Raw genomic sequence first — 285,656 nt, 5'->3', positions numbered from 1 at the left:
CCTCAGCCTCCAAAATGGGGCCTTGCCCTCCTGTCCCCTCCCTTGTTCCTGCTGCTGCTCCTGCAGGTGGAGGCTGCTCATCCCAGGAATCAGCCTGTGAGCTCCAACCCTGGAGTCCGGGCCTGGGGCCTTGGTCCAGAGAGCGGAAGGGAGATGAAATGGATCATAAGAGAAGGGGGAGAGTGGAAGGAACCAGGGGGGAGAGAAAAACGAGAAGGGCCCTGTTAGAAGTTGTGTGTGCATGTGTGTGTGTGTGTGTGTAGATCAGGAGGGGGTTTCTAGGGACCTGGGGAAAGGAGAGCTAAGGGCAGGTGCTAAGGGGCCCAGCCCTGTTAATTCCAAGGTCTGGAATTAATTCCAGGATACTGCACTTCCTACAGTACCACTTTATGGCCATATCCAAGTCCAGCCCTGAGCAGCCTATGGTCACAGAAAATCGTGAGAATAATCAGAGAAAAATGACACGTTACATACATGAGAACAATTATGAGAACGACCAGTCCATGTGTTCATAATTTGTCATCAGAAACTATGGTGGTCAGAAGACAATGAAATGGCATTTTTTTGAGTGCTGTAAGAAAACAACCTAACTCAGAATTACACATCCAGTAAAAATATTTTCAGGGAAGAAAAATGAAAAGGTGTCTCCAGATAAAATAAAACTAGGATAATTTGTTGCAAACATAACTCTACTACAAGAAAAATACTGAAGGAGTTTCCCAGGTTGAAAGAAACCATACCAGATGGTAACTTGAGTCTTCAGATAGGAGTGATCAACACTGGAAATGCCAAATATAAGGTGGGAAGTTAAAGATGCTCTATTTTTTCTTAGTTTTTTTGTATTAATTTTTTTTTGAGATGGAGTTTCGCTCTTGTTGCCCAGGCTGGAGTGCAATGGCACAATCTCCGCTCACTGCAACCTCTGCCTCCTGGGTTCAAGCGATTATCCTGCCTCAGCCTCCCGAGTAGGTGGGATTACAGGCATGCGCCACCACGCCCAGCTAATTTTGTATTTTTAGTAGAGACGTGGTTTCTCCATGTTGGTTAGGCTGGTCTCGAACTCCCGACCTGAGGTGATCCACACATCTTGGCCTCCCAAAGTGCTGGGATTACAGGCGTGAGCCACCGCGCCCAGCTTTTTCTTAGTTTTTTAAAAATACAAATGAACAACACTATCAACCATCTTGATCTAACATTTACAGTCACTGTGTTCAACAACTCCAGAATATATATTTTGTAAAGTGAATATGGTACATTCACTAACACAGGTCATATGTTGAGACATAAAACAAGAAACAACATATTTCAAAGGACTGAAATCATACAGAATATGTTCTCTGACCAAAATAGATTTTATTGGAAATCAATAATAAGTTGTCTAGGGGCAAAAGAGTATTGAAAATTTTAAATCTTCCTTCTAAATAACCTACGGATCAAAGAAGAAAACATAAGGGAAGTTAGATAATATTTTCAACTGAATGATGATGAAAACATACCTTTCAAAATTATTAGATACTATTTCCAGTCTTTCTGCAAAGGACAGTGATCAAGAGAGTGTGGTATTGGCAAAAGGACAGACACATAGATCAACAGAACAGAACGGAGAGGCCAGAAATGGAAGGACAAAAATAGAGTCACTTGATTTTGAATACAAGTACAAAGGTCATCCAATGAAGAAGGGAATCTCCTTTCAATAATGATGCTGAAACAATTGGCATCCATCTACTTTGGGAGGCTGGGGCATGTGGATCACTTGAGGTCAAGAGTTTGAGACTGGCTTGGCCAACATGGTGAAACCCTGCCTCTACTAAAGGTACAAAAATTAGCTGGTGTGGTGGCTCTTGCCTGTAATCCCAGCTACTCGGGAGGCTGAGGTAGAAGAATCACTTGAACCTGGGAGGCAGAGGTTGCAGTGAGCAGAGATCATGCCATTGCACTCCAGCCTGGGCCACAGAGTAAGACTCAATCTCAAAAAAACAAAACAAAACAAAAAAAACTTGACAATACTTCACACCTATAAAAAAGTAACAAAATGTATCATAGACTTAAAAATAATATGCACAGCCATAAAACTTCTGGAAGAATATAAAGGAGAAAATCTTAACCTTGAGTTTGAGTTTTTAGATAAAACACCAAAAATACAATCCATGAAAGAGAAAACAAATCAATTAGACTTTATCATAATTAATAGTTTTTGCTTTACAAAAACACTGGTAAGTGAATGAAAAGAAGACAAGGCACAGACTGGAAGAAAATACTTGTCAAAAAACTGGAAGTTATAGATGTGACAAAGGACTCGTAAAGATAATATGTGAACAAAATTAAAACACAATAATTGGGAAAAAAATCTTGATTTTAGAAGTGGGTGAAAGATCTCAACAGACACCACCAAAGAAGATATATGGGTGGTAAATAATACTTGAAAATATGCTTAAGATCATCTGTCATTAGGGAAATGCCAATAGGGTGCAGTGGCTCATGCCTGCAATGCCAACACTTCGGTAGGCTAAGGCAGAAGGATCACTTGAGCCCAGGAGCTCAAGACCAGCCTGGGTAACATGGCGAGACAATGTCTCTACAAACAAACAAACAAACATTAACCAGGTGTAGTGGCATGCGCCAGTGATTCCAGCTACTTGGGAGGGTGAGACGGGAGGATTGCTTGAACCTGGGAGGTGGAGGCTGAAGTGAGCTGTGATTGCACCACTTTACTCCAGCCTGGGCAACAGAGTGAGACTCTGTCTCAAAACACAAAACAAAACAAAACACCAAAACAAAGTACTGCTACACTATTAGAGTAGCTAAAATTTTTCAAACTTACAATAAAAAATGCTGAAAATATACAGAGCAACAAGAATTCCCACTCACTGCTAATGGGAATGGAAAATGGTAAAGCCACTTTGAAAGACAGTTTAGAAGTTTCTTATAAAGTTAAGGAGAGACGTACCATCAATCGTGCTCTTAGGGATTTACCCAAGTTAATTCAAGGTTGATATCCACACAAAAACCTATACATGAATATTTATAGCAGCTTTACATATGTTCACTAAAAACTGTAAACAACCAAGATATCTTTCAGCCATGCAAGACTAAGCAAACTGTGGTATAACCATATGGATCATAAGAAATGAGCTGTTGTCAGGCCAGATGAGGTGGCTTACACCTGTAATCCCAGCACTTTGGGAGGCTGAGGCAGGTGGATCACCTGAGGTCAGGAGTTTGAGACCAGCCTGGGCAACATGGCAAAACTCCGTCTCTAGTAAAAATACAAAAAGAAAAAATTAGCCAGGCGTGGTGGCGAGCAACTGTAGTCCCAGCTCCTCGGGAGGCTGAGGCAGGAGAATCACTTGAACCTGGGAGGCAGAGGTTGGAGTGAGCCAAGACTGCATCATTGCACTCTAGTCTGGGCAACAGAGCAAGGATCTGTCTAAAAAAAAAAAAAAAGCTGTTGCCCTGGTGCAGTGGCTCATTTTGGGAGGCCAAGGTGGAAGGATCGCTTGTGGCCAGGGTTCAAGACCAGTCTGGGCAACATACCGAGATGCTGTCTATGTTTATTTAAAAAAAAAAAAAAAAATGGCCGGGCGCAGTGGCTCACACCTGTAATCCCAGCACTCTGGGAGGCCGAGGCATGTGGATCACCTGAGGTCAGGAGTTCGAGACCAGCCTGGCCAACATGGTGAAACCCCGCCTCTACCAAAAATACAAAAATTAGCCGGGCGTGTTGATGGGCGCCTGTAATCCCAGCTACTCGGGAGGTTGAGGCAGGAGATGGAGGTTGCAGTGAGCCCAGATAGCACCATTGCACTCCAGCCTGGGCAACAAGAGTGAGACTTCATCTCAAAAAAAAAAAAAAAAAAAAAGTCATTGTTGTAAAAAGGGCACAGGCTTTGCTACAGATTTTTCTACCAGTGAAAAGATGTATACACTTGCCTGGCCTCATCATTCAGACCAATTCATAAAATAACAAATGCATGGAAAAAAAACTCAAAAACACAATCATCATGTGACTGACTTCCAAATTAGATTCTCCTTCAAATCAGAGAGTATTGCTTGTTAATAGTGTTTATAAATTTTAATTCCTGATTGCTGAGACAATATGTACATAAAATATTTAGCCAAAGAGTTCAAAATAAAATTACCCAAATTACCTATTTGTTATTTTATACATAGTAATTATTTTAAAAAAATCTTTTGGCTGGGTGCGGTGGTTCATGCCTGTAATCCCAGCATTTTGGGAGGCCAAGGCGGGCAGATCATGAGGTCGGGAGTCTGAGACCAGACTGACCAACATGGTGAAACCCTGTTTCTACTAAAACAACAAAAATTAGCCGAGCATGGTGTCACACGCCTGTAATCCCACCTACTTGGGAGGCTGAGGCAGGAGAATCGCTTGAGCCCAGGAGGCAGAGGTTGCGGTGAGCCGAGATCACGCCATTGCACTCCAGCCTGGGCAACAAGAGCGAAACTCCATCTCAAAAAAATTTTTTTAAAAAGCATAAATTAAAAAAAATAATAAAACTTTTAAGATGTTAAGCCCCTGAAGCTCCAACTACAAAGTAGGATAAAAGGCTGCCTAAAGCAGTGAAGATCAAGGAGTGACCTTGGAGGCAGCAGAGGGAGACCGTATTAGTCCATTTGCGTTGTTGTAAAGGAATACCTGGGTTTAAGTAATTTATAAAGAAAAGAGATTTATTTGGCTCACAGTTCTGCAGGCTGTACAATCATGGGGCCAGCTCCACTAGGATTCTGGTGAAGTCTCAGGAAGATTTTACTCGTAGCAGAAGGCAAAGGAGGAGCAGGTGTGTCACATGGAGAGAGAAGGAGCAAGAGAGCTGCTAGGCTCTTTTAAATAATCAGCTCTCGTGTGAACGAATAGAGTGAAAGCTCACTCATTACCATGGGCAGGGTACTAAGCCACTCATGACAGAACCGCTCCCATGACCCAAACGCCTCCCACTAGGCCCCAGCTCCAACACTGGGGATCTTTCAACATGAGATTTGGAGGGGACAAACACCCAAACCTTATCAGAGATGATCCCAGCCACAGGTCTCAGAGAACCAGCAGAGGGCACTCCTCCAGGGCCCAGCCTGAGTGTGGAAATAGCTGTCAGAATCACGTCAGAATGTTTCAGAACTCATGGGGAAAAGCTGAGACAGAAAAAAAGAAGAAAGTAAGAAGCTGGCAGAAATCAGCTAGGAACCTTGAGAGACTTGGCATTTCATTGAAAGGTAAGATAGGAGTGTTTTGACTCCCGTCGTCCCTAAGGAAGACCACCAGTATCTGAACTGTCGGAGAGCTCCTCTGCCCTCACAAAGCCAAACACTGATGTGCATGGCGATTTGGGAACTTCTGGAGGGCATCACACCAGACAACCAACTTGCGCTGGGTCACCTGTCCCTCCTCCAGACTTGGGCAGTGTTGGCAGGGTGCCATATTAGGAGTGTAGCCATCAGGGGACTGTGTCCTTCCCAGGGAACCCCAACCTTTGTATATTCACATCACAGAAGCTCCTGCAGCCATGCCCCCAGTGCCCACTTGGATTGTGGCAGCCACACAGGGCTGGCTGGACCCAGTGGAGCTGCAGGGTTCCCAGTGGTCTAGCCATCAGGGATTGCTGCTCCTAAGGAAAGGGAGACTGCAATACACAAAAAAAGTACCATTTGGGACAAAGGAGGCCAGACCATGTACTCTTCTGTGTCCGAGAGCTCCTTGTTTGTGGGCTGAGTGACTGCACCACTTCCAGCAGAGTCGTGGACACTGTGTTCAGCTCTGCGCTGAAGGAGTGTAGTTCCATCCCAGCAGCCAAGCAGCCCCAGTGCTTAGGATCAGGCATGGAAAGGGGAAATTCTCCTGCCCTTCCCCCATCCACCACTGCTTCAAACACAGCATGGCCACTCCCATGGGAAATTGGCACATGTGTGCCAGAGAAGAGCCTTTCTAGGACTATCAGGGGTGACTGTGTTTCCACTGGCAGTGTGGCCATTTGGGCCAGGCTTGTGTGAAAGACAGGGCCCTTTCCCCTCTCTACAGGGAGTGCTAGCATTCCTGCAGTGGAGAGCAGGAAAGCTGAAAAGCTATGTGCAGGCCAGGCACGGTGGCTCACGCCTGTAATCCCAGCACTTTGGGAGGCCGAGGTGGGCGGATCATCTGAGGTCAGGAGTTCGAGACCAGCCTGACCAACATGGAGAAACCCCGTCTCTACTAAAACTACAAAAACAATTAGCCAGGCGCGGTGGCGCATGCCTGTAATCCCAGGTACTCGAGAGGCTGAGGCAGGAGAGTTGCTTGAACCTGGGAGGTGGAGGTTGCGGTGAGCTGAGATCGCGCCATTGCACTCCAGCCTGGGCAACAAGAGCAAAACTCCATCTCAAAAAAAAAAAAGAAAAAGAAAAGCTATGTGTTTGGGGTTGAGGGAGGATGCTCTGCACCAAAGACATTTAAATGGTGAGCTGAGGAGAAGACATCTTTAATGAGTCTCAACTACATTGCAGTTGGAGATAGAGAGTAGTGTCTGGTCAATTTGAGTTTCCCCGATGCCAGGACTAGGGAATGACAGGGAAATGGATGGCATTCCTGCCTGGCCAGGTCATGAAGCTGGGGCAGCCCTGTCCTCATCTGTGGAGACCTAGGCACGTTTCACCAGAAGTTTCCCATGCCACCACTCCTGCCTGAAAGCTGCTGCCTGTGCTCACCATCGTGGGGCAGGCTTGGGGATCCAGCTCTACTCAGCTATGTCCCCCTCTCTGGTGCTGAGCAGGGAGCCCAGGCTGCTGTACATTCCACTTACCAGCACATTTCCTGAGGCAACAGAAAACTTTTCTAGGTATACAATGATGAAGCATATACTCACGTGCTTCTGCCGCATAGGCTTTTAGGCATAAGCCCACCTACTGTTCTGGAGGCTGAACCACGCACCTCAATACAAATCAGTTGACAAAAGGGCACATGAGTGGAAATAAACTTCTCATCTCTTCCAAAAGAGGAAATGAGATAAACTTCTTAAACCTCTGCCATCCTGGCCCTGCAGGAGGCTGTGAGCCTGTTCACACTCCCAGTACATCACCACCACAACTGGCATTTGAGAAAGCCACCATACAAAGGCTATCTATAACCAGGGGACAACTACAGAGTCTTTGCCACTGAAAGCATTCACAACCAAATGCAAAGGACCTTAAACAACATACATTATAGTCACATTGTAAAGGGAAAAAAAAATCCTGCCCAAATGAAATAAATTCAAAAATAAGAAGAGAAAGTTTCTACAGATGAGAAGGAACCAAATAAATGATTCTGGAACTCTCTATGTTTTCTATTTTTTAAGTAAGTCCTTTGTTTCTCTGTTGAAAACAGTAGAATGTTTTGAAAACATACTCTGAAAAAATAGAGTGTTATGACATCCCCAAAACATTACACTAACTTTCTAGCAATAGATCCTAACAAAAATAAAATCTTTGAAATACCAAACAAATAATTCAAAATAATGATTATAAAGAAGCTCAATGAAATCCAAGAGAAAGTTGAAAACAACACAAAGAAATGTAAAAAATCAATTCAGCATATGAATAAAAAATTTACCAAGAGACAAATATTTTTAAAAAAGTAAACCACCTGGGCTGGGTGCGGTGGCTCACGCCTGTAATCCCAGCATTTTGGGAGGCTGAGGCGGGCAGATCACGAGGCCAGGAGATCTAGACCATCCTGGCTAACACAGTGAAACCTCGTCTCTACTCAAAATACAAAAAATTAGCCGGGCCTGGTTGCAGGCGCCTGTAGTCCTAGCTACTCAGGAGGCTGAGGCAGGAGAATGGTCTGAACCCGGGAGGCGGAGCTTGCAGTGAGCCGAGATTGCGCCACTGCACTCCAGCCTGGGCGACAGAGCGAGACTCCTTCTCAAAAGAAAAAAAAAAAAAAATTAAACCACCTGGAAATAAAAAATTCATCAAAGTAGTTCCAAATGCAGCTGAAAGCTTTAACAATAGACTAGACCAAGCAGAAGAAAGAATTTCAGAGCTTGAAGACAGGTCTTTCAAATTAACCCAGTCAGACAAAAAGAAAGAAAAGATAATTAAAATATGAACAAAGCCTTCAGGAAGTATGGGGTTATGTAAAACATCTGAACCCATGAATCATAGGTATTCCTAAGGGAGAATGAAGGGTAAAAAGTGTGGAAAATCTACTTGAGGAAATAATTGAGGAAAACTTCCCTAACTCTGGCTACAGATTTAAAATCCAGATAGAAGATACTTAAAGAACTCCTGGAAAATACATTGCAAGATGGACTTCACCAAGACAAATAGTCATCAGACAATCTAAACTCAATGTAAAGGAAAAAAAATCTTAAAATGAGCAAGAGAAGAGAAAAAGTGTCCTAAAAACCTATATAGGAAATTCCATCAGTCTAACAGTGGATTTTTCAGGCCGGGCACGGTGGGTCACGCCTGTAATCCCAGTACTTTGGGAGGCTAAGGTGGGTGGATCACGAGGTCAGGAGATCGATACTGTCCTGGGTAACACTGTGAAACCCCGTCTCTACTAAAAATACAAAAAACTAGCCGGGCGTGGTTGCAGGCGCCTGTAGTCCCAGCTACTCGCGAAGGTGAGGCAGGAAGGAGAATGGCCAGAACCCGGGAGGCGGAGCTTGCAGTGAGCCGAGATCGCGCCACTGCACGCCAGCCTGGACGACGGAGCGAGACTCCGTCTCAAAAAAAAAAAAAAAAAAAAAAAAAAAAAAAAAAAAAAAGCACTGTGAAAATCCCTATCCTGTTTGTTCCGATCTAATTACTGGGACATGCAGCCCCTAGTCACATAACCCCTGCTTGCTCAATCGATCACGACCCTCTCAAGCGCACCCCCTTAGAGTTGTGATCCCTTAAAAGGGACAGAAATTGCTCACTGGGGGAGGTCGGCTCCTGAGACAGGAGTCTGGCCGATGCCCTCGGCCGAATAAACCCATTCCTTCTTTAACTCGGTGTCTGAGGAGTTTTGTCTGCGGCTCGTCCTGCTACAATATGGCGCCATTGCACTCTAGCCTGGGCAACAAGAGCCAGACTCCTTCTCAAAAAAAAAAAAAAAAAAAAAAATTGCGGCCGGGCGCGGTGACTCACGCCTGTAATCCTAGCTCTTTGGAAGGCTGAGGTGGGCGGATCACGAGATCAGGAGTTAGAGACCAGCCTGGCCAGTATGGAGAAACTCCACCTCTATTAAAAATACAAAAATTAGCTGGGCATGGTGGCACGCACCTGTAGTCCCAGCTGCTCAGGAGGCTGAGGCAGGAGAATCGCTTCAACCTGGGAGGCGGAGCTTGCAGTGAGCCGAGATCGTGCCACTGCACTCCAGCCTGGCTGACAGAGCGAGATTCTGTCTCAAAAAAAAAAAAAAAAAGAAAAGAAAAAAAGAAAAACAAGCAAAGAGTGGTGATGAAATTTGAAAGAAGGGACTAGGCCGGGCGAGGTGGCTCACGACTAATCCCAGCGCTTTGGGAGGCTGAGGCAGGCAGATCACCTGAGATCAGGAATTCAAGACCAGCCTGGCCAACGTGGTGAAAACCTGCCTCTATTAAAAATACAAAATTAGCCGGGTATGGTGGTGCGTGCCTATAAATCCCAGCTACTTGGGAGGCTGAGGCAGGAGAATCGCTTGAACCCAGGAGGCAGAGGTTGCAGTGAGCCCAGATCGCGCCATTGCACTCCAGCCTGGGCGACAAGAGTGAAATTCCCTCTCAAAAAAAACAAAAAAGTAAAGGAAAAGAAAAGAAAAGAAATAGCATATAGTAGCATATAAATTCCCAAACATTAAACAATTGCCTTTGTTCATATAAACAATAAAAAGTTAAAATTTTTGTGAGGCAATAACCTCATATATAATAGAAACAAAAAGGTTTTTAATGAAAAAAATTACTAAGAAGTGTGCAAACTGTAAATGAAAACATTAAAACACTTCTGAAATTTAAAAATTAGATATGAACAAATCGGGCCGGGTGCGGTGTCTCACGTCTGTAATCTCAGCACTTTGGCAGGCTGAGGTTGGAGGATCACCTGAGATCAGGAGTTTGAGACCAGCCTGGCCAAGTGGTGAAACCCCGCTTCTACTAAAAATACAAAAATTAGCCGGGTGTGGTGATGTGAGCCTATAATCCCAACTACCTGGGAGGCTGAGGCAGGAGAATGACTTGAACCTAGGAGGTGGAGGTTGTGGTGAGCTGAGGTCACACCACTGCACTCCAGCCTGGGTGACAGAATGAGAGTCCATTTCAAAAAAAAAAAGGAAGAACTTTTTTTTTCTTTTCCATAAGTTCTTGGGGTACAGGTGGTATTCGGTTACACGAGTAAGTTCTTTAGTGGTGATTTGTGAGATTTCGATGCACTTATCACCTGAGCAGTATACACTGCACCTTGTAGTCTTCTGTCCCTTGCCCCCTCCTACTCTTCCTCCCAAGTCCCCAAAGTCCATTGCATCATTCATATGCCTTTGTGTCTTCATAACTCAGCTTCTACATATCAGTGAGAACATACGATGTTTGGTTTCCCATTCCTGAGTTATTTCATTTAGAATAACAGTCTCCAATCTCATCCAGGTCACTGAAAATGCTGTTAATTCATTCCTTTTTATGGCTGTGTAGTACAGAAGAACATTCTCAAATAGGAAGACTATACAGCACATTTGCAGAGTAAATTTTCAAATGTAATACCTCCTAATCAAAATGCCAACAACTACTTTTTTTCTCAAGCTAGACAAGTAGATTATAAAGTTCACATGAGAAAATAAATAAGAATAATTAGAAAATCCCTTGGGGGAAAAAAACAAATTGAGAATTGGGTGTCTAGTTATGCCTAATAGTTAAATATTTTACAAATTCCCTGTCACTAGAACAGTGTGGCACTGGTGAATGAATAGACCAACCAATGGAACAGCACAGGAAGTCCAGAAACAGCCAAGTGCATAGCAACCTAGTCCTCATTTAATGACTTTAATTCATTCCTGGGCATCGTGCCACTAAATAAAAAGTATTAAACCAGGCTGGGTGCGGTGGCTCACGCCTGTAATCCCAGGAAATTGGGAGGCCAAGGCCGGCGGATCATCTGAGGTTGGGAGTTTGAGACCAGCCTGACCAACATGGAGAAACCCCCTCTCTACTGAAAATACAAATTAGGCAGGCGTGGTGGTGCATGCCTGTAATCCCAGCTACTCGGAAGGCGGAGGCAGGAGAATCGCTTGACTTGAACCCAGGAGGCAGAGGTTGTGGTGGGCCAAGATCGGGCCATAGCACTCCAGCCTGGGCAACAACAGCGAAACTCTGTCTTAAAAAGCCCGGGCGCGGTGGCTCACGCCTATCATCCCAGCACTTTGGGAGGCCGAGGCGGGCGGATCACTAGGTCAGGAGATCGAGACCATCCTGGCTAACGCGGTGAAACCTCGTCTCTATTAAAAATACAAAAAAATTAGCCGGGCGTGGTGGCGGGCACCTGCAGTCCCAGCTACTCTGGAGGCTGAGGCAGACGAATGGCGTGAACCCGGGAGGTGGAGCTTGCAGTGAGCCGAGATCCCGCCACTGCACTCCAGCCTGGGTGACAGAGAGAGACTCTGCCTCAAAGTGGAGAAAATGGTACAGAGGCCGGGCGCGGTGGCTCACGCCTGTAATCCTAGCACTTTGGGAAGCCGAGGAGGGCGGATCACTAGGTCAGGAGATCGAGACCATCCTGGCTAACAGGTGAAACTCAGTCTCTACTAAAAATACAAAGAATTAGCCAGGCATGGTGGTGGGCGCCTGTTGTCCCAGCTACTCCGGCGGCTGAGGCAGGAGAATGGCGTGAACCCGGGAGGCGGAGCTTGCAGTGAGCAGAGACAGCGCCACTGCACTTAAAGGGTGAGACTCCGTCTCAAAAAAAAAAAAAAAGAAAGAAAGAAAGTGATACAGAAGTGAAAGAGATGTTTACCTATTGAGCAAAAGGTGTGAGGGTGTGTATGTGTGATAAATGATACTAGAAAAAAAGAGAGCAAATGAATGATATTGTATTCTCTTCATAGTTAAGGTGTTCTGCTGTTTATTTTTTGTGGGGGGAGGGGGGCGCAGGGCGGACAGAGTCTCACTCTGTCGCCCAGGCTGGAGTGTAATGGCGCGATCTCGGCTCACTGCAAACTTCTGCCTCCCTGGTTCAAGGGATTCTCCTGCCTCAGCCTCCTGAGTAGCTGGGATTACAGGCACGTGCCACCACGCCCGGCCAATTTTTGTATTTTTAGTAGAGATGGGGTTTCACCATTTTGGTCAGGCTGGTGTTTATATGATATTAATAAACAATGAAAGATAAAGAAAAGATCTGAATCATTTGCATTTTCAGGAAAATTGTTACACATCAGAAAATCTGTCAGGAAATATTTGAGACTCCATCACAATCATTGCCCCTTAAACACACCCATCAAGACGACTATTCTTCCTCCTTTAGAGAGTAAAATGAACCTTCAGTACATTGAGTTTTGTGGAATTCTTACCTATTTACTCTGAAGTTTCTATTTACTACTTACATACCTTTGTTTTCATTGCTCTATTGATATATCTACCTGCAAAGTTTTCTGTGAGTCCTCTATTGTTATAGAATGCACCATAATTTTTTCCATTAGGAAAATTAAATTTTGTTTACTCTTTTTTTTTTTCTTTCTTTGAGACAGAGTTTCACTCTTGTTGCCCAGTCTGGAGTGCAATGGCATGATCTTGGCTCACTGCAACTTCCACCTCCCGGGTTCAAGCAATTCTCCTGCCTCAGCCTCCTGAATAACTGGGATTACAGGCATGTGCCATCACACCTGGCTAATTTTCTATTTTTAGTAGAGACAGGGTTTATCCATGTTGGTGAGGCTGGTCTCAAACTCCCAACCTCAGGCAAAAAAAAAAAAAGTTCTCAATGTGGTGGTGGTGTTGGAGGTGGGGCTTAGTGGGAGGCGTTTGGGTCATCGGGAGCAGATCCTTCATGAATAGATTAATGCCCTCCCACATGAGCGAGTAATTTATTACTCTGTTGGGGCTAGGTTAGTTACCAAAAAGCAGGTTGTTATAAAAGCAAGTTTGGTTTCCTAGATTCTCTCTTGCTTCCCTGTCTCCCCATGTGATGTTTTTGCACATGCCACTCACTTTTCCCCTTCTCCACCATGTTTTGACCTAACATTTGGCCTTCACCAGAAGTTTGCCAGATCCAGCACTATCCTGTTGAACTTCCCAGCCTGCAAAATCATGAGCTAAATAAACATCTTCTCTTTATAAACTACCCAGTTTCAAGTTATTCTGTTATAGTAATACTCAACATACTAAGACAGTCATTGAAAACAAAGTCAACCTGGAGGAGCCTTAAGGAGACATGATTAGGACTAAATACAATGTGATATCCTCGATGAAATCCTGTGACAGAAAAAGGAAGTTAAAAGAACTAATGAAACCTGGCTGGGCATGGTGGCTCACACCTGTAATCCTAGCACTTTGGGAGGCCAAGGCGGGTGGATCACTTTAGGTCAGGAGTAAGAGACCAGCCTGACCAACATGGTGAAATCCTGTCTGTACTAAAAATACATAAATCAGCCAGGCATGGTGGCATGTGTCTGTAGTCACAGCTATTCAGGAGGCTGAGGCATGAAAATCATTTGAACTCGGGAGGTGGAGGTTGCAGTGAGTGGACATCATGCCATTGCACTCCGGCCTGGGTGACAGAGCAAGACTTTGTTTCAAAACAGAAAGAGCTAATGAAATTGAAATAAAGTTTAGTGATACTGTATTAATATTGTCTCACTGGTTGTGAAAAATGTATAATAGTGATATAAGATGTTAACAATGGGGCTGGGGGCAGTGGCACACACCTGTAATGCCAGCACTTTGGGAAGCCAAGGCGGGTAGATCACCTGAGGTCAGGAGTTTGAGACCAGCCTGGCCAATGTGGTGGAACCCTGTCTTTACTAAAACTACAAAAACTAACTGGGCATGGTGGCGCGCACCTGTAATCCTAGCTACTCAGGAGGCTGAGGCAGGAGAATGGCTTGAAACCCGGAGGCAGAGGTGGCAGTGAGCCGAAATCGTGCCACTGCACTTCAGCCTGGGTGACAGAGTGAGACTCCCTCAAAAAAAAAAAAAAAAAATGTTAACAATGGGGAGCTGAGTGTGACATATGTGAGAACTATGTATTATCTTTGCAACTTTTGTGTAATCTAAAAGTATTCTAAAATTAATAAGTTTATTAAAAAAAACAACAACAACAACCCTCAGAAGAGGAAAGGAATAGGGAGTTAAAGAAAAAACAGTATACTTTTTAGTTTTCCCAGGGTTTTCTATCAAGGGGCTGGGAAGAGGGAGAAAAGATTGGAACCTCAGAGACAGTGCGGGGCTCCAGAGTTCTCTTGTCCTCTGACTACTGGGGCTGCTCAGAAATTGTCTTCATCCCCCTATTGATGTCAGGTTCCAGGGTCAGCCACCTCTGCCCAACTCAGACCACAGACATCCCAGCCTTTTCTGATTGCTCAATTTGTGTCTGAGACACCAGAGAGGTGCCACCCCCAAGTGGCCATAGACCTGAGGACAGACGACCTGAGCCCCCTTTTCTTCTCGCTGTGGACCTCCCCTGCATCTCCTTGGGCTCCCAGAAGTCAGACAGGGTTCTTCATGCAAGGGCAAGTGTTTTAGTCTCTTTGGGCTGCTATTAAAAATTATATATTATAGACTGGGAAACACTGCCCTAGCCAAGTGATGGAGGTTAACATAATCATTTGATAAATCAACTGGGTAATATACACTCTTGGTATGTTGTATTGAGAGTATTGCATTTCATCTCTGTGCTCTTCTTCCCCCAAATCTATAGCCCTGTCAACCACACTCAAATTAAGGGACATTTTACAATATGCCTCACCAGTACTCCTCAAGAAATACCAAATTATCAAAAATGAGGTCTGAGAAATTGTCACAGACCAGAGGAGGCTAAGGAGATATAAAGGGGACTAAATGTAATGTATCCTGGATGGGATCCTGGAACATAAAAGTGATGTTAGTGAAAAGAATAAAATCCAAATAAAATAGGAGTTAGTAACAATGTATCAATATTGTTTCATAACCTGTCACAAATGTATAAGAAAATAAGACATTAATAATAGGGGAAACTGAATGTGGAACATACGAGAACTATGTACTATCTTTGCAACTTTTCTGTAAATCCAAAAATATTGTAGATTTGATTTGATTTGATTTCATTTTTGAGACGGAGTTTTGCTCTTGTTGCCCAGGCTGGAGTGCAATGGCGCGATCTTGGCTCACCGCAACCTCCACCTCCCAGGCTCAAGAGATTCTCCTGCCTCAGCCTCCTGAGTAGCTGGGATTACAGGAATGCACCACCATGCCCGGCTAATTTTGTATTTTTAGTAGAGAGAGGATTTCTCCATATTGGTCAGGCTGGTCTCAAACCCCCCACCTCAGGTAATCCATCTGCCTCGGCCTCCCAAAGTGCTGGGATTACAAGTGTGAGCCACCGTGCCTGGCCAATATTTTAGATTTTAAAAGGATATTTTTATAACTAGTGCTCAGGAAAGAAAAAGAAAGTGGAAGTAAAAATTATCTACTTTTCGGGTGGCTTACCTTCACTCCCTCATTGACAGCCAGCCTCCACACCAGCCATATCTGTCCAGTTTAGACTGCAGCCCAGTCCTCTCCCAGGCTGCTCAATCGGAATCCAAGAGAGCAGAACATCAGCACTTGTGTGTGGTCACCGGGCTGAGAACAGAAGACCGGACTCTTTTGGCCTCCTCCTCAGGTTGAGACCTCCCCATTGTCACCTTTGGCTTTCAGCAACTGGACAGGACAACGTACCCAAGGGGGCGCCCCAGTCCCGTGTTAGGTTCGGAATCTGAAGTGTTTCCCAAATCCACGCTGACATAGATGTTTCCTCTCCACCTGGTGACCGTGGATTCTGACCTCGGGACAGAGCGAGGTTTCCAGGCCAAAACAAGTGGTTCCCAGGTTACAAGTGGACCCCACAAACATACTGTCACTTCTGCTGCTGCTTCCAGGGATAAATGTGGCTTATCCTGGGGACCAACCCCTACTCTCCATCCCTAGGATGGGGGAGAGGAAGGGAAATTCTCAGGGCATTGGCCTAGGGAGTTGGAGAAGCTGCTGGTGAAGTGAAAACAGGAACAGAATAGGGACATTAGAGATAAAGGGGCATAGAAAGGAATCAGCTCTGATGACACCTGTGTAGGATCAATGGGTTCTGCTTGGGAAGAGGCTCACAGGTTTCTAACTGGGATGGTGTTTTTCACATGGATGATAATTATAGCTGTGTCAGTTTTACAAGCGATCAGAAAACTACACTTAAATTTTAGGCAATTTTTGTGCTTACAGAGATAGTATAATGCGCTTACACACGAAGAAAGGGAAGAAGACAAGGGGAGAAGTGATTGTAGGAATTAGGTTCCTGTTTCCTTGCTAGCTGTCAACCAAGGGTTGCTCTCAGCTTCTGGAAGTTACCTGCATTCTTTTGCTCATGGCCACCTCCATCTTGAAACACAGCCATGGTACACTGAATACTTCTTTTGCTTTGAATCTTCCCAACTTCTCTTTGATCTTTGTTTTTTCTGCCCCTTAAGGAGTTCATGTGGTTAGATCAGGCCCAACCAGATAACCTGTTTTATGGTCAATTGTCTTGGGACTTCAATTACAACAGCATAATCCCTACATAGTGGTGCAGATGGTCCCTGATTTACGATGGCTCAACTTACAGATTTTCAACTTTATGATGATGTGAAAGCAACACACATTCAGTATAAACTGTACTTTGAATTTTGATATTTTCCTGGGTTAGAGAGTATGATACTCTGTGACGGTGCTAGACAGCAGTAGTGAGCTGCAGCTCCCATCAGCCACACAATTATGATGGTAACAACTGACACTGTACTCTATACTGTACTGTATGCAACCAGTTACATGAGATAGTCAACACTTTATCATACAATGGGATTTGTGTTAAGTGATTTTCCCCAACTGTAGGCAAATGTGTTCTGAGCACATTTAAGGTAGGCTAGGCTGAGCTAATATATTCAGTAGGTTAGGTGCATTAAATACATTTTCCACTTGAAAATATTTTTCAGTTACAATGGTTTTATTGAAACATAACCCCATTTTAAATTGAAGGGCATCTGTACTTTGATTAGTATTTGACTGAATAACCAGGGGAAGCAATCTTGAGGGGGAAAGCATCTTTAGAATTCTGCCTATCACAGTACCTTGGGGGACTACTGCAAATGAATGTATCCCATTAGAACTTCTCTACACCTCTAATCACCTTTTGTCTTAAAGTGGCTGAGGTGAGATAAAGGGATCTAAAGGGATCGGGAGCGTGGAACAAGTTCTGTTCCATTAAAGTCACACATTTACTTTCAGTTTCTTTCTGCATGGCAAGCTTTCAGTGTTCTCAGCCCACCCAATACTTTATATTGGGCAGAAACATCCTGATGGCTGATGCCATCAGTTTTGGCCTTGGATCTAGCACCCACAGCCATAGGCTCTGGCTGAGTCCATGGGGTTTGCACCTTCAGGCTTGACTTGCACAGGGGTAACCTTGAATGAGGAGGATTCCATCCATTACCAAGTTAACATTTTTAAAGTTCTCATCAGGTTTCAACATAAGGGCTAGGGGAATTTTTCAGAGGAACAGGGCTGACTGCAAGCATTTATTTACATTTCTTTAGGTCAGTTTGTTTTTCATCAATGGATCGCCTTCGTCAGTACGGTAACACCAACCCAGAGTACTAAGAGGCTGAATATGCACTTGATTTCCCATAGTACTTTGTCTCAGGGAAATCTTACCTAGAGGACCAAATCTTCCTGATGGCAGTCAGGGCTCACTGCGATGAAAATATGAGACCTTTTACTGTTGCCTACAAATGGATCTAAGGTTGGGCTCGCAGACTGCAGAAGGTGCTGATCTGTAAGGCAGCACAGTTGTTGCCATTCTTTCTTAACAAGCATTGACATGCTACCTCCTTATACCCTCAACGTCTCAACTCCCAGATGATCCAGCTAAAGTGTAATGATTTGTTTGGCTCTGCCAATAGCTATTGTTAATTTCCCTCCTTTCATATTCACTGTGCGTCTCTGTAATTTTCTGCGGAAAAATTGCAGATACTAGGATGAAATAACTTTTGTCAGACCCAGATAAAATAGGGCCAGGCCAGGCACGGTGGCTTACGCTTGTAATCCCAGCACTTTGGGAGGCCGAGGCGAGCGGATCACCTGAGGTCAGGAGTTCGAGACCAGCCTGGCCTACATAGTGAAACCCCCATCTCTACTAAAAGTACAAAAATTAGTCGGATGTGCTGGCATGTGGCTGTAATCCCAGCTACTGGGGAGGCTGAGGCACGAGAATTGCTTGAACCTGGGAGGTGGAGGTTGCAGTGAGCCAAGATCACACCATTGCACTCTAGCCTAGGTGAAGAAGCGAGACTCTGTCTCAAAAAAAAAAAAAAACAAAAAAAAAAAAAACAAAAAATGGCCAGGAAGGCATGAAGGAGAGGAACGTCATGCTTACATGTTTGAAGTAAGAATTGTTAAATTGGGCGTGGTAGCTCATGCCTGTAATCCCAGCACTTTGGGAGGCTGAGGTGGGTGGATCACCTGAGGTCGGGAGTTCGAGAACAGCCTGACCAACATGGAGAAACCCCATCTCTACTAAAAATACAAAATTAGCCAGGCATGGTGGTGCATGCCTGTAATCCCAGCTACTTGGGAGGCTGAGGCAGGAGAATCGCTTGAACCCAGGAGGCGGAGGTTGCGGTGAGCCGAGATCATGCCATTGCACTCTAGCCTGGGCAACAAGAGCGAAACTCTGTATCAAAAAAAAAAAGAAAGAAAGAAAGAAAAGAATTGTTTCAAAGGACTTTTTAAAAACTCTACAAGAAATCTTTTCTAGGGAGTGGGGAGGGATAGCATTAGGAGATATATCTAATGTTAAATGATGAGTTAATGGGTGCAGCACACCAACATGGCACATGTATACATATGTAACTAACCGGCATGTTGTGCACATGTACCCTAAAACTTACAGTATAATTAAAAAAAAAAAAAAAGAAAAAAGAAAGAAATCTTTTCTAGCCGGGCGAGGTGGCTCACGCCTGTAATCCCAGCACTTTGGGAGGCTGAGGCAGGCAGATCATGAGGTCAGGAGTTTGAGACCAGCCTGACCAACATGGTGAAACCCTGTGTCTACTAAAAAAATAAAATAAAAAAATAACCAGGTATGGTGGCACACACCTGTAATCCCAGCTACTCAGGAGTTGGAGGTTGCAGTGAGCTGAGATGGCGCCACTGCACTCCAGCCGGGGCAACAGAGCGAGACTCTGTCTCAAAAAAATAAAAATAAAAAAATAAAAGAAATCTTTTCTTCATCCTTCATGAATGTCCTGTCACAAGGTTTATCAGCAGGCGTTCTTTTTTTTTTTTTGTTCTGTTTAGAAATAGGGCCTCACTCCATTGCCAAGGCTGGAATGCAGTGGTGCAATCATAGCTCACTGTAACCTCAAACTCCTGGGCTCAAGCAATCCTCCCACCGCAACCTCCTAAGCACCTAGGACTAAAGGCATGTACCACCACACCTGGCCAAGTTGTTTTCATTTTTTCTAGAGAAAGGGTCTTGCTATGTTGCCCAGGTTGGTCTTGAACTCCTGGCCTCCAGCAATCCTCCCTCCTCAGCTTCCCAAAGTGTTAGCATTCCAGGTGTGAGCCATGGGGCCCAGCCTAGACATTCTTTAGTACTATAGTAATTCAGATAAGATGCTCTTGAAAGAACACTTGCCCAGTAATGGCAATGTCTCCCAAGTAGCTGGGATTACAGGTGTGCGTCACCACCACCGGCTAACTTTTGTATTTTTAATAGGGACAAGGTTTCGCCATATTGGCCACGCTGAGGTCGAACTTCTGACCTCAGGTGATCCGCCCCCTCAGCCTCCCAAAGTGCTGGGATTACAGGTGTGAGCCACCGCTCTCGGCCGCGTGTTTTGATCATAATACTTTGGTCTTTTTTTTTTTTTTTCGTAAATACTTTCCTCTTTTTTTTTTTTTTTTTTTTTTTTGAGATGGAGTTTCACTCTTTTTGCCCAGGCTGGAGTGCAGTGGCGTGATCTGGGCTCACTGCAACCTCCACCTCCCGGATTCAAGCGATTCTCCTGCCTCAGCCTCCTGAGTAGCTGGGGTTACAGGCGCCCGCCGCCACGCCTGGCTAATTTTTGTACTTTTAGTAGAGACGAGGTTTCGCCATGTTGGCCAGGGTGGTCTTGAACTCCTGACTTCAGGTATTTCACCAGCCTTGACCTCCCAAAGTGCCGGAATTACAGGTGTGAGCAACCGCGCCCAGGCTTTTTTTTCTTCTTCTTTTAGAGTCAATTAAGACTGGGAAAGCGAAAATCCTAGCGCTACTTGGGACCAGCAGTTATCAGTTGGTCGGAGGCTCGAAGTGGTGGTGCATGGCCGGGCTGTCTATGATTCTTAGGATGGGAAGCTTGACCTTGGCGGGCTCACCCTCTCAGCTGGGTCAAGGGGCACGTTCTCGGTGGCCTGATGACTGGGAGGGAGCGGAAGAGGGCGGGGCCGGGGCGGGGCCGCGGCGCCGGGACTGCGGGTGCTCGGCCAGAGCGCTCCAGCCGCTGGTCCCCGGGAGACCCTGTGCCCCTAAATCGCGGTCCACTGCGCGCGTCAGGTGAGTAGAGCGGCGGCGGGGAGTCGCGCTAGCGGTAGTAGAGGCTGATGTTGGATGTTGTCCCCACTCCTCTGACTCTTCCGCAGGCCAGGGGAGCACAGCGCCCCTAATCTTGGAGGGGCTTCCAACCTCTGGGGTCCTCCGGGGAAACGTGGGTTAGTCTGGGGTGTATCCAGGTGCCCTGTCCACTGTGGGCACTCTGGGGATTCCGGACCGAGGAAGGGCTCCTGGCGCGTGTTGAAAAAGTCGGCATCCCAGAAGGAAGATTCTGGGCAGATGGGCATCGGGGAAGGTAGTCCCCAAGCAATGGGACCGTTTCTGAGCACATAAGCGTATTCAGTGGGTGCTAACAAGCGCCTGCTTTGCCAGGCAACAGTGAGCAAAACCGGCTTTGTTGCCGGCCACCGGAAGCTTCGAGGCTGGGGTTCCGGATCTGGGCGCGCAATGACAAACTAAGCGCGGAGGACAGGGCCAGGAGCGCCCACCAGGGCGGCGATCTGGTGGGTAGGTGCAGGGCAATGGCTGGAAAGGGTCCCTGAAGCCCTGAGCAGAGACCAAAGGGCCGTGCGACTGCAGGAAGGCCATTTTGCTTGGCTGACAGGCGGAAAACTCACGTGGCTGGAGTAGCAGGGTTGGTGACGACAAGGGTGAATCCCACTAAGCATTGCAACTGTTTGCGGTGTGAGGGGTGAGGGGGATTCTCATCATTCTCAGAATTGCTGTGGATAAAGGGTTTTGGGTTGGAGAGAGACTGGGTGCACTCAAAGGACTGAAAGATGGCGACGACACATTCCCTCAGAGGATTTACATTCTGGAAGGGTGGGGACAGGCCCGGGTACAGATAAGCCCGCAGGCGGCCTCCAGCTCTTAACAGTCGAAAGTCTGATGAGTTATGCCCAGTCTCCTTCCTCCTCCCGCCGGCATGAGGTTTGGGGCCCTGTGGTTGAAGGAAGTTCATGGGAGGCAAACGTGCCTGGGCAAGCAACAGCCGCAGAGATTCAGTCCCCACGGGGGTTAGAATCCACACTTAGGGCCTCTGCCTACCGCCTCCAGCAAATGCCATCTTGAGGACTAGCGGCAGCAGTAGGTCTTCTCTGCCAGAGAACTGGAAGGCCAGGTTCTTGAGGGCACTGTTACTAAGGCGTTTTGTTTGTTTGTTTGTTTGTTTGTTTGTTTTTGAAACGGAGTTTCACTCTCGTTTCCCTGGCTGGTGTGCAATGGCGCGATCTCCGCTCACCTCAACCTCTGCCTCCCGGGTTCAAGCGATTCTCCTGCCTCAGCCTCCCTAGTAGCTGCGATTACAGGCATGCGCCACCACGCCGGGATAATTTTGTATTTTTAGTAGAGACGAGGTCCATGTTGGTCAGGCTGGTCTCAAACTCCTGACCTCAGGTGATCCGCCCGCCTCGGCCTCCCCAAGTGTTGGGATTACAGCCTGAGCCACCGTGCCCAGCCTTATTAAGGCTGTTTTGAAGTGCAGTTGGCTGGAAAGTGGAAGAATAATCCAAGATCTGCATGCCTCATAAAAGGAGTGCGAATGGTTTTGAAAGACAGGAAAGGAAAGGGAGAGAGAGGAAAGAGAGAGGAAGAAAGGAAGGAAATCAAATTCATATCCCAGGAATGCACCTTTCATGACAACATTTTGGAGATCCAATTAACTCTATTCCTTAAGGGCGTTTTTCCTTGCTGGTATTTTCAGTTCTATTAACACTTCTCAAAAAGTGAAAGGAAAAAATAGTCAACAGGGTTTTTTGGTCTTTATTCTTTTCTTTCTATCTCTAGTAAGGGAGATGTGGGTGAGTGGCCATCAGCAGGAAAAGGTGAGAGTTCAGCTCTGTTTGCATCTGAGCAGGAAATTTCCAAGGATGAGCAGGGAACTCCAGTGCTGGGCTCATTGTGAGCCCTGAATAAGTGATTGCTCTTGGGTTGTTAGCAGTATTCTTCACAAAGATCTGTGTATACAGTGGTTCCCCTTATCCACAGGTGATGTGTTCCAAGAGCTCTAGTGAATACTTTGTTTTTGTTGTTGTTTGAGGCAGAATCTCACTCTGTCACCCAGGCTGGAGTACAGTGGCACAGTCTTGGCTCACTGCAACCTTCACCTCACGGGTTCAAGTAATTCTGCCTCAGCATCCTGAGCAGCTGGGACTACAGCGTGCCACCACGCCCAGCTAATTTTTGTATTTTCAGTAGAGACGGGGTTTCACCATGTTGGCCAGGCTGGTCTCAAATTCCTGCCCTGAAGTGATCCACCGCGCCCCACCCCAGTGGATACTTTGAAACCATGAATAGTACCAAACCCTGTATACACTATGGTTTTCTTTTTCTATACATACATAATAATGATAAAGTTTAATTTACAAATTAGGCATGGTAAGAGATTGACAACAATAACTAGTAATAAGATAGAACAATTACAGCAATATATTGTAATAAAAGTTGTATGAATGTGGTATCTCTCTCAAAATAATTTATATTGTAAATCTTAGCAACCTCAGCATATGATTATTTTTTCTTTCCTTAAGACAAGAATTTTTACCTTTTTATTTTATGGCTTCTCTTTGCATATCTGAATTTCCAGCGTCTCTACTCTTGTGCTTTTGGGTCATTATTAAGTAAAATAAGGCATTCTTGAGCACAGGCAACTGCTATACTACAGTAGTCAACCTGATAACTGAGATGGCTAGCTACTAAGGAACTAGTGGGCAGGTATTGTCTGCAGTGTGGATATGCTAGTCAAAGGGATGATTCACATCCTGGGCAGGCCAGAGAGAAAAGGTACAAGATTTCATCACACTACTCAGAATGTCAAGCAATTTAAAACTTAGGAATTGTTTATCTCTGGATTTTTTTTTGAGACGGAGTCTCGCTCTATGTCCCAGGCTGGAGTGCAGTGGTGCAGTCTTGGCTCATGGCAACGTCCGCCTCCAGGGTTCAAGTGATTCTCCTGCCTCAGCCTCCTGAGTTGCTGGGATTACAGATGTGTGCCACTATGCCCAGCTATTTTCTTTTTGTATTTTTAGTAGAGACAGGGTTTCACCATGTTGACCAGGCTGATCTCGAACTCCTGACCTCAGATGATCTGCCTACCTCAGCCTCCCAAAATGCTGGGATTACAGGTGTGAGCCACTGTGCCTGTCCTCTGGAATTTTTCATTTAATATTTTTGAACCATGGTTGACCATGGGTAACTGAAGCATTGGAAAGCAAAACCATGATAAAGGGGAACTACTACATGTATTGAAAATCCAGATCACAGAATTGTGTGTGTGTGTGTGTGTGTGTGTGTGTGTGTGTATAATTTTGGTCATGGAAGAGATCTTAGAGAGTGTCTCCTTTATTCTCACATTTCTGATGAAACCAAGTCAGAAAGAATAAAGAGACTCACTCGAGGTGATCTGTGACAGATCCTAGCCTGGTTACCCCAGCTACATGATTTCCAATGGTACTGAGTCTAACATTAACATTAGGTTTAAACATTAACTTTTGTAGATCAAGAATGTCCACTTGTCCTTGGAAAATTATTTAGCATCTCTGCATTAGGTCCTTAAGACAGGGCCAGTAATTGTTACCTCATTGCTGAGAGCATCCAGTGGCACACTGTAGGTGTTTAGTAACTGCTGGCATTCCCTAACCAAATAAGGAAGCTGTTTCTTACCCTCCCTCTTGCTGATATGTTTTGTTTTTCTCTGACCTCAGGTTTCTAGAAGCAGGGTAGAACAGAGGGCAGACACCTAGCCCAGGCTGGTGTTGTTACTAAACAATGGCAGCTGGTGAGCCAAGGGTGACCAGGGCCCTGAACTCTGTGGCCCAGCTTTGAGGGAAGCAAAATTGTTCTCAACTGTGGAAGAGGAGAATTTGGACAGCAGAACAAAAAAGGAAGACAGCCTCTTGGAGCAGATACATTTGTCACAGGAAGCCACATCAAACCCTGGGGCCTTTGCTGGGCCTCTCCATCTGCCCAGTTACTGGGAGGTAGATAGCCCCAGGAAGGAATCCAGTCAGGCCTGGGCACCAGGCCAAGAGTGGATAAAGCTAGAAAGAGACACCACAAAAGAGAAGATGTTTGAACAGCTGAAGCCAATCGAACCTGTACAGAAGACGCTCCCATGGGTGGGCGAGGTAGCTGCCACCCTGCAGGAAGCCATGAAGAGAGATTGCTGGAGGGAGGCACGGGTGAAGAAGGTGAGGAGACTAAGCTAGAGAGAGGTGGGGTCCAGGTCCTGGACTCCAGAAGCTCTTTCATACATACTCCTGCCTGCAGGTCAAATGAAATCTCAGATTGTTCCAGACTGAACGACATCCAGAAAAAGGAGCTGCAAGACCTTTCTCCATCTCCCGCACCATCCTGGCATCCTTCATGGAGTACTTCCTGAAATTTTTTAGAGTGGCAGCATTTTTTCCTTCGCTTTGCTTTCCTGTTTATATTCTGCATATCTGCATATCCTCTTTCCTCTCCCCCATATCTTATCTTTCTCCCTTTCTCTTCATCTTTCCTTTCCTTTTTTTTTTTTTTTTTGAGACGGAGTCTCGCTGTGTCACCCAGGCTGGAGTGCAGTGGCGCGATCTTGGCTCACTGCTACCTCTGCCTCCCGGGCTCAAGCAATTCTCCTGCCTCAGCCTCCTGAGTAGCTGGGATTACAGGCATGCACCACCATGCCCAGCTAATTTTTGTGTTTTTAGCAGAGACCAGGTTTCACCATATTGGTCAGGCTGGTCTCGAACTCCTGACCTCGTGATCTGCCTGCCTCAGCCTCCCAAAGTGCTGGGATTACAGGCGTGAGCCACCGCGTCCGGCCTCCTTTCCTTTCTATACTTCACAGTTGCTGGCCTTGTGTCTGTCTTTTAATATTTCTCTCTTCCTTCCATGGTTTTATCTTTCTCTTAGGTTTTAATTCTCTGAATCTTGAGACTGGATGTTAATCTTGTACACACACACACACACACACACACACACACACACACACACACACATATATTTATATAAACTTCTTGAGTCTCTCCTGTTCTTCCAGAAGCCAGTCACCTTTGAGGATGTGGCAGTGAATTTCACCCAGGAAGAGTGGGACTGTCTAGATGCCAGCCAGAGGGTCCTTTACCAGGATGTTATGTCAGAAACCTTTAAGAATCTAACATCTGTGGGTAAGAGGCTGGGCTTCCCTCAGCAAGCCCCCTGTCCTAAGGGCCCTGGAACATCTGGTTTCCCTGGACAGGTAGATCAGCTTACAATTAGTTTCACTGACCCCTGGTTCTATGCTTTCCAGGTGTGAAAGATCTGAGTCACTAAGCTCAGAGGTAAAGACAAGAAATAATAGCCTGCATGAAGGCAAAGATAACACTTGTAACATGATGACAGTGTTCTCAAAATATGCAAATTTTTCCATTCATCAAACAAATATTTACTAAGTCACTCCTGAGAACCAGGTACTTTGCTAGTAGCTGGCCTTTTAATGTCTCCTTTCCGCATCTACATGTCCCAGGTTATGGTTCTTAAACAAAGGCTACAGGAGGTAGCCTGTTGTCCCCATCAGATGTGAAGGGGCCATACCTGGGACCAACTCAACTCTTTCTCATTCCCATACATCAGCCAGAATCTTTCTGCATAAGCCAGAGCTAATCACCAAGCTTGAGCAAGAAGAGGAACAGTGGAGAGAGTTTGTCCATCTCCCAAACACAGAAGGCCTTTCAGGTAAGAATTGCCAAGCAGGGAGGAAGGGGAAAAGGGCCCAGGATAGCCCCTGAAAGGATGGAGAGCTGATGAAGAGGATGAATGCTCTATAGATGCTCTCCTAGTGTACCTCTGTCCAGCCTGGTCAGACTTGGAGTTGAAAGAGAGCTTAATATCATAGGCTCAAGTCCCTTGACTTCAAGTTGAAGATCCAAGTTTCTCTCTCTCTTTTTTTTTTTTTTTTTGAGACACAGTCTCACTCTGTTGCCAGGCTGGAGTGCAGTGGCACAATCTTGGCTTACTGCATCCTCCACTTCCCGGGTTCAAGCGATTCTCCTGCCTCAGCCTCTCGAGTAGCTGGGACTACAGGCACGTGCCACCGTGTCCAGATAATTTTTGTATTTTTAGTAGAGACAGGGTTTCACCATGTTGGCCAGGATGGTCTTGATGTCTTGACCTCAGGTTATCCATCCACCTTGGCCTCCCAAAGTGCTGGGATTACAGGCATGAGCCACCGTGCCTGGCTGGCTGAAGATCTAAGTCTTTCAGGAGAAGTAGATGTCTTCAGTTTCTAGAGATTGAGAGATGACACGAAAGTTGCTTATGTCCATGATAGTGCTCTGATTAAAATGTTCTTTCCAAGAGAAAAGAGAAGCAAAGGAGATAGGTTTCATGCTGGGTTGGAGTAAGGGAGGCTTGTCCCTGGTAGTAAATAGTTGAGAGAGATATCAAGCCAGGCTGACTACACTTTTTGGTTTTCCAGGACAGTCCTGGTTTATACTTCTCATCCCAGCTTGATTATTAATAACACCTCTTTTCACCCTCAAGTGGCCCAGTGTTCATGATGCATTATTATGTGGGTGTCTGTGGATTGTCTATGGGAGTTTGAGCAATATTGAGAATGAGATAAGATAGATTTCAAGAAGTGTTGTTGTAAGTTAAAATTTACATTTCTGACAGTGTTGAAAGATTCCAGTTAAATTTTTATTTGCTTCTAATTTGAAAAGCCAATTTTTTCTTTTTTTCTTCTTATTTCTAGCCTATGAGGCCCAAGGGTAAGGATGAATGTGCTGGGTGGGAGAGCAAGGGCAGAGACAAGAAGTGTGTTAGGCTGAATGGAGTGCTGTGTTGGAGTTCTTCTTCCGCTGCTGCTGCTGCTGCTGCTGCTGCTGCTGCTGCTGCTGCTGCTTCTTCTTCTTCTTCTTCTTCTTCTTCTTCTTCTTCTTCTTCTTCTTCTTTTCTTCTTTTCTCCTTCTTCTTCTTCCTTCTTCTTCTTCTTCTCCTTCTCCTCCTTCTTCTTTTTCTTTCTTTTTTTTTTTTTTTGAGACAGAGTTTCACTCTAGTTGCCCAGGCAGGAGTGCAGTGGCACCATCTTGGCTCACTGCAACCTCCGCCTCCCGGGTTCGAGTGATTGTCCTGCCTCAGTCTCCCTAGTAGCTGAGATTACAGGCAGATGCCATGACGCCCAGCTAATTTTTGTATTTGTAGTAGAGACAGGGTTTCACCATGTTGGTCAGGCTGGTTTCGAACTCCTAACCTCAGGTGATCCGCTGGCCTCGGCCTCCCAAAGTGCTGGGATTACAGGTGTGAGCCACCATGCCAAGCCTCTGTTGGAGTTCTTACAGTGAATTTTGTGTTATTCTTCCTCATTCACTGTAGAAGGCAAGAAGAAAGAGCTTCGAGAACAACATCCCAGTCTGAGAGATGAGGGGACTAGTGATGACAAGGTCTTCCTCGCATGCAGAGGGGCCGGCCAGTGCCCCCTATCTGCCCCAGCTGGGTCTATGGACAGGACCCGGGTGCTTCAAGCATCCCAGGCTGGGCCACCCTTTTTTTGCCACACCTGTGGCAAATGTTTCAGCAGGCGCTCCTACCTCTATAGCCACCAGTTTGTTCACAATCCCAAGCTGACTAACAGCTGCAGTCAGTGTGGGAAGTTGTTTCGGAGCCCCAAGTCCCTCAGCTATCACAGACGCATGCATCTTGGGGAGAGGCCCTTCTGTTGCACGCTCTGTGACAAGACCTACTGTGATGCTTCTGGACTAAGTCGTCACCGCCGCGTCCATCTGGGTTACCGGCCCCATTCATGCTCTGTGTGTGGGAAGAGCTTCCGGGACCAGTCTGAGCTCAAACGCCACCAGAAGATACACCAAAACCAGGAGCCAGTGGATGGAAACCAGGAGTGTACTTTGAGGATTCCAGGCACCCAGGCTGAATTCCAGACACCCATCGCCAGAAGCCAGAGGTCCATCCAGGGGCTTTTGGATGTGAACCATGCACCAGTGGCCAGGTCCCAGGAACCCATATTTAGAACTGAGGGTCCTATGGCCCAGAACCAGCCATCTGTACTTAAGAACCAAGCACCTGTGACCAGGACCCAGGCACCCATCACTGGAACCCTCTGTCAGGACGCCAGATCCAACTCTCATCCAGTGAAGCCCTCAAGACTCAATGTCTTCTGTTGCCCCCATTGTCCTTTGACTTTTAGCAAGAAATCCTATCTCTCCAGACACCAGAAGGCCCACCTCACAGAGCCGCCCAACTACTGCTTCCATTGCAGCAAGTCTTTCAGCTCATTTTCCAGGCTGGTCAGACACCAGCAGACCCACTGGAAGCAGAAGAGCTACCTTTGCCCTATCTGTGACCTCTCCTTTGGGGAGAAAGAGGGCCTTATGGATCACTGGAGGGGCTATAAAGGCAAGGAACTGTGCCAGAGCAGCCACCATAAATGCCGGGTGATCCTGGGCCAGTGGCTTGGCTTCTCTCATGATGTCCCCACTATGGCTGGGGAGGAATGGAAGCATGGAGGTGATCAATCTCCCCCCAGGATCCATACCCCCAGGAGAAGAGGCCTAAGAGAGAAGGCCTGCAAAGGAGACAAAACAAAGGAGGCAGTGAGCATCTTGAAACATAAATAAATGGCCTTTCTGACTGAGCTCTTTCTTTGTGTTTGGTTTTCCTGAGGACTGACCTCTGGGGTAATGAGGCTGGAGTAGAGGGAGACAGGTGCGTGGATAAGGAAGGAAATACATAAAAGACAAGGGGTTAGAAGTGTGCTTATGAAAACTTGTATTATTATTTTTTATTTATTTATTTATTTATTTTTGAGACAGAGTCTTTCTCTGTCACTCCAGCTAGAGTGCAGTGGTGTGATCTCAGCTCACTGCAACCTCTGCCTCCTGGGTTCAAGCGATTCTCCTGCCTCAGCCTCCGGAGTAGCTGGTATTATAGGTGCCCACCACTATGCCCAGTTAATTGTTTGTATTTTTAGTAGAGATGGGGTTTCACCATGTTGGCCAGGCTGGTCTCGAACTCCTGACCTCGTGATTCGCCCGCCTCGGCCTCCCAGAGTGCTGGGATTACAGGCGTGAGCCACCGCACCCGGCCAAAACTCGTATCGTTATTAATTAGCACCTAGCTTGTTTGTTTGTGTCTGACCATCAAGTAGTAGTTGTTGAATAAACAGTGGATACTCTGATAGATATGAAGATAGGAGAAAAGGATGAGAGGAAGGAAAGATTCTGAGACCTGTGGAAGATGTGTAAGTAGAAGGAAAACATTCTAAAGCAGGCATGTTGCCCAGCTTTCGTTTTTGCTTGCCCAGGTCCCTAGTAGGCTGCCAAGACAAGGTGGAGCTCTGGCTAGTATTCTGTAGGTTTCTCCCCATCTCCAGGTTTGGGTTGGGGCTACTCATATCCTCACTCTTCAGCTCACTCAGCTCTCTCTTCAATGTTTTGCACTCTTCCTCTTCCTTCCCTTCACATGCCTTTCAGTTTTGCGCAATCAGGGCTGGAGTCTTGGAAGAAACAACCACCATTTGCAAAGTTACCATACTGTAATTTTCGGTGAGGAGATTCCTGGCCTCCAGTTCATGGCAGAGACCATCCTGTGTTGCTCTCCAGTACAGATGTCCTCTGATGGAGAGAGGGGCACCTGCCTGTCCTTAGCCAGAGAGGGCTTCCAGGTGGAAGACTGGAGAGAGAAATGGAAAGAAGGGTAATAAAAATGGGAAAATGAAGAGAAAAAGTAGATGTCAGAAGAAGGGAAATCAATTCTACTTGGAATTCAGAGTGTTCCTGAAAGTGCAAATTGGAATGTCCCCATAGCAAAGATGCCAGTGAGTGTGCAACTTGATGGATGAGATGTCCCCAAGGACAAATCCCTGGGCAACCAGGCTCTCCTCCACCCCTGCCAAGATGTGACATCACTCAGAAGGGATTTCCTAGAAGAAGGAGAAAATAACTTGAAAAACGTATGTCAGTAGTTTGTATCATAAAACCATTGAACTAAGGAGAAGAAAAGCCCTTGGGGTCATCTTGTCTCCATTCCTGCCTCAATGGTTGATCTGAGAGGTGAGGCACTGGGCAGTTGCTGTGGAATGGGCAATGAGACCAGCTAGGGTTGGATTCCTGCTTAGGGGCAGTGAAGGAGGAATAGATCAGGTGGCAGATAGGAGTGCCTCCAGCTTCTCTGCCACCTGTAAATGTGTCTCTAACAGCTGGCTTCTTTGCCCTCTACCTCCCAGGAGGAGTCTTCCCTCCACCCAGGCTCTCCAGCTCCTCCTTTCCTCTGGGAATGTGATCCCTCAATAGCCCGCCTCTTCCTCTTGTTGCTTCTGTCTCCCTTTCCTGGCTTTTTATTCTCTGCTTATAACAGAGAGAAGAGAACTTACGTAGCTCTTCAAGGAATTGCCCTGAAAACAAAAAGAAACAAATATGTGATTAGTGGAAGATGAATAGCACCTTCCCCACATCCTCCCTATGGACATTTGGAGTGACCCACACTGCCCTTTCCACTGGGGGATCCCACAGATCCAGTAAGTGGTTCTCTTCACAGTTTCTCAGAAGAGCCTGGGGTTGGGCATGGGGACAGAGGAATAAGGAAATTCCAGCTCCCCTAATCTTGAGTCCTGGTTCTATTCTCTTTTGGCTTCCCATTCAGAGCTGACTTGGTCCCCCACTATTTGGTGGTCTTGCCTGCTGCCCAGCCACTGCACCTGCTAGTCTTCGATGTAGCCAGTTGTAGCAGATGATCAAGGCAACCAAGGGTCCAAGAACCGGCACAATTACAAACAGGGTTATCTTCCAGCAGGGCACCCTCAGAAAGTGGGGATCTGAATTGTTCACCAGAACAAACAGGGTTAACATGTGTTCCCCCTCATGCCCCACCCACCTGTCTTTTTTGGTTCCTTAACCTGGGGTCCTAGAACACCAAAGGACTCTGGGGACAAAATTCAGAAAGTGCATGAACTTGGATGAGAAAAGTACTGCCTCCTTATTTTCAATAACTGGATTTAACATTTTCTTTCATTAAAAATGTAACAACTGCCAGGTGTGGTGGCTCATGCCTGTAATCCCAACACTTTGGGAGTCCAAGACGGGTGGATCATGAGGCCAAGAGTTCAAGACCAGCCAGGCCAACATGGTGAAACCCCATCTCTACTAAGAATGTAAAAATTAGCTGGGCGTGGTGGCACATGCCTGTAATGCCAGCTACTCAGGAGGCTGAGGCAGGAGAATCGATTGAACCTGGGAGGCGGAGGTTGCAGTGAGCCAAGATCCTGCCCCTGCACTCCAGCCTGGGCCACAGAGCAAGACTCTTGTTGATCCCACCAACACCCATTCCCCCAAGTCTTGGAAAAAACAAAACAAACCAAAACATTTTACAACTAACCACAATATGAGCAGTACCTGTGACTTAATTACCAATGGAAGCCAGAGATGTTTTCATTCCCATTAGAGTTATTGCAGAAATCTTGAAATACTGTTTATGTTTATTAGTATTTTGAAATTAAAGGTTATTGGGCTGGGCCTGGTGGCTCATGCCTGTAATCCCAGCACTTTGGAAGGCCAAGGCAGGCAGATCACCTGAGGTCAGGGGTTCAAGACCAGCCTGGCCAACATGGTGAAACCCCGTCTCTACTAAAAATACAAAAATTAGCAGGGCATGGTGGCATGCGCCTGTAGTTCCAGCAACTTGGGAGGCTGAGGCAGGAGAATCGCTTGAACCCAGGAGGCGGAGGTTGCAGTGAGCCGAGATTGTGCCATTGCACTCCATCTCAAAAAAAAAAAAAGAAAGAAAGAAAGAAAGAAATTACAGGTTATTAGACTTGCTGCTACATTACTTAATGTATTACTTTGGCTAAAGAAATATTTATGGCTGGGCACGGTGGCTCATGCCTGTAATCCCAGCACTTTGGGAGGCCAAGGCAGGTGGATCACCTGAGGTCAGGAGTTCGAGGCCAGCCTAGCCAACCTGGTGAAACCTAGTCTCTACTAAAAATACAAAAATTAGCTGGGTGTGGTGGCGGGCACCTGTAATCCCAGCTACTCGGGAGGCTGAGAATCGCTTGAACCCGGGAGGCAGAGGTTTCAGTGAGCCTAGATCGCGCCATTGCACTCCAGCCTGGGCGACAAGAGCAAAACTCTGCCTCAAAAAAAAAAAAAAGAAACATTTATGTTACTATATCACAAATGTGATTATCGGTTGATAACTGTATTTTAGTACAATGATTGTTTTTGCAATCCTATGTGTTCTATTTTATGTGTATATTTAAAAACATTCTGCAAAGGGGTCCTTTAGACTTCACTGGAGTGCCAGAGAGATTCATGGTACAAAAAGGAGTTAAGACCTTTCATAGTCAAGTCCTCCAAAACAAAGATACTATTCCTCCTCTTTGGGTGTGTAAAGATGTGTGTGTGTGTGGTCCACACACCGGTCTAATTTCATAAATCGTATGATAGAACTCTGTGTGCCAGGTGACAAGAGTAGAGTCACCTACAGCCTTGGGAGGAGGAGCTGTGAAGGAAGTTTGCTCAGAGAAGGTACCATCTGTGCCCTAATGACACCTTCTAGTGTCTGCAACATTTATCTAACAAATATTTGGGTGCTCTTCTGTTGCCATTATCTTTAGGCATTGGGCAATCTGCAGTGAACAAAAAGGCTAGAAACCATGTCCTTGAGGGGTCAATTCCTAGTGGGGCTTGGTGGCTTTTCTATTCCTCTATGAGGTCTTCTCTGATTAGTCATGTTCTGTACTCATGGAAACATCCTGAGTTTGTAAAGCAGAAATATAAGTACAGGTGATACAGTTGTGTCTTGTTTCTGTTTGTTTCACCTCCCCAACCAGACATCAGGTTTACGTGTAAACGATCTATTTACCTCTGTTTTGCCATTCCTGAAAAGAGAGATCATGTGCATAAGGAGTTAAACAGAATAAGATAACATTTTTGTAAAGTAGTTAGAATAGTGCCTGGCACATAAAAACAGTACATGAGTATTTTTATTATGATTTTACCAATCCTAAATGCAAATGACTTCTTATTTAAAGAAAGAAAAGAGAAGAGAGGAAGGGACCCAACCAGGAGCCAGGGGTCCTTGTTCCCCCAGGTGACTGGAACTAGAGTGAAATACCAAGTTGACCTGGGAGGGCCTAGACATGCCGGAACTTACCAAAAGTCCGGTGGAGATTCTCTGAAAGAGAAACAAATGGAAATGGATTTAGTAGGGCACTCAAAAAGGATCTTTTATCCTGAGTCTTTGTTATTTAATTACTTAAAACTTGTTCTAGGCACGACACACCCACTGTAGAGAAAGGGAAACTGAGGGGAAAACAGGGTATTGAGAGGGAGAGACGGTCCAAGAACGGGACCATTTCCGTTATGCCAAAAAACCAAAAGGCAAGAATTGGGAGAAACGATGACTGGAACTCACCTATCTCTGCTCGAAGTTTTCCTAAAATAGAAAAAGGCAACATTTTAGTTCCTGCATGTTCTGGCTCTCGGTAGGGACCCTCCCACACCCAGCGCCTGGGCCCCTTGTGCAGGCTATTTCTCTGCAGCCTGGAAACAACCTTAGGAGAGTAGGAAGAGCACTGGATTTAAAGCCAATGGTTGCGGCTCTTTCTCTAGCTATAGTCTAGATACAATAGCGAATAAAGAATGTGAGCAATGCTCCAAGCCAGCACAAGCATCCAATACATCCCAGCTGCTCTTCGCCCCTTTTCTTGGATTCTCAGTTCACAGAGCTGCTCCAGCCCACTGCGTTGCCACTTTGTTTATCTAAAGCCACTTCCCATCTGAATGAGGAGGGAGGAGCTGAACATTTAGTGAGCAGCTAGCTACTTTGTGACTGGATTTGTAGTAGGCACTTTGCATGACTTTAATCCTCCCTACAATTTAGGAGGGAGGATGTTTTCTCTATTTGACAGACAAGGCAACTGAAGCTCGGAGAATCTAAGAATTTTGCTATAGAGTTCAGTACCTGAGATGGAATTCAAACCCAGGCTGCCTGACTCTAACATTCAGATTCTTTCTGCTCAGCCATGAGGGCTGAAGGCCTTTTTTTGTGTGGAAGAAGTAAACAAGCAGGCATCTGGGATGAATTCAAGGTGAGAGAAAGGACTTTGTTGTTGATCCCACCAACACCCATTCCCCCAAAACATTCCCCATACCCTCCTTGCTACTTTCTCCTCTCCTCTTAGTAACAAATGGGAGGTGGGGCATGGGGAGGAGTGAAGACTCTTCCTGCTCTGGCATTGGGGAGACACTTGGTAGGAGGAGCAGGCTCAGAATGAAAGCTCTAGGCAAAAAAGAGGAGCTTCATCAGCAGCTGGACCTGAGTCCTCAGTGTTGAATGGAGAAGGAGGAAACAATTTTCGAATGCCTACTGTGTGGTAGAGACTTTCACTTCAGTATTTTTATTCAAAACTCCTAATAGCCTAGACCTGTCTGACTTTGAAGCTCACACTCTCCCAAGTTGCATGGAGCTGCTAGGTATGATACAGAGGCCCCAGCTCTACCACTTATAAGTTATATCGGTTTGAGTAAGTCACTGAACTACTCCTGGCCTCAGTTGTATCCTCTGTAAAATGGGGTTACTATATGCCATAGTTAGCTCATAGGGAAATGCTAGGTCCGATTATTCATATGAAAGCATTCTGTAAGATGTAAAACTCCTTCATCATGGAGTTATTTTTTTTCTTTATCACTCAATAGTGAGAACTTCTGAACCCAGAAGTCACTCACAAATACATGTTAAGTGGTGTAGCTCCAAGAAGCCAGCTCATTTAAAGAAAGGATCCTGATCCACCCACCCTCTGCCCTGTACCTCTCAGTCTGTACTGCAGGCAGAGGAAGACGAGGCCAACAGCGATCTGCAGGAGCAGCACAGGCAGCACCGCGAGGAGAACCAGCACTCCAGGGCTCACCCAGTAGAAAGGATCTGAAAGGCAGGACTGACATTTGACATTGTCCAGAGCTGAATCCCCAACACTCAGCATGGTGCCTGGGGCCCAATAAATCAGGTCAAATAAAGAAGTGAATATCATCAGGATTCAAAGAAGGTGACACAGAATTGGTCCCTGAGCTTAGCCCTGAAGGAAAAATGTTTTTTTTTTTCAGGAAATGCTAGTGATTTAGAATGACGAGTGGTTTAAAGTCAAGACTGTGTATTGGGTCAGGCTGGGGGAGTTTTAAGGAGCAGCTAAGGGACTTAGATCTGATCCTCAAGTCTGTGGGGGTGCACTGAAGGATTCCAAGCTGAGAAGTGACCACATCAGATTTAGCACCTACAGGACTGGAGAACATAGGGAGAAATGTTAAGAGACTGTGATAACAATTAAAGTAAAAAACAACATGAACCTGAACTAGGACAGTGGTAATGGTATAGGAAGTCAGGGGATTCAAAGCTTAAATAGTGAATAAAAAATACATATTTATTTTCAGTAAACTTTAAACTGAAATTTAGTGTTTATTTTAATTATGCTTGTAGGCGATACACCACAATAATATGAAGAGAACCTTTGACTTTGTCATCAATAAAAATCACAAATATTGGGCAGGTGCGGTGGCTCACACCTGTAATCCCAGCACTTTGGGAGGCCGAGGCGGGCAGATCGCCTGAGGTTGGGAGTTTGAGACCAGCCTGATCAACATGGAGAAACCCTGTCTCTACTAAAAGATACAAAATTAGCTAGGCGTGGTGGCACATGCCAGTAATCCCAGCTACTTGAGAGACTGAGGCAGGAGAATCGCTTGAACCCAGGAGGCGGAGGTTGTGGTGAGCCGAGATCTTGCCATTGCACTCCAGCCTGGGCAACAAGAGCGAAACTCCATCTCAAAAAAAAAAAAAAAAAAGAAAAATCACAAATATTTTCATGTCACATTAGAAAAGTCACAGAAATCTCAAACTATCACTTATGTTCATTACTATTTTGAAATTACACTAATTAATAGGGCCACCCTAACTCTTGTTAATTTAATATTTTGATAACTGTATTTTGGTATTAATGTTTTATTTGGTGTATTTAAAACATTCTTCTGGTTAGGTGTGGTGGCTCTCCCCTGTAATCCCACCACTTTGGGAGGCCAAGGCAGGAAGATTGCTTGAGCCCAGGAGTTCTCAAGGCCAGACTGGGCAACATAATGTGAGACCCTGCCTCTATGAAAAAAAATTAAAAATTAGCTGGGCATGGTGACACAAGCCTGTGGTCTCAGCTATTCAAGAGGCTGAGTCAGGAGGATCACTTGAGCCTGGGAGGTGGAGGCTGCAATGAGCCATGATCGTGCCACTGCAACCAATCCTGGGTGACAGAGTGAGACACTGTCTCAAAAAAAAAAAAAAAAAATTCTGAGATGGGGTCTATCAACTTCATCAGCTTGCGGAAGGTGCATGACACACAACAAAAGGTTAAGAGCCCTCTTCTAGAGCTTTTAAGAAGGTAGTTTACAGCGGGCACGGTGGCTCACACCTGTAATCCCAGCATTTTGGGAGGCCAAGGTGGGTGGATCACTTGAGGTCAGGAGTTCGAGACCGGCTTGGCCAACATGGTGAAACCCTGTCTCTACTGATAATACAAAAATTAGCCAGACATGGTGGTGCACGCCTGTAATCCCAGCTACTCGGAAGGCTGAGGGAGGAGAATTGCATGAACCTGGGAGTTGGAGGGTGCAGTGAGCCGAGATTGCACCATTGCACTCCAGCCTGGGTAACAAGAGCAAAACTCCGTCTCAAAAAAAAAAAAGAAAAAAAGAAAAGAAAAGAAAAAAGAAAAAGAAGGTAGCTTACACAGGATTCAGTAACTGAACAGATGTGCAGACCTGGAGATGTGGAGTAGATTGAGCAATGAGGGGGGGGGACCTTCACTTCTGTAGCTCCCATCTGTTTCCCATTCTAGGTCTGCTCCTCAGCATCCAAAAGCCCCACTCTAATCTCCATGTGCCATGCTGCAACTGAAGCCCTTTTCATCTTGATCTCTGCTTTAAGGGAGCTAAGTAAGGATAATGACATCAAAGGTAGGGATACATCACAGCTAATAACATTAAACTGGTCCAGGAGGGTTGCTTAGGTATAATTACAATCCTTCAAGCTGTAGACTAAGGCTCCTGTCTATCATTGTGTTCCCTAGGGGAAAATGCAGCTACCTTTACTTTCAAGTTCTTAATGGAAGTTACCTGTAGCAATGTGATTTAGTGAGTATGTACTTAAGGGTTTTTTTCTCCCAACCCCCCACATGTTTCCTTTCACAAATAATTAGAAAAGAGAGAAAAGCAGACATTATCAGCCTCCGGATGTAAAGCAACAAGAAGTATAGAGTATCACTGATGAACTATATTTGCCAAAGTAAATCAAACACAAATGTCATTGCACCTCCACATCTATCAGTTTACAGAAAAACACAGGGCATGGAGGACCGTATTACATAGCAACATGGGAATGTCGTCAACAAAATTCAGACCCTGGGAAACCCTAAGGTCAACAGGTGGGTCTCATTTGAATCTCGCTAAAAGAAACCAACTGTAAGAGTATATTTATGAAACAATCAGGAAAATTTGAACACAAACTGGGTATTTGATGATATTAAGACATTTTTGTTGAGTTTGTAAGATGTGATAATAGTATTGTGGTTATTTATTTATTTATATTATTGTGTGTGGGGAGGGGGGGCTTTTTTTTTTTTTTTTTTTGAGACAGAGTCTCACTCTGTTGCCCCAGGCTGGAGTGCAGTGGCATGATCTCAGCTCACTGCAAGCTCCGCCTCCCGGGTTCACTCCATTCTCCTGCCTCAGCTCCCAAGTAGCTGGGACTACAGGCGCCTGCCACCATGCCAGGCTAATTTTGTTTTTGTATTTTTAGTAGAAATGGGGTTTCACCATGTTAGCTAGGATGGTCTCGATCTCTTGACCTCATGATTCGCCCTCCTTGGGCTCCCAAAGTACTGGGATTACAGGTGTGAGCCACCGCGCCCGGCCTATTTATTTTTTAAAAAGTGTTCTTCGCTGGGTGCAGTGGCTCGCGCCTGTAATTCTAGCACTTTGGGAGGCCGAGGTGGGAGGATTGCTTGAGCCTAGGAGTTTGAGACCAGCCTGATCAACATGGTAAAACCCAGTCTCTACAAAAAATACAAAACATTAGCAGTGTGTGGTGGTGTGTGCCTGTGGTCCCAGCTACTATGTAGGCTGAGGTGGGAGGATGGCTTCTGCCCGGGAGGCAGAGGCTGCAGTGAGCAGAGATATGCCACTACACTCCTGGGTGACAGAGACAGATCCTCTCTCAAAATAAATAAAAAGAAAAAAAAGAAATGATCATGCTGCCTAGGATTTACCTCAGTAATTGAGTAGGGGAGGGTGGTAATGAGTGGGGAGCCGGTGAAGTGGGTGGTCCCTGGGTTGACAAGTGCTGCAGCAAGGTGGTAGGCACTTGGAGGCTCATTATAATATTATCTCTGGTTTGTATGTGGTTTTTTTTTTTTGAGACGGAGTTTTGCTCTTGTTGCCCAGGCTGGAGTGCAATGGCGCAATCTTGGCTCACCGCAACCTCTGCCTCCCGGTTCAAGCGATTCTCCTGCCTCAGTCTCTCAAGTAGCTGGGATTACTGGCATGTGCCACCACGCCTAGCTAATTTTGTATTTTTTAGTAGAGACGGGGTTTCTCCATGTTGATCAGGCTGGTCTCGAACTCCTGACCTCAGGTGATCTGCCCGCTTCGGCCTCCCAAAGTGCTGGGATTACAGGCGTGAGCTGCCGCGCCTGGCATTTGTTTTTATGTTTCATAATGAAGAATTTAAAGAAAGGATTAGAGACAACTAGTAATAAAATCACAAAAATGACAAGAAAAAAATAAGTAAAAAAGAGAAATTAGAAACTCTTCAGAGAAAGAGCAGAGGTAGTTACACCTGAGACTTGCAATAATACCATTACTTCATCTCATTCCTAAATTAGTCTCAACTTCCTGGCTCCGAAGCCTAGACAAAGCGTCCCTTATTTACTTGTAAAACAGTTTCTTAGGCATGCAGACGAAGAGGTGGGAACAGGAGGTTGGAATGTGGATAGCAACCCAAAAGAGAACTTTCTCCCCTGAGGCAAAGTCTTTAGCTGCTTTTCTTTTTGTCTTCCTTGTTTTTTTTTTTTTTTTTTTTTTTTGAGATGGAGTTCCACTTTTCTTGCCCAGGCTGGAGTGCAATGGCACGATCTTGGCTCACTGCAACCTCCGCCTCTGGGGTTCAAGCGATTCTCCTGCCTCAGCCTCCCAGCTGGGATTACAGGAATGCGCCACCACGCCAGGCTAATTTTGTATTTTTAGTAGAGACAGGGTTTCTCCATGTTGGTCAGGCTGGTCTCAAACTCCCAACCTCAGGTGATCCACCCGCCTCGGCCTCCCAAAGTTTTGGGATTATAGGTGTGAGCCACTGCACCCGGCTTGTCTTCCTTTTTTGGTGTGGTGAAACTGAGGGAGTTTGTTGGGAGAGGCAGTTACTGAGCTAGGAAGTTGTTGAGCAGGAAGGAGAAAAATCTGCAAACTGGAGAGGGTCTCACTATCAAACTTTTCGGCAAGTAGAATTTCCCCAATAAAAACAGCTGTATGAAGAACATTCTGAGACACATAAAGCTATTTCCATATCCCTGCAGGCAGTCTCTAGAAATAGTGCTTTGTTGTTCCACATACAATGCCATCTTCTGGTCCCAGCACTGCAATGGTCACTCCCACCTCCAAGATACAATAGTGATCAATTGTCTGATGTTTGCACTGCAGGTGGGGAGGAGGAAAAGGCAGAGGATCTGACCCCCAGGCTCTCAAAGCAGTTTAGTTCCTCAATTAAATAGCAAGTAATTTTCAAAGCTCCCCCTCCATCTGCTTCACCTTGTCCACATCTTAATCATCCAGCGATAGAGCAAAAAATATTCTCCAAAATCACCCATCATGCAAAACATGTTGAAAATGAAATTCTGAGGCCGGGAACCATGGCTCATGCCTGTAATCCCAGCACTTTGGGAGGCTGAGGCGAGTGGATCACCTGAGGTCAGGAGTTTGAGACCAGCCTTGCCAACCTGGTGAAACCCTGTCTGTACTAAAAATACAAAAATTAGCTGGGTGTGGTGGTGGGCACCTGTAATCCCAGCTACTCGGGAGGCTGAGGCAGGAGAATCACCTGAACCCAGGAGGCAGAGGGCGCCATTGCACTCCAGCCTGGGTGACAGAGCGAGACTCTGTGTCAAAAAAAAAAAAAAAAGAAAAGAAAGAAAAAAAAAGAAATTCTGCAATTCTACAGAATGAAATAGTGGAGGTACAGCCAAAAGGTGACATCTCCTTTCTATAATTATATTTAGACATTTGATTTACTTGCTTATCCACTAGGACCAAGCACAGGTGTGTGTGTGTGTGTGTGTGTGTGTGTGTGTGTGCTCACAAATACAGGGTTTTTTTGTTTTTTGTTTTTTTTGAGATGGAGTCTCGCTGTGTCCCCCATGCTGGAGTGCAGTGGCAGGATTTCGGCTCACTGCAACCTCCGCTTCCGGGTTCACGCCATTCTCCTGCCTCAGCCTCCCGAGTAGCTGGGACTACAGGCGCCTGCTACCACGCCTGGCTAATTTTTTTTTTTTTTTGTATTTTTAGTAGAGACAGGGTTTCACCGTTTTAGCCAGGATGGTCTCGATCTCCTGACCTTGTGATCTGCCCACCTCGGCCTCCCAAAGTGCTGGGATTACAGGCGTGAGCCACGGCGCTGGGCCCAAGGGTTTTTTTGTTTTTGTTTTTGTTTTTTTTAGAGACGGGTAGGGAGTGGGGGTGAAGGTCTTTGCTCTGTCACCCGGGTTGGAGTGCAGTGTTGCAATCATAGCTCACTGTAACTGCAACCCCCTGGGCTCAAGCCAGCCTCCCATCTCAGCCTCCTGAGTAGCTGCGAGGCAAACCACCATGCCCTAGGGTTTTGTTTTTGTTTTTGTATCCTACAGCAGCTTGCTCTTATCACTCAATAATACCTTATAGAAGGCCTCTAAACCATCTGGCCTAGTGCTAAAATAATCTTTTTAATGCCTGCATAATATTCACAGTATGGCTACCATTGTTCATTCATTCACTTACCTACTCAAAGGCATTGATTTTGATCCCAATTTCCTTGCTACTCTGAATAATGATGCAACAGACATCCCTAAGCATGAGTTTCTGTTTATTGATGTGTACATTTTTATGGAAATCATTCCCAGGACTGAGATGTTTGGGTTGAGGGATCTCATCTCAGTTGAGAGAATAATTGTTCTTGGCCACCCAACAGTTAATACCTAATATTATATGGCACTACTCACCTTCTACTTTCAATTCCATTGCTGCCTCCTCTTGGTAAGAATGATCTCGGAAGAAGCAGGTGAAACCTCCTTCATCTGAGAACCTTACATTCCGGATCCTGAGAGTCACCTTTCCCTCACCAATAGCATCTTTCAGCAGCTCTGTCCGGCCCCGATATTCAGGTGCCTGGTCTCCATCTTGGTCCTTGCCATTTCTGTAGAGATGAACCACCCTAGAGAAGGGGGGGCGGTACCACCCCACCTCCATGCCTGTAGCGTTCTTCCCAGGAGATATGCGACATGGCAATTCCACTTCATCCCCGACCAGAGCCCGGATAGGGTGTCTTGGTCCTATCACTCTGAACTGCCCTGTCCAAGACACCAAAAGGAAGAGATTTAAGGTCAGAGGGAACCTTGGCAAGCAAGCCTGTCATGAGAAGGGCTGCTTCAAAACAGGGAAGGAAGAAGACACTCGACTTTTAAATGACATTCTAGAGCCAGGGAGGATTGCAATTCTTCTTCTTCTTCCTTTTTATTTATTTATTTATTTATTTATTTTTTGAGACAGTCTTACTCTCTGTCGCCCAGGCTGGAGTGCAGTGGTGCAATCTTGGCTCACTGCAACCTCCGCCTCCCTGCATCCTCCGCCTCCCAGGTTCAAGTGATTCTCCTGCCTCAGCCTCCTGAGTAGCTGGGATTACAGGCACCTACCGCCGCACCCAGCTAATTTTTGTATTTTTAGTAAAGATGAGGTTTCACACTGTTGGCCAGGCTGGTCTCGAACTCCTGACCTCAGGTGATCCGCCTGCCTTGGCCCCAAAGCGCTGGGATTATGGGGCCACCACACCCGGCCTCAAGTTTCCTTCTTGAGAACAACAACGACAAAAAAGACTCTGGTTATAGAGATACTGTGAATGTCCTGGACAGAACATTTTAGCAATCATCTCCTCTCAGCATCTGCCCATCTTTTTGCCAGCTGTAGCCATCTCTGACTCTTCAGCCCAGCCTTTAGGTTCCCTCTTGGAATGTGGCGCAGCATCTTGAGGTTGAATCCTCCCATGGGCCTCCCTGTTAGGACTTGGCCAAATTGCTGCCTATTCTACCCTTAGAGGTTTTGCTTTTGTCACTCCATCTACTTTAACTGTCTCTCCATTACTTCTCACTATTCAGTCCTTGTTCATACCTTGTTTCCCAAATTCTCTTCTGAGATCTTCCACCCTGGGGATGGCTCTATTTCACTCTTCCTTCCCCTGTATCTTCCACCTCACTGTGGCTCCCGGACCCTGACCTGAAAAAGTTCCTTGTTTTTTTCTATGTGGATGTGTTTCTCAAGTCAGATTCTGAGCTACTAAGAAATAAGGCTGCTTTCTCCCCTAGACCTGGAGAGTGGATGCACTGTGCCTCTGTCAGTCAGGTGGCTCCCTGAGGATGGGAATCTTTCTGTTTATTTCTCCTCTGCACGTGACAGCCGGGTTCCTTTATAAAAACCTACTGGTGCCTGATTAGGCAGAGCAAAGTCTCAAACATGACAAGATATTATAATTCCACAAATATTTATTGAGATTTACTATGGACAGGCACTGCTAAGCATGTTACATATCTCATTTCATGTAATCCTGATGAGAACTCCAAGAGGTTGTTATTATTTTATCTCAATTTGAGAGGTGAAAAGACAAAGCTGGAAAGACAAGTAAGAAGTAGTTCAAGGAAAGCCTTGAGTTAGTCACATTAAGGAGTCTGGGTCAGACGCAATGGCTCATGCCTGTAATCTCAGCACTTTGGGAGGCTGAGGAGGGCAGACCACTTGAGGTCAGGGGTTCCAGACCAGCCTGGCCAACATGGTGAAACCCCATCTCTACTAAAAATAAAAAAATTAGGCCTAGCGCAGTGGCTCACGCCTGTAATCCCAGCACTTTGGGAAGCCGAGGCGGGCGGATCAGCAGGTCAAGAGATCGAGACCATCCTGGCCAACGTGTGAAACCCCGTCTGTACTAAAATACAAAAAAAAAAAAAAAAAAAAAAGAAAAAATTTAGCTGGGCGTGGTGACAGGCACCTGTAGTCTCCGCTACTTGGGAGGCCAAGTCAGGAGAATCGCTTGAACCAGGGAGGCTGAGGTTGCAGTGAGCCGAGATCATGCCACTGCACTCCAGCCTGAGCAACAGAGGGAAACTCTGTCTCAAAAAAAAAAAAGAGTCTGGACTCCATCTTGAAGGCTGTAAGAACCACCCACGGAAGGTTTCTGAGGAAGGGAGGCATGTCAGCAGGTCTATGTTTTAGAAAGATAATATAGCAACTTGAGGATGATTGAAGGAGCTAAGCCCCAGGAAACTAGCCTTTCTGTTTTCAGGGTCTCCCCAGGGCAGGAAAAAAAACATGTCTTACCTGCATAGCTGGAAGACACTTGGAGGAGGAGGAGGAGGAAGGAGCAGAGGCAGCTGGGCAGAGAGGGTCTCAATAAGCTTGCCATCTCTACTGTTCCTGGGGACAGAGAGCCCCCGCAGCAAGGTCAGGCCAAGTGGAGGCCCTTGGGGTGCATGTCCCCTTACTGCTGAAAAGCCCGAGGGAAGATCTTGGAGGGCAGTGCTGCCTGGGCCCTGCCTCCACTCCGGTAAGTGCTGCAGCTGTGCCCGCAGAAACAGCCCCACGTCACCCTTGCCAGGCACTCACACAAAAGGGCTACAGACTGAGGGGATGACCAGGGTTTGCCTTCCCCACCCCCCCAGAGCAATGGAGCAGAGGCTGCCTGGTACAGGGCTTTCCTCCCCCACTCCCTCCTGGAGATCCAACCTTTGAAGGGTCTTCTAGGGGCTAATCAGTGGGGAAGGGTCACTTACAGGACCTTAGGAAGAGGCTTGTTCATGGAATATGTAAGGTTCCTCCAATCCACCCCAGCCCTACTGACTAGTCAAAAGAGAGAAATTATTATTGGTTCTTAAAAAAAGAAAGAAAACTTAGATTTCTTTTTCCTGTTTCTATTATCTCACAACTGTCATCACCAGACTCTTCTTCTTGATGTCTAACCTCCCTTTCTTCTACTGCGAATCCAAACTCTGTTCTGTATGTTTGTATATGTGATAGGTCACTTGGAATTTGTTAGTTTCTTGTTCCCAAAGAATGTTTTTAGGGAAGTCATGAGATGAATGTCAGGTGTGCTCAGAGAGGCAAGGTTGGAGGAAGGGAGACCAGCAAGGGCAGCAACTAACTATGTCAGTCAACACAGGCAGAAGGGACAGAGCCAGCATACAGGACACGCTCTCCAGCCTTCACATCACTTGCCAGTTTCCTCAGTGTCACAGGGGAGAGTGAGATCTGGAATGGAAAATGACCTTTCTCTCACCTCTGGGCTCAGCTGAGAATTGCAAGTGTGAGACCAGCATTGGTAGCAGGTTCCAAAAATAGACTTCCCAATCTTAAGGCAAGTATGCCTCATCAAATAAGGAAAAAAGGCTCAATTTAGAGCCGTGCTGTCCAATGCAGCAGTCGCTCCCTGCATGTGGCCACTTAAAATTAATTACAATTAAATAAAATTAAAAATTTGGTTCATTGATTACACTAGCCATGTTTCAAATGCTCAATAGCACTACAGTTAGTGGTTATCTCATCAGACAACACAAATACAGAACATTTCCATCGTCACAAAAAGTTATATTGGGCAACACAAAAATTTATATTGGGCAGCAAGGGGTAGAAACACAACTGAGACATACATTTCTGCTTTTGTCCGAGATGGGCGTAAGGAGCTAGAAGGACATTGAGGTCAGCTGAGTTTGGGAACTGCTTATTCTTTCACCCTGCAAGGCAGCCAGCGTTTGGACACAAGCAATGTTTGGCTACTCTGGTGCTGTGTGGTTGAAAGTCAAGATTGCAGGGGTCAATCCCTTGGAGAAAGTGGCCGCTGTGGATCTCTGGCTTTTTACCAAGTGGGGATTTTCTCCTTCAAAAACCTAAAATGTCCTGGGATGCTCTTTCTCCCTGTTGCATATTCAGGTAGGAGAGTTATGCACAAGATGCTTCTGGGCAGGGTTTGGGGGTGGTAAGATGTGTGCAATTGTCCAGCACCAAGCAAGCTGTCAAAAGCTGGATGGGAGATCAGGATGAGGGTGGAGGCATGTGGGAGCAGAGAGGGTCAGGAGCCTGCCGAGCCATCACAGCCACTTTGGAGAAATCACAGCATCTCTGAAAACAACAATAAAAAAAACTAACCACCTTACTGAGATATTCTATGTGCTGTGGTTCTAAGTGGTTTACTTGCATTAACACCTTTAATCCTCACAACAACAAAACAAATATTAAACTATTATCACCCATATCTTACAGGTGAGAAAAGGGAGGTACAAAAGAGGTAAAGGAACTTGCTAAAGTCACACCACTAGGGAGTGGCAGAGCTGGGATTTCAAGCCAGGCTTTCTAGTCCTAGAACTGGCTCTTTTAACCACCACAATACAAGGCCTCTGATGAGCTCAGCTTATTTACTTTCATGCCCTCAACTGCCTCAAATTTCCTGAAAGGGGAGGATTCCTGGAGCTGTGAGAGCAGTCCCTTGGCTGACATGGTCTTTGGGCAAAGGTGATATATACAAGGGAAGGCCAGAGGGGCCACCAGCAAAATGAAGCCAGTGGTGTTGCCACTTGCAGAAATCTGGGGTATAGGGGCTGGGCCCGCTCACGCCTGTAATCCCAGCACTTTGGGAGGCCGAAGCGGGCAGATTACCTGAGGTTGGGAGTTCAAGACCAGCCTGACCAACATGGAGAAACCCTGCCTCTACTAAAAATACAAAAATTAGCTGGGCATGGTGGCGTGCGCCTGTAATCCCAGCTACTCGGGAGGCTGAGGCAGGGTAATCCCTTGAACCCAGGAGGCGGAGATTGCGGTGAGCCAAGATCCCGCCATTGCACTCCAGCCTGGGCAAGAAGAGCAAAACTCCGTCTCAAAATAAAATAAAGAAATCTGGGGTATGGGAACATCAGGTATTGCCAGGAATAGAGCTCAGTGTAGATGTGTCCAAGAAGTGAAACCACCCTGTATCACCCTGGGAGCTGCTCATTTCTTTCAGCATTTAAATATTATTTTAATTGATTTTGTATAGCATATGTTATGAGATCCTGCAAGTATTCCTGAGTTCTTGAGTTGCCTCTTTTTTTCTTTCTTTCTCTTTTTTGAGACAGGGTCTCTCTCTATCACAGGCTGGAGAGCAGTGGCGTGATCAGGGCTCACTGCAGCCTTGACCTCTCAAGTTTAAGTGAACCTTATGCCTCAACCTCCTGAGTAGCTGAAACTACAGGTATGTGCCAGCATGCCTGGCTAAATGAAAGCTTCTTTTCTTTTTTTTCCCTTGGTCTCAAACTCCTGGACTCAAGTGATCCTCCTGCCTCAGCCTTCTGAAATGTTGGAATTACAGGCTAAGCCACTACACCCAGCTCAATTTTCTTCCAGTGTTGCTGTCCTCAGTAATTTCAGCTTAATCTGCATCTCTCACCATGTCCAATGACAGACCATGTACACAGTAATATATTCAGAGTGACACATTGAATACAGTAAATGTGTGTGGTAATTTTTTAACATGCTCTATGCTGTCCATATGTGAAATAGTAAGCATTCAATAAATGGTAGCTTTCCTACATAAATACCCAGCAACAGTACTGTACAAGCTTTTACAGATAATCTGTAAAATATGTATCTTTACATTATTTATGTTATCAGAAGTGATAATAGACACCCTGTTTTGATTCTTGTTGTCTACTTAATTCATAATTCCACGTTAATACATAATATGGCTTTTTTGTACTTTTGAAAATTGATTGTTAGCTGGACATGGTGACATGCACCTGTTGAGCCCAAGAGAGAGAGGCTGCAGTGAGCACTGATCGTGCTGCTGCACTCCAACCTGTGCGACAGAGTGAGACCCTATCTCAAAAAATTTTTTTAAATAAAAATTGATTCTTATAAAGTAACATGCTTTGAAAATAAATCTCAGCCAGCTAAAGCCGATCTGTATTTTCTCTAAATCCTTCCGTTTGTATATATACCACTAGAGGGCGCTCCACGAAAGTCACTGCCTGTGAGTACTGCAAGTAGCGCTCACACATCCCGCCCTCTCCCTTCTCCCACCTGTTTTACATAAATGGTAACAATTTATCTTGAAGCTCTTTCCTTATCAGTACCTAAAGAACATCCTTGTTATTTTTAAACAGCTTACAATATTTTATTGGATGAATATAATATAGTTATTTAAGTAGCATCCCAAGACATTTAGACTGTTTCAGTTTTTTAAATATCTATTTTTACTAGGATGAAGCAAAAATGTACTCAATTAATTTAAATCAATACATATTTAAAAGAAAGTGCTATGTGTCATACTTTATATTAGGCCCTGATTATAAAACTTTCAGCAAGGCAGACAAGATTCTTGCCTTTATGAGTTATATTCTAGTTGTATTGCAGTTATATTACAGTTATATGTTACCTAAAGGCACAAATTGATCAATGTCAGGCCATCATTTTCAACCTTTTTGCTCTTACATATAATTTGGCAATGAATATCAGTCTACTAAGGCCAGCTACATATTTTGAGGGGCAAAATGAAACTATGGAGCTCCTTGTTTAATAGCAGGAAAAGACCAGGTGCAGTGGCTCACGCCTGTAATCCCATCACTTTGGGAGGACCAGGTTGGAGGATCGCTCGGGCCCAGGGTCTCGAGTCCAGCCTTTACAACATAGTGAGACCCCATCTCTAGTTAAATAAATCTATTAAAAAATAATAAAATAGAAAATAAAAAGCAGAAAAAAACCCAACCTTTTCCTTTTTTCTGTGGTTCCACTGTCGACCTATTATGTGGGTTTTTTTTTCTTTTCTTTTCTTTTCTTTTTTTGAGACGGAGTCTCACTCTGTCGCCCAGGCTGGAGTGCAGTGGCGCAATCTCGGTTCACTGCAACCTCCGCCTCCCGGGTTCAAGCCATTCTCCTGTCTCAGCCTCCCAAGTAGCTGGGACTACAGGCGCTCGCCACCATGCCCAGATAATTTTTTTGTATTTTTAGTGGAGACGGGGTTTCACCGTGTTAGCCAGGATGGTCTCGATCGCCTGACCTCGTGATCCGCCTGCCTTGGCCTCCCAAAATGCTGGGCTTACAGGCGTGAGCCACCGCGCCCGGCCTTTTTTTTTTTTTTTTTTTTTTTTTAAATTTAATGTCACACTCCAGGCACAGGAGTACCTAGGGGGAAGTGCAGATCTTCACAAGTGCCTAGGGCCATGCCTTCCATTTGGCAAGGGAGGTGTGTATGCCTGACCGCTCCCCTCCTTTCCACTGTTCCCAGGCCCCTGCTGGGAGCGAGCCTGCACAGAAGGTGGTGGAGCCGGCAGCTGAAAACCAGTCCTGGGGAGGCTGGGAGGCATGGGGAGCAGGACCTCGCTTGGGCCGAGGCTCCAAAAGTCTCTAGCCCATGTTCTGCTTTCTCATCGGACTTCATTATAAGACACAAATTGAAAGATAAAATTATTAAGAATTTCAAGACAGGAACCACAGAGCTTTAGAACCCAAACACAGTATCCCTTCTAAGCATGGGGCCCTTGTGTGACTGCCCTGGTCACTCACCCATGAAGTTTACTCTGCTTTCTACACTGGTAGAATAGTTTGTTCAGAGAGCATGTTTTTTGGTAATTTCAATAAATATTGATAAATTGCCCTGCACAAAGTTGTATACTTCACTGTACCCTGGCTTTCTCCTTAGTGAGTGAGGGAATAATATCATCCACTTCATCAGGGTTATCATGAGAATGACATGAATGAGTCCCTGTGAACTGTGAATGGTACACAGTAACCACTCAGTAAATACAGTCATTAGCCCTTACATGCAGTGATTTTCTTCTGGAACTCCCTCTAGTGGCATAAATATAAAGAGGAATTCACGTTTTCTTTTCTTCTTTTGTGGCCCTATTTCCCATAATATTTGTGTGTTTAAATTGGTCTAGATATTCCACTGAGGCTCAATGACCGATAGACTATAAAATGTCTAATTTACATCAATTTAGCCAGATGCTTCCTAGGTAGGTCGGAGAAATGAGAACACTGATCCGAATCAATGTGAGGCAGCTCCCAGCAGGTGAGCGCTTGTAGCATGTGTGAGCATGGGTGCTGTGGTGAATGCAGCCAGGGGCTGCTCTTTCATACTGCTTTATTTCTTTTTCTTTTCTTTCTTTTTTTTTTTTTGAGACGGAGTTTCGCTCTTGTTGCCCAGGCTGGAGTGCAATGGCACGATCTTGGCTCACTGCAACCTCCACCTCCCGGGTTCAAGGGATTCTCCTGCCTCACCCACCTTTGTAGCTGGGACTACAGGCACCCGACACCACGCCCGGCTAATTTTTTGTATTTTAGTAGAGACGGGGTTTCACCATATTGGTCAGGATGGGCTCGATTTCCTGACCTCGTGATCCACCCGCCTCGTCCTCCCAAAGTGCTGGGATTGCAGGCGTGAGCCACCGCGCCCGGCCATACTGGTTTATTTCTTTTCTTTTTTTTTTTTTTTTTTTTTTGAGATAGAGTCTTGCTCTGTCGCCCAGGCTGGAGTGCAGTGACACGATCTCGGCTCACTGCAAGCTCCGCCTCCCGGGTTCACGCCATTCTCCTGCCTCAGCCTCCTGAGTAGCTGGGATTACAGGGGTGCGTCACCATGCCTGGCTAATTTTTTGTATTTTTTTAGTAGAGACGGGGTTTCACCGTATTAGCCAGGATGGTCTCGATCTCCTGACCTCGTGATCCGCCCGCCTCGGCCTCCCAAAGTGCTGGGATTACAGGCGTGAGCCACCGCGCCTGGCCTACTGGTTTATTTCTTTAAGTAACACATACAGTGTAGAAAAATTAGAAACGATATGGAAAAATGTAGAGAACAAAAAACTATGTTCTACCAAAGGTTTAAATTTTATCTATCAACATTTTTTCCATTTTTGTGTATTCCCTATTGTTAGTCTGAGATTCACCAATATTTTTATCTTTCAAAAGGAAAAACATTCAGCTTCTTATGAGTCAAGTGAGTCAGGCACTGAGGCTTGCCCCTCCCCCTCCCCCCTCACCAAATGGGAATGGGTTTGCGCTGATTTTAACCAAAATGCTATGGGTTGTCCTGCGTAAGAGGCTTTGGGCTGTTCTGTAGGTCCCCGTGGGGTAGAACAGTTGGGTGCAAGACTCTGAAGGCAGATTTCAGCTCAAAAGAAAGAATTTTCCCTCCTTCAGAGCTGTCCAACTGTGGTGGGAATGAGTGGGAACTACGGGAGTGAGCTTCCCATTCCTGGATTTTCCAGGCAACATAGAACTGGAGGTTAGGCCACATTATCCTAATATTTTTGCCTAGCTGTAGGATGATACAAGAATATACATTTTCCTTCCCCATCTTCTCCCGCTTTTCCTCGCCTTCTTTCCATTTCTTTGGCCCCTTCGCTTTTCGCCACCTAGCGGCAGAATCTTGCTAGGTAAGGACCAGGAAGCTCTCCCAATCTGACCCGCAACAGCTGACGTCACGGCTTCACCACCGAGAATTGGTTGCCAGCAGCCTTTGGGGGCGGAGAATAAGGCGCGGATTATAAATAGGTCAAAGAGCGGTGCCTGCGAGCGGCGCAGTGACACCCCGTTCCTAAGGGCAGAGCTTTTCTTGCCTTTCGCTTCAGACCCACTGCCCTTGGTTATGTGCTTTTCCTCCGCTGTCCGCTTCGTTTATCTGCTTTAACCCAGCCTGGGCTAGGTAGGCCTGAAGCCTATGATGTTGCTTGGCTGTTGCTCAGGAGAAGAAAGGCCCAGGTGGCCAGTTTGGCAACTGGCACAGTCCCTGTGAGCACCCACCTGCTGATGGTCCTTCTGTCACTACGTAGTCGCTCCGACGCCAGGAAAGTGCGGTGGTGGCCATTTTGGAACTGGGCAACTTTCACTTCGCCAATCATCTTGGGGTCTGGCCACCACAGTACTTTTTTTTCATTATTATTCTGGCAGAGAACACGTTATGGAGGGATAATTATGTAGCCTAGAATTTCTAGAGTTGTTTCAGGACTCATAATATCCTCATTCCAGAATATGAGAATATAGAAGCTTGGAATACTCAGATGCAAATTCCAGCACCACCCTTTCCTAATTGATTGAGGAACACATCTGACTCTAGTCTACGGTCCTGTGGAAAGACCTGTGACCCTAGGCAAAGAGCTTAAAGAAATCTCTCTTTTTTTTTTTTTTTTTTTTTTGAGACGGAGTTTTGCTCTTGTTGCCCAGGCTGGAGTGCAGTGGCGCGATCTCGGCTCACCGCAACCTCCACCTCCTGGATTCAAGTGATTCTCCTGCCTCAGCCTTCTGAGTAGCTGGGATTACAGGCTATGCGCCACCATGCCCGGCTAATTTTGTATTTTTAGTAGAGATGGGGTTTCTCCATGTTGGTCAGGCTGGTCTCGAACTCCGACTTCAGGTGATCCACCCGCCTCAGCCTCCCAAAGTGCTGGGATTACAGGCGTGAGCCACTGCGCCCGGCCATGAAGAAATGTCAATTTATTTAACTGTAAAATGATAATTCTGTCACCTCGTGGTGCTGATGTGAGGATTAAATGAGACAAGGTACATAAAGTGCTTAGGCCTGTGTCTGGCTCCCCCAAAAAACATAACACCTCTTGTGCAGCACCTGTGCTTAGAATGTTAGCCAGTGAGGGCAGGACTTCCTCGTATTTTCCCTGTGCCCTTCTGGGCATTGAATAGTGAGGGATACATAATAGAATAAGTTTGCTGAAAGAATGAATGACAAAGAATCCCTGCCTGTAGGTCTTCAGCCTTTGTATTCTATTATCTTTTAGGCTGTAGGCTCGCCCTCAGGCATCTTCTTGCCACTCTAACCCCTATAGGCTGATAATTACACCTTTACTTGCTCTAGGTCACAGCAATCTGTGAACTACGAGATTAGTATTTTTATTAGTATTTTTGACTTTTTTTTTTTTTCGAGACATGGTTTCACTCTTAGAGTGCAGTGGTGTGATCTCAGCTCACTGCAACCTCCGCCTCCCAGGTTCAAGCGATTCTCCTGCCTCAGCCTCCTGAGTAGCTGGGATTTCAGGCATGCACCACCACACCTGGCTAATTTTTGTATTTTTTTTTTTAAGTAGACGGGGTTTCGTCGTGTTAGCCAGGATGATCTCGATCTCCTGACCTCGTGATCCGCCCGCCTCGGCCTCCCAAAGTGCGGGGATTACAGGCGTGAGCCACCGCGCCCGGCCTAATTTTTGTATTTTTAGTACAGACAGGGTTTCACTGTGTTGGCCAGGCTTGTCTCCAACTCCTGACCTCGTGATCTGCCTGCCCGCCTAGGCCTCCCAAAGTGCTGGGATCACAAGCGTGAGCCACCGCGCCCGGCAGATAATTTACTTATTATTTCATACACCACCTGATATATTTTCACAGTGAGCATATGGCCTTTATAATAATGATTTTTTTGTTGTTTAAGTTACAAACAAACCTGAAAAAATATTTGCTTTTTAGAAATGCTCAGTTTCTGAAGGGACCTAAGTTTGCCTTGTAACTGGTACCATCTAATGGTCAAACTGAGCTATTGCGCTGAGGTTGGATACAGGAAGCTAAGGGAAGACAGGGATGTGGGAAGTTCAACAGGGGTATGCTATGGAATAGGGTGATAGAACTTTGTGGATGACATACCAACATCACTTGCTGAAGTTGTGTAGAGCTTATTCTTACTGAAACAGTAATCCAGAAATTAACTCATATCTAATGACTTGGTGGTATAGCATACCAACATTTTTATGCCAGCCACTGGAGAAAAAGTGTGTTCCTATAGCATTTTCACATTCTGAAAACATTTGTCTATGATTGTATTTATTTCTCACAATAGTATGTGAGTTAAAGATATCAAATAGTTTTATTCCTATTTTACAGTTGATGAAATTGAGGCCAGACGGGTTGTGACAGGCTCAAGGTCAGTCAGAAAACCATTGTCAGAGCAAGACCAGACTGGCATTCTTTTTCAGGTGTTTCTGCTACAATTGGGGGCAGAGATATGCAGGCTTAACTTTTATAAATATAAAAGAGATGCTTTATTGGGAAACGTGAAGTAGTGGTTCTCTGAGTTTTTTGTACCATTTCTTAGCCTTTTTGTTTTATGCAATTTTTTATTTGCCCCAACCTGAACTCTATGTTTGGAGAGGTGATTTTCAGCAACAAAGCTAAATTTATGTATAATTTATTTCTTTTTCTTTTATTAATCAAACGTGTTTTAACTTGTAACTTTTCTTCTAAAGTCAGCATCATGTGTATACATATGCGAATAATTCCACTCCAAGGTAAGGAAACTTTAAGGATATTTTAATTAGTGCTCACAACAAATATGTGTATCTGTTCTGATTTTTAAATAATAAAGATGGAGCATGACTTTCTTCTTCTCTTTCTGTATTCCAGTTTTAAAATCATTGGCTGGGTGCAGTGGCTCATGCCTGTAATCCCAGCACTCTTGGAGGCCAAGGCAGGCGGATCACTTGAGGAAAGGAATTTGAGATCAGCCTGGCCAACATGGCAAAACCCTGTTTCTATCAAAAATACAAAAAAGTAGCTGGGCATGGTGGCATGCACCTGTAGTCCCAGGTACTTGGGAGGCTGAGATGGACGGATTGTTTGAGGCTGGTTGACACAGTGAGACTCCCATCTCAAAAAGAAAAAAGAATCACCATACCACATTGTAGGAGCTATGAAGGCTGACATCATGCTTAGCTCATGTGTGTGATCCCAAACTGCCCTATTCCATAAATATTTATTGACTAAATGAGAAAAAAATCTTACAGCCAGGTAAGTTTTCTTTTCTTTTTTTTTTTTTTTTTTGAGACGGAGTCTTGCTCTCTTGCCCAGGCTGGAGTGCAGTGGCGTGATCTCTGCTCACTGCAAGCTCCGCCTCCCAGGTTCACGCCATTCTCCTGCCTCAGCCTCCCGAGTAGCTGGCACCCGCCACCATGCCCGGTTAATTTTTTCTTGTATATTTAGTAGAGAGAGGGTTTCACCATGTTAGCCAGGATGGTCTCGATCTCCTGACCTCATGATCAGTCTGCCTTGGCCTCCCAAAGTGCTGGGATTACAGGCGTGAGCACTGCGCCCAGCCATAGCCAGATAAGTTTCTTTTGCACACCTGTACTACTTTTAATGGTAGTTATGGCAGGTGATATTAAATAACAATAATATTTTCTGGGCCAGGCATGGTGGCTCACCCCTATAATCCCAGTACTTTAGGCAGGAGGGTCATTTGAGGTCCAGAGTTCAAAACCAGCCTGGCCAACATGGTGAAACCCTGTCTCTACTTCAAATACAAAAATTAGCCAGGCATGGTGGTGCATGCCTGAAATCCTAGCTACTGGGGAGGCTGAGGCAAAAGAATTGCTTGAACCCTGGAGGCAGATATTGCAGTGAGCTGGGATTGCACCGCTGCACTCCAAGCTGGGTGATTTTATATATATATATGTAAATATATATATTTAGTTTTCTTATGAGCCCCTTAAGAATAATATCAATACACAGGCAGAAAAAAAGCATTCCAAGATCTTTTTTTTCTTTTCTTTTTTTTTTTTTTTTTTGAGATGGTGTCTCACTCTGTCACCCAGGCTGGAGAGCAATGGCGCAAACTCAGCTTACTGCAACCTCTGCCTCTCCGGTTCAAGTGATTCTCCTGCCTCAGCCTCCTGAGTAGCTGGGATTACAGGTGTCCACCACCACACCTGGCTAATTTTAGTATTTTTAATAGAGACAGGGTTTCACTATGTTGGTCAGGCTGGTCTCGAACTCGTGACCTCGTGATCTGCCCACCTTAGCCTCCCAAAGTGCTGGGATTACAGGTGTGAGCCACCGCGCCTAGCCTTTCTTCTTCTTCTTCTTCTTCTTCTTCTTCTTCTTCTTCTTCCTTCTTCCTTCTTCCTTCTTCCTCCTTCCTCCTTCCTCCTTCCTCCTTCCTCCTTCCTCCTTCCTCCTTCCTCCTTCCTTCTTCTTCTTCTTCTTCTTCTTCTTCTTCTTCTTCTTCTTCTTCTTCTTCTTCTTCTTCTTCTTCTTCTTCTTTTTAATAGAGATGGGGTTTTGCCATGTTAGCTTCAAACTCCTGGGCTCAAGCAATCTGCCTGCCTCAGCCTCCCAAAGTATTGGGATTACAGGTGTCAGCCACTGAACCAGGCCTAAAACTTTATTTTCTAAAGTTGAAATAACTTCAGGATATAATTTAGAGATATCATGACTCCTTGGGGTCCAGAGAAGAAAATCACTCAGGAGTTAAAATTAAGAGAAGGGTCAGGCACAGTTGTGAGTGCTGTAGTCCCAACTACTCAGGAGGCTGAGCAGGAAGAATTGGTTGAGGCCGGGAGTTCAAGAGCAGCCTGGGCAATAGAGTGAGACCTGTCTTTTAAAAAAGTAAAAATAGGTCAGGTGCGGTGGCTCACACCTGAAATCCCAGCACTTTGGGAGGCCGAGGTGGGCGGATCATCTGAGGTCAGGAGCTCAAGACCAGCCTGGGCAACATGACGAAACCCCATCTCTATTAAAAATACAAAAAATTAGCCATGTGTGGTGGCACACGCCTGCATTCCCAGCTACTCAGAAGGCTGAGGCAGGAGAATCACTTGAACCCAGGTGGAAGTTGCAGTGAGCCGAGATCGCACCTGCATTCCCAGCTACTCAGAAGGCTGAGGCAGGAGAATCACTTGAATCCAGGAGGTGGAAGTTGCAGTGAGCCGAGATCGCACCATTGCACTCCAGCCTGGGCAACAAGAGTGAAACTCCACCAAAAAAAAAAAAAAAAAAAAGTAAAAATAAAATCACAAGGAATGGTTGGAGGAGCCCAGCCCATTCTATTTGTACCTCTATTTTGAGCCATTTCATCCTCTTCCCTGACCAGTTCATCCATCATCCCTCCTCCCCATTAACCACCAGCTTACCTTGTACTCTTCAGTCTTAGAACCCACATTACCTTCAATCTTCTTTGTAAAATGTTGGTAAGAAGTTAACAAATTCAGGCCGGGGGTGGTGGCTTATGCTTGTAATCCCAGCACTTTGGGAGTCCGAGGTGGGAGGATCACTTGAGGTCAGGAGTTCAAGACCAGCCTGGCCAACATGGTGAAACCCCATCTCTACTAAAATTACAAAAATTAGCTGTACGTGGTGGTGCATGCCTATAATCCCAACTACTCAGGTGGCAGAGGCACAAGAATTGCTTAAACCCGGGAGGTGCAGATTGCAGTGAGCCAAGCTTGCACCACTGCACTCCAGCCTGGGTGACAGAGCAAGACTGTTAAAAAAAAAAAAAAAAAAAGTTAACAAACTCAAATTCAAGAATGCTTTCTTAATACATTTCTCCTGCTATTTTCCATTTTTCCCATGGTGGAAAATAGAAAATAGGATGGCATCACTTGAGTTGGGCATAGGGAAAGAAATTTCAAACAGGGCATGAGTTCTAGGATTTAGAACAGCTAATGCAGGAGTAGAGTTAAAGAAGATACCCCACCTAGCCTAGCCTGCTAGCTGCTTGACAGTAACCAGGGATAACAGGGGAACAGTTAAGATTCTTCAGATCATGGTCTCTTTCTTTTTCTTCTCCCCTCCCCCATCCTACTTATAATTATTCAGACAGAATGAAAGTTTGCTGCAGGCACAGGTGAAAATTTTCCACCTGTGTCCCTATTTCATAGCAGGATCTTAAGATAAGACCAAGGAGAATGATCTTTGGAAAAGTACTTTCTTAAGAGCAGCGAATGGCTGAACGTAGTGGCTCATGCCTATAATCCCAGCACTTTGAGAGGTCAAGGCGTGTGAATCACCTGAGGTCAGGAGTTTGAGATTAGCCCGACCAACAAGGTGAATCCCCATCTCTACTAAAAACACAAAAATTAGCCAGGCGTGGTGGCAGGCATCTGTAGTCCCAGCTACTCGGGAGGCTGAGACAGGCCTGGGAGGCAGAGGTTGCAGTGAACTGAGATTGCGCCACTACACTCGCCTGGGCAATGGAGCAAGACTCCATCTAAAAACCAAACCAAAACAAACAAACAAACAAAAAAGCAGCGAGAAGAGAGAGAAGAGAAGTAAGGCCCTCTTCCTGGTAACATCTTGCTCTACTCCTATTCCCGATGTGGGCCACCATTAGCGCTGCTATGTGGAGCAGAATTTGTGCATGCACCAGAGATTATACTTGCAATGCTATCAAAATACTCATGGGTGGTGGGGGATGCACAGAGGTCTTGCCAGGTCTAATGCTGGTGAGGAAGCTTTAGTTCGCTAATGGTAAGGGCTACTGGGCAGTACAGTAAGGGTACTGAGCATAGTAGCATCATGGACAGCAAAATGGCAGCACCTACAAATAACGCAAGTAAGTAAAGCTATTGCTAAAAGAAAATATTCAGATAAACACTGGTAAGTCTTTTTGGAGAGTGATTCTGCCTATGGCTCAGCCAAGGCCCCCTGCTCTATGGCAGGGTGAATCTTCTGGATCTTCTTCTAACAGAAATCTTACTCACATAGTGATAACCACAGTGATTTAATCCTTAGCAGCATTGCTGATATGCAGAGGACTCTCAGGGAGAGAGACCCCTGGGTGCCTTGAGGATGCTTTCCACATCTTGTCATTGGGCTGAGCAGGGTCTTTGGAATCACTAATCTCATGTTGGCTTGTTACATGTGAGACACTGTGCAGATTATTAAACATGTTTGAGTTTCAGTTTTCCCATTTTGTAAATGGGAAGACTAATATCTATATCAGAGAATGCTATAAGGAGCAAGTGAGACAATCCAAGTAAAACACACAGCCCAAAACTGGTTATAGTAAAATAAATGCTATTATTATTATTATCCTGTAACTTATAGGGTGGAATGACTTAAATGTGTTTAGAATGTGTCACTATTATGGCCCATGGAACAAAGCATCCCATTTTACCAATACCTAGTAGGTCTTCAACAAACAACAGAGACCGCTAGATTAATAGACTTGGAAACTGGTGTGATCATTCTGTACAATGGAATGAAACTCATCTCTGAGTCAGAAAATATGTAGCTCTTTTAGTGGGATAAAATGAGCCACATAGTCAAAATCCCTGCCCTCCTGGAGTTTATGGTCTGGTCAGGAAGGCAAATGTAAATACACGATTCCACAGTTACCTTAATTACCACTGAGATAAGTTTTGTGGTTTTATTTTTATTTTGAGACAGGGTCTCTCTCTGTCACCCAGGCTGGAGTGCATTGGCATGATCGCAGCTTACTGACCTTGACTTCCTAGGCTAAATCGATCCTCCTGCCTCAGCCTCCCAAGTAGCTGGGACTACAGGCTCATGCCACCACACTTGGCTAATATTTTTAATTTTTGGTAGAGACAGGGTCTCCCCATGTTACCCAGACGGAGATAAGTTCCTTCCTTCCTTCCTTCCTTCCTTCCTTCCTTCCTTCCTTCCTTCCTCCCTCCCTCCCTTCCTTCCTCTCTCCCTTCCCCTTCCCCTTCCGCTTCCCCTTCCCCTTCCCCTTCCCTTCCCTTTAGCATGCACCACCACCCCCAGCTAATTTTTGTATTTTTAGTAGAGGCGGGGTTTCACCATATTGGTCAGGCTGGTCTGGAACTCCTGACCTCAGCTATCTGCCTGCCTCGGCCTCCCAAAGTGCTGGGATTACAGGCATGAGCCACCACACCCACATGGATTTTGATTTTCTTTTCTTTTCTTTTTTTCTTTTCTTCTTTTCTTTCTCTCTCTCTCTTTTTCTAAAAAACAAACAAACAAAACAATGACTACAGTATGCCATATATGAGAGTGGCTAGTGGGATTGGGGAAACAGGGTTCTAAGTCTGGGGAATTCAGGGGAGGCTTTACTGAGGAGGTGCCATTTAAGCTGTTAGCAACATGGGTGTGGGGTGAGGAGGCTGAACAGAGCACCATGCCCAGGCAGAGGGAGCTGGGTGTGTTTGGTTTCTGAGTTGAAAGTTAAGGAAGTTTAAAGAACAGCAGTCAGACGACCATGGCTGGAGCACTGTTAGTGAAGGGCAGAAGGACCTGAGACTTGACTTTGAGGCCAAGCTCTGGTATTTATTGGCTGTGTGATCTTATGAAGTTCATTCAAACTTTCTGAGCTTCAGTTTTCCTACCTGACAAATGGAGATATTATCATATAGAAACAACAGAAAGAATTAGAAGAGCTAATGTGAGAATTCTTTGTAAATTATGCACCAATAAGGTATTCAGTTTCTGCACAGATCTAAGTGTAACAAATACTGAAAGCATCTGAAGGTGTGTATGAGTCATGTCTGCCTTTTAGGTCTTCAGAGTGATGGCTTAGAAAGACAGGCAAGGAAGAGTAAACTCAGCAGGTGTTTGTTTACTCTCAATTGCTAAAAGCCAAGCTTGCTTCACCTCTGTTCCAGGCTTTCCCTCCACTAGGACTCAGTGGTTCCTGTGGTTCTCTGGACTCGGGTAAGATTAATCTGACCTGCTGTAATAGGGTCATGGATGTGACATGATCAGGTTTTCATATATAGCCTTTATGGAGATCCTTACTGGCATTTTAAAATTTATTTTATTTTATTTTATTTTATTTTATTTTATTTTATTTTGAGATGGAGTCTTGCTCTGTCGCCCAGGCTGGAACGCAGTGGTGTGATCTCAGCTCACTGCAACCTCTGCCTCCCAGGTTCAAGCAATTCTCCTTCCTCAGCCTCCCCCGTAGCTGGGATTACAGGCACCTGCCACCATGCCCAACTGATTTTTTGTATTTTTGGTAGAGACGGGGTTTTGTATTTTTGGTAGAGATGGGGTTTCGCCATGTTGCCCAGGCTGGTCTAGGACTCCAGTTCAAGCGACCCACCCGCCTCGGCCTCCCAAAGTGCTAGGATTATAGGTGTGAGCCACCACGTCCAGCCCTCTTACTGGCATTTTTATCATATTTCCATGAATAGAATTTCTAGTCTGTTGCTTCAGATTTGTTCATTTGACTTCTAAAACATCTATCTGTAAACATCTTCTCATGTTTACAAACAGTTTCACATATCCTTTTCTGCAATTCCAAAATTCACAATACTCTGAAAACCAAAATTTTGTAACTCATTTGGCGGCAAAGCCTGGCCTGACTTGCATTCATTCTGTGACAAAACGAGATGTGAAGCTATTTATAGTCTTTCTTTACCTCATCTAGTGTAAATAGCCATACATTTAACGTGAAAATATATTTTTGCTTATTATGGGCTTTAGACCTGCATACACATATTAAATGATAGATTTTTGAGTATTGTGTAGCTTCTAATAGAAAAATCTGGGTGATATATCCTTTTACTCTGAGTATTATTTCATTAGTGTGCTTCGAATAAGTGAGCAATCATTTTAGGTACTTGAACAGAATATGACGAGAGACAGAAATCTATTGCAGCAAAATGAACAAACAAATCCCCTAGCAACCAATTATATACACACATTATGATGCATACGTTTTTCAGATTAGTATGAATAATTATTTGTAGACATTCATACCAGTATATACTTAATTACACATGTTTAATTAAATATAATACTTATTTTGAGATCTTTAAAATGCTCATTAAATTTGTGTTTATGAGAACTGAACCTTTTTTTTTTTTTTTTGGAGACAGTTTTGCCTGTTGCCCAGGCTGGAGTGCAATGGCACAATCTCAGCTCACTGCAACCTCCAGCTCCTGGGTTCAAGCGATTCTCTTGCCTCAGCCTCCCGAGTAGGTGGGATTACAGGCATGCACCACCATGGCCGACTAATTTTGTATTTTTAGTAGATGGGTGGTTTCTCCATGTTGGTTAGGCTGGTCTCAAACTCCTGATCTCAGGTGATCCGCCCGCCTAGGCCTCCCAAAGTGCTGGGATTAAAGGCATGAGCCACGGCGCCCGGCAGGAGAACTGAACCTTTTCTAAGTCTTTTAACATGACCTCATTATCTTGTAGACGAACGGACAAAGAAGCTATTTTCCTTTTTGTTTCTTAGGTTAATCTAGCATTTAATTACATTGTGTTTATTCACTTATTATATAAAGGTGTACTTATTGAGAAATTATTTCTAGAGGCAACTTCACAATGTCAATGTTGTAATTTGGTTATTGGCTCTGTGCACTCCTGAGACAGGGGTAGGATCCCCACTGCCTCAGGGATTCTTGTGTGTGAGAGTGGTAAGTGCTAGCGCAGGTACTCATAGTGTGGCTTTTTAATTTCACTGAAGTTTTGTGACTCCCAAACTGGGCTCACCTGTACATGCCTGTAAAGACATGATAGAAATAGCTTCATGAGCTTACTTTTATTGGCGCAATAAACCAAGGCCAGAACTGCCAAGAATGTACAACTGCTATGGTCTGAATGTTTGTGTTCCCCCAAAATTCATGTTCTGAAACCTAATCCCCAATGCAATGTGGTATTAAGTGGTGGGGACTTTTGCAAATGAGATTAGTGCCCTTCTAAAAGAGGCCCCAGGGAGCTTGTTTGCCCTTCCACCATGTGAAGACACAGCTAGATCGCAGATGGCAGATGGCAGTCTATGAGGAAGCTAGCCCTCACCAGACACTGAATCTGCCAGTGCCTTAATCTTGGATTTCCCGGCCTCCAGAACTGTCAGAAATATATTTCTGTTGTTCATAAGTTACCCGGTGCAAGAGATTTTGTTATGGCAGCCCAAACAGACGAAGACAGCAACCAAACTAGGATTGTGTGTGGGGAGCAATAGAGAGGGTTTATTAACGAAAGATGTTCCCTTACTCTCTTTTTTTTTTTTTTTTTCCTGAGACGGAGTTTCACTTTGTCGCCCAGGCTGGAGCGCAGTGGCTCGATCTCTGATCACTGCAAGCTCCGCCTCCCAGGTCACGCCATTCTCCTGCCTCAGCCTCCCAAGTAGTTGGGATTACAGGCGCCCACCATCACGCCCAGCTAATTTTTTTTTTGTATTTTTAGTAGAGACGGTGTTTCACCATGTTAGCCAGGATGGTCTTGATCTCATAACCTCGTGATCTGCCCGCCTTGGCTTCCCAAAGTGCTGGGATTACAGGCATGAGCCACCGTGCCCGGCCTACTCTCTTACTTCTTTCTGGCCCAGTGATTCTGAGTGCCTGTGCCTATCAAGACGGGAAGAAAGAGAACACACAAATGGAAACTGAGGGGAAGGATCAAACAGTTTCACAAAAATATCCTATTTTAGTGATATTAAATATGATGGAAAGGATTCAAAACCTCACTAAAAAGCCAGAGTGTATCCCAGAGTGTAAATAACTTCACGTTTGAATAATAAACCTTTGCCCTATACATTTTTCTAAACAGCAAGAGCTGTTACAGGACAGAAAACTCTGCCAGAAGACAGGTCTTTCATCCTAACCCAAGAGGACATGAACATCTTCCATTCACCCAGTGATCACCACTACTTTAGATGAGAGAATAGAACTGCAGTTTGACACTTGACAGAAAATGCCTTGGAGCCAGGCGTGGTGGCTCACACCTGTCATCCTAGCACTTTGGGAGGCCGAGGTGGGCGGATTACGAGGTCAGGAGATCGAGACCATCCTGGCTAACACAGTGAAACCCCGACTCTATTAAAAATACAAAAAAATTAGCCAGGCGTGGTGGCGGGCGCCTGTAGTCCCAGCTACTCGGGAGGCTGAGGCAGGAGAATGGTGTGAACCCAGGAGGCGGAGGTTGCAGTGAGCCGAGATCGTGCCACTGCACTCCAGCCTGGGCAAAAGAACAAGACTCCGTCTCAATAAAAAAAAAAGAAAGAAAGAAAGAAAGAAAAAGCCTTGGAGTGGGAGTTGGGTGAGAGAAGTGCCTCAAAACTAAGCCTCTCAATGCAGTAGAAAGAATTTGAAAATAGGGCAACGAACTTAAGTTCAAATGTTGGCTCTGTCAGCTTTATAGCTGTGTGACCTCTGATTTGCTTCTTACTTTCTTTAAATGGTAGTTTACTAGGCTCAGTATAGAACATGAATATCCACTCTGTGTGGTTAGGTGAGAATTTAATGAGATACTCCCAAAATGTACCTAGCATCTACCTGATCATCAATCAAGTGAACTACGTTGGTTAATATGTTTTCAGGGCTCCCAGAGTGTTAAATTCTGGGCTATATGCTCTCAGGGATGGATGGAAGATGAGGCAGAAGAGAGAAAAGGAAGTAGAAAGAAAGTATGGGAGGCCAGGCCCCGTGGCTCATGCCTGTAATCACAGCACTTTGGGAGGCCGAGGCGGGCAGATCATGAGGTCAGGAGTTTGAGACCAGCCTGGCCAACATGGTGAAACCCCGTCTCTACTAAAAATACAAAAAATTAGCTGGGCGTGGTGGTGGGGCGCCGGTAATTCCCAGCTACTCAGGAGGCTGAGGCAAGAGAATTGCTTGAACCCAGGAGGCAGAGGTTGCAGTGAGCGAGATCGCGCCACTGCACTCCAGCCTGGGCGACCGTGTGAGACTCTGTCTCAAAAAATAAATAAATAAATAAAATAAAAATAAATAGATAAGAATAAAAAATAAAAATTATTTTAAAAAAAGAAAGTATGGGAACTAAAATGAATAAGATTTGTCATTTTCCAGTAATCTGAGTAGGAACTCCACTATCTCTATGAAAAACCGTCAAAAACTACAAAAGGAGATGGCATTGCCAAAGGCACAAATTGTACAGAAGTGAGAGAAGGATGGGATCAAGCCTGGGAATCCTTCCAGAGGAAAGAAGTTTTGCGCTTGATGTAAAAGGAAAAGAAGGAAGTAGACTGATTGTGGGGAGGATGAAATTAGGATACTCAAGTAGTGGTTCTGGAAAGAACCACTACAAATATCCTGAAAAATATGGCCAGGAATCCTGGCAGTGACATTGGAATATGAAAAGATGTGAAAGGGGGAAGTTGTAGCTACTGGTGGAAAAATGTGAGTGGTTTGTATAATGAACATAATTGGAGCCCTTGTCTGTACCCTCAAATGCCTCTGCCTCCCAAACAAGTAACAGATTTTAGCTATACTGATGCAACTTGCTAGGAAGGTTTTCTTTTAAACCTTTATAAATCAATTAAAAATGATTTATAGAGGAGACACTTGTACAACATTTGAATAAAAGTTGAACAACAAATATGACGAAAGAAAAGTGTGCAGGCCCCGCACAGTGGCTTATGCCTGTAATCCCAGCACTTTGGGAGGCTGAGGCAGGTGGATCACCTGAGGTCAGGAGTTCGAGACCAGCCTGACCAATATTGTGAAACCCTGTCTCTACTAAAAATACAAAATTTAGCCAGGCATGGTGGTGTGCACCTGTAGTCTCAGCTACTCGGGAGGCTGAGACAGGAGAATCGCTTGAATCCGGGAGGCGGAAGTCGCCGTCAGTCGAGATCACGCCATTGCACTCCAGCCTGGGTGACAAGAGTGAAACTCCGTCCCCCCCCCCCAAAAAAAAGAAAGAAAAAAAAGAAAAGTGAGGGTGGAGGGAGGGAGCGCACGACGTGCGCGCACCCTCTCCCCGTGTCCACGGCTGCCGCCTCCTTCTTCTGCCGCTCCTGGTGCTGCTTGTGTGCTCGTTTGGAGCGGACCTGGTACCTCTGTTGTGAAGCGGCAGCTGAGGAGACTCCGGCGCTCGCCATGGCCGAAGAAAAGCCCAAGGAAGGAGTCAAGACTGAGAACAACGATCATATTAATTTGAAGGTGGCGGGGCAGGATGGTTCTGTGGTGCAGTTTAAGATTAAGAGGCATACACCACTTAGTAAACTAATGAAAGCCTATTGTGAACGACAGGGATTGTCAATGAGGCAGATCAGATTCCGATTCGACAGGCAACCAATGAAACAGACACACCTGCACAGTTGGAAATGGAGGATGAAGATAAAATTGATGTGTTCCAACAGCAGACGGGAGGTGTCTACTGAAAAGGGAACCTGCTTCTTTACTCCAGAACTCTGTTCTTTAAAGACCAAGATTACATTCTCAATTAGAAAACTGCAATTCGGTTCCACCACATCCTGACTACTACCGTATAGTTTTCTCTATTCTTTCATTTCCCCCTTCCCCATTCCTTTATTGTACATAAAGTAACTGGTATATGTGCACAAGCATATTACTTTTTTTTTTTTTAAACTAAACAGCCAATGGTATGTTTTGATTGACATCAAGTGGAGAAGGGATGGGGAAAAATACTGATTCTGTGAAAATACCCCCTTTCTCCATTAGTGGCATGCTCATTCAGCTCTTATCTTTATATTCCAGTAAGTTATTTTGCTCTCACTGTTTTAACAACAACAACAGAAAAACAACAACATAAAAATCCTTGCATACCTTGTTCAGTTGGAGAATTTTAATGTTTTTCATTTATCATTGTAAAACCAAGGACAATTTTATAACTTTTTTGTACTTAGCTGTTACATGTAGAGCAATCTGTCTTTAAGTAGGGATAAATTACTCTAAAACAAAAAAGAATCCTAGATAGTTTTCCCTTCAAGTCAAGCGTCTTGTTGTTTAAATAAACTTCTTGTTTAAAAAAAAAAGTAAAAAAGAAAAGTTATGCAACAATTAATGGCCCAGAGGCAATCCTTGTTAACATTTTGATGCATCTTTTAGCTGTTTTTTTTTTTTTTTGTTTTGTTTTTTTTTTTAACTGAGTTTCACTCTTGTCACCCAGGCTGAAGTGCAATGGCACGGCATGATCTTGGCTCACTGCAACCTCCGCCTCCCGGGTTCAAGTGATTCTCCTGCCTCAGCCTCCTGAGTAGCTAGGATTACAGGCATGCACCACCATGCCTGGCTAATTTTGTATTTTTAGTAGAGATGGGGCTTCTCCACGCTGGTCAGGCTGGTCTCAAACTCCCAACCTCAGGTGATAAGGGAAGGGGCACTATTGACATTTATGGGTAGGGCAGAGGTGTAAGATATTCTTCAAAGCACTACCTACATGTTGAAGAATTGTTCCTCACCCAGATTCTCAAAAGTCCCCCAGGACATTCATGTAGTGAAAACCTGTGTTTAATTATCTGAGCCTAGAACTTAATACAGTTTTTAAAATTTTTAAAAAATATACAATGAACTTTCTAGGAATGCAATTATAGTTGTGTGTAAATTTAGGGAAAATTAACTTTGCTACCAAGAGTTGTTCAACATTTTGTTAAATCACTTCATTGATGGCAACATGCTGGAGGTAGTTGAGTCACCAACTCAGCACCTGGATCAGCCTGTGTTGGTAGCAGTTCCATCCCCGTGGTTCTGTGAATAGGTGGAAGCATCTGCTTACTCCATCAGGACTTCTAGGGTAGTCGGGCCTTGGCACTCACACATTAAAATACTGTTTATGTTATTTTATTGCAAGTTACTTTTCTTTCATTTCCCCTTTACGTTACAGAAAGGGAAGCATTTTGCTTTCTGTTTAAAGTTGTGTATGTAGGTAGGTTATATCATCTATGACTTTCTCTCCCTCCTTCCCTTTCTTTTTGTTTGAGATGGAGTGTTGCTCTGTCACCCAGGTTGGAGTGCAGTAGTGCGATCTTGGCTCATTGCAACCTCCGCCTCCCGGGTTCAAGCGATTCTGGTGTCTCAGCTGGGATTACAGGCGCACACCATCACACCACGCTAATTTTTCTATTTTTAGTAGAGATGGGGTTTCGCCATGCTGGCCAGGCCAGGCTGGTCTCAAACTCCTGAGCTCAAGTGATCGGTCCGCCTCGGCCTCCCAAAGTTCTGGGATTTCAGGCGTGAACCTCATCTATGAATCTCAATTTAGGACAGTAAAAGTGTCATTACAAAATATTTATTGTAAAAAAGGGTTGGAGGTTGAGAATCTCAATTCTAGTCAGTCTGTCAGTGTTTGGTTTCTTCCTACCATTTTTCCCCCAGGACCAGCCAGAAAGCAGCTTTTTTTTTTGTCCCCCCCCAACAAGGAGCCCACTGTTTCCTCTCCCAGCCCAAACTCAGGCCTGCGAACAACAACAGCACAACACACACACACACACACACACACACACACACACACACACACACACCCCTCCACTTCAAGGTATAGCCAAGAGCTTCTGGAGCCGTCAAAAAGGTCTGTACCTGCTGTCTTTAGAGCTTCCAGTTTGCCCTTGGTCAAGAAATACTGTTTGCTAGGCCCTGCTGGAGTACATCAGGTAATACTGGCTTCTAAACCACCCGGAGGTTCTTTTTTCTCTTGTCCTTTTACTCCCTTCGTACTTCAATTTCTCTCCTTATGTCCCCCTCCCTGTTTTGTTTTTTGCCTCCAATCCGTTCTGCGCGTTCCCTGCAGAGCAGGCGAGTAGCAATGCTGCTGGACCATGGAGCTGCTCTAGTCTCCCAGAAATCTCTTCTACACCCAACCCTTCTTGCGCTTAGGTGGTCCTCAGTCCCCCTCCCCCACCTCCTTCTGATCCAGGCTTCTTTCTCGCCCTCCGGTCGCAGTTCTCCTGGGCATCTGCCTCTGCCTCTCTCCTCTCACCCGGATCCAGGGCTGCCTTCTCTTTGTGCAGCCGTCCTCCACCTTCATCCCAGACTCCCTGTCTCAGCGCCAGCTCCTCTGCCTTTGGCTCGGGTTCCCTCTCCCCCACCCCAGCTTCCAGTTGTTTGGCCCGCAGGTCCCTCGGCAGTGACCGGTGCCCGCCGACGAGTGCGTGTGCACCAGTGCACCTCCCTCTCCCCCACCTCTCAGCCCCGCGCCTCTCCACCGCCCGCCCCACCGCGCTGTGGGCGGTCCAGGGCGGGGCTGGGATCCGGGGCGGCTCCCGGGGCTTGGGTTGTGGGAGGCGCCCTCTCCCCGGTCTTCCCCTCTCTTCCCCCCGCCCTGCCTTCCCTTGCACCCTCCTTCTTCCCTCCGCCCGGGAGCTCTCCCCGGTCCCCGGCGCCGCCTCCTTCCCTCCCGGCTCCCCGCTCCCCGCTCCCGTGGCTGCCGCCGCCCCGGGGAAGAAGAGACAGGGGTGGGGTTTGGGGGAAGCGAGAGAGGAGGGGAGAGACTCTGGCCAGGCTGGAGCCTGAATTCGAGGGGAGGAGGGACGGGAGGAGGAGAAAGGTGGAGGAGAAGGGAGGGGGGAGCGGGGAGGAGCGGCCGGGCCTGGGGCCTTGAGGCCCGGGGAGAGCCGGGGAGCCGGGCCCGCGCGCCGAGGTAAGAGCCAGGGCCCCGGGTTAGCAGGGCTCGGAGAGGGGGCGCGCGGCGTGGTGGGGGAGGGGGCAGTGGGCGCAGGGCCCAGCTGGGGGAAGCGGGGCTGGGGGAGAGGAGGAACCGCGGGGATGGAATCGGGGAGCGCTGAGGCGGCCGATGCCGGGAGCGTGGGTAAGCCAGGCTTCTGCGAGCCGCGGGGGCCGGGGGAGAGGAGGTGGTGAGAGGTGGAGTCCCGGGAGGGTTGGGGGCCGAGGGAGGCAGGAGGAGGGTGGGGACAGGCTTTCTCTCCTCCTCTGCCCCCACCCCGCGCGGGGCTCCGCCCCCGCCTCCTCCGCGGGGCGCTCTCTTGGTCCCCAGGCTGAGCCCGGTCGGAGCCTGCGAGGCAACCGGCAAGAGGTCGAGTAGTCTCCGGGTGCGGGCCGCGCCGGCGGGGCTCGGTCCAGTCCTCATGGCCGCCTCTCACTTAGATGTTGCTGCTGCTGCTACTGGCGCCACTCTTCCTCCGCCCCCCGGGCGCGGGCGGGGCGCAGACCCCCAACGCCACCTCAGAAGGTGCATCCTTCTTCGACGACCTCGGGCCCTCCTTCGCCCCACTTCCCTTTCCCTGCATCTCCTCATTTCTGGTCCTCATCACTATCCCATCAGTCCCACATATCATCCCGGTCTGGCAACCCCTTCTGCTCGGCCCGACTTTACTACTGCTGACCTCCTTCTGTCACCCCACGTTACTATCCAGCACCTCTTTTCTCTGCCCACATTGCTACACTATACCACCTTTCTGTGCATTTTCTCCGCCTCAATCCCCTTTCCCAGCCCCACATTACTACCTCAATTACTCCCTTTTCTTGGTCCCACTTTGCTGTCCAGATGATCTTATTAGCCTCCCTATCCTCCTATCCTAATTCAACTCTAATATCCTCATTTAGCCTTTTTTTTTTTAAAGAAAAGCTCCACCCACATATCATACCCTTCATGATTTCTTAATTACTTTTCTTTCTTACCTCCACCCAGCACCCTTCCCTCCCCACTTGTGGGTTCTCTCATCAGCTTTAACCCTGGCCCTTTACTCTCTGTCCTTTAGCCAGGGGATCTGTACCTGTCCCCACTCCCACCCTCTAGTGCCCCATCCCTCTTCCTCTGTCCCCAGCCTGCCCACAGACCACGCCCTACTCTCCCCTTCCTCCCACTGGGGAGCCTGCCTTTTCCTCTTTCCCACCATTCCTCTCTGTATGCCTCCCCGACTCACCCCTTAGGTTGCCAGATCATACACCCGCCCTGGGAAGGGGGCATCAGGTACCGGGGCCTGACTCGGGACCAGGTGAAGGCTATCAACTTCCTGCCAGTGGACTATGAGATTGAGTATGTGTGCCGGGGGGAGCGCGAGGTGGTGGGGCCCAAGGTCCGCAAGTGCCTGGCCAACGGCTCCTGGACAGATATGGACACACCCAGCCGCTGTGGTGAGTAGCCTCGGAAGCCCCTCCCCTCTTCAAGACTATTCCTTTTCCTGCGGCAAACTTAGCATTACTGCTTGCAAGTCAGCACTTTAAATACAGTATACCAAAATTCACAAATACATTTATTGAATGACTACTACATAAGAGCAATTTTGCTCTGTGCGGTTGGAGGTAGTAGAGCTAGCAGCCTGCACAGTTCATTTCATCCTCCCTTCATTAGGCCACTGATCATTGGCCTATAACATTGATAATTCATCTTGTCAGTTATTCTCTTTGAGGATCATTAGTGGCAGATGATGACAAAAAAATTCTAAAATGATTTCATCACATTTTTGAATACTTCTGTCACCAACCCAGAGACCATATGCCCAAGAAACAAAAGCCAGTTTAATATTAATAGAAGCCAACTATAATAAGAAAAGCAAATCTGATTGTGCATCCAAAGTTATATACATCTACATATTTCAAAGCCAGAGAACCGCCCACTGTAGCTGACTTTGAAGAGATCCCATTTTGTGTGCTTATAGCCCCATCTTGGGTTCCTACAATGGTAATTTTTTTTTCTTTTGGGAATGTGTGGATGCTTGCAGAGGTAAGGGAGGATTGGAAGATAGGTAGGCAAATCCTTTTCACATGTGATTTTCTTTAGAGCAGGATGCTTGTGGACCCAAACCTGCACCTGAGTCCCCTGCTCTTTAAAGGGAAAGAGCCTTCTTCAACTCGCCTCTCTTCTTATTTTCCTATCTCTCCACAGTCCGAATCTGCTCCAAGTCTTATTTGACCCTGGAAAATGGGAAAGTTTTCCTGACGGGTGGGGACCTCCCAGCTCTGGACGGAGCCCGGGTGGATTTCCGGTGTGACCCCGACTTCCATCTGGTGGGCAGCTCCCGGAGCATCTGTAGTCAGGGCCAGTGGAGCACCCCCAAGCCCCACTGCCAGGGTGAGGGGAACAGCTGCCTGCATGCAGCTGATGAGGACGCTTGTGTGAGGATGGGAGTGGGGTGGGAATGGATAATGGGAAAGAATGGGGAGCTATAAAAATGTGGGGGAGGACATTGGAAAGGGGAGATGAAAGTCCCTTTTTCCTCCATCACCTGCCTCAAACTTCCTCTTGCAGTCCCCGGTATCCTCTGTAGGTTGGGGGCTTCCTTCCTTTACCTTTTAAAAAAATCTTCTTCCTGCTCCCAATTCTTAGACCTCACGTTTTCTCTTTTCCTTTATGAATCTCACCTCTCTCACCTTCTTCAGGTTTAAATACTCCAATTTTCCCTTTCTCTAAACTTAGAAATTTCCATGCATCACCCTCTTCTAGAATTCGTCCCTCACCATTCCTTATATAATTGATTTATTGTAAAGACTCAGAAATAAATCAAACATTCTACTAAGAAAAATTGAGAAGGGGAGCTCTGGGGGTGGAAACATATTAGGGTAAAAGACTTAAAATTGGAGGCGGCATTATCAGAAGATGAAGAACAACTCAGGGATGGGGTGGGAAGAAGACAGTCCTTTTCTGTACTTCCTAGACAACCTCCATTATTCCCTAAGGGAATCAGTGTTGTGTCTGTCTACTTTTTTTTTTTTGCCACGTAATTTTACAAACTCTCCCTTTTCTAGGCACCCGAACTCTCTGCCATCTTCTCTCCTGGGATGCAGTCATCCCATTTCTATGCCTCATACTTCCTCTACCCTGGTAGATTCTTTCAAGATCCTTGGGCTTTACTTTCCTCACATAACTCAGTTATTCTGCTTCTAGTTTACCATTTTATTCTGGAAATTGAGAGTCCCATCCAGGGGTGGACTTATGACACTACTGAAACTTAGACTTCAAGGTTCCTCACCTACAGGGCCCTCTTCCTGTGCTCTAATGATATAGAGGGCTCGATGGACATGTGTTCATATGGTAACAGGCTTTTGTAAAAATTGCAGAAATAAGATTTTAACAGCAATTGCTTAAAGCCAATTGTATGTGTAATTTTTTTTCTTAAAGACTCCCAATTTTGTAATATTCAGGCACCACAGAACCAAGATCTGCCCCAAACTTAGCTATTGGCATTCCCGTCTCAAATTCTGTTGTCCTATGAAAAATCGAAGAAGAAAATAAGTTCTGACCCCCTTACCCCCAGACCCACCTTGTTCTTATCCCCAGGCACCCTCCCCTCAGAAACGCAGGCTTCTGCTCTCCCCGGTCTTCAGCATGGACAGGTGTGGGAGGGGGCTGGGGATCAGGCCAGGGAAGCTGGGCGCCAGTGGTAACTCTTCTCTGATCCCCGTCTTTCCTGCTGCCAGTGAATCGAACGCCACACTCAGGTGAGATGAGAAACCCTTACCGCGCGCACTGCAATGCCCTCCCCTTCACTCTGCACCCTCCACCCCCCTGAAATTCTGCCCTTAGGCTACGGGTCGTCCTTTCGCACCTTCCCCAACCCACCCCAGTTTGCGGCCACCCCCTTCCCTCCCTACCTGTTTCCTGCCTCCAGTCCCGGTTTTCCACGAGGCTGCGGTCTCTCCTTGTCCCTGCTTGGCTACACTTCCCTGGGCTCCACCTCCTCCCAGACTGAGCCTCGCCGGCGTCAGGCAGAGTCCAGCAGAGGGCGGCAGGGTGCTGGGAGACCCTGAGCTCCCACCACGTTTTCCCCTGTGGGGTTCCTTGCGACCTTCGCTGGAACCTTTTCCAGCCTGCTGCCTCCTAGGATTTCACCTAATGGACTTTCTCAGCCTGTCCCACCCATCCCAACCCTGGCCAGGCCTCTCGCGCTCTTCCCCACATCTTTTCCTTCCGTGTACCCCTTCCCTCGTCTTTTCTCAATTCCATGTCCTGTCTCCCTTTCTTAGGCTTTTGTCTACCCAGCCCCAGGCTCCCTTCCACGACCCCACCACTCCCTCAAACCAGCCTCCCTTCCGTACCCAACTCGTTCCCTCCAAAACCGTTTCCTCTCCCCCACATCCTCAGTGCTTCACTGTATCGACTCATACTCCCACTTCAGACCTCAGGCGCCAGCCCCGTTTCTCTCCCGTCCCACTCGCATCCTTCCCTTCCTACCCTGGTTCCTCCGTGCTTCAGCCTCCCGCGGCTCCCTCCGCCCACCCCGCCCTCCTGGCACGCCCCGTCCCCATTTCTCCTCCCCTCGGGTCCCCTTAAGTGAGATCCCTCCCTTCCTCTTTCGTTCCTTTCCTCCTCGAGGTTGCATCCCCTCCTCCCCTCCCCTCCCCTCCCCGCCCCTCCGACTGTCGCTCCCACCTCGGCGCTCGCTTCCCTCCCCGCCCCCTTCCTGCCTCCCCAGCTCCCGCCCGCCCCCCCACCCCCCGCTGCCGCTCGCCGCCCGTGACGTCAGAGCCCCCTCCCAGCCCCACATCTCCCTCCTGCTCCTCCTCCTCCCCTCCGTCGGTCAGTCAGTCCGCGAGGAGAGTCCGCGGTGGCGGCGACGGTGGCGAGAGCCGCGGGGGCCGTAGGAAGCCAACCTTCCCTGCTTCTCCGGGGCCCTCGCCCCCTCCTCCCCACAAAACCAGGGATGGAGGCGCCTCTCCGGCACCCTCTCAGCAGCCCTCCCCAGGAAAAGTGTCCCCCCTGAGCTCCTAACGCTCCCCAACAGCTACCCCTGCCCCCCACGCCATGGGGCCCGGGGCCCCTTTTGCCCGGGTGGGGTGGCCACTGCCGCTTCTGGTTGTGATGGCGGCAGGGGTGGCTCCGGTGTGGGCCTCCCACTCCCCCCATCTCCCGCGGCCTCACCCGCGGGTCCCCCCGCACCCCTCCTCAGAACGGCGCGCAGTGTACATCGGGGCACTGTTTCCCATGAGCGGGGGCTGGCCAGGGGGCCAGGCCTGCCAGCCCGCGGTGGAGATGGCGCTGGAGGACGTGAATAGCCGCAGGGACATCCTGCCGGACTATGAGCTCAAGCTCATCCACCACGACAGCAAGGTAGCCCTGGACATGGGGGTGGGTGGGAGGTGGGGGCTTGCGGGGCAGGGGGCCAGCCAGCTGCACGCGCCCCCATCTGTCTGAGTCGTCTCTGGGATTGCGAGGCAGACCCCTCCCTTGTGTGACTGGCAGGAGATGGGCTGGGGGTGCAGGAGCTTGGGGAGAGTCGCAGGGGCTGGAGGTCCAAGATGAGGGTCTAGGGGCTCAAGATGGTTAAGCATGCTGCAAGGCAGACCCTTCTGCCCCGCTGCGGGAGTCTCGCAGAAGTGTCGGGGTTTGGAGAAACTGGTGGTGGATTTAAGGTATTAGGAGACACTGATCCTCTGAGGGAGTAAACTAACCCTGGAATGGGTTGGGGGTGGAGGGAATGTCAGAGGTGGGGAGCTGGATTGGGGGTTTACATTTACCATGGTAACAAGGTAAAATCTTGGCGTAGGTTGGAGCTGGGAGGAATAGGGACAGAATGAGGAAAATTTTGAGAGACTTGAGAGCTCTAGTTTATTTATCGTAACAAAACAGCAAGGTAGTGGTGAGCCCTACCTGACTCCTTCTCATCCTTCTATTCCCAGCCCTGTTGAGCATTCCCAGACTGTGGGATAGATGGCATATGGTGATTGGGGAAGGCTAATGATCAAGAGGTGGGCAGAGGCACTGGGAAAATGAATTGGATCGGGGATCCACATGGGAACCCCCACAATAGCATGGGGATGAAGAAAAGTCAATATACAGGGAGAAGAGAACAGAAAAGAATGGCAGTGGGGGAGAGGGGCAAGGAGGTAGCGTGGGGATAATGAGAGATCTTGGGGCACCTTATGGAACTTGGGTCCTGACCTTCCCTTCCCTTATAGCATTGTGGCCTCTAGGATGTGAGAAGGGAAATGGGATGTAGGGATTAGGGAGGTGAGTTGAGGGAGAGAGAGAAGGTAAGCAAATTTGGGTCCAGGGGTATTAGGGGATAGCTTATAATGAGGTTTTTTTTCCCACCCCTCTCCCCTACATGAATAATTGGGGGTGCGGGGAAGGATGTGACACAGGGAAGGAGATTTAAGATCTCAAATTTATCTTCACTGACATGTTGCCCCAGAGACTTAAGGAATTGGGTTAGGGTGAAATAGAGTACACAAGGTGAGAATTTGGTGATCTTACCAAATATCAACCTTGGGGTGATCCAAGGATTTATATTCATTTTTAGAACATCACTATACACCTAGAAATAGGTGTGTGTCTGGGATAGGTGTGTGAGGGGACAGAAGTGAGGTTGAAGGTAGGGTGCTTGAAGAGAAGAGAGCACAAGGATTATCAGGAGCTTGGCGAGAGAACTTAAAATCCTTTTTGACTGTTACTTTCTCGTGGTTCTCAGCCTTCAGTGTACATAAGAATCACCAGAGGAGTTTGTTAAAAATACAGATTCTAGCTCCTTGGTCAGGGATGAATCCCAAGTATTTATCTGTATTTTTACTAATAGACATCCTATCTTGGTGGATTCCTGAGCTGTAAGCTAACCCCAGAATGCCTATGGGAAGAGCAGCAGGGCACAGGAAAATAATAGGTATTAGGGTACGGGAGGCAGGAAGAGAAGTAGAGGATCGGATCTGGTAGAGGGTCAGACTTGGGACAGTCAGAGAGATCATTGGTTTTGGGGAGTGGAGTGTGAAGAAAATGACAGGGAGAGATGGGTGCAGGCTTTATGATAGGGGATCACAGGAGATAGGGGAGGCCTGGCTGTGAGCTCAAATTCATCCACCATGACAGGTGATTCCCTGGAGGTGGCGGGGAGCAGACGCGGGACCTGGGAGAAGGGAACTGGAGAACATATCAGAGGCATCAAGTGGGGTGGGATGGGAAGGCAGAAGAACCAGAATGTGTCAATTGGAATGAGTCGGTTTCCTGCCTGCAAATCCAGATCCTTGCAAGAGCAAAGAGAGGGAGGAGACTCTAAGGAAATCTATTGGGGAGGGGGAAAGAATCACGTGGTGGAGAGAATCTGCAGTGATGAATAGTGTGTGGAAGAGGGAAAGGGTTGCAAGAAAAGGTAGATAAGAAATCAGGAAACAAAATGGGGGGCATGCCTTGCCCTGTTGATATGTATCTTATATGTTCTTGTATGTCCTCATTGTTCCTATTAACCCTGTCTTTAGAGAAGTGGAGGGGCACTGAGGGGCTGTGGGAGAAGCTGGGAGCAGGATCTGGAGTAATAGATGTGGGGAGAGTGCAGGAAGGTGGGTCCTGAGAATGGTAAAGATTTACAAAGTTGCCCTAGTGGGAGGCATAAAGAGAAAACCTTCCAATGTTGTTGAGCACTGCCCTTGGCCAGAGTGAGGGTAGGGTGGGCAACAGAGAATTCTCAGTGAGTGCTGGTTCTTCAGATTCCAACAGCTTCCCCTGGCTCCCCCTTCTCCAACTTCCCACCGTGTCCCAAATGTCAGGCCTCAGTGGGAGGGAAGCAGGCTCCAGAGTGCTTTCTTTATTTCCTTTCTACTTATCCTCCCCTCCCGGCAACATTTCACCCTCCTTAGTCCCCTGAGCCCCCGTCTGTGTCCCCTCTGCCCTGGCTCCCCACTGGCTGCCATTTCGTCTTCACATGCATTGGGGTTCCAGCAGCTTCTGAAATGTCATATATCAGTGGGAGGGGAACAGGCAGTGGGAGACCCAAGGCTGGCTCTTCCTCCCCCATTTCCCCTCCTCCCAAGCTTCCTTTCTTCTCCAGCTTTCTGCTTGTTTACTTTCCCTAGCTCCAAGCCTCTCTTTAAGGCACCTCTCAAATTGTCTGGTTTCTTGAGAGTTCCATTCTATTCATTCTGTCTGTTCTTTCCTCATCCTACATTCTTCCCCACTTCCACCCCCCAGTGTCTTTTTTTCTAATGGACCTGTCAAATGTCAGCGCCCAGCAGGAGGGATGGATCACTGAGCGGGACCCCCTACTGGTCTTGTTCCTGTTCTCTCTTTACTTATCACTAGCTCTGAAAAGAGAAGAGGGAGGAAACAAATGGAAGGTGGGGAGAAGGGGTTTGCAGAGGTGAGGAAGGAATTTTCATAATATGGCTTTGAGCAAGCTATCTGGGGATGTGGAAAGAGTTTACCATATTCCTACTGACTCTTCTTCCACCCACTGGTGTTTGAAGCATAGAAACATGGGGTAAAGGGCTTGGTGACAGAGGGAAGGGGGATGTCTGAGGGTGAGCTGAAAGGAGGTAAGGTGGTATGTTCATTAATACCAAAGGAGGGGTGTGCAGGAGAGGTGATGGGTAAGGCTCCAGATGGAAGACAGAGAAGGAAGTTTAATGAAAGAGGAGAAAAAAGGCACTTGACAGGAAGAGATGCCAGAAAGGAGAAGAAAATGGTAATTAATGATGAAAGTGAGTAATTGAGAAAGGAACTAATTTGTTCGAGAAAGATAAGAGTAGGAATTGCAGACAGGGGAGGGGCCCCAGGAGAGCTTGCCCTCATCTCCTCTTGTCTTTCAGTGTGATCCAGGCCAAGCCACCAAGTACCTATATGAGCTGCTCTACAACGACCCTATCAAGATCATCCTTATGCCTGGCTGCAGCTCTGTCTCCACGCTGGTGGCTGAGGCTGCTAGGATGTGGAACCTCATTGTGGTAAGCAGGGCTATGGAGGTCAGAAGATGGGGTCATTCCCTTTTGAGCTCTACTGAAGGGACGATGGCGATTGTGGGTTTGTATTGAAAAGGAGTGTGGAGGACCTGCTACTAAGATTCAGAGTCCTCTGCAGACCTGAGCTAGGCAGCCTCCTAGCAACAGTGGCCTGACAGTGCTGCAGCTGACCTCCTTCTTCAGAAGGAATTGAAATTAGATCAGTGAAAGAGCATCCCGGTTGTGAGGGGTGTGTGGGCCTTTGAGAATCTCTTTTCCTTAGGCAGACCAGAGGTGGGGAGGTTTGGAGAGAGTAAGGAAGAGAAACCCGAAGGCAGGAAGAGGGTTAAAGGAACTCTTGGCCACTCTTGGTGTCCTCAGTGAACAGACCCTGTTGCACTCACTCTCCCTGCCCCACAGCTTTCCTATGGCTCCAGCTCACCAGCCCTGTCAAACCGGCAGCGTTTCCCCACTTTCTTCCGAACGCACCCATCAGCCACACTCCACAACCCTACCCGCGTGAAACTCTTTGAAAAGTGGGGCTGGAAGAAGATTGCTACCATCCAGCAGACCACTGAGGTCTTCACTTCGGTGAGGAGGGGTTGGGCAAGGGGTAAAGGGACATAAGCTCAAATTCCAGCGCCAGGAGATGTGACGTGAGAGTCACTTTTAGGGGCAAGAACTTGATTCTTCATTAAAAGAGAATGCATTCCATGTGGATTAAGTGCAGTTCTTTCTGTAGCCAGGGGAAAGAATGAGTTGAGTTTATGGGATCCTCTCTGTCTTTATGATTTTATGATTTTTTCCCCCTGTTTGATGCCCTGTTCCCCAGACATATAGACCCAGAATGACTCAGTTCTGTTAAAGTAGGTTCAATCCAAAGTGGGGGCAAGAGATGGGAGCGAAGATGAGATAGGAATCCAGGAAGGCAGCAGATTCCAGAGGCTTTCAAGGGGGGTGGTGGGTGGGTGCGAATGGGAACAGAGGGGATGGAGCCAGTGGATTAGAGAGGAGAGAGGGAGAGGAAAGAGAGAGAGAGAGAGGAATGAGGGAGAGGAGAGAGAGGGGCAGAAAGACAGCTGCATGGATCTGGTAGTTGGTACTAAGAGAGAGAAGCCGACAGACAAGGAGAGGTTGAGGGGGAAGAGGGAGATTTGGGGAGGTAGAGAGGAAATACAGGCTCTACATCTGAAGAAGGCAGTCTGCTCCCTCCCTTTTATTCTATTCTTTGGGTCTTCTATCCACTGTGTTCAGTGGCCCTTTAATCCTCCCCCGCTTTCACTCTGATTCAGACCATTCTTCTCTGATCCTTTGTCTGTCTGCCCATTTGCCTCTTGAGGTTGACATCATGCTGTCTGTCCCAGTCCTTGCCTTGTCTTTTCCTGGTTCCTTTATGTTTCTTTCCCCCATCTTTGCCTTCAGTGGTAGGAGTGGGTGAATGGTGTGACTTCCCCCACACAGAGCCTCAGCAGGGGCTCACCATTCACCTTCCCACTTGGAATCCACATCCTAAGACCAGATGCCTTCCCGAACTCCTCACTTCAGGGACAGAAGCTGTTGAAGGAAGGTTCAGAATGGCTGCTTCTTTGCTCTATCTGAGTATTGCTCTGAAATCCCCAGTTAACCTTTCTGGTCTTTATTCCCTCATGCACCCTGTGTTTTTCCAACTTGTTTTTTATTCCCACCCAAGACTCTGGACGACCTGGAGGAACGAGTGAAGGAGGCTGGAATTGAGATTACTTTCCGCCAGAGTTTCTTCTCAGATCCAGCTGTGCCCGTCAAAAACCTGAAGGTCAGATGGCTGGGAGTGGTGGGCTCTGTTTACGGAGGGACCAAGCTGGGGGACAGTGACTGGTTGGAGAGGAAAGCCAGGCGGGGGCAGGTTTTGATTCTCTGAGGCAATAGCATCTCCTGGGGAAGTTTAGCTCCATCTTCCAGTTGATGTTTATTCACTATACGTTGAGCGTTACCCTGCACTAAGCACTTTGGGATGGGAAATCAAAGCTGTGAAGACGTCTGGCTTAGCCCCTCAGGCATTCCCGGGCATCCCTCAGGAGCTGTTTCTTTCTCTGTTCTGTAGCGCCAGGATGCCCGAATCATCGTGGGACTTTTCTATGAGACTGAAGCCCGGAAAGTTTTTTGTGAGGTGGAGTTGGATCTGAAGAGGGAGGGGCACTGGGTGGGAGTTTCCCTTGGTTTTCTTGTGGGGCCTCCTCTTGGCATCTGTGCCTGAGTTGATAGCATATGATCTGAGGTGACGATTCATAGGATGTCTCTGTCTGTTGGCTCTGACTGCATCCCTTGTCTGCACACACATGATACTTTCTTCAGATCTCATTTTTCTACTGCTTTGTGTTTCCTGAGAAGCCCATGAATTCCATCTGTCCTGACTGGCTGGAAAAGGCCACTCAGAAATACAGGGGCTGGGGAGAAACTTAGAAGGAAGAATTGTCAGCCTTTCCTACTATCCCCAAGACTTGTAGAATTCTCTTTTTAGTTCTACTGCTCTTCCCTGATTCCCAAGAGGCTAAATAGTATCAAGTGAGATAAGACAAAAACAAACAAATGAGCAAACAAAAACTTAGCCATTCTCCTCTGTATTCAGGTGTACAAGGAGCGTCTCTTTGGGAAGAAGTACGTCTGGTTCCTCATTGGGTGGTATGCTGACAATTGGTTCAAGATCTACGACCCTTCTATCAACTGCACAGTGGATGAGATGACTGAGGCGGTGGAGGGCCACATCACAACTGAGATTGTCATGCTGAATCCTGCCAATACCCGCAGCATTTCCAACATGGTGAGAGTGTGGGGACTTGCAGGCTGGCACCTGGGAGGGTGGAGAGGACTGAGGGGGCCTTGCAGGGGAAAGAGTGGCAGGGAGAGGGTGCGGAATTTGGATATAAAGGAGAAGAGGGGGCTGTGCCCACCCTGAACTTGTCTGCATTATGTTTCCTGTGGATCCTACCTTTGCTCTGACTTCCTTGGGTAGAGAGAGAAAAAAAAACGATAGAGTTGTATGTTCAGTAGGTTCCTGATGAGTGGAAGGGCTGTTACCATGGAGATGAGGAGCAGTTGGTGAGAAGTCAGGAGGAACCGGCGTTAATGATAATATGGATGCTTGTATACGCAAGCACACCTTTACAGGAGCACTGTGTCTGGGCAGAATTGCATTTCATTTTCTTGGTGACTTATGTTAGTATTTTAGAGTTGCTTAATATTCACTCATGATTGATATGCAATTAGCTTGGATCCTGTTGCTTTTTTTAATGATTCTTTTTTTAGAATTTTATGTGGAGAAGGGGCTTTTGAAATCATTTAGCCCCAGACAGCTGGTTAATGACAGACTTGGAGCGAGGAGGCGCATTCTCTGATTTGAGAGGGCTGGGGCAGCCCTGCAGCTGAGGGGCAGAAGTGAGTGTGGGTGTGGGCGTAGGGGAAGAAGCTTCTTTGTTGCTCAGCACTACATCGTAAAGAGTACAGGAATTTTGGGTAAGCTCGATACGGCCACCTATGTGTCTGCTTATTACACCAAGTGTGTACCTGCTTTGGAGAGCATGTTAGGGGTGAGTTAATGGTTGTAAAGCCCCAAAATAGCTTGATTTAAAAAGTTTTACTAACAGTGGCATTTATGTGGTACTTAGATTCATGATTTCAGGGATCCTAACAGCAAAACTCTGATGTGGACTTATCTACATTTTGTAGACCAGGAAAATGAGACTCAGAGTGGTTTAATGACTTGTCCCAGGTCATGCAGCTACTCAGCAGTCCAGCTGGAATTGAATCCTAGTTAAATCTGACTCCAAACTGCTCTGCCTCATCACTTCCCATGGAAAACCATGAAGCCTGACTAAAAAGTTTGTACTTTTATCTGCTAACACTGTTTAGCTACTGGCAGTTGCTGAGCAAAGGAGAAATAAGATTTAGGAAGTTGGCTCTGGTGGTGTGTTGTGATGAAAGATCTGCTGCCACATGGACTCTGATGATACACACTGTTTTGGGACATTCTAAATGGACTCTATGTTTTAAGGTATGTTAGTTGAAAAATACAATGAAAAAATTTTGGAAGATCACTTTCCTGTAGAGTACCCAAGAGGTGAGTCATCCATAAAACCTGGGAAAGTATTGGAACTGGCTACCAAAGCCAGAAAGACTTGTTGGTGCCCTGAGCCCAGGACTTGCCAATCGTTGCTTCTGTCTTATAGCAGGGAGCTAGAGGAGGCTGACAGAAAACAGGGATTTGGCTGGATCTAGTGGCTCACACCTGTAGTCCCCAGCACCTTGGGAGGCCAAGGCAGAGGATCACTGGAGCCCAGGAGTTCAAGACCAGCCTGGGCAATATAGTGAGACCCCCAGCTCTAAACAAAAAGAGAGAGAGGGAACAGAGAGATGGTTAGGGACATAGAGGGACACCTGAGCATTGGGGTGGGAAGACTTGGAAGGTCCCTTTCTGACTTTGTGTCTAGAGAAAGATGGTTCCTGCTTTTGAGGCCATAGGGCTTCCAGTGGGACCAGCCTAAAATGCCAGTGGGGAAGCCAATATTTTCTGAAGAGGATAGAGCAGTCTTAACAACAGGTTAGGGGCGAAAGAGATTATAGATGAATCAAACAGCACAAATAGAAGTGGATCAAAGCAAGGGTTGGACCTAGGGGGCCGGAGCCATGGAGACTTAGAAAAGAAGCAGAATTGCTTTTATTCCCTAAGGATGGCCTTATGTTTAGATCAATAGTTCTCAAACTTTAACATCCGTCAGAACCACCTGGAAAGGTAGTTAGTTCACAGGTTATCAGGCTCTTCCCCTGGAAATTCTGATTCAGTAGATCTGGGCTAGGGCCTGAGAACTGACATTTCTAGCAAGTTCCTGGGGATGCAGATGTACTGGTCTGGGGATCACACCTCGAGAACTATTAGTTAGGGTAGTGGTTTTCAACTACTACCCTAGACTTTCAGACGCTACACTATTGAGGCATTTTTGGTTGTTACAGTTGGGGGTAGGGGATGGGGAGGGATACATGCTCCTGATATCTAATGTGTAGAAGCCAAAGATGATTCTAAATATCCTACAAAGCACAGCCCCTGACAACAAAGAATTATCTTGCTCAAAATGTTAATAGTGCAGAGAATGAGAAACCCTAGTTTAGAGAAAACATCTTTAGGGGCAATATGTGGAAATGGAGAGTGGGTTAGAGTGGCTTTAGAGAAATGTAGCTGTGGGCTAGAGGGGAATGTGGGAGGTAGCATCCTGGAGATAAGATTGTGAGGAAATCTTTATTGGGGTAGAGATCCCATCAGACCTAGGACCAATACAAACTGAAAAGCTACCTCAAGATATACATTTTAGCCCACTGTCAAGCATCCATTCTTGAGAGCCAGACAAGGCTGTTAAAAAAATTAGGTATAAATTTGCACTTGGTTGATTAACTAATTGCTGTGGGTTGAGGGGTCTTTATTGTTCAGATTTCCTTAAGCTGCAGAGTAGAGTGTCTCTTCGACAATCTATAACTGTATCTTTACTGACTCAAGGGGGAAGCATTCTACTCTTCTTTACTCTTGGGGTGGCAGGAGCAGTGGTGCCCCCAGTGGTTAGGCGTGTTAGTGGTAGTGACCTGGCGTGAGCACAGGGTCTGACCACCTGAGCAGGGGACCGCATCGTGCTGAGCAGATTAATCCCTTTCTTTCTGGGTGATTTTTTGGATGCCATATTTACCTTGAACTGAAGATTGGATAGACCAACCTTTCAATTTGAAGCCAAAGGACTACTGAAAGTATTAGCCTAGCTGCTATTTGTGCAGGTGCTCTTAGAGAGAGGCAGTCTCATGTACAGAGACTGTGTAGGGTGGCTGGTAAGAGTATGGATTAGCTCTGCTACTCATTAATAGTATAACTTTTTTATAGGCAAGTTATATAACTTTTCTGTGCCTCAGTTTTCTTATCTCTAAAATGGGGATAATAACACCTCATTGGATTGTTTGAGGATTAAATAAGGTGATATAGTTTCCTCAGGAGAATGCTCGATACGTACTAAGGACTGTATACATGTTAGCCACCATCATCGTTATCATTATCATCATCATCCTGTGTAAGGAGGGATCGATATCAATGAAACATTTCAACAAAAGAGTTAAGAGGACTCAGTGATTTGAAAGGGTCTGATGTAATTCCAAGGCTTCAGTCTCATTTACTGGGAGCTGTTTGGGAGTAAGAAAAAATTGAGCTTCGTCTTGGATATTTTGATTTTGAGATTATTCATCATACATTAAAAATGCCTCAGAGTCAGTTAGAAATATGGACTTGAGGCTGGGCGCGGTGGCTCACGCCTATAATCCCAGCACTTTGGGAGGCTGAGGCAGGTGGATCACAAGGTCAGGAGTTCAAGACCAGCCTGGCTAACATGGTGAAACCCCGTCTCTGCTAAAAATACACAAATCAGCTGGGTGTGGTGTCGTGTGCCTGTAATCCCAGCTACTCGGGAGGCTGAGACACAAGAATCGCTTGAACCCAGGAGGCAGAGGTTGCAGTGAGCCAAGATCGCACTACTGCACTCCATCCTGGCAACAGAGCAAGACTCCATCTCAAAAAAAAAATAAATAAATAAGAAAGAAAGAAAAGAAATATGGACTTGAAATATTGGGCTGAAATTATAGATCTGAGTATCAATAACAAAGATGAGGTTGAGAGTCAAGGAAATTCACGTAGAGAAAATGTAACTTACTTCATACCCAGCATTTTTATACATGTTCTAATTTCATTTCATACTATTTTAGATAGTATTATTCTCATTTTAAAGCTGAATAACCAACTAGTGAGGTTTAATAACTTGTTTGAGATTTCATAGCAGGTAAAATGATTAGAATATGAATTCATCCATTTATCTATCCAACAGACTTTTTTTTTTTTTTTTTTTAGTAGAGACGGGGTTTCACCGTGTTAGCCAGGATGATCTCGATCTCCTGACCTCGTGATCCGCCCGCCTCGGCCTCCCAAAATGCTGGGATTACAGGCGTGAGCCACCGTGCCCAGCCTTTTTTTTTTTTTTTTTGAGGTAGAGTATCCCTCTGTTGCCCAGGCAGGAGTGCAGTGGTGCAATCGCTGCAGCCTTGACCTCCTGGGCTCAAGCCATCCACCCACCTCAGCCCCTCCCAAGTAAGCTGGGATCACAGACATATGCCACCTAGTCTGGCTAATTTTTTTTTTTTTTTCTCGAGATAGAGTCTTGCTCTGTTGCCTAGGCTGGATCACAATGGTGTGATCTTGGCTCACTGCAACCTCTGCCTCCTGGGTTCAAGTGATTCTCCTGCCTCAGCCTTCTGAATAGCTGGGATTACAGGTGCGTGCCACCATGCCCAGATAAGTTTTTGTATTTTTAGTGGACATGGGGTTTCACCATGTTGGTCAGGTTGGTCTTGAACACCTAACCTCATGATTCACCCTCCTCAGCCTCCCGAAGTGCTGGGATTACAGGCGTGAGCCACTGATCCGAGCCAAGTCCGGCTAATTTTTTTTTTTTTCTGAGATGGAGTCTTGCTCTGTTGCCCAGGCTGGAGTGCAATGGCATGATCTTGGCTCACTGCAACCTCCGCCTCCTGGGTTCAAGCGATTCTCCTGCCTCAGCCTCCTGAGTAGCTGGGATTATGGGAGCCCACCATCACACCCAGCTAATTTTTGTATTTTTTTTTTTTTTTGAGACGGAGTTTCATTCTTATTGCCCAGGCTTGAGTGCAATGGCGCGATCTTGGCTCACAGCAACCTCCGCCTCCCAGGTTCAAGCCATTCTCCTGCCTCAGCCTCCGGAGTAGCTGGGATTACAGGCATGCGCCACCACGCCTGGCTAATTTTGTATTTTTAGTAGAGACAGGGTTTCTCCATGTTGCTCAGGCTGGTCTCGAACTCCGGACCTCAGGTGATCCACCCGCCTCAGCCTCCCAAAGTGCTGGGATTACAGGCGTGAGCCACCGTGCCCGGCTAATTTTAGTATTTTTCATAGAGACAGGGTTTCACCATGTTGGCCAGGCTGGTCTTGAACTCCTGACTTCATGATCTGCCCGCCTTGACCTCCCAAAGTCCTGAGATTACAGATGTGAGCCTCCGTGCCCGGGCCAAGTCTGGCTAATTTTAAAAAAAATTTTGTAGAGTTGGGTCCTCTCTGTTTTGCCCAGTCTTGTCTCAAACTCCTGGGCTCAAGGAATCCTCCTGCCTTGGCCTCTGAAAATGAAAATGTTGGGATTACAGGCGTGAGCCCCCTGTGCCTGGCTGCCTTTTTTTTTTTCTTTTTCTTTTTTTTTTTTTTTTAAGGCATAGTCTCACTCCATCGCCCAGGCTAAAGTGCAGTGGCGTGATCTCCGCTCACTGCAACCTCTGCCTCTTGAGTTCAAGCGATTCTTCTACCTCAGCTTCCCAAGTAGCTTGGATTACGGGAGCCCACCAACACACCCAGCTAATTTTTGTATTTTTAGTAGAGACGGGTTTCACCAGGTTGGCCAGGCTGTCTGGAATTCCTGACCTCAGGTGATCCACCCTCCTTGGCCTCCTAAAGAGCTGAGATTACAAGTGTGAGCCACCGTGCCCAGCCTGACTTGTTTTTTATAATGCCTTTTTTTTTTTTTTTTTTTTTGAGACGGAGTCTTGCTCTGTCGCCCAGGCTGGAGTGTAGTGGCGTCATCTCAGCTCACTGTAACCTCCACCTCCTGGGTTGAAGTGATTTTCTCACCTCAGCCCTCAGCCTCCCGAGTAGTTGGGACTGCAAGTGCACACCACCATGCCCAGCTAATTTTTTGTATTTTAGTAGAGATGGGGTTTCACCCTGTTGCCCAGCTGGTCTTTAACTCCTGAGCTCAGGCAGTCTGCCTACCTCGGCCTCCCAAAGTGCTAGGATTAAAGGTGTGAGCCACTGTGCCTGGCCTTTTTTTTTTTTTTTTTTTTTTTTTTTTGAGCAGTTTTAGTTTCCCAGCAGAATTGAGATGAAGGTACAGAAACTTCCCATATGCTTCCCACATGCATAGCCTTCTACGTTATCGACATCCTCCGCCAGAGTGGTACATTTGTTACAACTGATGGACCTACATTGATACATCATAATCACCCAAAGTCCATAGTTTACATTAGAGTTCACCCTTGGTGTTATATATTCTATGGGTTTGGACAAATGTATAATGACACGTATCTACTATTAAATACTTTACAGAGTATTTTCACTGGCCTAATCCAATGGACATTTATTGTTACTTCATTATGGTTGGGCACAGTGCTAGATGCTGATGATTAAGAGAGGGCATGGGATTTGGTCTTGTCCTCAAGGGTAGAACCTAGGCCCATTGCATCTTCAAAGCCCAGGCTCCTTCAAAGCTCAGTGTAGTAGCAACTGCTGTACCTTGCCTGTGCCCTTTGCGTATCTCACTTCTCTATCTCTCTAGAAAGTTGGAGAGAAAAGTGAGCAAGGCATGAGGAACAACGTTATTTATTTATTCTTCATTCATCTATTTATTCTTTCATTACCGTTTGTGTTAAAACATTCCAAACCCAAACAATTATTTGTATGGTCCCCTGTGTATTACTTGTGGTTTCCCAAGAAGTAGTTGCTAAGCTTTTCCTTGTATGGTTTCTGTGAGGTAAGGAAGGAATGATGTGATTTTCTCCAGTATGTAGAATGCAGTTCCAAGAGGTTAAGTAATTTACTTACAGTTATTTAGCCAAACAAGGTTACTGCAAGGTATATGAAGTCAGGTCTCTTGACCCAGTTCATGAGAGAGTTAAAGGAACTATCATTCTTTTTAGCTTTCATGGAAAACGAAGGTTGAGTGTTGGGAGGGGTGTGGGTAGGATTGATAATGGACTTCAAAAATGTGAAGGGTATTTCTGTAGTTTTCATTCTTCTGAAAGCCTTCTAAGAGGCAGTGAACCAAAAGCACACAAGAATGGCAAGAAGTTAGCACGCTGAAGAAATATCCTCCTGGCTGGCAAGCAGAGTGAGAAGACTGCTATCACCTTTTCTAGAATCTTTTGGAATTGTAGGAGCTGTTAGATCCTGGGTTAACTCTATGAAGAAAGTCAGAAGGATCAGAGAACATCAGTGTCACAGCTCTTCATTGGAATATCCATGTCTCCTCCTTTACTCTGCTCTACCTTCCATCCTTTGCCACTAATTATCCAGAGTGTTTGTCAAAATTCTCTGTTTGCAGTTCTGAGCTAGCAACTGTACACACTAAGACCATCAGACACAGCTAATACCTACTCTAGTCTAGTAGCTTCCGATCTAAGGCAGACACATGGGTATAGTTAAAGATTTTGAATGTACATGTATCCAATCTGACAACAGTAACACAAACCATCCATTCAAGTAGAAGTGTTTGAGTCAGAATTGGATTGCACCCCTTCCCCCGCACCCACACACATTTCAGTTCTTTCCTCATGATTTTTTCCTCCCAAGACATCCCAGGAATTTGTGGAGAAACTAACCAAGCGACTGAAAAGACACCCTGAGGAGACAGGAGGCTTCCAGGAGGCACCGCTGGCCTATGATGCCATCTGGGCCTTGGCACTGGCCCTGAACAAGACATCTGGAGGAGGCGGCCGTTCCGGCGTGCGCCTGGAGGACTTCAACTACAACAACCAGACCATTACCGACCAAATCTACCGGGCAATGAACTCCTCGTCCTTTGAGGGTGTCTCTGTGAGTTACAACTTCCTTCATACTCCCCTGTCTTCCCAGTCTCGAGAGAGACTCCCAAGAGGCACCTTCTACAAACATGCATTCTCTGTTTTTCTCAGTTACTTCTTTGCAGTAATCAGTCTCCGACCAGAGAAGTAGGGACCTTCAAATTAGAAGAACCCATCAAAGACTAGAGGAAAAAAAATGATGTATTCCATTTTTTTAAACCCCTCCCCTCATTTCTTTTCAAACTAGACCAAGTAGTCATGAGTCAGATGAGAACTATAGGATTTTGAAAGACAAAACAGTCTGAAAGGTCATCTTCTTATTCCTTTTAAAATGAAAAGATTAGTTTCCAGAGAGATTTGCTGACTTGCTTAGGCCACACAACCAGAAGCCTGCTGGTGTTCTGTCTGGGGATTTTTTCCCATTCAAATCTCATAAGTGAAGCTCCTTCTCCAAAGAATGATGTTTCTAAAATCTAGGGTATGGGCATCTGGGGTATGTCCTATATGCAGGCAAATGCCATAAATAGCATTCATTCAGAGGCTCAATTACATCAAAAACAGAAGGATTTAAAGAGTCCCTGATGTTCTCTTTCACTCCTGCTTTTGTCTCCTTTGCCTTGCTCCACATGTTCCTTCCCTCAGGGCCATGTGGTGTTTGATGCCAGCGGCTCTCGGATGGCATGGACGCTTATCGAGCAGCTTCAGGGTTAGTACAGGGGCAGGAGGGGACCGGACATGGGGGCTAGGCTGGGGCTGGGCTGGGATGCCACCTGGGGAAGAATGCCAGAGACATCACAAGATTGCCCTGGCACCTCCCAACTTCTGCCCTTTTCTTTTAACTCTGTTCATCAAGCTTGTAAATAATAATAATAATAAGCTTAACTACAAGAAGATTGATGTCTTTGAGTTGCACTGGTTTTGCTCTTGAAAAGAGGTGTGCAGGCTGGGTGTGGTGGCTCACCCCTGTAATCCCAGCACTTTTGGGAGGCCAAGGCAGGCAGATCATGATCATGGTCAGGAGTTTGAGACCAGCCTGACCAACATGGTGAAACCTGTCTCTACCAAAAATACAAAAAAAAAAAAAAAAAAAAAATTAGCTGGGTGTGGTGGCAGGCGCCTGTAGTCCCAGCTACTTGGGAGGCTGAGGCAGGAGAATCACTTGAACCCAGGAGGCAGAGGTTGCAGTGAGCTGAGATCACGCCACTGCACTCCAGCCTGGGTGATAGAGTAAGATTCTGTCTCAAAGAAAAAAGAAAAGAAAAGAGACATGCAAATTTAAAACAGCTACTCTCTTTCCCAGTGGCTTCCATTAATTTCAGGAATTTCCCCTTGAGTGGCTTGGGTTGAGAGGTTGATGACCTGTCAGTTAGACTCAAGAAAGCTGAATCTAGGAGAACCGCTATTTTTTTTTAAGGGAATCTGCCAAATTTCCTTGCTGTGTAAAGCTTCAATGTGTATAGCTTGGCTTTTGTAGATTGTATTTTCTTGAAACTTAGCACACAGGTATTTGCAGAACTTCTAGGAGTTAATTTTTCTGCTCCACTCGGCTCTCAGTCTTTTACGGCGTGGCCAAGAGAGCTATTTCTTGGCCTCCTGTGAAAAGTTTCTTTCTTCCTTTCTCCCCACCTCCACATCCTCTCAGCTCCTCTTTGTATCCAGGACAAGAGGAAATGGACTTCAGCCATGGTGAAAGGAGTGTGAGTTGGCTTTTGAAGGAAGACTTATGGTAACGGAAACAGTTCTAGAACAGAAATCTTAGAAATGACCAAATTTTACTCAATGGTGCTTTAAGAGGCAGATATAACTTATCCAAGGAATTAAAACCCAAGCCAACAGAAGAGAATGTTCTAAAATTAAAATGAAAGCCACTGGGAAAATAGAGCCTGCCCATCATGAGAGGAAGAATAAGCAGAAATATGTGTAAAGCTTTAGAAGCCAAAATCAAAGTGAGAGACATCTCGCCGAGAGAGGTGTGAGGAATGGAATAGGTGGCAGACATGTTGTGGAGCCTCCTCACTGAAGACTTTTAAACATAGATATTCTTATTTATTTGAGTTGTCTTGGGAACCACCTTATATTGCTTTTAAGTCATGTTGCTGGTTCAAGAGTCTCGTAGGTCCTTCCAAGCATCCTTAGGGCCTCAGGTGAAAATAAAATCAGATACAACCATGCAAAGCTCTAGGGAAGTGGGAAGTTGAAAATGCCTAGGATCAGCTCTTTGGCTACCTGTGGTCACTCCTTTTATTGTCGTCTGCCCAGGTGGCAGCTACAAGAAGATTGGCTACTATGACAGCACCAAGGATGATCTTTCCTGGTCCAAAACAGATAAATGGATTGGTGAGTGGATCTTGTTTGTATTTTCCTTCAGCCCCTCTCGACAGTCAAGGGAAAAAGTCATGCCTTTGAGTGAGGATGGAATGGTGGAGACTGTTAGGTTGGAATGTGGCTGGCAGCTGGGCCAGGAGAAAGGGTTAAGTGAGAGTGAATACAACCCCTAAGGCGTGGGTAGGGGAGACTGGTGTATTTGGAGAGGGAATAGGCGGTGGTTAGTACTATTTTTAATGGTGCATTGCTGGGGTAACTGGGGATTAGAGGCAGGGGGTGGGCAGAGGGCGGGAAATGGAAACTCCATTTGTGTTTCCCAGATGTCCTGGTGTCTTGATATATTTGAACCAGCTACTTCAAGCCCAGAGCTGTCTCTTTGTCTGTCTCTGTCAGGAAAACGGTTGCTTAAACTATGGAGGAGGAGGGAAAACCTCATGTAATTGTCATCTGCCAAAATGTGCTTTTTATTTTTATATGTATTTTTAAAAATTTTCCTATTTTTATGTAATTTAGAGGTAGACGTGCAGTTGTGTTACATGAATATATTGCATAGTGGTGAAGTCCGGGCGTTTAGTGCGCCTGTCACCCGAATAGTGCACCTTGTACCTAATAGGTAGTATTACATCCCTCAAAATATACTTTTTAAAGAGAGAAAGCAAGCAGTTATTCTTTGTGTACTTGGCCTAAATGATAGGACATAGGAGAGAAACTGAAGGTGGACAAAAGGAAGGACCTACTGATAAAAGAAAGCCTCCTTGAGAATGAAGGGGAGGCCCAACCATTGAAGATGGCTGCCATCTGCCCTGCCCAGCAGATATCCAGTCATTCCCAGCACTGCTGGAGTTTTGCCCTTTTTTTTTTTTTTTACAATTCGAATTTAGGACAGTGTTCTGGATTGCTATAAATGCTGCATGGCCTAAATTATTCTTTAAAAAAAAAACTAAGCAAATTGAAATTAGTTTTTTTTGGTGAACTCTGACAAATTTGAACTTCCCCCTAATAATAACTGGAAAACATATTTGGGAATATTACCCTGCCAGTATTAAAATTTCAGATTAGCTTTCCTTCTTTTTTTGTTTGTCTTAAGAATAGGTGTCCACACTAGATACTTCAAGGCCTTTTTAGCTTTATGATTCCATAATTGTCATGTGAAACTTTGATTTGGGTTATAAGAAACCTTATAACATTTTTTAATGATCTCCTTCTTTCTCCTCCCATTTTCCTTTGCTGTAAGAAAGACAGAAAAACTTAAAGAACAAACAAAAACAAAGACTACAACTTTGGTGACATGCCTCAGCATTTCCCAACCTATGGATAGACCATTCACTCCATCTTCTCATCTCATTTCTGGTTGCTTCCTAACGGCCCCAGTGGCACTGAGCATTCTGCCTGCAGTAACCTCTGTCCAGTGCAGTTAGGGCCTCATGTCCCCAGCCAATGACTGAATGTCCATCAGCAATCTAGTTCTTTGCCCTTTTCTCCTATCCTGTCTTCATTCCTTTGTCCTCCTTCCCTTCTCTTTTCCCTTCCCCTCTTCCTCCCCTGTGCCATGCAGGAGGGTCCCCCCCAGCTGACCAGACCCTGGTCATCAAGACATTCCGCTTCCTGTCACAGAAACTCTTTATCTCCGTCTCGGTTCTCTCCAGCCTGGGCATTGTCCTAGCTGTTGTCTGTCTGTCCTTTAACATCTACAACTCACATGTCCGGTAAGTTTCTCTTCTGACGTTTTCCTTGTCTGCCTCTCTGAGATACTGATCATGTTCCTGGACAGGATGAGAATAAAACCTGTGTAACTCCCATGGCCATGTATCATGGAGTTTTTCATTCTGACTTGTTGAGAATGAAAACAGGGAAACCAGATATAACCCCCACTCCTACTCCAAAGTAGCTAACGGGAAGAAAAAAGAAAAGAAGAGAAAAAAACAACCTTTGGGGCCAGGTCTCACAGTCTTGGACTCTACATAAATAGCCCGTATTCTAGTGGGGGCCTGTGCTTGGGAAGCCCTCTGCAACTCCATCTTCAGCCCCATGACTGCATTGCTCTGCCTCTCAAGGCTCCACTGTCTTCTCCAATCCTGTCTTCCTTTAGCCCCTGGCCCTGAAATTAGGGTCATGCCATTGCATGGTATTTGGAGAGCTCAGCCTCCCTGGAGAAGAGGGGTAATTCTCTCTCCCTCTCACCCTCTCCACCTCTGCCCTAGTTATATCCAGAACTCACAGCCCAACCTGAACAACCTGACTGCTGTGGGCTGCTCACTGGCTTTAGCTGCTGTCTTCCCCCTGGGGCTCGATGGTTACCACATTGGGAGGAACCAGTTCCCTTTCGTCTGCCAGGTGAGGAGGTGGTGGGCAAATTCCTTACAGGATGTGACTCTCCCACCCGTCTCAGGAGCACCTTCCATGATTTATGATTCTCTGCCCTTCCTCCTCAGCTTTCCCTGACTCTTGTCCCTGTTCTTTCCTTCTAGCATCACCCCTCTGGTCTGTGTTTGGCTCTGTCCCTTCTTTCTGTGCCTGCAGGCCATTTTCATTCTGTAGTTTACTTGTCAGTTCCAAGGTTGCCATGGCAGGCCTTGCAGAGAAGAGGAGGGAGCCATTGAAGGCAAAGGAAGGGGATCTGCTCAAAGGTCTCCTGAACAATGGTGGCTTGTCTGTGGTATGGGAGCTGAGAATCAGAACTGTGAACTTTTCTTGGGAGCCTTTGTTGGGTTTGGAAGGATAGAAGCAGAGATGGAAACACAGCAGAGAGTTGGGGGGAAGGGACCACTGCCACACAGGGAGGAGGGGCTCTGGGACTGTTGGTACATGGAAGGTTCTAGCGCTGTGGGGAGAGGCCAGCTTCAACAGTGATAGTTGAGTGGTTCTCTTTTCCACTGGTGGAAACACCCACTCTTTCTCCTGATCTGCCTGCCTGTCCTTGCTCTCTCTTTTTCCTCTGCTCTGTGCTGTCCTGATCATACATCTGTGCACATGGCATTTCCATGCACATGCACATGCAGTTCATCAGGAATCCTCTGTTCCCAGTGAGGCCAGAGTGCAGCTGGAGAAGCAGACAATTAGCTGTAGTGCAATAGGAGAGGTTCCAGAGTAGGGATCTGCACAAAGTGCTTTGGGGGCAAAGAAAGGAACACAGCTCACTGCTGGCGTGATTGGGTGGACCTCACTGAAGAGGTGGCATTTGAATACTGAAGGACAAATAGGATTTTATCAGCTAGAGAAATAGAGGAAGGCTACTTCAGGGGCATAGGGAGCATCGTGTGGCTAGAAAATACATGAAAGAGAGTAGATGAAGAGAAAGTGAGTAGTTCAGCATGGCTGGAGCGTGGGGTAGGTGTGGGACTGGGAGATGAGCCTAGCTGGACAGGTGGATGGGAGCATGTTGTGAAGGGTCTGTGTCATATCCAGAAGTGTTCAGGCTATAACTTATAGATACTGGGGAGTGGTTGGAGGTTTTTGACCACTAAAGCCAGGAGGTTTTAGCAAGATCACCCTGGTGGTGTGGAAGTAGAGGGTGGATGGGAGGAATTGTTCAAGGTGGGGAGACTGCTCTCCCCCTGCCGCTCCCCGTCCTGCTCACATTTTCCCATCCTCCCTGTGTCACCGTGAGCTCCCTGCCCGTGCTCCCTGCCCACTCTCCCTTAGGGTTCTGCCCATCCTTACTGCAGTCCCGGCTACTACCCTACCCTGTTCTGCCTGTGCCCTCTCTTCTTTTCTAGGCCCGCCTCTGGCTCCTGGGCCTGGGCTTTAGTCTGGGCTACGGTTCCATGTTCACCAAGATTTGGTGGGTCCACACGGTCTTCACAAAGAAGGAAGAAAAGAAGGAGTGGAGGAAGGTGAGCTGCTGCCCAATCCTCAGCCCCCAGATCCTTGGCTCCTGGGGCACAGAGCATTTTCCCCTGACGTGCCTGTTCTCCCCACATATTTATCCAGACTCTGGAACCCTGGAAGCTGTATGCCACAGTGGGCCTGCTGGTGGGCATGGATGTCCTCACTCTCGCCATCTGGCAGATCGTGGACCCTCTGCACCGGACCATTGAGGTACCACTGGAGAGGAGGTGCTATGGTCAGGAGAATGAGCAGGGCTCAGTGGCCATCAGGGCCCTGGGGCTGTGTGTGGTCTTGAGAGATGAAGCTACTTGGAGAGAGTGCCTTCCTCGTATTGGAAGCGCTTCCTTTCCTTCCTAGAAGGAGCCCCTCATAGGCCTCCAGATTCAGCTGAAGAAAGGAAGGGGTGGGGATCTGGGAAGGGTGTGTAGAACTTCCAGGCATCAGGGAAAGTGGGGAACAAGCACCTCCAAGGGTTCAGGAAAACATTCTTAGGCCTAGAATGAGATTTGGCATCAGCATTGAGGGTCTCATAGGAAAACAGTTGGAAGCCAGAGACTGAGAAGCGTTGAGGAGAGGAGGGGAGGCTGGCAACCATCTTTCTTGTGACCTTGTTTCTGCCCTAGACATTTGCCAAGGAGGAACCAAAGGAAGATATTGACGTCTCTATTCTGCCCCAGCTGGAGCATTGCAGCTCCAGGAAGATGAATACATGGCTTGGTGTGTGGGATGTGGGCAAAGGAGGGCAGGGATGCACAAAGGCAGGAGGGAAGGCAGGGGTAGAGGGCTTGGAGGGAGAGGGGTCTTTGGAAGAGGAGGTAGAGAGCTTGTCAACCCAGTTTGAACACCCTACTCTTTGTTATTGCACTAATCTTTTCTGAGAATAGGGGAGAGTTGCTCTTTTGCTATGAGGAGCTTAGGGCCCAAAGCACAGATGAAGAACTTGTGTTCAGCAGAGGAACAAGTGGGGGTAACCCCACCTCCAGACTTGACATTATCTTTTAGATCCCCCTTGGCCTTATTAGCATTGTTTGATTCATGGTCACAAATTGCAAACCTACCCTCTGCCTGGAAAGCCACCTTCCCACCTGTAGGGTAAGGGTGAGGCATGTGTGGCCCAGACTGGCCTATTTCTAGATATTCAACAAGCCCTTGCCTGACTGACAGCAGCTTGCCACCATTGCTTTCCTGTGTGAATCCCAGGAAAAAGTGATGTGGTCTGGGCAAGTTGGGTGGACGTAAGGGATAGGGAGGGGACACAGGGTGAGGTTTGCTAGGTCAGAGGGGCTGGATTGGAGAGGAGGGCCCCCTTTCCATTGCAGAGTAGGTGAAGGGCAGAGAGGGGATGGGGATTGAGTGAGGAGCATTGTGGTCCTTGTTGCTCAAGTGACTCTCTCCTGCCATCCTAGGCATTTTCTATGGTTACAAGGGGCTGCTGCTGCTGCTGGGAATCTTCCTTGCTTATGAGACCAAGAGTGTGTCCACTGAGAAGATCAATGATCACCGGGCTGTGGGCATGGCTATCTACAATGTGGCAGTGAGCACTGACCCCATGGCATTGACCCTGTAGGCTGACCACAGCAGCCCAGATATAGAGGACTAGGAAGAATCAATGCTAGATCTGGGATCGGTTGCTTAGAAGTCTTAAAAAGTTTGTTAATTCTTCAGGTCTATAAAGCACTTTACAGTTTACAAAGCTCACTTACAGACATTGTATCACTAATCTTGCAACTACCCAGTGAAGTAGATATTAGTATCCCCACTTTATAGGTGAGGAAACAGAAACACAGAGACATTAAATTGCTTGTCTGTGGTTAATGGGCTGGACTCTATTGACATTTCCTGCCAGGGACCGACTATGGAGGACCCGGAATGTGTGCATAGAGATCCTGGGAGTTCCTGCCTTGAGGGGAGGGGCTAACCAAGAGTAAAAACTGGTTTGAGACAATTTGAGATTTTTCTCAATCTATATTTGAGGATGATCCTGAATTTGGATCCTTTTCAAAGGGAAAGTTCACCAGGAAACTGTCTGCATAGACTCCCTCCCATGGGAAGTAAACTCTGGATCTTGTCTGAGCCTGCAGACCTGAGACTCCCTCAACGTGTCTTTCCCTCTAGGTCCTGTGCCTCATCACTGCTCCTGTCACCATGATTCTGTCCAGCCAGCAGGATGCAGCCTTTGCCTTTGCCTCTCTTGCCATAGTTTTCTCCTCCTATATCACTCTTGTTGTGCTCTTCGTGCCCAAGGTAAGGATCTGGCTTTTCTCCCACCCTCTTTGTTCCCATGTCCCCTCCATCCCTCCTTCCTATATTACTGAGTTCCTCTGCCCTTCCGTTCACCCTCCTCTCACTCCTCCCCTTGTTTTGGGCCCAACTCTCTTATCAGCATTCCTTCCACCTCCAACCTTCCATTAGCCAATCACTAGTACAGTCCTTGCTGGGCCACCCCACGCCCAAACATTTGCCCCCAGATGCGCAGGCTGATCACCCGAGGGGAATGGCAGTCGGAGGCGCAGGACACCATGAAGACAGGGTCATCGACCAACAACAACGAGGAGGAGAAGTCCCGGCTGTTGGAGAAGGAGAACCGTGAACTGGAAAAGATCATTGCTGAGGTGCGGGGGTGGGTGTCAGGGTAGGGTGTTGGAGTGGTCCAGGAGGCTTGCGTCTTAGCTCGGGTTGTCTGAAGCCAAGCCTGAGATACAGGGTCAGATGTTCTTGGCTCATGGAGGGAGGGTCCTAGGAGACAACCTGTAAGGAGTGAATGGAGCAGCATAGGGGAGGGGAAAGGGCTGAGCAAGATTCTGTCTCAGGCAAAATCCAGTGTTGGCCTGGCAGGTGGAGGGGCTCTGGAGTGGGAGCTATGTGGTTGACTCAGCCTCCTTAAGGCAAGAGGATGGCTGTTGGCTGTAGGTGACAACTGGAGAGAGGCAGCTGTGAGCCTCTAGTAGTCAACACTCACAGCAGCTGGGTGTAGCATGCAGCCCCAGCATAAAGGACCTGGGCAGGCGTTCACTGTGCCCCAGGCTGTCATTAGGGGCTGGTGCAATGCCAAAGAGAGGGATGTTCCAACTGGGTTGACACATCTCTCTGATTTATTGGAAGCTCTGTGCACTGACTTTTCTCTCCTTCCCCACTTTTTCCTTTTGTTTTTAAATTCTCTCTTATTTCCCTGATCGCATTTTTTCTATTGGTATCCCCATTATGTTCTCTGGCTTTTCTTGTTCTGTTTTGATTTCTCCTTTTAATTTATTCTGTCCACTTACCCTATGTCCTCCCCCTACATTTTTCCGTGCCCTTCCTCTCTTTCCCTGTGCCCCTTCTCTCTTTCCCTCCTCCCCACCCCTTCATCACCTCCTCTTCTCCTACTATCCCAATTGTGCTTCTTCCTCCAGAAAGAGGAGCGTGTCTCTGAACTGCGCCATCAACTCCAGTCTCGGCAGCAGCTCCGCTCCCGGCGCCACCCACCGACACCCCCAGAACCCTCTGGGGGCCTGCCCAGGGGACCCCCTGAGCCCCCCGACCGGCTTAGCTGTGATGGGAGTCGAGTGCATTTGCTTTATAAGTGAGGGTAGGGTGAGGGAGGACAGGCCAGTAGGGGGAGGGAAAGGGAGAGGGGAAGGGCAGGGGACTCAGGAAGCAGGGGGTCCCCATCCCCAGCTGGGAAGAACATGCTATCCAATCTCATCTCTTGTAAATACATGTCCCCCTGTGAGTTCTGGGCTGATTTGGGTCTCTCATACCTCTGGGAAACAGACCTTTTTCTCTCTTACTGCTTCATGTAATTTTGTATCACCTCTTCACAATTTAGTTCGTACCTGGCTTGAAGCTGCTCACTGCTCACACGCTGCCTCCTCAGCAGCCTCACTGCATCTTTCTCTTCTCATGCAACACCCTCTTCTAGTTACCACGGCAACCCCTGCAGCTCCTCTGCCTTTGTGCTCTGTTCCTGTCCAGCAGGGGTCTCCCCACAAGTGCTCTTTCCACCCCAAAGGGGCCTCTCCTTTTCTCCACTGTCATAATCTCTTTCCATCTTACTTGCCCTTCCATACTTTCTCACATGTGGCTCCCCCTGAATTTTGCTTCCTTTGGGGGCTCATTCTTTTCGCCAAGGCTCACATGCTCCTTGCCTCTGCTCTGTTCACTCACGCTCAGCACACATGCATCCTCCCCTCTCCTGTGTGTGCCCACTGAACATGCTCATGTGTACATGCGCTTTTCCCATATGCTTTCTTCATGTTCAGTCACATGTGCTCTCGGGCGCCCTGCATTCACAGCTACGTGTGCCCCTCTCATGGTCATGGGTCTGCCCTTGAGCGTGTTTGGGTAGGCATGTGCAATTTGTCTAGCATGCTGAGTCATGTCTTTCCTATTTGCACACGTCCATGTTTATCCATGTACTTTCCCTGTGTACCCTCCATGTACCTTGTGTACCTTCTTCCCTTAAATCGTGGTATTCTTCTGACAGAGCCATATGTACTCTACCCTGCACATTGTTATGCACTTTTCCCCAATTCATGTTTGGTGGGGCCATCCACACCCTCTCCTTGTCGCAGAATCTCCATTTCTGCTCAGACTCCCCCCATCTCCCTTGCATTCATGTACTACCCTCAGTCTACACTCACAATCATCTTCTCCCAAGACTGCTCCCTTTTGTTTTGTGTTTTTTTGAGGGGAAGTAAGGAAAAATAAGTGGGGGCAGGTTTGGAGAGCTGCTTCCAGTGGATAGTTGATGAGAATCCTGACGAAAGGAAGGCACCCTTGACTGTTGGGATAGACAGATGGACTTATGGGGTGGGAGGTGGTGTCCCTTTCACACTGTGGTGTCTCTTGGGGGAGGATCTCCCCGAATCTCAATAAACCAGTGAACAGTGTGACTCGGCACCTTGCAGTCTTCCTGTGAACAGAATGGGCTTCAATCCAAGAAGGGAGGCTCAGAGGACTCCAAGTTCATGAAAAGGCCTTAAAGCGGAGGGTGAAAAGAGGTGTTTTATTGATCCATTGAGGGCTTAGCAGAATGAAGCAGGACATGATTAAGTCTGAGATTAGTGAGTGAGGACACTACTGGTTAAAAGTGTGGGCTCTGGAGTCAGACTGCCAGGGTATCAGATCCAACCACATGCAAACATTTTCTTAGTCTCTATTCCCCATGTCCTCATTTATGAAAATGAGAATAACAGTAATACATTCCTCCATAGGTTGGGTACAAAGACTATATAAATTGTGCATTCAGGTGCCTAGGTTGGCCATCAGGCCATGGTATATGTTGCGTGAATGTTAGCCTCTGTCCCTGCTGTTTAATGAGTTCCTTGACAGTAGTGGGCATGTATTGGGAGCCTGGAGCAAGTGCCTAAGCATCCCCTCTAGGGACGCTCCTTCCCAGGAACTAAGAAGAGTAAAAGAATGATGACTGCTAGAAGGTAATGGATGAGATGGCTGCTGAGTGCTTCCAACCTTAAACATCTTTGTTTAGGAACTCTGAGCATCTTGGAAATAATTTGCTATCAAAATGAAAAAAAATCTTGAATGGACAAGGGCAAAAACATTTGCCTGAGACTTTAAACATTTTTTGTGTCATCTTGGAGAGTGCTTTTTTGAAGCTCAACTTTTCTTTTATTTTGGCACTGATTTTTAAAGTGATTCTCAGATTTTTGTAAGACAGCTGCAAGGGTTGGATGGGCCCTGTCATTCATTAACCTGTTAAGAGCCAATTTCTGAACTTCCACTAAAGCATGGGCTGGTTGAATCTTAGACCAGTACTTGAAAAACTTTCCACTGTGATTATCCACCTTGGACCGGTTGGACTTAATTTGAGTCTCTCTTCTTCCCACAGTGAAATATCCGCTAGGAAAAGAGAAGAAGTCTATGGAGTAGATAAGCCTGCAGTTTGGAAAATGAATAGTTGGCATCAGAACAGCAGCAGGAGGCTGGGCGTGGTGGCTCACGCCTGTAATCCCAGCACTTTGGGAGGCTGAGGTGGGTGGATCACGAGGTCAGGAGTTCAAGACCAGCCTGGCCAAGATGGCAAAACCCTGTCTCTACTAAAAATACAAAAATTAGCTGGGCGTGGTAGTGGGTGCCTGTAATCTCAGCTACTCGGGAGGCTGAGGCAGATAATTGCTTGAACCCAGGAGATGGAGGTTGCAGTGAGTTTGTGCCACTGCACTCCAGCCTGGGCGACAGAGTGAGACTGTCTCCAAAAAAAAAAAAAAAGAAAAAAAAAAAAGAAACAACAGTAGCAGGAGCTATAGAACAGCCCTGGGTAGAACCTAAAAGACCCAAATTATCATCTCAAACTTGCATTGCACTTAAGTGGGCTGTAAATTATAAACAAAGGGTGAAAAGTTCTACTGTGGCCAAAGGTGAGCCAGACACTGCTAGCAGGAGTGCGGGAGTCGAGAGCCAAACGGTGGGACTAGCAGAGTGCCCAGTGCAAAGGGGTGGGAAGGAGTGAGATTGAGGATATTAAAAAGGTACTTAGAAGAGAACTTGTAAGATTTTTACTGGCCAAATTTAAAACATGACTGAGCACTATTTTTCATACAGGCCTCCTACTAATAAGAAAAACAATTTTGAGATAACTACTTGTTTGAGTTCACAGTTAATGTTCCTGATGATTAAGATCAGTTGCAAATGTTCATCTGTCAATGCTTATCTACAATGAGACTTCATGTATTCATTTCTGAAAGTGTCTTTTCAGGGTGAAAGGTGCCATTGATTAGCACTAATACTAATTATTAGTACATTATATATAATTACAATGAGAGATATATATATATACACACACACACATATATACATATACACACACACAATGATATATAATTAATATATAATTGTACCCCAAGGGGCTCAAAGGAGATGTGTTGCCAGGTGGAGAGGCCACCACTTGGCAGTTCTGGGAGGACTTGCTCCCTGGGCACTGTGAGGCAGGCTTTGCCTTTCAGACCTGCCTTTGGGTAGGGTTCAGATCACTTTCTAACTTTGGAATGTCCTAGAATGTAGACTGCCTGCAGGCTTCCATGTCCCCTGCTTTTCCCTGACTTAGCCTGTTGCCTCCCTGCCCTCCTGTTGGTTGTCTACCAGTAGAGAGCACTTTGTGTGCACTTGGCTGCTACATTAGTTAGGTGATCTTCAACAAGTGTTGATGGTGAGTTGCTGTGGCAGGTGCTTTTTTTGGGGACTGAGGCAAAATTGTGAGTAAGATGGCTTTCAAGCCTTGTACCTTCTCGACGTGGGAAGATGACCAGTGAGCAGAAAAACAAATAAACGAGATCACTTAAGAGAGCAACCAGGAGTGTTGGGCATCTCACAGCCATTAGCTCTGGTGTGAAGGACAAATCTAAAAGCAAGGGGACTGTGTGTTCATTTTCTGGGGTCACAAAACTAAGGAGCAAAGCCAGCATTCAAACTGCATATATTATTATCTATTGCCACAAAACCTGTTACCCTAAATGGCTTCAGACAACAATAATCATTTATTATCTATCATGGTTTTTGTGGGCTAGAAATTCAGATAGGGTACAGTGGGAGGGTTCACCCTGCTCCACAGCATCTGGAAGATCTGAAGTCTGAGGGTTGTTGTCCAAAAGGTCCTTCACTCAGCATCTAAAGGAGGTGTTGGCTGTCAGCTGAGACCCCTACACATGACCTTTCCATGTGGCCTGGTATTCCTCATGACCTAATGTCAGTTCCAAAGGCAAGTGGAGGCAGTTGTAGAGAGTCAGCCAGGTTTAAGCTGTATTTTTTTTTTTTCCCTGACAAAGCCTTGAAAGTCATGTAGCATCACTTCTGAGATATTCCACTGGTCCAAGCAGTCACAAGGCCATGCCTAGGTTCAGGAGAGGAAACACTTCACCTGTTGGTGGGATGAGCGTAAGTCACACTGTAAAGAGAACATGTGGAATGGGACAAATGTGTGTTGCAGGCTGCTTTGGTAAAAGCAGTCTGCTGCATCTGGTCTGCCTGCTGCAAAGCCAGTGTTCACTTCACCTTAACATGTTCTTTGCCCTCTGAGCTGAGCACCCTAGCCTCTTACCAGGCCCTGGATTCCTCTGGATGCTTGGGGGCCAGCTGTGATCTCACCCCAGCAGAAAATGGGAAGTGTTGAAGATGGTCCTGCCAATTGCTCCTCCCACAGTCCTTGGTAGTTTTAGGACACCCTGGATAGGCAACAGTTTGTTTATCCACTCAGGCTTTTGAAACAGATAATTCTGTGACTTTGCCCTTGAGGGAAGCTATCACTTGACATGAAGCTTACCAAAAGGTAGGCTTCATGTTAAGGGAGGCTGTCACTTGAAGGCAGGCAGAAAGGTGCTATTCATTAGCCACCTTATGGTGGGTTCATGTTAAGTGACAGCTTCCCTCAAATGGGATGCTACTCAAAATACTTAACCAGTATGGCATCCACTTACATGGCTCCCTGGAGTGTGGAAGGACATGCTGGAGACTCTCCTGGAAGGTGAGTTCAGCACCAGCAGCAGCTGTGATAGGGACATGTACTGAGGCCTGTGTGGGCTGGACACTGGGACTGATGCAGCAAAGCTAGGGAGACAGATGCAGAAGCAACGTCATGTGGCCTGCAGAGTGCATTCCCCAGGTGTGTGTAGGGAGTGTAGGAAAGAAAATCCTTTTCCTCTTCCTGTCTTAGGTTCTCCAGCTGCGGCTGTGTAAATTAGAGTGGCATAAGACAGATTAATGAGAGAAAAACAAATAGAAGTTTATTAACATTTGCTTCATGCATGTACACATGGGAGTACCCAGTGGTGAACAATGCAAAGGGGCGGTTAGAATTTGGGCTCATGGCTGGGCGTGGTGGCTCACGCCTGTAATGCCAGCACTCTGGGAGGCTGAAGCTGGGGGATCACTTCAGGTCAAGAGTTTGACACCAGCCTGGGCAACATGGTGAAACCCTGTCTCTACTAAAAATACAAAAATTAGCCGGGTGTGGTGGCAGGCACCTGTAATTCCAGCTACTCGGTAGGGTAAGGCAGGAGAATTGCTTGAACCTGGGAGGCGGAGGTTGCAGTGAGCAGAGATCGCGCCATTGCACTCCATCCTGGGTGACAGCGAGACTCTGACTCAAAAAAAAAAAAAAAAAAAGAATTTGGAGCTCATACAGTTGCCCCTTGAACAACTTGGGGCTTAGGGTTGCCGACCCCACACACAAACGAAAATCTGCACATAACTGTTGACTCTCCAAACTTAGCTACTAATAGCTTACTGTTGACTGAAAGCCTTACTAGTAGTGTAAACAGTTGATCAACACATATTTTGTATGCTATACATCTTATATATGTATTCCTATAATAAAGTAAGCTAGAGAAAAGGAAATGTTATCAAGAAAATTGTAAGGAAAATACATATAGGGTACTATACCGTATTTATTGATGCCTTAAGTTTACATCATTTACATGATGAATCGTCTGTCTGAAATGGCAGCAACCCCAGCAACAGACCTTGATCTATGGTGTATATCAAGCAATTCAACTTTTTATAGAGTCATGACTTTGCTTCTTGGTAGAACTTCCAGCATCACTGTTGGCACTTCATATGGGTCCTATGGTGTTATTTAAGGTTCACAGTATTGCTCTAGACATGATGAAATATATGCAAGAATCTTGAGAGACCACTCTTTACTGCTATACACAATTTACTGTATAGATGAACTGCTCATGCAGAGATGATTAGTGTCACTTGGCATTTTAGGCAGATACTTGCAACAGTTGAGCTCTTTGCAATAGTAAGAGAGGTGGCTATCAAATTACAGTAGAACAGTATACACTACAGTTAATTTTATGCCATTATGATTTAATTCTGCATCTTTTGTTAAGCTTTCTCTTGACTTTGAGTGGCTTATGTGTGGTCTGTAAGTGTGTGCGTAAGTTTTGATAAGTTTTATTTATTTTTTGAGACATGGTCTCACTCTGTTGCCCAGGCTGGAGTGCAGTGGTGTGATCTTGGCTCACTTCAGCCTCAACCTCCTAGGCTCAGGTGATCCTCCTACCTCAGCCTCCTGGGTAGCTGGGACTGCAGATACATGCCACCATGCCGGACAAATTTATTGTATTTTTAGTAGAGATGGGGTTTTACCATATTGCTCGGATTGGTCATGAACTCCTGGATTCAAAAAATCTGCCCACCTAGCCTCCCTAAGTGCCTGGCCAAATTTTTGTTTTTTTTGTAGATTTGTGTATATTTTTTGGTAGTATCTACATATATTTTATACATTTATATGTTGATGAAAAAAGTAAAATTTATAAAATATTTGAAGAGGTTTATTCTGAGCCATTTATGAGTGACCATGGCCTGTGACACAGCCTGAGGAGTTCCTGAGAACATGTGCCCAAGGTGGTTGGGTTACAGCTTGGTTTCATACATTTTAGGGAGCCAGAAGTTGCTGACAAAGACATAAATCAATACATGTAAGGTATACATTGGTTCAGCTCAGAAAGGCGGGACATCTCGAAGCAAGGGAGCTCACAGGTCATAGGGGGATTCAGATTTTCTGATTGCCAATTGGTTGAAAAAGTTAAGCTCTGCCTAAAGAGTTGAAGTCAGCAGAAAGAAATGCTTGAGTTAAGATAAGGGGGCGTGGAGGTGGCGTTGGGGGAGATGTTTGTGGAAGCAAAGATTCTTGTTATGTAGATGAAGCTTCCAGGCCTCAGAAAGAATAGATGGTAAATGTTTCTTATCGCACCTTAAAAGATGTCAGACTCATTAGTAAAATCCCTCCTGGATCAGAAAAAAACCTGGAAGGGGAAGGGGATTCTCTACAAAATGCAAATCCCCATGACAAGAAATGGCTTTGCAGAGTCATTTCAAAATGTCAAATAAGTATATTTTGGGGTAAAATACTTTGATTTCCTTCAGGGCCTGCTATCTGTGATGTGATGCTGTATCAGAGTCAGGTTGGAGTTGACTATTTTATTGCTACAGAGAATCTTTTGTCAGTCTTACAATCTCTATTGTAATGTTAATGCTGGTCAGTTGTCCCTAAACTCCAGAGGAAGGAGGGTATCACTGGCATGTCTTACCTCACTTCCTGTCAGTTAGGGGGCTTAGAATTTTATTTTTGGTTTACACATGACATACTTTTCTCTTTTTATTTATTTATTTATTTGAGATGGAGTCTTTGTTGCCCAGGCTGGAGTGCAGTGGCGCCATCTCGGCTCACTGCAACCTCCGCCTCCCGAGTTTAAGCGATTCTCCTGCCTCAGCCTCCCAAGTAGCTGAGATCACAGGTGTGTGCCACCACGCCTGGCTAATTTTTTGTATTTTTTAAGTAGAGACGGGGTTTCACCGTGTTAGCCAGGATGGTCTCGATCGCCTGACCTCGTGATCCGCCTGCCTCGGCCTCCCAAAGTGCTGGGATTACAGGCATGAGCCACCGTGCCCAGCCCTATTTATTTTTTTAATTGAGGCTGGAGTGAGGTGGTGCAATCACAGCTCACTGCAGCCTCAACCACCTGGGCTCAAGAGACCTCCCACCTCAGCCTCCCTAGTAACTGGGACTACAGGTGCGTGCCACCATGCCCAGTTAATTTTTTTTTTTTTTGCAGAGATGGGGTTTCCCCATGTTACCCAGGCTGGTCTCCAACTCCTGAGCTCAAGCAATGCATCCATCTTGGCCTCCCAAAGTTCTGAGATTACAGGCATGTGCCGCAGCACCTGGCCCATTAATTTTTCCAGTGCTTCTAAGCTATGTGGTTTGTCTGTGAGTTTTTTCAAATTGTCACAAATCTCCAAAAATTTTCAATATACTTACTGAAAAAAATCATGTGTGAGTGAATCCATGGAGTTCAAATTGTGTTGTTCTTAGCAACTGTATACCATCTTGGCTTGGTAAAGGAAAAGGAGTTTGGGGCTTCTGGGTGAGTGGTAGATGGGCCGGCAAGTTATGGGAAAGTGACCAGGAAAATATGGAACAAAGTGGTTTAGTAAGGTTTGTTATGTGGATTTAAACTGTCTTCTCCATTAGTAGAGTTGTACCTTTACAGATAGAAAAGGTTTGTTATGTAGATTTAAACTGATGTCTTCTCCATTAGTAAGAGTTGTACCTTTACAGATGTGAATTTATTTACAAAAGGAAAACTTGTATCCTGTTTTACAGCATTCCCTAGTCTGATAATTTTCAATTGTTAGCTCAAAATAATCCACATGCTAAAGATAGTTTGAGGTGGCATATACTAGTACCCTTCAAGGGTGAGCAATTAATTCTGCATAGGAGGAGCCAGAAGGTTTCCCCTTCCTTGGGAGATAGAAGGATAAGACAGGGCTAGGCCCTACACATAAGCATCTATTCATGATTCAGTGAGCCCTTCAGACGTTTGAGGTTTATTTTATTTTATTATTATTTTTTTGAGTTGGAGTCTCACTCTAACTCCCAGGCTGGAATGCAGTGGCGTGATCTCAGTTCACCGAAACCTCCGCCTCCTGGGTTCAAGTGGCTCTCCTACCTCAGCCTCCCAAGCAAGGGGTTTACAGGCACCTGCCACCAGCCCTGGCTATTATTATTATTATTTGTATTTTTAGTAGAGGCTTTTTAATTTTTATTAGAGACTTCATATTTTTAGTAGAGATGAGGTTCTTGAATAATGTTCCTTTAAGGCTTCCAACTCACATGTCATGTTAGAATGGATAGTTAAGTGCCTGCCCTCAGGAGACCTAAATCATGTAGGTTTGAAACATCTGTAAGGGATCCTTTTTTTTTTTTTTTTTTTTTTCTGGTTGTATTCAATTCAGTAGCTTCTGTATCTTTCTGAAATAATCTCTACCTTCCTCCTTAATCATTTTGCTCCTCGGTGTAACTCCTTCCTCCACATCTCCCTATCTTAATGCACAACATGCTTATTTTTGTCTTTAGCCTTTTCTGTTATAGAACCAAACTGGGGTCTGCTTACCTGGTGCAATAAAACCAGATACTTACACCAAGGATTGCACCAATAGAAAGAAAGGCATTGGTTGCAGGACACTACGCAGGGAGGACCAGGCAGCTAAACACTCAAGTCCTGGCCTCCCTGATGTCTTGCAGGCAAGGGTATTAGCGGCAGAATGTATCAGAGTTACATGGCATGAAAATATGTTAGCAGCTGCGAATCTGTACAGGTCTGCAGCAACCTCAATTTTTGCCTCCTCAGAAGAAAGAATCTGACTGAGGGGCATAAGGCAGAGTAAGAGACTGAGGCAAATTTTAGAACAGGAGTAAAAGTTTATTAAAAAGCTTTACAGCAGGAACAAAATAAAGTAAAGCCCACTTGGAAGGGGGCCAAGCAGGCAACTTGAGAGATCAAGTGCGTGGTTTTGACCTTGACTTAGGGTTTTATATGTTGGCAGGCTTCCAGGGTCCCTTCTCCCCTGAATCTTCCCTTGGGGTGGGCTGTCTGCATGTACAGTGGCCTGCTAGTGCTTGGGAGGGGCTGCATGCATGGTATGTTTACTGGAGTAGTACGCATGCTCCCTTGAGGCATTCTTCCCTTACCAGGGAGTGTTCCTATAAGGTTATAAACCAGTTAAATGCTGTCATTTCTCCTCTTAGTTCCCATGCATGAGCCCACTTGCCCAACTCCTGAGATCTTAGTTTCAGGTTTTTCTATTTATTGGGAGACTGTTTTTCCCTGGCACAGGCTGTGACCAATGATTATTTTAGAGAGACAGCTTAACAACCGCCTATCACCTGATGGTTGCCTGACATTCCTGGTGGGGAAGGAGGCCCTTTCCTGCCCTGCTCGTGTCTGACTAACTATTGTAACATGGGTTTTTAAAGGCAGGGGTAAGGCAGTGTGCAGTGGCTCACACCTGTAATCCCAGCACTTTGAGAGGCTGAGGCAGGAAGATCACTTGAACCTAGGAGTTCAAGAACAGCCTGGGCAACAAAGTGAGACCCCAACTCTAAAAGAAATAAAAAAATTAGCCAAATATGGTGGCATATGCCTGTACTCCCAGCCACTCAGAAGGCTGAGGTGAGAGGATCCCTTGAATCCAGGAGGTCGAGGCTGCACTGAGCCATGATTATGCCACTGCACTCCAGCCTGGACAACACGGCAATACCCTGTCTCAAAAAACAGGAAACAAAAAAAGGCAGGGGCAAATTTCAGAAAAGCAGAAGCTACAAGGAACATTGGAAATCAGTGCATGGGGGTTCCGCATTTTTTTTTGAGATGGAGTCTTGCTCGGTTGCCCAGGCTGGAGTGCAGTGGTGTGATCTTGGCTCACTGCAAGCTCTGCCTTCCAGGATCATGCCATTCTCCTGCCTCAGCCTCCCGAGTAGCTAGGACTATAGGCACCCACCACCACGCCTGGCTAATTTTTTTTTTTTTTGTATTTTTTATAGAGATGGGGTTTCACCGTGTTAGCCAGGATGGTCTTGATCTGACCTCGTGATCCGCCCACATTGCCTCCCAAAGGGCTGGGATTACAGCCGTGAGCCACCGTGCCCGGCCTCCACATTGGTTTTGATCTAAAAGGGTGGGATATCTTGAATCAGGGGCTTACAGGTTATAGGTAGATTCAAAGATTTTTCTGGCCAGGTGTGGGTCATGCTTGTAATCCCAGCGCTTTGGGAGGCCAAGGAGAGAGGATCCCTTAAGGCCAAGAGTTTGAGACCAGCCTGGGAAACATAACAAGACTCTGTATCTACACACACAAAATTTTTTTTAATTAGAGGCTGAGGCAGGAGAATTGCTTGAGCCTGGGTGGTTGAGCTGCAGTGAGCTACGATTGCAACTGCATTCTGGCCTAGGTAACAGAGCAAAAGCCTGTCTCAAACAAAAACAAAAAAACCCCCAAATTTGCAATTAGTTAAGGAAGAGAACCTTTGTTTAAAAATTTGGGGTCCAGTAGAAAAATGTTAACTGCCTAGGAGGTGTTACTTTCTCCAAGCTCCTCAGGAAGAAACTTAGAACAAAGAATGATATTTATAAAGTTCAGTCATTTTCCTGTCCTCTGAGGTCTATGCCAGCAGATTCATTTGGTGGGGTTCCGAGTTTCTGAGAGACAACTCAGAGACATATGTTAAGAGGTTATCTTTAGTTTCTATGAGGAAAGCAAACCTATTCAGAACGCTTAACGTCCTTGGCTATTGTCTTAGGCTGCTATTACCTTCTTGCTTTTCAAGTTGCTACTTATTTCTCAGAGCCAGCTAGGTGCCTGGAATTTTCCTTGAAGAAACTCAGGATTTTGCTTTATTTCCATGCTTGGGAGTCCACAAGCCCCTAAAAAGGGGGTCTTTGCATCATCTCATTTCTACACAGTCAGCAAATACTTCTTATTTTGTTTACTCTTCTGTGGTTCAAACCTCTAAGAGGCTTCCATGATCACTGCCGCTCCAAGCACTCACACACTTTATTCTTTAATTCTGTATTCCTGTATACTCTTATTTGCTCCAATTGTGTAACTGTCATGTATGCTGGAACTATGTGTCTGACCATCCCTATTTTCACTGGACATTGTGGGGGTTGTGACTGAGTAACTTTATATTGGATTTTCTCACAGAGTATCCAATAGATGACTGTCACATGGAAACAATGAATTTAGGATAAGAGATGTTAGTCCTAAGTCCTATGTTAAACCATTTATTCAACAAAGCAGATTCTTTTAGACTGCTTTATTTAATTCTCTGTTGCATTTCCCCTAGAGTCAGTCTAGAAACGATTTTACTATACACAAACATTACAGCCTCTGGCTGTAGGGAGATGATAAACAGGAGAAAAGTGTAGACATTTCTAGGTGCCAGTAAGAGAAAGCGGATAGAGGGGGTCATGAAAAAAAGGTCTTACTACAGTGATTTGAAAAGTGGAATTAAGCTTAGCCTTACCTGTAGGGCTGAGATTATGATTATGATTATGATTATTTGAGATAGAGTCTCACTGTGTCGCCCTGGCTGGAGTGCAGTGGCATGATCTCGGCTCACTGCAACCTCCACCTCCCAGGTTCTCCTGCCTTAGCCTCCTAAGTAGCTGGGATTACAGGAGCACGCCACCACGCCCGGCTAGTTTTTTTGTGTGTTTTTAGTAGAGATGGGGTTTCACCATGTTGGTCAGGCTGGTCTCGAACTCCTGACCTCGTGATCCACCCGCCTTGGCCTCCTAAAGTGCTGGGATTATAGGTGTGAGCCACTGCGCCTGACTGATTAGGATTATTAAATATAAAATGGGGGTTCTACATTAAGATTAGAATATGCTCTAATAACGAGGTCAAGGAGACAATAAGATTAACACAAGGATGGCTAGGATAAAGATTAGGATTATAATAGAATTAATGTTGCTGTTCTGTGCTGATGCCAGGATAAATGTTGAGTCAAAATCATTTTATGTTGGAACTAGAAATAAAACTAAGATTTTCCTTTTTCTTATTTTATCGGTGTGTACTCAAAAGGGAATTTGGTATTGCTGCCCTTGCCAGGGAAAAGCTGGGAGACAGCATATGTGGGATTGGAACCCCAGAACCTTTTATATATTCTCTTTGGAGAGTAAGATTCATTCATTCATTCATTCATTCACTTATACATTTATAAAACTGGGTGCCAATTTTATGCAAAATTCTGGTCCTTGCCTTCTGAGAGCCTGAAATCTAGTGGGTGAACTAAGCCAGAAACACACACACAATGAACTGTAACACGACTTTTTCCAAAAGTTTTATTGTTCTGTTGTTTCTTATGCTTTGAAGTATTTGAAAAACTCTTATTTTAAGGAAGTGAAACCCCTTCGGCTGGGGGATCATTTAGATATAGTTTTAGATTGAAATGATTTCCTCAAAGCTTGTTGAGAAGTTGAAGCTTTTCACCTGGGCCTGGGAGGCATTATTTTTACCAAAAGGCAAGGTTAAGAGCAAGGAGTCTGGAGCCAGTTTTCCTGGGTTCAAATCCTGTCTTGCACATTTGCAAGTGGTAACATAAATTCTGTGTTTTAGTTTTTACCTCTGAAAAAGGATAATAATATTATCTGCTTCATAGTGTTGTTATAAGGATTAAATAAGTCAATATGTGTAAATTGCAGGGGGTTCCTGACTTTGACCATTTTTGACTTTATAATAATGCAAAAGAGATACATTCAGTAGAAACCGTACTTTGAGTACCAATATAACCATTCTGTTTTTCACTTTCAGTACAGTATTCAGTAAATTACATGAGATATTCAAAACTTTATTATAAAATAGACTTTGTATTGAGGATTTTGCTGAACTGTAGGCTAATGTAAGTGTTCTGAGTATGTTTAAGGTAGGCTAGGCTAAGCTATGATGTTTGGTAGGTTAGGTGTATGAAATGCATATTCAACTTACAATATTTTCAGTATATGATAGGTTTTTCGGGAGGTAACATCATCATAAGTCAAGGAGCATCTGTACTTTAAGTGTTACTTGGGTTAACATAACAATTACATAAATGCTTATAGTATCATAACAATATCTATGTCTTTGAGCCAAGTACAGTTCGGATGACCCTGGAGCAGAAGTCTGGGATGTCACATGCAATACCATATTTGGCCGGTAGATGACACCAAGGTCCACAATGTGCCAGCCTAAACATGAAGATATTTTTGTGTCTTTTTGGCTGCTCCTTTACCTGCGATTTATGGGCATTGTAAGAGAAGAGATAGGACTGAAGAAGCTAAGTTTCCTTTGTAAGGCTCAAGCCTGAAATACTGGGGTATTTGATTATGGTGTGAAAGCAACAGTGTGTATTTGAGAGTTGCCTGACTGAAAATTATGGGGCCTGGATTTTAGTTCTGATGCTGTGGACACTGTGTGTTCTTGGGTGAGTTTCTGAACTTACCTGGGCTTCAGCTTCCCCTTCTCTTTTGCTGTTATTTGAGAAATACAATAGGATGAGAATACAAAACAGACATATAGTGAAGTGGGAAAAACATGAGGGAGAAGCAAAGAAGATATGGTAGGAATTAGAATTGGAGGTGAAGGAATAGTGGGGATATGGCAAGGGAGGGGAATTAAAAATGGAAGTGATGAAGGTAGGAACATGACTATGGAGGCGAAGACTTAAAGTAGAAAAAAAATAAAATATACTTGATGCCTATAATTTTTCGCATAAAGATACCTCCCTTTACTACATTTCAGACGCTGTCTCTTGTACACATACATGCACACACACAGACATGTGACTTTCATCCATTCCCACAATGTAATGGGTGTGAAGAAGGCAGAGGGGCAGGGAACTCAAACTTTCTGATAAAAGCACATAGAATCTCCTCTCTTTTAAAGCACATTAAGCAGCTCTCCCTCAGCTTTGTGTGAGCCCCATTTCCTTCCCCAGCAATCTCCTGAATGCCCTGGTTACCTCCTTGTTCCTCAGGGTGTATATGAGAGGGTTAAGTGAAGGAGTGCCCACTGCATAGAAGAGACCAAAGAACTTGCCCCTCTCTTGGGCATAGGGATTTTTGGGCTGGAGGTAGACAGCAATGACTGAGCTGTAGAAGAGGGTGACCACAGTGAGATGGGAGGAGCAGGTCCCAAAAGCTTTCCTCCGCCCTTTCACAGAGTTAATCTCAGCACTGCCCGGGTAATGGCTCCGTAAGAGACAAGGATGAGGCTGAGAGGCACAACTAAGATGAAGACACTGGCAACAGCCATCTGGATCTGATTGTAGGAGGTGTCCCCACAGGAGAGTCGAATTAAAGCTGGGACCTCACAGACAAAATCATCCACCTGCCGATGGGGGCAGAAGGGCAGGCGCAGGGTGGATGGTGTCTGGACCACTGACTCCACTAGACCGATGACCCAGGCCACAGATGCCAGCTGCCAGCACAGCCAGGGGTGGATGATGGTGGCATAGTGGAGGGGCTGGCAGACAGCCACGTATCGGTCAAAGGCCATCACTGTCAGGAGGATGCACTCAGTGGTCCCCAGGGACAGGAAGATGAAGAGCTGGACAGAGCAGCCCAGGAAGCTGATGGTCTTCTTTGGACCCCAGAGGTTGACCAGCATTTGGGGAACACAACTCGTGGTGAAACAGAGGTCCAAGAAGGAGAGGTTGGAGAGGAAAAAGTACATTGGAGAGTGGAGCTTGGGGTCCAGCACAGACAGCAGGATGATGAGTGTGTTGCCCACTAGGGTTAGGAGGTAGGAAGTGAAGACAACCACGAAGAGAGTCCTTTCCAGCCCTGGGTGTTCAGAGAAGCCCAGAAGGAGGAAGCCTGGTGCAGAGCTTTGGTTAACCATGGCCTGTTCTTGTTTGTACCTGGAGGGATGAGGCTGTCACCCCAGTGTGATTCAACCTGTCTTATCAAAACTCAGCCTGGGTGTTTGTGAGGTCCCAGTAGGTGAGTGTTTCTCTTCTGTCTCTGCTCGCCCAGCCTCCCTTTCCAAGGCTCATCACCATCCAGCAGCTCCTTCTCGTTCCCTGTTCTTCCTGGTCAAACATTGTCTAGTGAGAGTGAGGAATCCATGAATGTACTGGACAGCGGATGGATACTCACACTGGTGCCTCTGACTTCCTGGGTGAGGGCAAAGGAGGCTGATTAAAATATGCATTAATTCATTAATTCATTCATTCAGGGGAAATTTATTGAGTGCCACTATGTTCTGAATGCTGTTTAGAGTTGTCTCTTATTTATTGGATGATCTCGTAAGGTATATTGAATGAATTTTCTGATAAGTTGTCTCTGTAGGCTCAATTATTGCTCTATTGGTTGAATGAATTTTATAGAACTCTGTACATTCCATTTATTTTGTATTTTTTCATTTGCAAGTAAGCTTATCAGAGACAGTGTTTTATCTATGAGAGAGATTTTGTTTTGTTTTAAGATATCCCTACTTATAGAGAGATCAGGTTGGTTGCCCTGGCCTTTTTAGCAACCTAAGTTTCTGAACCAACTGACTTGCAGGGAGGGGTGGAAATTGGTCCACATGCTTCGTCCTTGCCATGAGTAGCTTACAAGTAGGAGGCAAGAGTGGCCACAAGCATGTTAAAATCACCAGGGTTCACAGGAACATTATCAGAAAGACCCCAAGAATCACTCTCCCTAAATCCTGTAGTCTTTCAGACACCACCAAAAAGAGAGTCCAAAATTTAAAGGCCAGTAACACCAATGTACTGGGTGAATGAGAGTAAAGGTTCTGTAGGATGACTGACCAATTTGGTTGGGTATATCAGGGAAAGCTTCCTAGAGGAGGTGACTGGACTTTTTCCTTAAAATAGAGATGTATTGGGGCATAGAAGGTCAGCTGAGGGCTGGGGGTGGGAGACTGAAGCCACTCTGGCAGGTCAGAGACAAGGACTCAGGGTCTTACAGGACCTTAGGAAGGCCATGAGGGGAGCAGATGAGACGGTGGGCCACCCCACAAACATGCCATGGAGCTCAGAGGGTGGCAGGAGTGTCTTCCTCTTACAGGGTCCCCATCTTGTATTAAGCTCTATCACATCTCCCTTTTTTCCAGGACTCTCTGCCGTTGTCTCTGTCTTCTTCCTCTTTCTCCCATTATTCTTTTCTCGCTTAAAATATATTTTTAATTTTCAAATATTGTTACGTATTTAAACAACTAGGTTAAGGAACTGAGCAAATGTTTCAAGTATCTTAGAAGCTTCTGTGTGCCCCTCCCTGCTCTCTCAATTTTCTCAATTTGTCACCCCTCAAGATGTCACCACCATTCTAATTTTTTTTTTTTTTTTTTAGACAGAGTCACGTTTTATAGCCCAGGCTGGAGTGCAATGGCACGATCTCTGCTCACTGCAACCTCCACCTCCTGGGCTCAAGCTATTCTCCTGCCTCAGCCTCCCAAGTAGCAGGGATTACAGGCACTCAAGACGATGCCTAGCTAATTTTTGTATTTTTAGTAGAGATGGGGTTTCGCCATTTGGCCAGGCTGGTCTCAGACTCCTGACCTCAGGTGATCTGCCTGCCTCGGCCTCCCAAAGTGCTGGGATTACAGGCATGAGTCACCGTGCCCGGCCTCTAAATTTTTAATTATGCCTTCGCTTTCATTTTTTGAGATGTATTTAACATACCATAAAATTTGCCCTTTTGAAGTGTGTAATTTAGTGGTTTAAAGTATATTCACAAGTTGTGCAACCAACACCATTTACTTCCAGAATATTTCATTACTCCCAAAAGAAACCTCATGCTCATTGGCTGCCGCCCCCTCCTTTGTTTTCTTTGTAATATAAAATTCTTTGCATGTAACCTTAAACAGTAGCCAATTGTTTCTTATTCATCCATCATGTGTCATCCTAATTAATTTTCTACATTTCTAACTTTGTCATTATCTTGGCATTTCATTCCTTTCCTTTCTCTGCTATATCGCTGAATCTCTTTAGATTACACCTTTCTTAGTGACTCTTTGTTTCCCTTTCCCTCTTTGTTCTCTGTCTTTTCCACTCTCATTATTTTTCTCCTACTCCTTTTCCTTCTGAAATATTCATGCATTGGTCTACGCATTTATTCCTTTCTTGAGCCCCAAAGTGCCAGCATTGTGTTAGGAGCTGGGGAAGGAGTTGGGAGGTCCTTTGAAAGGGGTTTATGATAGTCTAGTGACCATGAGCTACCCTTGCTGTTAGTAGCTACCATCAAAGCATGGTGATAACTCCCTGAACATCTGATTCTCACAGTGACCCTACAAAGAGATAAAGTTATCTCAATTTTACCAAAAAGTGAACAGTCACAGACGGGACAAGAGACTTGTAGAAGGTTACCTAGTCAATAAGTGCTAGGACTAGGATTTTAGAGTACGTTTAACTCCAAATCTGGTGCTCCAGTGTTGAGGATAGGTGGAAACTGATATCTCACAGCCAAAGAGCAAAGGTTCTGCTTACCTTCAATCAAATAAAAATCTCTTCTGCTACCAGCAATTCCCCATGACAGAGCTCTTAATTGGTGCCCAGCCTCCACTTGTACATCAGGAAGAAACAAAAAAATAAAAAGGAATGGGCATCCTTGAATGGGCAACTGCATCTCTGGTCACAATAGGGATTGCTAATGCTGACCATCTGGCACTTTTCTAAGCACACATGTGTGTGATGAGCTGGAGCTGGCTCAGATTATCTCTTGATTAGTAAATTTTTAGGAATTTTGTGAGACAGTTATTAAACCATCAGTGGCTTCAGACAGCCATGGCAGGAATATTTACACTATGAACATTGGCAAACACTACAAATTAGGGCTCTCCCCATCTGCCACCAACCAAGATGTTTATTAAACATTTACTCTACACTGCTGATTATCCTTCACAACTCTACATATTATTCTCTTCCTTCCAATATGAAGAAGTTGAAACAAAGAAATATAAATAACTTTCCCAAGGCAGTATAGTTAGTAAGCACCAGAGCTGATGTTTGAACCCAAATCTGCTAACTGTAGAGGGTGTGCACCAACCAAAGCCCACCAAATCTCTGCAGGGAGGATGAAGCCAAGGTCACAACTTTGCCATTGAGTTCTTTGCCATTGAGTTCTTTGCCAACAATTTTCCCCCTCAGTCTAGGCAGAGGTGTGCCTCTGTTTTAGTGGCATTGGAGGTAGAAATGTTGACATGGTATGGTGGTAGAGAGAGGGATCCCACGGAGGGAAAGAGCTCATTAATTCTGCTGAGACTCTAGGGTCCATAGCCCACAGACAATTCATTAGCCACAAATTATGGTAAAGGGGGCAGGGGAATATCTATAGGAAATATGCCAACAATAGTCACCACTGTGGTAGGTAAAAGAGGTCACTCATTGCTTCTTTCTGTCAACAGGAAGAAAAAGGACAGTGTCTCTACTCCCACCTCCAGTGAGTCCCGGGCATCCTGATAGTCCTCTCAGGCTTATGATTCATCTATTCAGGACCTCAGTTTTTAAAGTTCTCAGCTTTCTCCTTTTATATTTAGTTATTCTGAGATGGAGCACACTGTAGTAACAGAGAATCATAAAGCTCTGGGTTTGGAGAGTACTTAGAACATTTAGCCAACCTTCATATAAGTGAATCGTTATGCTTCTCTTCCATTAGAAAGGGAGCCTATGAGATCAGCTAATAAATGGCATGTACTAGGTCCGTGGATCTACCCAGTAGTCATTTCTGCAGTCTCTAAATCTGTAACTGGAATGCACATGCTTGGCTGTTGGCAGAATCCCCACATAGTTCTTTAGTCTGTGGAGTACGAGCTACAGATTGAAGTGGAAGCCCTGAATCTACACCTCTTACCACAAAGACAGTGAATCAAGAACAATATCACAATTCAAGGGAAATGGCTGATTGAGGCCACCTTTAAAGGATGCGGGGGTTTGTTTCTATCATATTTCACATTTAATTCACCAGTCTGGTCACTACAAATATCAGATGCAACTTGAAAGATGACCAGACTAGCACAAACTCAACCAAGAAATAGCTGTAATTTCAGCTGTTGTGCCTGATTAGCACGGTTTCAGGTCCATGTTATATGGCTATTAATCTGGTGAATAATGTGTTCTTTTCTTTTCTTTTTGAGATGGAATCTCACTGTTGCCCAGGCTGGAGTGCAATGGCACGATCTTGGCTCACTGCAACCTCCCCCTCCCGGGTTCGAGCGATTCTCCTGCCTCAGCCTCCTGAGTAGCTGGGACTACAGGCGAACGCCACCACGCCTGGCTAATTTTTGTATTTTTAGTAGAGACAGGGTTTCACCATATTGATCAGACTGGTCTTTAACTCCTGACCTCGTGATCTGCCTGCCTCAGCCTCCCAAAATGCTGGGATTACAGACGTGAGCCACCGTGCCTGGCTGAATGTGTTCTTTTCAAATACTATCAGGAAGAAAGACCAAAGGCAGTTTGAATTTACAGGTATGGATATAAGTGTACATTTACATTTACATTTTTGCTTCAGTACCATGTTAAAACTCTCCCGTCATAATAGGGTCCAATGGGACATGGATGTGCTGCAAGTCCAGGCAAAAAAGCCTTGATTTACATCATTTGCTGATTTCTGCAGTGTAAATATTCTCACCATGGCCAATTTTAAACTGTCAATGTGAGATTACTGAAAATGCAGAGTTGTAGAGAAATGTACGGTAACACACCATTACACAGAATAATTTATAATACGAGGGTTTTTGTTTTTTGTTTTTTGTTTTTGAGGAATAAACAAACAGTCTTTATTAGGCTCAGACCAGAAGTCCATGGGTCTTGAGGAGACCTGTGTGTATTTGTCAGTTTTCTTTTTCATGTTCTTTTCCACCTATTTCTGTAGCCTCATAAGCTGTTTCTTCTTCTGGTAGTGGATCTTGGCCTTCTCCTTCCTCTTCTTCAGGGTGGCTGTCACTGCCTGGTACTTCCAGCTAACTTCATGAGCTCGGTGTCCAGGCGGACAAATTTTCTTGTAGGCTTCAGACACACAAGCTTGAGGGCAGCAGGAACCACCAAAGCTTTTTCTTGTCATGGGGCGGTGGAATGCCGTCAGACACCTTGAGGTGGTTGAGGGCGGCCTGGCCTTGGTGAGTCTTGTGGGGCAGTGGGCCTTGCACCATCCACCAGAAGATGCGGCTAGGGCCGAGAAATGGCAGGGCCTCGAGAAGGTGTTCATCCGCTTGCGGAGAAAGCCCAGGTACTTCAACTTGTTTCTGTAGAACTTGCCAGAAATGTTGATGCTCTCGCATTGTACGACCACCAGCTTCTGGCCTAGAGGGAGGGAAAGGGTTGGGAAGTGCTGAGGGTGCCATCTGAAGGCTCTCCCTCTACCTGTGACTGCACACAGACAGTGATGGGCACAGCAGAGTTCATGTTTAAATTAAAAGATAGCCTAATGGAAAATCACTTCCGAACCAGGAGGACCGCACCCCAGGAACGGGAGTGGCTGGCAGGTCTCAGAGCAGTGCATGGGGTTGGTCTCATGGCCATGAGACTCAAACGAAAGATGGTCATTTTTGCTCATCACCAATCCAGAATATTTTTATTATACAGACAACATTATTTAATATCTTTATTATATAGACATAACAGATATAAATAACCAGAAGAGTATAGAAAATATGGTAAGATAGTTAAATACCTAGAAAATGAAGAGCTTAGGGATTTGTTACCTATGCCTTAAAATAACTTATTTTAAAATAATAGTCATGTTTAACAACTGGTTTGCACAATTTCTGAAAATTTAACAGTTGGCTCCATGAGGCAGTATGAGCTAGCTGCATGCAGCACACCACTGGACGTGGACCTTCTGGACATTCCACAAAACATGACATCGTTCCACTGTATCAACAATATCTTATTAACCAAACAGAATGAGCCATGAGGGCAAGCATATTGGCAGCACTGGTAAGACAAATGCACTCCAGAGAGTGGGAAATACACCCTGTGAAGATTCAGCATCCTCCACATCTTTGAAGTTTTTAGACTTTGTGCCAGGACATCCCTCTAAAGTAAGAACACATTATTGCATTTCACACTTAACACCAGTAATGCAGAATTGGAAAGAGATGCACAGTAACACACTATTACACAGAAGAATTTATAATACAGAGGTGTTTTTTGGAATAAACAGTCTTTATTAGGCTCAGACCAGGAGTCCATAGGTCTTGAGGAGAACTGTGTGTATTTGTCAGTTTTCTTCTCCACGTTCTTTTCTGCCTGTTTCTGTAGCCTCATAGGCTGTTTCTTCTTCCAGCAGTGAATCTTGGTCTTCTTCTTCCTCTTCTCCAGGGTAGAGAATGCTTGGTTGTCCTATTTAGGATCTAGAGGAAACATATTCCACACTCATGGGAATACCACATGGAACAGTTTACTAGCGACTGACTGAAGCCCAGAGCAGACCTGGGGTCCGCAGCTGTTCTAAGCTGTCATATCAGCCGTGTGGTAGTGCTTTGGTCATGTGACTCAATAGACTCTGGGGCACTAAAGGTATCAGTGGTGGGAAAAGATACAGTGTGGCATTTTGGGCAAGTCTTGAAAGGAAAATCACAACATAGATCCCTGGGGTTCTTCATGAAATCTATGCTGTCTGCTGCAGGAAAGTAAACCCCATTAGGAAACAAGTCCTAGCCTGCTCTTGGGCCTTACTAGAGACAGAGCTCCTGATCATGAGACATCAAATGGCTATTAGGCTACAACTGTCCATCATGAGCTGGGTCCTGTCAAATCAATCAAGTGATGAGGTCTGGTGGTTGCAACATCATCAGTTGTAAGAGAGAAGTCGTATATTCTGCATCAGTCGTGGGCAGAACTGGAGGGTAAATGCAAGGTGCTGAAGTGGGGGGCCCAGATTCCCATGTCCTCCACGCTGTGGCCTTGGTACTTCCCAACTTGCTCATACCAGTGGCTCATGGGAGTGTTCTAGTTATTTATTGCTGCATAACAAAGTCTCCCCAAATTTAATGGCTTAAATGAACACAAACCTTATTGTATCTCACATGTTGTGGGCCAAGAATTTGGAACGAAATTGGCTGGGTTTCCTTATATTCCATGTTGCATCAGCTGGGATCCCTTGGAAGTATTCAGCTGGCAGATGGACTGCTCTAGAGGGTCCGAGACAGCTTCACTCACATGCCTGGCTCCTTGGTGGGTTCACTGTAAGTTTGGGCTCATTTTTTCTGTCTTCATGCTATCTCAGGGTCTTTCTACATGGTCTGCCCAGCATGATAGACTTTTTACTTGGAAATTCAGGACTCCAGGATAGCAAGGAGGAACAGCCAGTTCTCTTACAGGCTGGCCCCAGAGCTGGCATGGTGTCACTTCTGCCATGCTGTTTTTGTCAAAACAGTCATAGACTAGCACAGATTCAAGGGGAGGGGAAATAGATAGCCCTCCTCATGGGATGATTGTCCGATAGTTTGCAGCCATCTTTAATCTGTTAAGGCAGGAGGGGTACTTTATGATTGGCTAATGGAGGAAAAGTAAGATGACCTTGGTTCATGGATGTATCTGCTCAACACATTGGTGTGAGCTGAAAATGGACTGCTGCTGCATTATAGCCGCACTCAAGAGTAGTTCTGGAAGACAGTAGAAATTGTAAATCTTCCCAATGGGCAAAGCTTTGAGTAGTCCACCTGATTATCTATTTTGTGTAGAAAGAATAATGGCCTAATGGAAGAATATTTGTGAATACATGGACAGTGGCAAATGGCTTGGTTGGTTGGTCAAGTGCTTGGAAGGAGGAGGTTTAGAAGATGAAGAACAATGAAATTTGAGGAAGAGGCGCTTGGATGGATTTATGAAAATGGGAAATCTTTTTATTTATGAAATTGGGAAAATTGTGAATATCTTTGTGTTACATGCTAATGCCCACTAGAAAGCATCCACAATAGAAGAGGCTCTAAACCTCTTCTAAACCAAGTAAACAGTGACTATAGGCCAGTTCACACTAAGCAGCCTTCTCCACAGGCCACCCTAGTGCTGGTAAAAATGGACTTATGAAGGCAGTAACTATGGTGGCAGGATGCAGGTCTGTATGTGTTCAACAGCATGGCTTTCACTCACCAACACTGATCTAACTCCTGCAGCTACTGAACGTCCAGCCTGCCAGAAACATGCAAATGCTGCCCTTGATATGGCACTATATTCTGGGCATGAGTTTGCAGGTCCAGGATTCAAATTGGATGCTGCGCAATGCGAAAGGGCTCTGTGTATTTGTAGAAAACCCCCAAACTGACCATTTTCTCCTACTATATTCTCAACATTCAACACTTCTAGTCACCAAAACATGTTGGTTTTTATTTTATTTTATTTTGTTTTATTTTATTATTTTTTGAGATGGAAGTCTTGCTCTGTTGCCCAGGTTGGAGTGCAGTAGCGCGATCTCGGCTCACTGCAAGCTCTGCCTCCTGGGTTCATGCCATTCTCCTGCCTCAGCCTCCCGAGTAGCTGGGACTACAGGCGTCTGCCACCATGCCTGGCTGATTTTTTGTATTTTTAGTAGAGACGGGGTTTCACCTTGTTAGCCAGGATGGTCTTGATCTCCTGACCTTGTGATCCGCCCGCCTCAGCCTCCCAAAGTGCTGGGATTACAGGGCTGAGCCACCGCGCCCGGCCAACATGTTGGTTTTTCTTCCAGACTGACCAATACATTCTTCAGTGGACACCAACTTGGTGTCCTATAATTCAATTCAATTCACTTCTGACATTATTCACCTGGAGATACAGTGAGATCCCACAGGTTAAAGGATCCCATAAGACTGCTCCCCACTTCAGATGCCAATCACAAGTCCAAGCTTCTGGAACTTCTGACCTACTGGGAACCCTATTGGGGGTTCCCACAATCCCCTCCTTGGGTTTGATGATTTATTAGAGCAGTTCACAGAATACATGAAAGCTCTTTAGTTCAATTTACCAGTTTATTATAAAGGATATTCCAAAGGATACAAATGAACAACAAAATAGAAGAGATGTACAGGAAAAGGTGTGTGGGAAGGGTTACAGAGCTTCTGGGGCATGCTTCCCTCTCAGCATTTCTGTGTGTGCACCAGCCTGGAAGTTCTCGGAGCTCTGTAGTTCAGGGATTTTTGTGGAGGCTTCATCAAATAGGTATAGTTGATTATTAACTCAATGTCTAGCCACTCTCGATTTTCTGGAAGATGAGGGTAGAGCTGAAAGTTTCAAACTTCTAATCATGGCTTGGTCCTTCTAGTCAGAGTCCCCATTCAGGGGTCCACCAAGGGGTCACCTCATTAGAACAAAAGATGCTCCTGTTACCCAGGAAATTCCAAGGGATTAGAGCTCAATGTTAGGAACTGACATATTTGGTCAAAGACCAAATATTAGAACAAAAGACTCTCCTAGCACCCCTATTGCTCAGGGAATTACAAGGGCCTTAGGAACTCTGTGCCAGGAACTGGGATCAAAGGCCAAATATGTATATCTTATTATATCACAGTATTACAGCCTCTTGGCCACCGCATTATTCTGCAGCCCATGACTGCAATAGCTTTTTGGATTATATTCAGATGCTTTTCACATGTGGCGACAGACTCAAGTACCATACTCAGTGATGACCTCAGAATTACATGTCATTTTGCTATGAGTCTCTCCCAAGTTTAGCTTTTTGAAAAATCTTTTGGTTTCATATTATATTATGGGATATATTAGCAATCTCTGATAGTTTTGTGGCATATTAAATATTCATGGATGAAGCAGCTTTGGGAGTCGATAATGGATAGGGTGTTTATAACTAACCTAATTTAAATTTTATTCTAGTTACTACATTACTATGGCTATTTTGCCTGGCAATTAATGAAGAGCACTGGAACTGATTCCTACTGGGGCATAAACTTGTAGCCACTTCTGCCTTGAACCTATTAGCTGCTTAAAATTTACACACACGCACACACAATTTATTTTGAATATGTAAAGCACACACAGCTGTAACTTTTAAAAGACAGGCAAAAATATAAAGTGAAAAGCAGATTTCTCTTCCATGTCTGCTCTTCTTCAAGTTACTGCTGTCGATGATGTCGTAGGGCTCACTAGCTCCAGAAACAGCTTCTTCTGCAGGAACCTGGGAGGCTTCCAAGACACAAAGGGATTTTACTTCCTGCTGAACGATGTTGGTGATGGCTTTCTTGACTCCTCTAGACCTTGCGACCGCCGGATCCCAGTTGGCGTAATCTGCCACAGTCTTTGGAAGGAGCAGGCATCATGGGCCCAGAGCTTGAGCCGATTTCTTCTCCTTGACACGGCGATCTTGTCTAGGGGAGGCTGGCACAGAGGTCTGCAACCATGGGCCAGCTCCGCCCTGCTCTGCTGTTAGCCCGCGCTGGAGGCCAATGCTTTCGTGAGGACGCAGGCCCTAGGATTTCTTTCTGTAAATATAGTCTATCCTCCATTCCCACAGGTTCTGCATCCACAAGCAAACATGAATTGAAAATACAATATTCTCAGGATGCTAAACTCATGGATGTGAGAACCGACTTTTTGTATTTGTGAGTTCTGCAAGGTCAACTTTGGGACTTCAGCATCTGCAGATTTTGGTATCTGAGGGGTGTCCTGGAACTAATTCCCTGGGGATACTGAGGGGTGACTGTAATAAATATTCATTAAATACCTACTGTGCCAGATACTATGCCAGGCACTAAGAGTATAAGGATAAGTGAGCCAAAACCTTGACCCTCACTTTCCTTACTGTGTACTTTGAGAGGTAGACAATTAAAAAGATCCTGTTACTTCATGGGAAGTGCTTTTTGTTGGTGGTAGAGAGGAGCTGGAGGGGAGAGTCTTCCAAAGAGAGGGAGGAGCACATTCAAAGGCTAAAGGTGGCAGAGAGCCTGGTGTGGTTCATACACTTGCACTTGCAGGTAGTTGTGTGAACTTGCAGGATTCTAGGTGGTTGAGCCTTAGGAGGTGGGGATGGTAAAGTCTGGAAAACAGGAACCCGATCTAGGAGTTTGGGCTCCACATTTTATTGCAGGGGGAATCTATATATTATTTTTGGCTAAGGGAGTAACATATTCAAATTTGTATTTTGGAATGATTACTCTGGTTCAACATGGATAATCAATTTGAATCGGTCAAGACTGGAGGCAAAGAGCCAGTTAGTAGTCATTCATATCATCCACCAAATATTTCTGGTTCCCTTTCCTGCCACATGATTGGTTTATTTCCCCTCACCTTGAAGTTATATGTAGCCATGAGATTTGCTTTGGCAAATGACCAATGAGTCAAAGTGTTATGCCACTTCCGATTGGAAACTAAGTGCTAGTTTGCCATTTGTCATGCTTATTATTTCCTTCTTTCCCAGCACCTAGGAGTGTTTGAGATGGTGGGTGTTCTGTCAGTCCACATCTTGGGGTGAGGATGACAAGGCAGAACCTCTGGTTGGATGACAATGGGCATGCAGCAGCAGCAAGAAATAAACCTATGCTGTTTCAAGTCACTGAGGATTGGTATTGTTATCACAGCATAACCTCTTTCCTGACAGGAAAGAGGAGAGAATGGTTCAGTTCTAAACAGATTTTTCCATCACACTCTCCATTCCATTCATGTGAGGCTTTGAGAAGGCAATGAATGTAGATCAACTTGAAAAAGGAAATAAGATTTCATAGAAGTTGGGGCTTACACTGCTGCTCCCTTTTTTCTGAGGCTCCATCCAGGCTCCATTGCAGCACTTTATTACTTACAATTGGATTTCATTTTTGTGCCTGGCTAGTAGAGGTTGGTCAGAATTTCAGAACTGCACTAGAAAATGGATGCAGGACAGCTGTTAGCACTGTGTAGCCACTGAAGAGCAGACTCACAACTCCTCATGGTCACTTCATGCAGAGGTTGAGAAGAGGTAAAGGAAAATCATCTCCAGGAATGGGAGCGCATTTTCAGGATTTGGCAGGCGATTAGTGTTGTGATCCCTGGAAAGCTGGATGATCAGGAAACCTACTAGGACTGGAAAAATAGAGTTTTCTGCCTGATAACCCATTTGGGTATAAATCCTAATGATGTTGGTATATTTATAATGGTGTAAAACCAACAGCATGCACTTGGTAAGTTAACAGATATGCAGCTCAATTTAGGTCTAACAAATTGCTGTGTGCTCTTGGGTGAAATTACTAAATTCTCTGAGTGTCAGCTTCCTGTCAGTCCACCTCAAGCAAGTGGAGATGAACCATCCTGATGACAAAGGAAAGAAGACATTGTCAGAATCAGAAGTGGCTGGGCGCCATGGTTCACTCCTATAATCCCAGCACTTTGGGAGGCCAAGGCGGGCGGATCACCTGAGGTCAGGAGTTTGAGACCAGCCTGGCCAACATGGTGAAACCCTGTCTCTACTAAAAATAAAAAATTAGCTGGGCATGGTGGCATGTGCCTGTAGTCCCAGCTACTCGGGAAGCTGGGGCAGAAGAATCACTTGAACCCGGGAGGCGGAGGTTGCAGGGAGCCAAGATCGCACCACTGCACTCCAGCCTGGGCGACAGAGTGAGACTCCATCTCAAAAAAAAATAAAAAAGAATCACAAGTGATGGTAAAATGATGATGATAATGTAACAATCGGAGAGGGGTTACATAACCAGAAATAGGCATGGTGCATTTGGAGAACCTGTAGTGGAGAAGAGAGTTAAAAACCAAATTGAAAAGAAAATAAAAATATAGAAATTAAATATTAAAAATGGGCAGGTATGATAATCTTTTTGAGCTTTAGATGTTAATTAAAGATACCTACCTCCTCTTACCTGACTCTTAGTCTTTCTCTGTCTCTTTCTCTCTCTCACACACACTCATATACTGTGACCCATTGTAAACACTTTGATGGGTGTATGAAAGGTAGTATACTTGGGAGCTCAAACTTGTTCACAAAAGGATAAATAATTTCTTCTTAATTTAGAAAGCACATTAAGCAGCTCTCCCTCAGCTTTGTGTGAGCCCCATTTCCTTCCCCAGCAATCTCCTGAATGCCCTGGTTACCTCCTTGTTCCTCAGGGTGTATATGAGAGGGTTAAGTGAAGGAGTGCCCACTGTGTAGAAGAGACCAAAGAACTTGCCCCTCTCTTGGGCATAGGGATTTTTGGGCTGGAGGCAGACAGCAATGACTGAGCTGTAGAAGAGGGTGACCACAGTGAGATGGGAGGAGCAGGTCCCAAAAGCTTTCCTCTGCCCTTTTGCAGTTAGTCCTTAGCACTGCCCAGGCAATGGCTCCATAAGAGACAAGGATGAGGCTGAGGCACAGCCAAGATGAAGACACTGGCAACAGCCATCTGGATCTCATTGTAGGAGGTGTCTTCACAGGAGAGTCGAATTAGAGCTGGGATCTCACAGACAAAATCATCCACCTGCTGATGGGGGCAGAAAGGCAGGCGCAGGGTGGATGGTGTCTGGACCACTGACTCTAACAGCCCAATGACCCAGGCCACAGATGCCAGCTGCCAGCACAGGCAGAGGTGGACGATGGTGGCATGGCGCAGGGGCTTGAAGATAGCCATGTAGCGGTCAAAGGCCATCACCGTCAGGAGGATGCACTCAGTGGGCCCCAGGGACAGGAAGATGAAAAACTGGACAGAGCAGCCCAGTAAGATGATGGTCTTCTTTGGCTCCCAGAGGTTGACCAACATCCAGGGGACACAACTTATGGTGAAACAGAGGTCCAAGAAGGAGAGGTTGGAGAGGAAAAAGTACATTGGAGAGTGGAGCCTGGGGTCCAGCACAGACAGCAGGATGATGAGTGTGTTGCCCACTAGGGTTAGGAGGTAGGAAGTGAAGACAACCACGAAGAGAGTCCTTTCCAGTGCTGGGTGTTCAGAGAAGCCCAGAAGGAGAAAGCCTGGTGCGGAGCTTTGGTTAACCATGGCCTGTTCCTGTCTGTATCTGGAAGGATGGGGCTGTCACCCCAGTGTGATTCAGCCTGTCTTATTAAAACTCAGCCTGGGTGTTTGTGAGGTCCCAGTAGGTGAGTGTTTCTCTTCTGTCTCTGCTCGCCCAGCGTTCCTTTCCCAGTCTCATCACCATCAAGCAGCTCCTTCTCATCCCCTGTTCCTTCTGATCAAACATTGTCTAGTGGGAGTGAGGAAACCGTTAATGTGCTCAACAATGGATTGAGCCTCACACTGGTGCCTCTGACTTCCTGGTTGAATGCAAAACGTCTGATGTGAAGCATAGATCAGCTAACTAGTTAGTTTTTATTAATTTTGCAAAAATTTATTAAGTACCTATTATGTTCTGATCGCTATGCTACTACTGAATTTTCCCTTTGTTATGTGTGGAAGGAAATACAAAGAAATGTGTGTTCAGTGAGTTTCCTAATTGTAAACATTACTAGAGAATTCATCATGTTTTCTAGTGGTGCGCATAAATTTTCTCAAATCATTCACATTCTATCTACTTTACACTTTTGCAAGAGATTTGACCAGTGATAGAAATGTGGACTGTGGAGATTTCTTCTGTATGTGAAATGACTCAACTGCTAGAAAGATCAGTCAGGTGATTTAGGTCTTTCAAAAAAAATTATGACTTATTAAACTAAGAACAAACATTTCTCCTGCAAATGAAATGTCCTGCCTAAATTTTCCGTTATGTGTAATATGTAAAAATAAGAAAAAATATAATGTCAGTCAGAAAGATTATTTTCTGGTTCTATAACTGCAAAAAAATCCTGAAGAATTGATGTTTGGTGATAGAAAGCTGAAATAGATTTCAATATCCTCGATAAAATATAGTAGTAAAAACATACCATGTTGAGTTTGGGACATGTAAGTAGAATTTTGCTTTTGAAAATGCTCGGTTAATTTTATTCACATGCAATTAAAAACCTTTGATTTTGAAATAAGTTAAAACTTACAGAAAAGTTGTAAGTGTAGTTCCAAGAACTTCTATATAACCTTTATCAAATTCATCAATTTTTAGTATTTTTACTCATTTTCACTATCATTATACTCAATATGTTTATGTATTTTCATTTTTACTCTGAGTCACTTGGGAATAACTTGTGGACATCATGCCTCTTTCTCCTTATTGTCTTAGTATTCATTTTCTTCAACAAGATGATCTTAATTAACACTGTACAGCAATTAAATTCAATAAACTTAAAATTGATACAGTATTGTTATGTAACACACAGTCCATATTCTTATTTTCTCTATGTCCCAATAATGTTCTTTGTAGGATTTTTTTTTTTTTCCACGTAGGATCCAGTTGAGAGTCACATATTGTACTTAGATGTCAGGTCTGACTTTATCCTCTTTAGTAGCCTATCCTAAGTCACTGAAGTAAGGAGTCTACTTCAAATTATTGAACAATGTGGTCATTCAAGGCAGAGGAGCTTATGGGCTGGAAGAAAGAGTAGTCTCATGGCTTTGAAAAACCCTGGGTAGTACATTCAACATCAGCAGAAAACTTGAAACATTGCAGGCAAATAAGGCAAAAATATTGGGGTAGGGGGCTAGAGGTGAGAGATAGATCTGTAAAGAAAATGAGTAGGGTGGTTGAGTGAATCAGGGAATGCTTCCTGGAGGAGGGGACTGTGTTTTTGAGAAGGTGAAGAGAGTTTCAGCACACAGGGCCAACTCAGATGTGGGTGGACGGTGGCAGCCACTCTGGCAGTTGAGAGGCAGGAACTGGGCAAGTTGATGGGGAGGTGGCTGGAGAGGCTATAGGTTGGCAGCATCTACCCATTGCAGTGTCTCTTTTTTGTGTGTTTAAAAGCCCCAACTCATCTTTTTATTTGTTCAATCTGTTTATATTTGTCTCTTTTTTCTTTTCCTTCCTCCTATATTCTTTTTACTCTGAGAAAAATTTTTCCTTTAAAATATTGTTAAATATTTTAACAAAAGATTGTTTAAATCTGAAAAGCCTTCTGCGTGCCCTTCCCTAATCATACCTACTACCTACTCCTGAAGACGCAACGACTGTTTCAATTATTACTTTTACAAAATCATTCCTATATTGTCTTATAACATTACACCCTTTGTGTTGGTAAAAAATAGCCAACTCCTCCTTATTTATCTGTCAACCATCATTCTAATACACTTTCTGCATCCCTCTCTTACACTCTTATACTCTTGGTAATTCATTGCTTCACTCTATGTCATTTTTCAGTCTCTTCAATTTACATAGTTCTTTGACTCTCTTTCTGTTCTCTCTTGTTCTGTGTTTCACAACGTATATTTATTCTCACTCTCTTTCTTCTGGTCTTTTTAATTTTTCTTGGACACCCATAAAAGTCCAGTACAACTTTACTCTCTTCCTATTAATTTCATATTCACGGATGTATTTATTTCTTTATTAATCACCAAAGACCTAGTTGTGTACTAGGTGCTACAAGGGAATGAAATATCAATTCTTTTCTCCAATTCATTAGTGAAAACCACGTTAATACTTTGGCAGCTACCATCTGTTGTGTGCTTCCTATACACTAGGCACCGTGCTAAACATTTCCTGAATACTTGGTTCTCATAACTCTTTGAGGTAGTTAATATCATCTTCCTTTTACAGAAGAAGAAATGGTCGCAGAGAGGTTAAGTAGCTTGCCCAAGGTTACATAGCCGGTAAAGACCAGGCCTGGAGTCTGAGTCCTGTTTGATTCCAAATCTGGTGCTCCTGGGGTAGCTCTACCATTGACGATATGTGGACATTAATGGACAGTAGGAGAAGAATAAACTTATAACTTTTCCTCAATCATGTCAGAATCTCCCCATTGCCTGCTGCCGGAGCTTCTCCCTGACAACGAGCTTCTAGACTGAGTGAGCCTCTAGTTAATCCTCACAATGAAATCTACAAGCAAAGTCAGGAGTGTTGGGCACCTTTGAAAGGGTAGTGGATTAGGGCTCAGGTAGTAATGTTGACTTCTAATGCTGCTGCCACACCTTTCAAAGCACTTCACAACCTCTGTATGACCTGGATAATATTTCTATATTCTATCTTTATTTTCAGATGAAGAAACTAAAACATAGACAGGTTAAATAATTAGCTCAGAATTATATAGCCAGAGCTGAGACTTGAACCCAGGTGGGCTGGCTCTAGAGTCAGGCACAAACTATACCCCACCACCATCCTTCTTCTGGACCTGTAAGGCTGAAGGTTGCTCTTTGCCCACAACCTCTCCTCTTCAACCTAGTAAGTTAACCTCTCTTTTAATGGTAGTGGAGATAGAAAAGAAAACGTGGTGAAGTGATGGAGGGAGGGATCCCGGGACTCCCATCCCATGGAGAGAAATGGCTTGTTAATTCTCCCAAGACTCCAGAGCCTCACAGTTCACAGACAATTAATTAGCCACTGGTGCTAATGATGATTAAGAAAGTAGGAGATGATTCAGAGGAAACATGCCAGCATTGGTGCTCCCTGTGGTAAGTAAAAAGGTCACTTCTGCTCCTCTGTGTCATTGAGGAGCACAAGGTCATGTTTTCTCACTGCCACCTCTCCTGAGTGTGTCCCATTCTTTTCTCTCAAGTCTCATTTGAACCCATATAAGACTTCGTTATTTCTTGTTTCTTCTCTACTGGTAGACATTTGGATATAATTTACATGCAATAAAACGCACAGATTTGAAATATACGCTTTGATGAATTTTGATGACTTCAATGAAGAAACAGAAGATTTCCATCATCCTACAAACCTTCCACTTGCCTCTTTCCTTGATACTTAGTTTTGCCTCTTCCAGGACTTCATACAAATGGAATAATATATACTCCTTTGAGTAAGAATTATTTCACTAGGAGTAATTATTTTGCAATTTATTCATGTTGTTTCAAGTATCAGTAGCTCATTTCTGCTTTTAAAATCAACTTCAGTCTGGGCATGGTGGCTCACATCTGTAATCCCAGCACTTTGAGAGGCCGAGAGGAATGGATCACCTGAGCCCAGGAGTTCGAGACCAGTCTGGGCAACATAGCAAGACCTTGTCTCTACGAAAAGTACAAAAGCTTAGCCGGGTGTGGTGGCCTTCATCTGTAGTCCCAGCTCCTTGGGGGGCTGAGCTGGGAAGATAACCTGCACCTAGGAGATTGAGGCTGCAGTGAGCTGTGATCATGCCACTGCACTCTAGCCTGGGTGACAGAGTCAGAACTTGTCTCAAAAAAACATAAAATAAAATAAACTTCTTTAAGGTAGAATTTACATGTAATAAAATGCACACATTTTAAGTATATTGTTCAATATACTTAGGAGGTCAAGGCTGTAGGGAGCCGTGATTGCACCACTGCACTACTGCACTCCAGCCTGGGTGACAGAGTGAGACCCTGTCTCAAACAAAACAAAAAAAAACAAAAAAAAACAAAACAAAAAAAAAGCAAGCAAGCATTCATACATTCATACCACCTGATTTCATTGACATAACTTTCCTACAACAGGAAAAGCAAATCTAGCAAGATAGAAATCAGATGATTGGTTGTCTGGGACAGGGCATAGGATAACTTTCTAGAATAATGAAAATGCATGCTCTATATCTTGAATGGGGTATTGGTTATCCAAGTGTATACACTTGTCAAAACTTATTGAACAATATACTTAAAATGTGTGCATTTTATTACCTGTAATTTGTACTTCAATGAAATTTACTTTTTTTATGTTTTTTGAGACAAGGTGTTACTTTGTCACCCAGGCTAGAGTGCAGTGGTATGATCACAGTTCACTGCAGCCTCAAGCTCCTGGGCTCAACCCCCCAAGTAGCTGGGATTACAGGTGCAGGCCACCACACACGGCTAAGTTTTGTACTTTTTGTAGAGACAGGGTCTCGCTGTGTTGCCCAGACTGGTCTCGAATTCTTGGGCTCAAGTGATTCACCCACCTTGGACTCCCAAAATGCTAGAATTACAGGCATGAGCCACCATGCCTGGCTTCATGCCTTATTTCTGGCTTCTGTTATCCGGCTTGTTATGGAAATTCATTCATAGTGTTTCATATATTAGTAATTTGCTCCTTTTTATTGCTAATAGTATTTCACTGTATAAATATACCACAGTTTATCCATTCATGCATTGATGGGCATTTGGGTTGTTCCTAGTTTTGGGCTGCTATGAAAGAAGCCACAATTGTTGGGTATGGTGGCTCACACCTGTAATCCCAGAACTTTGGGAGGCCAAGGTGGGAGGATACTTGAGCCCAGGAGTTTGAGACCAGACTGGGAAACATGATATAACCCTGTCTCTACAAAATAATACAAAATATTGGCCGGGCATCGTGGTGCATCCTGTAGTCTCAGCTACTTGGGGGGCTGAGGTGGGAGGATCACTTGAACCCAGGAAGTTGAGGCTGCAGTGAGCCATGATCATGCCACTGCACAACAGCCTGGGTCCAGAAAAAAAAAGAAGAAGAAGAAGTGAACAGTTAGTTGTGTTGTATATAGTTCTTTGTTCTTTGTGTGAACACATGTGTTCTTTATTTTGGGTAAATACCTAGAATTGGAATTTCTGAGTCATTTGATGTCTGTTTATCTTTATAAGAAACTGCTAAACTGCTTTCCAGAGTGATTGTGCCATTTACACTCCCTACAGCAATGAGAGTTCCAGATGTTCCACATCCTTGGTAATACTTGGAATTGTCTGTCTCTTGGTTTTAGGCATTCTATCGGCTGTGAAGTGCTCCCTCAAGTCGTTTCAATTTGCTCTGTGATGGTTAATGGTGTTAAACATCTTATCATGTGCTTTATTGGTCCTTACATGTCTTTTATTCAAATTATGTTTCATTTTTTTAACTGTGTTGTCTTATAAAAACTGTAGTCATATCTTATAATAATATAATAAAGTAATATAATAAGTATTTATGGTAATACTTTGAGATTATGCAAGTATCTTTTTCTCATTATAGTTTTGCCTACGAATTTTAGCATCCACAAATGAGTTTTGACTGCAACAATTACTATTGGGCTGTTTGCCTAATGATAACTTTCATCATTTCTCCTATGTTTGTTATTTTGAATTTTGTAAGAGCTGTCCCTCTCCTCCTGTTCGTTTACTGTTTATTTTCTTTATTCACATCCAGTAATGACTCCTGGATGTTTATTTTATTCTTTCTTCATTATTCTCATTATTTACTTTGCTGTTTACATTTTCCCAGACTTGGCTATGGGGAAATCCTTTAACTTGATTACTGTGAGTTTTTTGATATGTCCTCATTTTTTTTTTAAATGACTTCTTTAGTTTCTGGCATCATACAGTATTCCAGGGTTATCTTGTATGTTCTCTTTCCTCTCTCTGGGATCAACCATCTCTCCAAGGACTCCTGGTTCTTTTTACCAGAAAATCGTATACAGTTGACCTTTGAACAATGCGTGGGTTAGAGGTGCTGACCCCCTCATACATTTGGAAATCCATGAATAACTTTTGACTCCCCTAAACCTTAACTACTAATAAACTACTGTTAACCAGAAGCCTTACTGATCATATATACAGTTGACTGACACATATTTTGTATGTTGTATGTATTATATACTGTATTCTTACAATAACGTGAGCCAGAGAAAAGAAAATGTTATTAAGAAAATTATAAGGAAGAGAAAATACACTGACAGTACAATACTGTATTTATCAATTATGTAAGTTTGTGTCATCTGTTAAGAAGATGAAACATCAGTCAGAAATGGCAGGAAACTCCAGCAGCAGACCTCAATCTATAGCACATATCAAGCAATTCAACTTTTTCCTGTAATGTTATGGCTTTTCTCTGTCTCCGGGGAAAACTTCCAGCATCACTACATGGGTCTCGTGGTGTTATTCAGGCTTTATGGAATTGCACTAAACACAATTAAAAATACACAAGATCCTGGGCGCGGTGGCTCACACCTGTAATCCCAGCACTTTGGGAGGCCGAGGGGGGTGGATCACTTGAGGTCAGGAGTTCAAGACCAGCCTGGCCGTCTTGAACCAAAGACCGTCTCTACTAAAAATACAAAAATTAGCCGGGCGTGGTGGTGCATGCCTCTAATCCCAGCTACTTGGGAGGCTGAGGCAGGATAATCACTTGAACCTGGGAGGCAGAGGTTGCAGTGAGCTGAGATCGTGCCACTGCACTCCAGCCTTGACGACAGAGCAAAACTCTGTAATAAACAAACAAACAAAACAAAAACAGGACAACCGCAAGAACCGTGAGACATCACTTTTTCCTAAAGAGAAGACGAACTGCTTACGTGGGAATGATTAGTATTACATGACATTTTAATCCCGTACTCCCAACACTTGAGCTCACCCAATAGTAACAGGAGGTGGCTACACAATTATTATAGTAGGACAGAATGTACTATGACTAATTTTATGCAGTTATGATTTAATACTGTATTTTATGATTGTTTATAAGTATTTGTGTGTGAGTTTAAATAAATTTTAACTTTTTATAATAGATTTGTGTATATTTTATAGTAAATGATAAAATATGCTAGTATCTACGTATGTTTTATGCATTTATGATATGCCTAATTGTTTCTTAATTATTTTGATGTTTCTAAGCCATGAAGTTTGCGAGTTTTTTCAAATTGTCACAAAGGTACAAAATTTTCCAGTATATTTACTGAAAAAAATCTACATTCAATGGACCCATGCAGTTCAAACCCTTGTTGTTCAAGGGTCAACGATATTGTATTTTTCAGTTCCAGCATTTCCGTTCGGCTTTTTAAAACGGCAGTTTCTACATCTGTCTCCTAAAATTCATCATTTCTTTACCCATTGTATAAATCTTTCCCTGTGGATTCTTTAAAATACTATAGTGATTTTAAAGTCTCCATCTGATAATTCTAATACTTGGGTGGCGTTTGGGTTTGTTTTTATTGAGGATTTAAAACTGTTTGTCTAATATTTCTGTGTCTTCACATGATTGGTGATTTCCTGTTTTACACTTGATGATGTGAGTAATATGTTACAGAGATTCCGTATTCTATTACCTTTATCTATTTCGTATTCTATTATCTTTCTCTGAAGCGTATTGAATCTTGTTTAATAAGCAGATATATTACCCACTTATCACTTTGAACTTCTGAAAAACTGGCTTTACGTTTTGCTGGAATGGATCATTGCAGTTTTTTCTTGGTTCTAGGGTGAACTCCTTAAGCCTTGGTTGTCATTTTGACTTCTAAGATCTGGTCCTTTTGCGGTTTCAGTTAAAGCCACATTATTTTCAGGCGTCTGTTAATGGTAGCAGAGCCTAATCCTAAGTGAAATCCGAAATCCCCAGCTGACAGAAGAAAGTACCAAATAACTTGCATGAGAAGTAGGAGGCAGAGCCTGGATTCACTCCAAGATGGCCTGACTGCTACAAAGTGGAAATGTGCCATTGGTCAACACATCATCCTGCACTTATGCCTGCATTAGTTATTCCAGTTGCTTTGTCAGGTTGGACAATTTTTGCACATTGACATCAGTCCCAAGTACCAGGCTCAGCAATTGTCTCAGAATTACTTTTTTTTTTTTATTAGGTTTGGTCTCTGATTTTAGCTAATTATAAATTTCTTTGCTTTCAGATATATTATGGGCTATATTATCAATGTTTCTAAGTTTTGCAGTATGTAAAAGATTAGTGGAAAATAAATTTTGGGGAGTAGGGAAGGCACAGAATCACAATAGTTAACCTACTATAGCCACCAACTTTTCATGGCTCTTTGCCTGTCAACTAGTGATGAGCACTGACACTGGTTCCCATTGGTGCATAGCTTATAGCCAGCTCCATTCTGAGCTGATGACTATATAAAAAATATACTATCCCTTCCCATACTATCTGCCTATCTGAATGTGTAAAACATGCACAGTTGCAAAACTAAAAAATAACAACAATAATAAGATAAGACATATAATGAATGGTCCACCTCTCATTCCTGCTCCTCAGGCAACTTGCAGAGTCAGTGTCTCCTCACAGAGATGTTGTATGCACATTTTAGCATATGTGTATATTTTCTTCCTTTCTAAATAACAAAATATTATACATATATTTTGCAACTTGGCTTTTAAATTTAATTCAACTGTATACACCAGCATTTATTTAGTTGTCTATTGATAAGTGTTGTTCCCATTTATTTCAGTTGCAAATAATTATTTCACATGAATATTCTTGTACATGGCTTATTTCACACATATATAAGTGTACTAGTAGGGCCAGGCATGGTGGCTCATACCTGTAATGCCAGCACTTTGGGAGGCGGAGGCAGGTGGATCACCTGAGGTCAGGAGTTCGAGACCAGCCTGGCCAGCATGCTGAAACCCCATCTCTACTAAAAATAAAAATAATAAATAAATAAATAACAGCCAGGCATGGTGGTACATGACTGCAATCCCAGCTGCTCAGAAGGCTGAGGGAGGAGAATCGCTTGAACCCAGGAGGCGGAGGTTGCAGTGAGCCGAGATCGCGTCATTGCACTCCAGGCTGGGAGGCAAGAGTGATACTCCTTAAAAAAAAAAAAAAGGGTACTAATAGGATAAGTTCCTAGAAGCAGAGGATATGAACATGAAAAATTTTAAATTATATTTTTATTATAATCTTTGATGCTACAGATAAATAAATGTAACCCATATAGAACAGTATAATGTAACACTATAAAGCATAATAGTAGCATAATGGTTTTCACATTTTTATAACAGCCTTATTGCTTACATATGTAGTTCTAGATACTATATTCAGTTTTGCTTATGTTTAGTTTTCTTTGGAACATTTGTTTTAGATATTATTACTTTACCTTTAATAAAGTGAATATACAGTATGTCTCTCAAGTAATAAATTGCTTTAACAAACATTAAGTTCTCTTGGTTAAACTTCAGATTCTGAATATGGCAAGATGAAATAATATCAGGGCTTCTAATGCCCTCTTACTTCCTGTTGAAAATTTCCTTCAAGTAGCTTATATCAGCATTTAGATTGGGCTTCATTTTTGTTAAAAAGCAGACATATCCTGAATTTCAAGTAGTTCCTCTTTTTCTCTGTCTCACTATGTAGTTTTGCTTGCTTTTGAGATTTATGGAGAGTATCATACTTTATGTAGTCTTACTCATCTTGCTTTTGTTAGATGTAGTGAACTCCAAGATTCTCTTCAAAGAATCAGTATGTCAGCATATTCATCTCTCTTATTCTTTGATTCTCCATTTGAAAGTTGAGCTTCCGGGTTCTCTTCACCCTCTTGCCTCTAGTTTCAGTAAACAACTTTCCTGTCAGTTCTAATCAGTAGTTCATATCTGTTCCCCTGGTCACCTGCTCCATCCGGAGTCACCCTTGGCCACCTGCTTTGACTTGAATCATCCTGAGTCACCTGTTCTGTAACCACCCTTCCCACCAAACTACCCACCCTGCCACTCTGGCTCATACCCATGCTCTCTTTAAAATAGCCAATCGGAATTAGCTTAGATTGTGTGGTCCAAACCTAGCCAATAGGGGAATGACACAGCAATAGAGGATACCTGCCTCAGGAATAAGAACTCCTTCCCCTCCCTTGTCCAGATATGCTCTTGCCATTACTCCATCCGCGAGTCGCACCCTTCTATAGAAGTAAAAATTCCTTGCTGAGAAAATTAAATTTATGTCTGAGTGCTATTTCTTTGCGGCACCGTGGAATAAGCATTTGTTTCTAACACTTTTTTCACTCAATAGGTTCTAGCACATTCATCCGTATTGTTGTTTGCAGGTATGATCCTTCTATTTATGCTGCTTATGATATTCTACAATTTGGTTACCTATCTCCCTAATACTGATAGGCATTTGGTTGTCTTGGTTTGGTATGTCCATGTTAAATTTTGGTAGGTATTTTCAAACTGTTCTTCTTTGAGTGTAGACTTTTTTCCCAATCACCAATAAATGAGAATTCACAGTAGCTTTCTGACTGAGTTTGGTTGGCATTTTTGAAGCAATATTCTAGATCTCAAAGCAGTTTAGAAACTCTTTCATGGACGTTATTAAAGAGACTAGAAAGAGACATCTGTTCCAAGTAGGCTTCAATGGGGGCAGTGACAGGCCCAAGAGCATCCCGTCAGCCAGGGCCACATTGGGACACTCGTAGATAACTGCAACAATTGTTTTATAACTTGGCAAGATCTCCATACCATCATCTTTTTACTTTTGTCACTGGAAAGGGATCCTGATCCAGCCCCCAAGAGAGCATTATTGGATCTTGCACGAGAAAGAATTCAGGGTGAATCCATAGAGTAAACTGAAAGCAAGCGTATTAAGAAAGTAAAGGAAAAAAGGAATGGCTACTTTATAGGCAGAGCAGCCCTGAGGGCTGCTGGTTGACTATTTTTATGGTTATTTCTTGATTATATACTAAACAAGGGGTGGCTTATTCACGAGTTTTCCAGGAAAGAAGTGGGAAATTCCTGGAACTGAGGGTTCCTCCTCTTTTTAGACCATATAGAGTAACTTCTGCACATTGCCATGGCATCTGTAAACTGCCATGGCCCTGGTGGGAATATTTTTTAGCATGCTAATGTTTTATTTAGCATATAATGAGCAGTGAAAATGACCAGAGGTCACTTTCGTTGCCATCTTGGTTTTGGTGGGTTTTGGCTGGCTTCTTTACTGCTTCCTTTTATTTGCAAAGTCTTTATAACCTGTACTTTGTGCTGATCTCCTCTCTCATCCTGTGACTTAGAATGCCTAACTTCCTGGGAATGCAGCCTAGTAGATGTCAGCCTTATTTTACCCAGCCCCTATTCAAGATGGAGTTGCTCTGGTTCAAACACCTCTGACACTTTAGTTGGTTTTCTGAATTTGTCAGAGGGGTAAATGATGTAGTTGGGATGTTTGTACTCTCCAGATCTCATGTTGAAATGTGACCCCCAGTGTTGGAAATAGGCCTACTGGGAGGTGTTTGGGTTGTGGTGGCAGATCCCTTATGAATGGCCTGGGGCTGTCATCATCGTAATGAATGAGTTCTCACTCCATTAGCTCACATGAGAGCTGGTTGTTTAAAAGAGCCTGGCATTTTTCCCACTGTCTCTTACCTCCCTCTCTTGCCGTGTGACACGCCTGCTCTCCTTCACCTTCCACCATGAGTAAAAGCTTCTTGAGGCCTCACCAGAAGCAGATGGTGGTGCCATACTTCTTGTATAGTTGGCAGAACTATGAATCAATTAAACTTTTTTCCTTATAAATTACCTAGCCTCAAGTATTCCTTTATAGTATGCAAAGAGACTAATACAGCAAATGAAAAGAGATCTGTCTCTGAAAAAACTTATTGTGACATAGAGAGAGACAGAAAAAGTCAGATTGACACTGGGTAAGAAGCAAGGAGGTCAGGTCCCAAGAGGAAGTCCTGCCTGTGGTCAGCAAAGGGGCACCAAGGTGTCTGGGACAGTCCTGGCCCTAGCTTTGGGCAGGGAGGGAATTTCCCATAGGAAGGGAAGAGTAAAGAGAGAGAGAGAGGTCAGAGTCCAGGTTTGTTGTTCATATGTTTTCTTGAAAGGGCACTATTTCCCAGAATCCAGGTCATCTCTGGGTAGGGAATCCCCTGAATTAGTTTTTTCTGAGAGTATATTAGATTTGCCCTCACAGTAACCCCATGCTGGAAATACCCAACTCCAGTAGCACTTTTCTCCCTGCCTTTTCCCACTGAAATAACATAATAATATAGGAAGAATACAAGGACTATAGAAATACAGATTAGTGTTTGAACCCTTGCTTACCGGCTACTACTAATATGATTGTGGATGATGTAGCTTCTTACTTATTAACAGGGGTACTAATACAGGTGGTTCCTTACAATGATTCCATTTATGATTTTTTATTTAATAGTGATGCCAAAGCAATACATACTCAGTAGAAACCTACTTCAAGTTCCCATAAAATCATCTGCTTTTCACTTTCAGTACAGTATTTAATAACTTAAATGAGATATTTCACACTTCAGTAGTAAATACACTTTTTGTTAGATAATTTTGTCCAACTGTATGCTAATGTAAGTGTTCTGAGCATGTTTAAGGCAGGTTAGGTTAAGCTATGATGTTTGGTGGGTTAGGTGTATTAAATGCATTTCTGATTTTGGATATTTTCAGTGTACAATGGGTTTACAGGGATGTAACCCCATCATAAGTGAAGGAGCACCTGTACTTCATTAAAATGCTGAAACAGTAAATAAGGTAACATTTAATAATATGTTGTGCAGTTCTTGAAATTTAAGTACTCACTAAATATTACTTTTCCTTTTTTGTTATTTACTTACTTTTCATTCATTTTTTAATTCATTTGTGCATTTAGTAAACATTTATAAATTATTTCCTGTGCCTGACAGCATGCTGGAACAGTGCTAAAGATACAAGTTAATTAAGACACAATCACGACCCCCAAGATTCCTACTCTTTTCTAAAGATTACAGACAAGCAGACAATGCTATTGTTGAAGAAACATGCTCTGAGAGGCATTTGAAGGAAGTGTAGAGGATAGAAGATGGACACATAACCCAGGATGGGGAGGAAAAGAGTTAGGGAAGGCTTTTTGACGAAGATGCTGTTTACACCGTGTGTTCTTATAAATTCATGGTGGTGGGGATAGAGTTGGAGGAAAAGGCATGCTCAGTGGCATGGAGATGGCAGAGAGATTGGGGTGTTGTTCAAGGATATGCCGGGAATTCAAGGAACGAGAATTCCCATAGACACAGACACAGCTAGACATAGAGATCTGCAGCTTAGGTTGGGGCTGTGGGTATAGATCCAGGTGGCTTCAACAGACAAAGATCTTTCCTGAGAAAAGGGAAAAGTTTTCAACACAGAAAGACCATCCCATGTTTGGAATGAGGTTTGCAAATAGATTGCTTGAGGGGAGAAGTACGTGATCAGAAAGCATTCTTTGTCTATTAACTCCTGCCCAGCAAAAGTGAAACAAAATTCATGGGAGCATGCAAGAACAAAGGGCACAGCAAAGCTGGACAAACACAGCAATCCAGGCAGGGGATTTCCAGCTCAACTCTGGTATATAAGCTGCATGCAAAGTCCTTTTTCTGTCTCTGGTTTCTGGCCCCTTGTCTGCAGAGATGGCTCCCAATGCTTCCTGCCTCTGTGTAAGTTGGGATTTGATAAAGGGGATGGGGAAAGGAAAAGCACTTTCAAGAGTTGGGGAGAGATCTTAGAAACGGGGGCTGGGCAGTACTCAGGGCTCTGGGTGGCTGGGCAGGCATCCTTCAGGAGAAGAGGCTGGCATTGACATTTGCAGAATGGGAAGAGGGACTGTCTGAAGAGAAGCTGGTTATCTGGCTTCTGTGTTCTTTTTTAAATAAAACATTGGACTAGCTACTCTTAGGGATAAATGGTAGAAGAAAAAGTGGGGGTGAGCTTTGTGTTCCACAGGGCTGGTGAGATTTGAAATTATGGTAACATTTTTTAGGGTTCTTAAACTTAATCTTCCCTCTTCTCTCAAAGGAGAGCTTCACAAAACTCATTCATCTGAAGTTGTTAATGATCTAACACATTACATTATATAAGAAAATATGCACTACGGCGAGAACCTGGAATTAAGGCAATGCTTAACACAGATCTTCCAGTGAAGAAATGTCTGCAATATCTAGATTGGGAAAATATTTCTGAATGGAGTATGAGGGAGGTCTTCTCAGGCTTTCAAGTGGTCATTAGGGGTGAGTTTTCCCATCTTTTAGGATTTTCCAGCTATTGAAGTAAGACTTAGATATAGTCCCTACCTTCTGTGAGTGAGGCCCTAGTCTTATCAAAGGAGATCACATTCTATATTAGTGTTACCAGGGGGTCTTTGCTCCCAGAGCTCTCAAGATGGTGGTGGGCTGCTTCCAAAATGGCCGCGGGCCACTTCCAAGATGGTGGCAAGCCTCGTGTTCTCTGACCTGGGGTTTTTGGCCTCATGGATTCCAAGGAATGGAATCTTGGGCCATGTGGTGGTTGTTACAGCTCTATTAGAAGCCATGGGTCACGGAAGAGAACCGTGGACCCAGTGACTAGTGTTCAGCTCGATTAGGATGAACCCGGGCACTTAGCCGTGCAGAACAATGGTAAGCCTTTAGCCCAATCAGGAGTGGCAATGGGCGCCTCACTGGTTCAGAAGCACAGCGGACACCCTGCCGGATCCGGAGGGATGGAGGTCAGCCGCGGGTCTGCGAAGGTGGCAAACGGCAGTGGTGGATGGCAAGCGAAAGCTCAGCTCGAGCCGTAAGAAACATGGACCAGAAGAGTGCAGTTGCAAGATTTAGTAGAGTGAAGACAGAGCTCCCATACAAAGGGAGGGGACCCAAAGAGGGTAGCGTTGCTGGCTCGAATGCCTGTGTTTATATCCTGATCATTGTCCCTCCCGCTGTGATCTCGGGCAATAGATGATTGGCTATATCTTTACCTCCTGTTTTTGCCTAATTAGCATTTTAGTGAGCTCTCTTTACTACCTGATTGGTCAGGTGTGAGCTAAGTTGCAAGCCCCGTGTTTAAAGGTGGATGCAGTCACCTCCCCAGCTAGGCTTAGGGATTCTTAGTCGGCCTAGGAAATCCAGCTAGTCCTGTCTCTCATTAGATAGAAATAAAAACACAAGAAATATAAATTAACAAGAAACACTGAACATAGTGTCACGGTAGTATGTGAGTTACTATTATAAAGCAGTGGGATATTTGACAAGAAACTAACAGTTCAGTGATTATGTGTCCTACCCAGGATTTCCTTCTGAAGTATTGACAGAGGGTATCCTATGGCTATGAGTATCTTCATGAGGCTGTCATATTTTCGAAATTCTCTTTGAGAGTTGTTTTTAGAGTCTGATGTACATCTTTTGAAGCCTCGTATTTACTTGTTGACATTTGACAAACTTTATCTGGATAGGAGAGGCAGGTAAATAAGGTGGAAAATCACTAATTACATTTTGAGATGGATAAAGGTATGTTTTTTACATCCATTGAAATGCACAGAAAAACGAAATGTAAAGATTGTCAACTAAAAAAAATCACACAATTCATAAATTTAGAAGGGGAGTTTATTTCTTATGAAAGGTTATAGTCTGCAAGGTAGCCATTCTGACAGGCTGGGAAGTTTTGCTTCTGATTGAAAACCAGAAGCAAGCACTTTGCAGGAGGAAAGGTGACACAGGAATTTATGCTGAAGGGGTTTGCTAAGTATACATATCCAATAGGTTATAGCAGAGGCAATGAATATTCATGAAGGGGGTCCTAATGCATGCATATTGAATAAGCTTGCATGTTACATACCACCCATGGTCACTCTGAAGTGGAGACTTAACATTTAATTGCATTACAGTTAGGCTTTATACATGAAAAGGTGAAGCAGGGACACAAAGGCATTCAAATGCGCAGCTTCTGTAAACTAGCCAGAACCAGTCCATGGTCAGTGGTCTCTTATCAGGAGAAAATTACTGAAATCAGTCTTTTGTCGAGTTAAAACTGTAGTTATGGCTTGTGGAACACGGGGTCAGTTAGCCCGTGTTCCCCAACACAGGGTGAGCTGTAATTGTTTTAATATTGTTCCTGTCAAGGCCAGTGCTTGTTTAGCTGCTAGAGAAAAAAGAAAAAACTTTGTGGCAGAACATAGTTTATTCTTTAAGTGTAAGGGATGCATGACTTAACTCTTGCCTGTTATAGCCCTCGGTCTTGTTTATAATTTGCTATCTTATTGCCACAAAGAATCCATTCTCTCAGTCTTATAATCTCTAACTTTGCTGGTCAGTTGTGTCTAAACTGCAAAAGGGAGAAGATACAATGAGGCATATCCAACATCCTGTTCCATCATGACTGAAATGTTTTGTTTATTTATATTTTTGAGACAGAGTCTCACTCTGTTGCCCTGGCTGGAGTGCAGTAGTGCCATCTCCACTCACTGCAACCTCTGCCTTCTGGATTCAAATGAGCCTCCTGGATTCAAATGATTCTCCTGCCTCAGCCTCCTGAGTAGCTGGGATTACAGGGACTCACCACCACGCCTGGCTAATTTTTGTATTTTTAGTAGAGACGGAGTTTCACCAAGTTGACCAGGCTGGTCTCGAACTCCCAGCCTCAATTGATCAGCCTGCCTCAGCTTCCCAAAGTTCTGGGATTACAGGTGTAAGCCACCACCCTTGGCCCAATGACTAAGTTTTTAAAGTTTCTCTAGGGTCCCCCTGAGCAAAAGAGCGTCCGTTCAGTTGGTTGGGGGCTCAGGATTTTATTTTCCATTCTCAAGATCGAAAAAAAGGTGTGATTATAAAGGAATGGGACAAATTATCTTATTTGTGTTGTAACTTGGTAATTCCAAAAAAGAAGTTCCAAGAAAGAGAGGGACACTGGCTACTGAATAGGAGCTAGAGGACCAGATAGATAGTGGAAGAGGGGGAGCCATTGTGGTGGGGAGTAGAAGTGTAAGGGAGGCAGGCATCCTAGGTAACTGTCTTGTGGCTTTCACTTCCCAGGTGCATGTCCATTCCGAGGAATGGGATTTAATGACCTTTGATGCCAACCCAGATGACAGCGTGAAAAAAATCAAAGAACATGTCCGGTCTAAGACCAAGGTTCCTGTGCAGGACCAGGTTCTTTCGCTGGGCTCCAAGATCTTAAAGCCACGGAGAAGCCTCTCATCTTATGGCATTGACAAAGAGAAGACCATCCACCTTACCCTGAAAGTGGTGAAGCCCAGTGATGAGGAGCTGCCCTTGTTTCTTGTGGAGTCAGTTGATGAGGGAAAGAGGCACCTCCTCCAGGTGCGAAGGTCCAGCTCAGTGGCACAAGTGAAAGCAATGATCAAGACTAAGACGGGTATAATCCCTGAGACCCAGATTGTGACTTGCAATGGAAAGAGACTGGAAGATGGGAAGATGATGGCAGATTACGGCATCAGAAAGGGCAACTTACTCTTCCTGGCATCTTATTGTATTGGAGGGTGACCACCCTGGGGATGGGGTGTTGGCAGGGGTCAATAAGCTTATTTCTTTTAATCTCTTACTCAACGAACACATCTTCTGATGATTTCCCAAAATTAATGAGAATGAGATGAGTAGAGTAAGATTTGGGTGGGATGGGTAGGATGAAGAATATTGCCCAACTCTATGTTTCTTTGATTCTAACACAGTTAATTAAGTGACATGATCTTTAATAATGTATTACTGAGACTAGTAAATAAATTTTTAAGGCAAAATAGAGCATTCAAAGCAAGCTTGGAATTTAATTCTGTCTTGATACCTTGTTATTTATGCAAAAACTCCTATCTCCTTTCCTTTACGACAAGAGAGTAAGTTTTATGTTGGGATCCATGTTCTACTGATTTCTGTATTTCTGTCTTTGTTAAGTCCAGTGCTTTATTTATATCACTCAATAATGGTTGAACCAGATTGAATTTCTACTTATAGAGCATAGTGAAATGATATTTTATAAAATGAATTAGTTGCTCTGACATGATCACAATCAAATTACTAAACATTTTAGAAACTAAATTAAACTCCTTCCCCCCTCTTCTCCTTTAAAGCTATTTGTATGAAATGAAGTCTGGCACCATGCCCCCTTTTATTCTCTATGTCCCACACCCAACTAAAATAGTTATTATTTCTGGGGATGATGGTGGGCAAGGAAAGGTATTTTCCACAGGGATCTAGCGATTCTGTTTAACTAGTGGGGATTCCTAGGGGTAGATGGACATTGGGAGCGAACAAACTTTCTAAAGCTGGGGGACTGTGGACCACCCTCTCTCCTACCTGCCTTAGGGTCTAGCAGGTCTTCTCCAGGATGAGGGCGCCAGTCTGGGTGAGGGTGGGTGAGGAGCTGGCTTCTGGGTTGACCTCAATATTCTGCTCAGGTTCTGCTGATTGAGCGTTTTCCTCTCTTCTTTTTGTCATGAGGAGATCCCTGTTCCTGTCTTGAGAACTTGAGTCCCTTCCTCCATCTTCCTCCCTCCATTTACTCCTCTCTCTGACTGTCTCTCTTGCTCTCTCTCTCATGACTCACTACTGATCACTTGTGAGTTTTTTTCACGGGCTGAGACATGCCCGCCTTCTTCCACACTCATCCTAGTTCCTTGTTTCTTTAAAACTTGCTCAAGAACCAACTCCTGCAGGGGGGTTTCCAGTCTTAACCCCACTCAGCAAAATTCACCACCATTTATGGGCTTTCCTCATCACATTTATGGGTGAAATGCCCCGGGGAGGGCACCGGTCATCTGGCCAGGTCTGCACTAAGTTGGACTGATTTCTGAGAAGAGAGTCCATGGTCGCTTTTTCTGGATGTACCCTCTCCTGCAGGGTAGGGACTATGATTTTCTTGTCAACTTGAGACTTCTGATTGCAGAGACCAAGAGGTCTTCCATGGTCTTCCATCAGATAGGGAGGAAGCTAAAGGCCAGCATCACGTCCATCATTTTCCCTGCGCGTGGAGTTGTGAGGGGTAGGTTTTCCTTCCCTAAACCTGAGTATATAGAGGATTTAGGGATTTTCCCTCAAGAACTAAACATTTCCTCACGGGAGGAAAACATATCCCCCATTGGACTCCTTAGGACAAATCTTGCAGATTATCATACAAAAATGAACAGCCTGAAGTCTAAACTGACTCACTAATGGGTATTTCCATCCTTGGGTTCTGGCTTAATACTTTCTCCCCTCCCCAACTACTCACTGCCCAGCCTGGCCTCTCCCCAGACTCCGCAGCAGCCTCCTCGCTGCCCACTTCACTTTCTTATTCCTGAGGGTGTAGATGAGCGGGTTGAGAGCAGGTGTGACCACGGTGTAGAAGAGCGATACGAACTTGCCCCGTGCCTGGTTGTAGCGCCGCGCCGGCTGCAGGTAGGTGTAGATGGCCGAGCCGTAGAACAGGCAGACGGCTGTCAGTTGGGACCCACACGTGCCCACCGCCCTCCTCCGGCCTCCGCTGAACCGCATGCAACAGACAGCTCGGGCCACGGCACCGTAGGAGGCCAGGATGACGGCAAACGGCAGCAGCAGGATGACCACGCAGGCGGCGAACATCTGGTTCTCGGTAGTGTCTCCGTCGCCTCCGCAGGCCAGCTTGAGCAACGCCGGCAGCTCACAGATGAAGTGGTCCAGCAGGCGGGGCGCGCACAGCGGCCGCTCAGCCAGGAGCGCGGTTTGCGCAACCGAGTTGGTGAGGCCGCTTAGCCAGGAGGCGCTGGCCAGCGTGCGACATAGGCGCGGGGAGACGAGCCCCGCGTAGCGCAGCGGGCGGCACACTGCGGCCGCGCGGTCCAGAGCCATCACCGCCAGGAGGACGCACTCGGCCGAACCCAGAGCCAGCGATGCGCACAGCTGGGCCGTGCAGTGGCTGCGCGGCAGCCAGAGCGCTGGACCGCGCAGGTTGGCCAGCAGCGGCGGCACCACGCTAGTGGTGAAGCCCGCGTCTACCAAGGCCAGGTGGCAGAGGAAGTAGTACATGGGCGTGTGCAGGCGCGGGTCGCGCACCGCCAGCAGCACCAGCGCCGAGTTGCCAGTCAAGGTCAGGAGGTAGCACAGGAGGACAAGGGCGAAGAGGACCGGCTGCAGGTAAGGCCAGTCGGAGAAACCCAGCAGGAGAAAGCGCTCCTCTGCGCTGTAGTTGGCCTAAAGGAGGAAAACTCCCAGAATGTTTGGAAGGTCGAAATAAAAAAGGGTGACTACCCCTTATAAGCAAAGGGAAAACCTTGGAGTGTGGGGCTGGGAGAAGGAATGGAATCATACACAAGGCCAGTTTGTGGATTGTAATCCCATTTACAGATGAGATTACTTAAAAATAAACTCCCTAAGAATAAGAGCAACACTCCAAGCTTGGCCTGGCCAACACTCGGTAGGCAGAATGATCACCTCCGTTGTTTCAGGTACTCTGTGTTTATTTATGCAACAGTTCATGTAAAATGGAGACGAGGCCAGAAGAATCCTTGAGCAGACAGAGCCAGTTGGGCCTCCTAAGTGACCTTAACCTTGCTTGATTTGCAAGCATGTCTGAAACTTTATTTGTGGTATTTCTTGTAAATGCCTATGTTAAGGAAACACAGAACTTAAGCTCAACCAATCAGAAGCAGCCAACAAAAACGTAATTAGTAACTAGGACTTGCTCATGGGATAGACCAAATAAGGCAACTGTATAACTGTGTAACTGTATAACTGTAACCAATGAAACATTATCTTTGCTTTTATCTATTTGTCCTAAAAAGCCTCCTCCTCATGTTCTCTCTGGGGAGCTCCCTAGCCACTTCTGGCTTGGAGCTGCCCAATTCATGGATCACTGCTCAAATAAACTCTTAAATATTTTATTGGGCCTTAGTTTACTTTCTAACACAACCCATTATACGGCTGATTACTGATTTTTAATTTGTTGTGAATAGAGACTACTCCCAACGTCCATGCCCCTCCCACTGAGGGGAGATCAGCACACGTATACTAGCCTTTAAATCAGGAATCAGTTGGGTAGAAAAAAAGAACACTTTCTGGTAGACTAGAATATCAGGACGAATTGGTTTTACCTACATAGCTCCCTTTAGCCAGTTATATGATATGGGGAAATCTTCATTTCCCTCTGTCTCAATTTTTTCATATGTAAATCAAGGAGTTTGAACTAGATGACATCTAAGTTTCCTGTCCCAACTCCTTGGCTTTACTATCAAATATTAATCCAAAAATAAAATAAAAAGAGAACCCCAGGGAACAAAAGGAACCTCATTCTCCAAGGGTCTTGTTGAACCAAGTGTCTTAATGGTACAGAAACATATGGGTTATGTAATGGATGAAAGTTTATGTGATGGACAGAAATCTTTCTGCTGCATGACTCCTGACATAAATTATTATATAGATAACTTATTTTTCACATCATATTCGCTGCTGTAAATTACAAAATCACAATAACCTAATTTTTCATTTTTCAGAGGGAAAAAACACTGCTCCCTACCAAAACATCCTGTTTGATTTTATGTTTCACTCATTTTATCCTCACTGGGCAGAACAAGCATTAATGTCGTAATTAAGAACTAGGGCTCAGCAGCCAGACTGCCTGGGTTTGAGTCCTGGCTCTGCCATTTTCTAGCTGAAAAACCTTGGGTATGTTACTTAGCCTCTCTCTGCCTCAGTTTCCTCATATGAAAACAGAAATATGTTAAGTGGGCTAAATATGAAAAGCTGTTAGAACAAGGCCTGGCACATAGCAGTTGTTAACTATTGTCATCCTTTAATAAATGCTAACTATCATCATATCTGTTTCCCAGATTAAGAAAGAGGTTTTTAAGGGGTTCTTATGCTAGGCAGTGATATAACTGCTATGAACATTTACATCTCTTTTCATTTATTAACTCTAATCTTAACTCACTTGAAAATTAGGCAATAGCCTTATTTTATAGAGTATGTTAGGAGAGTAATTGAAGTTAAATTACTTGCCCAAGGCCACATCATTTGTAAATGCTTAATAGGTTTTCCACTTATATTTGACTAACTTCGAGGTCCTTCCTGTTTGATCAGCCAGGATCCACTGTGCTAGAGACTGTGGAGTATGAAAGGACATGCAAAGTCTTACCTATATTTATAGATCATTTTATAATTTGGGGTCATATCAGAGATGAATAAAGTAGGAGAGGTGACATTCAGGCTTACAGACCAATGGTGGCTAGAGATGTTGAGTTACAAAAGGTCAAATTCTTTAATGCGGTGATTACACGGAGACACAACAGTTTAGCCAGGCAAGCTCTAAACCATTCCTCTTCAAATATGCCACACCATGAAAACAGGCACACAATCATAAAACTGCACAGATAACATTCTTGTTACATGTATGCACAAATTCCCCAAAACATAGGCATGTGTGCACCTGTACACATAAACCCATCATCTCCCTCACACATCTAGAAGACAAATCTGTTGTGAAATATATAATATAATGTGTCATCAAACTTCACTTAGTATTTCAGAATGTGGCTCTCGGCACAAGACCATTTTGTTGTAGGGCACTGTAATACCCAACTTACCTTCATGACTAATCTTTGGCACTAATGTTTACACCTTGAGTTTCCAGATGATAGGTTGGTCTCTTGCTCCTGCTCTGGATTCTCTGGATTTGAAATGGAGTTGGGAGTATTTAATAAAAGATGCAATTGCATAGCTGTGTTGATTTCTGGAATGGGTGCCTGAGATCAGAGCCAGGTATTTCAGGAAGAAGATGAGGGGTGGGTGTCATTGTGCTTGTAAACAGAGGAATAAAAAGAACGGGTAAGAAAGAACCTACATTTGTGAAATTTCAGGATCTAGGCAGAGGTGGTGATGTCTGTTCCTGGAGAACCTTGTAATGGGGTACAGACCAACAAGGACCTGGGCCTTGTGCTGGTAGCAAATCAGCATTAGCTGGTGGTGGTAGCAAATATCCCTCCTGGATCTAAAGGACACAGTTAGAGAGAAGGAGGAAGCATGCTGATGAGTGCTCTCACTAGAGAAAAAACAGGGGACTCAACGTTCCCTGTTATTTAGAAGAGAGGATGGAGCTCTGGGGAATAGATGTCCCACTCCTATCATTAGTACTTTGCATGAAGGTGTCCGGAGAGGAGTCCCCAAGAGTGGGGAAGAGGAAATTCTGGAGGGAAAGTCCCTTTAGGGTAGTGTGTCTCTGGCAGTGTATGAAGGCCAAAGGCAGCGTAATTCCCTTTCATTAACATTTCTACTATTCAGTTGGAACTGGTTTAGAATTTCATTCTCTGATGGAGTGACCTTAAGCTAATTGTTTAACTTCAGTGACTCTCAATGTCATCATCTGTAAAACAAGGAAAATAACCCTTTCTGTCAGGAATTTTGTAGATTTGTTGAAGTCATTCTTAGTTTTGAATGTAGCTTTGACTGTTATGTCATCAGCTTTGCTCCAAAGCCCACCTCCCCACTTGTGGCTGTCATCATTCTCTTTCCCTTTGCTCCTCCTTCGTCCTTGAAGATTTTTGTCCCTGATCCCCTCTCACTCTCTCCAGTACTGTGATGATTCTTGGTGAATTCAGTATCCTCATAGATTATCTTTCTATACTTTCCTCTCAGTTTCTTCCTCAGTGAGAGGTCTGCAAATTCATCGTGGCCCCTCATGCCCCTTGTATCTTCAGTTCTCTATCAAGCTTAGACTGTCTCGTCAATCACTATTACTCCTTTGCATACCTCAATGTTCCTGCCCTTTTCACTTGTTACACTCTTTCAGCTAAATTGCTTTCCTATTTAAATCCAACTATAATCCTACTCTCTCCCTATATTTGTTCAGCTGACTGTGGCTGAAGGAAAGCCAATAGCCACACTGAGAGGTTTCACTTTACATTCATGACCACTACTTTAAGAGGAAGGGGCTAATGTCATTGATAATCATATTTTCCTAGTCCACTCACTTTGCCCTCTCCTACGTAACTCATGCATACTTTCTGGTCTCTCCTCAAATCCCCAGTACTCCTCTCTCTCAAATAATATCATCTTTCTCAGATAAAAATTTTACTTCATTTTTTACTGAAAAAATGTAAAGCAATAAAAAGAGAAATTCTTACTAACACATCTGTTCACCTACTTGCATCTGTGCTCGCATATAGGACTCCACCTTTTCTTCTGATACTGCTAGGAATATACTATTTTGCATCTGTCTGATGCCAGTACCCCCACTTGCCCACTATATTCCATCCCTTTCCACTTATTCAGGGACATTACTCTAATCTTTCCCCTCTTTCCTGTAATATAATTTGTCCTTCCAGTGGACCATCCCCATCAATACATAAACATACTTTGATTTCACTCATCAGAAAATAATCTCTTGACTTCACTTCCCCCTAGCTACCATCCAAGTCCTTGAATTCTCTTTTGGGTTGGCTCCAACAAGGTTTCTGCACTGGAAATCTTTCATCGAAGGTCACAAACTGACCTCCACATTGATATAGTAGTTTTCAGTCCTCATGTTACTTGACCTGTTAGAAGCTTTTCAATAGAGTGGACTTAGCTTTCCTTTTTGGAACATGCCTTTCACTTCTGCTATGGACTGAATTGTGTCCCCCCCCAAAATTCATATGTTGAAAATCTAATCCTCAGTGTGATGGTATTTGAAATGGGCATTTTAGGAGATAATTATAGTTAAATGAGGTCACAAAGGTGAGGGCCAAATAGGATTAGTTTCCTTATAAAAGAGGGAAGGCCACGTGAGGAGGCAGCAAGTAGGGAGTTGTCTGCAAGCCAGGAGGAGAGCCATCACCAGGAACAAAATCAGCCAGCATCTTGATCTTGAACTTCCCAGCCTCCAGAACTGTGAGAAATCAACTTCTGTTGTTGAAGCCACCCAGTTTATGGTATTTTGTTATGGCAGTCTGAGCTGACTGACAGCTTCAAATCACCAAAGTCTCCCAGCTGCTCCTTCTGAATCTCCTTTATTGATTTCTCCTCCTCTCCCTGCTGTGCCTAGGGTTCAGTCCTCTTTCCTTTTTTACATGCACTTCCGTCATCCAGTCTTATGACATTGTACACCATCTATATGCTGATGACTCCTAAATTTATATTTCCAGGCTGGATTTTTCTCCTAACCTCCAGATTCCTATGTCCAATTGTCTACCCACCAGCAGCTTTTGGTATCTAATACACATCTCAGATTTAACATGCCATAAACTGAGCTCCTTACTACCCACCCTCTCCCCCACAATGTGCTTCTTCTGTAGCCTTTCTCATCTCCCGTAATGAAAATCCATTCTTCTAGTTTCTCAGACAAAAATCTTGTGATACTGACTCTTCTTCATCTCACTCACATATAATCTACCCACAAATTCTATTGGCTCTACCTGCAAAAATATGTTGTGAAACTGACAAGTCGTTATCACTGTTAGGACCACCACTCTGGTCTGTCCTTGTCAACATCTCTTGCTTGGATGATTGAAATAATCCTCTGGTTCTTCCCTTAACCTTTAGTATATTCTCAACATGGAAGCCAGAGTAACCCATTTATAACAACTCAGATCATACCACTTCTTATCTCAAAATCTTTCAGCAGTTTCCATGTTACTCAGAAAGAAAAAGCCTAGTCACAAGATCTAAAGATCAGTGCCCTCCACCTCAGTACTACTGACGATTTTGACTGGATCATCCTTTGTTGGGGGTGCTGTCCTGTGCATTGTAGGATGTTTAGCACCATCTCGGGGCTCTACCCACTAGGTGATAGTAGTGCCTCCTCTCTAATTGTGACAATCAAAACCAGCTCCAGACATTGCCAAATGTCCCAGTGGGAGGCCTAATTATCCACAGTGAGAACTGCTGCTTGACTTAATCAGAAAAAATAAACCTCCTGCAGCTAGCTTGGTGTCTGCCTAAACAGCCTCCTAGTTTTGTGCTTGAAACCCAGGGCCCTGGTGGCATAGGCACCAGAGGGAATCTCCTGGTCTATAGGTTTCGAAGACGTGAGGAAAGCGCAGTATCTGTGCCAGAGTGCACCGTTCCTCCCCACACAGTCCCTCAAGGCTTCGGCTTCCCTTGGCTAGGAGAGGGAGTTCCTTGACCTCTTGTGCTCCCCGGGTGAGGCGATGCCCCACCCTGCTTTGGCACACCCTCCATGGGCTGCACCCGCTGTCCAACCAGTCCCAATAAGATGAACTGGGTACCTCAGTTGGAAATGCAGAAATCATCCACCTTCTGGGTCAATCTTGCTGGGAGGTGCAGACCAGAGCTATTCCTATTCCACCATCTTGCCAGCCTCCTCCCCTGGTATCTAGCTGTAATTTTGTATCCATGAACCAATCTCTTCCTATCCTTCCCTCTCTCCTCCCTTTGATCCTTCCTGTGCTCTAATAATCAAAATTCCACTCTCTATTTCTAATGAGCTCAACATTTTTTAGCTTCCATATGTGAGTGAGAACACACAGTATCTTTCTGTGCCTGCTTATTTCAGTTAACATGGTGTCTTCCAGGTTCATCCATGTTGCCATGAATGACAGGATTTCTTTTTTTTTTTCATGTCTCTGCCATTTAAAGGGGGTGTTTAATATATTTACATTTAATGTAATTACTGATAGTATAGGATTTTGACCTGTCATTTTGCTACTTATTTTCTTTATATTGTGTTTTTTATTGCTCTATTCCATTATTACTGCCTTTGTATGTTAAATAAATTTTGTTAGTGTTTTACTTAATTCTCCTTGTTGTTTCTTTTACTATAGTTTTTGAGGTATTTTTTAAATATTGCCCTGGATCTTGCAATTAATAATTTATAACAATTTAGTCAGATTAATAGCAATTTAATTTCAACAGCACACAAAACCTTTGCTTCCATACAGCTCCATTCTCTTCTGCTTCTTTGTGTTTTTATTGCCGTACAAATTACATCTTTATACATTGTAGGCTTATCAATACAGATTTATAATTATTTCATTATGTATTTGTCTTTTGAATCATATGAGAGAGGAAATCGCAAACAAATTGCATTTATACTGTCTTTTATATTTACCCATGTAGTTATCTTTACTGGAGTTCTTCATTTCTTCATGCGGATTCGAGTTGCTATGTAGTGTCCTTTCATGTCAACCTGCAAGACTGCTTTTATAATTTCCCATAAGACAGGTCTGGTAATTACAGCTTCTCTCAGTTTTCAAAATCTGAGAATGTTTAATTTCTAGTTCATTTATGAAGAATAGTTTTGCTGGCTTTAGAATTGTTCATTGACAGTATTTTACTTTTGCTACTTTGAATATGTCATCCCATTGCCTCCTGACTGTAATTTTTCATGAGAAATTAGTTATTATTCTTACTGAGAATCTCTTGTACATGATAAGTCGCTTCCCTCTTTTTGCCCTCAAGATTCTTTCTTTGTTTCTTGGCAGTTTGATTATAATGTTTCTATGTGTGAATCTCTTTGAATTTATTTTATCTAAGTTTGTTGAGCTTTGTGAACGTGTAGATTAACATTTTTTCATTGAATTTGGAGTTTTTCAGCTAGTATTTCTTTAAATATTCCTTCTGTTCCTTTTATTCTATCCTCTCCTGAAAATTCTCGTTTATGTGTTTTGGTACACTGGATTGTGTCCCACAGGTCTCTGAAACTCTGTTCATTCTTCTTCTTTTTAATTCATGTTCCTCATACTGGATAATTTCCCCACCTATCTTTAAATTTACTGATTCTTTCTTCTGCCTTCTCAAATCTATTATTGAGGCTATCTAGTGAAGTTTTTATTTCTATGATTTTATTTATCAATTACTGAATTTTATTTGTTTCTTTTTTAACATTCCATCTCATTATTGATGTTTTGTATTTGGTGAGATATCATTCTCATGCATTCCTTTAGTTCTTTTGACATGGTTTCCTTTAGTTCTTTGAACATGTTTAAAATTGTTCATCTAATATGTTCACCTAGTATGTCCAATGTCTGGTATATGCAGTCTACAAGAGGCAGTTCTGATTTTAAAATGAATAGGTTAAAAAAAGAGGGTGGAAAAAAGTATACCATGTAGAAAACTATGATGAAAGAGCTGAGACAGCTCTACTAATATTGGACAAAGTAGACCTTGAGAAAAATAGCGTTACTAGAAATAAAGAGGCATATTCTATAATGATAAAATTTCAATTTATCAGGAGGATATGAGGATTATAAACATACACACAATTAGCAACACATCCCCCAAATACATAAAACATGAAAATGACAGAATTGAAGGGATAAATAAACAAATCATTAAAAATAGTTGAAGATTTCAACACTCCATTATCAATCATTGATGGAACAACTAGATAGAAAATCAGCAAGGATACAGAGGCTGAAACATTATCAACCAACTTGACCTACTTGACAACAACAAATGAATTATACACGCTTTTGAAACACACATGGAACATTCTCCAGGATAGACTAGATGGGAGGGCACAAATTATCTATAAATTAAAAAAAAATTGAACTAATACAATATATGTATTCCAACCACAATGGAATTGAATGAGTAATCACCAAAAGTTGGAAACTTCAGGAATCCACAAATAACAAGTGAAAGAAAAAAAACACAGGGGAAATTAAAAAGAATTATGCATGAAATGAAATGAAACCATAACATGTCAACATTTATGAGATGGAGATAAACCAATGCTTAGAGGAAAATCTGTAGCTGTAAATGCCTACATTGGAAAAGAAAAATATCTCTAATCAGTAATTCAACTTTCTATGGTAAGAAGCAAGGAAAAGAAGAGAAAACTAACCCCAAAGCAAGCAGAAGAAAGGAAATAATAAAGAAGAGAGCAAGAGTAGATGGAATAGAAAATAAAACACTATAGAGAAAAGTAATGAAACCAAAAGTTGAATCATGGAAAATAACAACACAATTGACAAACCTTTAGCTAGACTTACCAAGAAAAAAAAATGGCCTCAAATTCCTAAAATCAGAAATGAAATTGGGCACATCATTACCAACTTTATAGAAATTTAAAGGATTATAAAGAAATCCTATGAACAACTTTATCCTAACATACTAGACACCTTCGATGAAATGGATAAATTTCTAGAAAAACTAATTACCAAAATTGACTCAAGAGGAAATAGAAAATCTGTATAAGCCTACAAGAAGTAAAGACATTAAAACTGTCATTGCATATCTTCCCACAAAAAAGGCCCAGGCCCAGATGTCTCCACTGGTGAATTCTACCAAACATTTAAAGAAAAAAATAATACAATTCTATACAAACTCTTCCAAAATATAGATCAGAAAGGATCACTTCCCAACACATTGTATAGGAATGATGGAAATGTTGTAAAATCATATTCTAGTGAGTATGTACTTTTATACATAAGGAAGTTAAGAGACACAGGGCCCCATTTGTGATCCTTTGGGAGTGTGAGAAGCACATATTTCCTACACCCATGTTCCCATTTGGAAGGGCTTCTCTGACCAGCATCAGCCACAAGTGACTTTGCTGAGTGGGGCATCCAGAAGAAGGGGCTGAATGTGGCATTTGAAGGCCTTTTCCTCCTTTCTCCTTGGAATCTGACTGTCTGCATGGAGGAATCATACTCCTGGGTTCCCTCCATTAAGTGATAAGCTTCAGGAGACAGGTGTTGACCATGGGTGCCTGTGCCTATTACTTTGAGGAGTAAATTCAATTCCTGGAGAGAATAACATATAAGCAAGTGCTTTGGGGTCACAAACTGCTTCCCAGGTCATTAGGGGAGGGAGGAATAAAGATGCTATGTTGTTGGGCATTGTTTTGACTTCTCAATTTATCTCTCAGTTGATTCAGAGAGATGTAATGAAAATGAACTAATTGACTTATTGATTGATCGAAATTAGTGCAACAAGGAGACATGTCCTTTCTTGCCTCATAAAAGCAAGTCAAGGCCGGGTACGGTGGCTTACCCCTGTAATCCCAGCACTTTGGGAGGCCAAGGTGGGGGGATCACCTGAGGTTGGGAGTTTGAGACCGGTCTGACCAACATGGAGAAATCCTGTCTCTATTAAAAATACAAAATTAGCCAGGTGTTGTGGTGCATGCCTGTAATCCCAGCTACTCAGGAGGCTGAGGCAGGAGAATCGTTTGAACCCAGGAGGCTGAGGTTGCAGCGAGCCGAGATTGCACCATTGCACTGCAGCCTGGGCAACAAGAGTGAAACTCCGTCTCAAAAAAAAAAGAAAGCAAGTCAGTGGTGGGGTAAACCAGGGTGAAAAATATTGGCTCCAACAAAGCACAGCCAAATCTCCCTAGGCTTGGTGAATCCAATGTAAGTTTCTGACACAGATTTACAAGAACTTCCACATCTTTTGCAAAAAAAAATGCAATTCAATTGACAGCAAAATGAAAGGAGCACATTTGAGTTCCTGGCATGCTCAAGTTTATTGACAAAATGCCCACCAGAGTTCCCTCTCCTGCCTGTCTCAGATGGGCTGGGCTGGGCTGGATGTCATTCTAGGAGATTCACACAGGGAGGCAGGTGACAACTTGTCTTAAAGATCCTTCTTTTTTGAGGGAAGTTATTGTTCAGGATGGAGTAATTAAAAGTGTCAGTGGGATGGGGGATATCAGGAGATGCTGAGATACAATGTTTCAGATAAAGGCCTGGGCCGTGATATGCAATTTGCCCCAGTACAGGAAGACCCAACAGACACAGAGAAATTGACAACCTCTTGTCAGGACCCAGTTCAAATCAGACATCATTAGAGTGCTTCCTGACCTGTGGGCAGAACTTTCATCTCTCAGGACATTGGCCTCTGTCGTACCAATTCTATCCAAGACTTCCCAGGTATGAGAAAAGATCTCTCTTCCTTCTTTCATTTTCAAACCATTTTAACTCAGAGACATATTTTCCTGGAATTTGAAACCTCATGATTTTTTACTGGGGAAGGTGCATTTCTCAGGAAAATGGGGGCAGGACAGAAACCAGATTCCTGGAGAAAGCAGGATTCGGGGTTCCAGGGTAGTCCCAGCAGGTGAGCCACAACTGTGCTCTGGCCCCTGGTTCACAAATGCCCCAGCTGTGTAGATGGGCAGAGGGTGTGTTATTCCGTTAAAGGTAGGATTTGAGCCACTGTATTACTGAGGTGTAGTCTATGACTTCTAGGAAAATCCTTTTGGATCTTCTGATTTCACAGCTTCTATATTCATATTTAGTTTGTATCTAACACAAGGAATGAAGTTCTGATGCATGCTACCCTGTGAAGAAGCCATGAAAACAAGAGGCTGAGTGAAAGAAACAGACGAAAAATCACAGAGGGTCTGATTCCACTAATAGGACATGTCCAGAATAGGTGAATGTGCAGAAATGGAAGGTAGATGGGGTTGCCAAGAGCTGGGAGGAGGAAGACAAGGGGAGTAACTGCTAACAGGTAAAAGGCTTTCTTATGGGGGTATGTAAATATTTTGGAACCAGATAGAGGTGGTGGTTGCACAACATTGTGAAGGTGCTAAGTGAGGCAGAACTGTGCCCTTTAAATTAGTTAATTTGTGTTATGTAAATTTCACCTCAAATAAAGATTAAGTGGGGAGGGTGGGCTCTCAACTCGGAACCAGAGCAAGTACTTCAATCCCAATGCAAAGGTTACTTGGCTATTTTGGCTGCATCAACCTGAGCACTTCCATCAGAGCTGGCTCCCTGAATCCCAGGATCCAACCTGTTTGTTGTTTATGCTCCTTGGGGAGCTTGGCTCATGACCCGACTTGGAAATGACATTTCCAGGTGCTAGGATCTCTCTGTGCCCAGTGCTGGGGCTGCACCAGGCACTGAAGCCTTCCCACCCCAGGAGGGCTGTGTCCTCCTCTTGTGTGATGAGAAGAATGTGCTGCTTAGTCACCGGCCTCAGTAGTGGTCTCTGGGCATGAGCTAGGTCTCAGTGAGCCCAGGCATGGGAAGCCTGGCTCTGTCCCTGAAGCCACATGCTGCCTCCAAAGTGGGCATTTTCTCTTTGTTGAAGGGTAAGTCACCTCTCCCCTTGAAACTCTTTTATCTATAAATCTCCTTTCCTTGTTGGGGACCAGAGCCCAACTGCTCCTGCTTGTTGCCTTGGTGGCCTGGGGTGGGCCACGGAGGTCTGTTTGCAGCTTCTCTTCTGTCATCATCACGAGTTCTGACACCCTGGCCCAGGCACAGAACTGCAGGTCACCCTGATGTTTCCATGGGCACCAATGTTACCAAGCCCCAAGACTCATCCTATGACCAGATTAGAACTGAGCCAGATCTGCGGTCTTCCCTGGCCTCAGATAAGAGTGTCTAGGCAACAAGTGCAGGGAGGGGAGGGGCTGGGGCTGGACCCTTCCATTTCAAGAGAGCTGCCAACTGAAGGGGACTCCATCATCCCAGCAAGGAGGGAAGATTCAAACACTGGGCTCACTTGGAGCTGGTCCCTAGCATTTTCCTAAACCCTGCTGATGCACCAATATGTGACTGCAGGCCACAAGGTCACCTGTGGAATATTTCCAGGCATATCGCAGGCATTTATCAGTTAGTTTGTGGAACAAGCTCTGTTCTAGAAGCTTCTGTGATTCAGAAGCGAAGCTTCAGCAGCTCAGGGTTGTAGAACCAGGTAGATCTCACTGTTCTGAGACTTTCCATAATTCCGTCTGTAAACTTTTCATCATAAATGTGATCATCAGTTCAGGCTCCCATGACAGAGATCACAGACTGAGTGGCTTAAACAACAGAAGTTCATTCTCTCAGTTTTAGGAGGCTGAAAGTCTGAGATCCAAAGATCGCCGGGATCATTTCTTTCCAAAGCCTCTCTCCTTAGCTTGTAGATGGCTGCCTTCTCCCTGTGTCTTCTCATGGTCATCCCCCTGTGGGTGTCTGTGTCCTAATCTCCTTTACTTATGAAGACACTACCCCTATTGGATTAGGGCCTACCCTAATGACCCATCTAAACATAATTACCCCTTTAATGTCCCTGTCTCCAAATTCAGTCACATTCTGAGGTGCTGGGATAGTTCAACATATGAATTTAGAAGAATACAATTCATCCCATAGCAGCAGCCCTTACTTAGATGGGGATGCTGAGGCAAAAAAAGAGTCAGCTACTATGAAAAAGAGCTGGGATTTGCCCCCAAGAGGTCAGCTCTCACAGTCTCAGCATGAACTCCTCAGATCACTGGGTTTAACCAAGCTGTGGGATTCCAGAAGGGGTACTGACCTTCTCCTGTTCAACTTTCAAGTTGGGCAACAAACCACCTTGGTTTTCCTAGGGCTATGAGGATTTTCAGGGCAAGAGATGTTCAGAGCTTAAACTGGGAAAGTCCTAGGCAAAGCAGGATAAGTTGGTCACCCTCCCCTCATGATTCTACAAAGAAAGACCTGTGATTGGCAATGTGGAGGAGAGTGCCTGCTCCTGTTGTGTACGTAGCCCAGGGTTCAGGTGTGAGTCTCCCTCGGGACCCCAAGAAGCCTTTTTTTTTTAAATCAGTTTGCGGAACAAGCTTTGTTCCAGAAGCTTCTGTGATTCAGAAGCAAAGTTTGCTTCTATGAAGAGGTCACCAGCACTTACCCAAGTGTAACTGAGCTGCATAAAGCTCTCCATAGGTGCCGTACCCAAGTGAGTCCTCTATGTCAAACCCTGTTCCAGGAGCTGGAGAAGTTATTGAACAACATTGTGAAGAGAATAAAAAACCCGATAAATCTCCCATTCCCACAGAGGGATTCCTGCAGAAGTAAGTAAGTTGCATAGACACTCAGCATGTGATGAATGCAATGTTAATAGGATGATCAGCAGAAGCTTCTCTGGAAGTTGATCCTGGGGCAAAGATTGGAAAGAGGATACAAAGCTTACAGATGTGCAGAGGCCCTTCCAGGCAGCAGAACAACATAAAGGTCCTACCAGGAGGCCCTCGTGCTGAAAGTGAGGAGTTGAGGGGAGGTGAGCAGGAGAGAGGTTGGGTAGACCTTCCCTAGAGCACTGAAAAGCAACTGTCCCATGTGGGACTCAGAATATCTCAGAACCTTAGGGCAGAGGAATTGCCTGGTGCCTCCACCAAAACCATGCCATGAAAACTGTCTGTGTCAATGAGAGAGTTGGAGAACAAAGGTAAAGAAATGCACCTCTTTCCTTTATGGGCACCTAGGTGCATGGATACACACCTGGTGTTGGGCACAGCATCAAGAATACCTGAATGAGGTGGAGAGAGGGATGGGGGCAAGCAGGAGAGGGTACCCTGCAGTGGAGGATATGGGATGGATGGATCACTTGCAGGAGACTCATTCCTCTCCTTGACTTTGCTCTGTGAGATTCCCACCAATCTTGGGAGGCCCAGCAGGACCCTCTTGGGAAGCCCAGCAGGTCAGAAGGCAACCCTGACTCTCCTTCCTAGGCCTGGTAAGTTACCAACCTTTGTCTTTGCAGGGTGTGCCCAGGCAGCCAAGGCAGCCCACCATGGCCCAGTTTCTCTCAGTGTTCTCTGGGAAGCTGGATTGGGACAACAGGACAGAGACCCCAGGACAAGTGAACATGAGTCATATGGGAGGCGAGTGGTTGGTGGGCAAACAGGTGGTTTTAATCCTGACAGTGCTGGTGGCCTTCTGTGGGCTGGTGGGCAATGGTGTGGTCTGCTGGCTCTTCTGCTTCCAGGTCAGGAGCAGCCCCTACATGACCTATGTCCTTAACCTGGCCGCTGCTGATATGGTCAACCTCTCCTGTGTAACTGTGATCCTGTTGGAGAAAATCCTCATGCTGTATCACCAGGTGACATTGCAGGTGGCCATGTTTCTGGAGCCTGTGTCCTATTTCTCTGACACAGTGAGTCTCTGTCTCCTGGTGGCCATGAATATTGAGAGCTTTCTGTGTGTCCTCTGTCCCACCTGGTGCTGCCACTGCCCAAAGCACACCTCTGCTGTGATGAGCATCCTGAGCTGGGCCCTGGCCCTTTCTTTGCATGTGGTTAGCCAGGTTTGTGAGTAATGGGAGAAGGGCCTGGCATGTGACCAATTTCAGGCAGGCTTTATAATATTTCACATGCTTATTTGTCTTGTGGTGGGCATTTCCAGCCTGACTTTGACCATCAGGAGCCTGTACTGCCTGAAGAACAGTTCACCCATTCGGATCTACCACATTGTCCGCTTTGTGGCCATCAGCTTCCTCGTTTGGGGCCTGCCCTTAGTTGTCCTTGTGTACCTGCCAGGAAAAGAATACCTGACCTTTGCCTTTGACCTTCTGTTGCTGCTGTCCATGGTAGTCAGTATGGCTCAACCAGCCATCTACTTCTTGGCTGGCTACCTTTGAAGGAAGAGGCATAGGGAGTCCTTAAAGTTGTTCTCCCAAGAGCTTTGTTGAATGAGATGGAAGGTGGAGGAAACAAGGGGTTTCAGGCAAGGGAACAGCAGGTTACCAGGACTGAGCTCCTCCCACTCCAGGAAGCTGTTCCCCAGGACTGACCATGATGCCCTGTATTGGTGCATTCTCACACTGCTATAAAGAAATATCTGAGACTGGGTAATTTATAAAGAAAAGAGGATTAATTGGCTGACAGTTTGACAGGCTGTACAGGAAGCATGACTAGGGAGGCCTCAGGAAACTTACAATCATGGCAGAAGGTGAAGGGGAAGCAGGTACGTCTTCACATGGCAGGAGCAGCAGGAATAGAGCAATGGGAGAGGTGCTATACACTTTGAAACAATCAGATCTGGTGAGCACTCACTCACTATCATGAGAGCAGCACAGAGGGGAAAATCTGCCCCCATGATTCAATCACCTCCCACCAGGCCCAACCTCCAATACTGGAAATTACAAATGGACATGAGGTTTGGGTGGGGAACATAGATCCAAACCATATCATGCCCTGTGGAGTCTGCCCCATAAGGAAGTGCTTGAGTCCTGGCAAACATAAGACTCTGAATAGGGCAGGAAGTCAAGTGGTGGAAAAAACTATGACTAGAGGAAATGTTCACTGAAGATTCCCTTTATCTCAATACTGCTCTAATTACTTTGCAAATATAAAACCAGGTAATTTTAACAATTCTATGAATAGATAACGTTATTATTATCCTGCTTCAGCCTAAGCCAAAAGGCCACTTGGCCCACTTAGTCAGTGGTTATCCAAAGGCCCCAGCACATTATAACAAGCACAGTCCTTCACCATCACGCTCCTCCTTGGTGATCAATCACAGTTGGACTCTTGTGGGTCTGTCTGTGGGCCCTCTGCTCTATTCCGTCAGTCTATTTATCCATCCATGGACAATACCACACTTGATGTAGTTACTGCATCTTTATCATACATGTCTATCTGCGAGAAGCTGAGTCCTCCTACAAGCAACTAGCTAGAGAAGAAAAAGACATATATGTACAGAGAATCAAAGATACAAAGCAGATTTCTTGTTGGAGAATTGCAAGTTGTATGGAAGTATTTTTTTTTAAAGAAAAAATGCCAACCTAGAATTCTTTACACAGTCAAAATTTTGTTTTCCAATAAAAAGGCAGAATAAAGAGGTTTTCAGATTGACAAAAGATGAAAGAAATCATCACCAGGAGATGTACAGATTGAGAAATGGTAAAGGACATCCATCTAGCAGGAGAATAATGACTCCAGATGGAAATCTGAGTCTACCAAAGGAAGGAGCCCTTTGCACTGCTAGACTCTCCATAGGATGCTGAATACAAGTAGTGAGAGCTGACATCCTCACCTAGTTCTTCCTCTGGGGTGAAAGCATCCAGTCTTTCATCATTAAGAATAACGTCCAGTAAACATCAACTATACGGTTTTTGTAGGTGCCTTTTATCAGTTTAAGAAAATTCACTTCTATTCCTAGTTTTTAGGAATAGAAATAGACTGGAAGTTTTTATAAGGTTGATGGATTTTGTCTAATGCTTTTTCCACATATACTGAAATAATGATGTGCTGTTGTCTTTTCATCTGTTAATATGGTGAGTTATACTGGCCCATTTTTAACGTTGAAGCAGCCTTGCATTCCTGGGATAAATTTCACTTTGTCGTTCTGTGCATATATTTATACTTGTGTTGCATATGTATGTATGCTCAAGGGCACGGGTTTCTGTGTGTGGCAATGCAGTGGACCTAGATTAGAAATAAAAAACCCTCTAAAAAAGAAGAATTAAGTAAGATGGCTAACAGTACCTAACTTCAAGACCTATCGTAAAGGTTCAGAAATTCAGACGGTATGGTATTGGTAAGAGGCTAGACAAATGGATCAATAGAACAGAATACAGAGTCCAGAATAGACCATCACATATATGTTCAATTGTTTTTCAAAAGTTGTACAGCAAATTCAGTGGAGAAAAGACAATCTTAGCAACAAATACTATTAGAACAATTAGATATGCATATTAAAAACTTCAGTCCATACATGGCACCATTATTCAAAATGTATCATAAACCAAAATGTAAGGCCTAAAACTTTAAAATTTGCATAAGGAAAAAGGTAGATATTAGTGTGACTTTGGATTAGAGAAATACTTGTTAGATAAGCACCAAAAGCATGATGCATAAAAGGAAAAAAAATGATCAATTGGACTTCATCAAAATGATGTGTGCACTCTGAAAGACCCTGTGGGGAGAATGAAAAGACAAGCCCCAGCCTGGAGGAAGTATTTGCAAATCTCACCTCTGATGGACTCATATGCAGGTTCTACAAAAAGCTCTGGGGAGTGGACTCCTCGTGGCCCTCAGGAGTCAAAGGGGTGCTGTGCTCAGGGCAGAAATGGGAGATGCCTCCCACCCTGTCATTCATGTCCCCTGAGCAGTGGTGCTCAAAGTCCCCTACCAATGTCCCTTCCTGGGTCCACAGACCCTTCTCTCCCCACATCTACACTGACAGGCCAGGCCCCTCCTCCAGGGCACAGGGAGGGACAGTTGGTCTCAGGCTCTGGGTGCCCAGCTTCATGCTCACCCCTTCCTTCAAGGCCCACTGGGCCTGTCTCACAGGATATAGTGAGGTTGTCTGGCATCTCCTGGACATGCTGTCTGGGCCTATTCCAAGCTGCAGCCAGAAAAATGGAGGGATGTTTGTCAGACCAGGTACCCTTCCCACAGAGCCTGGGTCCAGATACACAGTACAGAGGCCACAGGGTGGCCAGCCTAGAACCTGTGAGGTGGGCTGGGGATCACACAAGGGCTGTCTCCAGACAGCCAGGTGAAGCTTTGCTAGTTTCTCGGTATCTCATTTCTTTCCTTTTCTTTTTTTCTTTTTTTGAGACAGGTTCTTGCTCTGCTGCCCAGGCTGCAGTGCAATGGCGTGCTCTCAGCTCACTGCAGTCTCCACTCTCTGACTTCCAGGCTTAAGCCATTCTCCCACCTCAGCCCCACCAGTAGCTGGAACTACAGGCGCGTGCCACCACACCTGGCTAAGTTTTTTGTTTTGGTAGAAATGGGCTTTCACCATGTTGTCTAGGCTGGTCTTGAACTTCTGGACTCAGGCAACCCACCCTCCTTGGCCTCCGAAAATCTTGGGATTATAGGCGTGAGCCACTGCATCTGGCTGTTATTTCATTTCTTGCCAGTTACCTTACCCTCATGAAAAACCCCCTTCATTCAAAATCAGTAAGAGGAGAAAGTGGTAAAAGAATCAATGGAAAGAAAACAGGATATAACTTCTGTCCATATAACTTCTTTATGTCCCATTGGAAAGAAAAGCCTAAAGGGGTCCACTGGTTTCTATTGCTCTGAGGTCCCGACGATGGCATTACACAGTGCAATAACTACCAGCAGGGGCCATGCTTGATTTCAGCAGACGTCAGTGAGGACATACCTGGGATCTTCTGGGGTCATGGACATGGACTTAGAGCAGAACTGAGTAAACAGGTGTGCACAGGCACGCACACACATACACATACACGTGCACATGTGCACACACAGGGACACACACTTCTGCACTGTTCTAGACTGTTCCCGGGGAAGCAGTTCTGGGCTGCACAGATGAGCCCATCCCCATCCACTCTGATTCCACAAGGCTCCCCTGACCCCACTAGTCATCTGGCTTGTTGTCAGTGGTGTCCTTTGTGTCCCGCCTTGGCACAGGCTCAGGACCTGGGATTGCCAGATGCTGAGAGGAGATGAGATGGAAAGGATGAAGGAAGCAAGAGAAGAAGGAAGAGAGGGAGGGAGGGATGTGGGGAGGGAAGGAGGGAAGAAAGGGAGGGCTGCCGGAGACCAGCCACCCAGGGACAGTAGACACAGGTGACAGCAGACCCTCTCAGGGATGCTTTGTACAGACTGTCGTGAATGAGCAATGTCACTGGAACTCCAACTTTTGCTCCCTTCCCAGCCCTCTGGGGGTCCCTATCAGGTGCAGTTTGAATTACAGGAAATTACTGGATGGTCTTAACCCTGGCATCTGCCTGAGAGTGGGAGGCTGCAGTGCAGTGTGGCTCACGGTTGTGTGGGAACCTTGGCCTTTCTGGTGCTTGGCTCTGCTGCGGCCTTTGGGATGGGGAGGCTGTGAGAGGCTGGTCAGGGTCTGGGCTGTGCCACCTTCATTTCCCATCCACCCCAGTATGTCCAGGGCTTCCTGCAGAGAGCTCTGGGCAACTCAAAAACAGGCAGGACATAACAACAAAGACTTTATTGTGCTTTAATCAAAATAAGTGGGGGCTTTGAGGCCAAGGAAGGGGTCCTTTTCCCCAAGAAGAGGCATTCTTAGGCATTGCTGAATCTAGCTGGAAGCTCTGGTCCCACCTTGGAGCCTCCTGCAGTGAGTAGCGCCAAGTTTCCTGACTTTTTCTGACCACAAAATGCAACTGCCAAGAATGGCAGATGAGGGATCCAGCCTCCTGGACTCTCATTTGCTTAGTTTTCTTCAGTCTTGTGTCCTGGAGCAGATTGTGGACCCTGGAAGCAGGGCCCCAGTGCCATCTGCTTGGGCCTCAGAACTCTGCCCCATTGGTGGTCTGGTGGTGGCCACTTATCCTGCAGGAGCCTGGGCATTTCTGCTTCCTTGAATGGATGAGGTTGGTGGCTGGTCCACATGTTTCTGCCCCACCCTCACCAAGGTGGCCAGTGGTACTTTGAGCTTGGTAACATCATCAGCTTGGCCTTGCCAGGCACACATAGGCCCCGGGTATGTACGCAGTGCTCCAAGGGGGCTTGCTCCGCCTTAAGCCAAATACTAGTTCTGGCCAGGGCCACAGGGGGCTCCATCTCCTGTGTATCTTGGCTGCTGCTGGAGGCCCCAAGGCACCCCTGGTGCCCCTTCCCTTTCAGGGCTCAGGTTGAGTCTGGGCTAGGGCCCTCTGGGTCTAGGAATTGTGCGTTGAGAGGGGAGTTCTGCCCTACAGGTTGGGACCATGGATGCAGGGCATGATGCTGGGTGGCCTGGGCTGTGGGGACACCATGCTCACTCCTCCCTCCAGTGGCCTCCAAGTGTCCAGCTTCCCCATCAGTATTGACTTTCCATGTCTAAGGAGCTCTCTGGGGCTTTGGGGCAGCTTGCCAAGTGCTGCCCTGGCTCCTTCTGGGCCGTGATGGTCACTGTCTGCCAAGGGTGATCAGCTGTAGGCATCACATGCAGGAGAGTTGTCTCTGGCCCTACCTCTGGGCTATCAGGGGGCTGGGCAGTGTCTGGTATTGGGGGCTAGGCCAGTCCTATGATCTTAGAGGTGGCCAGGGCACATATGGAAGTGACAGGGGCCTAGCATCTCTGCTCCAAGCTCTACTGTGAAAACCACAGGCCTCTGAGGTCCAGGTCCATGGGGAGATTAGAGAGGGAGTTCCAATGCAGGAATCACCAAGCACTCTGTGGTCTATCCTGAGCTGGGGATGGGCTGGCCACACTCTGAGTCCCCAGGGCCCCCAGAGAGCAGCCTGCTGTCCTGGGCTCTGCAGAAGCTCCCTTATGCCTCTGGGCTTTGGCCTTGGGTACAGCATAGCCAGGTGAGGGTGAGGGAGGATGAGGCTCCTGTTTCAGGAGGGTTATACCCATGGGCTGCTGGAGCTGGGCTGTGGGCCAGGGAGAACCAGCCCATCCCCTTGGGGAGGGTCTCAATGCTGGGGGATATCTGCAGAGGCCTGGGTGGTGGGGGTGCTTGCTCAGGTTTGGCTGAAAGGAAAGCAGATTTGGTCAGCTTTTCCATTGAGAACATCTTGCTTTTGCCAGGCTGGACCCCACAGACCTGGGTCCCTGCAGTCCTCAGGGTCCCCGTGTGGTCCCCCTGGTCTAATGCTGAGGACACTCCTGCAGGCTGCTACTCCCAGAGCGAGGTGTGTGTGCAGCCTAGAGTGGGGAAGCTGTCAGGGAAGCTCAAGTCACTCCAGGGACAGCCCCCAGGGTTCAGGCTGACTCAGTCTTCCTGCCTCACACTCTTGCCCCAGGGCTGCTCAGCCTGGGCTTTAGCCTTGATTCAGAGCTCAGATGGATGGGGCCTTAACTGTTACCTAGCCCCTTTGCCACGCAATATGGGGGCTTATCTCCACAGTGGATGAGACACCCTCCACTCCTCTGGGGGATCTCCATGCGAGGGCTGGACTGTTCCCACACTCGGCTGAGCAGTCAATTCTGGCTCTGGGCCAGGGTTTCACCTATGCCCTCTCCCTAGATTCTCTTAGGGTCTCTGACACTGATTTTAGGCCCTTGGAGGGGTGCTCAGGAGTGAAGGCCCCCTGCTGCTCTCCAGGGCTGCTGGTACTCACAGGTGTGGTTGTGGGCTTGCACAGATGGATCTGACCCCTCCAGTGTCCTTCTGGGGCTTTCAGGAGTGAGAGCAGGAGGGTACAGGGGAGGGGCTTGGAAGAGTCTTGCTCACGTCTCATTGTCTCTGAGGCATGTCCAGTAAACCCAAGGTCAGCATTTGCCCTAGGCTCAGGCAGCCTCGTTTCAGAAGCTTCTTAGAGGAGGAGGGAGAGGAGGGGCTGGAGGAAGGCCCAGGGAGCAGGGCTGGTGAGGTCTGGGCACTTCCCACTATTTACTGCCCCGCAGGGTGACACAGGAGGAGACTTGGTGCTGAAGCCCACCTGGGTGTGCAGGTCACAGTGCATGCTTCTCAGTTCCCCCATGGAGGCCTCAGGGCGCCTCATCACCATGTCCTCCAGGGCCCAGGCCTAGGACAGTGTGTCCTGAAGGAACTCCTGCAGGCCAAACAGAAACAGCTTCAGGGGGTGTTCTAGGGACAGGGTGACTATGAGGCTGGGAGGGGTCTGTGGGAAAGTCAGTGTCTGTACCTTGTTCCTGCCCCAGGCACCCACCACTGGGCGGTGCTGGATCCTACTGTGGCTGCCCCAGGGGTCCAGATGTTCACAGAAAACCACAGCTGGAGGAAGGCCTGGGCAGGGAAGTGCTCAACACACTCTTGCCTTTCATCTGGGTTGTGTCAGGAGTGGGTTTGGTACCTGGGTCCACTCCCTGCCCAGCCCACCAGGCCTGGTCTGGCCCTACCTCCGGGCTGGAGCAGAGAGCCATGTGGACAGTGTGGATGCTGCTCTCAGGTCATCACACACCAGAAGCCAGGAATCTGTCCTGGCTATAGGTCCCAGGGTCTGTCCTGCATGCTCCTTCTGGGCACCATTGGCCACCCAGGGACTTAATTCTGTGGCTGTGAAGGCCATGTATACCATAGTTGTCACCACACACTCACCTCCCAGGAGGTAGACATCCCAGAGCCACAGGATGAGCATGAAGGAAGTCTGTGGGAACAGCAGGTGTGGGAGGACCTGGCCTTTCCAACCTGGGGGCTGGTGGCTTGAGCAGGGCCCACTGTAGCCTCAGTCTGGACTTCCTGAGGCTCCCTCTGCTTGGGAAGAGACCCACCCAATCTTCCATAAGGCTGGGTCAGACAAGGTCCGGCAGCTCTTCATGGGGATGGACTCATCTCAGCAGAAATGTGGCTCCCAGAATAAGGGGCTTCCTGAGGGCTTGTGGCTTCCCTGGCTCCTTTGGCTCTTCCAAGATGGGTCCTGGCCCAGTCTGCCCAGAATTCCCTGGTGTCTGGTGTGTAATGCTCCCATCATACAGGTCCTGGCTTGTGTGCCCTGCAGAGACCTGCCTGTGCCTCCTGTGGGGTGGGGGTGAGCTGGGTCCTCCTGGGGAAGCCAGACCCCTGGGCTGGGGTAGCTGAGCACTGTGGGGAAAGAAGGTACCTGGCCTGGGGTCTCCTATGCATCCTTATCCCATCGATGAAGCACCATAGAAACCAGTTTAAGGTGGAAAGCCGGATGCACAACCCTTCCTTGTCCTGATAGAAGGAATAGAAGTGTTCAGGGTCCCCTGGGCTTCCGTGAAAACCTCTGTATTCCAGAACCCACTGCAGACCCTTCCCCAAGAGGTAGAACAGTGGTGGCTGTGCCCCAACACCTCCCCACGGCATGGGCCCCCAGTGGATGTACTTCCCCTAGCCCTGGCTCAGCCAGAGCTTGGCCTGGTCCCAGTGCCTCTGTCCCCTCCAGGTAAGGAAAAGAAGGCCAAACTTTGAATCCATTGAAAACCAGATCAAGCCCTGGCTGGAAGTTGGCCTCTCACCAGCCCCAGGCTTCCCCTGTCCCTGCTAACCCCATGGGACCCAGGGCCTCTGGGGAAGAGCTGAGGGACTGACCACTCACCATGTGCTTCATAAGCTCTCAGAACACTTTTAGCAAAACTTGCTCTTGATGGGCTTGGAGACTCTGGAAGTTAGAACATCTTGGGATGTAGACTCCTGAGAGGCTCCTGGGGCCCCAAGGAATCAGAGCCTACTCCTGAGATGTGGAGCCATCAGGCTGGGCAGTGGCAGTTGGGCAGTGGCAGTTGGGCAGTGGCAGTTGGGCAGTAGCGGTTGGGCAGTGGCAGTTGGGCAGTGGTGGTTGCTTCCAGACCCCAAGGCCTTTCACTGTCCCATCCAGTGACCCCATCATGTGGTCTCGGCCAGGAGAGGAGGGGTGGGAATGCCCCTGGGGCCTTGCTGGAGGCACTGCTTAGTGGCTTCCAGGGCCATGGTTCCAGAAGGGCAGGCCTGCCTTTGAAGCAGTGAGGACAGGTGGGAGCTGGTGGGGTGACCAGGGCTGCTGGAGGGTGTGTGGCCTTCTCCTGGATGTGGGGTCAGGGCAGGGGACACAGGACAGAGAGAAGCTGTCATTTGGGCTTGGTCTAGCCATGGGCAGAGAGGGTGGTTGGGAGGGTGGCCAGCTGGGAGGTGGAAGGACCAGCAGGGTTGTAAGAGTCCCCTGCATAAGGTCAGGGCCAGAAGGTTGTGACACCAGGATGCAGAAGGTGGTCACAGGGCAGCTGTGATCCCATTTGCTGATGGGGACAAGAGGCATCTGACTTGGGGTGTCGGGTCCCTGGCCAGTCACAGGCTCCTGTGGGACTCTCAGCAGGGGATACCCTGGAGGCTCAAAATGAGCAGGGGACAGAAGGTGCCTTGTCTGTAAGTCACAATTACCCAGCCAGTGTGGCCATCCCCTGTCCTGGCTGTGTGATGCCTCGTGGGTAGCTGTCCACTGTGAGCTAATGTCACATGGGAGGACTGTGTCACCTGAGAGGGCAGAGGTCACCTTGGAGAGTACCATGCTTGGCAAGCCTCTCATTGGCCAGCAGCTGGGCCAGCACCCAGATGTCTCCTCATTCTGGAACATGAGCAGGATAGTGGCTCATGGCATGATATGGCTTATGCCCCCGCAGTAGCCTACCTCTGGCAAAAGCCAAAGTCATCATGGAAAGACTTCACCAAGGCTGACGTCACCTTGGAGGGTTGAGGTCACCTGAGAGGGCTAATGTCACCTGAGCACACTATGTCACCAAGAGGGCAGAGGTTACCTGGAAAGGCAGAAGTCCCCTGGCAGAGCTGAGGTCACCTGAGGAAACAGGTCACTTGGAAGGGAAGAGGTCACTTGGGAGAGGTAATATCCCCTAGGAGGACTAATGTCACCTGAGAAGGCAGAGATCATCTGGGAAAGCAGAGGTCCCCTGGAAGACCTGAGTTCACCAGGGAGGGCAGAGATAACCAGGGAGGACTAATGTCACTTAGGAGGGCTGAGGTCACCTGAAAAGACTGAAGTCATCTGGAAAGGCAGAGGTCACCTGGGAGAGCTGAGGTAACCTAGGAGGGCACAGGTCACTTGAGAGGGGAGAACTAATGTCACCCAGGAGGGCAGAAGTCACCTGAGAAGGCAGAGGTCACCAGGGAGGCCTGCCACAGGTCCCGGGGAATTTAGGGTGCAGCTTCCGTGCCCCTCTCCTGACACTGTGGTTCACTTGAGCCAGTCATGGACATCTCAGATGAAAAGGAGCTATGGAAGAGACTCCTGCTTCATCCAAACTCATGTGTGGCCAGAAAAGGCATAGGTGAGGGCCGTTAAGAACACCCTGACCCGAACTGCAGATGCTAAGCTGGGGAGGCCACTGTGCCAGGCTCAGGGCAACACCCATGAACTGAATCCCTATGAAGGCTGGCTTGTGGGTGCTGACCACTGCACATAGGGGACTGGGATGGCTCACAGGCTGCTGGGCACAGGAAGACAGCTAGGTCCAGACCCTGTGTGGGCAGCCCATGGAGTCTGCTCAGCAGCTCTTCCTGCCAGGAATGGTCAGGAAAGTGGGGGCTGGAGAGTGGGAGCAGCCATCTCAGTAAGTCCTTCCCTGTCTGCTGTGCTGTTCAGGGTTCGGGTGAAGGGGAACTTTGATCCCAAAGCCTGATTAAGATGATGGCTTCTTCAGGATCCAAACTCACTTTATGACAAAAGAAATGTTCATTAGGCACTTCACCAACTTGTAAAATATTCTGAGAGGGACAATCTGCAACAACGCAAAGCTTGTGGGGTTTGAGGTGGGAAAGGAAAATAAAACTCAGGACTCCAATTCACTATGCCAAATGGAAAAAATTAAGCTGAAAGCTGAGTCATGCAAAAAACTGTCTTTCCTTTTGTTCCTCAGCAGGTAGCTACAGATAGAAGGTTAAATAGCTCCTCAAGTAGCTAGTCTTATGTTCACCTTATGTAAAGGGCCTATTACTGAGTGTGAGATGAATCCATAATTGACTGTTTTCCTGCCTACTCCTTTTCTCTTGCAACAAGTGGATAACCACACCCTCTTTCCCATCCAGCCCACTTCTCACCTTTAAATATTGAAGCCCTCACAATCATCTTTGAGAAAGGTACATATACCTGTTTCCTGGGTGCGTCCTTAACCTTGGCAAAATGAAAATTCTAAACTGATTGAGACCTATCTGACATACTTTTTCGTTTACAAGTTGGCAACCAATGGAAGAGACTCTGAGTGAAGGTGGCCCTGACCTTTGACAAATCTACTGGTGCATGGTACCAGTATGAGCTATATTTTTATTTTATCTGTTTTAATTTTGAGACAGTGTCTCACTCTGTCACCCAGGTTGAAGTGCAGTGGCACGATCCCTGCTCACTGTAGCCTCCACCTCCCGGGCTCAGGTGATCCTTCCACCTCAGCCTCCCGAGTAGCTGGGACTACAGGCTTGTGCCACCACACCGGGCTAATTTTTGTAATTTTCATAGAGACAGGGTTTTGCCTTGTTGCCCAGGCTGGTCTTGAACTCCTGGGCTCAAGAAATCCTCTGGCCTTGCAAGGCCTCCCAAAGAGCGGGGATTACAGGCATGAACCACCATGTCTGGCCTTGAGCTATCTTTATTGTTCAAACTGTTACAATAGGTAATTAGTCAGACATGAATAGGTCAGGAGAGGGACCCTCGCCCAGGAATGTCAGGCAACCATCAGATGGTGGTCAGGAGGTTGTTAAACTGCCTCTTGAAAATAATAATTGGCTGCAGCCGGTGCCAGGGAAAGGCAGCCTCCCAATAGAAACACCTCAAGTTGGTAATCAGCAGCTTCCCAATAAGATCTCAGGAGGTGGGCTAGTGGACTTAAGCATGTGCACTAACAGGCAAAATGGCAGAGTTGAACCAGTATATAACCTTTCTCCAGGAACACTCGGCTGGTAAGGGAAGAATGCCTTAAGTGAGCATGTGTACAATTTTGGTAAACACAATGTGTATGTTGCCCCTTCCAAGTGCTGGCAGGCCACTGTGCACGTGGACAGCCCACCCCAAGGGAAAAATCAAGGGAGAAGAGATGCAAACCACTCCCCCTCCCCAAGAGGCATGCCAATGTATGAAACCCCAAGTCAAAGATCAAACCATGAACTTGATCTCTCAAGTCACCCACTCGGCCCTCTTTCAAGTGGACTTTTCTTCAGTTCCTGCTCTAAAGCTTTTTAATAAATTTTCACTCTTGGCTCTAAAACTTGCCTCAATCTTTCACTCTGCCGTATGCCCCTCAGTCGAATTCTTTCTTCTGAGAAGGCAAGAATTGAGATTGCTGCAGACCCATATGGATTTGCTGCCAGTAACAAAACCAACAGGACGATTTGCTGAGGCCTGGGAGGTACCATCTCCAGAGAATCCCTGATTTCTCAAAATGTTGAGATCTAAGGTTTATTTTGCTGTTCAACTCCTTTTCTAGAGTTTTACTTGCATCCAAAAAGATGAGTTTTTCTGAATCCATGATAATGGAAAGCAGGCAACTCCTTTCCAGAGTTTCAGCTTGCTTCCAACAGGGAAGATGAGTTTTGAGTTTTTTTCCTGCTTCTAGGATGATAGAGAGCAATCTTCAACCTGGGCCGTATTCCTACATAAGTAGCTGAAATGGGGTTTGTCTTGGAAATTCTCCTTAATGACTGAAAGTTAAGATTAACTACCAGCTGGTCTTGATTCCTCCTTACCATTAGAGTGCTCAGTAATCTTATAAATTGTGCAATCATTTGTTTTGCTTTACTTTTTTGTTGTTGTTTATTTGTTTGGTTCTGTTTTTGTTGTTTTAGTCTTTTTTCCATTGGGTTTGACCACTCTAGTTGACTTGGTCAAACCTGAAGGAAAGTTCTAAATTATGGGGAACAAGACCTCTGAACTGGCTAAATTCCTGAAGCTGGAAAAACAAAGAGAAAAAAAAGAAAAATCAGCCATCGAAACAAGAAAGATTTCAATTACCTGAAGGGCTTTATTTACATAACAAAACAACCCTTTGCTAGCCAAGCCAAACTGAAATAGCAATAGTGGTTGCCCCATGCTGTAGTTCAGTAGCTAAGGAAGAGTCCCCTGCATAAGGTCAGGGCCAGAAGGCCCGACTCCCCAGTTCCTCAGGAAGGAACCAGCCTCATAACAGACAAAAGGCTCACTACCACAAACAGCAATCATTCAGCACTTCTGGAAGGAAAGAAGATTTTTTTTTTTTTTTTGCAGAAATATCCTTCTCTATCTTATTTCCAAAGCCACTGAGGGTCACCAGAGCCCAGTTCACTTGTGGTTCCCATGCCATCGTCTGTGCCTAGGATATGGGACTGACCATCGCTCAGGCTTGACTTTTCCTCTAGCTAGAGACCCGGGCTCCTGACATGGCCTGGCCTGTTTCTTCCGCTGTGGCTGAGTGTGGAAGGACCATACCTTGTACTTACTTGGGTTTTCAGCCTTCACCTTCTTAACGTCCAGCAGGAGTGACCATGCCTGACTCCACATCTGCAGGGGGATTCCTTAACAACATGCTTTTTTGCCTTAACAACATGCTTTTGCTGCAGATATCAGCCAGGGCCCGTTTCTCTGCTCCTCGCTAAGAATGCTTTGTTTCCCATAAGGAATGCTTTTAGCTAATCTATAATCTATAGAAGCAATGCTTATCACTGGCTTACTGTCAATTAATACGTGGGTCTAACTCCGTTCATGGCTCTCAGCTCTGAAGGCTGTCAGCCCCTGATTCCCACTCTACACTCTATTTCTGTGTCTGTGTCTTTAATTCCTCTAGCGCCACTGGGTTAGGGTCTCCACGACCGAGCTGGTCTTGGCAATTGGTTGGGAGGACAGAAGACTGACTCACTGTGGAATCTCAAGCTGACTGATTACCTTGTAAATGTAAACATCTTCATCTCCTGTGTCCACTGGTGCCCTGGATCAGCAACCTGCAAGGCAGAGGGAGAGAGGGTGAGGGAGGCCAAAATAAAAGTTGTTGGGTATGGGCGTGTGGGCGGCTCCTCCTTGCCCTGCATCCCGAAGGAGTCCAGGACCATCAGACCAGGGAACAGAGGGAGAGGTGAGACCCGCCTCCCTGGAGGGAGCAGCCTGACCTGTGTCTGCTTATACTTGGCAATGATGTCCCTTTACTCCTGGGCGAGCAGGATATCCATGTCTTTGTCCATATCCACCCTATAAGACAAAATATTCCCAAAATTACATGGCACCTGAGAGCTTTAGAGAACACCCCATACATCTGCTCCCAGATGCCAGCCGGGTGAACTTCATTTCACCAACACCCCCAGGACAATGGGACCAAGCCAAATGGCCCCACCTCTGCCAGGATTTCTGGAGTCCCTGGGCCTGACCAGAGGTGGGCCCTTTCCTGAGGACTTTAAAACAAGGAGACCTAGACAACAAGACTTGTTGTCCCTAAATGTCCTGAAATGGGCACACACTCCACAGCAGGATGAACGGCATCTACCTGCTCAGGGTGAAGGGCCATGATGACTATAATGGACACCTGGAGGCAGACTAGGGCCAGGAACCAGAAATCTCTATATGATCAGCCTCCTGCTATTGTTCAGACACCATGAAGATGCCCAGTTTTCTATAGGAAAGAAGAAATCTCATGAGTGTTCTGTTCCACTCAAATCTTTACTCACTGTGGCCAGTGAATCCATTTGAAGAATAACACCAGTCAAGCAGGAGGATGTTTGGTTCGGAGAAGGCTTGATCTATTGTCTCCAAAGCAGCCTCCCTTTGGTGGAGGGAGGGCAGATTCCACAGTCCTGAGCTGTTGATACAGGAAGAGGCTTTGTTTTCCCAGGTCACCAAAGAACAAGTGAACTCTTGGGGACAGGTTCTGGAGAACACCCAGAGGGGCCATCTCTCCTGGGAATACCTGAGACAAAGGGAAGGTGATACGTCTGGAGGACAGGTCAGAGAGAGGGCCTTGCAGGTTAAACCCCTGTCCCCAGGCTTCAGAGAACAGGAGGAATGACTGTCACCTTTCGGCCAGACCTCCAGGGTTTCTTCATTTCCCACAACTATTCGAGGGCAGAGGGCTCCCAGCTCTGCTCCCAAACTGGAAAACTCCAGTGTCTGGTGGGTCCCACAGTAACCATCAGAGCCCACACTTAAAGTCTGAATGGATAAGATCCCTGCCTCTGGGGAGCTTTTTCTTGCACAGACTTGGACTGAGGGATGCCTCTAACCCCACCCACAGGGCCCCCCATTCCTGTGGCTCTTCCAGAGCCAGGTTCTACCCCCACTGGGGTCCAGAATCCTCAGCAGATTTTGTATGTAAGGCAGGAAGGCTGCAGAGGCCAGGAGTTGAGTGCAGGACAGCACAAGGCAGGGCTGAGATCACAGTCCAGAGTCACATCTGGGTCCCTGGGTCAGTTGCCTCCCCTCTGACCTCAGGCATCTCATCTTCAAATGGGTACATTAGCACCCATTCCACGAAGTCAGTGTGAGGGTGAATGAGACGGCTGCAATACATGGTCAGTGAAGAGAAAGCACCTGGTGGGAGCTCAGCGACATTACCCTCCACAGCGCCCCGGAGGCCAGTGATGCCATCTGGTAGCATCTGCCCCCATGTCAGCAGGAAGGGGAGACAGCAGGTCACACTTACCCGAGAATGATCAGTCAGCTGTGCTGAGATGTGCCTCTCACTTAGAAAAGGGTCCTGCACACAGAGACACTCACAGACACCACTGTGTGTCTCCAGCTGCTCCACAACTCAGAGGCAGGCAGATGTTCAGCAACAGTGACGTCTGGGGTTACAGCACCCATCAGAGTGGGGCTCTGCCTGGGTCAGCAGGGCCCAGGTCCAGTGTCCTCTACCCCTTGAACTGTCAACACGTATGCATTCAATGTGTTTGTGTGTGAGTGTGAATGTGTATGTTGTGAACACATGTGTGCATGAGTGTGTCTCTTCTCTGGCTGGTCTTGGCTGCTCCACCACATGTGCACCCAGGTCCTCATCACTGTCTCCCCCAAGGGCTGTGGCCAGCATCAGAGCATCTATGGGTGCTCCCTAGTCTCTGCCCTCTCCACCTGAGGCAGTTCTGGATATGCAGACATAGGAAGGGCAGAGGGCAGAGGGCTTGCCCTTTCCTCATAGGGACTCAGTTTGTGTGTAAAGTTTTAGGCCTGCCTGCTCAGCAGGGCAGGATTCAGCACACCTTCTCACATCCTCCTCCCCGAAGCCTTCTGGGCTGCTGTGTCCATTCCCCTTTTATAGATGGAGGGAAAGAGGCTCCCAGGACAAATCTCCTGTCTGAGGTCACACAGTGGCAGGTGACTAGGCACCACTGACCAGGTCCCCTGCCTAACTGGACCTGAGGAAGGAGGAAGCTCAGGAGGGAGGTGGGTGGAATCACCTCTTGGATGTCAGCTTCTGTCCACCAGGTGTCAGGTGACCCCCTCTTATCTGTTTTCTTTACCTCTGCTATCTCCCTTGGTCATTGAAATTGAACTGGGGTGGGGACATATTGGGAACCTATACCTGCAGCCCTTCCATCTCCTCAGAAACCTTCCCATGGGCCCAAAAATGCCCCCTCACTGGCCTCCTGTTTTCTACTCTTTAACTCTTAACCTCACCCAGGCATGGGGCCATAGTGGCCTGGAGACCCTATCAGATGCAAGTCCATTAGGGCACATCCCTGCTTAGGGGTCACCACCAGTGCCCCATCCCAATGGGACGCTCCAGTGGCTAAGAAACCCCCTTGCTCCCACACAGCCATGTGGAAACAACCTCATGTCCATTGAGAGATGAAAGGAAATGGAGGCTATCCTCACAATGGAATATTATCCAGCCATGCAAAAGAAGGAAATCCTGCCATTTGCAACATGGATGAACCTGGAAGACGCTGTGCTAAGTGAGACAAGCCAGTCACAAAAAGACATATACTGTATAATTCCACTGAGATAAAGTACCTAAAATAGTTAAACCCATAGAAGCAGAATGTAGAATGGGGGTTACTGGGAGGTGAGAAGAGGGACATGAGGAGTTGCTTTTCAGCTTGTGTAAAATTTCGGGTATGGAAGATGATTAAATTCTAGAGATTCGATGCATAACATCCTACCTATAGTAAACAATGCTGTATTACACATTAAAAAAATTCTGCTAACATTAGGAGATATATGTGTGTGTACCTGTGTGTGTATACAGTGTAGTATTTTTTTTTTTTTTTTTGCTGAACAGCACTCCATTGTATGGATGCACCATAGTTTGTTTACACGTTCACCTGTTAAAGGACATTTAGTTTGCTTCTGGGTTTTGCCTATTATGACTGGAGCTTTCATAACAGTTTGTGTACGGGTGTCTGTGTGGACATAAGCTTTTATGTCTTTAGGAGAAATACCAGGGCTGAGATTGCTGGTTCCCGTGGTAAGTATATGTGTAACCTTACAAGAAACAAATTGCTTTCCAGTGCAGCTGTGCCATTTTGCTTTCCTGGCAGCGATGTGTTAGAGTCCTGTTGCTCCACATCCTCGCCGGCACTACTAGTGTCTGTGGTTTTTATTTTAGACATTCTAATGGGTGTGTAACAGGATCTCACTGTGGTTTTGATTTGTAGTCCCCTAGTGAGTCATAGTATTGAGTACCTTGTCTGGGCTGCTCTGCCTGCTGCGTGCCCTCGTTGCTGAAGTTTGTGTCTGAGTCTTTGTCTCATTTCTGAAACTGGTTTTGTTTTCTTGTTTTTGAATTGGATTGATTGTTTTAATTGGGTTGGCTTGAGCATTCTTAAGTGTTCTGAATATGAGTCCTTGTCAGACGTGTGATTTTTTAAAATATTTTCTCCAAATCTACAGCTCATCTTTTCATTCACTTAACAATGTATTTTACAGAACAAAAGTTATAATTTTGATGAAGTACAACTTATTGAATTTTTTTTTGCCTTTTGCTTTACTTTGCTTTCAGTGTCACATCTATGAACTCTTTGCCTAACTAGATTGGAAAAACTTTTTTTCCTATGTTTTAGTCTAAGCATTATATATTTTTATATTTTATGCTTAGATCTACGATCCATTTTGAGTTAATATTGTAACTAATGCAATTTGTTACATGTAAATTAGGAGGTTTAGATCAAGATTCATTATTCTGGATAAGACTGTCCAATTGTTGACTGGGTGCCGTGGCTCATGCCTGTAATCCCAGCACTTTGGGAGGCCGAGGCTGGTGGATCACGAGGTCAGGAGTTTAAGACCAGACTGGCCAAGATGGTGAAACCCCATCTCTACTAAAAATCCAAAAAATTAGCCGGGCCTGGTGGCAGGCGCCTGTAATCCCAGCTACGTGGGACGCTGAGGCAGAGAATTGCTTGAACCCAGGAGGCGGAGGTTGCAGTGAACTGAGATTGCCACTGCACTCCAGCCTGGATGACAGAGCAAGACTCCATCTTAAAAACAAAAACAAAACCAAAAACCAAAAAACAAAAAAAGACTGTCCAATTGTTTTAACACGTTGAAAAGACTTTCCTTTCTCTGTTGAATTGCTGCTGTTCCTTTGTCAATAATTAGCTATAATTGTGTGGGTTTATTCCCAAGCTTCCCAATGTCTTCCATAGATCTATGTGTCTATCACTTCTCCAATATCACCTTGTCTCGGTGAGCTTTTTTGGAACAGCACTTTGGAAGGGTAACCTGCAAGTGGGGTGAGGGGCTCTATGATGGGACATACCTGGCCTAGTGGGCAAGGAAGGGCTTTATGGTCAAACATTCCTGGGATGCAGTAACGGCTTTCCCCTGTATTGCGGGACATCAAATATTCTCTTCATTTCTTTCAACTTGAATGTTCTCACCTGTAAAATGAAACATAACTATTCTACCTTATTTGGAAGAGAAGACCAAGAACCTATATGACATTGAGCAGGTGTCTACGGAGCACCTAGTATCATGTGATACACTTGGAAGATACCCTGGTGAACATGCTGGACACAGCTCCTGCTTCTGTAGGGCTTGCATGTTAGCGAGGGAGACAGAGACATAACCAGACAACTGTAATTATGGGCCAACATTTCTGCCCTCAGAAACATATGATGTGCAAGTGGGTCAACACAACCCAATCGTGGAGTGAAAGAGAAGGTTCTGGGGCAGTGACTTCAAAGTGAAAGAGTACAGGGTGAGAAAGGGGCAGCACAGGAACAAAACAGGGCTTGGGGAAAGAGGGACTATAGGTAGGCAGACAGCATGGGAGAAGGCAGAGGATGAAGAGAGTAGGACAGCATGGTGGGGCATAGAGAGCACTGAACAATGGCGAGAAATGGGATCCACCAGAGAATAAGGGAAGGGTTTTGCATGTTCCAGTGAGATGTTGGGCTTCATGTCGTTCATTTTGTTTTATTCTATTGAATTTTATGGCTATTATTCCACATAAAATTCACCATTTTAAGTTACACAATTTAATTTTAAATATATTCACAAGATTTGGAACTATCATTGCTATCTAATTCCAGATCACTTATATCACACTTAAGAGAAAGCTTATACTCATTAGCCGTCAGTTCCTACTCTCCCCTCCTGCAGCCCCTGGCAACCATTAATCTGTGTTTAGTCTGTATGGATTCACCTATTCTGGACACTTTACATACATGGAATTATATAATATGTGGTCTTCTGTGCCTGGCTTCTTTCACTGAACATGCTGTTTTCACATTTCATCCACATGATAGCCAATGTCAGTGTTTCATTCCTTTTTATGGCTGAAGGACATTGCATTGTGTGGATGTATCAGTTTCCTAGGGCTGCTGCAACAATGTACCACAAACTGGGCGGCTTCAAACAACAGGAACTTATTGTCTCATAACTCTGGAGGTTAGCAGTCTAAAGTGTCGGCTGGCTACCCTCCCTCTGAAACCTGTAAGGGAATCCTACCTTGCCTCTTCCTAACTTCTGGTGGTTTGCCAGCAATCTTGGCTTGCAGGAGCATCACTCCAGTCTCTCCTCTTGTCACCACATGGTTGTCTTCTCTTTGTATGTTTGTGTCTTCACATGCTATCTTTTCGTAAAGACACCTGCCGTATTGGATTAGGGCCTGCTCTACTCTAGTATAACTTTGTCTTAACTAATGACATCTGCAATGCTGCTATTTCCAAATAAGGGCACATTCTGAGGTTTGGGGAGTAGAGCTTCAATGTATCTTTCTTGGGAGGACACAATTCAACCCATAACAGTGGACACACCTTTTCTTTATGCTAGGCTTTCTTATAAAAGTAATGAGATGCCAGTTAAATTAACAGTCCTTAGTGCTTCCTGTTTTTTGAGTCAAGCGCTTCGCATGTGTTATGAAGTTTACAATTGCTCTGCAGGGTGGAAGGTGGAAGCTATTATTTATAAGAAAAAAAATTAAGGAAAGAGTGGTCAGAGGGTGAACCAAGGTCACACTCTTGATCCATAATGGAGATAGGAAGACTTTCCAAGGTTTTTCCAAAAGTTCTACACTTGGTAAGTGGCAGAGTCCAAATAGAAACTCAGGTTTTCTGCTTCCAAATCCCATGATCTTTGCAATATTGCAAGCCTGGCTTCTGCTGTGAAAGGCTACTGTTATAGAATACGTCTTCCAGATCACAGAAGCTTTCATGACCCTTCGACTGTCTCATGCAAGCAATGGTGAAATGGTAGAGATGCTAATTGAGCAGGGACATCAAGGGCACCCTCAGGGCTGAGTCAGCTGCAGTCCACAAGACAGAACCAAAAGGAAAGAATCCATGGGGAAACACCTTCATTAGGCCTTTTCACTATGGGAAAAGAACTTTCAAAGTTTGAGTGATGGGAAGAGTTAGGACCTTAAACAAAATGGTGAAAGCAAAATAAATTTTTAGAGGAGAATGGTGGGTTCAATTTGGCCCTGGTGAGTTTGAAGGGTGTATTAGTTTGCTAGAGCTGCAATAGCGAAGTATCATAGACTGGGAAGCTTCAACAAGAAAAATTTATTTTCTCATAGTCCTGGAGGCCAAAATTCTGACATTAAGGTGTCCGCAGTGTTGATTTCTTCTGAGGCCTCTCTTGTTGGCTTGTAGATAACCGTCTTCTCCCTGTGTCTTCACACAGTTGTCCCTCTGTGAGTGTCCGTGCCCTAATATCCTCTTAGGGCCCACCCTAATGATCTCATTTTAATTCTATAAAGACACTATTTCCAAAGAAAGTCACATTCTGAGATACTGGGGGTTAGAACGTCAATATACAAATTTTGAGAGGACACAACCCAACTCACAACAAAGACCTTGCTGTGTAGTAAAGCAGAGATATCTTTTAGGTTCTTAGCACTCAGAGTTGACAGTTGAGGAAAGACCAAGGTTGAGCATGTCATTTTTTTGTTTTGTTTTGTTTTTTGAGATGGAGTCTCGCTGTGTCACCCAGGCTGGAGTGCAGTGATGTGATATCAGCTCACTGCAACCTCTACCTCCTGGGTTCAAGCAATTCTCCTGCCTCAGCCTCCTGAGTAGCTGGGACTACAGGTGCACACCACCATACCAGGCTAAGTTTTTTGTGTTTTTAGTAGAGATGGGGTTTCACCATGTTGGTCAGGCTGGTCTCAAACTCCTGACCTCAAGTGATTCACCTGCCTCAGCCTTCTAAACTGCTGAGATTACAGGTGTGCGCCACCACACCTGGCAAAGATGTCATTTTTAGGAGGCAGAAATTGAAGACATGTGATATGGTTTGGCTGTGTCCCACCCAAATCTCATCCTGAATTGTTGTTCCCATAATCCCCACATGTTGTGGGAGGGACCTGGTGGGAAGTAATTGAACCATGGGGGAGGTTACCTCCATGCTGTTCTTGTGATAGTGAATTGTTATCAGATCTGATGGTTTTTTAAAAGGGGCTTCCCCCTGTCCCCTTTCACTCTGCACTTCTCCTTGCTGACACCATGTAAAGAAGGAGGTGTTTGCTTCCCCTTCTGCTGGCATTGTAAGTTTTCTGGGGCCACTCCAGCCCTGCAGACCTGGGAGTCAATTAAACCTCTTTCCTTTATAAATTACCCAGTCTTAGGCTGTCTTATAGCAGCGTGAGAACGGACTAATACAACATGTGATAGCTGATGATCCCAGAAACAAAGTCTAGAGAAGTTGGGTGAGGATGCCAGTCTTGTGTGTTTTTGGTCATTGACAAGGTAAAATAAAATTTCTTAAAACGTTTTCCTACTTTTGCTATAGAAGCTTGATTTGTGAAATAGTGTTTGGAGAGTTGTAGTATAAATATCAATGCAGAGTGAATTAAAAAACAGAAGAAATGGATAAACCAGATTTACAATCATTAAGTAAATCAAAATTGGTAGTTAAAAAAATTTAGCATGACCAGGCCCAGATGATTTAACAGGCAAATTGAACAATTGAAAAATAGGCAGCAGGTAGATTTTTCTGGATTTACAGAGTGTATCCACCCCAGCACATCCACTTCTCTGAGCCTTCTCACCTCTGTCTTTCGTGGGGAGTTGTCACTTTTTCCATACTTACAGGAGCTTACCTTGAATCTGATTTGAACTATCTTCTGGAATCCCTGTTAGGCTGTTAAATCCTGTATCCTGTGAGGATCCTCCTGCATTGATAATAAACCTCTCTCATCTAACCTTAGGTTCTACTTGGAAATGGAGACCCTTTAGTATCCAGCCCCATGGATATCTCAGGACTTCTGCCCATATATGTGGCTATATTCTGTGGCTCTTCCCCTATTAAGTCATAAGGTCCCTGGCTGAGGTAGGCTGTGGTGAACCTCATCATTGGCCTGGCCACCAGGAAACAAGGTGTGAGCTGATCAGGGGGTTTTAGGGCACTACAGTCTTGTGGGAGAGCAGTCTCTGCCTTCTCTCCAAGCAAGGGGCCAGTGCTTTCCCTTCCTAGGGAGGGCTGGGCCACTCTGCACACTCAGATTGTGCAGGGGCATCTGGGGATTCAGATAAAAAGAGAAATGGGCAGAGGGGAACAAGAAAGGGGCACAGAGAGAGAAGCTGGGATGAGTCACGAGAGCACAGAAAGAGGGGCAGAGACACGGCTGGTTGCCAGCAAGGTCTCAGGATCAATAGGAAGACCATTGTTGGAAGAAGGAAGATTTCCCCAGTATTTTGTGTGGGAGCTCCAGTTGGAAGCTGGAAGCTCTGCTCTTTTGCATCTTAGCGTGAAGACGGGGACCATGGGTTCATCTCTCCCCGGCAGCTCTTCATTTTGTTGTTTTATTTTCTTTTTTGATTTTTATTTAGAAATTTTCTACATTTCCTAAAATCTTAACTTTTCTATCATTGTTGGTGTCCAGTAAATTAAGAGAAATGTGGCAAAATGACATGGAATCCAAATACGTCATCAAAGAGATATTTTATTTGTAAGCAAGTTACTCTCTAAGGTCTTAAAATCTGCCCCAAGTGTTCTCTCTGCACGTGAACAGGCGGAATAATTGTGATAAAATGGAAGAGCCCAGCAGGTGGGGTCTGTGAGATCATTCAGCTGACTCCTGCAGACAATGGGCTCTCTCTCTCTGCCCGTGAACAGGCGGAATAATTGTGATAAAATGGAAGAGCCCAGCAGGTGGGGTCTGTGAGATCATTCAGCTGACTCCTGCAGACAATGTGCTCTCTCTCTCTGCCCCCACACTAAGGGTGCACTCCTTGTTCATCTCCAGGACAGTGTCAGCAAATGCTGCCTGGGGCATGCTGGTGATCACTGTGTCACTTTGGGTCAGGAAACACACATTCTGGAGAGGACAAAGCAAGTGAACAGGCCTTGTACGCTGAGTGGAAGGCCTTTTATCTCCAAAAAATCAAACCAGAGAAATTAAAAAATATCTTGAAACAAAAGACAAGGGATACACAAATATAAAAACTTGAGGGTTCCAGGGACCAGAGGGCTTCTGCACCTTAGCCTGTTTCCTGCTTTGCTAAATGAGCAGATGTGTGATGTGCTCTCTTTGGTCCCATCGCTTCCTATTGTGATTCCTCCACCCTGGGCACTTGCTCTCATCCTGTTCTGCCGGCTGCTGCCTCACTCAACAAAACCTGTCGACTTCGACTAAGGTCAAGATTCATGAGTCGACCTTAGTACCACCCGCCATTGGCCCCAGGACCATGCCCTGTGCCACCACCCAGGCCCCAGAGCCCACGGCACAGCAGGTTCACCCTGAGGACATCTGAACAGGTCTTTTTTCACAAGAGGACAGAAGAAAGGATAGCGACACTGAGCTCCAATGCCGTGAACAGGAGCATCACAGACAGGATCCTCTGAAATGCAGGATGCACGAGGTCTGTGCTGGACTGGCCAACCCTTCTGCCTTCCTGAGATGACTAGATGGGTTTAGACAGTGTCATCTGCTGGCTCCTCTTCCCTCGTACCTGACTCAACCTGCTCATGATCTGGGAGACAGTGTCATATCCTAGTATCCTGGGCCACTCCAGGGACAGCAGTACAGGTGGCAGGTGACACCCAAGGTTGAGCTGAGCCTCCTGACTCTTCATTCATCTGGCCTCCAGGGAGAGTCTCCGCCTGTCTGGGTTTCAATTTCGTCTTCTGTAAGATGGGGACTTCCCACTCACCCCTTAGGGCGGTTTGCAGGTCCACAGAGGTGGTGAGGCAGAAGGCTTTCCTTTGTAAACTGAGCGCCAGCACCTGCTACCCACCTATGCTCCCTGGGGTGGGCCTGCTTGGCTTGGCTGGGAGGCAGCAAGGGGCACCTTGACCAATCAAAGTGATGTGCTGGCACAGTTGCTAATTCTCACGCCAGTCCCCAGGAGCTATCTGCCTGAGGAGGAGAACAATTCTGCTTCCCTGGGTCACCTTCCATGGAACAATGACTTCCAAGTAGAACAGGTAAGGCCACAGGTGGGCAGAATCTAGAATTTATTTGTACAGACTGTGACTATAGTGGGTTAGTGTCCCCCCTCAAATTCATGTCTACATAGAACCTGAGAATATGACCTTATCTGGAAATATGGTCTGTGTAGGTGCAATTAGTTAAGGATCTCAAGGTGAGATCATCCTGGATTTAGGGTGGACCCTAAATGCAATAACTGGTGTTCTTATAAGAAGAGAACAGGACACAGAGACAAACAGAGGGGAAGGCCTCATGAGGATGGAGACAGAGGTTAGAATGACGTGTCCAGAAGCCAAAGAATGCCTGGAGTTCCCCGAAGCTGGAAGAGACAAGAAAGAGTTTTTTCCTAGAGCCTTCAGAGAAAGAGCGGCCCTGCCGACTCCTCGATCTTGGACTTTGCTTTCAGAACTGTGAAGGAATTCACTTCTGTTGTTTTCAGTCACCAGTTTGTGGTCCTCTGTTATTGTGGCCATGGGAAATGAACACAAGGACCCCTCAGGCAGGGGTTGCCGCTTCTCAGCTCTTCCTGAGAAGCTCCTGAGCCAGAGAGCTCAGGCTGGTTTCTGAGGAGCTCATCCTAACCCACTACACAAACCCCATCCAGCCGCTCGGCAGATGCTTCCCCTGCCCCTCAACCCTCCACTCCCATTATAGCTGCTCCATCTATGGGAGGATGGCTTGAAGCCAGCGATGAGGGGATGGGACAACGGCCAGGCTGTGCACACATTCCCCCTGCCTGCTGCCTCCCCACCCCTAGAATATCCCCCTCTATGGCTGCAGGAATGCAAACTTCCTCTGCCTTCTTTTCTCAGTGTTCCACACACATGTTCTCTTGACTTTATTGACTAAACACATTTTAGAGCAAATACTGATGCTCAGACTGGCTCTAATGCAACAGAGAATGCGAAACCACATTCCGTCATTTTCATAAAGTTCTGATTGCAAACAACAATTAAAAAGCCCATTCCGTATTTGTTTCCTGATTTTTTGGGGTCATTTTTGGCCATCCCATCCATTTTTGTGCATGTGGTGGAATTAGGATTTAGCCTCTTGCAGCCTCCCTTGACCTGTGGCTCTTGCCTGGCTGAACCTGGGCACTGCCAGCCTGTGGCCACCCTGTTTATGAGGTTCCTATGTCTCCCTGAGCTCTTGGCCTTTCTTGAGCAATTCACTACCCTGACCCTAGAGTTCTTGCTTGGAAAAACCCATCCCTTGAGACTATGACAGTTAAATCAGTTTGTTTATTAAGGTGCTCAAATTGAAACCAAGTTGTTGGTTATGTCTTTTTGCAACTACAGTCTTGCTTGATATTGTACTTGAACAACTCTTTTGGCACAGTCCAGTCAAATGCCTGCTATTCTCCCATGTGTGGGTTCCTGTGTTCTGCCTCTTTCCACATGGTCCACATCAGAAGGAAGCAGTGAACAAGAAGCAGAAAATCTCAAAGACTTCACTAGTCTGGAACATTCTACCTAAAAATACTCACCAGTAAGCTGGAGCTGGCCACAAAGCAGCTGGTGGTCTCATTCTTCGAAAAGTAGTGGCTGTCTTGGGGCACTGATGGGCAGGCACCACCAGTTGGCACTGACTGGCAGCTGGGAACACCCCGGCTAGGTGATAGGGAAGGACAATGAGGCCCACTGTGGCAGCCACGGGGCTTAGGAGGCTGCTGATCAGGCTGTTCCAGGCCTGCAGGGGATCTGGTCAGGGTCTGCTCCTGAGCAGTTCATGCTCCTGGGGCCCCACGATCCCACCAGGCCAGCAGCAGGTTCTCACATCCAGGACCCTCGGCAGGATGGGCCTTCCTCTTCTGTTATACGATTTGATTAATTTTGTTCACTCTCAACCCCTCTCAGAGCTCCCCAAGCCTACAGGCAAATGCTTGCTTGATGCACGACACATGAAAGCATGAATGAAGCAGAGACTTATGGTGGGACAGACAGGAGATGTGGTTCTGGTAGCTTCTCCACCCAGGACTGAGCAGGGCTAGAGGAAGAGGAAGATATGTATAGAACTGATGTCCCATTGGACTGAACCGAACAGAGAAAATATTGCAATGCCCACAGTGCTTGATAAATCACAGCTTCCCTGACCTCCAAGCCCCCTGCTGGCTTTACCCAGTCCACTGGCACCCTGAGGAGGTTCCTCCGGCCATCTCCCCTAAGCCTAGCCAGAGGCCTCCTGCCTCATCCTGAGCTGAGGCTGTCATCAGGTGGGTTCCCAGACATGCTCTTTCCTATCACCTGGCTCTGTCTGCAGCACCCCTGCATGGCAGAGCTCGAGGCCAAGGGGCCTGCTCACCCAAGTACAACAGATGCCCCCACAGCAGCCTCTGTCATATGGGGACAGCAGCAGGGTTGGTGCTCTTTCCTGTTCTTTTCATCCACTCCACTTTGTGAAAAGGGTGCCCTGGCAGGAGGGCCAGGGAGCATGGGGTGCGAGGGCTCAGTGTGGGGGCAACAGCACCTGGGGCCGAGGGTGGATGTTCAGATCCCGGCTGGGGCACGGCCCAGAGGAGGGCTGAGAATCACAGCTGCGCCATGGGGGGCTACCTCCCTTCGAAAGCAGGAAACCTGATTCCAGTTTTACGGTGTCCAGACTCACTTTTCAAAGACCAACATCAGGGGAGGAATAGGCTGATGTCTGTGGTGGCTCCCGGGACACCTGGGCTAGGTGTTCCAGCCCGTCACAAACAGCCCATGGCACGTGTGCTCAGGTATGCCCAGCAGCCTCTGGCAAAGATCCGGGCCCTCTTCCCAGGGGCTCAATCTCAGAGCTGGGCAGTGATGGGGGAAGAGATGGAAAAAGGTGGTGGGCCATTTCTCCATACAGCACCAGGGATTCACAACTCGTGTTGTCAGAATGTTCTGAGAAAGTCCCTTTTTTTCAAAGAAGAGGTCCCTGAGGATGGTGGCGGGTGAATTTCATAGGAGCCTAAGTGGCCCTGGAACACCGTGGTCCCCACCTTGTGCCGCCGTCTGCCTCACCCAGCTGCTGCTTGCTCTGTAGGGCTGGTGCTCCTGCCCTTGTTTAGGGGATCCACACAGGCTGCTTTCCTGGAGGGCTCAGGGGAGGCTGAGGGTGGGAATGAAGAAGGGCATCTGATCCTTTGAGGGAGGTCTGAGAGAATGACAGTGTCCAAACCTGGCACTGCCACCTTGAGGCTTGGCTGCCAGTTTCTTGGCAGCTTCTGTGTCAGGACAGGGAGACCCCCAAATCCCAGGTCACCAGAATCTCCACCATACCCATCTCTGTCCCCCAACCCATGCCTCTTAGCCTCCTAAGAAAGGCCTGGAAATGATTCTGCAAAAGTTTGTCAATCAGATGTGCACCCATCACTGAACACCCCCTTTTCACTCTGCACCCTTCCTGGCCCCCACCAGCAAGGCTCATCTCTTTTGATTGATGCTTTTCTCACCCAGGCTGTGGTGCACAACTAACAGCCCATGCTCTCACTGTCCTCTTTCCCCTGTGCTCACCAAGGACCTGAAGTCCGGTGGTCAGTGAACACCAAAGGGTGTCATGATGAGGCAGAATTTTCCCATAAAGCCACCCAGAGCCTGGAGAGGGTACAGGACTCTCTTCAAAATGAGGATCATGAAAGGTGTCCCCCAGATCAGTGGGCCCTGTGTACTTCCACAGGGCCACTGACCAAAGGACACTTGTCAGCAACCTGGGGTTCAGTTCCTTTGTCTGAACCTTGGAAAGATCCAACTGGATGAGGTTCCACTAAAGTCTCTTTTTAGTAAGTGAGGCACTGTTGTTCCTATACTCACCAGATGCTTGTTTGATTTTCTTCCCAAAATGACAGACAGCAATCCAGAAATGATAATCTACTCAGAAAAGAGGAAAATGGTAAAGTCAGTTTCCACATGAACAAGCACCCCGATGTCCCTACCACTGAATTGTCACGTCCTTGTACACCTCCAGGAACTTCCCCACAGGGCTGACATTATTGGGCATGCTGGAAGCTGGGCCAAAGTCCAGGCCATACGTGGCTACAGGCCAATGTTGGGGGAAGTGGATATACGAGGCCAAGCTACCCCTAGAATCTCATGAGAACCTGACTCAGCTGGAGAGGAAGTTCTTCTAGGGCAAAGACAAAGGGGCTTAAGGCCCAGGCTCCCCCATAGGGACCAGGGAACAGTGATTTTCAAGGGAGAGAGGGCAGGTAAATGTTACAAGACTCTATTTAGATGAAGATGTTGTGGTGGGGAGAGAAAAGCCACGCGGGCTTTGAACTGTGAGTTCCATGGGCTCTTCCAGAGTCAGAGTTAAGGACAGAAGAAAAAGGGGGCCCAAATAAAGGGAAGATTTTGAGGCCAGGTTAACAGCTAGAAAAAAACTGTTGATTCTGGGTTATTACAGAAAAAGTGTTCTGTGGTAATGCAGTAATTTGAAATAGCTGCAATGTACGAAAACTACATGGCATGGTGGCAAGACTATAAAAAAAAGTTTTTCTGGTCCTAGCAAGAAAATAGCCAGATAGAGAGGGAACAGGGAGGTTTGTGACTCAGTGGTCAGAGGATGCTCAAAAGCCACCGTGAATGCAAGAGGCTGCGGCTGGGGCATGAAGACAGGTCTAGGCTGTGGGAAAGCCTCATTCACATTTCACAAGACTAAAAGCTTTCTCCTGAAGCTTCTTGCTGTGGCCTGAATGTCTGTCGCCCCCAGATTTCATGTGCTAAATGCCTAACCTCCAATGCGATGGTATCTGGAGGTGGGGTCTTTGGGAGGTGAGTAGGTCGTAAGGGTGAAGCCCTCATCAATGGGATTACTTCCTTTATAAAAGGAACCCAGAGAGATTCCTCTGCCCTTCCACCACATGAGGACACAGCGAGAACGCTCTATCTATGAACAGGCAACAGCCTTCACCAGACACCAAATCTGTCGTTGTCACGATCTTGGACTTCCAGCCTCCAGAACTGTGAGTAATAGATGCTTGCTGTTTATAAGCCACCCAGCTTATGGTATTTTTGTTAAAGCAGCTCAAGCCATCTAAGACACTCCTTGATTCCAGGAGCCTGGGGGATATTCAGGACTCCGAGGCTATGTCTGGAGCATAACTCTGCAGAAGGCCTTCCACATGCCAAGAGATGACAAGCAGCAGATAGAGCTTCTAAGTGCTCCATGCCACCTCTTCAAGCTCAGTATATGCTCTACTGACCCCACTGGTCCTGCTGGCCCCATAGACAGGGCCACAAATGCACCAGCCTGGCCACCCCACTGTGTGCCCTGTCCACCCCATTTCTCACTTGCTGTCTGCCCACCTCACTCCTACTCCTTGTGTCACCTGAACTTAGGGAGAAGTAGGGTGACCCTATGTCCAGTGTGTCAGGGACAGTCCTGGGTATTCCTGTGATCATGGCATAAATAGTAATAGCACACTCTTTTATTCTTATAGTGTCCCTGCTGAGGCTACACATGCTATTGTCACCCCAGAGAGAAGCTGCAGGGCTCCCAGGGCCCTCGAGGATGGCACTATGAGGATTTTGGAAGAACAGATATTTGAGCCAGATGATCAATTCTGTTCCCATTGGCAAAACCCCTTCTCCTGCCAGGCCTTCTCTCACTCCTGGCTGATTGCCCTCAAAACAAGTTCCATTCCTGCATCTTTGCTCTCCACAGAGACATTGCTAGGTAGCATATCAGTTGTCTGTGCCCTGCTCCATCCCAGAGACCACCCTCCATGAGCACCCATCCTACTCACACACTTGGCTCCTACGAATGGGTATCCAGACCTCACCAAGGTGAGAACCACTGGGCCAAAGTGACAGGGAAAGGAAGTACATGCCAAAAGGATCCCCATGCTCATAACTGCAAAGCCACAGAGGATCCGGATGGTCTGTTAGGGAAGAAGGGTCACCTGGTGTGACCTCAGAAAGATATGTTCAAGTCCTAACCCCTGATACCTGGGAATGTGATCTTCTTTGGAAATAGGGTATTTGTAGATGTCATTGGGATGTCAGTTAAGATGAGATCAGAGTGGAGCAGGGAGGGCCTTTAATCCAGTATGACTGGTGTAGGTACAAGACAAGAGAAACAGGCAGATGCTGGCAGAGAGAATGTCACACAAAAACGGAGGCAGAGGTGGGAGGGATGCAGCTGCAACCAAGGAGAGCCAAGGACTGCCAGGATACACCAGAGCTGGGAGAGAAAGCCTGGCCCTGCCCAGACCTGGATTTCAGACTATGGCCTCTGGCCTCCAGAATTGGGAGAGCATGAGTTTCTGTTTTGTTTGTTGTTGTTGTTGTTGTTGTTGTTTTTTTAAAGCCATCTGGTTTGTGGTAGTTTGTTACCATGGCCCCAGGAAACCAACTCACTGGGTGAGTCAATCAAGGGCCAGTCATTGTCAGTTTCCCCAGGGAAGCGGAGTGCTGGAACTCTCTGTGCAACCCAAGGAGATAGTGCAGAAGCAGGAAAAGTGTCTCAGGGGCATGGGAAACCGAGCACGCAGGACATGCTCCCAGCCCTTCCTAGTGCTGGCTGAGATCAGCGTGCAGTGAAATGCTGGGTGTTTCTGTCTTTAGCTCTGAACTGTGGCAGTGGGATCCCAGGTGATGACTGGTCACAGCCCAGGAGGTTCCCTTGCCCTTTGCTCCCTCTCCCTCCTGGGCACAAAGAAGCACTTAGGAGACAGCAGGTGGGGCGGGAACTGGCTCCCACTCTCTGCAGGATGAGTGGACACAGGTACCTCTGTTCGGGGCATGGCTCCTTGTGGGAGAGGGACCCCAGAGCTGTGACGGGGTCCCAGGCAGCCTCTGAATCAGCCTCAGAATATTTCTACCACAAGAGTTCACATTCTTGCAACATTTACCAAGCAACGTCCTACCTGTTCTAACAGCGGAGTCAGCCCAGAAAGCACTTTTCAACCCAAGGTTAGGTGTGGCTCCCACAAGTAGGGAGGTGCTGGCCCTGGGCCCCAGGCCTTTCCCCCTGGTGCTTGTGTTGCCCAGCTCCTTCTTTCCATTCCCCCCTCCTCCCTTTGGTCATGCAATGGAGTTGTATTTCTTTAAAAATCATGGATCGTATGAGAGATATTGGAAGGCAGACTAAGGGCACATATCTGTTTTCAAATGGTTAATTTCTCAAGAAGGGAGAATAGGAGATGAAGTGTCTATAATTTTTAGAAAGAAAAAAAATCCCTGGGAAGTAAAATCTAGAATAATTTATTCAACAGACTATTTTTTTTCTTTTGCCTCCAAATAAAGTGTATGCAAATATGTTATTATTTCCTTAAAATGAGTTAAGCAGCCAAAGTTTTATATCTCAGGTGAATGCTCCCCATGAGCACAAAACTGGGAAATCTCTTGCTTTCTTGCAGAAAATGACTAGGTAGTCCCAGAGGCCTCCCCCGACGCCTCCAGAGCAGCCTGGAACTCCTTAAGCCAAAGGCTCTGTCTGCAAAGTGACAAAGTGTCCTCCCGGCACCCACTCAGCCTCTGCCCTTTGCTTGGCTGTTCTTACCGCAAGCATCTGGGCCTTTTTCTTCAGATTTTTTTCTCACGTTGTCCTGGTTGAGAGGCTCCAGATTCTCTGTGAGGTGCTCAAAGATGCAACTTTGTGGAAACACCACACGGTATCTGCTGGGCAGGGCTCTGGACCCGGATAGGGATTGCTGCTGCTGCTGCCAGACAGGCGCGGAGCCAGGTCCGACTCTGGACCGAGACTTAACATTGCAAACTTCCCAAGCTTCAGATTTCCTTGGGTAGTCAACTAGAATCCCCCAGTCATCCCAAGGCGACCAGGGTTCTAGGAAGGAACCTGGGAACATGGGTGCCTCAAAACCCTGGCATAGTGAGAATTCTCATGGGTTCTTGGCATTGCACAACACCTGTTGACAGCACAGCCTGCCCTGAGGAGGGTCACAGGCAGAGAGAGCAGACCAGCCTGCCTGCAGGTGCCCAGCTCCACCTTCATACTGGTCATGAATTTCCTGCAGTCCCTAACAGGCTTGGGACATGCTCCCTCCAGCCCAGTTTCAGGATTGGATGCTTTTCAAATTCTGCTCTCCATCCCTTCTTATGCCAGGTCCATTCCTTTCAGGACATCCAGTTAGCACTGCCCTGCTTCTATAACCCAAATATTACGTGATTCTTTGTAGGAAAACCAATTGTTGGTGTCAGAACTCTCTGAGCACTGACAGTAGGCTAGGCTTCATGCTAAAGCAGTGCTGTTCCTTACACGCAGCAAGGCCCGTAATCAGAGTCCGAGGTACTAGTTCTAAATGAATAAGACATTCTTAGCCCAGAGACGCCTAGCCACAGCATGGCCTCTGTATGAATGTGTAGTAAATGTAAGCAATTACGAGTAATGCCAGGTTTAACTGTCACAGCCGATGTGACAAAGCCCGCTGGCTCTGGGTCTTTTCTCTTTTTACCTCCTCAGCTCCCTTCTTCCCCCTCTTGTAGTGTAAGGCAGCTGCATATGGCAGAAAGAGAATGTGGTCCAGCCCGTCCCCTGGTCTCTGCAGCTGAGCCCAGGCCCCACCTGCCCCAAGGGCTCTGTTCACTGCATCAGCCCCTTCTAGGACAGCACAGTGGGGAAACAGTCTGAAGTTGCCCAGAGAGAGGAGGCTCCTGCTCCTGTGGCCCTTTATCCAACTGCCTCTGAGCTTGCAGGATGTTCTGGGATCTCTGGGCTGGAGTGGGCAACACCTGCAGCTCAGAAACCATGTCCCAAATTAGGCATGTGAAGGAGTCTGGTGGAAAAAGTATTGGGCCACAGAAACAAGGCTGCTGGGTACCTTTCCCAATCTCACAGACGGCGTCCTTCAGAAGAGACCCCAACACTGACGTTGGCAGATATCTCTGAGGGGGCCTGTGTGACTTTCATCTCCTCCAGGACCTCTGGGCTTCATTGGCCCATGTCAACCTGCTCTGCCCTGATTGGCAGGGAACACCCCGCATCTCTGGCTCAGGCAGTTATGATGACAAAATTTATAGGGCCCTTCCTGCAGCAGTTCTTTAATTTTTAGAACAAAGCCAGTGGCATTGTGATTGAGTTCAACTGCTGGGGAATCAATTGCATTGAATTTGTGTTGGGTGGTATTGTGTGCACTGAAGACACAGTGCACACATTAAGATCTCAGAACCTCAGAGCTGCAAGGGAGCCCCATTTAGCAGATGAGAAGTTTCTCCTCCTAGGGCTTCAGGAGCTGTAAACATCCACCCCTAGATGCCACCGTGGGGTCGGAGCCCCACAATCTGCCCATCTGTATGCTCCCCTAGAGGTTTGAGCAGTGGGGCACTGAAGAAGCGAGCCACACCCCCATCATGTGCCCCGCGAGGGGAACAAGGGAACTTTTCTCATTTCAAAAGTATAAAACTCACTGTAAAAATAAGAATATAGTACAATTCAGACTTCTCTCATACTCTGATGGCATAAGTCACTTTTAATTCTAGTATAAAATTAAAAGATAAAATAAAACAATTATAGCCATAATAATTTGTTGGTGGATACAGAGTATGAAAAGATGTAAATTGTGACATGAATAACATAAAAATGTGTAGAGAGAAGAAGTTAAAGTGTAGGGTTTTTGTATGCAGTTGAAGTTAAGTTATTAGCAGCTTCACATAGACTAAAAACTGTAAGATGTTTTATGTAAGTCTTATGGCAACAACAAACAAAAACCTGTAGTAGATACACACAAGACAAAAAGAGTAAAATCAAAGCATATTACCACACAAAAAAAATCATTAAATTACAAAGGAATACAGCAAGATGAAGAAAGAACAAAATATCTACAAAATAGTCAGAAACCCCTGAACAAATGGCAGTAATAGGTCCTCATCTGTCAATAATCACTTTAAATATAAATGAATTCAATTCTCCATCAAAAGACATAGAGTGGCTGAATGAATAGAAAAAGAAAACCAAGATCCAACTATGTGTTGCATCTGAGGGATTCAATATATCTTTAAGGACACACACAGGCTAAAAGTGAAGGGATGGAAAAAGATGTTCCATGCAGATGGTAGCCAGTAGAGAACAGGGGTGGCTATACACACATCAGATAAAATAGACTTTCAGTTAAAAACTGCCACAAGATTCAAAGAAGATAATTTTGTAATGAACGAAGGAGTCAATTTATCAAGAAAATCCAAACCATATCATGTGTCTATAAGAAACACAGAGATTTACACTATTGGTATGTAAATGGTGCTACTGAGACCAGATTGGGTACAATGACAAACACTTCCTGTGGATGGTGATGTCTTTTCCAGACTAGGAAGACTGGAAAAGAGAAATCTCCATGTGGACGGCCAGGTGTCAGAAAATGCTTCAATCAATGGATTTAGTTAAACAGCATAAAACAGCTTGCCATGTAGATATTTTGAAATAAATTACTCAGTCAGGCAGCAAATTCAGGGAAAGTCAGCCAAATAAATATACAAATGTAGACAGAGAAGTCTTCCCAAGAAAAGAAGAGAAAGCAAAGAGAAATGGCATCACCAATGAAAGCACACACAGAGATGTAACTTCAGAAATGGTGTCCAGGGAAAATGTCCTTTCCCATCTTCACATCATCCTCTGGACATTGACCAGCAAGCAGATATTTTCTGACGCAGAAGAAGAAAGGAAGCTCTTCTGATCTGTACAGTGGGCAGATCACATCTCCGTGGGGTGTTCTACAAATGTTTTATTGATCTTTGGTGATGTATTTTTTTTGTCATCCAGTAATTTTTTTCATGCCCCTTATCAAGATAATTCTCCATCCTTATCTGGTGTGCTTCCCTCCTGGCAGGGTCTAATCTTTGTTGCCTGCTCTGGAGGTAGCAGGAGCCTCAACGGTTCAGAGAAGTCCTATCTCCTTCCTGTAGGCAGCAGAAATTCATTTCTCATGAACATCAAAGTCTTCTTAGTGAGATGGGTGCCTGGTGGGTGAAGTTAAACATGTCCAGGATGGGCCATGGCTATGCCACAGGACCTGAAGGGTTTTATCACAATAGGTGAGGACTGCCCTCAGAGTGTGGCATCAGAGTCAAACTCTGGTATTGTAGCCGCAAACCAGCACTGATCCTTGGGGGCAATCCCTAGGCATCCTGGAAACTCTGGCTACTGATTGAGTTCATGAATGAGATGAATACCTAGAATTCAAGCATACACCTGAATGTGAACCTTGCTTATGCTGAATTTCCTTTTTCAAATTTAAATGTTGAGCTGACACTGATAAAATTAGGCTTCTCCAAACAGCAAGCCAAACTTTGCTTATTTGCTGACAAGCCAGCAGGCCCTTCTATTTCAGAAGAAGTGATGTAGAACCAAGTTCTTAGCAAGCAATGAACTCAGGTGTCTGCCAGGGAATGGCATGCTCATTCACAGATGCATCAGTCCTCATCCCTGTAGGTTGGAAACCCCAGCAATGAAGAATCAATAGAAAGGTCTTCATCATGACTCATCACTCCAAGCTGTCTGTTCTAGAGCAGGGAAATTTCCAGCATGGATCTTTAGCTCCATTTGGGAAGATGGACCAAACCCTGCCCATCTTGGAGAAGAGGTGGCCTGACACTCAAGGTCCCACACACAAGGCTCTTTCCTTCTGTGTGACCATCAGAATCTTCAAGGGATACCTGACCATATCATTTCTTTCTTTTCTTCCTTCTCTTGACAAGTTAATTGCAGAAGCTGTTGGAATTGCTTCAATAGAACAGATGGCCTGCGCTGGAGAACGTGTGGTGTTACATTAAGGGAGGGGTCTTGTGCTTAAGGGAAAAAAATGAGACCTGAACTAAAACTTCCACAGAGGACAAAGGACGAGTTCCTGGAATCAAGTAAAGCAGTGCAGCAGCAGTGACAAAACCTCCAGAGTTCATCAGAAACAGAGAAACTGATTTCAGGGGTCACAAAAGAGTCTGGTGTCTGCACACCAGAGAGAACAAATGTAGGTCTTTTTTTTTTTCATTCAAAAGATACAGATTACACTTTAAGAGACAGATAATTCCACTAAGTAAAACTCCTCTGAGAAGCACACTTCGTATGTCCAGGAGAAAGGCCATGAAAGGGCACTGTGGAAACTGGGAGGCAGATACAGGTGAGGAGCTTGCAGAGCACCTTGAAGTCCAGGAGCCTCTTGTACTTCAGAGCTGATGGGTGAGAAAAGCCGGTCAGTGTGGGAGGAACAGAGTGGGGCATAACACCCTTCAGCATGCATCAACATGACTGTGGGATTGTGGGGAAAAGGCTAGGAGGGGTGACAAGAGACAACAGAAAATGTTATTCTACCCTTAAGCAAGACATTTTCTCTCAGGGTAACAATATGTCATTGGTGTTGATTTTCAGTGCCTGTCCTAACTAGGATCAGGTGGCAAAACAGGACACAAGATATTGAGAGTCCAGGGGACTCCATGCTCAGAGACTGCATATTCACATGGTAAGTGACCAAGAAACTGTTACATGAGGATGGTGGGTACAAACCATCTTTGAACAGAGAAAATGAAATAACTGTTTACAGAACATCAGCCCTCGGGACAACTCAGTTGGAAAATCAATAATCTAGAAATGTACATTCTTAAAGTGAATGTGGCAGATGAGATCAGAGCAAGGGAAAAGTACTGAGAAGGTAAAATGACAGTGAGCTCATGGCAACCCCGAATCTGAGTCCTAAGACATCAGTCAGTGCACAGGGTTGACCCGATGTGTGTCAGAAAGACAGGCAGAATCTCTCAGACCTGCTGTGGTCCCTGAGAGTTGAGACTGCAGGTGAAATGTGGACACAGAAGTCCCAATACATACCCATGCCTGTAATAGGAGGACACTCTTTTCAAACTGTGAGGGCTAGGGCCGAGCTTTTCTTACTGAGGTGAAGAAAGGGCCACATTACTGGCTTCTCTCTGCACAAATTGTATTGGAACACCCCTCGAGGGGTGCTTTCTTTGGGAGTGAAGCATAGTGAAAGCTTTTGCCTGAGGGGTTCTCTGAATTTGATCTTGATCTTGTGTTTATTAAGAGCAATGCCATGAAGTTCAGCTCACTAGAAACTGACTCAACATATCCAACTTGGAACTGGGTCTACTCCTTGCAAGGCCCTATTCCCTGTCCCTAGGATGAGGGAGTCAGGGGCTGCCAGGGCTATGCGGAGCTCTGACCAGAGTAAGAGAAAGGAGCCCTATGGAGACAGGAAGGACCTGCCTGGGCACATAAAGCCACAGTGGAGCAGTTGACCATGTGATAAACCTCGGGATGCTCAGCTATCTGTCCCCACAGATAGAAGCCACTCATTGGCCAGAAGAAAAACAAGGAGCACATGGGAATCTTGATCAAACTTGCTCAAGGTCCATTAACTTCTGGAAGCCCAAGAGAGAGCTCATATTCAGAGGACAGGAAGACAATTCCAGACCATTGGTCCACAGAGGTGTCACCTGTCCTTCTGTGTCTGTGTCAGCCTCACTGCCCCCTGACTTACCCCTGCCCCCAGGAAAAATGTCACAGGTAAGATGAGAACTGTGTTCTCTCTTCATCTGACTCTCTTTCTCATCTCTCTAATTCGGAGGAGTTTTTGCAAGGATTTTAGATGTGTTTTCCCCAAGGGAAAGAACATTATCAGGACAGTGCAACCCTTCATTTGAGGACTGGGGACTGGAATCCATCCTTGCTTATTCTTTTTTTGTGTGTGAATTTTGCTTTATTGTGGTAAGAATTCTTGACACGAGATCTATTATCCTAATAATTTTAAGTGCACAGTAGTGATCTTTAAAATGCAAATCCTTGGCTGGGCACGGCGACTCATCCCTGTAATCCCAGCAATTTGTGGGGTCGGGGTGGAGGGGATCTCTTGAGCTCAGGAATTTGAGACCAGCACAGGGCAACAAAGGGAGACTCCCATCTCTACAAACAGAAAAAAATTAGAAAATTAAAAAAGAAACCTCGCCAGATGTGGCAGCACACGCCTGTGGTCCCAGCCACTCAGGAGGCTGAGGTGGAGGCATCGATTGGGCTGGAGAGGTGGAAGCTGCAGTCAGCAGGGATTGCATCACTGCACTCCAGCCTGGGGGTGAGAGAGTGAGACCTTGTCTCTAAAGAAATAAATAAATAAATCCAGATAATATTATTATCTGAGCTTAAAACTTTCCAACAGCTGGGCATTGCACTTAAAATTCAAACTTCTTATCTTGGCCTATATGATTCCACACCTGCCCACCTCTCTAAAAACTTATTTCTCTCACTCTCTCTTTCCCTCCCTAAACTTCAGCCACACTGGCCTTCTTTCTTTTCTTCAACCATACGACTGTTCTTCCTATGCGCCTTTGTACTTCCTGTTCCCACTATCTGCAGCACTATTCCTCTAGATATTCCCAGGATTGGCTTCCTGAAAAAGCCAGAAAATATTGTCAGCTCAGAAAGGACCAACCTAAGTGGCTCACTGTCTTTCCCGTTTTCCTTAAGATAGTCCATCCCACTGCCACTTTTTTTTTTCCTTCAGAGTAGTAAGCACCGTCTGAAATGATCCAATTTACTGCATTTGCTTATTGACATTCTTCTGTCCCAACAGGACAGTATTTATTCATTCATCTCTCACTATATGCTCATCACTGTTCCATGCACTTACATGCTATCCACCCATTTAATTTTCAAACCCACAAGTAGGTATTATCAGTATTCTAATTTTGCAAAGGAAATACCAGAGGCTCAAAAAGATGAAGCAGCTTCAGTTGCAAAAACATTCCAGTACACTGTTGTTAACTATAGGCAACTACTACTTTTGTGCAGTAGAGCTCTAGTGCTTATCTATTTTGTTAAACTGAAACTTTATGCCCACTGACTACTAGCTCCCTACTTCCTGTGCTACAGCCCAGGGAACAACCATCCCACTCTTTGTTTCTACGAATTTGACTATTTTAGATACCCTATTTAAGTGCATGCAGGATTTATTCTTCTATGACTGGCTAATCTCACTTACCATAATGATCTGCAGGTTCAACTATGTTGTCATATATGACAGAATTTCTTCCATTTCTTTTTTTTTTTTTTGAGATGGAGTCTCCCTCCCCTGCCCAGGCTGGAGTGCAGTGGTGTAATCTCGGCTCACTACAACCTCCGCTTCCCAGGTTCATGCAATTCTCTGCTTCAGCCTCCCAAGTAGCTGGGATTACAGGCACCTGCCACCATGCCCAGCTAATTTTTGTATTTTTAGTAGAGACGGGGTTTCACCATGTTGGTCAAGTTGCTCTTGAACTCCTGACCTCGTGATCCATTCACCTTGGCCTCCCAAAGGGCTGGGATTATAGGCGTGAGCCACCACACCTGGCCAAATTTCTTCCTTTTTAAAGGCTGAATACTATTCTATCTTATGTTTATATCACATTTTCTTTATCCATTCATTTTTTGATGGATTTTTAGGTTGTTTCCACATTTTGGCTATTGTGAATAGTATTGCAGCAAACATAAGAGTGCTAATATTTCTTTGAAAACCTGATTTCAATTCTTTTGGACAAATACTCAGAAGTGGGATTTCTGGACCATATGGTGCAGTTCTACTGTTAATTTTTTGAGGAATTTCCATACTGCTTTTCACAGCAGCTGCGCCATTTTGCATTTTCACCAACAGTGTGTGAGGGATCCCTTTCTCCACATCCTCGTTAGCACTTGTTATCTTTTGTTTTTTCAGAATGGCCATCCTAACAGACGTAAGGTGCTATCTAGTTGTCGTTTTGATTTGCATTTCTTTGATGAGTCATCTTGGCCTGTCCTTGACTGGAGACACATTTTGGAAGCTGTTGGCACTCTCTGTTAATGGACATTTGGGTTATTCCCTCCCGTTCTCCCCTGAACTGGCTCTTCCCAGGTTAGTAGGAGGAAGTGTGTCCTTGGTGCTGCAGGACTAAGATTAAGCCCTAGTGAAATCTGTAACATCTTTTTGGGCATTCCCATGGATCAGCTATAGCAACTCATTTAAGGATTTTTTTCTTGTTACAGATACATCCTGCTTTAGTGAGCTCAGCTTCTCTGGCAACGTCATCTATGAAGCTGTCTTAAAGTATGAGAAGTCATTATCAGTGTTCAGGATCTCAGGAAAGGATGGTCTGATCTCTTTGGGCCCAGAGCGTTTCACCTCTCAAGCATCCTAAGTTCTTCAGTGTTCTGGACTCCATAGTGGGGCATCAGGGGTCATCAGGGCTGATTCTCAGAGGCCTAGCCAGCTCAGCAGAAATGTCCAAGGCTCAGGCAGTGGGCCCTGGACAGGGGATGTTGGCATCCTCCAATGAAATGATTCCATCCATCTTCCTGAGACAGGAAGGTGGACAGGGATCTCTCTAAGGAAGACACATGAGATCTCCTCTAGTCTGTGGTCAGCCTTGAGGTACCACACCTGCCCAAGGTGAGCAGGTTTTTGGCTAAGGGTGAATGGTTCATATCAGTTCTCCCCTATCCTGGATGCATTGTCTGAGGTGTTTTGCATGCTAGGCTCTTGGCCTCTGTCTCAGAGTCTTGAAAAGAGACAGAGCAGGGCTCTCCTGCTCACAGTCTGTATCTGCACTCATCCAGGATCTTCCACTTAAACGAGCTCTCAACATCATGGACAAACTTCCAGCATGTGAGTAGATTCACATCTGAGGCTACATCTTTGGTGTTTGCAAAATAGTGATAAGGATTCCATGGTTGAAAGAGGAAGCTGTGGTCAGGCCCCACCACTCCAGGGACAGTAGCTCAGTGCTGCTCTGAAGGGGCCTGGCTGCCCCTTTCTGTCCACTGATGGCTGAGATAAGAATATTCTCCAGTCTTGAAAATGGCTTATAAGTCTTTAACTCTCTAGAGTTGCAGGGACCTTCTTGGGGTTTACTAACACAATAATAGAAAAATAGTTATTGCACTCAAGTTGCTTAAGAGGCCCTCTCTGGACAGGAGCATCAAAGATTAACAAAGCAGATGAAGCCACTTGCCCCAGGTTGGTGAACTTGCTGAGCCTGCCTGTGGCTCTTTCCTTCTGGCTGTCACCTGGTTGCTCCAGTAGGTCATTCAGATCTCCATGTCCTACTAAGAAACTCCCCTCATTTATCCCACTAGGAAACATCCATTACCCTTATCATTTTCTATCCACTCAGCCCAATTTATTTTTCTCCTTGCAGTTATCACAATGTAAACCCAAAGAAGGTACAGACAGTTCTACCTTAGCACTGTCTTATCCTCATGCCAAAGATAAGTTTGTGGCAAGTGACATTTGCCTACTGAAGAGGCAATTTCCTGAGGAGACTGTTGAGTAGAGATGATGAAATGGTCTTTGGAGGAGCTTCAAAAAGGGAGGTCTAGAAGAAGAGCCCAGTGTGTTTCACAGATCCCAGAGCTGGAGGCAGAGGTCAGAGAAGCCTTGCGAAGTCTGCTCCACAATTCCAGCTTCTATAAAAATAACAATTATTATTAGTTTTTTGAATATTAATAATAATTATTCATTAGAAACAAGATATAATAGTACTAATTGTTAATCATAATATAATCATAAATAATTAATAATCACATACAACTATTAATCACATTATATTATTAATATATTGTTATTAATATGCCACTAATAGCATATTCATATCATATAAATAATATTAATATAGTATACCAAATATATTAATATATACTGTTAATATGCTAATATATTCACATGTAATCAATAATACATTAATATCTTAATATTGAAAGCATATCAACATTAAAACGTACTGATAAACTATTTTACTAATATTGTATAAATATTATTAATGATACTTTATTAATAAACTGAATAATGTTAATCTCAATTAATATTAATGACCAAAGACCCACCAACATGGGTCGTGTTGGCATCAAGACTGTGACGAAGGTGGCCTAGGTCATCGTAGAAAAGTACTACATGTGCCTGGGCAATGACTTCCACACAAACAAGTGTGTGTGAGGAGATCCCCATTATCCTCAGCAAGAAGCTCCACAACAGGAGAGCAGGCTGCGTCACACATCTGACGAAGCAGATTCAGAGAGGTCCAGTGAGAGGTATCTCCATCAAGCTACAGGAGGAGGAGAAAGAAAGGAGGGACAATTATGTCCCCAAGGTCTCAGCCCTGGATCAGGAGATCATCGAAGTAGATCCTGACACTAAGGAAATGCTGAAGCTTTTGGACTTTGGCAGCCTGTCCAACCTGCAGGTCACTCGGCCTACAGTTGGGATGAATTTCAAAATGCCTCGTGGAGCTGTTTGACTCTTTCTCCAATGCTGTAATATACAGCAGTCACTGGATTTTATTTTCAATAAACCTGGGACAACAGCAATAAATAAATACATAAATATTAATAAACTAATGTCAATATTAATTATCAATATCCTTGATAGCACAATTGAGAATATGTTATATTAATATAATTAATATATTAACATAAATATATAATGTGAATATATTAACATCAATATTAATAACATGTTAATATAGCAATGTTATATTAATATAATTTATTAATATATAAATATTTACATAGTATTAATATGCTAGTCTCTCTATATTAATATATTTACATAGCATTAAAATGCTATTCTCTATATTAATATTTATGTTAATATTCTTAGGCCTCTTTTGTATTTGTTGCACCCTAAGTCTGTTCATTTCCTTCTCCTCAGCTGACATTTGGAGCATAGCAGTCGATGATGCCCACACAGACACTGCCTGAGACTCACGCCCCTGGAGAAAAGCAGATTTCCTTATTTTCCAGGTCAAGTCCTGCCAGCCATAGAAAGGACTTCTTTGGTGCCAACTGCTGTGAAATGCCTGCCTTGGAAATCTCAGTGCTCCCTTGTACCTGTCTGAGCCCAGGGAAACGCCATACTGTGGCACTGCTGCATCCTGTATGGCTACCCAAGGATGCCCAGGACTGGGTTTGAAAGAGATGAGACATGGCCAGGTGCCGTGGCTCAAGCTTGTAATCCCAGCACTTTGGGAGGTCAAGGTAGGTGGATCACAAGGTCAGGAGTTTGAGACCAGCCTGGCCAATATGGTGAAACCCCATCTCTACTAAAAATACAAAAAAATTAGCCGGGCATGGTGGTGGGTGCCTGTAGTTCCAGCTAGTCAAGAGGCTGAGGCAGGAGAATCGCTTAAACCTGGAAGGTGGAGGTTCCAGTGAGCTGAGATCGCGCCACTGCACTCCAGCCTGGGTGACAGAGTGAGACTCCATCTCAAAAAAAAAAAAAAAAAAGAGATGAGACACTAGTGTCTCATGAGTAGAACCTGGACCAGACACAAATCTCCATTCCCAACGCTTAGTGCCTCATTAGTGCCCAACAACAAGATATTGGGTCTATGTGGATAGGCCTGGGGCATCCTGTACAACAGGAGATGTGTTAGGGGAGGGAGAACAGATCACAAATTCACGGAGAGCTATTTGCAGAGCAGATACTCCCATCCACTCTGATATGTAGTTAATGTTCAGCTGTTCCTAAAAAGGACACCCAACAATGGGTGTTCTATTCCAGCCTAGGAAAATGTAGAGGCAAGGGGTCTGATGCCAGAGGACACCACTAGATGGACCACTGCTCCTGACTGTGATGTTGTGGCCCACTCAGGTCCCAGCACCCCATGGTCTGGGGGAAAAGTTTGCTGGTTCAGCCAGAGGGCTGGATGGACAGTGTTTGCTGAGTCACAGATATCTCTCTCATGTAGGCTTTGTCTCCACAGTGGTGACCAGAAGGCACAGAACCCAAACCTGGTATCTCAGCTCTGTGGCGTCTTTCTTCAAAATGAGACGAATGAAACCATACATATGCAAATGAGCATGGCAGTGGGACAGCAGGCCCTGCCCTTGAAGATCATTGCCCCCAAGGCTGTGCTGGTCTCCCTCTGTGGGGTCTTATTGAATGGCACTGTCTTCTGGCTGCTTTGCTGTGGGGCCACGAATCCCTACATGGTATACATCCTCCACCTGGTCGCTGCTGACGTGATCTCTTTGCTGCTCGGCAGTGGGGTTCTTACAGGTGACTGCTAACTTATCATGGAGTCGTGTTTTTTATCCCTGATTTCCTGGCCATATTGTCTCCCTTCTCCTTTGAGGTGTGTCTCTGTCTCCTGGTGGCCATCAGCACAGAGCGGTGTGTGTGTGTCCTCTTCCCCATCTGGTACAGATGCCACCGCCCAAAATACACATCTAATGTTGTCTGCACCCTCATCTGGGGCCTGCCTTTTTGCATCAACATAGTAAAATCACTTTTCCTAACTTACTGGAAACATGTAAAGGCATGTGTCATATTTCTAAAGCTTTCTGGGCTCTTCCATGCTATCCTTTCACTTGTGATGTGTGTGTCCAGTCTGACTCTACTCATTAGATTCCTGTGCTGCTCCCAGCAGCGAAAGGCCACCAGGGTCTATGCGGTGGTGCAGATCTCGGCCACCATGTTCCTGCTCTGGGCCCTACCCCTGAGCGTGGCACCCCTCATAACAGATTTCAAAATGTTTGTCACCACCTCCTATTTAATTTCCTTGTTCCTCATTATAAACAGCAGTGCCAACCCTATCATTTATTTCTTTGTGGGGAGCCTCAGAAAGAAAAGGCTGAAGGAACCTCTTAGAGTGATTCTCCAACGGGCGTTAGCAGATAAGCCAGAGGTGGGGAGGAACAAAAAGGCAGCTGGCATCGACCCAATGGAGCAACCAGACTCTACTCAGCATGTGGAGAACCTTCTTCCCATGGAGCACAGGGTCGATGTGGAAACATAATTTCCCACATCTGAGCTGGGGACTTGTACACATAGTAACCCAGCCTGTTCTGCCTCATAAGGCTGCTGCATCAAATCAATGCTTTATTCTAATCAAGTTCAGCTTTCATGGACTTTGAAAACAACCCCTTGCTGTTTGTGGTTGGAAGAGACATTAACTTCCTTCCTAGGCAGTAAGCCCAGTTTGAATGCGCTCCAGTTCCAACGATGAGGGGAATGGGACCCAGTGAGATTTTCCTGGTACCTGTGGAATCCCAAGTAAAGACCATACAAAAGGCCATGCATTATTCTCAATCATTATCCTGGAGCAGCCTCCAAATCCAGCCACAGATTTTCCTCCCTTTGTCTCTCTCCTCCTTAGATAGAGCTTGAGCTTGTCAGAATTACCAAGAGGCATCATCACATAAGAGTTAAGAGTCAGGGTTTTGGACCCAGATTGCCTTTGTCCAAACTTTGGCTCTCCCATTCAAAGCATGTTATTGTGGGCAAATAACTCTCTGTAACTCTGTTTCATCTTATGCAAGAGGAGGATAAAGTTGGTATTTAATATGCATGGTTGGTGTGAGGATTAATTAACCTTATGAATATACAGGACTCCTTGGATTTTATTTACAACATGTGTAACAATTATTTAGTAAGGATGATGAATATGTTGCAGTGTGTTGAATAAATGTACAAAAACATTACGTTGGATAATATAATCTCTCCTCACTAGGTTAGAATTTACACCCAAACCTTTGACTTTGAAGAAAACAAATTTACCTCATCCTCTCTCCAACTTAATACCATTTAATTCTTCATCTTGCTTACATTGCTTACAAAACTCTCATATTGGCTTTCTTTTGTTAAATGGAACACATCCTTTTTGCAAATTTTCTTTCCTCCGTGAGGAATTATGTCACTCACAATTTTCCTTGTCTTTGCCTTTTCCATGTTTTATCTCTAGTTAAAAAGGTTAACTTTAAGAGCATTTCTATGACCACATTCTCTGGCTTGTCTTATTGATCTCTTATTTCTTACAACATTATTGTAATTTGTAATGGTTCCACCATTTTGGTCTTATTTTAAGCTTCCCCTAGAAGATGAGAAGTTCCGTGAGCTTGAAGTCATTACTTCATGATTCAGTTTAATGTCCCAGTGCTTTGTACATAATAAGTTGTTTTAATAATACCTCTTTGTAATTTGAATAAAAATTGCATTCCCTTTAAGTACATACCCTTTATTTAAGCCTTATTAATTTTATATCTGTGATTTTAGACAATCCTTCAAGGACTAGAATTGCCATTCTATAATATTGCTTTATATATATATATGCTTTAAATTCTAGTTATTGTATATATTATTTTATTGTGGTCAAATAATATAACCAACAAAATGTTATTATTAATATTATTATTTGTATTTCTTTGAGATTTACTCTGTGGCTGAAGACATGGTCAGTTTTGTCCACCATGGTGTTTAAAATAATGTATAATCTCCTTTTAAGGTGTAATTTATCAAATAACTTTTTTTAATGATTTCTATATGTGCTTATTCAATTATGTGTACATGTTACTCAAAACAAAGAAGATTCATTCAAGTCTGATATTAAAATATATGGTTACCTCTTAATTCCCATACTGCATCATTGTGTAGCTCATGTCTCATGATGCTGACATTTCAGGAGCATGTTAAGGAGGTGTCAGAGTGAAGGAAGGGGCATGAGACTTCTCGTGGACAGGTCTTTGTCTCTCCACTTCTGTTAGCTCTCCACCTATAAGCAGATTAGTCCTTTTTCAGTTGTCTGAGCTGCAAATACAATTTCCAACATTTTCATTGGTCACTTTCTTCGGTTATGATTTTAAAAAAATGTTATTGTCAAGCACACCATTTTTATAAATTTGAATTTGTCAGTCTTTTATGGCTTATGTATTGAGTTATGATTAAAGAAGTCTTACCTACATGAGATAATATAAAATGAATCTATGCTGTCTTATAATACTATTAAATTATTTCATTTGTAAACATGTAAATATTTGATCAATTTGATTTTTTTTTACTGGAGGATAGTGTGAAGTATGAGCCCACTTTAATCTTTTTTGTTAAACGGTTAAATTATTCAACTTTGTTAGTCATCAGGAGCACTGCATAATGAGATATGATTTTCTACCCCTGTTATTAATAAGCTTTAATGGCTGGACACACAGAAGAATATGGAGGATTTAATGTCTTCTGCAACCAAAGTGGTGAGTTTAAGTTATTGCTTTTGTTGGGGAAAAATTGAGTACTGTACCTTAAAATTATAAACACACATACACTTATAATCAACGTTTAAAGTTTTATTGCTCCATTTTACAGAGACAAAATAGTGTTACCAAGTGATATCCGTGACAGGGTGTTTATTGCAACAATACTGGTTTTACCTGCTCCCAAGGCAGAAAATCCCACTGTCCCTACTGCAGAGATGCATCTGGGAGGGATTGGGTGACTGGGCACTTTCACACCTGTAGCTGTTATGTACTTCTCCAAGGCAAAGCCATGAAGTAGGACTTAGCAGGAACTGGTGCCCATAGCTAGGAACAGGAATCTTCTCTCTCACACACACACACACAAATTACATTGATAAATATTTTCATGAGATTGTTTCCAGGGAATTTGTAAGACAAAAGTTTTTAATGAAATCACTACTCCCCACCTCTTAAAATAAAAGGAAAAAATAAAACAAATAAAATCAAACTAATAAGTGAAAATAACATGGCCAATAACATCATATGTTCAGACCCAAAGGCCCAAACCTGAACCCTGACCTTTTGCCAAAAGAAATGGGATTGTGAAATATGAACAAACATTAGAAAGGTGTTTCACCTCAAACACCCAGGTGTGGCCACGGAATAAACCAAATAAGGAAAATCTCCCAGAGGGAAGTTCCAGTGTCTATGGACAATTCACTAAATAGATTAGGTGAATCCTTCCAATGAGAAGAACAGAGAACTGTGAGCTTGAGAGTGATGGAACTTACTTTCCTGACAACAAGTGTGATTCTGTCTGTTCTTTTACCCAAGAATGTCTAGCTGGAAAGGACACTCACTGAATGAATGGAATTAAATGCCTATCACGTGGGTGCCAGAATGGAGCTAGAGGCAGTAACAAGATGATACTAGGTACATACAGTTCTTGACAAAATAATGAATGCATTTCACATAGATGCAAATATTTTAATTTTAACTTGGACAAGGGAGGGAGGTGTATATAATTTGGGGGTAGGTGAAAAAGGCCTAAGTGTTGGTTATGGTGAGGGCATTCCAATGAGATATAGCAGGACATTCTATGTGGTATGACTCTAAGAAGAGTTTTCACAGATATAAAAAGAGATGGAAGGAAAGGAAGTTCTTTTTTCTTGCATTTTTTATATCATATTCTGAGTATGAAGTCATATCCTAAGCATTTGGAAAACATGCCCAGTGAGGAATGAGGACAATATTCTGAAGATGCCAGAAGTAAAAGTGGATAATTCTAATTTTTTCAAGACATTGTGCCACTGATTTGAACATCTTGCAGCAGCCCTATCTACAGGTGTCTTGTGCTTCAATATTATACATCACTGACTGCTAAAATTAGTTTAATTGAGCTTCTCTATTTGGCAGCCAAAAACATTTCTAACTGGAAATATTTTCTTATCCTTGAATGAAAAGGCAAAGACAGCCTTCTATGGGAATGCTACACAGCAAACTGGAATCCTAGTACTAGATAAGCTTGCCTCATACATTGATGCCCATTGTTGTTAAACCAGGGCCTAGATTTATGTTTATAAAATTATCTGAGTGTGGCTTTTACTGTGATAGAAGCAAATAGTGCTGGTTCTCAAAGGTAGAAAAGCATAAGAGATACACTATATGGGGGAGGCCAATATTATTAGGGGTGTCCTGTGGACAAGAGTCCCTGGATAGAATCCCAATTGTGTTTCAGATACATGACTATAGGCAGGACTTGAGCCTGATAATCACCAGTATTATGTATCATGAGAGAGTGGGAACAGAGGATGCTCTTGAGCCCAAGAATTTGAGACAGTGAGTCGAGATCATTTCACTCCATGCCAGTCTGGGCAACAAAGTGAGATTCTGTTTCTTAAAAAAAATATACAAGGGATGTGAAGGACCTCTTCAAGGAGAACAACAAACTGCTTATCAAGGAAACAAAAGAGGACACAAACAAATGGGAAAACATTCCATGCTTGTGGATAGGAAGAATCAATATTGTGAAAAAAGCCATACTGCCCAAAGTAATTGATAGATTTAATGCTATCCCCATCAAGCTACCATTGACTCTCTTCACAGAATTAGCAAAAACTACTTTAAATTTCATATGGAGCCAAGAAAGAGCCCGTGTAGCCAAGACAATTCTAAGCAAAAAGAACAAAGCTGGAGGCATCACGATACCTGACTTCAAAATATACTACAAGGCTACAGTAACCAAAACAGCATGGTACTGGTACCAAAACAGATACATAGACCGATGAAACAGAACAGAGACCTCAGAAATAGCACCACACATCTACAAGCATCTGATCTTTGAAAAACCTGACAGAAAAAAGCAATGGGGAAAGGATTCCCTATTAATAAATAGTGTTGGTGAAAATGGTTAGCCATATGCAGAAAACAGAAACTGGACCCCTGTTATACAGCTTATACAAAAATTAACTCAAGATGGATTACAGATTTAAACATAAGACCTAAAACCATAAAAACCCTAGAACTAGGCAATATCATTCAGAACATAGGCGTGGGCAAAGATTTCACCACTAAAACACAAAAAGCAATGGAAACAAAAGCCAAAATTGACAAATTAAGCTAATTAAAATCGACAAATTTTAGTTCAGTTGACAAATTACACTAATTAAAATTGACAAAATTTGACAAAATTGACAAATTAATTAAATTAAACTAAAGAGCTTCTGCACAGCAAAAGAAACTATCATCAGAGTGAACAGGCAACCTACAGAATGGGAGAAAATTTTTGCAATTTATCCATCTAACAATGGGCTAATATCCAGAATCTACAAAGAACTTAAACAAATTTACAAGAAAAAAACAAACAACTCCATCAAAAAGTGGGTGAAGGATATGAACAGACACTTCTTAAAAGAAGACATTTATGTAGCAAACAAACATATGAAAAGGGCTTATCATCACTGGTCATTAGAGAAATGCAAATCAAAACCACAATGAGATACCGTCTCATGCCAGTTAAAATGGTAGTCATTAAAAAGTCAGGAAACAACAGATGCTGAAGAGGATGTGGAGAAACAGGAAGGCTTTTACACTGTTGGTGGGAGTGTAAATTAGTTCAACCATTGTGGAAGACTGTGGTGATTCCTTAAGGATCTAGAACTAGAAATACCATTTGACCCAGTGATCCCATTACTGGGTATATACCCAAAGGATTATAAATCATGCTACTATAAAGACACATGCACACGTATGTTTATTGCGGCACTATTCACAATAGCAAAGACTTGGAACCAACCCAAATGTCCATCAATGATAGACTGGATTAAGAAAATGTGGCACATATACACCATGAAATACTATGCAGCCATAAAAAGGACGAGTTCATGTCCTTTGCAGGGACATGGATGAAGCTGGAAACCATCATTCTCAGCAAACTATCGCAAGGACAGAAAACCAAACACGGCATGTTCTCACTCATAGGTGGGAATTGAAAAATGAGAACACATGGACACAGGGCAGGGAATATCACACACTGGGGCCTGTTGGGGGTGGGGGTCTAGGGGAGGGATAGCATTAGGAGAAATACCTAATGTAGACGATGGGTCGATGGGTGCAGCAAACCACCACGGTACATGTATACCTATGTAACAAACCTGCAAGTTCTGCACATGTATCCCAGAACTTAAAGTATAATTAAAAAAATAATAATAATGAAAAAATAATTTGGGTACATATAATAAAAAAATTCAAGATCCACAATCTCTTGAGTATAAAAACTACATGAAATATAGAGGAGATAAGACCAAAGGTAACAGCTGCTCTAGACCCTTAATGGCTCCCTTGTAGGGAGGATCAGTACTGTCCTATAAAGTTACATTCCCTATGTGACCTTGAGGTCTTCTCAGATTCTATCTCTGCAGTGAGGTAAAGAGCCGGTCAGCACCGAAGGACAAGGAGGGGTGTATTTTAACATCTTGTCACCCTTTGATCATAGTGTATTTCATTCTTATATATCTCTCCCTCCTAGTCACTATAGAACCATACAGAAACCATCTGCCCCACTATGTGAATCACATTTAAGCACAAGGTTTTAAGAGGGAATATAATAAAAGATTATTTCCTGCAGGGATAAGAAGCAACTTCAAGCTAGAAATGCATGAATTGCTAGAGAAACCGACGAAAGGAGCCTTGCATCCATCTCATTTTTCTCAAGTTGAGCCACATGTGAACAAAAGTCTACATGAAATGATCAGCTGGCTCCTTCACAAACAGCTGTAGGTGAACGGAGGGGAATAGCATGAGGATACATGGAGTGTGAGCTTGATCTGGCTTTCAGTAAGAATTTGCCAATATGTTGTGTCAGAACCTGCTTGGTAAGTGGCACAGCACAAAAACATTCCCAAGACTTCTTTACATTAGGTTTATGGATCATTCATGACTAATTTTCCAACAAAAACAAACATGCACTAGAGAAAATCAAGAAAGAGCAAATTGATCTTTGAGAAGACAGCAAAGTAAAATTCTTACATTAATTTTACCTTACAAAACATGCAATTCAATTCATGACAAAATCCAAGGAGCACGTTTGAGCTACTGGAATTCCTGAGTTCATTGGGAAAATGCTGACCTGACTTTCCTCTTCTGCCTTCTAGGATGGGTTGGGCTGGGCTGGACCTCAGTCTGGGAGATGCATTAAAGTGGAGAGACTGACTTCTCTTAAAGATTCTTCTTTGTTTCAGGGGACAGTTCTTAAGGACAGAGTAATAGAGTCAGACAGGATTGGGGGATATCATGAGATGTTGAGATAAAGATGCTTCAGTTAAAGGCCTGGGCTCTGATATGCAAGTGGCCCTGGTACAGGAAGACCTAAGGGACACAGGGAACTTGATAACTGCTTGTCAAGACCCAGTTCAAAGCAGATATGCTTAGAGAGCTTCCTGACATGAGGGCAGAACTTTGATCTCTCAGGAGGTTGGCCTCTGTGATACCAAGTCCGTCCAAGTCCTCCCAGGTATGAGAAAAAAGGTCTCTCTACCTTTTTTTTCATTTTCAAAGCATTTTAACTCAAAGACTCATTTTTTTCTAAAATTTAAAACCTTGTGACTTTTTTTAACCGAGGAAGGTGCATTTGAAGATTGACAGGATAGAAACCAGTTTCCTGGAAACAGGAGGGCTTGCGGTTCCCAGGGTAGCCCCAGTGGGTGAGCTACTTCTGTGTTTTGGTCCCTGGTTCACAGGTGCCCTGGCTGTGTAGATGGGCAGAGGGTGTGTTTTTCTGTTAGAAGTAGGATTTAAGCCACTGTGTTACTGAGGTGTGGTCTATGACTTCTGGGTGTAACCTTTCAGATTTTCCGATTTCCCAGCTTCTATATTCGTATTTAATTCTCATCTAACACAGAAAATGAAGTTCTGGCACATGCTTTACCATGAACAAGCCATGAAAACATGAGGCTGAGTGAAAGAAACAGAATCAAAATGTCACGGAGGGTTTGATTCCACTAATAGGACGTGTCCAGAATGGGTGAATGCGCAGAGACAGAAAGCAGATGGTGGTTGCCAAGAGCTGGGAGGGAGAAAGGGATGTAACTGCTAAGGGCATCCTTATGGGGCCTGAAAATGTTTTGGAACTAGATAGAGTTGGGGGTTGCACAATATTGTGAAGAGGCAAAGTGAGGCAGAACTGTGCACTCTAAATTGGTTAATTTATGTTATGTGAATTTCACCTCAGATAAAAATTAAGTGGGGAGGGTGGGCTCTCGCCTCAGAACCAGAGCAAATACTTCAATCCCAATGCAAAGGCTACTTGGCTATTTTGGCTGCACCAAACTGAGCACTTCCAACAGCGCTGGCTCCCTGAATCCCAGGATCCAGCCTGTTGTATCTACTCCTTGGGGAGCCTGGCTCATGACCCAACTTGGAAATGACATTCCCAAGACCACAAATGACATTTCCAAGTACCAGGATGTCTCTATGCCCAGTGCTGGGGCCACACCAGATGCCGAGGCCTCTCCACCCCAGGAGGGCTGCCTCCTCCTCCTAGGTGACAATGAAGAATGTACTGCTCAGTCACTGGGCTCAGTGGTCATCTCTGGGCATGAACTGGGTTTCAATGAGCCCAGAAATGGGAAGCATGACTCTGCCCCTGAGGCCACATGCCACCTCCATAGTGGATCTTTTCTTTTGGCTGGAGGGGAAGTCACTTCTTCCCATGAAACTATTTTATCTATAAATCTTCTCTCCTTGTTGGAGACCAAAGCCCAGCTGCTCCTGCTTGGTGCCCTGGTGGCCTGGGGTGGGCCATGGAGTCCTGTTTGCAGTTTCTATTCTGTCACCATCACGAGTTCTGACACCCTGGCCTGGGCACAGAACCGCACATCAGCCTGATGTTTCCATGGACACCAATGTTACTAAGCCCCAAGCCTTGTCTTATGACCAGATTAGATATAAGCTGGATCTGCTTTCCTCTCCTGGCCTCAGATAAGAAAGTCTAGGCAACAGGCACAGGGAGGGGTGAGACTGGGGCCAGACCCTTCCATTTCAACAGAGCTGCTGACTGAAGGGGAACTCCATCATCCTGGCAAGGAGGGAAGATTCAAACACTGGGCTCACTTGGAGCTGGTCCCTAGCACTCTCCTGAAACCCCACTGATGCACCAATATGTGACTGCAGATCACAGGGTCACGTGTGAGATATTTCCTGGCATATCTTAGGCTTTCATCAATTTGTGGAACAATCTTTGTTTTAGAAGCCTCTGTGATCCATAAACAAAGCTTCAGTAGCTCAGGGTTGTAGGACCAGGTTCGTCTCACCATTCTGAGACTTCCCATGATTCCATGTATAAAGTTCTCTTCACTACTGTGATCATCAGCTTGGACTCCCATGACCAAGACCACAGACTGAGTGACTTAAATGATAGAAGTCTATTCTGTCACAGTCCTGGGGGTTGGAATTCTGAGATTAAGGGGTCAGCACTGTCGGTTCTTTCTGAGACCTCTCTCCTTGGCTTGTAGATGGCTGTCTTTTCCCTGCATGCTTACATGGTTGTCTCTGTGTGCTTAACTAATCCTAATCTCCTCATCTCATGAGGACACCAGTCCTATTGGATTAGGGCCCAACCTAAAGACCCATTTTAACATAATTACCTCTTCAAAGATTCTGTCTGCAGACACAGTCACATTCTGAAGTATTAGGGGTTGGGACCTTAACATATGAGTTTAGAAGGTCACAATTCAGCTAATAACAGCAACCCTTAGATAGCTGGGAATACTGAGGCAGAAAAGGATCCACTGCTTATCAAAGATAGCTGTGATTTGCCCACATAAGATCAGCTCTCATACCCTTGGCCTGAACTCCCAGGTTACTAGGTTTGACTCAGCTGTGGGTTCCCAGAAGAGGTATTGATCCTCTCCCGTTTCATTTTTAGTTAGGTGACCAACCAGCTTGGTTTTCCCAGGGCTATGGGGATATTCAGGACGAGGAATTTTCAGGAATAAAAACTAGGAAATTCTAAGGCAAAGTGGTACCTTTGCCCTCCCTGCACAATTCTTCACACAAAGACCTGTGATTGGCAGCCTGAAGCGGAGTGCCTGCTCCTGAAGTGGACAGAGCCTGTGGCTCAAGTGCATGTCTCCCTCGGGACCCCATGAAGCAGTTTCTGGTGTGCAGGGTCCCCTGCTCTCACCTACATGTAACAGAGCAACTTAAGTCCTCTGCAGGCACCCTCCCCAAGTAGCTCCTCAGTGTCAAACCCTGTTCCAGGGGCTGGAGAAAAGGCAGTGAACAGAATTTTAAAGACAAAATAAATTCTCATGGAACTTCCATTCCAGGGGATGATTCCCACAAAAGCAAGTAAGTGAATATCATAGACTGCCAGCAGGTCACGAGTGCAATGTTTAAAGGCTGATCAGCAGAAGATCACCTGGAAGGTGACCCTGAGGCAGAGACTGGAAGGAGGAGACCGAGCTCACTGAGGCACAGAGGCTCTTCCAAGCAGCAGAACAGCATGTGCAAAGGTCCAGGGAGGAGGCCTGAGAGCTAACAGAGAAGAGGTGAGCAGGAGCAAGGTCGGGAGCCCTTCCCTTGAGTACTGACCAGCAACCTCCCCATCCAGGACTCAAGGAGTCTCAGAACCTCAAGGTAAAGTAGTCACTCAGTGCCCCCACCAAAACTATGTCACAAAAACAGCCTGCACCAGTGGGAAAGTTGGAGAACCATCCCTATGGGCTAATGTAAACAAATGTATTTTTTTATGCAGCCTTATAGATAATCTGGGTGCACGGGATACACACTGGGCCTTGGGCACAGCATGAAGCATCAGGGATAACTGAATGCAGTGGAGAGAGGGGTAAGGGTATGCATGAGAGGGCATCCTGCAATGGAGAATCTGGGAGGGAAGGGATGGGTCTCCCACAGGAAGCTTGCTCCTTTCCTCCACTCTGCTCTGCAGAATCCCTGCCAATCTCATGAGGCTCAGCAGGAACCTCTGAGGACAGAGGGCAACCCTGACTCTCCTCTCCAGACCTGGTAGGTTACCAGCCTTTGTTTTTGCAGGATGTGCGCAGGCAGCAAAGGCAGCCCACCATAGCCTAGCTTCTTGCAACCCTCTCTGGAAAGCTGGATTGGGACAATGAGACTGAGACCTCAGGACATGTGAACATGAGCCATACGGGAGGCGAGTGGTTGGTGGACAGGCAGGTGGTCTTCCCCCTGACAGTGCTGGTGGCCCCCTGTGGACTGTTAGGCAATGACGTGATCTGCTGGCTTCTCTACTCACAGGTCTGGAGCAGCCCCTATGTGACCTACATCCTTAACCTGGCCACTGTTGATATGGTCAACCTCTCCTGTGTAACTGTGATCCTGCTGGAGAAAATCTTCATGCTGTATCACCAGGTGGCATTGCAGGTGGCTGTGTTTCTGGATCCTGTCTCCAATTTTCCGACACAGTGGGTCTCTGTCTCCTGGTGGCCATGAGTATTGAGAGCTTTCTCTGTGCCCTCTGTCCCACCTGGTGCTGCCACCGCCCAGAGCACACCTCTGCCATGGTGAGGTGGGCCCTGGCCCTTTCTTTGTATGCAGTTAGCCAGGTCTGTGAGTACTGGGAGAAGTGCTTGGCTTGTGACCAATTTCATGAGGCTTTATGACATGTCATGTACTTATTTGCTTTGTAATGGGCATGTCCAAGCTGATCCTGATCATCTGGGGTCTGTGCTGTCCCCAGTGGTGTTCCCCCATCAGGACCTACCATGTTGTCTGCTTTGTGATCATCAGCTTCTTCCTTTGGGTCCTGCCCTTAGTTGTCCTTGTGTGCCTGCCAGGAAAGTTTCTGACCTTTGCCTTTGACCTCCTGTTGCTACTGTCCATTGTGGTCAGCATGCCTCACCTAGTCATCTACTTCTTGGCTGAGTACCTCTACAGGAAGAGGCACAGGGAGTCCCTAAAGGCTGTTTTTCAGAGGGCTTTGTTGAGTGAGATGGAGGCATGGATAAAATGAGGCGTTTCAGGCCCCCGATCCCAGGGCAGATTTCAGCCTCACTGCTGGAAACAAACTGCTCTTCTAGGGGGCTCAGCTCCTCCACAAAGGCAGGGACTGCCTACGCACAAGGCTATAAAAGAGATCATGTCTAGAAAACATGCTGGATCCTCCAAGGAGCAGGGTGAATGTTCTTGAGATTATTTATTACCTTTGTGTATTTTCAGAGTAACCAGATTTCTGACTGAATTCAAGACAAAATTACTTTGCTTCTGTTGATAGCCCATTATTCTCAATTCCCATGGAAACCCTCTGGAAAGGCAGGTCAGAAGCAAAGCAGACCTTCCTGGTTTCTTTTTTTTTTCCAGCTAATTATTTTATTTTATTTTATTTTTATTTTTTTACTATACTTTAAGTTTTAGGGTACATGTGCACAACGTGCATGTTTGTTACATATGTATACATGTGCCATGTTGGTGTGCTACACCCATTAACTCATCATTTAACATTAGGTATATCTCCTAGTGCTATCCCTCCCCCCTCACCCCACCCCACAACAGGCCCCAGTGTGTGATGTTCCCCTTCCTGTGTCCATGTGTTCTCATTGTTCAATTCCCACCTATGAGAGAGAACATGTGGTGTTTGGTTTTTTTGTCCTTGCACTAGTTTGCTGAGAATGATGGTTTCCAGCTTCATCCATGTCCCTACAAAGGATATGAACTCATCATTTTTTATGGCTGCATAGTATTCCATGGCATATATGTGCCACATTTTCTTAATCCAGTCTATCATTGTTGGACATTTGGGTTGGTTTCAAGTCTTTGCTATTGTGAATAGTGTTGTAATAAACATACATGTGCATGTGTCTTTATAGCAGCATGATTTACAATCCTTTGGGTATATACCCAGTAAAGGGATGGCTGGGTCAAATGGTATCTCTAGTTCTAGATCCTTGAGGAATCGCCACACTGACTTCTACAATGGTTGAACTAGTTTACAGTCACTGGCCATCAGAGAAATGCAAATCAAAACCACGATGAGATACCATCTCACACCAGTTAGAATGGTGATCATTAAAAATTCAGGAAACAACAGGTGCTGGAGAGGATGTGGACAAATAGGAACATCTTTACACTGTTGGTGGGACTGTAAACTAGTTCAACCTTCCTGGCTTCTGCAAGCTCCATATTTCTGAGAGTGACAAGTGTCATTCATCCTTATTCAGTCACCTTGCTCAGAGTTCTGTCCTCTGTCACCCCAGTCCATCCTTCCTGGGGACCCCTGGGCAGAGACTGATTCATGATCCTGATGTTCCTCCACCATTATGGCCTCAAGTTTCCATCCATCCCTTCCTACAAAAGCCAGGAAAGCGATTCAGTAAGAGTGCCATAACAAGTTCTTTCTGGCGTTGCTCACTGTGGAGAGATCTAACGCTGGCAGTCTGGCCTACAGCCTGGTTTCTCCAAGCTGTTTCACTCTGCTCATTCCAGGTTCCACACACAGGCTACTCTCTGTGTTTTTCCCAGACTCATCACACAATCTAGTGCCTGTGCTTCTTCACAGGAATCCCACCCTGCAGAATGTCATGCATTCTTCCCCACCCTGACCAGGGTGTTGCCCGGCACCCACCATGGTCAGAACCTTAATGAGAGCCCCTGACCAGCCCCAGCTCCATCCCATCGATGCTCTATAGCCATCACAGCAGCACATCACCTTGCTTCATTTGTTCAATTGCACCCCAGCCAGCGTAACTCTTAGATTTCAGGATGGTGTCCACCCCCTGAGTTGTCCTCAGGTGCACCATTTGACCTTGTCCCATGACATCCTCACACAGGATTCACTCTCTCCCTTGTTTGCACCAGACTCGCGCCCAACCTTGCAAGGTCCCTTTCTCCCTTCCCTGCTTAGAGCACTCCCTCAACACTATCTGTACATTTTACTCTTTTTCACCCTTCACTCCTTAAAGATGTTTGTCCAGACCACCCCATTTAAATATCCACCCCTTTTTGACTCTTCTCTAAAAGATTTGTTTCTTTTAATGTGAAGATAATTGTCTATAATTATTTTCTATGTATTCTGTGTTGTGTGTTGTTATCAGTTTATTGTACTCCTGCCTCATTTGCACTTGAAGCCCCGGTAGGGCAGAGGCCACACCTTCCTCCTACCCTAGCATATTTCCAGCAAGTAGTAAAATGCCCTGCAAGTCTGACATTAACCCCCCATCATCTGGTGTTATCCATCGCTCACTAGTCCACCTTTCCACCTTGCATGTTTCCACATGTTTTCATTGTCTCTGCCTTCTTGAGGCTTCCCAACCATTTTCTAACTAGAATTCGACGAACATGTCTTTGGAGATTGTTCCCAGTGTTCTTGTAATTGATTTGTCAGTTTTTTACTCACTTGGAAAATGTCACTTGTATAATACTATGACTGTTATGTGAAATTCACACTGTTTTCTCTGTTGCTGAAAACTTGCTCAGGTTTGTAAATGTGCCAGTGATACTGGTAAGCAATGTACATTCTCTTATTTTAGATATGCAATGTGATACATTCTAAAGCAATTCTGAGATGTTTAGATTACAGCAATTCTTTAAATGTTGTTACTTGGATCATATTGATTTCTGCCTAGTGTAAATGACAAAATTGATAGGGATATGTTCATATCTCCTATTAGTTTGTTTCACGTCACACTAGAATTTGAAACAGAGTTTGATTTACATAATTTGATGTTGTCCTTTGATAAGTGAATGGCAGAAACCCTGGCCCTAGAGCACAGAAGGGCTGATCCGGACTGCCTGTCTTTAGTCAGCGTGTTTTGTTCTAACAAAATGCCATAGATTAGGCTACAAACAGCAGATATTTATTTTCTCAGAGTCCTGGAGCTTGGAAGTTCAAGATCAATGTATCAGCAGAGTGGGCTTCCCCTGAGGCCTCCCTCTTTGACTTGAGATGGCCGCCTTCTCCCTGTGTCATGACATGGCCTTTTTCTGTGTACCCACATCCCTGGGGACGCTTTCTATTCTTATGAGGATTTTAATTCTTTAGGATTAGGACCTCAGTCTTATGAGCTCCTTAACCTTAATTATCTCTTTAAAGGCCCTATCTGCAAATATTGTCACATTCAGGGTTAGGACTTTAGCCCGTGAAGTTTGGATGCCTGGAAGTAAGAGGCAGGTTGATCTCACAGAGTTGGGCTGCTGCTATGTTCAGGCAGGGGATACAATCTGGGCATTTTATGTGCCTTTACCCTGGGCCAACAGTTCCCTTGGAGGTGAGCATCTGGCTTATGGTTCTTTAGTTTTTTGTGGAAACGTCTCTATTATCCTTGCAGCTGATGAGCTCCTGGCAACACAGACAGTCCTCAGTTTCCTGAATTCTCTCACTCACTCAGAAAAACAAAAATGTCAAGGCTAGGTATGGACTATTACAGTTTAGTAAGTAATCCCCTTCCTTCCCTCTGGAATTCAGAACTACTGATGAAAGTGAATGAAGGAATGAGGACAGTGTCAGATGGAGAACAATGCATTACTTCTATTGCTCCTAAAATTGAACTGGAGAAAGTGGCTTGGATGTCTAAAAAACTGACTTTCAAAAGTGCCCCTTAAATGGTACCTACTCCAGAGGATCCCATCCCTCCTCCCTCTTCCTGCCTATCTCTCTTTGGAGGAAAGCAGTCCTTCTGGGGAACTCACCACCCACTGGTGAAGGGAGCACTCACTCCAGGTTATTCTTCCAAACTCACTCATCAGATTCCTTCCTTCTCCCCGGGAGGGAAAAAGTGGGGGGAAAGAGAGAGAGCCCAGAGCTTAAAATAGACCTGAGATTCTCAGTCTTAAATAGTATTGAGCAGCTCAAAGAACTTTTGTGGATCAGGGTTGTATCTTTCAATATTTACAGTATTAGTAATTATAACTCAGAACTTTACAAATGTTACTTATTAACTCCTTTAGAACATAAATTGTATGCCTATTCCATGTAAACATGAATAAATTTTAGAAAAAATAACTATGTTTTCTTTAAAAAGTTATGTTATTGAGAAGAGCAAGATGGTTTTGTATTTTGCAGACCTCTTAGAGGCCCAGCAGCAAGCTGGACATTCACAGCTGCTTCTGCATTGGTGGAGTTTTCCAGTTGGCAGCTTCATCTCACCTCATACAGTCTCTGGAAAACTCCACTTTCACTCAGGAGTGCATGAGTGTGAGAAACACAGACTCACTTCAATACTTCAAGTATTACCTGAGGATTATGTTGGCCTCCCTTCCCCTAAAAAGGTGTTGGGGACCACATCTCAAGAATTACTCCTCTGGGGTGATCCCCACCTGGAAATAAGGGCTGAGGGAGTGGAGGCACCCACCCTCTCACACCAGTTCCCTTGTTTGGAATTTTTAAAGAGAGAGGCATCCCAGCATTCACCCTGCAGTAGGGCAGAACTGTGTGGCACATCTTGAGAAGGGATCAGCGGGTGACCAGGACTGAGCCTCTGCCACCTGGAAGAAACTGTACCCCAGGACTGACCAGAGTGTCTTGTGGAGTTTCGGCCTCACCAGGAGGCACTTGAATCATGGTAACCATAAGACGCTGCACGGGACAGGAAGATGAATAGTAGCAATAGCAACTAGAGCAAATATGTTCACTGATGATTTCCTATATCTCAATATTGCTCTAATCACCGTGAAAACATGAAGCCAGTTTTCACACTCTATTAATAGGTAACATTATTATCCTGCTTCAGCCTAAGCCAAAAGGCCGCTTGGCCCACTTAGCTGATTGTTATCCAATGGTCCCAGCACATTTATAACAAATATAGTCCTTCACTATTGCTCTGATTTTTGGTTATCAATCATGTTTAGACTTATATGGGTCTGTCTCTGGGCCTTCTGCTCTGTTCTGTTGGCCTATTTATCCACCCTTGGACAACACCACACTTGATGTAGTTACTGCATCTTTCCCATGCATATCTATGCCCAGGAAACTGAGTCCTCCTACAAACAGCCAGAGAAGAACAAGACATATACGTACAGAAAATCAAAGATAAGAATGAAGCAGATTTCTTGTTGGAAAGTTGCAAGTTGTATGACAGTGGAGAAAATTCTTTAAAATATTAAAAGAAATAAATTTGTCAGCCTAAAATTTTTTACACAGTCAAAATATTTCCCAAAGAGATGGCAAAATAAAGAGGTTTTTGGAGACACAAAAAAGATGAAAGAAATCATCACCAGGAGATATGCAGACTGAGAAGTGGTAAAAGACATACATCCAGCAAGAGAATGTCCTTTGCCCTGATGGTATCTTCTTAAGATGCCGAAATAAGTGGTGAGAGCCAACATTCTTGGCTTGTTCCTCATCTGGGGTGAAAGCATCCAGTCTTTCATTATTAAGGGTAATACCCACTAAATATCAACCACAGGATTTTTTTTTTGCTAGATGCCTTTTATCATTTTGAGAAACTTTGTTTCTATTCCTAGTTGACTGAAATTTTTTATGAGCCTATTGGATTTTGTCTAATGCTTTTTCTCAATCTACTGAAATAATGTTTTTGCCTTTTAATCTGTTAATGTGGTAAATTATATTGGCTCATTTTTCATGTTAAACCTGCCTTGTATCCCTGGGATAAATTTCACTTGGTCTTGGCATGCATATATTTATATTTCTAGTGCACATGTATGTATGTTTGTGAGAAAGTGATTCTGTGTGTGGCGATGCAGTAGACCTAGAATAGTAAAAAAAAAAAAAAAAAAAAAAAAAAAAAAAAAACTTTGAAAAAAGAAGAAGCAAGTGAGACAGTTTATAATACCCGACTTCAAGGCTTATTATAAAGGTTCAGAAATCCAGATGGTGTGATATTGGCAACAGGATGGACAAATAGGTCAACAGAACAGAAGAGGGTCCAGAATAGACCCTAACATATATCTTCAATTGATTTTGAAAAAGGTGTAAAGTAAATTCAGTGGAGAAAGGACAATCTTAGCAACAAACGGTCCTTAGAATTATTGGATATACATATGCATATATGAACAGAACTTCAATCCATACATGGCATCATACATAAAAATTAATTCAGAATTTATCATAAACTATAATGTAAGACCTAAAGCTGTAAGCTGTATGTAAGAAAAGAAAAGAGAATATCAGTGTAACTTATGGTTAGGAAAATATTTCTTGGATGAATATGAAAAGTATGATGCATAAGAGAAAAAATTGATCAATTGGATTTCATCAAAATATAAGATGTGTGCACTTTGAAAGACCCTGTGGGGAGAATGAAAAGGCAAGTTCCAGGCTGGAGGAAGTGGTTTCAAATCTCACATCTGATGAAGGACTCATATGTAGGATCTATAAAGAGCTCTGATGAATGGGCCCCTGGCAGCCCTTGGGAATCACAGGGGTGCTGTGCCATGGACAGACACGGAAGACACCTCCTACCCTGTCATTCATGTCTTCTGAGCAGCAGTACTCAGTGTCCCCTACAAATGCCCCCTCCTGGCCCACAGACCCTCCTCTCCCCACATCCACACCCTCAGGCCAGGCCCTGGGGCTCTTGTTGGGACAGGGCCCCTCCTGCAGGATACAGGGAGGGAGGAACAGTCAGTCTCAGGCTCTGGGTGCCCAGCTTCAAGCTTACCCACCTCAAGGCCCTCTGGGCCCATCTCACAGGATATAATGAGGTGGTCTGGCACCTACTGGACATGCCGTCTAGATCTAATCCTGAGCTGTGGAGCCAGAGGAAAGGAGGGATGTTTGTTGGACCAGTTACCCTGTTCTGCCGGGTCTCACAGGGCCCTTCCCTTAGAGCCCAGCTCTAGACACACAGCACAGAGGCCAAGAGGTGGCCAGCCCAGAACCTGCAGGCTGGGCTGGGGACCACACGAGGACTGCCTGGGGACAGCCAGAAGACCCCTCACTAGTTTTCTCACTACCTCATTTCTTATCAGCTACCTTACCTCCACCAAAACCCCCCTTCACGCAAAATCAGTAAGAGGAGGAGGATGGTAAAAGAATCAACGGGAAGAAAACAAAAAAAGGACAACCATTAACAGTCCAGAACCCTGGGTGGGAAGAGTGGAACTGGGAACAGACCCTTTCATTTCAACAGAGCCTTGACTGAAGGGGACTCCATCATCCCAGCAAGGAGGGAAGATTGAAACACTAGGTTCACTTGGAGCTGATCCCTAAACTTCTCCTGAAACCCCACTGATATACTGACATGTGACTGCAGATGCCAGCGTTGCCTGTGGCATATTTCTAGAAAAATCACAGGCATTTATCAGTTTGTGGGACAAGTTTATTTCCGGAAGCTTCTGTGACCCAGAAGCAAAGCGTTAGCAGCTCAGAGTTGTAGAATCAGCATCTCAGATTATAGGATTATAGGATCTACCAGTTCGTAGATCTCATTATTGCAAGACTTCCCATGATTCAATTTGTAAAGTTGTCATCACAACTGCGATCATCAGCTTGGACTCCTGTGACTGAGACCACAAACCGAGTGGCTTAAACTACAGAAGTTTATTCTCTCTCGGTTCTAGGAGGCAGGAAGTCTGAGATCAAGGAGTGGGCAGGATAGGTTTCTTCTGAGGACCCTTTCCCTGGCTCCTAGATGGATATCTTCTCCCTGTGTCCTCACATGGTTGTCCCTTGTGGTGTTTGTATCCTAATCTCGTCTTCTTATAAGGACACTAGTCCTACTGGATTAGGGCCCATTCTAATAATCCATTTAATTTCACCTCAAGTAAAGATTAAATTAAGGGCTAGTGTGAGCTCTCATCTCAGAATCAGAGCCATTACTTCAGTCCCAAAGCAAAGGTTACCTGGCTGTTTTGGATGCACTGAGGCAGACACCTCCTTCAGAGCCTGGTCCCAGAGACAGTTTCTACCAACTGCTTGTTTTTCTGTGTATGGGCCTTACTTTATTGTTTCTTTGCATGTTGTATTATTTCGTTCTTTTTTTTTTAACTTAGCATTTTAAACAGTATAATGTGGCAACTCTGGAAGTCATATTTTTTCTGTTCCCAGATTTTACTATTGCTAGTGGTTGTTTTTTGATCAGGTTTTTAAAAACTATCTGTCAAGTCTGTTCTTTTTTGTTTTTTTGTTTTGTTTTGTTTTGTTTTTGTTTTTGTTGTTGTTCAATGTGGCCACTGAAGTCTCTGCTTGGTTAGCTTAGTGGCCAGGTAAAGACTGGACAAAGATTTCCTTACGTTTCTGGAAGTAATGTCTCCCAGTGTATGTAGAGAGGCTCTGTGTGCAGGTAGATACAGGTCTTCAAAGCCCAACCAAGCAGTTTACACTGTGTCCTAGCCTTCATTTCCTGTCTGTGCAGTGCCTCAAACTTATTCAGGGTTAGAGCTTAGAGCCTGCTCAGGTCTGTTCAAAGCATATATGCAGCACTTGTCATGCCCACATCTATGCATGCATGTGGCCGTCTGAACTTTCTGGAGTATATTAAGGCTTTTCAATCCCCTTTATGGACATCTCATTCCTTGACATTTCGTTTTTAAGTTCTTAGTTAGGCTATTGTTTGTTCCAACTGTTATTTATGACCATAGGCAACCATGATGTTCAACAACTGCCTATGATTCTTTTTACTCATTTCCCCAGGAAATACATTGTTCTCTCTGGGATAGCTCTGAGTCAAGTCAAATAAGGATAGCATTGTGAGTTCTAGGGAACAACCAGACAGGTAAAATAATAACAATCTTCTGGAAATAAGGGATTAAAGGATCTGTAACCCTATTGTGTCCCCTCCAGTGATTTCATGTCTGCTGGTTTTCACCATGATTGTGGACTGTTGGTTTTTAAGAGCTGAGGAGGAAGGAACAGGAGTGGAACCAGTTAAAACATCACAGAGCTCACTGTTCTTATCAAGATCCAGCTATTATTCTTGAACAAACACTCCCCAGATTGCAGCAAGCCTTTGGTTAATTTCTAGAGTTCTAAACAATATTAATTCTGACAAATTCCTCCATAGTTCATTTTACTCTTAGGCAGTAGGTCATTTTTGGAAGTCATTATTCTGTTATTTTTGTTGATGTCACTGTGTTACCGGAAAGGGGCCCCAATCCAGACCCCAAGAGAGGATTCTTGGATCTCACATAAGAAAGAATTTGGGGTGAGTCCATAAAATGAAAGCAAGTTTATTAGGAAAGTAAAAGAATAAAGTATGGCTACTCCATAGACACAGCAGTGGCATGGGCTGCTCAACTGAGTATACTTACAGTTATTTCTTGATTATATACTAAACACGGAGTGGATTATTCATAAGTTTTCTGGGAAGACGGTGGGCAATTCTCAGAACTGAAAGTTCTTCCCCTCTTTAGATTATATAGGGTTACTTCTGGACATTACCATGGCATTTGTAAACTGTCACGGCATTGATGGGAGTGTCATTCAGTATGCTAATGCATTATAATTAGAGTATAATGAACAGTGAGGAGGACCAGAGGTCACTTTCATTGCCATCTTGGTTTTGGCCGGCTTCCTTACAGTATCCTGTTTTATCAGCAGGATCTTTGTGACCTATATCTTATGCCAACCTCCTATCTCATCCTCTGACTGAGAATGCCTAACCTTTTGGGAATGCAGCCCAGCAAGTTTCAGCCTTACTTTACCCAGCCACTACTCAAGATGGAGTCACTCTGGTTCAAACGCCTATAACAACAGTATGGTTTTTTGTTTTATTGGAATTGTTGCTTTAGGGATTATGATATAAACATTTAACCTTTCATGGTCTACTTAGAATGAATAGATCCATTTATTATTATTAGTTTATTCAGTAATTGTCATATGTATTACATCTGTATGAATCCCCATCAGTGTTGTACTTTTTAGTTCCAACAGAGATACATATTTTAAAGAATTCAAAAAGAGAATAATATACGATTGCATTTACCCAGATAATTACCCTTTCTGTTGGTCCTTTTTCATTCATGATATTCTGATTTTCCCTCTGGTTTTATTTCCTCTCTGACTGAAGCAGTGCAATCCATGCTTAAAAGCATTTCTTTTAAATCAGATGAGTTGGTGATACCTACTTTTACTGAGAATATCTTTACTTCATCTTCGTTTCTGAAGAATATTTCAACTTTATATAGAATTGCCCAAATGAGTGTCAATTGTGAGGAATGGGAATTAATGACATTGGCTGCTAAAATGGAGTGAAGAAGGTAGGTGAACAGCTCTGGTCTAAGACCAAGGTTCCCATGCAAGACTTGGTTTTTCTGCTGGGCTTTAAGACCCCAAAGCCCAAGAAAACACTATCGTCTTATGAAATTTCCAAGAAGAAGACCATCCACCTCACCCTAAAGGTGGTGAAGCCCAAGATGTGGAGCTGCCCATGTTTCTGGTGGAAACATGTGATGAGGAGCAGAGAAACCTCCGCCTGGCATGACTTAATTTAAAAAAATATGGTAGATTATGGCATCAGAAAGGACAAATTACATTTCTTGACATACCACTCCACTGGAGGTGACCCAGGGGTAGAGAGATGCTTAAGGAAAAGCAGTTCATTTTCTTCTGGCTCATGTTCAGTAACCAGGGTGCCCAAATACTTTGAAGACGGAGTCTTAATCCAGAAGATAGGAGTTCTGTGTAACCTATACTATATGGTTACTTGATAGCAACAAAGTCCTTGTTGAAATATTCTGTTATAACTCAAAGGTTATATTATGTTTGCTTTTTTTTTTTCTGGACTCTTTAGTGGAAAATGGAAAAAAAATACTACAAATAAAACATTAAACTTTTCCTTCCAATATTTCACCTTTATTTCAGTCTCAAAAAAGTTGTTATTTGCAACTTTAATGTGGCCGGAACCATATACATTTGAAAGTCTGCTAAATTGAAAACAATAGAGCCTGCATTTTGGTTGTAACAATCCATTGTGTGTATTTGCATGTGATTATAGACTTGCTAAGTTTTAGTTCCTCCTTTCCTCTGGCTGTAACTTGAGGCAGTGAAGGAGAAAGAGAAGGGAAAAAAGGGTCAATAGAAGAAGGAGCAACTGGACAGAAAGAACCTTGAGGAAGAAGGAAAGAAGACATGTGCAGGGGGTTGAATGCTTATGTCCTTCCAAAATTCATATGTTGAAATCCTAAACCACCAAGATGATGGCATTAGAACATGGGGCCTTTGGGCAGTGATTAGGTCATGAGGGAAGAGGCTTCATGATTGGAATTAGTGCCCTCATAAAAGAGACTCCAGAGAGTTGGTAGCCCCTTTCACCATGTGTGGGCACAGCAAGAAGTCACCTTCTATAATCAGAAAGCAGGCCCTCAATAGGCATGAAATCTGCCTTAATCTTGGAGTTTCCAGCCTCCAGAACTGTAAGAAAGAAATGTTTGTTATTTATAAACCACCCAATTTATGTGTAGCTTATGATAGTAGCTTGAATGAACTAAGCTAACACGGTAAGAACCAGAAATGAAGATAGAGTGATGGTGATGACTGTCAAGCACACTCATGAGAAGCAAGGCAAGGCCATGGCCTAGCTGATTTGGCTGGAGAAGATATGAGCCACTTTTACACTTAGATGGCTTATTATTTACATATAAAAAAGAAGTAAAAGCCAAACTTGACAATTCCCTGGCTCCTTGTCCTACACACCAAAAAGGATGACACGGAAACAAAAGGGGCCAGACGACTGTGACACTGTTGTGGAATATACCACTGGTGAGGAGTCAGTTGTAGAATCCAGCTATTCCTCATTATATTCTTCAGCTATATCCTAAAGGGTGTGGGGCAGAAAACGCCATGCTCCATCCAAAACCTGGGAGACAGTAAAGACTTGTCACATGACATACTCCCAGGGATATAAGAAGGAGAGTAAGAGATGGCATTGAGGCAGGCTCTAAAGGGCCTCCCATCCTCTCATATTCCAGGAGGATCAAAAAGCATCCTTCTAAATCTCAGATTAGCTGTTCTTCAAGCCTTTGCTTACATGACCTACGTAGATACATGCAAGGTGTCCAGAATGCTATGATGGAGTAGTTCCCCTACACTGACATGACAATTGGAGAGCAATTATATAACCAGAAATAGGCATGGTGGAGTTAGGAAATCTATAGAAGTGATGATAGTAAAAAGAACAGAATGGAGGATAGAAATATTAAGAATGGACAATGATAGGAATGATAATATTTGAATTTATGGTGCCTTATGGAGCTACCTATCTCCTTTCACCCAATTTCTTTTATCTTTCTGTCCCTCTCTTTCTCATTCTCCCTCTCATAGATAACATAGCCACACTGTGACCCACCACAGTGGCTCAGGTGTATGTGGGAAGGGTAGTAGTCTGGAAAACTTAACATGTTCATAAATCCTGAAGAAACTCTTCTTACTTTTGAAAGTATATTAAGCAGCTCTCCAGCTTTCCCTGGAGTCTCTTTCCTTCCCTAGTAACCTCCTGAGTGCTCGCTTTATCTCCTTGTTCCTCAGGGTGTATACGAGAGGGTTAAGTGAAGGAGTGCCCACTGCATAGAAGAGACCAAAGAACTTGCCCCTCCCTTGGGCATATGGATTTTTGGGCTGGAGGTAGACAGCAATGACTGAGCTGTAGAAGAGGGTGACCACAGTGAGATGGGAGGAGCAAGTCCCAAAGGCCTTTCTCCATGCTGTGGCAGAGTTAATCCTCAGCACTGCCTGGGCAATGGCTCCATAAGAGGCAAGGATGGGGCTGAGGGGCACAACCACGAAGATGACACTGGACACAGCCAACTGGATTTCATTGTAGGAGGTATCTCCACAGGAGAGTTGAATCAGAGATGAGACCTCACATAAAAAGTCATCTATCTGCTGGTGGGGACAGAAGGGAAAGTGGAGGGTGGGTGGTGTCTGGACTATTGATTGGACCAGACTCATAACCCAGGCCACAGATGCCAGCTGCCAGCACAGGCGGGGGTGGATGATGGTGGCATAGTGGAGGGGCTGGCAGACAGCCACGTATCGGTCAAAGGCCATCACTGTCAGGAGGATGCACTCAGTGGTCCCCAGGGACAGGAAGATGAAGAGCTGGACAGAGCAGCCCAGGAAGCTGATGGTCTTCTTTGGGCCCCAGAGGTTGACCAGCATCTGGGGGACACAACTCGTGGTAAGGCAGAGGTCCAAGAAGGAGACGTCAGAGAGGAAAAAGTACATTGGAGAGTGGAGCCTGGGGTACAGTACAGACAGCAGGATGATGAGTGTGTTGTCCACCAGGGTCAAGAGGTAGGAAGTGAAGACAACCACAAAGAGAGTCCTTTCCAGTGCTGGGTGTTCAGAGAAGCCCAGAAGGAGGAAGCCCATGGGGGAGCTTTGGTTAACCATGGCCTGTTCTTGTTTGTACCTGGAGGGATGAGGCTGTCACCCTAGTGTGATTCAACCTGTCTTATCAAAACTCAGCCTGGGTGTTTGTGATGTCACAGTAGGTGGGTGTTTCTTTTCTGTCTCTGCTCGCCCAGCCTCCCTTTCCCAGGCTTATCATCATCCAGTAGCTCCTTCTCGTTCCTTGTTCCTTCTGATCAAACGTTGTCTAGCAGAAGTGAGGAAACCAAGAATGTGCTGGAAAGCAGGTGGAACCTCACATTGGTGCCTCTGACCTCCTGGTTGAGGGCAAAGAAAGCTGATGTAAAACATGGATTAATTAACCGATCTTCATTAATTCAACAATAAATTGTTAGGCTCTATCTTATTCTAAATGTTGTGGTAGTTCTGAATATTTCATTATGTACATCCATAAAGAATTAGAAAAGAATCATTTGATAGAATTTCCCTACTATTCATATGTATGCAAAATTATTCTGTATTCTGGGGCATAAGTTACCTGGAATTATTCATGTTTTATCTACTTTATCTTTGTTTGCAGAGGTGTCAGTCAGAGGCAGAGTGTAGAATTAACAAAGAGATTTCTCTCCTGTGTGTATTAACTCCATTCATAGAAAAATCAATGAGGTATTTTGTTCCTTCTCCATTAAAAAAATCATGATTCATTAAACTAAATGTAAGAGCTTCCTCTACAAATGAAAATCCCTAACCTCAACTTAACATTATGTAGAATGTAGCAAAATGACATGAAAAAAATGCTGCCAATTGTCTTGTTCTGGGGCTTAGAAATTAAAAAGATGATTTAATTTTTAAAATTTTTTGCCTCTCAAATAAGATTATGTCAATAGCAAAATAGAGAGTTGATATTGGGACGTTTAAGTAGAAATTATTCAGGATCTAGAAGAATTTAAAGAAAAAAAGGAAGGAATTAGAATTTGTTACTTTCTTAATTCTATTCACTATTTAAGATTTAAAACATTATTTTTATAAAAATTCATACCCCCAAATTTTAAGAGTAATTTAAAGAATTTCTGAATGTTCTTTATCTATATTAGTAAGTGCTAACACTTGACATTTTTATCATTACATCTTTATCTTTACATATGCAATTATATTTACCCTGAGCTACTGAACAGTGAGTTGTATATATAATGCCTCTTCACTTCTTCATGTTTCTAAGATAGAAATTTTTTTTAGTGTAAAAACAGCTCAGTTACTAAATACAGGAAAGCCAACATTGATAAAGTATTATTGGCCAGGTGTGGTGGCTCACGCCTATAATCCCAGCACTTTGGGAGGTCAAGGCGGGTGGATCACCTGAGGTCAGATGTTTGAGACCAGCCTGATCAACATGGTGAAACCTTGTCTCTACAAAAAAAAAAAAAAAAAAAATTAGCGGGGTGTGGTGGTGGGTGTCTGTAATCCCAGCTACTCAGGAGGCTGAAGCAGGAAAATCGTTTCAACCTGGGAGGTGGAAGTTGCAGTGAGCTGAGATCGTGCCATTACACTCCAGCTTGGGCAACGAGAGAGAAACTCTTTCTCAAAACTAACTAAATAAATAATAAAATATTATTACTTACTCTGTGGACCATACTTATAATTTTGCCAATAATTTCTGTTATATACGTGTTTTCCCATGGAAGATCCACTCCAGATTATGTATGTCTGAGCTTGCCCTCTTAAGTAGCCTTTCCTTAGTCAGTGAAATAACAAGCCTTAAAGTATAGGCTGGTCGGTTCAGTTCCTAGCATGAGAAGCGGAGAGACTAGAAGAGTATGGCCTCATGTATTCAATAAACACTGGGAAATACATGGGAAAATTGAGACCCTCCCCAACACCACCGCCCAGAATTGAAGGCAAATAAATTAAGATGAGGTGTGGGTTAGGAAAGAGTCTGCACAATAAAGGAGGAATCTGGGTGGGTGGGCCACGGAAAGCCTTTAGGAGGAGGTGACATGCATTTTTGCTGTAAAAGACTGTGCTGAGACACATGAGGCAAGCTCAATGATGGGGGTGGGATGCGGCACCACCCTGGCAGGTAAGAGGCAGAAACTGAGGGTTTTCTGAGCACAGACAATGGCAGGAGGGCCGTTTAGGGGATGTGGCCATTTAGGGCAAGCAAGTTGGTGGTCTCATTGGCAGCCAGTGCCCTGGGACTTTATGGGATGGCACAATCACCTCTGCATCACAGGACCCTGTCTGGTGTTAAAAGCTGCCTCCCATCTCCCTTTTCATCAAGACTCCCTCCTTTTTGTCTCCTTCTATATTCCTTCCCCCATCATTACGTCTCTCCTTGAGGATAAGATTTGTTCCCTTAATTTTTTAAAAATCATATAAACAAAAAGTATATAAAACACATCTATGGATTTTATGGAATAATAAACACATGGTGTACCTGAATCTCCTCCTGATTTAAGAACAGATCAAATATTACTGGTATCTTAGAAGTCTTCTGTGTTCTCCTCCCTGATCACATCTCCTTGTCTCCCACTGAAGAAGTAAACACTATTCTGATTATTTTAAATGTATCGTTCCTTTTTAAACTTTGCAGCCTCATATCTTTTGTGTCTCAGCAATTGTCCAGAGTTTTATTCATCCATAAACTGCAGCATTTCTTACATTCTTACTCCCTTGGCAACTTGTCTCACTGTATGTTTTTTCTTAATCTCTTCAGTTTATATCTTCCTTTGACCCTCTGCACTCTCCTATTTTCTATCTTTAATAACATGCCTTTTCCTTACCCTGTTTCTTCTGGTCCTTTTCTCTGACACCAATAATAGGCAAGCACTACTTTCCCTACATCCCATTAACTCCACACAGAAGCACATTAATTTATTCTTTTTTGGTCCTCAAAGAGCCAGTCATGTACTAACTGCTACAAAGTTATGAGACAAATTCTGCCCTACAGTTCAATAATAATAACCACTTATAGTTTTGACAGTTACTATCTGTTGATGTCCTATATACTAACACTGTGCTAAATAATTTCCTGGAATATCTGCTTCTTAAAAGAACCCTGCTAGACAGTTAATATCTCTGCAGAAGAACAAACAGTCTCAAAGAGGTTAAGTAACTTGCCCAGGGTTACCCTGCCAATGAGTGTCAGTGCCAGGATTGTAGACCCTGTTTGCTTCAGAACTGTCTTAAGAACATGTGGAAATTGATGGGCTGTAGGGGAATAAACTTGTGACTTACTTGCAATTAAGTCAGACTCTCTTCACGGCCTTGCTGCCACAGCTTCCCCATAGAAAGGAACTTCTGGACTGGTTGGAGCCTCCACTTGTGATCTCACAATGAGAACTACAAGCAAACTAAAGAGGAATGTTACACTCTTGATGTTTATTGGAACTTGGATTTCAGTTAAGAGTATTGATTGCCAGTGCTTACTTCCATGGGCACTCAAAAAAGCGCTTCATATTTACGGCTCCTTATAACTTCAAAAGGTGGGTACTATTATTACCTTCCCTTACAGATCAATAATTGAAGACACGTAGAGGTTGAATATCTTGTTCTGGAAAGTACAGCTAGTAAGTACCAAAGACCAAATTTTAACCCAGGTGGGCTGGCTGAAGAAGCTATGCACTAACCACATTCCACCATTGCTCTGCCAGACACATGAGCTAGAGTTAGCGCTTTACTATGGAACTCTTGCTAACGACTTCTTTTCCTCAATCCAGTAAGTTAACCTCTCTTTTAGTGACATTAAAGGCAGAAAAAAAGGCATAGTGAAATGATGGGGGGAGGAATCCCAAGACTCCTATCCCATAGAGAGAAGTAGCTCATTAATTCTGCCAAGACTAGGGGCCCCATAACCTATAGACAGCTAATTGGCCACAGCTACTAATGGTTAAGAAGGAATGTGAAGATTCAAAGGAAGTGTGCCAGCAACTGAGTTCCCTTTGGCATATAAAAAGGTCACCTCTGCTTCTCCATGTCACTGGGGAGTAGAAGGGCACTATTCTCTCCTGATCCACACCTTCTGAGTGTCCCATATTTCCAGCCTTCCTCTCAAGCCTCGAATGTGCTCATTCAATCCCCCCTGACTTTGGTTTATTTCCTTTCTCTTTTTAAAATTAAGGTATAATTTACATAATGAAGTGCACATATTTTAATGGACAATTCACTGAATGTGAACAAATGTATACATCCAGACAACCATTACCCTACTGAAGATATAGAACATTTCCATCACTCCAGAAATTTCATCATGCTCATTTACAATAATTCTCCCCATGCTCTAGGCAACCACTGCTCTGATTTCTATCATTTTGTTTTACTTTTTCCAGAACTTCACATAAAAGATTCATTCAGCACATAATCTTTTGTGTTTGGTGTGTTATACTCTGTACCACAGTTTGGAGAATCATCCCTGCTGCTTTGTGTATCAATAGTCCAATTCTTTTTTAAAAATATCAGTGAGTAGTATTCTCTTGCCTAAATATATCACAATTCTTTCATCCATTCACTTGTTGATGAACATTCAGGTTTGTGGTTGTTTTAAAATATGGCCCCCAATTTTCTTATATCCCCTTCACAAAGTAGAGCCTACTTCCCTTGCCTTTGCATGGGAGCCGTACTGAGTGACTCAGTTTTAACAAATAGAATCTGGTAGAAATGATGGGATGTGACATCAAAGACTATGTCACAGTAACATTGTGACTTCTTCTTTGTGGATTGTTTACTTTGGAGGAAGCCATCCTAGCAGTGAATGGAAACACACATATGGGGAGAAACTAAGGCTCCCTACTAAAAACGTGCAACATGTGACTGGGACATCTTGTAAGTGAATCCTTCAGCTTCATCCAAATCTTCTTAGAAATACAATCAGCTGACATCTTGACTACAATGTCAAGAAAGATCCTAAAATAGATACATCTACTATGTATTCACAAAAAGTTTTTAAAAAGTTAAAAGAAAGATCCTAAGCTAGAATTACCAGCTACTATTTAGCTGCTTCTGAATTGCTGGCCCATAGAAACTGTGAGATAATAAATATTTGTTGTTTGAAGCCATTAAATTTTGGGATAACTTTTTATGCTGTAATAGAGAACCAGTGTGGGGTGGTTTCCAGTTTTTGCTGTTGTGAATCAATCTGCTATAAACTTTCATGTACAAGTCTTTTGTGGATGTGTATTTTCATTTCTATCTGGTCAAAACCTATTAGTGGAATTTCAGGGTCATGTGATAGACATTCTAGTGGATATCAGGTGATATCTCATTATAGCTTTTATAGCTTTTTAATTTTTTTTTTTTTGAGACGGAGTCTTGTTCTGTTGCCCAGGCTGGAGTGCAGTGGCGCGATCTCGGCTCACTGCAAACTCTGCCTTCCGGGTTCACGCCATTCTCCTGCCTCAACCTCCCGAATAGCTGGGACTACAGGTGCCCGCCACCACACCCAGCTAATTTTTTGTATTTTTAGTAGAGACGGGGTTTCACCATGGTCTCGATCTCCTGACCTCGTAATCCGCCCACCTCGGCCTCCCAAAGTGCTGGGATTACAGGCGTGAGCCACCGTGCCTGGCTTTTTTTTTTTAGACTGAGTTTCACTCTGTCGCCCAGGCTGGAGTACAGTGGTGTGATCTCGGCTCACTGGAACCTCCGCCTCCCAGGTTCAAGTGATTCTCCTGCCTCAGCCTCCTGAGTAGCTGGGATTATAGACATGTACCACCATGTCTATACAGCTAATTATTGTATATTTAGTAGAGACGGTGTTTCACCACATTGACCAGGCTGATCTCGAACTCCTGATTTCAGGTGATCCACCTGCTTAGGCCTCCCAAAGTGCTGAGTTACATGTGTAAGCCACCACGCCAGGCTAATTTTGAAAATTTTTTGTTGTATATGTATATGCTTAGGATATACAGGATTTCCTTTTTTTTTTTTTTTTTTGAGACAAGTCTCATTCTGTCTCCTAGGCTGGAGTGCAATGGCACGATCTCGGCTCACTGAAACCTCCGCCTCCTGGGTTCAAGCGATACTCCTGCCCCAGCCTCCCAAGTAGCTGGGATTACAGGCGCATGCTGCCACACCCGGCCACTTTTTTGTGTTTTAGTAGAGAGGGGGTTTCACCATGTTGCCTAGGCTGGTCTCGAACTCCTGAGCTCAGGCAATCCACCCGCCTCGGCCTCCCAAATGATGTTTTGATATACATAGTTAAAGGATTACTATGGTCAAGCCAATTAACATATCTATCAACTCACAGTTACTTTTCTTGTGGTAAGAGTACTTAAAATCTATTCTCTTAGAAATTTCCAGTATATAATACAATGTTGTCAACTGTAGTCCTCAGGCTATACATTAGATCTCTAGACTTATTAATCTCACAGTAGTTTCTAAATTTACAATTATCCAACAACTAAGTCATTGAGCATCTTTTCATTGGTCATTTATATATTCTTTTGTGAGGTGTCTGTTCAAGTCATTTGTCCTTATTTTATAGTGTTTCCTTTTATGATAAAAGTATATGAGTTCTTCATATATTCTGCATAAAAGTCCTTTGTCAAATAAATGCACTGTGCTATTTTTTCAGTCTGTGGTTTGATGTTTCAATTTGAATGGCGTCTTCAAAGGAGAAGAAGCTTTTAAGTTTGATTAACTCAAAATTCATCAATTATCTTTTTGCAGTTAAGTGCTTTTTGAATCCTAAGAAATCTTTATCTATTCTAAGGTCATAAATATTTTCTTTTATGTTCTTCTTTAGAAGCTTTTAATTTCTAGCTTATATGTTTATTTATATGACCCATGTTAATTTTTTTGTATGTTGTGATATAGGAGTCATAATTCATTTTCATACATATAATAAAATATTATGAAAATGGCTGCTTTTTTAAACAAATCATAATGGTACAGTTTTTATACCTATATCTAGTTCCTCCAGTACCATTTGTTGCAAAGAATATCGTTTCCTGTATTGAATTATCTTGGTGTCTTTGTGTAAAATCAATAGATCTTATGTGTTTGGCTCTATTTCTGCACTTTCTATTCAGTTCCACTGATCTCACCACTTGATGACATTTGGATTGTTTCTGCTTTTTGGCTGTTACTAATAATGTTCTTATGAAGAGTCATTGAAGGCATATGATTTAAATTGTCTTGAATATTACCTGACAGTGGAATTATTGGGTTGTATAGTAAATTTTTTTTATAAAAAACCTGCCAAATTGTTTTCCAAAGTGGCTCTGTCAATTTTGACATATTCTTGCCAACACTTAATCAGTATTTCACATCTTTGTCAACATCTTATACCATCAGTTTCTTATTATAGTCATTCTAGTAGACTTGTAAGTATTGTGTTTAATTTCATGTTCTTAATAACCAAAGATAAAGAGCATCCTTTCATGCCTTTTTTTTCCATCTGGGCCCCAGCTGATTGGATGATACCCATCTATATTGACAGTGGATCTTCCCTACCCAATGAAAGACTATATTGTCCATGAATTCTTTAAAAATGGTTTTAATTTAACTATTTATATTAGATGTTTTGAATCTCTGTTTGCTAAATTCAACAGCAGTCCCACTTACAGTCAGTTTCCATTAACTGCATTCTTTTCTCTAAGACTTGATTATACTTTCCTGTTTCTTTGCATGTCTCATTTTAGATACTATATTGACAAGTTTATATTCTTATTTTTTTCTAAGAATTATTTTGTTAACTTTATTGGACATAATCTGTGGACTGTGTATCTTCCACCATTTATGGCTTCCATGGTCTCAACCTAGCTTTTAAAAATTCATATTTTAAAATCTTGGATCCCAGAAGTTTCCCTTGTTCTTGCACAGCTTAGTGTTCAGTCAATGATTGGGTGAAGGTTTTGGTCAAATACTTTGATTTCAAAAGGCTTCCATTCTCTGCTAATGCATCTGCGTTTGTGCTGGGACCATATTCAAATTCAGAGAGCTTTTAAGTTTGTCTTGGATTTTACTTCGTGCTGGTTTCTCTCATGTTTCTTCTGTACATACCTGTGTTTCCCAGTCAGCCAGGAATGTGTAGAGATCTTATCTAATTCTTCTATAGCTATCTAATTCCCAGCATCTTCCCATTACATTTCTGATAGGTTCACTGTTCGCCTCATTAAAACTGTAACCTCTGGATACCTGAGCCTTAAATACGATTGAGTTTGTTACTTTTACTGACATAAACCCTGGGCATGAGTTTTTATCTTTGTTCCAAATCATCTCAACCCTCTTTAATAGTGTAATTGTTGATTTTCATGGCCATTCCTGACTGGCAAAACTACCATCAACTAAGTTGGAGTAGTACTGGAGCACTTTTCATAAGACAGGCACAGTTACCTATGATTCTTACCTAAGCTTCTAGCACTGCTTTATGAAAAAGTGGTTCTCAATTTATTATTTGCCTTGGTTTATTTCCAGACACCTGAAATGATTGTTTTTGACAATTTTTCTGGTTTTATAATTTATTTGTGAGGTGGAAGAAGGAAGGATTTGCTGTCCTCTTTACTTCACCATATCTGGTGAATTTTATTTTTAATGTATATATATTAATTTATATTTATTATTTATTTCATAATTTATATTATAATTTTATTTTTAATCTATAAGTGTATTTATGATTAAGCTGTCTTTATATTTAAAGTGCAAGTTTTTTTCTTGGGGATACCATATGGATCCTGAACTTATAAGCGTCTACTCTGACTTAATACAATACCTTTAACATAGAATATAAAAATCTGATAATAATAAAATTAATTATAATTCCTCCCATTCTTTGTGCAGCTATTGCTGTGTTTTACTTTACATGTGTTACAACCCTTGTAATATATTATCATTATTTTTAGACTTTTAATGAATTTAAGAAAAGGAAGAAGATAACTTTTATATACACTTTTATGTTTCCAATCTTGAAAGTTTTTCGTTCCTTCTCATAGATTTGAAACTCCAAATATTATAATTTCTCTATAGCCTGAAAAACTTCCTTTATCCTTTTTTATTCTTTCAGTGAGTATCTTCTGGCAACAAATTTTCTCAGCTTCTTTTTAATTTCAGATGGCTTTATTTTGCCTTCATTTAAGAAAGATTATTTTCCCCCACTGGGTAATTCTAAGTTGGCAGATTTTTTTTCTCTTCACATTTGAAAGATAATTCATAGCCTTCTGACTCCCTTTGTTTCTGTTGAGATGTTGGCAGTCATTTTTATTGTTATTCCTTATTATGCAATATGTCTCTACCACTTCAGCGGGTTTTCAGATTTTTCTTTTTAAATCTTTGTTTTTCTCAGTTTATGATGTATGTAGATGTGGTATTGATAATGTGGATTGCTATTTTTATCGAATTTGAAAAAATTTTGCCAACATTTTTTGAACAATTTTTTTGTTTGCCCTTTTATCTCTCTTCTCCTTTTTTCCCCCTAATTTTTATTTTAGTTTCAAGGGGCACAGGTGCAGGTTTGTTGCACGGGTAAATTGCATGTCATTGGGGTTTGGTGTACAAATGATTTTGTCACCTAGGTAGTGAGCACAGTAACCAATAGGTAGTTTTTTGACCCTCACCATCCTGCCATTCTTCCAACTCAAGTAGGCCCTGGTGTCTATTGTTACTTTCTTTGTGGTCATGTGTATTCAATGTTTTGCTCCCACTTACAAGTGAGAACATGCAGCATTTGGTTTTCCAATCCTGCTGTAATTTGTTTAGGATAATGGTCTCCATCAGGATCCATGTTGCTGCAAAGGCCATGATTTCATTTTTCATGGGTGTATAGTATTCCATGGTATATAAGTACCATGCATTTTTCTTCTCCAGTCCACTGTTGATAGGTATTTAGGTTGATTCCATGTCTTTGCTATTGTGAACACATACACATACATGACTCTTTATGGTAGAATAATTTATATTCCTTCGTGTATATTTCCAGTAATGAGATTGCTGGGTCAAATGGCAGTTCAGTTTTAAGTTCTTTGAGAAATCTCCAAACCACTTTCAACATACATTCTCAGCAGCATGTGTGAGCTAACATACATTCTCAGCAGCAGTGTGTAAGCATTCCTTTTTTCTCCACGATGCTTCCAGCATCTGTTATTTTTTGAGTCATTCTGACTGATGTGAGATGGTATCTCACTGTGGTTTTCACTTGCATTTCTCTAATGAATAGTGATATTGGGCATTTTTTTCATGTGCTTCTTGGCTACATGTATGTCTTCTTTTGAGACGTGTCTGTTCATGTCCTTTGCCCATTTAAAAAAAAATTTTTTTCTCTTTAAGTTCCTTATAAGCTCTGGATATTAGACCTTTGTCAGATGCATAGTTTGCAAACATTTTCTCCCATACTGTAGGCTGTTTATTTACTGTCTTGATGGTTTCTTTGGCTGTGCAGAAGCTCTTTAGTTTAATTAAGTTCCACTTGTCTATTTCTGTTTTTGTTTCCATTACTTTTGACAACTTTATCATGAAATCTTCACCCATTTGTATGTACAGAATGGTATTTGCTGGATTTTCTCCCAAGGTTTTTATAGTTTTAGGTTTTACTTTTAAATCTTTAATTTACTTCGAGTTGACTTTTGCATATGGTGAAAGGAAAGGGTCCAGTTTCAATCTTCCTAATATGGCTAGCCAGTTAACCCAGCACCATTTATTGAATAGTGAGTGCTTATTTTTGTTGACTTTGTTGAAGATAAGATGGTTGTAGGTGTGCGGCATTATTTCTGGGTTCTCTGGTCTGTTCCATTGGTCTATGTATCTGTGTTTGTAAGAGTACCATGCTATTTTGGTTACTGTAACCTTGTAGTATAGCTTGAAGTTGGATAATGTGATGTCCTCAGCTTTGTTCTTTTTGCTTAGGATTGCTTTGGCTATTTGTGCTCTTTTTTGGTTACATATGAATTTTAGAATAGTTGTTTCTAGTTCTGTGAAAAATGTCATGGGTAGTTTAATAGGAATAGCATTGAATCTGTAAGTTACTTTGGGCCATATAACCATTTGGATAATACGGATTCTTCCTATTCATGAACATGGAATGTTTTTTCCATTTTTTTTTTTTGTGTTGTCTCTGATTTCCTTCAGCAGTGTTTTGTAATGCTTGCTTGTTGTAGAGGTCTTTCATCTCTCTGTCTAGCTGCTTTCCTAGGTATTGTGTGTGTGTGTGTGGCTATTGTGAATGTAATTGCACTGTTGATTTGTCTCTCAGCTTGGACATTGTTGCCATATTCTGTGCCATGCCAGATGGAGTACTTAACAGAGCAGTGGATGTTGTAATGAACATATATCTGCTTTTAAGATTCCAATAAAATATTTTAGGATTATAGCTGTGGGCAGCTTTCAGTTTTTCAAGGATGAGGTTGGATTCTATACCCGGGACATAATTAGGCTGAGCATTCTCAGGAAAGTTAAGATCACTACAAGCCTCTCCACTCTACCCAAACACTGAGTTTCTGTTGTGAGGGATGACCCAGCAGGTCTGGGATAGCTGTTGAGAGTTTTGATACCATGGTTGGGCCTAAGAGGGAGGCTGCATGGGAGAAGCCAAACTACCAGCTGGGGCTGTGGGACAGTGGTGGAACCAAGGACAAATGTAGTCCCCTGTTTTAACAATGACCATTGTTGTGTTTTTTTTACTCTTCTAGGGTCTTTCAACATCCCATATCTTAGTTACTCATAAAACTGTGCTGCCACAGGCCCATTTTTCGGTGAGAAAGCTAGAAAAGTTGGAGGACTTATTCTAAGTCACGCTGTTACCAGCCTAGAGGGGCATCTCAGTGTTTTGAGCAGCTTCTCGTTTTGTGAGCTTTGTGGATGAGTGGTAAGAAAGATGGTCATTTGGGCCAGGCACAGTGACTCAGGCTTGTAATACTAGCACTTTGGGAGGCTGAGGCAGGCAGATCACCTGAGGTCAGGAGTTCAAGACCAGCCTGGCCAACATGGAAAAACCCCATCTCTACTAAAGATACAAAAATTGGCTGGACGTGGTGGTGCATGCCTGTAGTCCCAGCTACTCTGGAGGCTGAAGCAGGAGAATTGCTTAAACCTGGGAGGTGGAGGTTGCATTGAGCCGAGATCATGCCACTGAACTCCAGCCTGGGAGTCAGAGCGAGACTCCATCTCCAAAACAACAAAAAAAGAGAGAAAGATTGGTCATTTATGGGTGGGTGGGTGTATTCGAAGGAAATGTTCAGTTGTGAGGATATCAGAAGAAGAAAGAAAAATCATAACTGGGAAAGAAAGATACTTTTTTGTGAGACGTAGCTTGAGTAATTTATTTTTGATATTTGATTTTTTGAAATATTTTTTGAGTACTTAACATATGTAGAGATTAGAAACTTCTGGTAATTAAGAGAGGGCAAGATAGCTAGAGTATCATTTAGTATAGGATTATAGGGAGGTATTTGAAGTTTTCTTCTTCTTTCCTTTTCTTTAAATAGTAAAACTGAACAGAAAGTAGAGAGGTTTTCTGTATACCTCCTGCCCTTCCTCCCTAGGTGGACTCTCCTACTAACAACATCCCATATTAGAGTGGTAATTTGTTATAACTGATAAACTTACACTGACATATCATTATCACCCAACGTCCATTGTTTACTTCAGGACTCACTCTTGGTACTATATATTCTATGTGTTTGGACAAGTGAATCCTAGTACATACAGAATAGTGTGACCGCCCCAAAGTTCTCTGTGCTTTCTATTCATCATTCCTTCTCTGACCCCATACTCCTGCTGTAACCTCTGGAAACCACTGATATTTCTACTTTCTTCATCATTTTGCCTTCACTGAAAGAGTTTTAAGGCATATTGATTAGGAGAAGTTAGAGGTTAAAGTAAAAGAAGGAGAGGTAAGAGGTCACCAGTCATTAAAAATACATTGAAGGCAAGAAAAGTGTTGGGAGAAGGGATCATAAAAAACATGAGTACTTCAAAGGGAAATAGGGATGAGAGCTACTGGGTAATATCAGGAAATTTTTAAAAAGAAGGTGTTTATTGGAATTGGAGATGGAAGTCATGGGAAGCAGGAGTTCTAGGACACCAGAGGTCAAAGTGTCCAGTATGATAAGAAGGAATACAGAAGGCTTGAAAAGGAATAAGAATTCATTAGAGGAGTTGAGTGGCATGCAGAATGGACACAGAAAATTGCCAGAACTGGCCAACTCGAAAATAGGGCTTTTGCCGACAGTTTGGTGCCTACTTAAACAGAATGTATCACTTGGTTGTCAGACATTATTCTATAGTGGCAGGATTCTATGACTTGCCCTTCCTTTCCCAGATTTCATGATTTTCTCAAGTGACCCTTATGGGGCATCCAAATGTGGCAACATAATAATTCATGGACACCAGAATTATCCAAGAGGAACTGGAGAGACAACAGCATTGGAGGGCCATCCAAGACCCCCAGTAGTCCTTTCTGTACTTGGTCTCCATGTGCCATCTTCGCTTCCTTAGAAAGGGTCGTGTGGCTGGGTGTGGTGGCTCACGCCTGTAATCCCAGCACTTTGGGAGGCCGAGGTGGGCAGATCATGAGGTCAAGAGATCGAGACCATCCTGGCCAACTTGGTGAAACCCCATCTTTACTAAAAATACAAAAATTAGCTGGGTGTGGTGGCACACACCTGTAGTTCCAACTACTTGGGAGGCTGAGGCAGGAGAATCGCTTGAACCCGGGAGGCGGAGGTTGCAGTGAGCCGAGATCACACCACTGTACTCCAGCCTGGGCGACAGAGCTAGACTCCGTCTCAAAAAAAAAAAAAAAAAAAAAAAGAAAGGGTCATGTTGATCATTTTTGGATCTTTTTTGATGACCAGTAGAGTGCTATAGACTGGCTAAAAGAAAGAACTGAAGGAACTGTGACTCATTTACTTTCTATAGAACACCAGAGAGAAAGCCAAGGAATGCGAAGAATGCATATCCAATGTCAAGGAGGAATGGGAAATGAGCTGAGTTCCTAAGGAGGCCCAGCCAGGCCATCCCAGAAACAGGAAGAATTAAAAGCCTCATCATCTAGCAGAAATCCTACAGTATTTATTTCACTAATTTGTTTTAGGTCCTCTCTTTGGATAATACAGAAGAATAACTCTACAATGGCCTCATTTACACTGCCAGAGGGCCCATAATGGTGATTCTCCAAAGAGTATATGGCCTGCATTCTCATTCACAATTGGGATGCACCCCTGTACTTATCTCTAGTCCTCCTTCAGTTCATTTCCAGACCCATGCTAGTGCAAGACTTAAAAGTGCTCCAGCCAGAAGAGTCTTCTACCACTCGTTCAAATTTATTCAACAAATAAATATTATCAAGTATAAAATTCCAGATTGGCATCAATAATATAAAACTGTCAATGCAAACCCCATTTTTCAAATTGACTATTTTTAGGAGCTGAATAAAGATCAAAATGATAAGCCCAATGTGTATAGGTATCTGTGGTCCATTGCAAAAATGAACTATTTCCCAATGACTGCTTTAGAAAGTTTCCATTTGAAAGGCAGTAAATAAGAGGCATCATGATTGCCTAGGGCAGTATTTTTACCCTTGGAGTCAAGGATGGTCAGGGTTTCTATGTTTATCATTTGTATTCTTTTATGCAAATGGGGAATTAGGTCTGGATACCAAGAACTAGACCAGGATCTTATTGGGGTCGGAAATTAGGAGTAAAGCCAGTCCACAGGAATATCATGAACTGAAAAACAAAGAGGCAGAAAACATTGTTCTGGATGATAAGTTCCAGTTATTAGATAAAATATTCTCGTGAAAAGTTGAGTAATTTATTTAGGTCCATCAAGGTGCCTACGGTCGACAGAGTCCTCAACTGTGTTATTTCCGCTGCTTGGGTTCTAAACCACCTTTTGACCTATTATTTGGCTTTCTGAAGAGGGTGATTGCAAAATGGATCTTATTATGCAGACCAGGTGTGCTGCTTATTCAGAACTCAGCAGTCACTTTGGCTCTAAATCAGCCTCCTGAGAAGTCAGTATTGGTAAGTCAGTCATTTCATTAGGGCTTGGTCACTGACTGGTATATTATCAACCATGTTTTTTTCAGGCATGCTGAGGTTGAAGCAAATGGGAGAGAGATGACTTTTAACTTCTGTGCTTCCACCTCCTCATTCTCTCAAGTGGCCGAATGTCTAACCTCAGTCAATCGTTGTGCCTTGAGGCTTGTTTCTCTAACTATATCCATACATATGTGGTGAATAAATATATCCATCATTCTTGGGTGCAAGTGCCCTGACCCCTGCTGCTTCTCTGCAGTGCCTCTAATTGGCTAAGAAGGTTGTGGCTTGGCTTTCCAGGCCCCTGGCAGGTGACATTGTCAGTCCTGGCTGCCAGGAAAGGAAACATCCAGAAAATGCTATTGCACAAACCAGGTGGTGGTTATGGTAGATGAGACAGATTAATAATATTGCCTCTTCTTGCAGGAAATGGGATTGGGTGATGAGGAGGGAGATACGCAAGGGAAGCTCAGGGAAGGGAGGAAGTGGGTCTGGGCTGCAGTGAGAATGAAGGAGAATGAAGAGGATCCACTGAAAAGCTGAGCAGAGGAGAAATACAAAGGAAGTTGACCAGATTGCCAGGACTATGTAGAATAAGGCACACTGTGGGAACTTGATAATTATTCGCAGACTTGAAAGAAGTGTACAGGGTTAGCCAAAAGAAAAAAAAAGTTGAATAGATGATGGGTGGCATCTTTGAAGCTTGAAGTTTGCACTGAGATCCCACTTTCTGTTTTTCTCAACTCTCAGAGGATCAACCCTGGAATCTTTTGTGTAGCAAGCCTGGTCAGCTCCTAATCCTTCTCCTTATGTCCCTGGGAGACCCAGAGCCCCTGTTTCTTGGTGGCCCTGATGTACCTGAGTTCTCTTCTTTCTTCTACAACATTTCCTCTTCCAACTCTTTCCTAGTTTTCCCTGACTGGAAAGAGTTAAGGCCAGTGAGGGCACACAACCTAGAGAGGCAGAGAGGCTGGCGATGGACAAGCACACACTCCCATTTCCAGGACTGAGCCACAGCCTTTGTTCAGTGTCTCTTCCTGAGTCCTACATCCCTTTCCTGGCCCCTGTGTAAGATCCCCACCTGCTAGACTCTCCAAGCCCTCCCTAGGGCACTGATTTGTGAATCCCAGAGAGCTCAGTGGGGAGCAGAAAGGCAGGGGGACCATGCTGCCACAGGAGGAGCTGATGCAGGGAAGCAGTGAGCATAGACTGTGGGAGTGAGCTCTGGTTGGGAGGTTTCTCCAAGCCCTGTGAAGAGATTGGCCTGGGATGTACAGAGATGGCTTTCCTTGTGAGCTGGTGAGTCTTCCTCTGAGCTCTTTTTTGTTCTTTCTCTTTTCTCTGCTCAGTTCTTCAGCCTGCCTCTGTTTCTTCTTTCTCTCCTTCTCTCTTTCCTTCCATCTGACTTCTACCCTCCCTCCCTGATGCCACAGTCACTTCTTACTTCAGTTCTGCAAAGCTAAAGAATGAGGATATTGGCTGGGCACAGTGGCTCACGCCTGTAATCCCAGCTCTTTGGGAGGCCAAGGCAGGTGGATCATGAGGTCAGAAGTTCAAGACCAGCCTGGCCAACATGGTGAAACCCCGTCTCTACTAAAAATACATAAATTAGCTGGGCATGGTGGTAGGCTCCTGTAATCCCAGCTACTCAGGAGGCTGAGGCAGGAGAATCGCTTGAAACCAGAAGGCAGAGGTTGCAGTGAGCCGAGATCGTGCCACTGCACTCTAGCCTGGGCAACAAGAGTAAAATCCTGTCAAAAAAAAGAAAGAAAGAATGAGGATACTTCTGGTAGCAGATACCATCAGGAGCTGGGGTGCACTATAGTGAGTGGGTCCCATGGGATTAGGGAAGTTGAGGAAGGGAGTGTCAGGGAGAAAGGTTGGTAGGAGGAAATATTAGGGACAGAGCAGTGGGATTTCAAGAAGCAGGTCAAGTTTTGCTCAGGGGCAATGGCAGGTGTGAGTAAGGGAGATGTGAGGTTCAGGAAGGTAGAATACAGTGGGGGAAGACTCAATATGGGGATCACTGATGGACTCTCCCTAGCTTTTGAGTGGTGTTTGTCTTGAAAACCAATGACTGTGCTTATATTGCCCAGGATTAATGTAGTTCAAGGTCCCTTGGTAGCTATGGTGGAGAAAGAGCATTTGCTGCAATCTTCCTTCTGGTTCTTTGTGAGAGTATCAGCTATAAGAAGCATATAGTCCTTGGGACAAATAAGCACAGAATAGTGGATCTGGAACTCAATCCAGAGCTCATTTGATTTAGCCTTTATGTTTATTGATGATGAAATTGAAAACCAAAAAGATGATGCAAAGAGTTTGCTCTAGGTCATGTAAAGTTTTAGTAATGGAGTAGAGATCACAACCCATGTCTTCAATCTTTACCAAGGTATATTAGTCTGTTTTCACACTGCTGATAAAGACTTACCCAAGGCTGGGCAATTTACAAAACAAAGAGGTTTATTGGACTTACAGTTCCACATGGCTGGGGAGGCCTCACAATCATGGTGGAAGGCAAGGAGGAGCAAATCACATCTTACATGGATAGTAGCAGGAAAAATGAGAGCTTGTGTAGGGCAGCTCCCATTTCTAAAACCATCAGATCATGTGAGACCCATTCACTATCACAAGACCACACAGGAAACATCCACCCCCATAATTCAATCAACTCTCACCAGGTCCCTCCCACAACACATGGGAATTATGGGAGCTACAAGATGAGATTTGGGTGGGGACATAGAGCCAAACCATATAACCAGGGATTTTCCATTCAATACTTTCCCCTGTCTATTTTTTTTTTTTTTATTACTGATTGGTGGCTCTAAGTCTTGCTCCAGAAAGACTAATGTGCTGGGTTACATAAATGTACAGAAAATAAGGATGAGAGAGACTGGACAAAGAAAAAGGTAGAATAGAACAACAACAACAGCAAGTGAGACCAGAAACTAGATATCTCAAAAATATATTGTGAGGAATTGCACATTTCCTGGAGATGAGTTACAAATTCAGGTGGAAACTTGCTAACTGTCATGTTAAGAGGAAAAGTGATTACTTAATTTCTTAAAAAATTAAACATACACTTCCCATGTGATGCAGCCATTTCACATCTATGTATTTACCCCAGAGAAATGAAAGCATACAAAGACTTTGTACACAAATGTTCATAGAACCTTCAATCTATGAACCAAAAACTGGAAACAACCTGAACTTCCTTTAGCAGGTGAATGAATAAACAAATTGTGAAAACAACCCAAATTTCCTTCAGCAGGTGAATGGATGAACAAATTATGTCGTATCTATACAATGGAGTATCACTCAGAAATGAAAAGGAATGGCTGCTGTACACACCACAACATGGCCAAATCTCCAAATATAAGTCAGACTAAAAAGAGTACATATTTTATAATTTCATTTATATAAAACTCTGAAAAAAGAAAAATATAGTGCTGGGAAGCAGATCAGAGGTTGCTTGGGAATGAGGAGTGCAGGGAGGGGTGAAAGAGAGAGATTACAATGGAGTGTGAGGGAGCATTGGGGCTGGATATGTTCATTTCGTGATTGCGCCTATAATGTCATGGTGCATACATGGGTCAAAACTTATCAAATTGCACACTTAAACATGTACAATTTGTCATATGCCAATTGTACTTCCATAAAACTGTGAGGAAATGTTATTGCTTATATGACAGGAAAAATACAGTGATTCCTATCACTGAGATATGAGAAAAATGATCCCTCTGAGAGTTTCATAATGTTGCTTCTTGTAATCTTTCTCAACGTAAACCAATGGCTTAATGCCAAAACACTCTTTAGCAAGACCAGTTCTAGGAAAGATGAGTTGATGGAGATGTGTAGGAAGTGGAAATATTTCAGCATTTTAAATGTGTAGCTCTGTGCTCATCTGCTTTAGCTTGGGGATAAGATTTAGATTTTAAATTATCAGAGGAAAAGCTGTTTTGACAATCCTTTAAGCAATCCTTCTTAAATGCTGTTCCTCGCTATTGCAGTTTTGTTCAATTGAAGAGCAGTAGTTGTGAGGTTTTCCACATTGATAAAATGAGTTTGAGGAAGGCCACACAACCCCTTTTGGGGGGTGGGGACAGGGAGTAACACCTTTGTCTTTTCGCTTTACATTTTGAGTGTTTTCTTACTTTGCAAACTGTTCTCTTATAGTTTCATGAGAATCAGTGCTTTCTTAACAGGACAGCAAGTGCTCTCTGGACAGAATCACCACCCTGTATGTACTTGATATTCTCCACAGTGCCAAAGAGCAATAGGCACATAGAAAGTTTGCAATAAATACTGTTGCATTTGAATAAAGTGTTGGAATGATATAAAGTATGTAAATTGCACTTTTAATTATTAATAAATACTTGCCTCTTGGAGATGGCTGTTTTTGATTCACCCTCTCAGCTTATTCCACTTATTTGTTCTGCAGTTCACTGACTCTCCTGCATGTCATAGCCCTTATATTTGCTCTTCCATGTCTTGGTAGTTTTTGGCTCATATCTGTGCTGGGTAGCAGTTTCTGTTAACAGTGATGTATAGAGCCTCTTCTTCCACCTTCCTCTGGGTCTCTTGTGGGTTCCAATGCCACTGATATTTCAAGAATACCCTTCTCTTCTCAGCAAAGTCACCCCATGTGAGCCAAACATTAGCCTTTGCGCTGACCTGTCTGACTTGCTAACAAAAACATCTATCAAGATACTATTTTGTGCCAGATATTAAGCTTGATTGTTTGCAAGTCTACAAATCCTCACAAAAACCCAATGAATTAGACTCTCTTGTTACCGCAACTTTATAGATAAGAAAATTAAGGCTCACATAAAAACAAAACAGAACAAAACAAAAAACAAACAGATTATTTCCTTTGCAGCAACATGGATGGAACTGGAGGTCATTATTCTAAGCAAACTAACACAGGAACAGAAAACCAAATACCATATATTCTCACTTAAAAGTGGGAACTAAACACTGAGTACACATGAACACAAAGAAAGGAACAACAGATACCAGGACATAATTGAGGGTGGAGGATAGAAGGGTGAGGATCAATAAACTGCTTATCAGGTACTATGCTTATTACCTGGGTGACTAAATAATCACTGTGAGGTGAAATTTACCTATATAACAAACCTGCACATGTACCCTTGAATCTAAAATAAAAGTTAAAAAAATTAAGGCTCAGAGAGATTATATCATTCACCTGTGATCACTTAGCTAACTAGCTGGAAAAAATAAGACTTGACTTTAAGTCTGTCTGACATCAAAATCTGTTCTCTTAACCTCTGCGGCATATGAATTTCCATAAGAACTTACCTTCATTGAAACTTTTGTGGCCACTCCTTACTTCTTGAGGAATCTGTCTTTAGCTGGTAGTAGATTTAATTAGGTATAATTATGTTTGCTAAGGTACTAACCAGTAGTACCACCCAAGAAACAAATGCCTTACCTAGGACGTACAAATGTCAAATGACTTTAAGGATCATTGTTGTGGCTGAAAATTTTACTACCTTGCTAGTCTGATATGGATAATATTTTGTAACTTTATCCCTGGTTGTCAACTTGCTCTGCTTCTGAAATTGATCCTCCATCCTGGGTTTCTTGTTTCTTGCAACAGAAAGCAGAATAGAATATGTATGTGTTGTGAGGGTCTGAGGAGAGCATTTGACTACGGTAGCTTTTCAAAGATAAGTTTGTCTTTCTGACAGGCTGGCCTTCCCCTAATGTGAAGAAAGACCTTAAGGGAGACCCTTTGATCCTTAGGTATTTGGGACTGACTCAGAGCACTGCACAGAAGTCACTATCTTCCCCTTTTCAAATCTCCATAGGCACCGTTTTCTGGATGGTTCTCTTTAGGGCAGCTTTGACCTCTGTGTTCCGCAGGCTGTAGATGATGGGGTTGAGGATGGGGGTGACCACAGCATAGAAGAGGGACACCAGAGGGTCAGTGGCCGGATCGTAGCTGGCCTTAGGGCGAATATAGATAAAGATGGCGGTGCCATAGAAGAGGGAGACCACAATCAGGTGGGAGGAGCAGGTGGAGAAGGCCTTGCGGCGGCCCGCAACAGATGGGATCCGGAAGATGGTAACGAGGATACGCCCGTAGGAGCCCAGGATGAGGCCAAAGGGGCAGAGGATGAGGAGGGCTCCTGCCAGGATAATCTGCAGTTCATTAAGCGAGGTGTCTCCACATACCAGCTGCAGGACAGGCTGGATCTCACAGAAGAACTGCGGGATGGCATTGGGGCCGCAGAAGGGCAAAGAGAAGATGAAAGAGGTGTGGCCCAGCCCCACCAGCACCCTACAGGCCCACGCCGACCCAGCTAGCTGTAGACACACCCGGTGGCTCAGCAGCAGTGGGTAGCGGAGGGGTTCACAGATGGCTGCATAGCGGTCATCGGCCATGGCTGCCAGGAGGCAGCACTCCGTGGCGCCAAAGAAGAGGAAGAAGAACATCTGGAGAGCACATCCAGAGCGAGAGATGTGGCGCCGGCCAGTAAGGAGGTGGTGAAGTAGCAGGGGGACTGTGACAGACGTATAGCCAATCTCCAAGGCCGAGAGGGTGCGCAGGAAGAAGTACATAGGGGACTGGAGGGCAGCATCGGTGGAGACCAGCACCACAATGAGGAAATTGCCTGCCACGGTCAGCAGGTAGATAGTGAGAAAGACAGAGAAGAGCAAGCCCTGGAGGTCGGCCAGGTGGGAGAAGCCGAGAAGAAGAAACTCAGTCACCATGGAGGTGTTTGCACTCATCCTGCCTGCATACCTTTGACTGGAAGACAAAAGAAATGGCAAGGAAAAATCACAACTATGGAATCGTGAAATGGGCAAAGATGACCTCTCTACATCTGATCGCAGCACTAGATCTCCCTTTCTATTAGAATATCATGGACTTTGAAATTAGGCAGCCGTGCCTGGAGTCCATATTCCACCCTTGCTCACTCTTGGGGTCCTGGATAAGTATTTGTCTCTCTGAGCCTGAATCCCTGACTTCATCTCTTCCTGATAGTGCCTATCATTCTAAAGAACATGTTAAACTGTCTTTCCAGTTTTACCTGGGCTGAAGATTAAGTCAGTCTAGCTCCCTTTTCACTCTTTTCTGATTTTCCAATTCTTCCTGCAGGGCTGGAGACAGAATTTTCCCTCATAGCAGATCTTTTTCTCCATCAACTTGTCTCCTGTCTGATAAGAGGTGACCTCTCTTATCACCTCTTGCCCTCTAGTTTTCTTTTTTCCAGCTCTTTCTTTAGTTACCAGATTCACTTAGTCTTTCTTCTTTTTCTGTCATTTTACCATATATTTCATAGTGTTCAAGGAGGAGAAAAAAAATGAGAAAGATCCTCTCTTTTTAAGCTCCTATAGCATTAAACAGTTCAACTATTTAGAGGGGTGAGCATTTCTCTAGTTTTAAAACATGCTCAGGCAAAAGATGACAAGAACTTCCTTAATTGCTTGTTTCTGCATCTTACAGACTTTCAAACTTAGTCCTCTTACATTGTAAACATGAAAATCCCCAAACTACACACATAAACTCCACAAATTCACACACTGTCAAATTATATTTCAAAATACAGGCACAGAAGAATAGCCTAATATTCCCAGATGCCAGATTTATCTAAAGTTGCAAATCATGTATTCTATTGGCATTATTACAGATAACAGTAAAAGTCTAAATACACTGAACATAAAACTATAAACACCCAAAGATACACTTGAATATATACACAAATTCAATATTCCAGCCATATTCAAGGTTGTGTATTAGAAATACAAGTCCACACACTGATATCCTTTTGCAGTTGAAGAGCCCTTGGTTCATTCTCCTCTGGGGGCTCTTTCAGTGTTTTCCAGAAGATATTATCTCAAAGGTGTCTTTCTATTTTCTATTTGGAGAAATAACCAGTGAAGGCAGATGGCATTTGTGACTTGCTTATCTTCTTTTTTATCTACATAGTGGATCCCTCTTGAGGAAGCCTCTCTTAGGTTTGTTGTCTCTCTTTAAGCTCTCTGAGGATCTGAGTCTCCAAGCATTCTTGGCTTTCCAATGGGGAGAATGCTTCACAAAACCAATTAATCTGTTATTTTGAATCTGTTTCTTAGATTGCAAGAAATACAGAATGACCTGTTAAGAACATTTCAAAGAATATATCCAGAGCTATTGGTTTCTCTTAGTTCTCCCATATCTCTGGTTCAACCATTTTAGTTTTCTTCTTTTTTCTCATGATTTTTTCCCATCACTGTAGATGTTCTAGTACATCTACAAAAAGTAATAATGCAATTTTACCCTTCTTATTTATATTGATATAATCCAGTAATCAATTTATTTGATAACTATTTATAGGGTCCCTTGCAGGTTTTATTGATTCTACAGGTAACTAATAATATAAAAGAGAAATAAACATGTTTTGACCTAATTGAGCTGCTAAATGTCATCTTCTTATACAATTGTCACTAATTTTTCTTGCTTTGATTTCTTTTTCATTTATTATACAAGATATTTCTTTGCATTTTTATCGTTGGTATCTATTATTTGATTTGTTTCTTCTGTGTTTTTATACATTTTCATAGATGTGATAAAAGCTGTGTGTCAAATAGAATGTTTTCAAGACATACCAACCATTATAACAAGCCCCAACTCCAATGGGTTTAAGTAATAAATTTACTTATTAATTTATATAACTAGAAGTTCAGGGTTTACATATACTGGATTTCGTACTTAGTTTTCTTCTGACTCCTTTATATTTTATCCTTTCATTTATTTATTAGATTTGGCTGAAAGTAATGGAAATGCCAATGGCTCAAAGAGAATGAAAATTTATCTCTCACTTAAATGTCTAAAGATTTGTAGTTCAGGGAAATATGGCTGCTCTGATCCAGAATTCCTCAGGAATCTGTTTTCTCTCAGCTCATCAGTCATCTACTCCCAGAGTGTAGCCCTGCTATGGCTGAAGATGATGCCATTAATGTTACAGGGAACAGAATGGAGTAGAATAATTTGGATTGCTATTTGCCCACTCTTAGTGTAACCTATGTAGTATTATTGCTAAAAATGTTTAATTGGAGTATAAGAAAACAGTCAGACAAATCCATATTGTGGCATATTCTATAGACAACTGACACAAACTCTTAAAAAATATCAATGTCTTTAAAGACAAAGCAAAGATGGGAGATGACATCGTTCCAGATTGAAGAAGACCAAAAGGCATGGCAATAAAATGTTATTCATGATTTTTGACTGGATCCTACATCATCAACAAAACAAAATAAAAACAACTATAAAAGAGATTTGAAACAAGTGGGAAAATTGAACATGGGTTTTATATTATTGGTTCAATGTTAATTCCCTTGGGTGTAATAATAGTATTGTGGTTGTGCTGGAGAATGTTCTTGTCATTAGAAAGACGCAGAATGGCTGCATAGTATTCCATGGTGTGTATGTGCCACATTTTCTTAATCCAGTCTATGATTGTTGGACATTTGGGTTGGTTCCAAGTCTTTGCTATTGTGAATAGTGCCACAATAAACATACGTGTGCATGTGTCTTTATAGCAGCATGATTTATAATCCTTTGGGTATATACCCAGTAATGGGATCGCTGGGTCAAATGGTATTTCTAGTTCTAGAACCCTGAGGAATCGCCACACGGACTTCCACAATGGTTGAACTAGTTTACAGTCCCACCAGCAGCGTAAAAGTGTTTCCTATTTCTCCACATCCTCTCCAGCACCTGTCGTTTCCTGACTTTTTAATGATCGGCATTCTAACTGGTGTGAGATGGTATCTCATTGTGCTGGCGCTTTTCGAAAGCAGCCGCTGCCGCCGCCCAACGCCGAGAACGCTTCGCGAGCAGCGCCATCTTGAGCGAGGAAAGAGGAACCGAGAGAAGAGGATTGCGGGCCACTGGCCGACTGAATTCCGTATTTTATCTTTTCTTATTGCGTTTTCAGAATTGAAGATACAGCTGACAGAGCACTGAACTAGGCCAGGGTTTTAATCCTGGCTCTATGACTAACGTATTCTATAGCTTTGTACAATTCACTTCATTTTAATGAGAATCATATTTCTCATCTTTAAAATGCAGACACAGCTGATTCTCATTATTCACTGCAGTTACATTCTATAAAGTTGCCTTGAACCCTGTAGGAGCAAATACTAAATACTTCCTTGCTTTAGGGGAGATGCAGGGTTAGATTCCTATGAGTTTTTGGTCACATTTTTGTCACCTGATCAATAAATAACCTTATTGTAAGTGTGTTTCTGTTTAAACACATCTTATATAATATATATCGTTGATCATTAACGTTGAACCCACAGCCAACAGCCCTATAACACATGCCTGAACAGAGCTTATCTAGCAAATGCATTTTCTCCGTAAGATCCGTTGCAACCTTTTTGTGCTCAGGAGCATGGGACAGCTCTTCAGCGCTACATTTGGGGCTATTTTGAAATATGAAATCACCAAAAAACAAACAAAAAATGTGAAAAATATGGCATTCAGCAAATCAGGAAATCATGAAAAGGACACTTGTTTACAGTATAATAGCTGAAACAAGAGGACAGAGCGTTTCCTTGTTCAGCATCAGGTGGGGATGCATACAGTGTGTCTCAAACTTTTTGTCACTGTGTTCATGCACTTGTCCATGAACGACTGCGAAGGTGCTGTGAGTATTGAGCTAGGGGTTAAAAATAGATGTTAGGGAGCAGATGACTTTGCAAACACTGAATCCACAAATAATGAAGGTCAACTCTATTGCTAGTCATGTCTACTGGTGGAATCTTTGGAACTTTCTTTTCAACTGGACATTGTGTTAATATATTTTTAGAAGGCCAGGGATTATGAATCAAGTGGCCATTTTTATTTTTTCATTCATGCATTCATGCATTGCTACTTATTCACTAATCATTTATGACACAGCTAAAATATTCTTGGGATACAAAGACGAATAGGATACACCATCTGCCCTGGATAATATTTACTTCTAATTCATAGTCTAGTGAAGAAGAAATCTAAATGGTAAGACTATGTAAATCTCTAACAGAAACCACAAAGAGCTATAATTTGTTTTTGTAAAATCCCGCTGGGTTGAATACTGTCTCTTTTGTATTAAAATATATTGTTAATCCTCAAGAAGTTTTCAAAGATAAGAGATCGAACAATATTTTGGGTTAGGTCCATGATGTACTGTTACTAAAGTTTCTATGGATTCAGATTGTCTTGGATGCCTAGGCTGGAGTCTAAGGAACAAATAATCAGAAAACATCATGAGCTCAAGCTTATGAAATATTTTAGTAACATGGGAGACTCATGGAAATGTGTGGTTTCTTTTCCAACTGGAATTACTGATACAAAATAGGATATATATGTGACCAAAGCAACATAAATGGTTGTCAAACTTGAGCTTGAAGTTAGTCCCCGTGAAGCATCCCATAGTCACTTCTGAGAGTTTGCAAGATGCGTTCAGGAATGACTCCTCTGGTCCTTCCTCTCTTGTGTCTTTTCTGTGCCTTCAAGCTGCTGCTCTGTGAGAGCTGACTGACTCTTTTTATTTTGTCATCCTTTGCAGTGGTTGACATTGCTTTCTCCACCCTGGCTGTGGGAACAGCAACCACTGTCCCCTGTACCTGCTTTTTCTAAGCAAGGGCACAGGCCCTCTTAGAATTCTCCTAGTACAACATATATCAAGTTGTAGCTTATAGAATAATTTACTGTAGTTCTAACTTAATGGAAAGTAAATGTAGTGCAGAGAATTACATGCTGTTATACTGATCCACACACACTTGAATTCCACTAGGTAATTCATGTGGCCAAGGGTATATTTCATTTCTGGCTAATCTGTCCTTCCTGGATATTCTCTACACCACCGCAGTGATGCCAAAAATGCTGGAGGGCTTCCTGCAAGAAGCAACCATCTCTGTGGCTTGTTGCTTGCTCCAGTTCTTTATCTTTGGCTCTCTAGCCACAGCTGAATGCTTACTGCTGGCTGTCATGGCATATGATCGCTACCTGGCAATTTGCTACCCACTCTACTACCCACTCCTGATGGGGCCCAGTCGGTGCATGGGGCTGGTGGTCACAACCTGGCTCTCTGGATTTATGGTAGATGGACTGGTTGTGGCCCTGGTGGCCCAGCTGAGGTTCTGTGGCCCCAATCACATTGACCAGTTTTACTGTGACTTTATGCTTTTCGTGGGCCTGGCTTGCTCGGATCCCAGAGTGGCTCAGGTGACAACTCTCGTTCTGTCTGTGTTCTGCCTCACTATTCCTTTTGGTCTGATTCTGACATCTTATGCCAGAATTGTGGTGGCAGTGCTGAGAGTTCCTGCTGGGGCAAGCAGGAGAAGGGCTTTCTCCACATGCTCCTCCCACCTAGCTGTAGTGACCACATTCTATGGAACGCTCATGATCTTATATGTTGCACCCTCTGCTGTCCATTCCCAGCTCCTCTCAAAGGTCTTCTCCCTGCTCTACACTGTGGTCACCCCTCTCTTCAATCCTGTGATCTATACCCTGAGGAACAAGGAGGTGCATCAGGTACTTCGGAAGATTCTCTATATCAAACAAACTGAAACACTTGATTGAAGGACAGTAATGAAGATGTTATTTTGGACTTCGGGCACCTCCATTGGGAATTCTTCTAGGATGGGTTGGAGAGGAGTAACTTTGTCTTATTCGACCATTCTCTTTGAACCCTTCTGCAGTTATACTAAAAATGAAAATGATAGGGCAACAATTTTTTAAACTTTTATTTTAAGTTCAGGGGTACATGTGCAGGTTTGTTACATAGGTAAACTTGTGTTATGGGGGTTTGCTCTACAGATTATTTCATCACCCAGGTATTAAGCCTAGTACTCGTTAGTCATTTTTCCTGATCTTCTCCCTCCTCCGACCCTCCACCCTCAAGTAGGACCCAGTGTGTGTTGTTCCCGTCTGTGCATCCATATGTGTTCATAATTTAGTTCCCACTTATGAATGAGGACATACAGTATTTGATTTTCTCTTCCTGTGTTAGTTTGCGAAGGATAGTAGCCTCCAATTCCATACATGTCAAATAATCAAAATTATTTAAAGTTTGATTAGTTCTTTATTAAATATGCCATAAATATTTAAAAATAAACAAAAGAGCAATACCAAAATAAACCTAGAAATATTGTTTTTTATATTATTGTTGTATGACATTTTAAAATTTCTTTCTATGTATATTTATATTTATACATACAAGTTGGATCATGGAGTTTGTAATCTGGTTTTCCACTGAACACTGTGTCACGAACAACTTTTTCTATTAACAAGCATCTATTTCTTTATTCTTCTGGGCTTCATCATATGGCTAAACATGATTTGTTATTCTATTTTGGGAATTTTTAGTTGTATTCCATTCTTTTACTGTACATTGTTTACATCTGGATTTTCCTGTAATAAGCTTTTAGCACCTAAATTGCAAGATCTAAGGTTATGTGTTTCTAAAAATCTAGAGCTGAATTCCTTTTGCTTTTAAACTTCTTTTCTTGTAGAACATTTCAAACATACACAAAAGAGAAGAGCCCAGAGAACCCCCATGTACTCCATGTAGCCACCATCCAGCTTCAACATCAGCATTTTGCTAATCTTATTTTAATTAGCTACAGCTCCTTGTTTGTTTGTTTTCATGGAATATTTTAGGGCAAGTTCCAGATGTTGTGTAACTATTATGTTGTGTAAGTTGTGTATGTACATATTCCACATGTAAGTATTTAGTATGATCTGTGACTGATAAAGACATTTTAAAAAACCATGCCTACCATACCATTATGATACTTAGCACAATTATCAGTATTTCCTTTATATCATCTAATACACAAGCCATGTTCAAATTTCTCCATTGATCTTTGAGTAATTTCTTAAAATTAGGCTCTAAACAAGGTTCACACAATGCATTTTGTTATTGTCTTTCCAGTCCCTTTATAACATAGCAGACCCCACTTTTTTGTCATTCCGTTGACTTAAGTTGCTATGTTATTTTTATTGCATCATATCCTGAGACACATTATATTTAGTTGTCCCACTCTTAGAGATGCTATTTACATTATTGACCAGTGAGTTGAGGTGGTATCTGTCAGATCTATCCATTATTCAGTTTCTAATTAACACTTTCCCTAATACTTTAATCATCCATCGAGGAAAGGTGATGATTAACTTTTATTCCAAATGCTTTTATGTTCCTTTTTCAATTCCAAAATTCACCATTTTAATAAATGGCTCTCTAGTACATTATATATCAGAGTCAGCCAGGAATCACATTTAGCTATTAGAAACTGTCAATACAAAGTTTTAAAAGTAAAAATTGTCTTGTAAGTAAAAGTTAATTTTTCTCTCAAGTAAAAGAAGTCCGGAGGTAAGTAGTACAGAGAGGATGTGGTTGATTCCCAGGGTTATATAGACCAGAGCTTCGTTTACTTAGTGTATATGTCATGAGAACAGCATGGGGGAAACTTCCCCCATGATGAAATCACTTCCCTCCAGGTCCCTCCCTTGACATGGGAGATTACAATTGAGATGAGATTTGGGTGGGGACAAAAAAACCAAACCATATCAAGCTCTATTCTGTGTGTCTGTGTGCATATGTAACTAAAATTAGGAGTGAACAATTGAGAGAAGTGAATTTTCTTGGTTTCGTTTTAGTTGCAAACAACATAATCTACCTTGGCTAATTTAAGCTGCTGTTTTTTCTTATATAATATTTGATAGCTCACACACTATCCTGTAGGTAAAGAGAGTCAGACTCTGAATTATTCTGCCAGGAATGAGATGAGGAAACACAGAGGGCCTCTTGTTGGCATAAATATCACTGCCATCATTACTCAACCTTAGGGTACTTCTAGATCCATCACTGATGCTCCAGAAGGACCAGATTCGTCTGTTCCATGCAGAGAAGACTGAGTTCCACATGCATAGTCTTGCTGATTGGTAGGACCTAATTTCCATGGTTGTTACCAGCTGTTAAGGAATCTAGGAAATGATCACAATGTAGTGGGGGTGTTCACAGATGTAAAAGCACTATAATGAATGTCTACTCTTGGCACAGTGCGAAAGGATAATGTCAGGTACTAATTTTTATTTCTTTTGACATTTTAAAATACAAACATTTCAAGCATATACAAAATACAAAAATTTCCTTTGCCCACTTTTTAATGGGGTTATTTATTTGTTTTTCTGGTTGAGTTGTTTAAGTTCCTTGTAAGTTCTGGATACCAGTCCCCTATTAGGTGCATAGTTTGCAAATATGTTTTCCCATTCTGTAGGTTGTTTGTTTACTCTGTTGATTATTCCCTTCACTGTGCAGAAGCCTTTTAGTTTAATTAAGTTCTGTTTGTCTATTTTTATTTTTATTGCATTTGCTTTTGAGGTCTTAGTCACAAATCCTTTGCCTAGGCCAATGTCCAGAAGAGTTTTTCCTAGGTTTTCTTCTAAAATTTTTATAGTTTCAGGTCTTACATTTAAAAGAAGACATAAAATCAGCCTACAAAACCTACAAACCTATAAAAAAAGCTCAACATTGCTAGTCATCAGAGAAGTGCAAATTAAAACCACACTGAGATATCATCTCATAACAGTAATAATAACTATTATGAAAAAGTCAAAAACAAGAGATGTTGGTGAGAATGCAGAGGAAAGGGAATGCTTATATACTGTTGATGAGAATGTAAATTAGCACAACCTTTATGGAAAACAGTATGAAGATTTCTCAAAGAGCTAAAATTAGAACTACTGTTTGATTCAGCAATCCCAATACTAGATATCTACCCAAAGGAAAATAAATCATGGTACAAAAAAGACACCTGCATGTGTATGTGAATTGCAGCACTTTTCACAAGAGCAAAGTTATGAAACCATCCTAAGCATATGAAAGCATACACACACACACACACACACGTACATAAGCATACAGAATTAGACATTTTTTCTTTTATTTTACTTTCACTTATTTCTTCTTCAATACTCTTCTGTTCTTAAAGGTGGATCCAAATGTCTCACTTGTATAATTTTATTACTCTCTAAAAAATTTATTTTATCACTTTTTACCAGGAAAGTCTATTGGCAATAAATTCCCTCAATTTTTGTTTCTCTGAGAAGGTTTATTTCTCATTCACTTTTGAAGGATAATTTCACGTAGTGCAGAATTCTAGATTGGTTTTTCTTCTATCAAAAATTTTAAATATTTCACTCTATTTTCTTCTAACTTTTGTGGCTTCTGAGAACTCAGATGTCATCTTTTCTTCCCTAAAGGTATGGTATTTTTTATCCTCTGGCTTCTTCATAATTAAAAAAAAATCTTTGACTTTCTGATTTTTGTTGAATTTTCCATAGTTTAAAAATGATATTCCTAGCCATAGTTTTTCTGGCATTTATGCTTCTTGGTATTCCTTGAGCCTCCTAGATTTGAAGTTTGGTGTCTCATATTAATTTGGGGAAATTTTAATTTATTGCTTCAAATATTTCTTCTGTTCCTATCTACTTTTCTACTCCTTCTGACATTCCCATTGTATGTATTACATATTTTGGAGTTTTTCCAGAATCCTTGAATATTCTTCTCTGCTTTAATAAGTCTTTGTTTTCTTTGCTTTTCAGTTTTTAAAGTTCCTATTGATATATTCCCATGCTTAGAGGGTTTGGTGGTCGTTTTCTTCCTCTTAGCTTTATTAAGGTATGACTGACACATGAAATTGTATATATTTATGATGTTTACTGTGATGTTTTGAGATATGTATACATTGTGAAACGATTACCACAATTAAGCCAATTAACACATTCATCACCTCACATAGTTACAACCTTTTGTATGTGTGTGGTGAGAACATTTATGATCTTCTAGTTTAGAAAATTTCAAGTATATAATACAGTATTGTTAACTATAATCACCATGCTACATGCACATTATATAGGTCACATTTTTAAATCCACTTCTCTGTTTTGATGGACCTTTGGGCTAATTCTATATCTTGGCTATTGAGAATCATGCTGCAATGAACACAAGAGTGCAGATATGTCTTTGAAATACTCATTTTTTAAATTTTTCCATAGGTTATTGGGGTACAGGTAGTATTTGGTTACATGAGTAAGTTCTTCAGTGGTGATTTGTGAGATTTTGGTGCACTCATCACCCAAGCAGTATACACTGCACCGTATTTGTAGTCTTTTATCCTTCACCCCCCCTCCCACTCTACACCCCAAGTCCCCTAAGTCCACTGTATCATTCTTATGTATTTGCATCCTTATAGCTTAGCTCCCACATACCAGTGAGAACATACAATGTTTGGTTTTGAAATACTGATTTTATTTCCTTTAGACATACCCAGAAGTGGGATTACTGAATCACATGGTATTTCTACCTTTATGTTTTTTGAGGAATCTCTATATGTTCTCCATAATGGTTGTACAAATGTAAATTCCCAAAAACAATGTACAAAGGTTCTCTTTTTATATTCTCATTAATACTTGTTATCTTTTGTCTTTTTGATAAAAGCCATTCTAACAGATGTGAAGTGATATCTCGTGGTTGTAGTTTGTATTTCCTTTGATTTAATGATGTTGAACATTAAAAAATACACTTGGCCATTTGTGTGGAAATATCTAGTTCATTGAAAAAAATGTCTATTTAGATTCTTTCCTCATTTTTAAACTAGGCTATTTGTTTTCTTGCTATTGAGTTTTTAAAAAATGTATATTTTGGATATTAACTCTTTATGAAATATTGTTTTCCCATTTCATAGGTTGTCTCTTCATTCTGTTGATGTTTCCTTTTGTTAAATAGGAACTATTTAGTTTGGTAGAATCCTATTTATTTTTGATTTTGTTTTCTGTGCTTTACGTATGATATTTTAAAAATATCATTGCCCAGACCACCATTGAGAAGTTTTTCCCTGTTTTATTCTAGTAGTTTTACAGTTTCAGGTCTTACCTTTCAGTTTTTAATCCAATTAAATTGATTTTTGTGTATTGTTTGAGACAATGGTTTAATTTCATTCTTCTTTAGGTGGATATTAAGTTTTTCCAACACAATTTATTGGAGAAACTATTCTTTTCCCATTGTATGTTCTTGGCAGCTTTGCCAAAGACCAACTGACCATAAGTACATAGATTTATTTCTGGGCTCTCTATTGTGTTCCATTGCTCTATGTATCTGTTTTTATGCCAGTATCATACTGTTTTGATTACTATAGCTTTGTAGTATATTTTGAGTTCAGATAGTTGTGCCTCCAGCTTTGTTCTTTTTGCTCAAGATAGCCTTGGCTATTTGGAGTCTTTTGTGGTTCCATAAGAATTTTAGTACTTTTGCTATTTCTGTAAAAAATTCCATTAGAATATTGATAGGGATTGTAAAGAATCTATAGTTTGCTTAGGAAAATATGAGCATTTTGACAATATGAATTCTTCCAATCCATGAATAAAGAATATCTTTCCATTTATTTGTATCTTCTTCAATTTCTGTCATCCATGCCTTATAGTTTTCAAGGTACAGATGTTTCACCTTCTTGGTTAGATTTATCCCTAAGTATTTTATTTACCTTTGATATTATTGTAAATAGAATTGTTTTCTTGATTTCCTATTCAGACAGATCATTGTTGAAAAATGCAACTGGCTTTTGTAAGTTAATTTTGTATCCTGTGAACTTAACTAAATTTATTAGTCCTCACAGTTTTTGGTGTAGTCTTTAGGGTTTTCTAGATGTAAGATCATGTCATCTGCAAACAGAAAATTTTACTTTTTCCTTTGGATGCGTTTTATTTATTTCTTTTGTGTAATTGCTATAGCTAGGAATGTCAGAATTATATTGAAGAGAAATTGTGAAAGTGGGCCTCGTTGACTTGCTCCTGATCTTGGAAGAAAAGCTTTTAGCTTTCCAACACTGATAATGAGAATAGCAGTGGAGTTGATATACATTATCTTTATTACATTAAGCTATGTTTCTTCTATACCTAATTTGTTGAAAGTTTCTTTTAGTTATGAAAGAATATTGAATTTATCAAATACTTCTTCTGCACCTATTATCATATGGTTTTTATCCCTCAGTATGTTAATGTGGCATATCATATTTATTAATTTGTGTATGTTAACCCATTCTTGCATCCTAAGGATGAATCCCACTTAGTCATGGTGTATGATCATTTTAATGTGCTGTTGAATTCATTTTGCTAGTTTTCATTGAAGATTTTTGCATCTATGTTCATCAGGGATATTGGCCTGTAACTGCATTTCCTTATAGTTGCATTGTCTGGCTTTGGTATTAGGGTAATGCTGACCTCATAAAGTGAGTTTGAAAGTATTTCTTCCTTTTCATATTTTTAAGCGAGTTTAAGAAGATTGGCATTAATTATCCTTTAAATGTTTGGTAGTATACATCAATAAAGCCATCAGATCCTGGGCTTTTTTGAATAGGAGACATTTTATTACTGCTCAATCTCAGCCCCAGGCAGGCAGCTTTTGCCATGGTCTACTGGAATATGAAAAAGTCTGTCTGAGACCTCCCTGTTGAAGAAGCATATGACAGTCTCCTTCCTTAAGGAAGGAGAAAAAGAAATAGAGAGAGAGACCTACTCAGCTCTCAGCTATTCCATGACCAGACTGAAGTCATTCCAGCAAAGGTCAGAGACATTATGGATCAGAGTCAACCATTCTCTGCTGTGTTTTTCCAAATTTCTTACCCAATGAAGCATGTAACTTAAGTGTTTTAAGCGATTGAATTTTGGGGTCCTAATGTGTTATGCACTAATAGTTAACCAGAACCCCATGTGCTCTTCTACAGTTCACAAACTCTCTGAAGTTTGAATTATGTGGCAGATTCTCACCACCAGAAATGACAGAAAAAACATATTGTATAAAAACATGCATCAAATATATTACTGATAGTGTGGGACAGTTGAGATTACGAGTTGCCATCTCCACACACACATTGTTGTTTTGTTTTATTATAAACTAAACTGGAATTGAGAGACCAAAGAAGGTGAAGTTAGAAGACAAAAGAAGCATGGAGAGAAGTCAGAATAAAATTGTTTAGATTTACAAAAGTGAATGCAGGGACCTTGAAGGGTCAGTCCGCCAGCTTAAAATGCCTTTTCATAGTATTTTCTGTCTATTCTTTAAATATTTATAAATTATAGAATCCACCATTTTTTCAGGGACAGAAGCCATTTATAGGAACTTAAAAAGTGAGGGACATAGTAGTCCATGTCTAGAAATACTTCAATAATTATGACTTCTATGCCTTTGCTTAGTATGAGTTTGATGCCAAGTAAGAAAAAGAAAATAAAATTTTGATAAAGTCATCATCCTCCGCAATTAAAGGCTGAGGGAACAATAACATCCTAACGAGATTGAAAGAGTCTTAAGAGCTTTGTTAAATTATCTCCGATTTTTAATATTTAAAGTAATCATTGAGGGTTTGGACAGTTGACTAATAAAAGATATCTGGAGACAGAGGTGCCAAAACTATTTAGATGAACTGTCAGGGTTTTTGTTGTTGTTGTTATTTAGTGATTACAATGTCATTTGCTTTAATTACTTATTTGTCTCCTTGTTTGAAGAATAAGAAATCAAGACCCACCCCTCAAAAATTCTCCTTAACTCATACGTCAGTTAGCATATTCTTTTCCAGTTGAGTAACTATGGCCCTAAAGTAAAATCCTCAAAATATCAAAGCATAATAATTTTATTTATAATATTATAAGGCATTAACCTAGAGGGACCAGATAGATAAATAGACCCAAGTATTATCCATATATTTGATACATGGGAAAAACAGGCATATTTCTATACCCAATTTCATCATAAGAACATATAAAAAACCTAACATCAATTTTATCAACTGATATCTTCAAAACATAGTCAGCAGTAGAGTTCCATGGCTAGTATCCCATTCATTCAAATGTCCCTTATATAATCCAGGAAAGCATTGTTAAATACAACTACAGCATATTTTTCCATATATTTTTGTTTTATCCAGTTCCCTCTGTTGTACATTTCTAAATAATTTAAGAAACAATGTAATTACAAACTCAACTTTTTAATTGTTTATTTATGCTTCAGAAGAGTTCTTCAAGATTTCTTTAGGCCAAAGCCACCTTTTGATTGCTCTATTAAAGGCCCCCTTCACTTCCTTGTTCCTCAAAGTGTAGATCAGTGGGTTTAGTACTGGAGTGACCACAGTATACATGATGGCAGTGATCCGGTCCTGGTCCATGGAGGTCCCTGAGGCATGATGAATATAGGTGAAGAGAACAGGTGCATACAAAAGAATAACTACCATGAAGTGGGAGGCACAAGTGGACAGTGCTTTGCGGAGCATGCTAAAAGAATGAGTCTTGAAGAAGAGATGGGTGATAATGTAGAAATAGGAGAGTAATGTGAGAAAGAAGGGGCCCATGGCGATTGTCCCTGTGACAGTACTGAGCAGCCACTGATTAAGCTCAGTGTTCCCACAGGCCAGCTTTAGCAACGGCTTCACATCACAGAAGAAGTGATAGATATGGTTAGAACCAGAGAAGTTCAAGTGAGAGGTCATTAGGGAGTGCAGCAGGGCATGGAAAAAACCAATCATCCAGATTGTGATGGCCATCTGGGTACAGAGCTGAGTGTTCATAATGACAGTATAGCGAAGTGGCTTGCAAATAGCCACAAAGCGGTCAAATGCCATCACGGCCAACAACATGGCCTCTGTGCTGCCCAGGAAGTGGAAGAAATGGAGCTGGCTTATGCATCCCAAGAAAGAAATTGCTTTGTGTGCAGAGAGGAAGTTCTGCAGCATTTTTGGCAGTGTTACGCTGGAGTAGCAGATGTCCAGGCAGGACAGCTTTCCCAGGAAGAAATACATAGGGGAATGGAGTCTAGGATCAGAGATGACAATCATCAGAATGGCTCCATTCCCAGCCACACTGATGAAGTAGATGGTAAGGAAAACAACGAAGAGAAAAGGCTGCAGTTCTTGAATGCCTGTCACTCCCAAAAGGAGAAATTCAGTGACTGAGGTTGTATTCAGCATCGCTTCAGACAAAAGACAAAATAATGTATGGAACACTAATCGCAATCAGAATCCTTCCAGCTCAGAATTTTCTTACCAAGCCGAGAATATCTGGAGGGAGAGTATTGTTGTTTTGCATGATTCAACCTCACAAGTTTTACATTTTTGGCTTTTAGATGGCTAATATTAAAGAGAGAGAGAGAGACATATATATATATCTGTTATGATCTCTGACACAACTATTTTTTTATTATGTTTTTCATTAATATATTTCTTTCTCCCAGGAATCAGAAAACGTTGCTAGCCTACAGTCTTCTCTGGCTGTGAATATTTTCATTCTTTTTTTTTTTTTGAGATTCTCACTCTTTCTCCCAGGCTGGAGTGCAGTGGTGTGATCTTGGCTCACTGCAACCTCTGCCTCCCAGGTTCAAGAGAGTCTCTCGCCTCAGCTTCCCAAGTAACTGGGATTACAGGAGTCCACCACCACACCTGGCTAATTTTTGTATTTTTATTAGAGATGGGGTTTCACCGTGTATGCCAGGCTGGTCTTGAATTCCTGGCCTCAAGTTATCTGCCTGCCTCGGCCTCCCAAAGTGCTGCGATTACAGGCATTAGCCACCTCTCTGGGCCTGTGAATATCTTCATTCGGTCACAGCTTTCCTTTCATCTTCCCAAGCAGCTCTCACAGGGGGCAATTTTTAAGCATACCACATAGCTATCTCTTGGCCTAGTAAGAAACCACCAGTAGGATGTTAACTTAAATAAAAAGACAGGTTTCAATGCATCAAAACCACGATTTTTTTTTTAAATCTTGAAAGAGTAGTAGTAATTGCATTTCTTCATTTTAGAATGTAAATGAATTAGAGATATTCTCTTACTGATCTCTTCCTGACCCACATCCCTGAAATGTCGTAGTGACCTACTAGGGTAGGAAACATGACCACATTAATCACATATTAGCCTGAATATTTAAAATTTCATCACTATTATGTCTGATGATGAGCTCAGTTTCTTCCTATAATCTGACCCTTTATACTTTTTTTGAAATAGAATCCCAAATTATTTTTTTCATTGCAAATGTTATTGTGCTTTTATTCACCAGTTGATCTTAGACTCCTTCTTTCCTAGGAAATCTGTGAATCCCTGGATAAGAATAGTTTTTCCTCTGATAGATTCAGTAGTTTCTCTTCTTTTTTCACCAATACTAACCTCTCCTCAAAATATATATTCAGCCTTCTTGAAATTGTCTTCTCTTGTGATCTATTTTCTTAAGTTCTGTTTTTATTTTGCCTGAAATAAACTCATTCATCAGATATTAAGGAATATTCTACCTCAAGTGAAATTCACCTTCTTCTCTTCTAGATCCATTACATTTTCTAGAAAAATTTTTTCTCCATAATTTGCAAAGTACTGGTATTATCTTCATTAGGTTTACTAATAAAAGCAGACATAATATTGTGAAGTAGCTTCTTCTTTGTTCTTTTCATTAGGCTGTAATGGATTAGCTCTTGTATATTGGGAGGGAAGAAGTCAGGATGTGTGGGGAACTTACAGAAGTGAGAGGCACTGAGAGAGCTAGTAGAACTGTAAAGAAATTGAGAAGAGATGCTGACACTGGAGTGCTTCCTATAAAAGGAGTATCATTCAAGGTTTTAGAAACCACTGAGGAGAGAAGAATATAATTTGATGTGACTAGAGTAAAAAAAAATAATGAATAAGGGAACACTTCTAGAGAGCCCATGGGATTTTTGGCTTCATAGCTGGGAAGAAATTTTGAAAAACAATCTAACTTTTACTATACCTCCATGAAGGACTGCCTTCAAATAATTCACAATAACTTTCTTGAATGACCATGTATATTTTGTATATTTAAAAATTACCACTCCTGTTTAAAATACAAATTATATTTCAAATATAATTTTTGGTTCTTGGAACCAGAAAACAAAATTGTCCCAAAAATCCATATGGTAAAACATATATTCCTAGCTTCTGAGAAAATTAGCAATCAGAGTGGTCTGTAGTAAATCGTTTCCTTCACTGAAATTTCACCATTTAGAAATCACATGTTTGCTTTGAATAATGTCTAGAGAACTAGGTATGTTGAACTGAGAACAAGGTATGGCAATAAAAACGTGGTAAGTCAAGGGCCTTCATATCTCACAAACACAATGAGGAGTCCACCATTAGATAGAAAATGAGATCTAGATACTGGGTGTTTAATACTAGCAAGCAGATAGATCATTCATTAACATATTGAGATTATGTGTAACTTCACAGCCTGTCTCCTAGTTCATTCTCTTACCTGATTGATTGTTCTGATTCACAGTTAAGGAAGCTATTCATGTTTATATTCCCAGTGATTATAAAAGTTAAAACATATTTGAAGTAATAGTTCATGTTGGGATTGCAGCATAAACTCATCTTTAAAAACGTCTTTCTCTCTTTCTGAAAAATCAGTCTGCCTTTTAATGAGCCACAGGTCTCTAGACATAGAAATCCAAAGGGAGAGTGTCCCCTGGTGTTGAGAAAGATTGTAAGAATTAGCAGGATGCCTTTCCACACCTGTAATATGAATCAGTGGCCTTGGGGAATTCCTGTGTGAAGTTTCATTTGTTTTTTTCATTCTTGTTTTTTTGTTTTCCCTTACTAAGTTTGTTCCTTAGTTTTAGAACTATGGCCAACACAGGTCTCAATGGCTTAATATGTTTTCTTAGTCAAATTTCTTTTTATTTCCTAGGACAGAGATATGGATTTACTTTCCCATTTTTGGGACTTTCCTGAAAGAATACCCTGGTATTTTTCAGGAAACCTGTTTTGGCTACTGTTGCTCTGTAGTATAGTTTGAAGTAGGGTAACATGATGCCTCCAAATTTGTTCTTTTTGCTTAGAATTGCTTGGCTATTCAGGTTCTTTTTTGGTTTCACATGAATTTTAAAGATTTTTTCTAGAATACACTTGTTTATTCTAGTATTCTAAACTTGGTAGTTTAGAAACTACCAAGAATGTCATTGGTAGTTTGATAGAAATAGCATTGAATCTGTAAATTGCTTTGGGCAGTATGGCCATTTAAACAATATGATTCTTACTATCCATGAACAAGAAATCTGTTTCCATTTGTTTGTGTTATCTCTGATTTCTCTGAGTAGTGTTTTGTAGTTCTTATTGTAGAGACCTTTCACCTGCCTTGTTAGCTGCATTTCTTGGTATTATATTCTTTCTTTGGCAATTGCGAATGGGATTGTTTTCCTGATTTGTCTCTCAGCTTGACTGTTGTTGCTGTATAGGAATGCTCGTGACTTTTGTACATTGATTTTGTATCCAGAAATTTTGCTGAAATAGTATATCAGCTGAAGGAGCTTTTTGGCCAAGACTATGGGATTTTCTAGATATAGAATCATGTCATCTGCAAACAGGAATAGTTTTACTTACTCTCTTCCTATAATGCCCATTATTTCTTTCTCTTGCCTAATTGCTCTAGCCAGGGCTTCCAATGCTATGTTGAATAGGAATGCTGAGAGAGGACATCCTTGTCTTGTGCTGGTTTTCAAGAGGAATGCTTCCAGCTTTTGTCTATTCAGTATGATGTTGGCTTTGGATTTGTCATAAATGGCTCCTACTATTTTGAGGTATTTTCCTTAATACCTAGTTTATTGAGAATTTTTAATATGAAGCAATGTTGAACTTAATTGGAAGCCTTTTCTGTTATCTATTGAGATAATCATGTGAGTTTTGTTTTTAGTTCTGTTTATGTGATGAATCACATTTATTAATTTGCATATGTTGAACCAACCTTGTATCCCAGGGATAAAGCCTACTTAATCATTTTGTATTAGCTTTTTGATGTGCTGCTGAATTCAGTTTGCTAGCATTTTGTTGAGAATTTTTGCATCTATGTTCATTAAGAATATTGGCCTGAAGTTTTCCTTTCATGTATGTGTTTCTTCCAGGTTTTTGTATCAGGATGATGCTGGCCTCATAGAATGAGTTGGGGAGGAGTCACTCCTCCTTTGTTTGGTAGGCTATTTATTACTGATTCAATTTCAGAGCTCATTATTAGTTTCTTCACAGAATCAGTTTCTTCTTGGTTCAGACTTGGGAGGATGTATGTGTACAGAAATTTATCCATCTCGTCGAGGTTTTCTAGTTCATGTGCATATGTGTTCATGATTCATCATGTCTCTGATGATTATTTGTATTGTTGTGGGGTCAATGGTGGCATCCCATTTGTCATTTCTGATTGTGTTTATTTGGATCATCTCTCTTTCCTTCTCTATTGATCTAGCTAGGAGTCTATTCATCTTATTAATTCTCCCAAAAAACAAACTCCTGGATTTGTTTATCTTTTGTATGGTTTTTCTCATCTCAATTTCTTTCAGATCAGCTCTAATTTTGGTTATTTCTTGTCTTCTGCTATCTTTGGGGTTGGTTTTGTCTTCTGTCTCCAGTTCTTTTACTTGTGATGTTAGGTTGTTAATTTGAGATCTTCGTATCTTTTTGATGTGGTCATTTAGTGCTACAAATTCCTTAATGCTGCCTTAGCTGTGCCCCAGAGATTCTGGTATGTTGTATCTTCATTCTCAATAGTTTCAAAGAACATTTTGATTTCCGCATTAATTTCAGTACTTACCTCAAATTCATTAAAGAGTAAGTTGTTTAATTTTCATGTAATTGCATGGATTGAGTGATTTTTTTTAGTCTTGATTTCTATTTTTATTGAGCTGTTGTCCACCAATGTGTTTGGTATGATTTCAGTTCTTTTGCATTTGCTGAGGATTGTTTTATGTCCAATTGTGGGGTCTATTTTAGAGTATGCGCCTGTGTTGATGAGAAGAATGCACATTCTGTTGTTTTGGGGTGGAGAGTTCTGAGGTCTATCAGATCTATTTGATCCAATGTTGAGTTCAATCTTTGTTTAAATCTTTGTTAATTTTCTGCCTTGATGATCTGTCTAGTACTGTCAGGGGAGTGTTGAAATACCCTACTGGAGACTCCCATTGTATGGGCATCTAAGTCTCTTTGTAGGTCTCTAAGAACTTGCTTTATGAATCTGGATTCTCCTGCTGTGGGTGCATATATATTTAGGATATCTAGATCTTCTTGCTGAATTGAATACTTTATCATTAGATAATGCCCTTCCTTGTCTTTTTTCATTTTTGTTAGTTTAAAGTCTGTTTTTCTCTGAAATTAGAATTGCAACCCCTTCTTATTTCTGATTTTCATTTACTTGGCAGATTTTTCCCATCCCTTTATTTTGAGCCTGTGGGTGTCATTGCATGTGAGATGGGTTTCCTGAAGACAGCATACAATTGGATTTTGCTTCTTTACCCAGCTTGCCAATCTGTGCCTTTTAATTGGGACATTTAGCCTGTTTACTTTCAATGTTTGCATTGATATATGTAGATTTAATCCTGTCTTTTTGTTGTTAGCTGGTTATTATGCCTACTTGTTTGTTTGGTTGCTTTATAGTGTCACAGGTCTGTGTACTTAAATGTGTTTTTGTATTGGCTGGCAATGGTGTTTTCTTTTCATATTTAGTACTCCTTTCAAGATCTCTTGTAAGGTGGGTCTAGTAATACAATCCCTCAATGTTTACTTGTCTGAAAAGATCTTATTTCTCCTTCACAGAGAAAGCTTAGTTTGGCTGGATATAAAATTCTTGGTTAAAGAAATTTTTCTTTAAGAATATCGAATATAGACCTGCAATCTCTTCTGGCTTTCAACATTTCTGCTGAGAGGTCCACTGTTGGCCTCATACGGTTCCCTTTGTAGGTGACCTGCCCTTTCTCTCAAGCTGCCTTTTACATTCTTTCTTTCATTTTGTCCTTGAAAAATAAGATGATTTTGTGTGTTGGGGATGATCTTCTTGTCTAGAATCTTGCAGAGGTTTTCTGTATTTCCTGCATTTGACTATTGGCCTCTCTAGCAAGATTGGGGAAGTTTTCATGGTTGATATCCTGAAATATGTTTTCCAAGTTGTTTGCTTTCTCCCCCTCTCTTGCAGGGATACCAGTGATTTGTAGATTTGGCCTCTTTACATAATCTCATATTTCACAGAGGTTTTGTTCATTCCTTTTCCTTTTATTCTTTATTTTTGTCTGACTCTCTTATTTCAGAGAGCCTGTCTTCAAATTCTGAGATTCTTTCCTCAGCTTTGTCTACTCTGCTATTAATATTTGTGATTGCATTGAAAAATTCTTTTAGTGAGTTTTTCAGCTCTATCAGGTTAGTTAGGTTGTTTTTATACTGGCTGTTTTGTCTGTCACCTCCTGTATCATTTTATTGTGATTCTTAGCTTCCTGGGATTGGGTTTTGCCATTCTCCTGAATCTCAATTATCTTCATTCCTATCCATATTCTGAATTCTATTTGTTATTTCAGCCATCTCAGCCTGCTTAAGAATTCTTGTTGAAGAACTAGAGTGATCATTTGGAGGACATAAGACACTCTGACCATTTGAGTTGCCAGAGTTCTTTTTTTTTTTCTCATCTCTGTGTGTGAGTGTTCCTTTAACTGCAGAACTGCCTCTGATTGAAGTGGTCAGGTGGCAGCTGGGTGATTGTGCTGGAGTCCCAGGTCAGGTGGCCTTGCCCAGTGAGGAGAAGTGAGGATCAGGATCTGCATGGAGAACAGTTCAGCCAGTTTTCTATGACGTGGATGCTCTGTGTTATGGGTCCCAACCAGCCCTTGGTCCCACAGACTCTCCAGGGCCTGGGGACACAAGGATGAAGACTGTGAGAAAGCAAAGATGACAACCCACCCCTCCCATTGGGAGCTTTGTCCCGGGGCATTGCAGAACTGCTACTGGCTCAATAGTCCCAGTGTAAGGGTGACTGGAGACTAGGCTGGGAGGATCTGCCCCAGGAGAAGATACAGGATTGGGGACCCACATAACATACAGTCTGACCACTTTTCCATAGAGCTGCTACCATATTCTGGGGATCTGCTCCAGTCCCTAGTCACTTCAGATTTTCCAGTACCTGATGGTATCAACAGTGAAGTTTGCCAAACAGAAAAGATGGCGGCCTGCCCCTCCCTCTGGGAGCTCTGCTCCAGGAAGGAATGGACCTGTTACCAGCCCAAACACACTGGCAGGGTTGGCTGGGGATCCCAGAAGTTCCCACTCAGTGAGGAAAAACAGGATCAGGAGGTGCATTAAAAAGCAGTCTGGCCACTTTTTCATAGAGCAGCTATGCTGTCTTTGGGGTCTACTCCAGCCCCCAGTTGCTTCCAGCTCTCCAAAGCCCAAAAGTGACAATGGCTAAGCCTGCAAAACAGTCAAGATGGAGGCCTACCCCTCCTCTGGGAGCTCTGACAGGGAGGTTTGGGATTGCTACTGGCCGGAAAACACCAGCAGAAGTGGTTGTAGACCTCGGTCAGGGGATTCCTCCCAGTAAACAGAAATGGGATCTGAGACCCACATGAAAAAGTGGTCTGGCCATCTCTTTGTAGAGCTGCTGTGTTGTGCTGGGGTACCACTCCAGTCCCTAGTCACCTCAGATTCCCCAAAGCCTGAAGGCACCAATGGTTAAGGCTATGAAACAGCAAAGAAGGCAGCCCAAGCCTCCCTCTGAGATCTCCATCTCAGGGAGGTATAATGTTGCTACCCATGGCAGCCTAGAGTTCAAAGCTATTGGGTCTTATCCTGTGATGTTCCATGGAAATGGGGCTTGCAGATAGTCATTGCTCAGCCCCGTGGATTTAGACCGTTTTCTAGGAGTATATATGGGGGGGGGTCTAACCTCCCAGTTTGCCAGAGTTGCAGTTACTTTTGCTGGGAAGCCTGGGTATCTAAAGCTCCTGTGGCCTCCAGTGTGCCTGAGTGGATGCTCTGACGAGACTCCACATAGCTTTGCATGTCAGACTGAAGGCCCTGGTGGAGTGAGTTCATGAGGGATCTCCTGACCTGAGGGTTGCAAAGTTCTGTGGGAAAAGTATGGGTTCCCAAGGTCGCTCACTCACTCACCACTTCTCTGGGCAGGGGAGGCTACCCTGGCTACATGTCATTCCCAAGTGGGTGGTTGTCCTGCCTTGCTTTTCTCTGTTCTCTGTGGGTTGGGTTGTTTTCTCGATGAATCCCAATGCATGTACCCAGTTCAGTTGAAGATACTGTATTTACTTGCCTCTTCTATTTTGCTCTGTGACAGCGGCACACAATAGGTGCTTCTCGTTGGCCATCTTGGCCAGCCCTCACCTTCTTGTTATTTTATACGCTATGAATATAATAACAAATGAATACTATTTATTGCATGCTTATTATGTGTAAGGTATTGTTCTAAGTTCTTTACATCTATTAGCTCTCTTAATTCTCACAAAAACCAAATGAAGTAAGTAATACAGTCATTTATCTTATATCACAAGAAAACTGAGGCTCAAAGGATTTAAGTAAATTTTTCTTCTTGTGATATATTGTGAAACCAGGACTCAAACTGAGGCTCCTTAGTTCTAGTGATCACTGTATTGTGCTCTTTCAAATATTATTCATCTTAATTTTATCTACAATTTTCTTAGTTGACTAGCGATTTGCTATTTTAATGAAGTCATGATCAGCAATTTTCTTCTTTATGTATTGTCTTTTTGTGATTGTACATATTATTTGTTTTAAATTTTCTTTTATTACAAAGGAAGCTTCATGGGCCTGCGACCCATGCAGTCACAAAGGACCCTGCACTCAGAAGGGACCTATGTTTGATTTAATGCTTTGTGGTCACTGTCTTGAAACTCTTAGTAATTTTTTTTAACTTCCTTTATTTTTTTATTATACTTTAAGTTCTGGGGTACCTGTGCAGAACGTGCAGGTTTGTTACATAGGTATACATGTGCCATGGTGGTTTGCTGCACCCATCAACCCGTCATCTACATTAGGTATTTCTCCTAATGCTATCCCTCCCCTCCCCTCCCACCCCCTGACAGGCCCTGGGGTGTGATGTTCCCCTCCCTGTGTGCATGTGTTCTCATTGTTCAACTCCCACCTATGAGTGAGAACAAGCGGTTCTCTGTTTTGGTTTTCTGTTCTTGTGATAGTTTGCTGAGAATGATGCTTTCCAGTGTCATCCATGTCCCTGCAAAGGTCATGAACTCATCCCTTTTTATGGCTGCATAGTATTCCATGGTGTATATGTGCCATATTTTCTTTATCCAGTTTATCATTGATGGGCATTTGGGTAGGTTCCAAGTCAATGCTATTGTGAAGAGTGCTGCAATAGACATACATGTGTGTGTCTTTATAGTAGAATGATATATAATCCTTTGGGTATATACCCAGTAATGGGACTGCTGGGTCAAATGATATTTCTAGTTCTAGATCCTTGAGGAATAGCCACACTGTTTTCCACAATGGTTGAACTAATTTACGCTCCCACCAACAGTGTAAAAGTGTTCCTATTTCTCCATGTCCTTTCCAGCATCTGTTGTTTCCTGACTTTTTAAAGATCACCATTCTAACTGGCGTGAGATGGTATCTCATTTTGGTTTTGATTTTCATTTCTCTAATGACCAGTGATAATGAGCTTTTTTTCATATGTTTGTTGGCTGCATAAATGTCTTCTTTTGAGAAGTTTCTGTTCATATCCTTTGCTCACTTTTTGATGGGGTTGCTTTTTTCTTGTAAATTTGTTTAAGTTCTTTGTAGATTCTAGATATTAGCCTTTTGTCAGATGGATAGATTGCAAAAATTTTCTCTCATTCTGTAGGTTGCCTGTTCACTCTGCTGATAGTTTATTTTGCTGTGCAGAAGTTCTTTAGTTTAATTAGATCCCATTTGTCTATTTTGGCTTTTGTTGCTATTGCTTTTGGTGTTTTAGTCATGAAGTCTTTGCCCATGCCTATGACCTGAATGGTATTGCCTAGGTTTTCTTCTAGGGTTTTTATGGTTTTAGGTCTTATGTTTAAGTCTTTAATCCATCTTGAGTTAATTTTTGTATAAGGTGTAAGGAAGGGATCGTGTTTCAGCTTTCTACATCTGGCTAGCCAGTTTTCCCAACACCATTTACTAAATAGGGAATCATTTCCCCATTGCCTGTTTTTGTCAGGTTTGTCAAAGATCAGTTGGTTGTAGATGTGTGGTGTTATTTCTGAGGGCTCTGTTCTGTTCCGTTGGTCTATATATCTGTTTTGGTACCAGTATCATGCTGTTTTGGTTACTGTAGCCTTGTAGTATAGTTTGAAGTCAGGTAGTGTGATGCTTCCAGGTTTGTTCTTTCTGCTTAGGATTGTCTTGGCTATGCAGGCTCTTTTTTGGTTCCATTTGAAATTTAAAGTCGTTTTTTCTGATTCTGTGAAGAAAGTCAATGGTGGCTTGATGGGGATAGCATTGAATCTATAAATTACTTTGGGCAGTGTGGCCATTTTCACGATATTGATTATTCCTATGCATGAGCATGGAATGTTTTTCTGTTTGTTTGTGTCCTCTCTTATTTCCTTGAGCATTGGTTTGCAGTTCTCCTTGAAGAAGTCCTTCACATCACTTGTAAGTTGTATTCCTAGGTATTTTATTCATTTTGTAGCAATTGTGAATGAGCGTTCACTCATGATGCGGCTCTCTGTTTGTCTGTTGTTGGTGTATAGGAATGCTTGCGATTTTTGCAAATTGATTTTGTATCCTGAGACTTTGCTGAAGTTGCTTATCAGCTTAAGGAGATTTTGGGCTGAGATGATGGGGTTTTCTAAATATACGATCATGTCATCTGCAAACAGAGACAATTTGACTTCCTCTTTTCCTAATTGAATACTCTTTATTTCTTTCTCTTGCCTGATTGCAGGAAATACGTTGTGAACTTCCCAGCACATCTGTTAGAAAGGAGGTCCAGAAAAAGAGCACAAAGAGAATGGTCTGTATTTAAAGATGTAACAGCTGAGAAAGCACAGTGTAATTTTCAAGAAAATGACTGTAGCCATTCTGCTTGGGCTTACATCCATCATTGCTAATCACTGTCGGAAAAACTTTGGGCAAATGACTTAACATTTCTGTTCCTGTATTTCTTCATCTGTAAAATAAGAATAAAGGTTGTTACGATGGTTAAATGAGCTAATATGTATAAAGTACTTAGAATAGTGTCTGACACATACAATGCACCATATATGTTTTTGCTAGGTAAAAACAAATACATTAATCTTCAGACGGGACTATCAAAATGAGTCTCAAGTCAATGTGGTAGCTAGTCTAAACACATGGATGCCAAGTGAACCATGCCTCTCAGCATCGATGCCCTGTGTGGTTCGTTTTTCTTGAACCTGGGCTGGCACAGTGACTTCACCAATAGAATGCAACAAAAATGATGTTCAGGATCTTCGAAGGTACGTTAAAAGAAACCTTACAACTTCTTAATAGATCTCCTGAAACAGTCACTCTTGGGATGCTCCCAAGAAACAAGAATGCATTTGCCATATCAATGGAAAAAAACCATTTACCTGAAGCTCTGTTAACTTGTTCTAGCAATGATACCATGTCTGACATGACAGCTGTGATCAAGACTACTAGTCTGCAGCTATTATTCAGGATTTATCTGTTTTTTTGCAAGTCATCTTTCAGTCTTTAGATATTTAAGGGGGCACTAATCTTGGCTATCCTTCCCAGGATGTGATATTGTTGTTAGTTTAATATCCTTGCCAGATGGGGCAGTTTCAAAGCTTCCAGTTGGCATTCTCCAGTACGATAGCGCATTTCCCACTGGCCAAGGACTGATGTAGAGGCTTCTCTTACTGCCAAGTATATCAGTCCTAATTGTATAGCCAGTGACTGTGGGAATGACTATTGGATGTGCCTACAGTACTGGGTGACGTATTGTAAGCTAGACTTTAACATGACTCCATTCGTAATCTGGCTTCTGTATGCTCATTGTAACAGTTGGGCCATGGTGATGCTTTGGCTCTTGGAGTATCAGTGTCAACTCAGACAACTGTACTTGAAATATTTGGGTATTCCCCCTTTCCCAGTGTGCAGTAATTTGCATAAATAATGTTAGCTCCCTCTTGGGAAAAACTATAGGTGTCTTTCCAGTAAATGCTTACCACAATGTTGAAGTTCACTTCTTTCTGGAGGACATGACTAAATGTTCAGGTAATAAGTTATGCACCTAAATATTAGCTTGCATCTGTGAACTGAGCAGGAAATTAGGCCATTTTATTAGAGTGACCACCCTCAGTGTCCTGTTCCTCTACTCTTGCCTTCTTTTGATTGTAGTTTTTAAGCAGCAACCTCATCAACTGTCCTGTAATTTCGTCTTTAGGGACACATGTTCTATTAACCATCACCACAGCTTCCTGTAGGTCAAGACTACTTGGCTACCTTTTTGACTCACTGATGATTACAGCAATTGCCAACTACTAGCTTCCAGTGGTTCAATGCTACCATATATTTTTATTGCTGTAGGCCCCTTTTCTCCAGCAATTCGAACTCTGTGATTACTTCTGTAACCATTATCCCTGGTCTACAAAGAGTCACCACTGAATTTCTTAGTAATTCCAGAACTCCTCTGCCAGAGCCTTCTGAATTGTGAATGGTGTGTCTCCTCTGAGTACTCTTGTGGAACATAATATTCTGGTGGCTTTTCTGATCTACATATAGTATATTCTTCCAATATCCCCACTTTCCTGAGTCTCTTTATTCCTTTCCATACCATCTGTCAGGGCAACTCAGTAATTTTAACTTTGATCATCATGGGCCAATGCCTTCCCTGTGCTTGTAAGAGCCACACCAGCAGCAAATTTACTTAAGCCCCAGATTCCGTGTCTAAGAACTCAATGTCCCCTAGTTAATATATTCTCATTTATCCAGTTTAGTGTTCTAGTCCCTTGATCATGCACACTCAAAATTCAATCCCATGGTACTCCTGCTGGCACATTGTAACTACTATTTGCACTCCTGTCAGTTTAATCTCTTTTCTATTTTAGCATCTCTAGCACAACCCTAATTAATTTATGGGGATTTAACTCTAATTGTTGGCCTGGCGGTCAAGAGAGACATCCACTATCTATAGTAATATGTAGTACAGTAGACATGTACTATCCACAGTAACAAAGAAGATAGAAAGGATATCTATTGAACCCATTGATCTTGCTAAGGTGGTTACTAGGAAGAATGATTGTAGTAGTCAGGGTTCTTCTGAGAAACAGAGTCAACAGAATATTGATTGGATGATGGCCACCTACATTAGGGAGGATAATCTGCTTTACTCAATCTATCAATTCAAATGTTAGTCTCATCTAAAAACATCCTCACTGACATATCCAGAAAACTGCTTAATTAAATAAAGTGTGGACATCCTCAGTCAAGCTGACATAAAAACCATCAAAATAGTGAAAGTTCCAACAGATTCTTTTAGCTGACTACTACAAAATAGGGCAGACGTTAGATGAACTAAAAAACAAGGCATTCAATTTTCAATCAGTATTTAGAGGAAAACTAGATTCCAGGACTTCCTAGGATCAAAAAATTAAACTGTATATTAGTGCTAAATAGTCTAGATGGTAGAAGTTTCTCAAAGTAAGAAATGGCTTCAGGGCAAAGATCATATTCCAAGGTGCTGTTAGTGAAGTATGGTTTTTAGGTAAAGATCCCAAGGATGTGACTATAATACCCTTTGTTGAAACCTCAGAAAGATAATGGGGAAGCCTAGAATAGTTTCTAAAAATCTTAAGACAGGCCTCTTAAGCCCTCTATGTTAGACAAAGGGGTCACTATGAGTCTTATGGACATGCCTTGTCAACATTTCCAACTAGAGGCAAAAATGTTTCCAGAAATCTTATTTTAGCTTTATTGAGGTACAACTGACATAAAAAAATTATATGTGTTTAATGTATACATCGTGATGAGTTTGGGCATATGTACACATACTATCATCACCACAACCAGGGTAATAAGCATATCCATCAACTCCAAAAATGTCCTCGTGTTCTTTTGTGTTGTTTTTGTTTCTGTAAAAGCACTTATCATGAGATCTATAGTCTTGTTAACATATTTTAAAGTGCAAAATACTATTTTCTAGTTATAGGTAATATGTTGTACTGCAGATCTCTAGATCTTATTTATCTTGCATAACAGAAACTTTATACCATACCCACTGATAAACAATTCCCCATCTCCCCCTCTACACATTCCCTGACAATCACCATTCTATTTTGTGTTTCTATGAGGTTGACCATTTTAGATACCGTTTAAGCATGGCCATGCAACATTTGTCCTTTTGAGACTGTCTTAGTTTACTTATCATGATATCCTCTAGGTTTGTCCATATTGTAATAATTGGCAGGGTCACCTTCTTTTAAAGGTTAAATAATATTCATGTATATACTCATTTTCTTTATCCATTCATCTGCCAATGAATACTTGGGTTGTTTTTGTATTTTGTCTACTGTAAAGAATTTCAAAATAAACAGAGTGTTTCACATATTTCTTCAAGGCCCTGATTTCAATTCTTTTGGCTATACACCCAGAAGAGAAATTGCTGGATCAGATTGTAGATTTATTTTTAATTTTTAAAGGAATTTTCATACCATTTTGCATAGTGGCTGCAATTTCTATATTCAGTGTATAAGGGATCCAGTTTCTCCACATTCACACCAACACTTTTTTTTTTATAATAACCATCCTAAAATATGTTAGGTGATATCGGACTATGGTTGCCTTTTTCTGATGGCTAGTGATATTGAGTACCTTTTTATATACTTGTTGGCCATTTATATGTCTTCTTTAAAGAAATACCTATTCAATTATTTTGTCAATTTTAAGTTGTGTGTGTGTGTGTGTGTGTGTGTGTGTATTATTGAGTTGAGAAGATTATTATGTATTTTAGATATTAACCCCTATCAGATAGATGGTTTGAAATATTTTCTCCCACTTCATAGGATGACTTTTCACTCTGTTGATCATTTCCTTTGTTGTGAAGAAGCTTTTTAGCTTTACATAGTCCTGCTTGTCTATTTTTTATTTTGTTGTGTCAAATCTAAAAAATCATTGTCAAGACCAACATCAAGAAGTTATCTCCTTATTTTTTTTCTTCTAGGAGTTTTACATTTAAATCTTTAATCCATTTTGAGTTGATTTTGTATATAGTATGAGATAGGGTCCAA

General features: G+C 43.9%; 12 protein-coding genes, 1 long non-coding RNA gene, 1 other non-coding gene and 4 pseudogenes across 33 annotated transcripts; 8 read left to right on the top strand and 10 right to left on the bottom strand.

Annotated features, from left to right (window-relative positions):
- Nucleotides 1–24,495: 24,495 nt before the first annotated feature.
- Nucleotides 24,496–28,008, top strand: LOC100977775 (zinc finger protein 707). The gene is made up of 3 exons (XM_063605230.1): nt 24,496–24,896; nt 25,727–25,853; nt 26,299–28,008. Exons 1-3 carry the CDS (start codon nt 24,774–24,776, stop codon nt 26,451–26,453), a joined length of 405 nt encoding a protein of 134 aa, XP_063461300.1. The 5' UTR covers nt 24,496–24,773; the 3' UTR covers nt 26,454–28,008.
- Nucleotides 28,008–30,385, top strand: LOC134730584 (zinc finger protein 57 homolog; the record flags this gene model as incomplete). The annotated part of the gene is made up of 1 exon (XM_063605229.1): nt 28,008–30,385. A coding segment is annotated over one exon (1,290 nt), but the record flags the coding sequence as incomplete, so codon positions are not given.
- MOG (myelin oligodendrocyte glycoprotein) lies at nt 29,425–44,617 on the bottom strand. 8 transcript variants are annotated; one of them, XM_003829726.4, is made up of 8 exons: nt 44,322–44,613; nt 41,960–42,307; nt 35,488–35,601; nt 34,093–34,113; nt 33,832–33,852; nt 31,376–31,492; nt 31,052–31,072; nt 29,425–30,601 (listed from the first exon to the last, which is right to left on the bottom strand). In XM_003829726.4, exons 1-8 carry the CDS (start codon nt 44,404–44,406, stop codon nt 30,588–30,590), a joined length of 741 nt encoding a protein of 246 aa, XP_003829774.1. In that variant the 5' UTR covers nt 44,407–44,613; the 3' UTR covers nt 29,425–30,587. The 8 variants fall into 8 exon arrangements, 6 of the variants coding, with proteins under 6 accessions (XP_003829774.1, XP_003829775.1, XP_034817564.1 ...); XM_003829727.4 differs by having other exon boundaries at nt 29,425–30,351; XM_034961673.3 differs by lacking the exon at nt 31,376–31,492 and having other exon boundaries at nt 44,322–44,614.
- Nucleotides 44,618–65,130: 20,513 nt separating this feature from the next.
- LOC134730583 (small ubiquitin-related modifier 2-like) lies at nt 65,131–68,131 on the top strand (annotated as a pseudogene).
- Nucleotides 68,132–68,875: 744 nt separating this feature from the next.
- GABBR1 (gamma-aminobutyric acid type B receptor subunit 1) lies at nt 68,876–111,121 on the top strand. 6 transcript variants are annotated; one of them, XM_055113305.2, is made up of 24 exons: nt 69,142–69,182; nt 69,479–69,563; nt 70,265–70,468; nt 71,220–71,405; nt 72,752–72,772; nt 74,221–74,381; nt 77,846–77,980; nt 78,395–78,565; nt 79,665–79,766; nt 80,055–80,120; nt 80,580–80,771; nt 88,396–88,638; nt 89,268–89,331; nt 90,885–90,962; nt 92,506–92,656; nt 93,152–93,284; nt 94,667–94,783; nt 94,881–94,988; nt 95,402–95,495; nt 96,185–96,312; nt 96,894–97,022; nt 97,247–97,390; nt 98,171–98,346; nt 106,337–111,121. In XM_055113305.2, exons 1-23 carry the CDS (start codon nt 69,168–69,170, stop codon nt 98,342–98,344), a joined length of 2,901 nt encoding a protein of 966 aa, XP_054969280.1. In that variant the 5' UTR covers nt 69,142–69,167; the 3' UTR covers nt 98,345–98,346; nt 106,337–111,121. The 6 variants fall into 6 exon arrangements, with proteins under 6 accessions (XP_003829769.1, XP_057158442.1, XP_054969280.1 ...); XM_034961666.3 differs by lacking the exon at nt 106,337–111,121 and adding an exon at nt 100,609–103,467; XM_003829721.5 differs by lacking the exons at nt 69,142–69,182; nt 106,337–111,121 and adding an exon at nt 68,876–69,014 and having other exon boundaries at nt 98,171–99,649.
- A 1,677-nt stretch (nt 111,122–112,798) lies between these two features.
- On the bottom strand, nt 112,799–113,945 carry LOC100974972 (olfactory receptor 2H2). The gene is given in 2 exon segments (XM_055113313.2): nt 112,799–113,270; nt 113,273–113,945. Coding segments are annotated over 2 exon segments (936 nt in total). The 3' UTR covers nt 112,799–113,007.
- Nucleotides 113,946–118,183: 4,238 nt separating this feature from the next.
- On the bottom strand, nt 118,184–119,647 carry LOC129397936 (putative ribosomal protein uL13-like; annotated as a pseudogene). Its single transcript, XR_008955655.2, has one exon. The product of XR_008955655.2 is annotated as a putative ribosomal protein uL13-like (transcript).
- Nucleotides 119,529–119,612, bottom strand: LOC112440239 (small nucleolar RNA Z195/SNORD33/SNORD32 family). The gene has a single exon (XR_003028414.2). It is a non-coding gene; the product is annotated as a small nucleolar RNA Z195/SNORD33/SNORD32 family (small nucleolar RNA).
- Nucleotides 119,648–120,740: 1,093 nt separating the features above from the next.
- On the bottom strand, nt 120,741–130,166 carry LOC117980557 (olfactory receptor 2H2-like; annotated as a pseudogene).
- Nucleotides 130,167–141,920: 11,754 nt separating this feature from the next.
- UBD (ubiquitin D) lies at nt 141,921–146,110 on the top strand. 2 transcript variants are annotated; one of them, XM_003829725.5, is made up of 2 exons: nt 141,921–142,030; nt 145,376–146,110. In XM_003829725.5, the coding sequence occupies exons 1-2, from the start codon at nt 142,004–142,006 to the stop codon at nt 145,844–145,846; spliced, it is 498 nt and encodes a 165-aa protein (XP_003829773.1). In that variant the 5' UTR covers nt 141,921–142,003; the 3' UTR covers nt 145,847–146,110. The 2 variants fall into 2 exon arrangements, with proteins under 2 accessions (XP_003829773.1, XP_054969289.1); XM_055113314.2 differs by lacking the exon at nt 141,921–142,030 and adding an exon at nt 142,409–142,600.
- Nucleotides 146,111–147,400: 1,290 nt separating this feature from the next.
- Nucleotides 147,401–151,981, bottom strand: LOC100973852 (putative olfactory receptor 2I1). The gene is made up of 2 exons (XM_063605088.1): nt 151,781–151,981; nt 147,401–148,501 (listed from the first exon to the last, which is right to left on the bottom strand). Exons 1-2 carry the CDS (start codon nt 151,979–151,981, stop codon nt 147,560–147,562), a joined length of 1,143 nt encoding a protein of 380 aa, XP_063461158.1. The 3' UTR covers nt 147,401–147,559.
- On the top strand, nt 148,302–210,708 carry MAS1L (MAS1 proto-oncogene like, G protein-coupled receptor). The gene is given in 4 exon segments (XM_055113312.2): nt 148,302–148,444; nt 206,615–207,932; nt 207,934–207,969; nt 207,971–210,708. Coding segments are annotated over 3 exon segments (1,206 nt in total). The 5' UTR covers nt 148,302–148,444; nt 206,615–207,495; the 3' UTR covers nt 208,704–210,708.
- LOC100973391 (uncharacterized) lies at nt 167,851–176,891 on the bottom strand. Its single transcript, XR_609050.4, has 3 exons — nt 171,831–176,891; nt 171,372–171,466; nt 167,851–170,363 (listed from the first exon to the last, which is right to left on the bottom strand). It is a non-coding gene; the product is annotated as an uncharacterized LOC100973391 (long non-coding RNA).
- On the top strand, nt 205,796–206,201 carry LOC100973038 (small ribosomal subunit protein eS17-like; annotated as a pseudogene).
- Nucleotides 210,709–231,111: 20,403 nt separating the features above from the next.
- Nucleotides 231,112–236,981, bottom strand: LOC100971312 (olfactory receptor 2H1). Of its 6 annotated transcripts, none has more exons than XM_055113309.3 (4): nt 236,864–236,979; nt 236,064–236,158; nt 234,986–235,036; nt 231,112–233,946 (listed from the first exon to the last, which is right to left on the bottom strand). In XM_055113309.3, exon 4 carries the CDS (start codon nt 233,669–233,671, stop codon nt 232,721–232,723), a length of 951 nt encoding a protein of 316 aa, XP_054969284.2. In that variant the 5' UTR covers nt 233,672–233,946; nt 234,986–235,036; nt 236,064–236,158; nt 236,864–236,979; the 3' UTR covers nt 231,112–232,720. The 6 variants fall into 6 exon arrangements, with proteins under 6 accessions (XP_054969284.2, XP_057158445.2, XP_054969283.2 ...); XM_057302462.2 differs by having other exon boundaries at nt 234,986–235,412; nt 236,864–236,937; XM_055113308.3 differs by lacking the exon at nt 234,986–235,036 and having other exon boundaries at nt 236,864–236,981.
- A 17,408-nt stretch (nt 236,982–254,389) lies between these two features.
- Nucleotides 254,390–256,059, bottom strand: LOC100970649 (olfactory receptor 10C1). Its single transcript, XM_003829714.7, has one exon. It carries the CDS (start codon nt 255,349–255,351, stop codon nt 254,413–254,415), a length of 939 nt encoding a protein of 312 aa, XP_003829762.4. The 5' UTR covers nt 255,352–256,059; the 3' UTR covers nt 254,390–254,412.
- A 4,350-nt stretch (nt 256,060–260,409) lies between these two features.
- Nucleotides 260,410–262,377, top strand: LOC100991715 (olfactory receptor 11A1). Its single transcript, XM_057302463.2, has one exon. The coding sequence runs from the start codon at nt 260,468–260,470 to the stop codon at nt 261,176–261,178; it is 711 nt and encodes a 236-aa protein (XP_057158446.1). The 5' UTR covers nt 260,410–260,467; the 3' UTR covers nt 261,179–262,377.
- Nucleotides 262,378–268,966: 6,589 nt separating this feature from the next.
- LOC100991359 (olfactory receptor 12D1) lies at nt 268,967–273,584 on the bottom strand. The gene is made up of 2 exons (XM_003829755.6): nt 272,894–273,584; nt 268,967–270,614 (listed from the first exon to the last, which is right to left on the bottom strand). Exon 2 carries the CDS (start codon nt 270,610–270,612, stop codon nt 269,650–269,652), a length of 963 nt encoding a protein of 320 aa, XP_003829803.3. The 5' UTR covers nt 270,613–270,614; nt 272,894–273,584; the 3' UTR covers nt 268,967–269,649.
- Between the last annotated feature and the right edge of the window lie 12,072 nt (nt 273,585–285,656).

This window comes from Pan paniscus, chromosome 5 (genome assembly GCF_029289425.2).
Source record: "Pan paniscus chromosome 5, NHGRI_mPanPan1-v2.0_pri, whole genome shotgun sequence".
Lineage (NCBI taxonomy): Eukaryota > Metazoa > Chordata > Mammalia > Primates > Hominidae > Pan > Pan paniscus.
This window is presented reverse-complemented; position numbering and strand designations above follow the sequence as displayed.

What these genes read in the sequence shown, in the direction of transcription:
- UBD (XM_003829725.5), top strand. Translation starts at nt 142,004, where the DNA reads ATGGCTCCCAATGCTTCCTGCCTCTGT. An exon ending in CCAATGCTTCCTGCCTCTGT is followed by an intron (nt 142,031 to 145,375) that starts GTAAGTTGGGAT and finishes TTCACTTCCCAG; the next exon opens with GTGCATGTCCATTCCGAGGA.
- LOC100977775 (XM_063605230.1), top strand. Translation starts at nt 24,774, where the DNA reads ATGTTTGAACAGCTGAAGCCAATCGAACCTGTACAGAAGACGCTCCCA. An exon ending in GGGAGGCACGGGTGAAGAAG is followed by an intron (nt 24,897 to 25,726) that starts GTGAGGAGACTA and finishes CTGTTCTTCCAG; the next exon opens with AAGCCAGTCACCTTTGAGGA. An exon ending in TAAGAATCTAACATCTGTGG is followed by an intron (nt 25,854 to 26,298) that starts GTAAGAGGCTGG and finishes CCCATACATCAG; the next exon opens with CCAGAATCTTTCTGCATAAG.
- LOC100971312 (XM_055113308.3), bottom strand. Translation starts at nt 233,671, where the DNA reads ATGGTTAACCAAAGCTCCCCCATGGGCTTCCTCCTTCTGGGCTTCTCT.
- GABBR1 (XM_055113305.2), top strand. An exon ending in GAATCGAACGCCACACTCAG is followed by an intron (nt 72,773 to 74,220) that starts GTGAGATGAGAA and finishes ACCCCTCCTCAG; the next exon opens with AACGGCGCGCAGTGTACATC. An exon ending in CCCGCAGCATTTCCAACATG is followed by an intron (nt 80,772 to 88,395) that starts GTGAGAGTGTGG and finishes TTTCCTCCCAAG; the next exon opens with ACATCCCAGGAATTTGTGGA.
- LOC100991359 (XM_003829755.6), bottom strand. Translation starts at nt 270,612, where the DNA reads ATGCTGAATACAACCTCAGTCACTGAATTTCTCCTTTTGGGAGTGACA.
- MOG (XM_008955080.4), bottom strand. Translation starts at nt 44,406, where the DNA reads ATGGCAAGCTTATTGAGACCCTCTCTGCCCAGCTGCCTCTGCTCCTTC. An exon ending in CCTGCAGTACAGACTGAGAG is followed by an intron (nt 34,114 to 35,487) that starts GTACAGGGCAGA and finishes TTTCTATTTTAG; the next exon opens with GAAAACTTCGAGCAGAGATA. An exon ending in GAATCTCCACCGGACTTTTG is followed by an intron (nt 31,493 to 33,831) that starts GTAAGTTCCGGC and finishes TGAACAATTCAG; the next exon opens with ATCCCCACTTTCTGAGGGTG.
- LOC100973852 (XM_063605088.1), bottom strand. Translation starts at nt 151,981, where the DNA reads ATGAGGGGCCACGATGAATTTGCAGACCTCTCACTGAGGAAGAAACTG. An exon ending in TGACAGCCACAAGTGGGGAG is followed by an intron (nt 148,502 to 151,780) that starts GTGGGCTTTGGA and finishes TTCCTCCTTTAG; the next exon opens with GCCAACTACAGCGCAGAGGA.
- LOC100970649 (XM_003829714.7), bottom strand. Translation starts at nt 255,351, where the DNA reads ATGAGTGCAAACACCTCCATGGTGACTGAGTTTCTTCTTCTCGGCTTC.
- LOC100991715 (XM_057302463.2), top strand. Translation starts at nt 260,468, where the DNA reads ATGCCAAAAATGCTGGAGGGCTTCCTGCAAGAAGCAACCATCTCTGTG.